Source organism: Leopardus geoffroyi, chromosome D3 (assembly GCF_018350155.1).
Source record: "Leopardus geoffroyi isolate Oge1 chromosome D3, O.geoffroyi_Oge1_pat1.0, whole genome shotgun sequence".
Lineage (NCBI taxonomy): Eukaryota > Metazoa > Chordata > Mammalia > Carnivora > Felidae > Leopardus > Leopardus geoffroyi.
Window position 1 is genome coordinate 53,340,982 of NC_059339.1, and position 286,762 is coordinate 53,627,743.

The 286,762-nt window shown below is 38.4% G+C and overlaps 3 protein-coding genes, 1 non-coding gene and 1 pseudogene across 16 annotated transcripts; 3 read left to right on the forward strand and 2 right to left on the reverse strand.

Moving 5' to 3' along the window:
* Positions 1-29,121: 29,121 nt before the first annotated feature.
* TRAPPC8 (trafficking protein particle complex subunit 8) lies at positions 29,122-111,916 on the reverse strand. 5 transcript variants are annotated; one of them, XM_045458550.1, is made up of 30 exons: positions 111,760-111,916; positions 103,208-103,402; positions 99,127-99,216; positions 97,428-97,602; positions 94,663-94,816; positions 92,072-92,165; positions 90,521-90,777; positions 90,059-90,174; positions 89,215-89,365; positions 84,426-84,526; positions 78,256-78,361; positions 71,845-71,865; positions 70,610-70,741; positions 66,684-66,908; positions 65,762-65,870; positions 63,529-63,723; positions 62,980-63,110; positions 60,544-60,618; positions 59,888-60,014; positions 59,309-59,463; positions 53,852-54,294; positions 49,953-50,100; positions 48,533-48,629; positions 47,180-47,248; positions 47,033-47,091; positions 44,321-44,494; positions 41,402-41,503; positions 36,978-37,123; positions 31,103-31,192; positions 29,122-30,164 (listed from the first exon to the last, which is right to left on the reverse strand). In XM_045458550.1, exons 1-30 carry the CDS (start codon positions 111,914-111,916, stop codon positions 29,930-29,932), a joined length of 4,329 nt encoding a protein of 1,442 aa, XP_045314506.1. In that variant the 3' UTR covers positions 29,122-29,929. The 5 variants fall into 5 exon arrangements, with proteins under 5 accessions (XP_045314506.1, XP_045314507.1, XP_045314505.1 ...); XM_045458551.1 differs by having other exon boundaries at positions 71,845-71,862; positions 90,521-90,780; XM_045458549.1 differs by having other exon boundaries at positions 90,521-90,780.
* A 280-nt stretch (positions 111,917-112,196) lies between these two features.
* RNF125 (ring finger protein 125) lies at positions 112,197-205,507 on the forward strand. Its single transcript, XM_045458554.1, has 8 exons — positions 112,197-112,308; positions 113,498-113,558; positions 167,452-168,457; positions 184,306-184,459; positions 188,132-188,226; positions 190,548-190,638; positions 200,769-200,876; positions 203,973-205,507. The coding sequence occupies exons 3-8, from the start codon at positions 168,294-168,296 to the stop codon at positions 204,057-204,059; spliced, it is 699 nt and encodes a 232-aa protein (XP_045314510.1). The 5' UTR covers positions 112,197-112,308; positions 113,498-113,558; positions 167,452-168,293; the 3' UTR covers positions 204,060-205,507.
* A 12,023-nt stretch (positions 205,508-217,530) lies between these two features.
* Positions 217,531-217,635, reverse strand: LOC123588666. Its single transcript, XR_006707969.1, has one exon. It is a non-coding gene; the product is annotated as a U6 spliceosomal RNA (small nuclear RNA).
* Positions 217,636-220,860: 3,225 nt separating this feature from the next.
* RNF138 (ring finger protein 138) lies at positions 220,861-257,331 on the forward strand. 9 transcript variants are annotated; one of them, XM_045457057.1, is made up of 9 exons: positions 220,861-221,050; positions 223,665-223,794; positions 225,255-225,448; positions 237,010-237,175; positions 238,354-238,469; positions 250,150-250,206; positions 251,274-251,385; positions 252,932-253,039; positions 255,064-257,331. In XM_045457057.1, exons 2-9 carry the CDS (start codon positions 223,792-223,794, stop codon positions 255,130-255,132), a joined length of 825 nt encoding a protein of 274 aa, XP_045313013.1. In that variant the 5' UTR covers positions 220,861-221,050; positions 223,665-223,791; the 3' UTR covers positions 255,133-257,331. The 9 variants fall into 9 exon arrangements, 7 of the variants coding, with proteins under 7 accessions (XP_045313013.1, XP_045313014.1, XP_045313018.1 ...); XM_045457058.1 differs by lacking the exon at positions 220,861-221,050 and having other exon boundaries at positions 223,771-223,794; positions 250,156-250,206; XR_006707264.1 differs by lacking the exons at positions 220,861-221,050; positions 255,064-257,331 and adding an exon at positions 251,907-252,023 and having other exon boundaries at positions 223,772-223,794.
* A 14,326-nt stretch (positions 257,332-271,657) lies between these two features.
* Positions 271,658-279,769, forward strand: LOC123587484 (annotated as a pseudogene).
* The last annotated feature ends 6,993 nt before the right edge of the window (positions 279,770-286,762 follow it).

Sequence of the window (286,762 nt, forward strand, 5' to 3'; positions counted from 1 at the left end):
TCTCAGAAACATTAAGGGGCGCCTGGGTGGCGCAGTCGGTTAAGCGTCCGACTTCAGCCAGGTCACGATCTCGCGGTCCGTGAGTTCGAGCCCCGCGTCGGGCTCTGGGCTGATGGCTCAGAACCTGGAGCCTGTTTCCGATTCTGTGTCTCCCTCTCTCTGCCCCTCCCCCGTTCATGCTCTGTCTCTCTCTGTCCCCAAAATAAATAAACGTTGAAAAAAAAATTAAAAAAAAATAATAATAAATAAATAAATAAATAAATAAAACATTATGACAAAAGCCTTGCATGAAAGAGCACATACTGTGTGATTCCATTTATATGACATTCTAGAACAGGCCGAAGTAGTCTATTTTGGGGGGAGGGGCGCAAGAGTGGTCGCCTAGGGAGGGGGTACAGGGGTTGGTGGGATGCCACATGGGGTGGTGGTAATATTCTATATCTTGATCAAAATTTGGGTTCTGTGAATATATGCATTTGTCAAAAATCAGCAAATGTACACATAACATTTGTGCATTTCATTTTACTTTCAGGAAAAATAAACTAAAAAAAAATTGAACTTATGTATACGGAAGTATTTAGGGCAAAGTATTCTAATGTCTTCAATGTACTCTGAAATGCTCAAAAATAAATAAATAAATAAAATAACTTGATGGACGAATAGAAGATGCTTAGAGAGATGCGCAGTAAGGTAAAATGCTTACGGTAGAGTGTAGGTGGTGGTATTTGGTGCTCATTGTAAAATTCTTTCAGCTTTTCCAAATGTTTATTTATTTTTTTGTAGTAAGATATTAGCGAAAAAATTACGTGGCTGGTTAGTGGTGTCATATCCAGAGCCAACAGCTTCATAAACATTCGTGCTGATAAAAGTCAGGCCTCTGTTCCCTCACCTCACCTGGGTCTCCATCAAATATCACCTTATCAGAGCTGTCTCTGACCCCTTCCTGTAAAATAATGCACCCCCTCTCAAGTCCCTAACACTGTCTTCTGCATTATTTTTCTTTATGGTTCATATTATAACCTGACATACGTTTCCTAATTGTTCATCTCCTTCCACTAGAACGTAGGCTCTATTTGATCGGATTCATTGTTTTATACACTACTCACTCCCAGAACAATGTCTGGCACATAGTAGCAGCTAATAAATTTGTGTTGGATGAAAAAAGTGCCTCAAGAATCAAGTGAATTCCTTATGTGCAAAGTGGTAGGCCAGGCAAATAAAGTAAGATTGGATATAATCTGTTCTCAAGGGACCTTGCGTCTACTTTAGTTGTCACAGGACAGTAATACATAAGACAATAACAATGCATAGTAGCATATGGTAAGTGCCAAGGAGAGCTAAACAACAAAGCAGCAAAGGCCTCATGGAAGAGATGAGATTTGAGCTTTGTCTCAAAGGAACAGTAATGACTATTTGGCTCCCTTGGAAGTGGTGCTTGTCACTGTATTTGGATACATTGGGATGCCACTTTTCAGGGCTGTGTGATACATCACCTATCATGAGCTCACTCAACTGGATGGGTGCTGACACAATTGGGCTCTGGGGACTTCCAAAGCTGGAAAGAGCCAATGAGAGGAAGAATTTGAAGGCAGGGAAAAACTGAGAGAAGCAGGTCTCAGAGGAAGGAATATGACTTACAGCTCAGGTGGAAGAATTTACCTGGGACAAGAGAAAAAGCATCTCTCGGGGCACCTGGGTGGCTCAGTTGGTTAAGTGTCCGACTTTGGCTCAGGTCATGATCTTGCACTTGGTGAGTTCGAACCCCAAGAGAGAGATTCTCTCTCTCTCTCTCTCTCTCTCTCTCTGTCTCTGTGTGTGTCCCTCCCCTACTCATGCTCTGTCACTCTCTGTCTCTCAAAAATAAATAAACTTGAAAAAAAAGAAAAGAAAAAAGCATTTCTCTCTCTGAGCCTAGAGAGAAAGAAACTGATTATCAGCATAGGATTAAGTATGTGGAAGACAAGAACACAATGCCATTTATGTCTTCACTTTCTCTCTGAAAGAGTAAGGACCTTGGTGAAAGCCTAAGCATCCTGGAAGCAATATCACAGAGTGGCTCAGAGGTTCTGCAGACAGGATGCTTGCCTTCTGTCTAGTATCTAGGTCTAGTACTTAGTAGCTGTGGAAACCATAAGCAGGTTCTATAACTTCTCTGTGCCTTAATCTCCATCTATTCAATGGAGGGCAGAGATGAATAATAGTATCTACCTCACAGGGGTGTTAGGAGAATTAGATTTAAGTGAACTAATACATGAGATGTGTGGGGAATGGGGAATGTGCATTCATATTTGGAGGCCTAAGAAGAACAAGGTAGTTTGTCAGAGCTGCTGCAAGAAACCAGAGAGGAAGGTCAGATAGATTTCCACTGATGCCCAAATGAGCTGGCCGACTAAGGATTGATTGTTGTACTAAAGACTTTTAAATTGTTTCCTAGAAGCCTCCTGGTGTTGGAGAAGAAAACTGGACTTTAGAACATTTTTAAGGTTGAGGGCCTACAAAGTGAGTCGGTAGAACCACAGTGTAGGTCTACAAGCTGAGAATTCTGGGAAGAGAATAGTTCAGTGGGTTGGCGTGAGCACACATGTCGAATGGGGGAGCTTGTAAAGATGTGAGTTCAGGGTGCTGAGCCCCACACCCACTGAAGTCACCCAGGGTGACAGCAGGAAGAAGAGGGAGAGGAATCCAGGGGTGAGAGTCAACCTGTGGAGGGCCATTCATGATAGTCAATAGCAACAATAAGGAAAGTATGGGGAGGTGATGAGGTTGGTGGAGAGGGGTCAATAGAAAAGTCACCTGGGGAGAGCAGTTGGGTCTTTGGGCCTCACAGAGAGGTACTGTTGGGGTCAGGGGAGAAAGGAGGGAAGATATTGTGGGCTGAACTGTGTCCCCCCAAATTTGCATTGAAGCCCTAACACCCAAGGTGACCTCTGGAGATAGGGCTTTTAAAAAGGTAATTAAGGTTAAATGAGGTTATACGGATGGGGCCCTAACCCAAAATGACTTGCATCCTTACGAGAAGAGGAAGAGATGCCAGGGATGGGTGGACACAGAAAAGTCCACATGAGGACACAGCAAGAAGAGAGCCCTCTGCAAGCCAAGGAACGCAGCCTCAGGAAAAACCAAACTTGATAAAACCTTGACCTTAGACTCCCCTTTAGAAGATAAATTTCTGGGGGCACCAGAATTAAGCGTCTGACTCTTGATTTCGGCTCAGGTCATGAGTTTGAGTCCCACGTCGGGCTCTGTGCTAAGAGAATGGAGCCTGCTTGAGATTCCTTCTCTCCTGCTCTTCCCGTCCCCCATCCCACTCGCTCTCTCTCAAAAATAAATAAACTTAAAATTTTTCTTTTAGAATATAAATTTCTGTTTATTGTGAGAAAACGCATTCCTATCGTTGACTCCACCCCGTCTGTGGGACTCTACCGCAGCTCTAGCAAACTACTGCAGAGACTGTAGCCCAAGACCTCACCCTCAGCTCTGCAGGCCCCCGAATCTGATGTTGTTCTTGGGAGCACTAGGTAATCATTTAAGGACTAACGGACATGTGCCAAACTCCCAGAAGGTTGCTTTGTGGACAGGAAGAGTCATACTGATTAATGAAGCAAAACAAAGCTTGCTGAACCACTGAACGACTGGCCGCTGCCAGTATATTCTCTCCTGCTGGCAACTGTTTGGGAAGCTGAATCCTTATTTGAAGGCCACTTGGCGAGCATAGTTTTAGGAGAAAGGGAAGTGGGGAATATTGAAAGAATTGCTGTAATTCACGTCGCAAGTGGCACACGCCCCACGGCGAGCTTACGTCCCCCTTGTCCATTGACTTACTGGGACGCTATCACCCACGGGCCTATTTCCTTCCAAGGGCCTTCTGCCTCTTTCCAGCCTTTCCGAGGACCTGCCTCAGGAGAAGTGTAGCACAGGTCCCTGTTTCTTCCAGTGAGCCTTGCAACCTAGCCCCCTGTTGGGGTCAGCTGTCCCCATGATGACCACTCTGATGCTCCTGCCTTGTCCTCACCTGGGGTGTGCTGAGGCCACTAATTGCCCAGAGGACAGCTGAGACCAGACAGTGGCTTTTATTCCTTTTTAGTAAGGTAGGAGTCAGAAAATGGACAACTACTGTGCAACTGCTATTAACTTACCCCGAGAAGTCCTGAGCAGACTGCAACACACCGCCATGCAGAGGGACACGCTCCACCCCCGGGAGCCCCAGAGGATGTCCCCGAACCCATCCCGTCCGACCTCAGGATGACTGACAGAAGAAACATGTACTGTCTTTGTGGGGAAAGCCCCGAGCGCTACAATGTGGTGTGGGCTCCATGACTCAGAACAGCAATCAGACAAGTTTGACGAAGTCCAAAACCCACCTTTCTTCCCGAAGTCCCGCCTCTGACAATGCCATATATATGGCCGTGACTGGGAAACAGCCCCCAATGCATTTTAAGGAGATACATATTGCCCTCTGAGTGTTAAACCAGTAAACCACAACATAGCAGACGTGATTCATTCAAGAGTTCCGTTAGAGGTTGTGCTTCCTCCCAGGCTGGAAGACAAGCAGGAGGCAACTGACGATTGGCTGGAAGGAAAAGGAAACCAACGTTCTCACTGCCGTGGATGTACGGAAGGCAGAACAGGTGAGCAGACGATGCTGTCTGCGTGGAAAGGAAGAAATGGGGATCGGTGATGAGAAGGGTTGCTTCAGGGCTCAGGCGGGAAGAAGAAACATTGGCTCTGAGGAACTCAGTCATCAGAAAGTACTTTTCTGGAAGCTACGGCTTACAGAATATCTGGGATGCAGGCTGGAAAAATCAAGAAGGGATTGCAGGGGCGCCTGGGTGGCGCAGTCGGTTAAGCGTCCGACTTCAGCCAGGTCACGATCTCGCAGTCCGTGAGTTCGAGCCCCGCGTCGGGCTCTGGGCTGATGGCTCAGAGCCTGGAGCCTGTTTCCGATTCTGTGTCTCCCTCTCTCTCTGCCCCTCCCCCGTTCATGCTCTGTCTCTCTCTGTCCCAAAAATAAATAAACTTTGAAAAAAAAAATTAAAAAAAAAAAAAAAAAAAAAAAAAGAAGGGATTGCAGAGGAAAGCAGTCTCCCCAGTTCTAGGTGGGACACCCTCTTCCACCTGTGACTCCTGTTAAGTTAGACAAGGAGGCCCCTGGACTGAGGTGGCTCTGATGGTCGACCGCCTGTGAGCAAACCAAAATGGAACCCTGTGAATGCCTCAGAGTTACAAAATCAGATCATTAGGGACAGCCAATCCTAATGTGAGCTCTGAGCAGCAGCATTCAAATAATTCCCTGCCTTTGCTTCCTTTCCCTTGGCTCCTGTCAGTGGACCACTCCTACCACTCCCAGTGCAGCACTACCTGATTCCAATCAATTTTGCTCAAATTTAAGTTCTTAAAATATTTAATGTGCCTCAATTTATCTGTAACGTTCTTGAGACCTCATACTTACTTGCCTTCTGCTTTACAGCTCACAGAGGATTTCATTTGCGGCTTCTCTGTTGCCATTCCCCGTGAGGGCGGCAGAGACGGCCCTGGACCCTTCTTGGGGCCACTAGTGCCAGAACTGATGGGAAAACCCATCTTCAGATTCCAAGTCACAGAAACTTCCCTTCTAGGACCTTTGGTCCAAAATCGATGCTTGTCTCACCAGATCTGCCCTTTCTTCTCAAGCTTCAGCTTGTCGTCTCTCTTTCCTGCTTGCTTCTGGATCCTTCCCCTTGCATTCCTTCCAGTTGGGCTCAGTTCTTCCTGGTGCTGTGCCCGGATCATTGTGGGGAATACACAGCAACCTCACAATGTTGTTCTCTCCCTTCACCCTTTGTGATACAAGCACTCTTGGTCTTGGGGCTTTTTCATTTTAGGCAATAACTGAACTACAGAATTACAGCACCTGTTTCTTGCCTCTTTGGTTGTTGTTGTTATAAACGATTGTATAAAATAGTTTAGGTAACAATATAACATTGCAAAATAATATGAAGTACATGATTGTCCCTGTTTCCACTTTATTTTATTAATTGAAGTGTAGTTGACGCACAGTGTCATGTTAGTTTCAGGTGTACAACATGTTTCTTTCCTCTTTTAGCCAAAGAGTCTTCAGGCGAAATAACACTGTAAGCTGGGGTGCAGGAGTGCCTGAGCCCCTGACCCCGGGGGTCCCAAACAGACCAGATTCGGCCACTCACCTCTGACAAAAGCCAAAAGCAGAGAAAGGAATTTTGGAAAATAAGAAAGGAACTCATTTCAGTGAGGCCAATACCAGGAAGACAGCAGACTAGCACCTCAAAGACTCACTCCAAAGTGCCAAAAATACTTCCAGGCTTCTATAAGGAAAATGTGGGGCAAAGGTAGGTGGGTACGTGCAGGTGGGCAGTGAAGGTCAAATCGATCCTGGCCTTGGATTCAATCATGGCGGGGTCCTGGGCTCCCGGCAGTCCTGACTGCTGAGGGGGCTGTTTCAGTTCCCACCAGGGGATGCTTTCCCCTCAGCGTCTTTCACCTGAGCCAAGAGACAACCTGGAAAGAAGAACCCCACTGGAAAGCTTGAGGTCAAAATGGAGGCAACCAAAGTTCTCTTTCAACACTAAACCAGTCCAGGTCTTAGGGAGAGAAGAAGGAGAAAGAGGAATCACAGCCATTGGTCATGATCCATTGAGCAACGAGGAGACAATAGATCCACTTTCTCGGCAAACACGCATTGTAGTTCATAAGATGTAAAATAGGTAGGAAATGGACTACGCTTTTCAAAGACGATTTTCCTTGCTTTTTTCTTGAGTCTCCTTGACCATGTAACTTAAGGGGGAAAAAACCTTCAAAGTTGAGAAGAAAGATACTGGATCCTGAGAAACTTAACAGAAGACCATGGGGGAAGGGAAGGAAAAAAAAAAGTTAGAGAGGGAGGGAGCCAAAGCATAAGAGACTCTTAAAAACTGAGAATAAACTGAGGGTTGATGGGAGGTGGGAGGGAGGGGTGGGTGGGTGATGGGTATTGAGGTGGGCACCTGTTGGGATGAGCACTGGGTGTTGTATGGAAACCAATTTGACAATAAATTTCATAAAAAAAAAAAAAAAAAGAAGAAGAAGAAGGAGAAAGATACTGAGAGGAAGAGAACAAACCAGCATGTGAAATGGACATCATTTCCATCAGAAATCAGCTGCTGGTCTTTGCTGTTCAGCAAAACTTGTCAGCCTGGTGGAACGAGGACAGCCTGGGTCTGAATCTGGTGAATTGTGCTGAAAGAAACCATGACGCATTCATCTTCCCTTCTTTTGGGTCTGAAACAGGTTTTGACATTATTTATGCGAGGAAGACCGGCATTTGATGGCCCTGTATTTGCATAATGACTACCCTTTTGTAGCTTCTGCCGTCCCAGCTAATTGCTTTAGAATATTTCTGCTACATCTGTTGGATCTTACCGCTTCCTAATAGGATCAAAATCCTCAATCTCAGCCAAATCCACATGACTTAAATAAATTTTGAAACATGGGGTTTTAGGAAACATCCAGAATTCCCATGATTTGCCTGGGGACATATGTGATGTTCTACCAGAAAGAAGGGAACAATCCAGAAAAGACACATAGTCATAAAAAACATTCTGAGTTTCTATGCCCTCTGTACATCTCTGGGATGAGCTTTCGAACATAGTTTTGTTCCCTGGTGCTAGAAGCATCTTTCTATGGATAGAAGCTAAAAACCTGCATGCCACAATGGTCTCAAACATGTCCAGGTAACCCTGACAGCTGTCCCAGACTACTGGAAGGAAGGGTTTTGATAACTACAAGCAAGAAAATTCAAATTCTGGACTAATCATGGTCTTTTCCATTTGCCATTTTGCTCTGTCCCTGGAGTAGTGTGTGCACAGAGCCCTAAGCCCCACATAGACTGGGTTGGTGCTATTCCATGACCAGTCAATTTCCCCATTAGGTGGAACTGGGGCTTGTCTCAGGAACCGACAGGAAAAAAATTGTATCTTTCCTATCATATTATTCCATTCCAGAAAAAAATGAAAGAACTAAAAATACTATAAAATATGACAGTTGTGATATTTCCATTATAAATAAGGGACTAAAGGTAAAGCTACTTTAGCTGCAAGAATTTAAATTCTCTATAATATCACACCATCTCACATGGGGGAAGAGTCACACTAAATATAGAACATTTTGAATGCATACAAAGCCAAAATAGGAAATAAGAAAAAGGAAATAGTAAGCTGTGGACCAGGAATCAACTTCCCCAAATGGAAAAGTTTGTGTGAGCATTGGGAACCCCGGAATTCCATTATCTGTCATTTGAGAACATACAGTCTACAGAACAATGGCCTTCATCTGCAAAGGATTTCTGATTATCATCAATCAAGCTGTGATACCAAGAAATAAACGGCTAACACAGATTTTATGATGTAACGCGAGAGGCTACAAATATCGTTTCCAAGGCTATCCATATTCCTAGTATCTTGGCTAGCAATCCTAATAATTCCTTGATATAACACTTCCTCTTTTCTTTAAGATTATATGCTATGGATTATTTTCCAGGTGGAGTACATTTTAAAAGTGTTTTACTACTCTTAACGTTACTTAAGAAAGCGTCTTACATGTTCAGTGGTATCCCCAAGGGATATAATGGCCTTCTGTTGGGAGACAGTTTTCCATGGGTCTCGTATTTCTGCAGGTCTTATGAGCATTAGGGGCCTTTTGTTTCAGACCATCTCCTCCAGAATAGCTGTATAGTGAACAGCCTTTGAAGCCTGAATTCAGGATAACAAAGCTAATGTCCCTGTCTGCAGTGAAGGCCAGGTGGGTTTGCTTAAAGCCCGTTACAAAAGATATAAATATTTTATGAACGGAAGTTTGAATCTAAGTTACCCCACAGTCAGTAAAAAGCCCATTGAGACAAATCCATTGGTAAAGGCTGGACTTTGTTCGGCATCTGGGCAATTTTACTCTGTTTAGAAAACAGATTCTAGTTGGTGGTCTTGTTTTGTTTTAATTTTAATTTTTTTTAATGTTTATTTATTTTTGAGAAAGAGATAGAGGACAAGCAGGGGAGGTGCAGAGAGAGAGGGAGACACAGAATCTGAATCAGGCTCCAGGCTCTGAGCTGTCAGCACAGAGCCTGATGCCAGGCTCAAACCCACAAACTGTGTGATCATGACCTGAGCTGAAGTCGGATGCTTAACCGACCGAGCCACCCAGATGCCCCTAACTGGTGTTCTTGTTAACAGCAAACCTTCAGTTAATTCTTGTTCCAATGCTATAGCTTAGTATAGCTAAGGGCCAAGTAGCATGGAAGAAGCTGCAGCCAGAGAAGTGTGTTACTTGCCCAATGGCCAGAGGTGTCCCTAGAAGTGAGAGCAGCAGCTATCCAGACAAGCAAAGCCAGGATGGACTTAATAGTGGAATGAACCTGCTCAAAGACTAGACTTTAAAAAACTGAATATGGGAATGGCGCCTGGGTGGCTCAATCGGTTAAGTGTCCAACTGTTGATGTTGGCTCAGGTAATGATCTTGCAGTTTGTGAGATTGACCCCCAAGTCAGGCTCTGTGCTGTTAATGAGGAGCCTGCTTGGGATTCTCTGTTTCTCTCTCTCTCTCTCTCTCTCAAAATAAATAAAACACATTTAGGGGCACCTGGGTGGCTCACTCAGTTGAGCATCCAACATGATCTCACTCATGGGTTCCAGCCCCGCGTCGGGCTCTGTGGTGACAGCTCAGAGCCTGGAGCCTGCTCTGGATTCTGTGTCTCCCTCTCTCTCTGCCCCTCCCCTGCTCACTCTCTGTCTCTCTCTCTCAAAATAAATATTTAGAAAATCTTTTAAAAAATACTTCATTAAATAAATAAAAAGTATGGGAGATGGAGAATTTGGAGGAATAATTGGTCAATAAGAACAATGTTAACCCCAACCAAATTAACTGCTGTATTAGAAATTGGGCATAAACAATAAAATATGGCATGCCAAACCAGCCTGACTGGCAATGGCTATACAGTTTTATTAGGGTTATGTTCAGTAAAAATACGGATGGCTTAAATAAAAATAAAATGTATTTCTTTTTCACAAAACTCTTTTGTAGACTACTATGTAGATGCTGCAGTCATTAGAACTATGGACTTCTCTAACTTGTTGATCCATTCTCAATACGTGGCTTCTTACCTCATGGCTGAAGACGGCTGCTCCGGCCCCAGCCATCCAGTCATACATCCTGGCCTTCCACAAGAATAATGAGAGAAGGAAGGCATATCCCCTCCCTTTAAGGACACTTCTCAGACATTATACATAACACTTCCAGTAACTTGATCAGATTTGCACTTTAACTCTGGATGTAATTTGGAAACTAGATTGCATGTAGGATAACATGAGGATTAAACCCATTAGGTAACTCTTGTAGTAAACCAGACTAGTCTCACAGAAGCCTAGAGTCTGGAAGTAGCAATAGAAAAGGAGAAAAGTAGACAAATTCATGTGATTGGTGATAGTATTAACAAGAGATGACAATTTATTGGCTGTGGAGGATGAGGGAGAGGAAGAAGTTAGGGACAAGTCTCTGTGTCTTGGCTTTGGTGTGTGGCTGAACTTCAGTCAACTGACATAAGGAAGTTGGTAGCAGCATCAAGGCAGGGGAAGGTGGGATAGCTTAGAACATGCGGAGTTTAAATGTCCAGGGCTAAAGTTCAGAGAGAAATTTTGGTTGGAGATATAAATTTGTAATTGATCAATCATCATGTTCAAATGGTGTATCTAAGCTTACATGTAAAAATAATTATAACTGGGGCGCCTGGGTGGCTCAGTTGGTTGAGCCTCTGACTTCAACTCAGGTCATGATCTCGCAGTTCATGAGTTTGAGCCCCACATCGGGCTCTGTGCTGACAGCGCAGAGCCTGGACCCTGCTTCGGATTCTGTGTCTCCCTCTCTCTGCCCCTTCCCTGCTCGTGTTCTGTCTCTCTGTCTCTCAAAAATGAATAAACGTTAAAAAAATTTTTTTAATAAATAAAAATAAAAATAATTATAACTGACAAATGTGTTTGTGAAAAGTATCCAATTCCAAATTCTTATATGGTAGACCTAAATTTACATTTTAAAATAACTATAATAGGCACTTGAGTGTTTGTATAAAATAGCCACTCCCAAGTTCCTATATATAAGAACATAAGAATTATTACATTAGTTATATTACATTATTACATCAGCAGTAATCATGTATTTTATGTATAATAAGTGACTTGCAATTATCCAATTTTCTGATTGATTCAATACATTAATGTGAAATATGAAGTGTAAAAAAATTTACTAGAAAGACAGTCCCAATTTTTAAAATATTAAACTTATCAAGGAATTTTGCATCTCCCCAAACTACAATTCATTTTAGGCTAACAGACAGTTCCAGATTTTAATTACTTTTCCTTGAGTTGACAATTCTATTTTTTATAACAGAGGAATAGCTTTCTAAAGAATGGCATCAGGCTTACCTTTCATTTATTATGTAAGAATATTTTAAAAATTTATTTCACCTTGTTACTCTGGAATTTTTTTTATCATAAAGCCATTTCTGTGTTGTCCTCTTTATTAATTCATCTAGTCCTGAGCACTGTTAATTTTTAAATGCTTAATTATGCATCCTAAAAATTCAGGAGAAAAGTCACTTTCCCTATAATTGTCTATGATTACTAACCCAAGTTTCCATGGAAGTGCAGAAAATAAAAAAAGGAGTAGAATCAAGCCTCTCTCTCTCTCTCTTTTTTTTTTTTTTTGTTAATTTTTTAATATTTATTTACTTATTTTGAGAGAGAGAGAGAGAGAGCGCAAGTGGGGGCGGGAGAGAGAGGGAGACAGAGGATCCAAAGCAGGCTCCAGGCTCTGAGCTGTCAGCACAGAGCCTGACATGGGGCTCAAACTCACAAACTGTGAAATCATGACTTGAGCCAAAGTCGACGCTTAACCAACTGAGCCACCAGGAGCCCCAAGTCTCTCCTTTTAGTTGAAACCTCATGCTTTGCCAAAACTAGTCCACCCTTCAACAAACAATTAGACCCAACTGTTGATGGTTGAATAAAGACAAAGGAGCTTAAAAAGGAGTATCAAAGGGAGCATGGAAGGTATTGGAGAACAACCAGAAGTGTATTCTGCCGTGAAAGTCAAGATGAGAGTCTCTCTAGTTTGAGTTTGAATATGAGAAAAACAGAGAAGGCAGGGTGGGACTAGAAATACACAGATAAGCCTTTTTTGTAAGAAAAAAATCTTTCAATGAGGCAGAGTGAAGCAAATATTCACAAGGAACTTCTACAGCTATTCATTGTGGTTGGCAAAAAACTAGCAAAGGCTAAAATTACTCATATATATAACCCTCGATTATAAGGAAAATCATTGGAACACACACACCAAATTATTGCAAGCCAGCATTATCAAACAAACACGAACCTCTTGCAACCTGGCTGGTCAAGGAACTCATTTCTTTTGAGGATGACTTTAGAAACCAGACCAGAATACATATAAAAAATACTATATGGAAAAAGGAAAAACAGTAAAAAGTATTGAATAAGGTTGCCATAGAGAAGACAGAAAAGGTGACCAGAGATCTACTCATCAAATTAGAAAAGAAACACTTAATGAAGCAATCCCCTCGAGGATTGACATGAGCACAAGGCCAAGAGCTATAAGATCACAAGAACAAGATGAGAATGACATGAAAGAAGAAAAATATATATTTTTTTACATATATAAAAATATATAAGTGAAGTCTATTTTGGAAGCAGCACAAAAATGAGACACTGCTGAAAATGCAAGGTTATTGAGAACAAAATTGAAAAAAGTCAAGAGAAATGAAATAGAAATGAATAGAGCCAAACTCTTTACGAACAACGTCAAAAACTTTGCCGGGTCATTTTGGTTGTATCACCTTTTGGAAATGGCCAATATACAAGAATAATGACACACAGAAACCTAAATTGTCCCATACAATGAATGAAATGGGTTTTTAAATGGGACTCCTTCTGTTTTCGTTTTCACTGGTATCCCAAATTCTGAGAATAGCACAAAAGGTTTAAAGTACTCCCATATTCCTAAGTAAGGCACCAAAACAGCCTGTGCAGGGTTCACAGTCCAATTGACTCAACATCCACCTCAAAAGTGTAAAAAGAGGTAAGTCTAGAGGGCCTGGGTGGAACTTCTCAGACAGTTTGACCTGGGTCTCATGGAGATGGTGGGGATGAGAAGAGAGTGTCAGGCCCATGGACGGAAAAGCCTAAATGCAAGAAACTGTGGCTTGTTCCTCCGGTAGATGAGCCAAGAGAGGTGGCTGCATTGGGAACAGTCCGTCTTTGCAGTTTGTTGGCATGAAGTACCAGATGTGGGCCATGGTCAAGAGAGAGACCACCTGCAACTGTAATTAAAGGGGTTCATGAGAGGGAAGTGGGAGCCCAAGGGAGGAAGCAAGCCATAAACAACCACCCATGGAGGTATGCCCACATTCGAGGAACTTTAGATGAGAGATCTCCAGCAATGGCAGTTCTCCCAAAAACACAAACATTCCCTGATAGGGTCTGTGTTAAACAGCTACTGAGAGCAGAGAGCCCGGAGAACATCAATGCCAAATGACCACAGTACCAGTGAGGGGAGACCTTCCTTAACCCTTGTGTTTCCTACCTCTCACCAAATCCTGGAAGACTCGGAGGCAGCCAGGTATACCAAGACAGAAGGGAAGACTCAATAGAAAACAGGGCAAGTTGGCCATGTTCCTCCGCCTTTTAAGGCTTCTTAGTAGAGAAACAAAGGTTTAACTTTGTGAAATTCAGCCTGCTAGTTATCAAAGTGCTTGGAATAGCATTGTTGAGTCAGTATATTGTACACCTGGAATTAATATAACATTGAATGTTAACTGTACTTGAATTAAAATAAAAAATTTAACTTAAATAAATAAGGTTCTTGGAAATTTTAATTATTTTTTTTAAGGCCATGTTGACCAAGACAGTTTTTGTTTTGTTTTATATTAAGTAAGCTCTGCATCCAAAGTGGGGCTTGAACTCCCAACCCAGAGATCAAGAGCCACATTCTCTACTGACTGAGCCAGCCAGGCACCCTGGAAATTTTAATTATTGGAATTAAATCTGTTCTTGAGATTTAAGGTGAATGGCAGGCATTGACTGAAAGCAGTATGGTGCCCGAATTTCATTCCATTCTCCGGTTTTGGTGCATGAACTGGGGAAGGGAAGGAAAAGAAGAATTGTTTTCTGCTGCATCCTACGGAGTCCATAAGTACATAAGACATGAATACTGCATTCCAGGAGGCAGATAGGAAAAGGGAGAGAGCGAGGTTTGGTGGCCAGATGATGGGAAACTGGGAAAGCAGGTCAGCAGAAAATGATGCCTGGGGTAAAGGTCATCAAAGGACTGCTGCCTGGATGTCTGGTGTTGAGTTTCCAGTTTCTGTTGTGTTGGGGTGTGCTACAATGTAACAACGCTCCATTGCCACAAACCTTTGAGCTTCCGGGAAACATAAGAGTTTGGGTCACTGGCACTTCAGAAAGTGAAACCATAGGTGGAATTTAAAATAGAAAAGAATCCCTTTCTGCAGAGATAAAAGAAGTAAAAAATAGCCAGAATGAAATTAAAAATGCTATAACTGAGCTGCAATCATGGATGGATGCCACAGCGGCAAGGATGGACGAGGCAAAACAGAGAATCAGCGATATAGGGGACAAATGTACAGAGAATAACGAAGCAGAAAAAAAGACGGAGATTAAGGCAAAAGAGAACGATTTAAGAATTAGAGAAATCAGTGACTCATTAAAAAGAAACAACATCAGAATCATAGGAGTCCTAGAAGAGGAAGAGAGAGAAATAGGGGTAGAAGGGTTATGTGAGCAAATCATAGCGGAAAACTTTCCTAACCTGGGGAAAGACACAGACATCAAAATCCAGGAAGCACAGAGGACCCCCATTAGATTAAAAAAAACCCAACCATCAACAAGGCACATCACAGTCAAATGCACAAAATACTCAGGCAAGGAGAGAATCATGAAAGCAGCAAGGGAAAAAAGTCCTTACCCTACAAGGGAAGACAGATCAGGTTTGCAGCAGACCTATCCACAGAAACGCGGCAGGCCAGAAAGGAGTGGTGGGACATATTCAGTGTGCTGAATCAGAAAAATATGCAGCCAAGAATTCTTTGTCCAACAAGGCTGTCATTCAAAATAGAAGGAGAGATAAAAAGTTTCCCAGACCAACAAAAATTAAAGGAGTTTGTGACCACTAAACCAGCCCTGTAAGAAATTTTAAGGGGGACTTTTTGAGGGTAGAAAAGATGAAAATATATATATATATATATTTATATATATAAATAAATAAATACCAAAAGCAACAAAGATTAGAAAGGACCAGAGAACGCCACCAGAAACTCCAACTCTACAAGCATCATAATGGCAATCAATTCATATCTTTCAGTAATCACTCTAAACGTCAATGGACTCAATGCTCCAATCAAAAGACATAGGGTAACAGAATGGATAAGAAAACAAGACCCATCTATATGTTGTTGACAAGAGACACCTTCATATTTAAAATAAGGGTATGGAGAACCATCTATCATGCTAATGGTCAACAAAAGAAAGCCGGAGTAGCCATACTCATATCAGACAATCTAGATTTTAAAATAAAGACTGTATCAAGAGATGCAGAAGGGCATTATATCATAATCAAGGGGTCTATCCACCAAGAAGACCTAATTGTAAACATTTATGTGCCAAAGGTGGGAGCACCCAAATATATCAATCAATTAATCACACACATAAAGAAACTCATCGATAGTAATACCATAATATGGTATTAATACCATAATACTTCAACACCCCACTCACAACAATGGACAGATCTAATCAAAAAATCAACAAGGAAACAATGGCTTTGAATGACACACTGGACCAGGTGGACTTAACAGATATTGCAGAACATTTAATCCTAAAGCAGCAGAATATACATTCTTCTCCAGTGCACATGGAATGTTCTCCAGAATAGACCACATACTGGGACACAAATCAGCCCTAAGTAAATACAAAAAGATTGAGATCATACCGTGCATATTTTCAGACCACAAAGCTATGAAACTCGAAATCAACCACAAGAAAAAATTTGGAAAGGTAACAAATACTTGGAGACTGAAGAACATTCTATAAAGAATGAATAGGCTAACCAAGAAGTTAAAGAGGAAATTAAAAAGTATATGGAAGTCAATGAAAATGATAACACCACAACCCAAAACCTCTGGGACACAGCAAAGGCAGTCATAAGAGGAAAGTATATAGCAATCCAGGCCTTCCTAAAGAAGGAAGAAAAATCTCAGATACACATCCTAACCTTACGCCTTAAGGAGCTGGAAAAAGAACAGCAAATAAAACCCCAAACCAGCAGAAGACAGGAAATAATAAAGATTAGAGCAGAAATTAATGCTATTGAAACCAACAAAACAGAACAGACCAATGAAACCAGAAGCTGGTTCTTTGAAAGAATTAACAAAATTGATAAACCACTAGCCAGTTTGATCAAAAAGAAAAAGGAAAGGACCCAAAGAAATAAAATCAAGAATGACAGAGGAGAGATCACAACCAACACAGCAGAAATAAAAACAATAATAAGAGAATATTATGAGCAATTATGCCAATAAATTGGGCAATCTGGAAGAAATGGACAAATTCCTAGAAACATATACACTACCAAAACTGAAACAGGAAGAAATAGAAAATTTGAACAGACCCATACCCAGTAAGGAAATCGAATTAGTAATCAAAAATCTGCCAAAACACAAGAGTCCAGGGCCAGATGGCTTTCCAGGGGAATTCTACCAAACATTTAAGGAAGAGTTAACACCTATTCTCTTGAAACTGTTCCAAAAAATAGAAATGGAAGGAAAACTTCCAAACTCTTTCTATGAAGCCAGCATTACCTTGATTCCAAAACCAGACAGAGACCCCACTAAAAAGGAGAACTATAGACCAATTTCCCTGATGAACATGGATGCAAAAATCTTCAACAAGATATTAGCCAACCGGATCCAACAATACATTAAAAAAATTATTCACCACGACCAAGCGGGATTTATACCTAGGATGCAGGGCTGGTTCAATATCCGCAAAACAATTAACATGATTCATTACATCAATAAAAGGACAAGAACCATATGATCCTCTCAATAGATGCAGAGAAAGCACTTGACAAAATACAGCATCCTTTCTTGATAAAAATCCTCAAGAAAGTAGGGATAGAAGGAGCATACCTCGAGATCAAAAAAGCCATATATGAACGACCCAATGCTAATATCATCCTAAATGGGGGGAAACTGAGAGCTTTCCCCCTAAGGTCAGGAACAAGACAGGGATGTCCACTCTCACCACTGTTATTCAACATAGTATTGGAAGTCTTAGCCTCTGCAATCAGACAACACAAAGAAATAAAAGGCATCCAAATCGGCCAGGAGGAGGTCAAACTTTCACTCTTCGCAGATGACATGATACTCTATATGGAAAACCCAAAAGAGCCCACCAAAAAACTGCTAGAATTGACTCATGAATTCAGCAAAGTTGCAGGATATAAAATCAATGCACAGAAATCGGTTGCATTCCTATACACCGACAATGAAGCGACAGAAAGAGAAATCAAGGAATCGATCCCCTTTACAGTTGCACAAAAAACCATAAAATACCTAGGAATAAATCTAACCAAAGGGTGAAAAATCTATACACTGAAAACTATAGAAAGCTTATGAGAGAAATTGAAGAAGACACAAAGAAATGGAAAAAGATTCCATGCTCCTGGATAGTAAGAACAAATATTGTTAAAATGTCGATACTACCTGAAGCAATCTACATATTCAATACAATCCCTATCAAAATAACACCAGCATTCTTCACAGAGCTAGAACAAATAATCCTAAAATTTGTATGGAACCAGAAAAGACCCCGAATAGCCAAAGCGATCTTGAAAAAGAAAACCAAAGCAGGAGGCATCACAATCCCAGACTACAAACTGTATTACAAAGTTGTAATCATCAAGACAGGATGGTACTGGCACAAGAACAGATACTCAGATCAATGGAACAGAATAGAGAACCCAGAAATGGCCCCACAAACATATGGCCAACTAATCTTTGACAAAGCAGGAAAGAATATCCAATGGAATAAATACAGTCTCTTCAGCAAGTGGTGTTGGGAAAACTGGACAGTGACATGCAGAAAACTGATGCTGGACCACTTTCTTACACCATACACAAAAATAAACTCAAAATGGATGAAAGACCTAAATGTAAGACAGGAAGCCATCAAAATCCTCGAGGAGAGAGCAGGCAAAACCTCTTTGATCTTGGCTGCAGCAACTTCTCACTCAATACGTCTCTGGAGGCAAGGGATACAAAAGCAAAAATAACTATTGGGACCTCATCAAAATAAAAAGCTTCTGCACAGTGAAGGAAACAATCAGCAAAACTAAAAGGCAACCAACAGAATGGGAGAAGATATTTGTCAACGACATATCAGATAAAGGGTTAGGATCCAAAATCTATAAAGAACTTCTCAAACTCAACACCCAAAAAACAAATAGTCCAGTGAAGAAATGGGCAAAAGACATGAATAGACACTTCTCCAAGACATCCAGATGGCCAACTGACACATGAAAAAATGCTCAACATTACTCATCATCAGGGAAATACAAATCAAAACCACAATGAGATACCACCTCACACCAGTCGGAATGGCTAACATTAACAACTCAGGCAACAACAGATGTTGGTGAGGATGCAGAGAGAACAAAGATCTCTTTTGCATTGTTGGTGGCAATGCAAGCTGGTGCTGCCACTCTGGAAAACAGTACGGAGGTTCCTCAGAAAACTAAAAATAGAACTACCCTATGACCCAGCAGTTGCATTACTGGGCATTTATCCATGGGATATGGGTGTGCTGTTTCGAAGGGACACATGCACCCCCATGTTTATGGCAGCACTATCAACAATAGCCAAAGTATGGAAAGAGCCCAAATGTCCATCGATGGATGAATGGATAAAGAAGATATGGTATATACATACAATGGAGTATTACTCGGCAATCAAAAAGAATGAAATCTTGCCATTTGCAACTACGTGGATGGAACTGGAAGGTATTATGCTAAGTGAAATTAGTCAGAGAAAGATAAAAATCATATGACTTCACTCATATGAGAACTTTAAGAGACAGAACAGATGACATAAGGGAAGGGAAATAAAAATAATATAAAAACAGGGAGGGGGACAAAACAGAAGAGACTCATAAATATGGAGAACAAACTGAGGGTTATGGGAGGGGTTGTGGGAGGGGGGATGGGCTAAATGGGTAACAGGCACTAAGGAATCTACTCGTGAAATCATTGTTTCACTATATGCTAATTTGGATGTAAATTTTAAAAAATAAAAAATAAAATTAAAAAAGAAAAGAAAGTGAAACGATTGGCATTGCATGAGCAAATGGCGCATGTTTTGTCCGTAAGTCATATATGAGTGATGTAAAATAATTCCTGAAAAACAAAACAAAACAAAACTCACACAGATACAGAGAACAGCTTGGTGGTTGCCAGAAAGGAGGGGGTTGGGGTGGGTGAAATGAGTGAAGGGGATCAGGAGGTACAAAGTTTCAGTTGCTGAATAAATAAGTCATGGGGATGTAATATACATCATGGTGAGTAGTAATATCGTATTGCATATTTGAAAGTTGCTAAAAGAGGGGCGCCTGGGTGGCGCAGTCGGTTAAGCGTCCGACTTCAGCCAGGTCACGATCTCGCGATCCGTGAGTTCGAGCCCCGCGTCGGGCTCTGGGCTGATGGCTCAGAGCCTGGAGCCTGTTTCCGATTCTGTGTCTCCCTCTCTCTCTCTGCTCCTCCCCCGTTCATGCTCTGTCTCTCTCTGTCCCAAAAATAAATAAACGTTGAAAAAAAAAAAAATTAAAAAAAAAAAAAAAAAGAAAGTTGCTAAAAGAATACACTGCAAAAGTTCTCATCACAAGAAAAACATTTGTATAATTTTGTATGGTGACAGATAGTAACTAGACTTACTGTGATCATTTTGCAATGTATACAGATTTTTTTATTGAAGTATAGTTGGCACACGATGATACGATGTTACATTAGTCTCACATGTACAACATAATGATTTGACAGACAAGTTTATACATTGACCTGTGCTCACCACAAGTGTAGCTACCATCTGTCACCATATAACACTATCTCGATAACCATTGACTATATTCCTTTTGTTGTACCTTTTATCCCTGTGACTTATTCATTCCTTAACTGGACGCCTGTAGGTCCCACTCCCACACCTATACAAATATTGAATCAGTATGTTGTATACCTGAAACATAATGTTACATGTTAATTATACCTCAATAAATAATTCCTGAGAATCTCTGTGAGAATACTCTAGTTCCTTGTTATCAAGGGGAATGGATCCAAAATGTCACTTATAATGTGAAGACTATGGTACTTACCAGCAACAAATGGTAAATACTGATACTATACATTCATTCAGGAGATAATTCTAAATTCTATCATTATACTCATAAAAATGTCACATTCCCTAGGAAACCTAAGACACGAACATTTTTGCTGTTAAATACATACATTCTTGGTTCCTATTCAGATCTGTCTAGGCATAGGGGTTGGAAATTAGTTTTTAAAGTTATTTGTTTTGGGGTGCCTTGGTGAGTCGGTCGGTTAAGTCTCTAGCTTTGGCTCAGGTCGTGATCTCATGGTCCGTGGATTTGAGCCCTGCATCGGGCTCCCTGGTGTCAGCACAGAGCCCACTTCAGATCCTTTCTTTCTCTCTCTCTCTCTCTCTCTCTGCTACTCTCCCACTTGCACGTGCTCTCTTTCTCAAAAATAAACATTAAAAAATAATTTTTTTTTTTTTTTTTTTTCAACGTTTATTTATTTTTGGGACAGAGAGAGACAGAGCATGAACGGGTGAGGGGCAGAGAGAGAGGGAGACACAGAATCGGAAACAGGCTCCAGGCTCTGAGCCATCAGCGCAGAGCCTGACGCGGGGCTCGAACTCACGGACCGCGAGATCGTGACCTGGCTGAAGTCGGACGCCCAACCGACTGCGCCACCCAGGCGCCCCAATAATTTTGTTTTTAACTATTGTAATTTTTAAGTAAAGGTATTTCCATGGTTAGATGTATAAATGGTAACAAAGAATATCAAGTAAAAGGAACCTGCCCCCTGCTCCTGTCCCACAAGCATCCACTTTCCAGTCCAGAGACAACCATCATTATTACCAGGTTCTCCTGTTACCTTCCAGAAATACAACCCCAATAAGCAAACATTTTCCCAAATATGTACTTTTGGGCAACTGTGAGATAACTCAGAAAGCTGCCCCAATGACTGAATCCAGCTTGTAAGTTTTCCTGTTCTCCCCAGCAGCCTGGGGGGACTTCCAGTTTCAGTCATCTCACCCTATGGTATCATATCCCACTGGGAGGACTTCTACAGGTACACTGAACTCCAACACATAGCCTCCCCAAATATGACTTAGCAAATTATGTATTGGACAACAACCATGTTTCAAACACTTTATTTTTTTGTTTATTTATTAATTTTGAGAGACAGAGAGAGCAATTGGGGGAGGGGGCATAGAGAGAGGGAGAGAGAGAATCTGAAGCAGGCTCCCCACTGTCAGCAAGGAGTCCAATGTAGGGCTCAAACTCACATCCATGAGATCACGACCTGAGCGGAAACCAGAAGTTGGATGCTTAACTGACTGAGCCACTCAGGTGCCCCATTTCAAATGCTTTAAAACCCATTATCTCACTTAAATATACCATAAAAGAATACCACGTTATAAGGAAATAAAGAGGTTAAGAGATTTGTCCATGACCAACAAGTGGGGGTGGAGGAATTTTTTTTCTAAAATTTTATTTTTTAAGTAATCTCTACACCCAACATGGGGCTTGAACTCACAACTTCGAGATCAAGAATCACACGCTCCGTGACTGAGCCAGCCAGGTGCCCCAAGATGGAGGAATTCTTACCGTCATCTTTTATCAGAGGTTTTGTTGATTTAACAATTTCCCAATGTAGCCTCCATTTTAGATTGCACTATGACAAATTAAAATGACTTTCTGATCAGTAAAACTTTAGTTTTACTTTCAGTGCCTTAAGGCAACTTTCAGTGCCTTAAGTTATTAAAAGTTTCAAGAAAATCCATCCATCTTGATTCTCTGGATGAGGTAAAGGCTACTAGAAAGTCAATTAAGTTTTAATTATGAAGTATATCCTGGCTTAATATCGTTAATGTTAGGTTGGTAAATTATTAATTTGCCTGATTCTAATTCTCTGAAGCAGAAGGAAGAAGGAAAATGCTAACCTAAACTCCACTAAGTGCTACCTCATACAATGATAAATTTCAACATTGTAAAAGCAAATGGGAAGTATGGCACCAATGTAAAATTGCAGTCCTGGTGCCCTCTAGTGGACATGGTTGGTTTCAGGAATCACTTGCTAAATTCTAGTGAAACCTGCCAAAGAGGAATGAGGCATTTCTTCTCACTATGCTTTGTCCTCTCCCCTTTCTCCTCCTTTATTCTCTGGTCTTGTCCAGGTTCCCAAAATATACTGATGATATCACTCAGTGTCAAAACTAATAAAACTTTACAGAAACAGGTGTTTGTTTACAAAAATAGCCACACCTTTTCATTTACATCCCATGTTTGGCAGCCAGAGACTGTATGATCCTGAACACACGAAAGGCTTACTGTCTGCTACTGGACAGAAAAAGTTTGCTGATCTCTGGTCTGTAAGCGTTATCACTAGCTCTGAAAAACGCTTGGTGAGGAAGGGCTGGTCCCTGGTCGAAAATGTCTGGGAAAGCCCCATGAATGCACATGAGCAATAAAGAAACCTCTAATTTTAATTCCCTCATTCCCTAATTTGTTCAGTCAGGGAACTCTTTGTTCATCTAATACCTATTTACATCCTATTCAGTGAAAAACATTTTGGGAAATACTATTTTATAATATTGTGCTTAAAGCATTAAGTCTTATTACAGTTCTTATCAGTCTAAGAGGAAATATTCCATCTTGGTGCATCTGTACTCATTTCTTAAGTTATAATTAAATGTTCTATTGAGTGTAATTTACTTTAAAATAGTTCACCAATGGGGCGCCTGGGTGGCTCAGTCGGTTAAGTGTCTGACTTCGGCTCAGGTCATGATCTCCCGGTCTGTGGGTTCAAGCCCCGTGTCGGGCTCTGTGCTGACAGCTCAGAACCTGGAGCCTGCTTCAGATTCTATGTCTCCCTCTCTCTCTGCCCCTCCCCTGCTCATGCTCTGTCTCTCTCTGTCTCAAAAATAAATAAAAACATTTAAAAAATAAAAAAAAAATAAAATAGTTCACCAACACAGGGGGATATATAAATTAAGTTCGTTTTAACCACCTAGGAGTAGTTAAAAAACACTTGAAGTACCTAACCCAGGAATGGTTAGCCATTGAAAATATCTCCTCAGTCCATAATCCAAAAATGTCTACCAAAACCTTTCAAATATCAGTTATCTCACTTAGCACTAGTGAGTTTTTTTTTTGTTTTTTTTTTTTTTTTTAATTTTTTTTTTTCAACATTTATTTATTTTTGGGACAGAGAGAGACAGAGCATGAACGGGGGAGGGGCAGAGAGAGAGGGAGACACAGAATCGGAAACAGGCTCCAGGCTCTGAGCCATCAGCCCAGAGCCCGACGCGGGGCTCGAACTCACGGACCGCAAGATCGTGACCTGGCTGAAGTCGGACGCTTAACCGACTGCGCCACCCAGGCGCCCCATCACTAGTGAGTTTAATCAACGTAAGGTGATTGATATAAGTGGTGTTCAAGATATGCATATTGGCCAGAGATATTCTACAAGGTCCTCCATGCTTACATGAAGACGGTTTAAGGAACTAGATAGGCCAGTAGCCTATACCCCTTGGAGGGCTAAAATTCACTCCTGGTTCTGGCCACTAAGTATCAAGAAATTCTGTCACTTGATTCCAATCTGAAGAGTAGCTGAATCTTTGCCACTCACCATCACATCTGAATTGAGCAAACATTTTAATTTTTTTTTTTTTTAACATTTATTAACTTTTGAGAGACTAGGCGTGAGTGGGGGAGGGGCAGAGAGCGAGGGAGACACAGAATCTGCAGGCTCCAGGCTCTGAGCTGTCAGCACAGAGCCCAACGTGGGGCTCGAACTTACTGACCAAAGAGATCATGACCTGAGCTGAAGTCAGATGCCCAACCGACTGAGCCACCCAGGTACCCCAAGAATTGAGTAAACATTGCTGCCAAAATGCAGGGAGCTAGAACTTCTCCAGCATCTAGGAAGGAGTCTTTATGGCTGCTTTGTGAATTGCAGTACTTATGTGTAGCAGAATTCACTGTAACATGTCAACCAGCAAATAACCTGAGAGGAAGGAAAGCTGAGGCTGATATGAACACACATCCCAGTGAGCCTGCAACAGACCCAGTTTATGCCTGTTTGTCCCACTGAAATTAACAGCGCCCCCTTTCACTCTCAAAATACCTCATTTGCAGTGAAAACCCATGTGGCCATCTTATTTATAGCTCTCATCTACCTATGCCTAGTATTTGTGAATGGCAAAACTGACAACGTCAAAAGCTACTAAGAGTTAATAGTTATGGATGATCAATGGCCAAGAAATAGTAAAGTTGACAGGCAAGCTGGGATTGAACATCAACCACAGCCTAATTGTTTACTTTAACTAATTGAGCATAAGAGCTATTGTAAACTGAATTTTTATTTCAATATCCTTAAGTAGAAAACTAATCTTTGAACAATTTGCCATATTTTAGGGGCTTATGGTTAAGACAACTGGCCTAGCCACCTAGAACTTTTAAAGAATAATATTTCTATGATGTGACTAAAAATTAGATTGAAACAAACTTGATTAAAAAAACAGTGCTTTGCAGGTTCCCTAAGGCAATGTTTCCTAAAGTGTGGTGGACAGGCCCCCTCATTAGCTTCAGGACTTGTTAAAAACCACAAGATTAAAAACAATTTTTTTAATGTTTATTTATTTTTGAGAGAGAGAGAGAGAGAGAGAGAGAACAGGGGAGGGGCAGAGAGAGAGGGAGACACAAAATCTGAAGCAGGCTCCAGGCTCTGAGCTGTCAGCCAGAGCCCAATGTGGGGTTCAAACTCATAAACTGTGAGATCATGACCTGAGCAGATGCTTAACTGACTGAGCCACCCATGTGCCCAAAACCACAAGATTTAAAAACAATAAACAAACAAACCTCAACAACAAAAACAAGATTCCACACTCAAACCAAACCAACAAAATTGGTCTAGGCAGGTAGACCATCGATTTCTAGGGAAGTAGTGTATGGAATTCCACTTTTAGTAGTGACCAATGATTATGCCCATACACTTTGAGAACTGTTGCCCTATTGAGTCCTAAAGTCTGGAATATTCTATAAGACACCTTAGCTCTTGGCTAACCACAATATAGAACTTTTTTATGTCTATGCCCATACCCAGAGGTCTGCTGGTAAATGTTTATCAACTTACAGGAAAAAAGTTTCTAAGCAGATATCAAGTCTTTGCAGCACAGTTTACAAATAATAAAATATGTAATATTCTGTATTATAAATTCTACATAGCTCACTGATCCTCACAGAAGGCTTTTGTTGAGTTTTGCCAAACTCTTATACAACCAACTTATGTTGCAATCAACAAATAATTCCAATATGAGTGTTGGTTGATATTTTTGTTTACGTTGAGGAAGAGGAAAGTGAGAAGACATGCCATGCCAGGTCCTCACCTGATGCTGTTCATCAATGACATGAGCAACTTCCTTGCTGATCTGGATAATAGTTTTCAGATTCTGGAGGGATATTTCCTCAAATATTTGTGCTATTCATAATGTAATAGCTACCTGAATGCAACACTTTTAACCTACATTATTATATTCCCCATTGTTCTCTGAGAACTAAACAGCAAACATCAATACATCAAGTCCTAATGTGTAGCATCTGATGCCCCTGGGGTAAATATTCCCACTATGGATAATTTCAAACTTCACCAGAGCAAGACGACATTGAATGCAGTCAGGAACAGATGAGCAGTAGCCTAAGACCCAGAAGTGCTTTGTTTTGTTTTGTTTTGTTTTGAGAGGGAGCATGTGCTCGACTTGAGAGGGGCAGGAGAGAGAGAATCTCAAGCAGGCTTCACATTCCGCGCAGAACCCAACATGTGGCTTGATCCTACAACCCTGGGATCTTGACCTGAGCCTAAATGAAGAGCCAGGTGCTCGACTGACTAAGCCACCCAGGCGCCCCCCTGCAACCCTAACAGAAATTGCTCTGTGGCCAGGTTTTGAATCTTCAAAGTTACTGAATCTGGAAAATGAGGTATTTTGATCTCTCCTCACTTTTGTGCAGTTCCCCCTAGAAGGTTGCTGGGATACATACTAGAATAAACTATGGCAACTGCCGAAAGCACAGGGGCTGAGGTTCCACCTGCTTCAGACTTGGCTGAGCCTGGCTCCCTCTGGCCCACACCACAGCCCGTCCTCCTTCAATTACAGAGGCCAGCCTTGGAAAGAGTTCCTCCTCTTCCTTTACTGCGTGTATCAGGGTTTTGTGGTAAAATTCTGGGAGTTGCCGGTCCCAGTCAAATGAGCCTCTCCTCTGGTTAGTAAGTTATTTTGAAACCAGACTTCCTAATCAACAGACAATAGCCTTGAAATAATCCTCCTGAAATGTTTGCTGAACTAACACATACCATTCAAATGCAAAAAACCAACTGGGGAGGGGGGTGCCTTTCACAGAAGCATCTAATTCTCAGATGTGTCCCTTCCTCCCACCAAGTACAGCATAATTAATTCAACAGCTAAGGAAGTGCAAACTGTTGGTTAGTAAAGCTGACTTCTATCACAGCTTAAAGATCAAAACAGAAACCTGGGGAGGAGGGGGGAAACACAGGACATGCAAACTCTTCTGAGGCCCAAAACTACAGCCCAATAACCCTGGAAACAAGCAATGGGATATTATCAAATGGCGCTGGCCCTAGCAAAAGCATGAGATGGATCAAGTTTCTCTTTGGCTCCTCCGATCCCCGCCCCCACCCCTGCACCTCCCACCAGCACTCCTCACCTTCCTTCTAGGCACTGTTCCTGTGTCCCATGCCCCCAGGAGCCGAGCCCTGCTCTTACAAGCAGCCTGACGAATCTTATCGATTTGGTTATTACGGCACTCACAGGTTATTTGCATTTTAATGGAGTCTTCTGGAAATCAGGCCTAAGGGCGTGAAACTTAATGAAAAAATTTCTGTTGAGATTGTAAGTTCTTTGAGCTGCACAAGCCTCATAATACTCAATACTCTCCTAAGTAGCCAACTGATAAGGTTATTCCCGTTTCCTTAGCTGCCTGATGAATGGACCCTGTTTCTTGCTGCTCCTAAGAGGCCACACTGCAAAGCCTGTCATCAGAGCTCCATCTGCCAGATCAACTGTTGAGTACTTAAAAAAATTTTTTTAACGTTTATTTTTGAGAGAGACAGTGCGTGAGCAGGGGAGAGGCAGAGAAAGAGGGAGATACAGAACCTCAAGCAGGCTCCAGGCTGTCTGCACAGAGCCTGACGCGTGGCTCAAACGCAAGAACTGTGAGATCACGACCTGAGCCGAAGTCGGACACTTAACCGCCTGAGCCACCCAGGTGCCCCTCTTGCTGAGTACTTTTGCAGTGAGGGTAGACATTGTTTGAGAGTGACTTCAGCTGGCCCTTAACCCCTGTGTTCTCTTGGCTCCTTTCCACAGTTCCTTCTGGATTCCTGTCTTCCCCACCTCCACTCTCTACAAAGGCTTGTAGTAGATGCTTGAGACAGTTTGCTGCAATTCAGTGCTAGATTCTCCATGTACAGATAATTTCAAATTAGCAGTATTCTCTGTCTAGTTATGCTAAAGGTAGGAGTTGGGTGCGGCTTCACTTGCTCTTCTTGATTTGTATACTTAATTGCAGAATGAAGGGAAAGGTGAAGATTTAGGTAGACATCATTATCCTTGGGCCACCTGGAAATAAACTCTCTGGTTTTGTCTTAAAATGTTTCATTTCCATTCTTGAAAGTATTCTTGCTGAGTTTAAATTCTCGCTTAGCAGTTAGTTTCTTTCAGCCCTTTGAAGATACACCCCCCCCCCTTTTTCTGATTTCCATTATTTTTATTCCGAGGTATGCTATCAGTTATGCTACCAATTGTCTTCTGTATTCAAGATTGTATTCCCCTTTTCTTTAATTCCCAGCATTTTCACTACGTGGCATCCAGATATAGGCTTCTTTATATTTCTGTTGTTTGGGATTTACTAAACCACTTGAATCTGTAATTTGGTGTTCATCTTGGAAAATTCTCAGAGATTCTCTTCAAATACCACTTCTGCCCTACCCTCTCTCTCCTCCTTCTGGGACTCCAGATAAACATAAAATTTTCTCACTGAACCCAGTAGGTCCCTTAGTTTCTTGTGCCTATTTTCCAAATACTGTCTCCTTGCTTCAGAAGTTCCAATGACTTCTCCTGACCTGTATTTGTTTCAAAATATGTCAAACATAAGGCTCTGTGCATCGGCTGCTTCTTCCTAAGTAGATAAACACTCCCAAGGCAAAGTAGCCTCAAATGTTGGTCTCTCCCCTCTAGACTTTCTTCTAGATTTTGGTCCACTAATAACTGACTCTACTGTTAACACTTTGTTTTTTGTAAGAGGTTTTCTTCTCTTTTGTCTAGAGTCTACTTTTCTTCAGCAGGAAGACTAATCACCTTGTCTACCATACCCAGCATCAGAGTCTGCAATGTGGTTATTTTCAATAGTTCAGTAGGCATGATCTTCCTTTCTCCCAGGATATTAAAGAATTCTCCAAATTTGTAACTGGGTGTCAGACATGACATATTTACAGACAAAATTTGTTTGCTCATGTAAACATGGCCACCAAGGACTACTGGAACAAAGCCTTGTACTTCATGTTTGGAAACAAGGCTTTCTCAGGAAACTAGTTTGTCCTGCTATAATTAATATGGTTAGCATTCATGTTAAATAAAGACTATATTATGTCCTCAGAATTAAAAAAAGGCATCTAATAAATCTATACAGTGAATAGCATGTCTTTATTCTATTTACATTTGTTATAAATATAATACATTTTTGAAAAGCTTATTTTTAATTAACTTGAGATTCATATTTTAAACAGATCAACTCAAATGTTAAAGTTACATAATAAAGAATATGATAATTTAAATGACAAAAAATCTCATATTGTGAAATAGTGCACCCTATACTGAGATGAATGAGGAAAAAAAAGTCAAACTCCTTTCAAAACTATATTCAAAGCATCAGAAAAAATTTTTTTCTTTTTACAAAGTTATGTATAAGCCATAGGAACCACCAGATACTGAAGTATGAAGACTCTATAACCAAAGTTCAAAATGTATTTTAGAGAATTGTGTGAAGCAAGACAGGAAAATCCGTATTTAACACTCTATAGAACTTCACAGTAAAGCTGGAATTTATAGACTAATGGCTTAACAGGAGTATCACCAACAAGGCCTTTCCTTCCTCAAAATCATCTGGTAATATTCATATACCATCAATATGTTGTAACAGCAGACTTAGACACTGGTTTTTAAGACAGGGCTTAATAAGGTGCGTGGCTATGTTGAAATTCCGTATTATGAGCATGTAAATTATTACCAGGGTTTAAAGAAATACAAAAAAAGAATATGAGTATTCTCAGTCCAACGTGCTTTGCATCATCAACAGATTGACAAGTCGAAAGTATTTTGCAGTGACCCGACACCAACCTCCATAACAAGTTAGGTATAACAAATACTGCTGTTAAAACCCATTCAGCAAAATAAAACTGATTCTTGTGGATTTCAGTACAAATTTGCAAGTCATCACACATTATTGATGATGATCAGGGCAGGCATGGAGTTCTGCTGACTTGTTTCAAACACTGTAACTTGGTCCGATAACTTGGCAAATACCCTAGGTGTTCCAAGGTTATAAACACCTGTATGGACAAAGCATGCCTTCAGCTGCAAACTGTGAATCTCCTGGCTTTTAAGCTGAAGTTTATATTGTGTTTGTCCAAGCCATGTAAATGATCCATGGATTTCCAATGCTTCTGGACTATGTGGGAGAAGGAAAATGGTAAGTTGAAGGGTTTTATAAAAATTTTCCCCAAGTCTCAGTAACACATCCCTTTCATCTAGCAATTCTACTTCTAGAAACTTTTTCATGAAGCCGACTGTTTCTTAATAACAACAATGAAAACAGCTAGTATTACTATTGCTCTAATAGTCAACATTTATTAATAGTTACTATGTTGTAGGCACAAGCATTATTGCATTTAATGCTCAGAACAGCAGGTGGGAAATAATGGAACCTGATTTCAAACCTCAGCTTTAACCAATTGGTTATCTGTACCTAAAAAAAAAAAATCATATACAGGAATGCTTATAATACTGAAACCATTTATAATGCTGAAAAATGGAGCCCAGTATCTGCCAATAAGGCATTAATTTATGACACACATAATCATACATAGGACGTGTCTGGATTCCATACAGCTGCCCCAGATCCTATTTGGAGTGTTTATACAGTAGTAATCCATTCACGTTTCATATTACTTTTCCAAAAATCCAAAAATATCTGAATTCCAAAAAGCATCTAGCCTTGAGGTATCAGATATGGAAGTATGTACCTGTATTTTTGGGTAAGTATTATTTTACAATCATACACGCACAAAAAAAAAACCTTAAAAACACTTCTATCACAAACTTGCTGATATTCAATTTTAGAGTTTTTTATCACCAACAAACCTTTCTGAAAAATGCTGTCTCCAATCAAAACAATTTGCTGCTTTTGGAAACTGCTTGTTATTTTATCACTATTGTAATGCTGAGACAACCCTCTGTAAGTCTTCTGTAACATTTGTGTAAAACCAAACACCCAGGGCACGCCTGAATAAACTTTCTCTATCCACATTAGGTAATTATATCCATAATTAAATTGTTCTCAAATCAATCTTAAGCCACAAAACAATCTTGCACTAAATACATCTTTACCTTGTTGTTTTATGCCGAAGATCAACTATTACATCAACATCAGCCTTAGAACAATTGGAAAGTAAAAGGGTGACTGGTACTAAACAAAGGCTGTGGAAGAAAAATGAAAAAGGTTAAGCTGTGTATTTTCTTTTTTAAATCAGCTGTCTTGAAAATAACACTTAAGAGTACCTAACAATCTCCTTAAAACTAATTAGATTCAAGTAGGGAAAAAAACTGAGTTCCAAAATCACTCCAGACAAATTATTTGTGTATATAAGAAAAACCTGTTACTACAATACTTGCATACTAAATCCCAGAATATATACACCCACAAAACCATCTTATTTCCATTTATTATAGCTACTACTAAAAAAAACAAAAAAACAAAAAAACAAAACAAAAAAAAAAACACCCAAGTGTTTCTAAGTGGTTATTTCTCAAAATGAAAAACAAAGTAAAACTCAGATCAATGAAGAAAAAAATAAATCATGAAAATGCCAACAACTAATCTTGTTCTCTTTATGTTTCTTGAAATTTACTTTATTTTGGGAACTTGGACTAGATCGACATTTGCTTTTCTACCAAATTTGCATAAAAGCCACTGTGTTACAGAGAATATGAAAGTTCTTTCTATAGAACAAATTATGAGGAAAGCCTTTTTAAGTGGACACATTTTCTCAGGTAACCCAGTTTCTCCTATCACTTTAGAATTAATAAATTACTAAAGCATTACTAAGCACAGAAAGGACAGGCAGTGACAGAAGAGGATATATGAATAGACTGGTGTATGTTCAAATCAAGAATATAATAAATGGACATAACCTGGGCACAAATGAAGCCTGCTTACATACTAGTATTAATATTTTATTCTATAAACACAAAGAATAAAGAGATAGTAAAAACTAGGTGTGCCTGGGTGGCTCAGTTGGTTAAGTGTCCAACTCTTTTTTTTTTTTTTTTTTTTTTAATGTTTATTTATTTTTTAGAGAGACAAATGCAGAATGCAAGTGGGCTGGGGTTGGGGCAGAGAGAGAGGGAGGCACAGAATCCGAAGCAGGCTCCAGGCTCCGAGCTGTCAGCACAGAACCTGATGCGGGGCTCGAACTCATGAGCTGTGAGATCATGACCTGAGTTGAAGTCGGACGCTCAACCGACTGAGCCACCCAGGCGCCCCAAGTGTCCAACTCTTGAGTTCAGCTCAGGTCATGATCTCATGGTCTCTCTCATGCAGAGCCTGCTTTGAATTCTCTCTCTCCTCTCTCTCTCTGCCCCTCTCCCTGCTCCCTTTCTCTCAAAATTAATTAAAAAAAAAAAACACTTTATACTAATAGTCTTTGAAAAATGCTAATCTGATGAGGCACAAACAGTCCCTAGAGACCAAACTGCTGACAACTATCCCCCCACCACCAAATTTAGCATTAATAAAAGCATACTACAGTTTGACTAAGGTTCAAATATCTACTCAATAATTCTGTACCTCAGTTTTCTCAACTGCAAACTAGGAACAATAATTGTACCTACCTCTTGGGTTTGTTATGATGATTAGGTGAGATCAAATATGCTAAGTGCTGAGAATAATGCTCAAAAGCTCCATAAACAATGTCTAATGTGACTTCTTATTTTGAAAACTATGGCAGCTAAACCCAGTGTTTCACCTCTGTTATCTCTGGTCAAATATTCTTCCTCATATTCTTGTTCCTGTATGATCCGTGTGCTACTGCCATAACCAAACCTCCTGCTGTCGCATTCCCTCCCACATTTCTTTTTTTTTTTTTTTTTAATTTTTTTTTTTTTTCAACGTTTATTTATTTTTTTTGGGACAGAGAGAGACAGAGCATGAACGGGGGAGGGGCAGAGAGAGAGGGAGACACAGAATCGGAAACAGGCTCCAGGCTCTGAGCCATCAGCCCAGAGCCCGACGCGGGGCTCGAACTCACGGACCGTGAGATCATGACCTGGCTGAAGTCGGACGCTTAACCGACTGCGCCACCCAGGCGCCCCACCCTCCCACATTTCTATGTTACATTAAGAACACTCCCCTAGACCCTTAATCTCTATGTTTCTATATCTTGCTTTAACTGAAATTTGGCTGAATACACGGCTTCCTCTACAGTCCTCTCAACATTAGATGCTGTGTTTCTTCCAACAGCTTCCATATCTCGGGTCAGAATGTATCATTAATGTAGTTCTCAATGCCACTTCTTGATGATTTCTTCCTCCTACCCCTTCTATCAAAACATCCATTTTTTGGTCATATTACTCCATGGTTTTTAATCTTTTTTTTATGTCCTCATACTAAAATACTAAAACCAAAAATAGTAACTCAGTACAGCAGATTCTTTGGGGGAGGGAGAAAGGATGAGTATTTTGAAATATCTGAGGTAAAGATGAGGGAACCATCTGCTTGACCTCCCACCTCCCATTCATCTTACACGTCTGGGAAGCAGAGGCATACCACCTACGTGAGAGACACTGCTCGAAGGCTTCTCTTCCAGATCATCTATTGGCTTCAGTTAAAAGCTTCAGCAGGAATTTGCTTTCTTCTTTTCAATCCTGACAACTTTACTAAGTAGATAACTCATTCAACACCTTCCCAAATTCATACCACCTCCATAACCATCAGTACTATTCAAAACTCATCCATCTACCTTCCTTAACCATATTGTAATTTTTTTTTTAGTCACCTAAAATAGCTACCTCTGAAACAATACTGTCACTCCACTCTCTGACAACCATCTCCCATTTCTCCAGCTCTCTCACTCAAGTACACTTCTATTCTTAGTTTTGTAAGGATGACCAACCACTCTGGCCCTCTACATTAGTGCTTCTCCAGTGCTTCTCCATCTTGGTGGCTGCGGTGTAACTATAATTACTGTTTAGCCATTATTTACTCCCCTCACTTCATTATTTACTCCCCTAGCCATTATTTACTTCCCACTGTGGGACTAGGAGTCATTCTTGTTGATGTGAAGGTGAGGCTAATTGGCCAATGGAATATTAATGTCTTTGACGCAAACAAAAGCCTTAAATGTGCTATCTCAGTATAACTCACCTTTGTACTCCAGAGATATACCATAAGAAGAATATATCCAAGTAGCTGCTGCCCATTGCACTGAGCCCAAAATATATGTGGTGCAGACATGAACCCAACCAACCACAGCTTGAAGGTGAGCTGCAGCCAAACGGTAAGCTGATCTGCGGATCCATGAGTATAAGAATGCCTTATAAGCAACTAAATTCTGGAGTGGTTTGTTGTGAAGCATTTCTGTGGCAACAGTGATGGATACAGGTACATGCTAGTATCATCTGAGGACATTTAAATTATACAGATGCCTGGGTCCTACTCCCAGAGATTCTGATTTAACTGGCACTGGAATCTTTAAAAATTCCCCAGGTAATTCTAATGGGCAGCAAGGGCTGGAAAAAACTGCCACATTTCATCCTTATCTAGCCTGCCTTGTTTTCACATACTTTGTGTACAGTTTTAATTCTGTGATGTTTTATTTTTAACCCACCACTCTACTCTAGTTTGATCAAACCTGCCCTGCTTCACATAATTCCATGCTAGATTCCCAGATTCTATGATGCTTTTTAACTCCAATTGAATCATGTGGACAATTCCTAAATATCCTTACCTCTAAAGCACAGCCAAGGTTTTAACTGCTACGGTTAAAAAGAAACACCATGGAATCTAAGATATGAAGCAGGATAGGTCTGATAAAGTAGAACAATGGGTTACAATGAAACATCGGGGCGGGGGGGGGGGGAGGGGGGCCCTGGATGGCTCAGTCATTAAGTGTCTGACTCTTGGTTTTGACTCAGGTCATGATCTCACAGTTCATGAGTTCAGGCCCTGCATCAGGCTTTGCACTGACAGCGTGGAGCCTGCTTGGGATTCTCTCCCTCTCTCCCTCTCCCTTTTTGTCCCTCCTCCTCTCTCTCAAAAAAAAAGTAAATAAACATTAAAAAAAAAAAAAAAAAGAAAGAAACATCAGGGAATCCAAATTTCCCATGAAAGTACATGAAGTCATGACAGATTGATAGGGATAAAACATACCATCTTCCCCCTCAACTACAGCTGCATATTAGAGCAACATTAAGACCTGGACAAAAAGAATTTTATCAATAATTTAAATGGTTAAAATTTTTAAAAATCTGACAACAGTGGTGGTAAAGATATGAAGCAAAGGGAACTGCTGGTGAGTTGTACAAGATGGTCAAACTATTTGGAAAAATTCCTAGATAAGTATGCAAAAATAAGGGGGGCTGGGCAAGTTCACATAAACCGAGAGATTATACACAAGATTATTCACAGCAGAATTCAAATAGCTCAAATATGAAAATAATCCCAAAGTCCATCAAGAGAGTAAATTATTCCAGTGCATTCAAACATATTCATATGGCAATGAAAATGCTATAGCTTCATGCAGTGGCTGACAATTACTAACATAATATTAAATGAAAGCAGCTGGACATAAAAAAGAAGATACTCTGTATAATTCCACTTATATAATAAAGTTCAAAAAATGCCCCATGAAAATCAAAATTAGAGATGCATATAAACTTAGTTGGGAAAATTATAAAAAGAAGCAAAGAAATGACTACCAATATGGGGGGGGGGGGGAGGCAGGGTAGTGACTGTGAGGGAGTACCAGCGGGCTTCTGTGATGCTAGCAATATTTTATTTCCTGAATACAGGTAGTTTGGTTATTTGGGTGTTAATTTTGTGGGGGGCGGGGAGGAAATGACTGTAGTCACTCATTGTCAGATCCAATAAGTAACCTTTCCATCCTTTTACTATTTGACATTTTTGCAGCATTTTAAACAGTTAACCCATTTCTCTCTCACTGAACTTTTGAGATATCACTTTCCCATTGATCTTTTCTTCCTAATTACTTCTCAACCAGTCTTTTTCGCGGATTTCTTTTTCCTTAGCTTTTCTCTCAGATGTCATTGTTCTGCAGGTCGCTGTTCTTTTTGTTCTATCCCACCTCATCCCCACCCCTACCCAGGGTGACTTCACCAAAATTCATACCTTCAATTTTCACTTATAGACTGATTCTAATAGACTTCTCTCCATGTTTTTATACCTGCAAACCAGCAACTTTTTGAAGTGTCATCTGATTTAGGACTTTTTATTTACAGAACCTTAAGTTTATATAATCAACCTACTTACCAAAATTGCAAATACAGATGCCCCTTGAACAATACAGGGGTTAGGGGTACCAACCCCCACACGATCGGAAATCATATACACCTTCTGACTACCTTAACACTTAACTACTAATAGCCTACTGTTGACCCAAAGCCTTACCAATAACATAAACTGTCGATTAATGCATATTTTGTATGGTATATGAATTATATACTATATTCTTATAATAAAAGCTGAAGAAAAGAAAATATTAAGAAAACCCTTAAGAGAAAACACATTTACAATAAAAAAGATCATGTATAAGTAGACCCACACAGTTTGAACTTCATTGTTCAACTGAACTGAACATCGTTTGGCACTTAGTAAATCTTAAGTAAATGATGCTATTAAAACTTGAACTGTTTGATGAGTCTATACTATAGTCATTTCTTACAATTAATTTGTGTCCAACACAAAAACAAATAACATATTTTTTCCTTGTTTTTGACTTAGTGATAAACTTGCCCACCAGAAACTTTTGGCAATTGAGGTGTCTAAGGCAAACAGCCATCTCTAACCACAGGTGCAACATACAGTAATCAGAGTAAAGGGTAAAATATTTAAGAGCACTTTACAGATACTCAATATTATTCTAAATTTCTTCATCAATATTTGGGTTAATGCTATCGTTTAAATAAATAAGAGTCTCTGCGTGGGTGTGCACACGTAGAAAATTTTTAACAAAAATAAGCCTCAGACCTTTTTTGATGAAATGGATGATTAAATGATTCTGGATAGTGAAGACTCGTTTTAATGAGATTAGAAAGCTGCTCTACTGACGGTCTTAAAGGAACTGTAGTGTTTTCTGGCCTGAAAAATTTTAATAGTTCCATTTCTGGTGGTTCCTGAGAAAAGAAAAAAATATACATATGACAATAAAAACACTGTCTTGTTAAAATATAGCATAAACAAAAGTAGTTAAAACCAGCTGAGATAAGGGAAAGCATGAATAATACTTTCTGCTGTTATTTAAACCAACAGAATCATCTGCGATATAATCTAGGATAAAGAATTTAGACTCAGGGGCACCTGGGTGGCTCAGTCGGTTAAGTGTGTGATTCTTGATCTCAGCTCAGGTCATGATCTCGCAGTTTGTGAGTTGGAGCCCCATGTCAGGCTCTGCACGGACAGTGTGGAGCCTGCCTGGGATTCTGTCTCTCCCTCTCTCTGTCCCTCCCCTGCTCATGCTCTCTCCCTTTCTCTCTCAAAATAAATAAATAAACTTAAAAAAAAAAAAAAAAAAAGAATCTAGGATCAGAATCATTTATTCATTCCTTATTTATTATGTGCTGGAGTTAGACTTGAATTCCAACAACTTCACATATTAGCTCTGTGATCTTGGATAAGGCATTTAATATCTTAAGACTTAATTTCCTCATTTATAAAAAAGTCTCATAATAATTTCAAAATCTGTTGTGGGTCTCATCTAGTAAAATTCCTTATTACTTAGTACTTAAGCTACAGACATTCAATTGTATAGCATCTGTTTTAATAAAGAACTAAAGTTGCCTTAAAATTTCATTTTGAAAATAGACTGCTGTGTTTTATAGATTGTAATCCTTCATCTGTATTAACTGAAGGTTAACATACATGTAAAAGTCTCAATATAGCCAATGTCAGGCATACTGTAAACATTTCAATATCATTATCATCTAAATGAAAACAGAGAGTATTGTTCCCTTTCTAGTGGTATTTTTTTCTTAACCATTTTTTCTCCATTTCCCTTTACCATCCAGGAAAATTTTGATTTTTAATTTCTTGCTAGCCTAGCTGGACATTGATCTACACCAGGGATTGGCAAACTACAGCCCATGGACCAAATTCAGCCTGCCTCCTGGGTTTTTTTTTTGTTTGTTTTTTGGAAAGAAAGTTTTATTGACCCATAGCCATATCCATTTGTTTACATACTGTCATATGGTTGCTTCTGGACTTCACCAACAGAGATGAGTAATTAAGACAAAGACCTTCTGGCCAGTAAAGCCTAAAATATTACCTACCATCTGCTTATTCTTGGAAAAAGTTTGCTGATCCCTGATCTATATAGCTGTAAAAGCAAGACCTAAATTTGCTTTTGATTTATAAGTCAGAGAAAAGTGACTAGAGGTTTACTCTGGAAGAAAGAAGAGAACGGAAGCAGAATTTCTGGGGTGCTGGTTATGTTCTATTTCTTTATCTGGGTCCTGGTTATACTGGAGTATTCTTCAATTTGTGAAATTCAATGAGCTATTCAACTGTTCTGTATTTATCTTACACTTCAATTGAAAGTTAAAAAAAATGTATTTTTTAATATATTCCAATCATCAAAAAATAAGCTTTATTTGACACTTCTAAGTTATACTAAATAAATTTCTATATGCCACTTATTAGGAGGAAAATACATGAACAACAGCCATGAAAAGGATACCAAAGGCCCAAGCTAATTTACTAAGAGAATATTTAAAAGAGTTTCCCCCTCTCCCAGCTTTAGAGTAGCAAAAAGTATTTTCACAATCAGCACTAAATATTTGTGCAGCAGTTTGATAATAAGGATCTGATTCTACCTTATGACTTTTCTACCACAAGACAGACAAGGTGTAAAGAATTATTATCCTGGTTTTACAAGTGAGTAGTAAGCTAAAGTTCATTAAGTTATGCAAGTAATTTATACTAGATCATCAATCTGAAAGTTTTTGGGCTCCAAATCTATTATTCACAGTATGATGAAACCGCTTTATGTCCCAAGCTCAGTTAACCATATAAAGAGAATATAAAATATTTCAAAAGTGAAATACAGAGAAATAAAAAGGATATGCTATTCATGGTACATACAATGAAAATATCACTTTTTTGGTAAATGTTTATTTATTTTTGAGAGAGAGAGAGAGAGCGAGAGCGAGCAGGGGAGGGGCAGAAAGAGAGGGGGACAGAGGATCTGAAATGGGCTCTGCATTAACAGCACAGAGTCTGATGTGGGGCTCAAACTCAGGAACTGAGAGATCATGACCTGAGACAAAGTCTGATGTTTAACTGACTGAACCACCCAGGGGCCCCAAGAATACAAATATATTTTATACAAATCACTTCTGGGGTTCCTGGGTAGCTCAGTCAGTTGAGCATCTGACTTCAGCTCAGGTCATGATCTCACGGTCTGTGAGTTCAAGCCCCGCATCGGGCTCTGTGCTGACAGCTCGGAGCCTGGAGCCTGCTTTAGATTTGTGTCTCCCTCTCTCTCTGCCCCTCCCCCACTCATGCTCTGTCTCTCTCTCTCTGTCAAAAATAAACAAACATTAAAAAAAATTTTTTTAAATCACTTCTTCCTTTTCTAAATACTTATTCTGCCTATGTTTGAGATATTCTAGATTATCAAAAGTTTGTAACATAGACAACCAAAACTTGGGACTTCAAAGGGGAAAAAACAATTTTCTTATATTAAGAAATAGATCCAGGGTTAAATTTGATATCTTCATTAAACCTAATGGAATATTACCATTAGTAATCATCAAAGTAAAAACTGATTCAAGTTGTAGAACAACCAGTGGATGCTAAAACTAGTGGAACTAGGTTTAACAAGAAATCAGACATTTACACAGGCCCAAATTATTTCTCCACAAATTACTTATTAGAAACAACAGTAACTTTACTGTAGAGAAATAAGGTGGACCTTATCAGTGTGACCCATCACTGATAATGAAACAAATTAATATCAAGAGCTTTCTGATGTAATTCACTGGCAGGGACATAACATCACTTCTGTAGTATCCCTGCCAAAAATATATAACCTTAATCTAGTCCTGAGGAAACAAGAAAAAACCAAAGAGGTATTATTTTACATTAAAATAACTTGCCCATGCTCTTCAAAGATATCATATGACACAGGACAAATGAAGGCTCAGAAACTGTCCCAAATTAAAGGAGACTAGAGAAACAGGACAAGTAAATGCAATGTATGATCTTGGACTGGATCCTGGTAAGAAAACACAAACTGTTACAAGGATAAAATGGAGAACTCTGATGGCATTTGAATATGGACTATACAGGAGTACTGCATCAATGTTAAACTTCATGAATTTAATAATGGTTTTTGTGATTATTTGAGAGATTATTCTTTTTTTTTTAAGATTTGGGAGAGGATTTTTTTTTTAAATGTTTGTTTATTTTTGAGAGACAGAGAGAGACAGAGTGCAAGCAGGGGAGGGCAGAGAGAGAAGGAGACACAGAATCCGAAGCAGGCTCCAGGCTCTGAGCTGTCGGCACAGAGCCTGATGCGGGGCTCAAACCCACCATCTGATCCGTGAGATCATGACCTGAGGTGAAGTCGGACACTTAACTGACTGAGTCACCCAGGCACCCCTATTTAAGAGATTATTCTTATTCATTACAATACTCAATGAAGTAAATAGGGGCAGAGGAGAAGGATGTCTGCAAATTTACTTGAGAGTAATTACTTAAGAATAATTAAGAAAAAAATCAATGTGTACATAAACAGAGGAAGAATGATAAAGCAAAGAAGGTGAAATGCTAACCACTGGTGAACCTTGGTAAAAGGTGTAAGAGAGTCACTCTTTACACAATTCTTGCAGCTTTTCTGCAAGTTTGAAAATTATTTCAAAATAAGTTTTCAAAAATAACGTAAGAAAGCTTGAAATTAAGATTCATTATTTAGAAATGCAATACAAGGTCATGGTTCAAATTACTGGAAATTTTGTTCATATATACGAGAACTTTTTGGTAAGATGAAATAGTATTTTATGAGAAATGAGAAAACATATTAAATACTATTCCCAGCTGCTGCACAACTCCAGGGGCCTTTACATTTCACGATATGCCTCCTCTGGAGTTCTGCAGTGGCAAGGGCATGTTTCCCTTCCTCTCAAGCAAATCAATTCTTTTTGTAACTATGAATTCTAGATTCAATACAGAATATTAGGAAACCTCAAGATCACAAATGTATCTAATACTCTTACAAGATGCTAATGAATTTTATTTATGTTCATTTCTCATTCTAATTAGTCTGCCACCAACCCCTCACTCAAATCTCAATATAAAAGCCTGCATATACCAGCAGATCCCTTTAAAAACCCAAAAACCAACCAAACAAAAAACCCCAAGTTCATAAGAAGACCCAAAGCAAACATTACTATTACCTGTTTCTGAGGACATGAAAAGGCTTCTTTTCCTATAGTGCGAAGAATAACATGATGCTGACCTTCCAAAATTAGCTGCTTACTATCTTCCACTACATAAGCCTAAGACATACAAAGCACAAAAATGTTACCTTGCTTGGCAATACCTCAAAAGTAATGAATGCAATTATTTGATGCAAGGTAGAAATATCCTGGCTGTTTATCAATTATCAACACGATGGTTGTGTCAGCATTTCCACTTTTATTTACTCATTCAATAAATAATCATTCAAAATCTGTTTGCCACAGTATAATACAGTTGGGCCTGGATATTTGAAGGATACATCTTAAAATCTTTTTTCAGTTTTCTCTAGAGCTCTTAAGAAACTAGTGCTATAACACAAGTCTTTTTGTGATTGAACTACCAAAATACAGGCAAAACGTACATGCTTCTGAAATGCCACAGGGTTTATCACCTAGAAGAACATAATTGTGAAAACAGTCATAAATCTTATAAGTGGAAATGTCACACCCTTGGAGATATCTTAAACATAAGTACATATACTTAAAAAAAAAAAAAAGGCCAATTTCATCTATATCAAAACACTGGTTCCAGCATATAACTCATCTCCCTCTTGAACCGCTTCTGTCCCAGAGAAAATATAATACGTAAATGGCTCTGATATGCTGTTATTGCCACATTATGCAAATACAAAGGTTTAAAAATTTTTTAACAAGCCCAATTTTTTTACTATTAGATTCAACAGACACAAAATTTCTCAGCCAAAATGCTATAGAAGTTTCTAAATGTTTATGTTCAATTTTTGTACTCATTTTACCATGACCAGTGACAGCATGTCATCTGCAGACCAACTTGGGAGTAGTGCACTAAGGCATTGGACAGCCCAGGACCTGCTCGTGTGAACCAATACATAACCCAAAATGTTGGACTTAAACACCTGACGGGGTGGACCTTTGAGAGGTTGAATACAAGGTTCTGAGACGTGTCACGTTTTTTCCAATGGTCTCATGGGATCGAACAAAAATCACCCCTAGCCATGTCTAATTCTATAAATAACATTCTCCTTTCTGCACAAAGGCTTCGCTTTTTAAAACAAACATTTATGCTTAGTTAAAACGGCTGAGTTTTTCTGTGCCTCTTTTCCAATTATTTTTCACAAAGATGTTGTCTGAGCTCGGTTTTTCTCCTGAATTATATTTTATTAGAAGAGTCCTAGGCATCCTGTGTTTCCTCCTCCACAGCTTAAATGACTTTTCAAATTTCATTTCATTCAGTGTGTCATTTCTGCATATCTAGAGACCTCACTAAAGGAACTCTACCACCTTCTCAAATGAGTATGTGATAAACACAAATACGAGCCACTACCAACTTCATAGCCCATTCTTCCTTCTATTCCAATTTCCATTTTCTAGCCAAGGAGCATCACAATTTTAGTTTTCTTCTTCATGTGATCAGCAGTACTACTAGTAGTGGGATTTTATTCCGGGCTGTTTTTTAAAAGGTAACACTTTCACCCCCAGCCAAAGTTACTGTGGACTTAACAATGAATACAGAGTACAGATTACTCAAAATCTTGTCTCAGTAATATTACAAACTGTTACACGGCAGGAATCTGTGGAGTGACAGCCACATACGCCACGGTTATAGTATATATTTAATGACTGGTTGGTTTACATTAAGAGGAAAATACTGCTAAGCCTGAAAATAGAATCCTCTTGATTCTAAGCCCCAAGAACATCTGATTTCAAGCTAAAAATGTGTAACTGACCTTTTAAATATTAAACATCTAGAGTCAACAAAAGTACCAATTTGTTTAAGCAGTTTTATTAAAACTCATGCAAAAAATAAAAAATAAAAAACTTATGCCAGCTTAGTTTCAAGAAAGTTTATTTAAAAATGTGTGATTTAGTAAAAATAATAGTCTAGAATATCTGAACCAATTTAAAAATACATATATTGATCATCTACTATGAAAATACCTCTATGTGAGAGAGCTCTTGTATCAGACAACACAAAATGAAACCTTTCCACACAGTTCAGGTGAATATCCTTAGGCAAGATCCTTAATTTCACTGTAGAATTGTTTTTTAAAAAGTAATATATAATTTTATTATATATTCTATGTAATGTATACAATTTATATACAATGATAAATTCCTAAGATACAGAGGGTACACTGTGCGAAACAAGCCTGCTCTGTATAACAGGTAACTCTAAGGAAGACTAACGCCTAAGCAATCTCATTTTGCTCTGTCATGTGTGGATCTTATTTGGATATGATTTTTTAAAAATTAAAATATTTTAAAATAATCTGGGAAAAACAAAAACAGACCAACAAATAGATCATAATTAAGAATTACTGTTAATTTGGTTGGATGAGATAACAATATTTTGGAGATGTTAAAGAAAGTCTTCATCTGCTAGAATACAGAGCATTTACACGTAAAATATTATGTCACTAAAAAAAAAATACTATAGCAAATAATAAAGGAAAGTAAAAATAAAAGAAAACAAAGGAGAGGGGCTAATGGAATAGATGAAAGATGAATAGCAACAAATTAGTGACTATGGAGTCTGAGTAATGGGTACCTGAAGGTTCACAGTGCTATTTTTTTCCATTTTCAGTTTCTGAAAACGCCAATAATAAAGAATTTAATAATAACAGTTGTTTTCATTAACAAATCTATAATATTCTCAGTACCACTCAGAAGTAACAATAACAAAGAAGAAAGCTATCTAATTTGAATTCTTTAAGTAAAAGTCATTATAGAACTATTAAATAAAATTATAAAACAACTTTAATATTGAAACTAAAAATTTAAGCAGAAAAAATGCAAATACCAGCTTACATTTGTTCTTTAGCTTAAGGCTCAAGTATCCATAAGCAAGGCTTGCTGAAATAATTTAGTAACACATACCTTCCATAATACGACAATATTCAAATCCACCTCACTGCACTTCTGAATCAATCTCACAGCATCCTCTAATGACTGTTTTTCGGTATGCACGGACGGCTGGGCTTGTGGTTTCTTTAATTCAGAAGATAAGCTTCGATAAAAGAAGTCTGCACATGGACTTGCTGAACTTATTATCTGTCAAAAGAAAATCACTTATCTACATAAATGTTTTCAATTAAATACACCCTACCAAAATTTATATTTCTCTATATATTTCTGTATAACCAAAACGCTTATTAAAAAATTTCTTGTCAATCTGTCAATAGAGGGAGGCTGTAAAACACACTAAAACATTTAAACACCTAAAATATTTGGTATAAATTACCCTGAATCTTAAAGCTGTTACCTCAAATAATTAATCTACACTGCCATGACATTAGGTTTGACCTTCCAAGTATCCAGGGAAGATGATGGGTAGCTCTAAGAAAATGAATAAAAAATAAATTATTGAAAAGTAATATTTTTTGTACTATTAAAATAACAGAAATAGTTCTCATTCGAATACTTAGAATACTAGACAACATCTAGTGAAACAGAATGCAAACTGAGTAATTGGTCTTAATGTGGCTCTTCTACTTGAAGGAAGAGAACATGAGAAAAGAATTTTTTTTTTTTTTTTAAACATTTTTAACGTTTATTTATTTTTGGGACAGAGAGAGACAGAGCATGAACGGGGGAGGGGCAGAGAGAGAGGGAGACACAGAATCGGAAACAGGCTCCAGGCTCTGAGCCATCAGCCCAGAGCCCAACGCGGGGCTCTAACTCACGGACCGCGAGATTGTGACCTGGCTGAAGTCGGACGCTTAACCGACTGCGCCACCCAGGCGCCCCAGAAAAGAATTTTTTAAAAACTTCTTAATGGAATCAGAAGTACAGGATTTCCTTTAATGGGATATTATGTTTCACAGTAAACTGTCTACACTTAGGATTCCCTTCATTATAGGCTATATTATATAGATGCTAAGTTTCAAGTTAATTATTAAATATTAATAAATATACACATTTTCCCTTTAAGAATAAACTGTTTTCTGGTAAGCAATTGTCCCCACAGTTTTCTCATTAATCTGTAGTGCTTGGGGAGTTCTATTTACTCAACCAGATTCATCAAAAGGGAAAATGTCCTTTTTTGTTTTTACTTTCTTCAGTACTCCTATACAAAATTATTTGCTAATATATACAATAAAAATTATACACTTAATATGATTTAAGGGTCTTGATTATGTCTCTAGGGATTTTAAATTTAAAAAAGAAGTGAAAAGGACAAACAACTGAAATCATGAAACCTAAATTCAGTCATTCAGGAGGCATGGCATTGCTAAAAGTATACTTGTTTTGGAATTACTGGGCTTTTGGTACTCTGAGATATTTCTAAATAACTGCTTCTTCAAATAGTCAAAAGATAGCCACAAAGAGTGAGTCAGATGAAGGCCAATGATAAGAGAAATACAAAAGCATAAGAATGTCTGGAATTATCAAATCAAAAAACACAAAGAAGAAACAATAACACAAACAGTAACGTTGGTAACAGTACCAGGGCATGCCTAGGTGGAAGTTTACACCCTTGGTCCAGCATTTCTCAAAGCAAATCACCACATCACCTCGTCAGATTATATGCAGAGCTGGTTGAAAATGCATATTCCTGGGGTTAAGCTTCCAACTCTCTGATTTCAGCTTGGGTCATGATCTCACAGTTTGTGAGTTCTAGCCCCACATCGGACTCTGTGCTGACAGTGTGGAACCTGCTTAGGATTCTCTCTCTCCCCCTCCCCGACTCACACTGTCCCTGTCTCTGTGCCTCTCTCAAAATAAATAAATAGGAAGGGAGGGAGGGAAGGAAAAAATGCATATTCCCAAACTCCCCCCAAGACATAACGAATCAAAGTTTTGGAGGCAGGAAAGCAAAATTTTCATTTTTACAAAATTCTCAGATCAAAAATAGCGTCTGAAAAAAAAAAAAAAAAAGAGACTAATAACCTTAACATCATCTAGGAGCTTACAGTAATTTAGCATACATATTTTTTATTAAGTAAACTATGCCCCATGCAGGGCACGAACTCACAACCCCCAAATCAAGAGTCACATGTTCTACCAAATGTGCCGTGCCAACCAGATGCTCCAGCTTATAGCAATTTAGAATCTCAGGTCCCACCCTAGTCCCACTGAAATAGAATTTGCATTTAACAAGAGCCCCACATGTTGTGAAAGTTTGAAAACCTACTCTAAGTGATTCTTACAAATAATTAACTTGAAATACTACTGTTTTGGAAAATACATTTAAAACTACAAAAGAGCTTATCATTTTGGTCTCAGAACCATATGATACACCAAAATCCAGAGAATTATCATCTTTATGTTCCACTGTAACCACTTTCCCTAATAAATTAGTTCCCTTGTATAATATGGTTTCTTTCTTTAATACCAAGGTTTATACTTTTTTCCTGTGATACCCTCAAAAGAAAGTTAGTTTTGAATAACTAACTAAAATGGCATAATCCACATAGTATTTCTGGTCTGTTTTAGAGCATGAAGGGAAGCTGCAAAACCCAACAATGTTGACATATTCACCCACTAAAGATTCTGAGGATTACTAAAGCAATAGTTTTGCCAAAATAGATATTCCAGAACTGTGACTTTGATCCAGAAGATCAAATGCTATTGTGCTTATTTTCATACCTGTTCATTTCCAAAGATGATATCTGCAAAGGTGTATTTTTCTGAGGACTGTGTGGCAACTAAAAAACAGGGGAAAACAAACTAATCATATCGTTGGCATGAAATATAAAACACCATTAAGAAAGTCTGAAAATAAAATGAATTTACCTTCTTTTTCCTTACATCGTATTGCCTTGAAGCAAAATTTTCCCTTCTCCCTGCTGGCAAGTTTGGCATCTAGAAAGAAAAGAAAGAAAAAATTTCAAAGATCCTTCTCAGCTTCTGACATGGAAAAACCAAATTTATTATTCAGACTTCCTTAACAATACTGGAAAATAATTCATAATTATAAATAATGTTTAATGAAAAACATCTTTGTTTTCATCTCAATAAAGCAAATTTCACTCAGCCCATAAAAAGGATGAAATTCAATTTTCTTGAAATACATGGTCACACATGTGCTTGTGTGTGTGTGTGTGTGTGTGTGTGTGTGAATAAATAATACTCATTTTATATTTATATGTGTGTGTGTGTGTGTGTGTGTGTGTGTGTGTGTGTGTGAAATTACAGATAAAAGTTTAAAAGATCCGAACCTGGGAACCAGGGAGCCCACAACCCACCATTCTATCATTTCTTCATTTCCTTTCAGTATTTTTTCCTATGTATGACTTACATCAATATTGCTATATGCACATACTGTGCTATGATGCATTTCCCTGCTATTACAGACACTTTTAAAATGTTAATAAATTTTAGTGACTAAAAAATAGTCTGAGTTATAATTTACATTAAAGCCACACTGAATTTCTCCCTATTAAACACAACTTTGCAATTAACTGCCCTGCTCTCAGTATACAGATTTTCCTGTTTTGAATTAATTCCTTTGTACAAATTCCAAAAATAAGGATTACTGAAAGGCTAAGTATGAGTTTAAATATTTTTATAGCTTCTGAAATAATACTGTACAATTTTTCTCCAGAAAGAGCAAATATTTTGTCAGCTTCCCTCCACTCTTAAAAGCACTGGCATTCTCATATTACTACCAGGATAACTGACAGAAATATCCTGGAAAACAATCTGTCAATATATATCACAAGTATGTATATTCTTTTAAGTGTTATATGGGTATAAAGTCAGTCACTACAGAGGTATGGTTATACACAGAAAAAACAGCCTACCAATGGCAAAGGACACAAAAAGAACCTTCCACATTCTAGTCGATATGTTTCTGTACTGTTTGAAATTTTGAAAGTGATCATCTACTCAGGCACTGATTTTCCAATTGAATAAAGAAAATGCAAATAGAAATATGTGGAAGGGAATAAAAAGATGGGAAAGAACAGATTAAGATAGGTAATTTGATTCACAGTCACTTGAACTAATGAAAACACAACTTAATGCTTAAAAAAGTTAATTATAAAAAAGGTACCAACAATCTTCTGATATTATAGTACTATTCTGAAAAAAATCAAGCAATGAAGATTTGAAAATTTACTATGAAAAGGAAAATAAAGCACAAACCTTTGTTTTCAGAGAGATTTACAGATTTCTGGAATTTCCAGTGTTTGCTACTACTCGATACTTGTACTATATGGAATTCCTTAACACCTGCTTCACTCTATCAAAAAGAAATAAGAGTCACTTAAGATTTAGGGGCATGAACTTAGAATATTCTAATGTAAATAATATTCTGACTCTGCTACCAAAGTAAGTATTAATTAACATAAGATTAAATTTTTCTTTTGAAATAAATAATATACATTTCGGAATGCTTACGTTATTTAAATCCTTCCTTAAACTTACTTAGAGAAGTCAACATTTTATATGAGAACTGTATTTAACTATGATGTACTCCCACTGGAGTATTCAGTCATTAGAACCTATCATAATGAGTTACTGATAGTATTTAATCAAACAGTATTTGTTGTCAATTTTTAATCAAAACTGTAGTATTTTTTTTATTCCTTCTCATCTTTCTGAGATATCTCATTGTCATTAAGGCAAAAATAAACAAAAATTGAACAAATCAGAATCTCCATACACAGCTAATGCACATAAAGTTAATCTGTATACAATTTTTCATTTACCTGGAAAAGAGCTAATTTGAAATTATTACAATTTTCTTACTTTTACAAATGTTATTTTCTTTAAAGATCACCAAAGTATTAAGCACATAAATCCTAAATATCCTAAAAAGCAACCTTACAAATTTATGAAGCTAAAACAAAGGACATTACAGAATTCATTACAGAATAAGCAACACCATGTAAGTATCTGAACTGAATCAATCTGATGCTAAGATGCTATCTTATTATTATTAAGTAGGCTTCACGCCCAGAGTGGAGTGCAATGCAAGGCTCGAACTCACAACCCTGAGACCAAGACCTGAGCTGAGATCAATGGCCTTACCAACTGAGCCACCCAGGTGCCCCACTAACATGTTATTTTAATAATGAGATCACATTTCCTTCTTTAATACTCATTTTTATATTTAGAGTATATAAATAAACAGGAGTGATAAAATGTTTGAAATGCTTTATATAAGGAAAATGGTACCCTCAGAAATATGTAAGTGACGATTATCAAGTTAATAATACTGAATGGAAAATCCTAATACAGAACTTTGTAAATTTAATTACATCAACAGATTCTGAATGGTGAGACTAGAAAGCACTCTATCAGATCTCTTTTGGGTTTAATTACTCACGTATAGGGCTACCTTTCATATGATACATACCATATTAATGCCACCAGGTCATTTTATTTGAAGAGACTTAAAAATCACAAAGCTAATAGAAAATTAAGACGTTTTCACACGTTGTATATGAATATTCCTAAATTCCTAGCTTATGCTATCTTGTGAAAAAAGAATCCTTTACTAAAAACAAAGGAAACACTTCCACTATAATTAAAAATAAAATTTAGTTTTAAACCAACTTACAGTATTGGTATTTTCCACATCCACAAAGACTAACATATTGCCCCCTCTGCCCTCCTCATCTTCAAGAGAATTACTTCTGCAGACAGTGGCCCGTACATTCAAAGATCGGCTGGTACAAATGACTGCAGTGTGTCTTAATATTCTGTGACTGAAGAAATAAAAAATAGCAAGTTTAATGTAAGAACCTCTCCATGTGTTATGATTCTCTAATTCCAAATAAAGCTTTTAAAACCTAATTGCTCTCAGGACCACTTATACTCAGAAAACAAAACAAAAACAGAATAATAAAGTAAAATTATGTAGTGTAACTTCCGTTCAATTCTTCTCAGTTCAGAAGGAAACTAATAGTCACCTTGACTCTAGGCATGTCTGCTTACCAAACTCGTCAGTCTAGCACAGGAAAATAATTTTCATGCAGCAATGTCCTCATTATGCTTCTTCTCTGACAGTGGTTCCAAAGTAACTGATCCCCTATCAAGTAAACTTCAAACTTTAACTTGGCATTCAAAGCCCTCCACAATACAGCTATTTACATTTCCATGTTAATTCCCCGTTACTTTTTTTTTAATGTTACCTCCTAAATATTTTTTTTAAATGTTTCACATTTACTTATTTTTGAGACAGAGAGAGACAGAGTGTGAGTGGGGGAGGGGCAGAGAGAGAGGGAGACACAGAATCCAAAGCAGGATCCAGGTTCTGAGCTGTTAGCACATAGCCCAACGCGGGGCTAGAACTCACGAACTGTGAGATCATGGCCTGAGCCAAAGTCAGACGCTTAACTGACTGAGCCACGCAGGCGCCCCATAATTTTTTTTTTTTTAAAGTACAATTGAAATACAATATCCTATTAGTTTCAGGGATAAATCATAGTGATTCAGTATTTTTATATATTATGAAATGATCCCTTTGATAAATCTAGTGACCACCTATCATACAAAGCTATTGCAATATTACTATATTCCCTACACTGTACATTGCATCCTCATGACTTCTTTTATAATTGAAAATTTGTACCTCTTAATCCCCTTCACCTATTTCGCCTACTCCACCAACTCCTCCCTACTCTGGTAACCAACAGCTTCTTTCTTCTATGAGTCTGTTTGTTTTTTTTGGATTCCGCATACAGGTGAAATAATGTGGTCTGTCTTATTTTACATAGCATAATACCCGTCCAGGTCTCCACCCATGTAATCACAAATGGCAAGATTTCATTCCTCTTTATGGCTGAGTAACGTTCCTCTGAGTGTGTTTGTGTACACATGTGCATTGCACATCTTCTTTATCCTTATCAACAGGACACCTAGGTTGCCTCCACAACTTGGCTAATATTATAAATAATACAGCAGTGAACAAAGGAATGTATGTATCTCTTTGGATTGGTGATTTTGTTTTCTCCAGATAAATACCAGAACTGAAATTGCTTTATATGGTAGTTCCGTTTTAATTTTTTGAGAAACTTCCATACTGTTTTTCTAAGTGGCTGTACCAATTCACATATCCACTAACAGTGTATATATGGGTTCCTTTTTCTCCACATCCTCACCAATATATATTACTTTGTGTCTTTGATAACAGCCAATCTGACAAGTGTGAAGTAATATCTCATTGTGGTTTTGATGTGCATTTCCTTGATTAGTGATGCTGAGCATTCTCTTGTGCCTGTTGGCCATCGGTAGGTCTTCGGAAAAATGTCTTAGATCCCCTGCCCATTTTTAAATTGGGATTTTTTTTCTTTTTTAAATTTTTTTTAAAGTTTATTTATTTTGAGTAAGTGGGGGAGGGGCAGAGAGAAAGGGAGAGAGAATCCCAAGCAGGCTCTGTACCATCAGTGAGGAGCCCAACGTGGGGCTCGAACTCACAAACTGCAAATTCATGACCTGAGCCAAAACCAAGAGTTGACACTTAACCGACTGAGCCAACCAGGCGCCCCTAAATTGGGGTGTTCTTAATATTAATTGTGTAAGTTATTTATATTTTTGGATATTAACCCCTTGTTGGATACATGATCTGTAAATACTTTGTCCCATTCAGTAGGATGCCTTTTTGTTTTGCTGATGGTTTCTTTGTGCAAAAGCTTTCTAGTTTGATGTGATCCCATTTGTTTTCGTTTTTGCTGCTCTTGCCTGAAAACACTGGTCCAAAAGAATATTGCTAAGATCAGTGTCAAAGAGCTCACTGCCTATGTTTTCTTCTAGAAGTTTTATGGTTTAAAATCTTGCATTCAAGTCTTTACTCCATTGTGAATTATCTTTGTTTATGGTGTAAGGTAATGGTCCAGGTTCATTCTTTTATATGCAGTTGTCCCATTTTCCCAACGTCATTTATTGAAGAAACTATCTTCTCCATTGTATATTCTTGTCTCCCTGGTCAAGATTAATTGACCACATATGCATGCATTTATTTCTGGGTTTTCTATCGTGTTCCACTGATGTGTGTCTATTTTTGTCCCAGTATCATACTGTATTGATTACTATAGCTTTGTAGTATAGTTTGAAATCAGGTAGCATGACAGTTCCAGCTTTATTCTTCTTTCTCCAGAATGCTTTGGCTATTTGGGGTCTTTTGTGGTTCAACACAAATTTTAGGATTCTTTGTTCTCATTCTGTAAAAAATGCCAATCGTATTCTGATGGGGCTTGAACTGAATCTGTCGATTGCTTTGGGAAGTATGAACATATTAACAATATTAATTCTTCCAATCCATGAACATAGTGTATCTTTCCATTTATTTATGTCATCTTCAATTTCTTTCATCAATGTCTTACAGTTTTCAGAGTACAGGTCTTTTATCTCCTTGGTTAAATTTATTCCTAGGTATTTTATTCTTTTTTACGCAATTGTAAATAGGACTGGTTTCTTAACTTCTTTTTCTGATAGTTCATTATTAGCATCTAGAAATGCAATCAATCTCTGTATGCTAATTTTGGATCCTACGACTTTACTGAATTCATTACTTCTAACAATTTTCCCTTCCTTTACACATATTTTACACTGAGACCAAACTAACTATATTGTTTATATTTCCTAATTTGCAAATCTTCATTCATATATACAGCCACTCCCTGGAACACCCACTACTCTCTTGCCTATCCCCCTTGATACCCAAATTTTGAAATCTTTACTTTCCTTGGAAGGTCATTTTACCACTACTATATTCTACAAAGCCTTCTCTGACTGCCTTGGCTAGAGTATGCTCTATTGTACTCTGAAGGAGAATATTATTGAGTATCTAATATGTCCCCATTATAAATACTGTATCATTTTGTCCTTAGAAGTCTTAGATATTTTAGATATTCCATTAATAAATGGAGTAATACAAGTATTCCTAGTTAATTTTATAAAAATGACAGCAGCATTATCACAAATAAAATAACCTGTTGTTTAATGATTTATAGGCCACAGACCCTTGTGAGTGCCAAGGTAAATTTCTTCAGTGACCCTTATTATAACACCACTCTAATCATCTGTTCTGCAAATATATATTTTCCCCCCATACATTCCCAGGAGTCAGAAGAGGGCACAGGGAAAAGGAAAGGTAAAACAAAGTAATTTTCTTGAAACAGGATGACTATCGACAGGTTGTTTTCACATACAAATGGTACCTGTGAACTTCATTATTATGTGGTAACTTTGGCCCTGGTACTTGGTTGAATCAGAGAATCATGAAATTAACAGACAGAAGCCACTAAGAAGATTATAGTAGCCTAATTTTTTTTCACTTTGGGGTACTTAGAACTTAGATTAGGGACAAACTCAATTATAAACATCATGCATAATATAGAAGGGGGTAATTTTTTAAATAAACAATGACAGATGTTAACAAATATCAAAATGTTTATTTGAATTTGTGCACATACATTAAACACAGAGCTTAAATCAAGAAAGTTTTATAATACTCACCGGATCTTAGGCTGCTTTTTAACACTTTCATAGTAAAACAAAAAGTTAATTTCATGGACACCTTCTTCATCTGGCCCACGTAACCACATTGGTAGCTGGACTGAAGCTCCAGGTAGAAGAACAGTGTCAGGAAGGGGAACAGGAATCACCTCTGGCTGACTCCCTATGCCAATGCCAAAGTCTACAGAGGAAGCCGATGATATGAGTGCCGTACACACAGCGGTAGAGTCTGTCGCAACAGTCTTGTAAGCACTACAGTTCTCAGAAGCTGAAGGACTCAGTGGTGTTAGAACAGCTGTGTTACCACCAAAAGTAAAGAACTCTGGACGTTTAGAAACAACCTTCAATCCAGTAAGAGGACTTTTGCTGACATTGACAAACTCTACATATGCTTTTCGGATTTCTCCACAGAGAAGCCCTGTAGGGAAATGTATAAAGAATACCTGCATTGGAGGGAAAAAATATTATTATATTGTCTGTTAAAAATTCCAAACCTCTAATGAATAATAAGTTAAGATGTTATATTTCTTTATAAAGAGAATTTCATTAATTCTCTTTGATATCTCCCTGAATATGTGGCAATTAACAATACCATTTTAGAAAATGTTATTCAACAGCAGATGTCAGAGGTATGAATTAAAGACAAAACACCAGTGACAAGTGAGTATCAGCAAAACTCTGACGACTGTGTAGACTATGGGTAAGAGAAGTTATAAGAAATTTAACATAGCTATGTGAATTAAATAATTGTCAGTTGAAAAGCCCTTCTCCATGTCAACTTGAAAAGTAGCTCAACTATTTATTTACACATCAAGATGAAAAGATACCCCATAAGTCTTAAATGGGAGGAATGTACAGATCCATGATTCCATATCCATAATTTTAAAACCAAAAAGCTCCAAATGACCTCAAACGTTTAGTAACTCACATGGGAACAAAACCCGATCTAACAGAGGCTTTTTATACCCTTTCCCATTTAGTGTGATAGTCCTATGGTTCAGTCACACAATATTAATTTGCTTGATTTCCAGATGCTACCACAAACCCAACAGGGGTTACATAACACTTTATATAAAAAACCACACACACACACACACACACACACACACACAATTTCTAAAAATTAAAGGAGAAAAAGATTTCCAACACATATCCGGCCTCAGGATTTCAGATAAGGGAATGTGAACCTGTATTACAGAGGTAGAAATATGGGCTACCAACCATCTAGTAAGTTATCTGCATTTCCCCTTAAGTCAGGTGCCTGGGTGGCTGGGCATTTGACTCTTGCTTTCTCCTCAGGTCATGGTATCATGGTTTGTTAGTTTGAGCCCCATATCAGGCTCTGTACTGGCAGTGCAGAGCCTGCTTGGGATTCTCTCTCCCCCTCTCTCTGCCAGTCCTCCGTGCATATGTGCACTCTCTCTCAAAATAGATAAAGTTAAATAAAATTTAAAAAAATAAATAAAAGATCCTTAAGTGTAAATATCAGAGGTACACTGAAAGTATCCAAGAAAAGAGGAACATAAAGGTAAAAGTGTAAGAAAAAATGTTCTAATGAAGTTATGACTAGTAGTCCCAGAGGAGTTATAAAAATCCAGTGGAAAAACCTGTTTCTTAATCTAAGTTTGAAAGGAATTTCACTATGGCCATAGTCTTAAGGAAAGCAGATAAATTCTGTGGATGTCAGGAGCTTTAAAAGTGGGTATGAAAATGGGGTGCGTGGATGGCTCAGTTGGTTAATTAAGTGTTCAACTTCAGCTCAGGTCATGATCTCACAGTTCATGAGTTTGAGCCCCACAGTGGGCTCTGTGCTGACAGCTTGAGCCTGGAGCCTGCTCCAGATTCTATGTCTCCCTTTCTCTCTGCCCCTCCCCTGCTCATGCATGTTCTCTCTCTTTCTCTCTCTCAAAATAAACAAACATTAAAAAAAATTTAAAGAAAAGGCCTCTGACCTAAATCCTCCCCCCCGCCAAGGTAAGAGGATGGCAAGACAGTGAATAAATGTACATTTGTGTATTTTCTTAAGGCAAAATATTTATGATATGGATCTATTGTGGGTTTTTTTTGTTATTCACTACAAGCTTTTTTGTTTAATCAACCAAACACCTGTTGTTACTATGTAGAATAAGAGGTCCTCTACATATTCTACCTTCTGCAAGGAAAATTACATCTATAACAATAAAGTTTTTTTTTAAACCACTATGGTATGCAAGAAGAAAACTTAAATACAGAATGAGCAATATCAAAAACAAAATAATTTTAAAGACTACTCAGTTAAACATTTAAAATTAAACATCATCTGGTTCAATTTTCCTCATTTCATAAGAGAAGAAACTTTCCAAGGTCAGATAATTAGAGATGGAGCTTAGAAAAAAGTCTAAAAGAAAGGCTCTATATGTAATAACCCATCATCTGAGAAGTACCGCACTTAAAAACCATTTGTACTTTTACCAATCTTAGTAACAAAGAACATCTTAATCATCAGATACAATAAAAAGTATAAGCTGGGTGGCTCAGTCAGTTAAGCATCCAACTCTTGATCTTGGTTCAGGTAGTGATCTCACGGTTCAGTTCCTGAGATCAAGCCCTGAGTCGGGCTCTGCACTAACAGTGCAGGGCCTGCTTGGGATTCATTCTCTCTCCCTCTCTCTCTCTCATTCTCTCTGCCCCTCTCCTACTCATGCTCTCTCACACTCTCAAAATAAATAAATAAGCTTAAAAAAAAAAAGGGGTAAGCTATAAAAACTGAGTATTCTGGTGTCCTCAATGGACTGATTTCAATTAACCAGAGGGGTCAGAATCTTCCCTTTCAAAAGTAAGCTCTAGGAAATTCTTATGTATAGAATTCCAAGCAAACTGTATTAAATTAGTGACTTCTAAACTATAATGATGGGGGGCGCCTGGATGGCTTAGTCGATTATGCATCCAACTCCTGATTTCAGCTCAGTTCATGATCTCACACTTGTGAGATTGAGTCCTGTGTGCCTCTGTGTGGACAGTGCACAGCCTGCTTGGGATTCTCTCCCTCCCTCTCTCTCTCTGACCTTTCTTTCCCTGCTCACACATGCACTCTCTTTCTCAATACATATAAACTGAAAAACAATAAATAAATAAATAAATAAATAAATAAATAAATAAATAAATAGCTGAATAGCCCTAAAATAAAATTTGGATCCCAACTCATTTCAATCCATCTTCAGCCTTAGAACTCCTAGGTGTAGCAATGCAAATCCTAATAAAAATCCAATGCATTACTACGGGAACTTGACAGGCTTATACAAAAATGGCACAAGTATAAGAAAAAAGAAAAAAATTAAAGATTAATTTTTATTCTGGTTTGTCAGATTCAAAAAATTATAAAGCAAGATTATAGTATTGACAAAGAAAGATGAGGAATTATTATTGGCAAGAATAGGTACCCACAGAAAAAAATAAAAACAGGTATACACACTTTAAGGATATTAGTATATTAGAAAGATGGTATAATGAGTTGCCAATATTCAATTAATGGTAAAAATAAAGTCTGACTCGCTACCCCTTGACATTCGGAAGAGTATTATTCCCTTGGATTTAAAACAGAACACAGACATTAAAAAATAAAACAGTAAAAGTTTTGACTATAGAAGTCTCTTAAAAGTGTTTGTAAAACTCAGAAGCAACAAAGGACAATCAGATAGGCCTTCATATATGTTAAAAGCCTTAACATGGTGAAAGACACCAAATCAAAGTTAAAATATATAAAATATTTATCAAGCAGAAGCTAGCACTGAAGTCAGTCCATAAGTCTTTTTTTTTTTTTTTTTTTGCCCTACATAACTCTTTAAGTGAACCATAATTAACCAAGTGTAAAACTTGGGCAGAATACATGTGGCTCAGCAATACCCTCCCTAAAACACAACCCTCCCCTTTACTTTTTTAATGAGTATATCTCCTCTTCCCCATACAGGCATAGGATTAGTGCCCATAAAAACCATCCAATGAGAAAAGGGAAATGGTACCCAATTCAAAGGGTATCAACAGGTAATCATATAAACATATAGAAGAAAAAAAAATCATATGAACAAAAAACGTATGAAGATTGATCAATCTTATCAGACATCAGAGAAATGTAAATAAAAAGAATGTCATTTTTCACCAATCTGATTTGCAAAAGTAAAAAAAAAAAAAAAAGTGATAATACCCAGTATGTCATAAATGTGAGACAACGGATATTCTCATACTCAAGGTAAGTGCAAATTGCTATAGCTTTGCTGAAGGTAATTCTGTAGTATGCTATAAAACATTTTATTTATATATCCTTTGACCGAGCAAGTCCACTTTAGTCTAAACTAGAACACAAAGTATATACATAATGTGATTTACTGCAGAACTATCAGTAATGATGAAAAACCAGAACCACACTCAACAACAGACAAATGGTTAAAATACATTATGGTATCTAAATAAAGGAATACCATATATAGCTGTAAAATAAGGAATTTTTACTGAATGAAAACAAAGACCAAGTTATGTTGTTAAAGACAAAAAGTGAGTAAGGATAAAATGTGCAGTATGATTCCATTTATAATTACTAAAACTACACATAAGTGTTCAGTGAAAGGTCTGAAAGGAGAAAACGCCAATTTAATATCACGAGCACTTGTAAAAGGTAAGTGGCTAAGCTTCTAAATCCCCTACTAAGAAAACTTGAGGATGCAGGAGGAAAGACCTTCTGCCAGTGTCTGTAATACTATACAACCCTGCCACTGGTCTGCCTCAGGTAGACAACTGATCCAAGGTAGGCCAGATTTCTCTCCTAGAAACTTGAAACTAGTAATAAAGTGGCACAAAGACTGGAAAAGTTGTTAAACTAAGGTCATATCAAAAGCAATGCTTTCTAAAGGCTCACAAACATTTGCTGCTAAATTTCCTGGAGGTGCCAAGTCCTTATTTTTCTGAGACTTACTGTTCTAGAATACTTGTTTCCAAGAGATGTTCCAATATCCTTTAACTAAATAATATTTTCTCTTTTTGGCTTATGCTCCCTAGCATCAGTTTCTATCTTCTGCAACTAAAAAAGCTGGAACTTATATGGCATAAAAGTAGGGTGGGGTAGGAAAACAGAGAGAATAAAGGGAATATTGTTTCTTACGAATATATTTATCTATTTTGTGTAAACTTTTTACAAGCATTAATTCCTATATTATTTGTGTACCTTATCAAAAAAGAGCCACTGATTTTAATAAAGTGTTCTTTAAATGCATTTTCTCAATTTCCATCAATATTTTGAGGTTTATATTTTATAACCTGGCTGTGACTTATCTTTGTAAATTAGACCTATTTAACCCTAGCTTAGCAATAATTAAAAAGTATGGTTCAATGTAACATCAGTACCTTCAAAGTCTACAATTAATTTACTGAAAATATTATCTGACCTCATAATTTATTAAGTCCATGAAATTTTAAAAAGTGAAATACCTCCAACAGTGGCATTTCCTCTGTGATAATGGGATCTAAACGTCGATCAGGACCATATTTGATAGATGTTTTCTCTTCTTTTGTATTGTTAAGTCGAGGACCTTGAATTTCTAAATCCTGTCTCCCTCTGACTGACATACTCAAGGAATGTTTTCCTGAAACAAAAAATAATCAATGCCCTAAAATAATTTGATATGTTAAGTGACATAAATTTAGCTTGAATACTGTAACTTTCATATTATTTTTAGAAAAATTCTAGACAATTACTGAGTAGCAGCATGAATCATCAAAGAATTAGGCATATTTTACTTTTATGTTTAACCATACCTACTGTATGCTGCTCAATTTCTCATTTAGGAGAAATGAGACTTACTTACTTTGCAAATACAAAATACATTAGAAAGGAATACAGTTGTTTATTTTTGAAGCAATGGCAGAGTTTAAAATAATCCAAATAATCTAACTGCCTTTGTTAAAGGTACATTAGACCTATTTTTAAAACATGCTATTTTCATTCATTTTATTTTACGAAGATTTAATTACTAGTTTTGTATCTGTTTAGCAATGCTATGGTTTTACCTGTGTGACATCCAGGAAGAGAACCAATGCCATCTACTGTCATGCAGCCCTGAATAGTGCCAAGATTATAAACAACTCCGAGAATATGCAGCTCCCCTATGTGATGGGGAAAGAGCTTTAGTCTTGCCTGTGGAGATATTTAAGTCACTCTTATTATCTGTTTTCATAATATCTTAAATAGTGCAATACCTAAATTCTGTAATATTGCAGAAATTGAAAGTCATGACCTAAGCTTTTGAATAATGAATTAATTTATTATACTGGAAAGCATTTGCTTCAAAAGAAAAATCTGTAAATTCTGTAAATTCTACAATTACAGGCACAGATCTTAACTAGTACTTCAAAGTCAACAAAAACCAAAATATTCTGGTCAACCAAATGTCATATGAAATTACCATACTGACCACCCCACACACACACACACACACAAAAAAACCAAAAACATTGCACCAGGCTTCTTTGAAAATTAACAAGCCAAATTAACAAACCAGACTACTCTTCTCCCACCAATTTCCTCTTGTGCAATTCCTATTTCCGAATCTTCCAAATTTTAGCTTTTAAGAAAATTAGAATATAAAATAAACCTAATAAATTGGTTTTTTAAATTTGTTTCCAACTTACTTTTTCTTAAGACATAAAAATAAGAAAATAATTACCACTTTAGATTCTTCACTATTAATTAAAAATTCTGAAATAACTTCAGTTCCAATCATTTTAGGTTCACCTGATACCTGAAAAATATTTTGTAAAATACATATTCTAATGAAAAGTATCAGAAGAATATTAACATTCCTATACATCAATATTTAAGAACAATAACAATAATTACAGTTAGCATTTACCAGGTTCTTACTATGTGCTAATCAATATACAAAGTTGTTTTTTTTTTTTTACTTTCACACCTGGAGTGATCTAACATGTGATATATTTTTCTATTTCATTCAGTCCAATTCAAGTGAGGAGGATAAGTGATCTACTCAAAGTTGCAGCCACCAAGAGGATAAAACTTCAAGACATAAAGTTCAGCTACTAATTGTCAACAATGGCCTAAATGGCCGCTTAGTTTAATTTTGCAGTAAGAGCAAATTTCTCCATGTTTTACTCTGACTGGCCTCTTTTTCCACATTGTCCAATTGTATCGAGTAATGGCAGCCTAAGCAACATGCATAAAAGACTGGTGGACAATAAGGGCAGTAGGAGAGAACAAAAAAAAAGGCCTCCTCCAAATCAATGACTTCTGTAAGAGACTATAATTTTTGGTCATGTAACAAAGCACAGTTAACTGGCTCACACTTGGGGTAAAGCTGGTCCTCATAAACACTGTTTTACTTTTACCATGAAGTTAGTTATTTCACACAATAAATTAAAATTACATTTCCCTAAATTTCAGTTCAGTATCTTAGTCCATCAGCAGCAGAAAGTTATGAAGAAATCCAAAGAGTTTGAAATTTACAGGATAAAGTATAACTTAATTATACACAATGAAAAATCTCACTTTAATAAACCTCCTTTAAAATTTAATATATTAAACAGACTAATATACTAAAAAGCTAATGGATCTTTTAAAAAACTCTACCAAGAGTGAACCATTCATAAGCTTCTTATTTGTATTCCAGGCATCAGAAAAAAAAAAAATTAGAAAAATTCATGGAGTTGCTAAAATTCAAGTCAGAATAGAGCCTACAAAATCTCAATCTTTGGAACTATCCACAATGAGTGTAATCACAAAACGTCTTCAATGAATTTAACCAACAAGACTTTACAGAAGGAAATCTTTAAAAATCAAAACACTCCAAGAGAAATAATTTAATAGTAAAGTTTAGTACGACATACATCTCTTTCCAGTTCTCCCTTCATAAATCAATGCCAAAAAGTTGGGATATTTCCCAGTTCCAAAATAATGATTAAAGCATATATCAAGGTAGTACAAAGAAGTAAAAGTTATATAGTAGATAGTGGTGAATAGCCCAGTAAGTGGAAAAAAATATTATTTTTCCCAGTTATTTCTGTTACAATCAGCTTAGTAATAAAGATTATTTGTCCAAGTCATTCCTACTTCAATAATAACTATCTTAGGGGTGGGTGCCTGGGTGGCTCAGTCAGTTAAGTGTTCAACTCTTGATTTTAGCTCAGGTCATGATCTCACGGTTCGTGAGCACAGAGCCTGCTTGGGATTCTATCTCCGCTCCTCCTTGACACGTGTGTGTGCTCTCTCAAAATAAACTTAAAAAAAAAAAACAAAACTATCTTAGATAAAGAGCTTATTACAGACACGAATAAGAAAAAGATAAAATACATATAAAGATAATCCAAAAAAAGGAAATCCAAGATCTTCAACTTCACCAGAAATTAATGCATGAGATGGAAAATCATAAAGTAAAACAGCATTTTTCATACCTAGTAAATCAATTAAGATGCTTTTTTATAAATAAGAATGCTTAATGTTGCAAAGATGAGATATCCAATCCCATGTGTTGCTGGTAAAAAGCTTTGGTATGACCTCTTGGGAAACCAAAAGAGCACTAACATACTTATTCCCTAAAATTTTTTAACTTCATGCCTAGGAATCATTACTACAGAAATTATCAGGATGAAAAAAGTATACACCCAAATTTTTACCATTGAATTATGAGGATAGTAAACAAATGGAAACTTCTAAAACAACTATCAATGGAGACACAGTAGAAGAGCTTATAGATCATCCATGATGGAATATTACACAGAAATGAAATATTAAGACATGTTAATATGAAGATACACATACAAATCAACAGAATGAAAAAAAACCAACATACACAATATTTTTAAAATCCCATATATGAGAGAAAACATACAAATAGAAATTACTGGAAAGATATATAGAAAAGAAAGTGGTTATTTCTAAATACTGAGAAGACAGATTTATCTTTATTCTGTATGTTCTTTGTATTCTCTATTTTCAACAATATGCATATATCATACTTTTTATAGCTAGGGAAAACAGGCATAAAAAAGAATAAGTGTAGTTCACTGAACAGAAAATATTGAAATGTTATACATCTGCTAGGCTATTACTGAAACATGCTTATTACAAATACCTTTTAATAACTTACTAGTTCTTTAACTTCTTCATTATCCTTTCCACTAATATCTTTAGGTTGAAACTTCCATAGCAATGACAAATCAGTCAACAAAAGTGGAACCTTCAAAGGATTTCTAAAAGCCACTTCCACTGTTATTGGTTCTACAAAAAGAAAGGCCTAAATTAGTAACTTCAATAAACCCCACCTATCATCCTATGCTTCAATTCTCTGAACACACCTTACTTTCACAGCTCTGCATTTCTGCCTAGACTGTCCTTTACCAGCTTATAAATGTCCATTTATTCAGGATTCAGTTTTAAAACTACTTCCTCTAGAAGATTTCCCCAATTCCTATGTGCTAACGAATGTCACTCTCTCTTCTATATTCCAATAGCACACTTATATACTAGTATTACATCTCATACATAGTGCCTGGTTTTATACATACAGCTCACTAAGTTATGATTCCTAATTTATTTTTTGCATGCCTGGCTTCCAGTAATTTTTGGCACATAGAAAATTATCGTGCATCTGCTGTAGGTAAACAAAAAACCATGAATAAAAATTCAAGTATATCACCTTCTACAACTGCCAGTGGAAATCTTGAGTTATCTGAATAACTATTCAAACAATATTGTGTGGGGTAGAAATTGGATGGAACTACTCCTCTGTTAACCACAGCTACAACTTGTTCCTCAAGTTCTCGCCACTGCTGAGAGGATTCAGAGTCATATTCCTGATCGAGACTTACATGAGTAGCTGCTTGCTTTTCACCTAAAAAAAAAAAAAAGTGTCACAATTAAACACGTTTATTAACACCTGCCTTCAATGAAACATATTATTATTATTATTATTATTATTATTATTATTATTATTGTATTTGAGAGAGAAACAGAATGTGCACGCAAGCAGGGGACAAGGGCAGAGGGAGAAGAGGTGGGGGTGTGGGGAGAAAGAGACAGAGAGAGAGTGAGAGTGAGAGTGAGAGAGAGAGACAGAGAGAGAGACAGAGACAGAGAGAGAGAGTCAGTCTTAAGCAGGCTCCACGTTCAGCACAGAGACCGACACCGAGCTCAATCCCACAACCCCAGGATCATGACCTGAGCCAAAAATGAGTCGGACACTCAATCGACTGAACCACCCAGGCGCCCCTGAAACTTATTTTAAATAAAAATATGAGGTATCCGAATAAATACATATACATATACACTCTTGCCTATAATTATCTGAGAGAAAAATATCCTCTTATTAACCCTAGTCTAACTGGAACTTGGCTTATAACATTGATGTTCTTTTCCTCTTGACTCTGAAAGAATATATTTTTCCTAATATTCCAAATAATTTTATATGAAATACTTCAAACATACAGAAACACATGGGGAATAACAAATATTTATATATTAAAATTTAACAAATGCCAATGTTTGTTATAAGATCCCAAATACTCTTCATAAAATAAATGTTACAGATAGAATTATTGCCCTCTGTGTAACCCTCCCAGATCCTACTGCTCTCCTTCATGTCCACTAGCCCTTCTTCCCAGGGCTATTCCAAAGCTGAAATATAATGTTTTCATCCATATTTGTTTTTTACTTGATCACATGAATATATACATAAACAATGCATAGAATCGGTTTATATGTTTGAAATTTATAGAAATGGAATTACATTTGACTGACTGTTCTGTAACTGTTTTCACTCAACATTATGGTGTATTATCCATGTAGAAACATACAGAACTATTTCTACAGCATGAATCCATTGTATAAATATGCCAAAATTTATCAATTCATTTCCTGCTACTGTTTCACTTTTTTTTTTTTTTTTTTGCTGTTAACACTAATGTTGCCATAAACATCTTGATAAATATTTTTAAATAAAATACTAAATTAAATCTCAAGGAGAAATATAGTAAGCTTAAATATAACAATACACAGAATCACAAAGTTTACTCTAACATACATCAATATATTTATACTCTTGGCCCAGTATACCATTCTAAGGTTCAATCCTAAGAAAATAAGCCTATATTTTAAAAAGTCTTACAACAAGGACAACAGAATATTGGCAATTGTTCTCTGCTTCTGTGTACATTTGAAATTTCCATAATAAATTTGGTAAATTTATTAATAAATTATAAATTAATAAATTTCCATAATAAAAAGTTAACAAGTTTTATCCACAAGAACATCCATCACAATGTTTATATAAGGAAAAGAAGAAAATAGTCCAACTATATAAGACGCGAACATTACAGTACTTTATAAGTACTGAATAAAGTATCTTACAGCCATTAACATTGTTCATTAAGATTATATAATAACATGGGAGTGCCTGGGTGGCTCAGTTGGTTAAATATCTGATTTTGGCTCAGGTCACGATCTCATGATCTCATGGTTTGTGGATTCGAGACCCACGTCAGGCTCTGTACTCAGAGCTCTGAGCCTGGAGCCTCCTTCGGATTCTGTGTCTTTCTCTTTCTGCCCCTCTACTGCTTGTGCTCCCTTGCTCTCTCAAAAATAAATAAACATTAAAAAAAAATTTTTTTTAAAAGGTATGTAATAACATGGGCATTTTTCCTATTATGTGAGAAAACCCATTACAATTATAGCTATTTTGTTATTTTTAGCTTTTAGAGCCGGAAGAAAAACCACCGAAGTAGTGGTTATCGTCAAGGTGGCAGGATGGTGACATGGTAGAGTTACTTATCTTCAAACATTCTTCAACAATTACAACATCATTTCTTAAATAAAGAAAAAAGCACTTAAAAAAATAGTCACTAGGTAAAAAGGCAAAATAAAATTTTACAAACCATCTGCTGGTCGTCTGTCGTGGCCAAAGAAAACCCGTGTGGCTGAACTGTTAATATACGGTAAAGGTAGCTGCGGTAAAGGGCCATCTGGTGACAGCTGACTTACGTTCTAGGAGAAATACAAAAGAAAAAAGTTTTTTTGAGAAAATTCCATTTCCTTCATATTTGCCTCCTCATTTTTTAATATGCAAGGTATTAAAAACATGTTAAGCAAGAATATTAAGATAAACAATTAATAGTTTTACTTAATACATCAGTCATAAAATTTTAGGTCTCATTTATTCTGGCCCAAGAGAATCTTCCTAAAGTTACTCAGCTAGCTATTAGCTCTCTTTGGAAGTTAAAACTTGCAAATATTATTTTGGTGCACTTTACTTCCTGTGACTCATTACAGCATCCTATCTGCCAAAATTCTAACCCATATGATCTCAAATTAATAAAGTTTCTTAGAAAGAGGTATTTTTCTGCAGGACAGATAAAATATTCATTATCCATAGGTCTTCAGAAAAAAATTCAAAACTCTCCACTTTTTCCGTAAAACAATGTTTTGTATTTTCTACCCTCTTGTCTCAGTGAAGTATTTTCTCACCAAGGGATGGTATGAGGACCCAATATAAAAAAATTTGTATGATTCAAAAAAAAGAAATAATGAAGAAATAGTCCAGAATGTTTTTAATTCCAATATAAATCAAATGCTTAATGAAATATTAAAATCCTCTTGTAAAGAACTGTAGAAGAGCAATGCAACTCAGATCTATGACTCAAGAGCATAGCCTGCCACACTTTATTATGGCAGACAAGTACATAAATTCTAAGAAAGCCATTTTATTAAACTCCTACTAGACACCACTGAATATGCTTTTTGCTGAAAGTAATAACTTAAATATAATTTTAATATCTAGTCCTGAAAATAAGTATTCACCTTGTAAACATAAAGATACTCTCTGAGGAAGGCCCCTTGTTGAGCAGCAGATTGTTTACTTTCATTGATTAAAATATGCCTAAAAGCAGACACAGCATTGTCCAGTTGCCTAAGGGTATAGGACTGGCGCCCAATAGTGAAGTTAATGTGATCCTCTGCCAGAGACCAGCCTTTTCCTTTGTAAACCTGCATGGCTTGACAATAACAGCGTAAAGCATGCTTTTTCTGTAAAAAAATAAACAAAGTATTACAATCTGAATTTCTCTTGGACTAGAAAAAACAAATACACACACACATAATCACATAACTGTTAATTGGTACTTCCTCTAACAGAGACTGGAATGATGAGCAAAATGAAACTAACATTTATGAAAACCCCGTTGCAATTATTACTAAAAACCAAGAGATCCTGAAGCAGGCAAGTTAATTGCTTTGTCCAAGGGCAGGAAGTCTAAATAGTCAGAAATAATAATGACTTTATAAAAAACCATCTGGGAGTTCTCAGAACGGCAGTATATGGAGTCATGAATCAGAGGCTTGGTTGTTATTTTAATGTTTTTTTTTAATGTTTATTTATTTTTGAGAGAGACAGAGACAGAATGAGAGTGGGTTAGGGGCAGAGAGAGAGGGAGACACAGAGTCCAAAGCAGGCTCCAGCTGTCAGCACACAGCCCGAAGTGGGGCTTGAACTCACAAGCTGTGAGATCATCACCTGAGCTGAAGTCGGCCACTCAACTGACTGAGCCACCCAGGCGCCCCGGTTGTTATTTTATAACTAAGAACTATCTTACTAATTTTGTTATGATCATCTCTATACCACTGCATTGGGCTGAATGAATACCCCATACGTGTGTATGTATGTATTTATATGTGTATACACATTTTTTAACTACTGTTTCACTTGGGAGTAAGAGTATGATATATTCTTTTTTGTTTTTTTTGGGTTTTTTTTTTGCCCACTGCTGCATCCTGCCACACCCGTGAGCAATTATTTGGCATTAATTACCTATCACTGCCACACTCTGAACTCAGACAACCTTTAGCTTAAAACCTGGATTTGGTACCAAGGAAGAGGCTTCTCCCCACTCAACCTTCTGCTTCAGAGTATACTCTTATACCTCCTCTCCTTTCCAGGGTGGATTACAAACTTTTAGTATGTATATCCAAGACTGCTCGTTTTTTAAAAGAAATGTTTCCTTGGTAAATAAATAATTAAATCAAAATCATCTGCCACTTAATACCATAGAATTTAAGAACTCAGTATCTCTTTTGTGATATTCCTACAGAGATACCCAATTTGAATCTCATCACGAGGAAACACCAAACAAACCTAAATTGAGGGATACTCCACAAAAATAACTGGACTGTAATCTTCAAAAGTATCAAGGTGATAAAGTCAAAGTATCTTTCTGAACAGGATCCTTATGCTATAAAGGACCATTTTTATGGGACAACTGTCAAAACCCACATGGGGTCTAAGGATGGGTGGTACTGTATTAGTACTAAGTTCTTGATTTGATGGTTGTATTATGGTTATATAGTAGAAAAAGCCTTGTTTCTAGGAAACAGGAAATAATGTCCTAAAGTATGTGGAGGTAATGAGATACCAGGGAGACAACTATCAAACACTCAGGTAAAGTTTCTGAACTGTACTTGTAACATTTTTATAAGTTTGAGACTATTTCAAAATAATTTTAAAGTGATGTTTCTTGAAAACACCCCTAATCTCCATACTACATTTAGTAAAAAGGAATACAAACAAGTCTTAAAAACTAAGAGATACAGAGAAAAAATTGAATATGTCAAAATGCTGAGTTCAAGTACATTTTTAGGATTTCTTGGAAAAACATCCAACGAGATTTAAAAGGTAAAAAGGATTTAAAGTCTGCTTTTTAAAGCAAGAATTGAAAGACTGTCTAGGGGTATATTTGGACACATATACATATACCCTCCACAGCAATTTTTTTTTTTAAGTTTATTTATTATTCTGAGAGTGAGAGCAGGAGGGGCAGAGAGAGAACTGGAGAGAGAGAATCTCAAGCAGGTTCCACACTGTCAGCGTGAAGCCTGAAGCCAAGGCTCGAACTCACAAACCCGTGAGATCATGACCTGAGATGAAATCAAGAGTCGGACACAACTGATTGAGCCACCCAGGCACCCTCTCCCCAGTGGCACTTCCTTAAAATTTTTTTTTACTAATTATCATAAAAAAAATTTACTAATTTTAATCTTTGGTAATGCCAGTTCCTTTTTTTTTAATGCCTTTCACTAGTTGATAATCATAATGGAAATCTAACGGGAAAAAAAAACCTATAAAAAATTTCTAGGGGCACCTGGGTGGCTCAGTCAGTTGAGTATACAACTCTTGATTTCAGCTCAGTTCATGTTCTTGCAGTTGTGAGATCAAGCCCCATGTCAGGCTCTGCAATGGGCATGGAGCCTGCTTGAGATTCTCTCCCTCCCTCCCTTTCTACCTCTCCCCAGCTTGCGCTCTCATGCATAGGCTCTCTCTCTCTTAAAAAATAAAAAAAAAAAAAGGAAAAATGAAAAATTTCTAGGGACAAGATAAGCAATCCAGCACAAATTCTCAGGGAGGACTGAGAAATGGCATTACTATACACACATATCTCCTCTACTGTCCTCTCATCCTTGCCAACAACACACATTTTAATGGAAATGTCATGAAAAGTTGGTGCTTCTCAGAAACAATTTGGCCTCAGTCACAACTGTTTGTGTTCTACGTCCTACCTTCCAAGGAAGATACTGTTCTTGACCAACTTCAATAGGATATGTATTTGCTTTTCCAACAGAAAAGCATTTCTAGTCATGCTTTCAGCTGCTACATACTGTCTGAGAAAGAGGTTCAGGGTCTATATAGAATGTTCGCAAAATACAAAACCGGATACCCTGGAATCATTAACTCTATGATATAACTACAGTTAGATTACTGAGCCAAATAGTAAATGTATGTCAACCTACCACAAATGTAGCCATTTTTAATTTGCTATGCATTTCCTAGAAGCAACATGCCCTACAATTTCAGAAGATGAAATATGCGTGCCTATTTCCAGTTCCAATGACATCATCATGTTCACAAATGAAACCATTCACAAAAGTGGACAAAGATGTGGAAAAAGAACGACTTGTTTTTAATAAGAGAAAATGGACCATTCCCAATGAGGTATATAATTTTCCTCCCAAGCAAAGGGAACCACATACTTTATACATTTTGTAAACTTTTGAACAGAACACTTTTAAGTTTTTTATTTTGAAAGAGAGAGACAGAGACAGAGACAGATAGGAACACAGGGAGGATTCTTCAATCCACATTTCTATCCACCATTTACTACCGCTACCACTCTGCCTCCAGCAAAGTCCCTCCAACTAATGCTTAAAGAGGCAACTGGGGCTGGAGAAACTGCTCTAAATTAATCGATCTAAATTAAAGATCTCTCCAACCCAACTGCTTCCAGGTACGAGAGAGAGATGATTTCTACTCATTAAATATTTAGTAAATATCATTATAAGGCACTTTGAGAGGTAACAGAAGACTAGAGCTGAAGTAGGGACAGTCCAACCACTGTGAAGGATAATTAAAACTGGTTGAATACATTCAGTATATTGGAACTTTCACATATATACTTTGGTTTAAGCTCACAAAACTTTGGGAGAATTTTCAAATTTTATAAATACAAAACCTGAGGCTCAGAGAAGTAACCCAGGTCATGTTGTGAGTAGAAGATCAAGACTGAAGCCCACATTTACCTAAATCCAAATCTCATGCCCTTACCAATATAACAAAATTTACTTCCATTTTTAGGATTAATTTTAAATCATAAAAAATTGACAAATGACATACATTTATAAAATACATAACAAACTAACAAAAATTAAAATAATTTATTTGTTAAATAAAATGCACTCACTTGCCCTGCTTTACTAAACCGATGTCCTGCCAGTATCATATGAAATGCGTATTTTCTAACCATGGGGCTCTTCATGTTTATAAAGCAATGTGCCGCCTGTTCCAAAAGAAGTGCACTTCGAAGATCAGAATCCTATTGAATGTTTAAGAGAAAATAAGGTTAGTTTCACAAAATTAAAAGTAAAAAGATAGCTGGTAAAAAAATACTTTCTAAAAACAATATAAGCATATTCACTTTAACTTAAGAGTATCTGAGGGAAGAGATCAAGGGGCAATCTAATCTTGATGATTCTTTCTTCCAATAAGCATGAACTTTTCTTAAAATCCTTCAAAACATTCTCTACCATGAAATATTTTCTTTTGTTTTCATAAAGCCAAATGTGTGGTTATGATATGTACCCTGTAATAAATCTCTGAAGAAATGTAATCCCTTTTCGGGGCGCCTGGGTGGCTCAGTCAGTTAAGCGTCCGACTTCAGCTCAGGTCAGGATCTCACACTCCGTGAGTTCGAGCCCCACGTCAGGCTCTGTGCTGACAGCTCAGAGCCTGGAGCCTGCTTTGGATTCTGTGTCTCCCTCCCCCTCTGCCCCTCCCCTGCTCATGCTCTCTCTCTGTCTCAAAAATATACAAAAGAAATGTAATCCTTTTTCAAATGGCAAAGAAAAAAGTATATAAACTGAGAATTTAATACAGGTTTACTGAATAAAGATAAACCAGAAAAGAGAATGCAGAAAACAATAGATTCACAATTATCTAATTTCTTCTGGAAACTGATCTGTGACATCCAATAGCCTATTTCCATCCAAGAAAAAAGGAAAGATAAAAAGAGAATGTGTGTAGATTATGAAATAATCCAATCTACTACTTTATCCTCTATTAACTTTACTGGATTTAAAAGCAATTCTCAATTTTTGCTTAATTCAAGAATGTCAAAATGACTGCTTTTCATTAAAAAATTTAGAAGGCTTTTCCCTTCCAAGATTATCACCTACTATTAGTATTATTAGTAAATGGTACAACTCAAATTAGTTTCCACTTCAACAGACTCTTACAACAGTGTCTACAAAAACCACATACCGCATTTACATCCTCACCCATAAGGACAACCTTTCAAATGAAAGAGCCATCATCACTTTACAAATAACTGAGAAAGTAGTGAAGGTTGCTGATCAAGCATCAACAACATTTTCACCAAAACTTTCTCTAGGTTTTCAGCTGTTCTCAAGCTGAACTTACCATGCCCTTCCATGTGTTCTGCTGCCATTATTTTCCCCAGGGAAAGTTGAAAACAGAAAACATTTACTTTAAATGCAATAATGTCAACAAATTATAGTTACATCAAATAGTGCTCATAATCAGTGTAATCAGTGATTATAACTATCTCTGCAGCAATCACAAAATTAGAGTGGAAACAGATCTGAGGAAAAAATCTAGAAAGCATCCAGTAAATGGCAGATATTATTTCAACCCCCTTGTGACAAAAACTAAGTATCTGATCAGGTGTTTTTTTCTAAGTAAGATCCCAAAGCTAGTAAGTGGGAAAATCAGGAACGTACAATTAACAAGCAGTTCTTATCCAAGGGTTTACATCAGAATTACTTAAGGCAGCTAGGGAGTATACTTTTTTTATTTTTTAGGAAAATGTTTTCTTTAAAAATACTTTTTTCTAAAAGAATAAATGTTCAGAAAAAAAAAAGTGAACATCTTTCTTTCCTACCCCATGCCTCATCTGACTTTCCAGAGGTACCTACAGTTACCAGCTTGGTGTTGGTGTTTGTCATATCTCTCGCTCCATATTTGTTTTTATGTAATACATAGTTTTCTAAAAGTATACATACTTTTTTATACATCAATGGTATTATACAGAATATTCTTTATCTCATTTTTTGACTTACAATAATATCACGGACATCTTTCAAGACACCTACATCTCTTATTTCTTTTAAAGCTACATTGTATCCTGTTATATAAATACACCATAATTTTATTAATACAGTGTCCAACTGATTTAATATTGCTTCAGAATTTTGTTACTACAAAAAAATACTTTGATAAACATCTTTACAAAATCATTTTTGAGTAATTATACATTTTTATTAGACACATTTCCGCAAGTAGAACCGGTTAGTTAATGAAAGCTATGTATATAGTTCAATTTCTAGCCAACAGAAAAAAAAAAGTAATACCAACATATAGTCATATCAACAGAGAATGAGTGTATGTTTTCTATTCCACTCAGCCAAAAATCATTTAAATTTTTTTTTACCTCTTTAATTAAAAAAAAAAAAAAAAAAACCACTTTGCTCAACATACATTTACTAGTAAGGCTGGTAATCTTTTCGTACGTTTAAGGATCTTTGTATTTTTTCTGTGAATTACCCATTTATACTCTTTTTGTGAATGGGTTTTTGTGATTATGGGGTTTCTAAAAGCCCTTTGTACGCTTAATCAATATTAGGTCTTTGTCATACATTTGCATTAGTATTTCCCAGTTTTTACATGAAAGAGTTTATTTAGTAGTCAAGCATACTATCTTTTGCCTTTATAGCTTCAAAATACTGCATCAAACTCAGAAAGGATGATATCATTCCTAGATTAAAAAAAAAAATGTTTTCCTACATATTCTGTTAGGTTGTTTTTCTATATTATAACTTAATCAAGCTATAATTATATTATCATGTAACAAGTAAGACAGGAATCCAACCTCAAACAGTTAGATGTCACAATACTATTTGGTGAATAACCTAACATTCCCCACTAGTTTTAATGATACCTAATTATATGTTGTATTTAAATTCTCATTCTATTCCATTACTCTGTCTCTTTTTATCACCGTAAAAAGTTTCAATTTCTGTAGCTTTGTAACGTTTTAATATCTGGAAGAGCAATTCCCTCTAATTACTTCTTCTATTTCAGAATTTTATTTAGGCTTCTCAATAGCATTTCACAGGTTTTTTTAAGTGCTATAAATTAAGTCTATACCTAGTATGTGCAAGCGAACACACGCTGGCACATACAAACATACAGCATAAATACATATATATGTTTTTTAATTGCCTATGAGGCTTCATTAAACTCAAAAACTTGGAAGGGCAGCAATCCTGGACATTTTGATTAAGATAAGGAACACGCCTTAGAATCTTTGATGGTATGTAAATGATTCTAATGTATAATCCAATTGAGACCAGGACAGTAAACCCTCAGCACAGTCAAAATTAATACTCAAAGGCTGACCAATTTAGAAGAGACCTGGAAGTCCATGGCATATTATTAATTTAGTTGAAGCAAAATATGACTCTTGAATCCAGTATGGCAGTTGTCTGAAAAAGAATCAATTTGCTGTGCTGAATGCCCTACACTCATGGCTCACTGCAACTTTGTTCTTTAGTAGTCCCTATCGCTTACAGTGACACCTAAAGGAGAAAAAAACATTCCCCTGAAACCAAAAAAATAGCCTCGCAAAGAATCACAACTGCCATCAGTGTCGATGGAAGAAAAATGAAAGGATTTCACAAAGTGACAGTTTTATCTAGAAAGCAGAGGCTTTGAATGAATTGAATAAAATTTTATTTTAGTGGTAGTTCACATCTATGATATGAACAAGTCTATTACATATGCTCCATAAGGAACTAAGAAAAAAATATCTGATACTACAGAACTGATACAGGTACTGGTGGCACAAACTTAAAGGAATCAAATCTCAAGGATGGCTTTCAGATTTTTTCTTTGGATAACTATGAAGTTAGCAGGAAAGGTGCTATGAGCTGATGAGTTTACCACAGGAACAGTTCCTGCCAAGGTGAAGAACCTTGTAAAAACTATTACTATCCCAGATAGTAAAAAAAAAAAAAAAAAAAAAAAAAAAAAAAAAACTGATTTACTGTGTTTAAATGCAGTAACAGACAAAGGGGCTATTAAGACCAGAATAAATGTTCAGCACAGAAACAAAGACATAAGTAGAAGAAAAGCATCATATCTTAAGCACCAAATTCAGACACGCTGTCCAGTGTGGTGGTAAATGTGGCATACTGTATCACTAGCTGGGTTTGCTCTGTCATCCTGAGAATCCCAGGGCATAACAATAGTAAGATCCACTTGCCCATAAATTTGCAGTCCAAAAAATAAAGCCAGAAGAATTTTCGCTAGATAATTTTTATTCAAGCTCCTAAAGCATAAATTCCCTTTATATTTACTGATAATTCCTAGACTGAAAAACAGCAATATATTCAGACCCACGTTAAGATTATTTATTACAATACGGAACATCATTGCCCTCAAGTGTCTACATGTTCAGCTCTACCAAATAATTTATGTCTAGCAACTATTCATATTGATCAGTTGTCAATGCAATATCAATTACTCAACACTGTTAATATCATCCCTTAACCTAATTAGTTAACCTTTTTAGAATAATTAATGGTTCAGCTCAACAAATACAGGTAAATTATATACCATGTGCCAAGGCCAGTGCTAGGCACGAAAGACAAAAATGTAGAAGACAACACAGTTCCCTACCCTCAGGAACTTAACTATGATTTCCAGTATTACATGACAAGTCAGGTCTTCCAGCATTATATGAGAGGGGAGGATAGAGACACAGGATAACCTGGGGCACTGCAGATAACTATCTTTAGGACAAGACTGATATAAGGACTTGTAGACAAGGTGAACAAAGAGGAAAGGGCCACAGTCCAGAAGGACATTAAGGACATGAACCAAGACAGCAGTAGGAAGGACTTAAAGTGGAGGGAGTAAATTATTTGGAGATACGGAAAGAAAACAACAAAAACAAAAAACACCCAACTGGATTAGTGATAGGATAGGAGAATACAGGCACCTCTCAGTTTTGTGCTGAGCAAACAAGGAGCTAGATGGTTATACCATAATTTTAAATCATGATCAACAAGGTAGGAAAGTTTCTGTGTTTAGATATGTTAACTTAAGGTGCTTTAGAAACATCCAAGTAGGTAAGTCTAAAAGGCAGCTGGCATTACAAATCTATAAACCTCAAAGAGATCAGTGTTGAAGACAGATTTAAGAGTAAAAATCATCACTAAGAACTGACCACACCCAAAAATGTGTAGAGTAAAAAGTACAGCAGTCCAAGGATTAAAACCATAGGGTATATTAACATTTAAAAGGCAAACAAAGGAGGCGCTTGATTTTGTTCTTTTGTTCTTAAGCATTCATCTAAAAAAAAAGCCTATCTTTAACCATACTCACAAAATCACTACCATTGTATTTTACAAGCCAGGAGTCAATGCAACTTAATAATATCTGTTGTAAACCTTCACCAGCAACTATAAATGGGTTACTTTTTCTGTCTTTTGAAATATTCATAATACAGATTATTTTCAATGCTTATGATTATTGTTTTTAAAAGTTGATACTAGTGAAAACAAGATTAAAAAGTCCTCAGTGATTACTCATTTTAAGTATCAACTGTATATGAGAATGATGCACATGTATGTTGTTTTAAATATTGTTATACATAAGAAAACAATTCCATTTACAACTGCACCAAAAAGAATAAAAAACCTAGGAATAAACTTAACCAAAGAGGTGAAAGACCTGTACTCTGAAAACTGTAAAATACTGATGAAAGAAACTGAAGATGACACAAACGAATGGAAAGTTAATCCATGCTCATATACTGGAAGAATTACTGTTGTTAAAATTACCAGACTTCCCAAAGCAATCTACAGATTCAATGAAATTCCCATCAAAACACAATAGCATTTTTCAGAGAAATAGAACAAACAATACTAAAATTTGTGGAACCACAGAAGACCCTGAATAGCTAAAGCAATCTTGAGAAAAAAGAACAAAGCTGGAGGTCTCACAATCCCAGATTTCAAGATACACTACAAAGCTTTAAAAATCAAAACAGCACGGTACTGGCACAAAAATGAGATATACAGACCAATGGAACAGAATAGACATCTCCAAAATAAAAGCCATCCTTATATGATCAATGATCTATCTATTTAATCTATGATAAAGGAGGCAATAAAATACAATGGGGAAAAGTCTCTTAAATAAATGCTGCTGGGAAAACTGGACAGCTACATGCAAAAAGAATGAAACTGGACCACTTTCTTTACACCACTCAAAAATAAACTCAAAATAGATTAAAGACCTAAATGTGAGATCTGAGACCATAAAAATCCTAGAAGAGAATGCAGTAATTTCTCTGTCATCGACCATGACAATGTTTTTCTAGATGTCTCTTTTTTTGTATAGGGCAAGGGAAACAAAAGCAAAAATAGACTATTGGGACTGTTACCAAAATAAAAAGTTTTGCACAGTGAAAAAACTGTAAACAAAAAGGCAAGCTACTGAATAGGAGAAGATATCTGCAAATAATATACCCAATAAGAGGATAATAGCCAAACCATATAAAGAACTTAAACTAACTCAACATCAAAAAATAAACAATCCCATTGAAAGTGGTGTAGAGGACCTGAACAGACATTTATCCAAAGAAGACATACAGATGGTCAACAGACACTTGAAATGATACTCAACATCACTCATCATTAAGGAAATGCAAATCACAATTACAATGAGACATCACCTGTCAGAATGGCTAAACTCAATAACACAAGAAACAACAAGTGTTGGTGAGGATGTGGAAAAAAGGGAAACCTTGTGCACTGTTGAGAATGCAAACTGGTACAGCCACTGCGGAAAATAATATGGAGTTCCCCAGAAAGTTAAAAATGGAACTACCCTATGATCCACTAATCACACTACTGGGTATTTATTTTCCCAAAGAATACAAAAACACTAATTTGAAAGGATATATGCACCCCTTGTTTATTGCAGCTTTACAACAGCTAAGGTACGGAAGCAACCCAAGCGTCCACTAGTAGACAAATGGATACTTATATACAAAAGGGAATATTACACAGCCATAAAAAAGAATGAACTCTTGCCATCTGCAACAACATATAGATGGACCTAGAGGATATTATGTGAAGTGAAACAAGTCAGACTGAGAAAATCAAATACCATATAACTTCATTCATATGTAGAAACTTAAAACAAATGAATAAATAAAAAGCAGAATCAGAGCTATAAATACAGAGAACAAATTGATGGTTGCCAGAGGGAAAGGGTTGGGGAAATGGGCAAAAATGGATGAAAAGGAATGGGCGATACAGGCTTCCAGTTATGGAATAAGTCATATCATAGGGAATAGTCAATGATGCTGTAATAGTGCTGTATGTGACAGATGGTAACTACACTTGTGGTGAGCACAGTATAATGTATAGAGAAGTTGAATCCTGTGTTGTGTATCTGAAATTAATGTAACATTGTATGTCAACTATACTCAAAGTAAAAAATTTTTAAAGAAAAATAATATAAATAAATAAATAGTTACACATAAGTCAGAATCTAATTCACAGATGTACAATATATGTTTGTGGTTAATAATAGCATAGACTTAGAAATAAAATAAATTCTCAAAATATTTATGAAATATCACATTTAAAATTAATTCAACAAATAGCTAAAGTAGCATAGTGTAAATTCCCAAAAGGAAATTCCCCTCTACTTTTATGTTTTGCACACCCTTTCAAGAAAAAAGACACACTTTTTAAAATTTGTAAAGTGTTATTAAAGTAAATACATTTTCAGTACCTCACTGGTCAACCGTATTAGGAGAGCTGCGGCCTCTGAATATTTGCTTTGGCTTTTTAAGATTTCAGCACTAAGCAATACACATCTTTCAGCCAATACCATATTCCTAAAGAAAAAAAGAAAAGAAAAATATAATTAGCACTACAATAATATCTTAATACATCATAGTAACCATGTGTTAAATAAAAGTTCCAATTCTAGTTTTTGAATAAAAAGAAATCCATGTTCTTGTTTTCCACTTACCAAAAAGGTTAAAAAGAAAACTTCAAAGAATTCTCGTAAGTATTCAAAACTTTTGATCATCGTATAATTTTTCACGGTAAGAATACAGTGCAAAGCCACATTTTCTATACACAAAACACTAGAACCTAAATGGTATATTTGAACCAGCTGCTGGTTAACAAATAAAACTTGCTATGAACACAAAAGAATACATACATTTCACCATATTTCTTTCTCTTTCCTCATTGCAAACTGTGGTTATGTGTGTTTTAATTTACGGCTACTTCTGGGAATACTTAAGTGTTTTCCATCTAGTAGTACCATTGAGATATTTCAATTGGAGATAACATGAGGGGCAGTGATGCCTAATTGATTCTTGAGCAAAATCTTTGTAAAAACACACAATCAGCTGATTTTTCTTCATGGACTACTATCATCAATAATTAAAAATAATAAAATATCATTATTAAAAATAATAAAATAGAGGCATATGAGTGGCTCCGTTGGTTAGGCATCTGACCCTTGATTTCAGCTCAGGTTATAATCTCACAGTCATGAAATTGAGCCCTGTGTTGGCCTCTGCAGCAGGCGTGGAGCCTGCTTTTAAGATTCTCTCTATCCCTCACACTCTGCCCCTCCTTCTCTGTCTCTAAAAAATAATAATAATAATAAATTAAAATATTCTTACTGTGAAATTATAAGATGGAATGCTTTTTCTGGGAAATAGCAAAGTTTTTTATTTTAATTTTCTAATCCTTATATCAAAATTGGCCTTAAAATTGCACAGATTACTAACTTGAAGGTCATTCTGAACAGTGATTTTTTTTTTTTAACGTTTTATTTATTTTTGAGACAGAGAGAGACAGAGCATGAACGGGGAAGGGGCAGAGAGAAAGGGAGTCACAGAATCGGAAGCAGGCTCCAGGCTTTGAGCCATCAGCCCAGAGCCTGACGCAGGGCTCAAACTCACGGACCGTGAGATCGTGACCTGGCTGAAGTCGGACGCTCAACCGACTGCGCCACCCAGGCGCCCCTGAACAGTGATATTTTAAAAATACAATTTTCTACATTCAAAAGTTATCTGCCATAAGCTTACTACAAATCATGTTTTCTTAGGTTAGTATTTATAAAGATCTAAGGTTATTTTAATGAACACAAAAGACTAACTCCTAATTAGTAACATCTACTCATATATAATACACTCTCTTCTTTTTTTTTAAGTATATTTATTTTGAGAGAGAGAGAAAGAGAGTGTGGGGGAGCAGAGAGAGAGAGGAAGACAGAGAATTCCAAGCAGGCTACACACCATCAGCACACAGCCCCATGTGGGGCCAGAACTCACAAACCATGACATCATGACCTGAGCCGAAGTCCAATGCTTAACCTACTGAGCCACCCAGGCACCCCTTAAATATGCTCATTTCTTAAAGAGTTTTAAGTAAACTTTATAAACACTCTTACATCTTACACTATTGTTTTACTTATTTTTGTTTGATTCCTCACCTATTTTCTCCATGTGGTCAGTTATTAGGTTACAACGCTACCAAGTCCAAGATTTGATTAATTTGTTTATTCAAGCAACATTTAAAAAAATCATTTTGGGGGCGCCTGAGTGGCTCAGTCAGTTGAGCGTCTGACTTCAGCTCAGGTCATGATCTCGCAGTTTGTGAGTTCGAGCCCCGCGTCAGGCTCTGTGCTGACAGCTCAGAGTCTTGAGCCTGCTTCAGACTCTGTGTCTCTCCATCTCTCAGCCCCTCCCCTGCTCATGCTCTGTGTCTCTCTGTCTCTCAATAATAAATAAACATTACAAAAAATTTTTTTCTTAAATCATTTATGTTCATATTTGCAAATCAATCAATGTGATACATCACATCAACAAAAGGTATAAAAACCATGTGATCATTTCAATAGATGCAGAAAAAGCATCTGACAAAGTACAACATCCAGTCACGATAAAAACCTTCTAACAAAGTAAGTTTAGAGGAACATACCTCAACATAATAAAGTCCTTATATGAAAACCAACAGCAAACATCACACTCAGTGTATGAGTTTTTTTCCTAAGGTCAGGAACAAGACAAGGATGTCCACTCTCACCACCTTTATTCAACACAGCAGTGGAAGTCCTAACCTCAGCACTCGTACAACAAAAAGGAATAAAGGGCATCCAAATAGGCAAGGAAGAAGTAAAACTTTCACTATTTGCAGATGACATGATACTATACATAGAAAACCTGAAAGACTCCACCAAAAAACTACTAGAACTGATGAATGAATTCAGTACAGTTGCAGGATATAAATCCACTGCATTTCTATACACAATAATGAAATAGCAGAAAGACAAATAAGAAAAAAAATCCATTTACAACTGTCGCAAAAATAATAAAATACCTAGGAATAAACTTACCCAGAGAGATAAAAGACCTGTATTCTAAAAACTGTAAAACACTGATGAAAGAAAGTGATCTTAACACAAACGAAAAGACAATCCATGCTCATGGATTGAAAGAACAAATACTGTTAAAATGTCTATACTATCCAAATCAATCTACAGATTTAATGCAATCCCTTTCAAAATACCCACAGCATTTTTCATAGAACTAGAACAAATAATCCTAAAATTTATATGAAACAACAGAACCTGAATAGCCAAAGCAAGCTTGAATAAAGAGGAACAAAATTGGAGGTATCACAATTCCAGAGTTCAAGTTTTATTATAAAGCTGCAGTAATCAGGGTGGCTGCAGCCTGGGTGACTCAGTCGGTTAAGTGTCTGACTCTTGATCTTGGCTCAGGTCATGATCTCACGGTTCATGTGTTCAAGCCCCATGTTGCACTACGCACTGTCAGTGCAGAGCCTGTTTGGGATTCACTCTCTCCCTCTCTCTGTCCCTCCCCAACTCACACTCACTCACTCCCTCTCTAAATAAATAAATAAATAAATAAATAAATAAATAAATAAATAAATAAGACTTAAAAAAAAAAAAAGCTGTAGTAATCAAAACAGTACAGCACTGGCAGAAAAACAGACACATGGATCACTGGAACACAACAGAAAGCCCCGAAATAAACTCATAATTACATGGTCAACTAATCTTTGATAAACGAGGCACGAATATGCAATGGGAAAAAGTTTCTTCAACAAATGGTATTGGGAAAATTGAACAACTACATGCAAAAGAATGAAACTGGACCACTTTCTTATACCACACACAAAAATAAACTCAAAATGGATTAAGGACCTAAATGTAAGTCCTGAAACTATAAAAATCCAAGATGAGAGCATAGGCAGTAACTTCTCTGACACTGGCCACAGGAACATCTTTGTAGATGTCTCCCAAGGCAAGGGAAACAAAAGCAAAAATAAAATATTGAGACTACATCAAAATAAAAAGCTTCTGCACAGCAAAGGAAACCAACCACACTAAAAAACAATCTACTGAATGGAAGAAGATATTTGCAAATGACCTGATAAAGGATTAGTACCTAAAATATATAAAGAACATATATAACTCAACACCAAATACAATTAAGCATCAATCCAATTAAAAAATGGGCAGAAGACATGAACATTTCTCCAAAGAAGACATCCAGATGGCCAAAAGACACATGAAAAGATGCTCAACATCACTCATCACCAAGGAAATGCAAATCAAAATCGCAATGAGATATCTCCTCACACCTGTCAGAATGGCCAAAATTTTGAATTTTTAACAAAAATATCTACATTTTTTAAATAAATAATTTTTTAAAAAATCATTTGGTTCAGGCATTGGAAGTGCTACAAACTCAAGTATTTCCATGACACAATCCCTAACTAAAAAAGGAAACTGGTATAAAACAGGTAATGGACACCTGGGTGGCTTAGTCAGTTAAGCATCCAGCTCTTGATTTCAGCTCATATCATGATCTCACAGTCATGAGATTGGGCCCCGCATCAGACTCCACACTGAATGTGGAGCCTGCTTGACATTCTCTCTCCCTCTTCCTCTCCCCCTCCCCCACTGCATGTGTGCCCTCTCTCTAAAAAACCAACAAACAAAAAAACATAGATAACCAACAGGGAATACTTGATATTTACTATGATTTGGGGAGAGAAAGGGAATGGATAGCATCATAAAAGAATATTTAAGAAAATCTTTTAAGGATAAACAGGATCTCATCAGTTAAAAGGTGAAGCATGGTATTCTAAGAGGAGGGCATTGTAAAAGTAATATTGCATTTCCTGTACTTTAAGAAAATTTATTTACATTTTAATATTTCTGAGATCAGGGAGCTTCTTAAAATGCAAATGTATAATGAATGTAGTGTTTCTCATTTATCCCAAAATATATATTAAATTGATGATAAATCTTATCAATTATGATAACTTAGAATGAAGATTATAAAGTAAATTTTTTGCAAAACAGTAAGTGTAGACTTAGAAAAAGATGATAGTCTATTGCAGACAGGAGGACAAAATTGGATTGCCAGACATATCTGGCTATCGGAGTCACTAGGTATTATGCCTTCTCTTTTGCATCATTCCATGTGCCTCTCACCGAAAGCTATGTACCTTGTGAAAACAAGAAAAATCTTCTCAGAGAAAGAATATTCAAACTTCTTGAAAGTTTTTTACTACTCTAGTTTCTATGACACCTCACTCTCCTAGTTCTTCTACCTTCTGAACCTCACCTTTTCAGAATCCTTCAATGTGTCCTCCTTCACACAGGGCATATCTCCTGCCAGACTCTCCAAATATATACATATATATATATATGTGTGTATATATATATATATATATATTTTTTTTTTTAAATATAGTTTCGAACAGACTGTAAAAGGTAAGAGGTGGGATCCAAAATTGGCTCCACCATTTATTAGCTGCGGCCCTAGAGCAAGTTAAACTCTAAGTTTCATTCTTCTCATCTATAAGTGAGGATAATGATAGTACCCACCATTTCACAGATTTGTTGTAAAGATTCAATGAGCATGTAAATTACTTTGGCATAGTGGCAAATGCTGGGCACACACAAAAAAGTTAATGCTTATTAGTGCTGTTAAAACACTAAAAAACACACTATTACTAATCCTTAAACAACATTGTAAGAGACAAGACTGCCTCTTTATCTGTCTTCCAACCCATTCATTCTACATAGAACAGTCAGATCAACCTTCCTGAAAAATCACTTTTATTATGTCAAGGTTCTATGTGAATATTCAGGAACTCTACATTGCTAATACATAAATCTTAACTACAGCTTAAGAATAACAATAATAAGTGAGAGTGAAGGCTCCCCACACCAATGTCTCTCAAAACACCTTTTCATGTACACCTTCTAACCTAGCCAAGGCTCCATTTCCTTTTACCAGTGATGTTCAACCAAAACATTATTCCTGCCAATCACAATTCCTGAAATATATTCATGGCTGTCAAATCCCCACTACCTTTCTTCTAGATTCATTCCTTAAAAATACTACGAAACCTCCTCTGACCACTTTCTGCACCAGTTCATAGTCTCCTTACAGGTGGTGGGTTCTAACTACTATAGAGTTCCAAGAGAACTCATTATGTGTGAAGAAAACACTTCTCATTTTCTTCCCTGGACTACTATTTAATTCTCTGTGTTCTGCCTATTTAACAAGAAAAATTCAAAATGGCTAACCCCTGGCTTAACAATAGTTTAGGTTAGAGCTATCCTCACAATAAAATCATCCAATGTAACATATAACCCCAATTTTACATGTAACAAATTCTTAACTACAAATCCAAACAAAAGAGGAAAATAAGGGATGTAAGAAAACACTGACTTTTAAAAAAATCACCTCATCTTATCTGAGTATACTGACTTGATTTGGGAGCTTGTTTAAGTTTAAAGCCTGAAAAACAAACAACCATTTACATCTAATAATGATGTAAGTGTTAAATTTACCTCTAAATGGACAGAACATAAACATTCTAGTCACCTACTTGCAGATATCCCTGTATGTCTGGATTGCTGTATCCATGTAATGCGCAGGGTATGGCCTAGGCGCTCCTGGCTGAAGGAAAGCTGACACTGCTGCCATTTCCTAAAGAAAAAGATATTTATACTATTTCAAAAAGAGGAATATTCTTATAGTTTAGCATTTGGAAACCTAAAAATTGGACTAAAGTTTGCTGGGGCTTTTTATGCATGATATAGAAATTTCATGGATTAATGCAGGCTTGAAAAATATATGCTTTTCATTTTTCAATTCTACAGTCAAATACCAAAGTCTGTCATTCAGAATTTAAATGAGATTTTCAAGAAGACCTGAGAAGCATTTTGAATTATGGTGTATATATACAACTACCAAGTACACCTAGCTTAAGATTCTGCTACCACTTCCTCTCTGTTCTTCCCTATTCCTCAATGAGGAAACAGACCAATGATAAGACCATATAGAGCAAGACAAAATAAAGCACATCTCTTTCTAATTAGTGGCATCAGAACAGGCAAAGAGAGCTCTCAACAACTTGAACTATATATATTTTCAGCTATTTACACACTCTAATGTATATCCTATACCATACAAAAGGCACAAAGATCTTATTTCTTAGACTTAAATTACTGTCAGTTTTCTAGATCCTTGTATTTCATTTAAAAGCCAATCTATTGTCAATGTGTATGCTTTCAGTTAATAATGCAAAAAATATACAATAGTCCTAATGAATTTAGAAATGATGATCCAAATATGGGTTTTGGCTTTCTTAGTAAAATATCCTATGTCCTTTTATAGACCAAGTTTTAATAAAAACTAGAAATAAATGAAACCTTCATAAATTGGGAAGGAAAACTGTTAATGCCAACACTTTTAGGATGAACGTATGTATTTATCTGCAACTTTTAAAATAGAAAAAAATACAAATAATTACCTAAAAACCAGAGAATAACTAAAACCTTTAACGTGACAGACTATAGGTTTCATGACAATATAAAATGTATCTGTTACAGAATGTCTTTCCATCCTCAGTACCCAGCAGTGTTTGCTCCAAAATTTACTGAAAAAGCTGAATGAAAATACATTATATCCAGGGGCACTTGGGTGGCTCAGTCAATTAGGTTAAGTGTCTGACTCTTGATTTTAGCTCATGATCTCGGTTTGTGAGTTTGAGCCCCACGTAGGGCTTTGCACTGACAGTGCAGAGCCTGCTTGGGATTCTCCCTCTTCTTTCTCTGCCCCTCCCCTGTTCTCGCTCTTTCTCTGTCTCTCTCTCTCTCTCTCTCTCCCTCCCTCCCTCCCTCTCTCTAAATATAAATAAACTTAAAGAAAAAGCATTATACCCATGTGACAAAGTATACTACAGCTCTGAAACATGGTTTAACTACTTTATATTTTAACTAATGTAATGAATACACATATGCTTCTATATTATACAAAAAAGCAAATATGCATTGAAAATATGGTATACTATATTGTACAAAATACCCATTTACTACATACAAACAATATATATTACATATATTAAAGGGTACTAAGAAAAAATCTTGTGAGAAAAATATGCCCCCAAATTCTGTTATTTTCTAATTCTGCAAGTATTAAATCAATATACATTCAAACAAAACCGACATAATTTTTACAGATCTGGTGAGAACATTCAGAATGATTACCCCCAGCTATTATATCAAACCATTAAATCATTTCTTATAGTCATCAATAACAGATCAATACTTTTTACAAAAATTTTCATCAAGAACCACAGTGATCTACTTACCCTTCAGTTAGTTAAGGTAGTTATATAACTGAACTACAAAAAAACAGTATTAAGAATTCCTATTACTGGTTTTGCTATGATACTTAATTTTAAAGATAGCATAACTAAATGCCTTCTACAATTTTCAGCTAAAAAGGCAAGCAATATAGTCTGTTCTACTACAACATATTTTGACCTTATCAATTAGCTAAATATGTGAATGGTAAACAGGAAAGTGGTATCAACACAAATAAAATTTGTATTCATTTATAAACAATTTTTCTTGGGCAAGGGAATCAAAAATAGCAAATATAAAATTATAACCTTCAGCAGGAAAGGAGCAAGCCCTAAGCTCAGCTGTTGCACAAGCAGGAGCTCCCTTTATCTGTATTTTACAGAAAACGAATGCCTGAGTTTTGGTGCTCACTGACTCTCTCTCTAGAGAAGTACATGCCCAGTGTAAAGGCACAGTTCTTGGCTCAAGACAGCTTCACTTCGCTCCACGCTCCCCATCATGGCACCATAACGGATTAGGAGCTCTTCTTCTCCGCCTCTACTCCCAGCCAGTACTGATATACTGGTTTTGTGTGTGTGTGTTTTAATGCCTTTAAGTAACTTCTAGGCATGATGGAGCAGCCTCACTAGATTACATATATCATCTCTCAAGGTACAAATTTTGTGTTCTTGTTTGTACTTTGTTTTAAAAGATACATACATAGGTTTTAAGAAGACTTCCCGACCCTATTTTTCTCCATGGTCTATTATTTTTAGGACAGTTTTATAGACTACAAGGATTTTCAGGTATACATATTTTATGTTATAGCAGATATACCTTTATTTTCCATTGCTAAACTGTTTTTTCTCATACAGTTGCTATTAATACCACCACCTAAATGGCTTAAATACAGTATTTATCAGATTATAGATAAAAATGAAAAAGCTTACACACCATAAAACCACTGACATTTTTTTGCCATACATTTATAAAGACCTACCTAAATACAAGCAATGAATTAGCAAGTACATAATGTAAAATTTTATCAATTCATAAATATGTTATATTTATGAAATAACATTAAGTATTTATTATTTCACATCCATATAGTCATCATTTTAGATGACTATAATAAAAGATTACAGAATGTCTGGCCAAGGACAATTCATGTAAGTTTTCAAACACTTTAATTTATAAAGATAGCATATTTTAAGTTCCTGAACAAGGTTTTCAAAAGTTAGATGTTTTTCATTAAAAATATTACAGGAAGGGGCACCTGGGTGGATCAGTCAATTAAGCATCTGACTCATGATTTTGGCTCAGGTCATGATCTCATAGTTCGTGGAATTGAGCCTGCACTGTCAGCACAGAGCCTGGTTGGAATTTTCTCTCTCTCTCTCTCTCTCTCTCTCTCTCTCTTCCTCTCTCCCTCCCTCCCTCCCTCCCTCTCTCTCTCTCAAAATAAATAAATATTTTTTTCGCTCTCTCAGAAATAAAGAAACTTTAAAATTTTTTTTTCTTTTTTTTAAAAGGGGCGCCTGGGTGGCTCTGTCGATTAAGCGTCCGACTTTGGCTCAGGTCATGATCTCGCAGTTTGCTAATTCGAGCCCTGCGTCAGGCTCTGTGCTGACAGCTCAGAGCCTGGAGCCTGCTTTGGATTCTGTGTCTCCCTCTCTCTGCTCCTCTCCCGCTCATGCTCGCACTCTCTCTCTCTCTCTCAGAAATAAAGAAACTTAAAAAATATTTTTTTAACATTACAGGGGCACCTGGGTAGCTCAGTCGGTTTAGCATCCAACTTCACTCAGGTCATGATCTCAGAGTTCATGAGTTTGAGCCCCACATCAGGCTCTCTGCTGTCAATGCAGAGCCCGCTGCAGATCCTCTGTCCCTCTCTCTCTCAAAAGTAAACATTTAAAATTACAGAAGTGAAAAGGAAAAGTAATATAATTTTGCAATTCTAGCTTTACATTTTTAAGTTGCCTATTTTAGTTTTATACACACATAATATTAAAATAAATGCAAAATAAGTGGCAATTACTAACAAGCGCCTACATGATAATTCCCAATGAAATATTTATTCTCATACTTTTTTGTTCTTTGCACTTTGTTTACAAGCTTACATACTTTTAAAGTGATTATGTAGAATGCAACAGTGCTGATTTTACTCTTTTCTACACACAGAAAGCAAATTACGCATATACATATGACAACCTTAAAAGAACATGAAAATGTTATAAGGCAACAAGTATATTAAATTCTCTCTGGGGATGCCTGGGTGGCTCAGTCAGTTAAGTGTCCGACTCTGGGTTTCGGCTCAGGTCATGATCTCGCAATTTGTGGGTTTGAGCCCCGCATCTGGTTCTGCACTGACAGCCTGCTTGGGATTCTCTCTCTCTCTGCCCTTCCCCTGCTCATGCTCACTCTCTCTCCCTTTCAAAATAAATTTCTGACACACCAAGGTTTACATATCAATTATAAAAACTAACATAGCTAATGCTTACTGACAGCTTATAACATACAAGGCAGTGTGCTAGGCACATCACATGCCCTTATACCTCTTCATCCAACCCTATGCCGTAAGGGTTCACACTGTACAGGCGAAAAAACTGAGGCTTAGAGATGTTCAATACATGCCTAAGATGACAGTTTGTCTCACACCAAAGTACATGTTCTTAACCAATATATAGTCTTACATCAGAAAAAAACATTTAAGCAATTTTAAAATATTTTTCAGTAGCCCTAAAAGCATCTGCTAAAAAAAAAATTACTCAATATAATAACAGAAACTCAAATTAAATTTTGAAAGCATACACAAAAATTAGAAGGTACTAGACAAAGCTAAGACATCAACCATTATATCTGACCACGTTTAAACCAGTTTGAGGAAAATCCATCAATTCAGCATAAACTAATTCAAAACCCATAAAGCATTATGTCCTCTTTGAGTACAACTTTATCTCTAGGTATTTTGTTTTCCATTTCATAAAGAGATTTCTAAATCATTTATGACAATAGAAATAAGAAATTATAATATTACAGAATACCAACCAATGCACCAGCTGCATAAAGCATTGCTTGATCATTAAGAAAATCTTTCTTTGCAGTATGATAGCAACTATAAGCCAAATCATAATGCTGCACCAAAAAGCATAAGTCAGCCATTTTTCGGATTTGAAGCTCTGGTGCTTCCGGCGGATACCTATAAATATAAAATGAATTAAGAAAGGAATTTATAATTTATAACCCCTGAACCATCAAATATTATAAAATGTCTAACAAGCTAGGCAACTGAGTCTAAAATATTAGGAAAACTAATCTGATTCAACAAGAATTCTGTCTCCAGTGGGAGACTATCATTTCTCAAAGACATTTAGAAACATTTGTATTTATATAATTTATAGCCCTATACTGAGAACTTCTCAACAAGAGGCAAGAAATTTTTCCATGGTCAAATTATTAGGCAAATGGTCAATTCTTGGTAACTCACTATACATACAACCACAAAAAACACAAAAACCCAAAATGAACTTTATTTTCCCTTGAAACAAAATGTTCTAAATATATGCCATGGCTCAGAACCACTAGATCACAATATTTTATTTAGATGAGTTATTAATGAATATTTGTTCTAATTCCATCTTTTTACAAATAGGGAAAGAAACCCAAAGTAAGGGACTTTCTCCATTGTTATTTATTTTTAGATACCCAATTCCCTAATGGTTTGAAAACATTTTTTAATATAATTAACTTATAGTCACTGTTCTTATCTACTGAAGTTTTAACAAATATGAAACTAAAAAACTGAAGAGATAATTTTTTGCAGGACATCACACAGTCACACACCAATCAGAGTTAAACAGAGGAAAAACAAAAACAATAATATTTTACTCACAGCAATCCAGATGTATTTTTCAGCTCATTAATGCTTTTTTCTGGAACTTTACTGCCACTAAACCATTTTTTAGTTGCAGAAAATAGAGATCGACTTAAACCTTTTCTTGATATTAGCTACCAAAAAAAGAGTATACGTTACAAATATGAGATTTAGTATTTTACTTTTACATACAATATATTCTAAATAACTAAAAAGCTTTAATAGTGAGCAAATATTCATTTTAACAACACTGATTTAAAGAAAATTGTCCAATATGCTGGCAAAATCCCTAATGTAAATAAGTATCTTCTAGGATTTAAGAGAATTTCATCACTGACAGTGATGCCAATAAATACTAGCATTAGTCTATCTTAAAAAAAAAAAAAACTTCAAGTACTTTAAATAACTTATACTACTATATTCCCAAATTTACTCTTTACTGAAAATTTAAAAATACTAATCCGAACAATTAAATCTTACCTGATCATTTAATTGCCGAATTGTTTTCTCTATATGTGGCAAAAGACCCCGAAAAGTGAACTCTTGTATAAACTGTCGAATTCTATCGTGATCAGTAAGGGTTAAACATGCACCATGAATAATTCCAGTATTTGCTTTCTTTGTTTCATGTAATGATGAAGCAGATTTTACATGATCTGGGCCATCAATGCTGTTAGAAGCGTCACTGGATGAGTCCAACTGAAGTGGGTGAGCTCTAAAGTTATTTGGTAAGCCATCTACTGAAAAACAGATCTTTCTTTTACTTTCAGAATGCAACAGAAAATTGTGATATTACTACCATACTGCTAAAGAAAAAAAAGAATGTTGGAACCCTTCATCTTTCTGTATATCTCAGAAGTCTAAGATACAACAACATTAACATTTTCCCTCCTAAAACTACAGGACTTGGGTTAATATTTGTTACATGTAATAGCAATTTAAAGATTTTAAATAGGGGAGCCTGGGTGGCCCAGTCAGTTAAGCATCCAATTCTTGATTTCGGGCGTGATCTCAGGGTTTGGACAGCACAGAGCCTGCTTGGGATTCTCTCCCACCTCTCTCTCTGCGCCTCCCTCTCCCCACCCCTGGCTGGCATGTGAATGCATATGCTCTTTCTCTCAAACTTAAAAAAAATTAGATTCATATAAATAAAGAAAATTACAGTGTTAAAATAATATAACAAATAAATTTAAATAACACAACTAAGCAATAACAAAAATTGTAACAAAACAATTTTAGAGGGGTGCCTGGGTAGCTCAGTCTGTTGAACATCTGACTTCGGCTCAGGTCATGATCTCAAGGTTTGTAAGTTTGAGTCCCGTGTCAAGCTCTGTGCAGACAGCTCAGAGCCTAGAGCCTACTTTGGATTCTGTGTCTCCCTCTCTCTCCATCCTCCTCTGCTCGTGCACTCTCTCTCTCAAAATTAAACATTAAAAAAATTTAAAAAACATTTGTAGAACTATCACTATCAAAAACTGTAATTTAGGGGTGCCTGGGTGGCTCAGTTGGTTAAGCGTCCGACTTCAGCTCAGGTCATGATCTCGCGGTCCGTGAGTTCGAGCCCCGCATCAAGCTCTGTGCTGACCACTCAGAGCCTGGAGCCTGTTTCGGATTCTGTGTCTCCCTCTCACTCTGACCCTCCTCCATTCATGCTCTGTCTCTCTCTGTCTCAAAAATAAATAAACGTTAAAAAAAAAAAAAAAAATTAAAAAAACAACTGTAATTTAAAATACAGAAATAAAGCTCTCAAAATCATGTCAACTTTGGGAATAATTAATGCTGCACACAGTATCTTCCCCCTTGCCTCCTAAAAAATTTTTAAAAGAAATAGTATATATTACTCTGGGTAAACAAATTTTTAAATGTCAAAAAACGTCAAACTCAAATGACTCAAAAAACTCTTCAAAGGAGAAGCCCATTTTATTTTTATTATGAAAATTTCCCCCATCTTTTATCTATGAAGATTAGCATGCTTTGACAACAGTGCAGATTTTCAACTAAAAGAGAAACTTAGAGAAAGTATATCAAGACCTTTGACTTCGTTATCTAATCCATCCAATGAAAGCAAGTTACTATCAGAATTCTTATTTGAAGTTATAGTACAAGGGCCATCTTCATATGATTCCTATCAAAATAAAATAAAAAAGCATTAGCAGTTAGTTAATTAATCATGTTTAAGATATCACCAAATCCATCAACAACTGTGGTTTTTCTGCTGACTATATGCCTCATTTATTTGTTTTAGCAAGACACTTTCTTTTTAGTCCTCCAAATTCTTAATTTCTTTCATATATTTTATCATTCTAATCCACACCTACTATATTCCTAAACGCCCTTTCACGTTCAATCTACTATCCTAATTCTTCTGAATTCAAATGATCTCTACCTCCGTTTACCTGTTTATATGTAATAAGTACATGAATACCTGCAGAGTTGTCTGAAGTAAGAAATAAATGCCAAGAGAGAAGGACTACTAGAGTCAGGCAGGGGAAAATAAGAGGATGGTATGAAATCTCCTGGGTTATGGACATGTGTTAACAGGTTGGAGTAAATTCTGAATATATCACAGTGCATTAGAAATATATCCAATGCAATGTTTATTTGTACGAAGGCACTGGTTTCTCAGTCACAAAACAAACTTAAAATAAAAATACCCAGACTAATTTGAGGTATTATTCTGAGTGTCATGCTTTGAGGGAAATTACAAACTAGTACTTAATAAGATAAAAGCGATCAGGACAAGAAACTGCCACTCAAGAAAGAGTTGAAAAAAGTGGTTGTATTTAGCCTGGTAAATACAGAAGGGGACACAAAAACTATCCTTCTATATTTTGAAAGGTGTCTTAATGAAAAACTGGTCCCAAAGGACCAAGGAGTATAAGCTAAGGGAGATAATTTTTGGTTGATCCTCCAGCTGTTCAGACATGAAGAGAGTACTAGATGAGGTTATTCATAGGTAAAGGAAATTAAAATAGATTAGGGGTTAGGTTTGATAAGCTTTAAAACTATCCTCCAGGAGTGCCTGGATGACTCAATCTGTTAAGCGTCCGGCTATTGATTTTGGTTCAGGTCAAAATCTCACAGTCGTGGGATTGAGCCCTGCATCAGGCTCCATGTAGAACCTGCTTGAGAGTGTCTCTCTCTCTCTCTCTTGCTCTCTGCCCCTCTCCCCTGCTTGCTCTCTCAAAATAAAAAATAAAAACAATAATAAAAAATAAAAAAGCTATCCTCCAATCCTGGCATCTAGCTACAGAATTTCTGATACCTCTGTCTTCTTTAAAAGTTCTCAAACTGGTCAATTTGACTTATGTTTCCCTTCCTTAGAATGATTCGACTCTAAATTCCATTTTTGGGGGGCGCCTGGGTGGCTCACTTAAACATCTGACTCTTAATTTCAGCTCAGGTCATGATGTCATAGTTTGTAAGATTCAGCCCCACATCGGGCTCTGCACTGACAGTATGGAGCCTGCTTGGGATTCTCTCTCTCCCTCTCTCTCTCACTGCCCGTCCCCTGCTTGCTCACACACCCTTTCTCAAATAAACACTAAAAATAATAATAAATTCCATTTTTCAATATTGTCCCTATTCTGAGTGTGGCCCTTGAAAGACCATTTTTTTTAATAAAACTCCTTCATATGCAACTGGTTTTTCTTTTTTCTCACTTTTTCCCAGCATTTTCTTAAAGTGAGTAAATATCAGTATAACACTATATTTGGATCAAAAATTCCATATATTAGATAGAAAAATAAGGCAAACAGATTATTATACAATATTTATATTAAGACATCAAAAATCACAAACTTTATAATTGTTATTTTAAAAAGAATATCATAGAGTACCCAATGTAATTCAAATGTACAGAACACAACTATATTTTCATTTACTTACAAAATCCCCCTTCTACACACACACACAGAAAAGTCAACTCCTGATTATCTGAACTAAACATGGGAACTTCATATCTGACTACTACCAAGTGGCATACAATTCTATCTTAGAAGTTCAACAGACCATGAAACCTTATACCTACCCACTTCAAATAATAGGCAATTAACATTAGACTAGGACTCTAGATTAAGAAAGGAGAAAATTAGGAAGAAATAACACTTCCTGAAAATTCAGAAGGAAAGGAAATCAAAGGAAAGTTAGGGAAAAAAGCCCACCCACCTAAAAAGTATGAGCTCCAAAAGGTGGCCATAAGAACAGCATGTTGAAAATGAAGGAAGGCAACCCCAGAGCATGTGGATAATAAAGAATTGACTGTAAGCATTCATAAGGAATTATATGTACAAGTAAAAACTTCTATTCTCTACATGTCTAGCCAATCTCATTCAATTCATATGTAATTCACTTTTCATTTTTTTAAGAAAAGATCAATTAATACGGATATTATATACCTGAATGGAATACATATAAGGGATTATGTGTTAGTTAAAAACAGTTTTAAACCACTGAATTAAGAGCTCACATGCTGATAGATCAGAACTAGCTAGATTCCACAAAATAAATAAACAATTCTACTAGTTAAACGAAGACTTAAAAAATTCTACAGTGATGCCATTATGTCATAAAACTGAAATACAGCTTTTGTGGTTTGCTTCATGGTTGTTTTTTACATATACCTGGTTTTGAATACTATTTTTCTGAAGATACTGACTCCAAGGATCTGGTATCTGTTCATCTGATGCTCGATTAGATGTTCGAGAATTAATTTTAAGTAAATAGCAACCCTGAGTTCCATATTTCTGTTTCATTTCTTCATAAATTGATTCAGCTCTAAAATAAAAAATGGAAAAAAGTTTGTAGTAAATGGAGAGCATACCTTAGGCAATAACAGATATTAAAATAATGCAAAAATAATCCCCAAAAAAGGCAGAACAGAAAAGCAGATATAAAATAGTAAAAAAATTAAAACAAAGGTCATGACCCTAACTGAAATTTAGCTAGCTTGGATATCACCTTAAAGCAGAGTTAACAAAATGTGCTTCAACGGTCAAAGAGACCATTCTGGTGGTCAAACTAGTTGAACTACAGTAAACAAAACCAGCAGACCACCTCCAAGCCTTCCATTTACTAATGTGCACTGTAAATTTCCAAAGAATGGCTTCAAACTTCTAGATCAAGAACTCTTTCAACTGTAAGTACCAGGCTTTAGGGAAGAAGCTTTTGGAAATTCCATCTGAGAAAACAAACATTTATCAAAAAACGTAAGCGCTGAAACAGAAAAGTATAGCACCCCAAAACTTACAAAACATCTTTCACTGCTATAGTTTATCCTTCCCTTAGCTGTCTTCAAAGGGACACAGTTCAAAGACAGAAAAGGAAAGAAAACTCAAGAAGAGCAGCTGACTTATTTATTACATAAAATCCACCCTTTTTTCTTGCAAAATTTATAATAGCTGAATCCATGAGTTACATCTTAGATGCAATAAAAAGTAGTTTCATTGCCATAGTTTAAGTTAACTAAGCTATGCTAGCTGGTAGTGATAACACAGCCTAGGAAGCAAACAGCATATTCTGATGAAAACTGAAATTTTAGTACATAGGGCTAACCTATATCTTTTTAAGTCAATCAGCCATCTGGGGGGGTGGGGGGGGAAGAGAAAATTTTGTATTATATTTAAATGCAAAAGATAATACTATACAAGTAACATGCCTGCCAGACTACCGAATCATATTTACACACTATAAAATTAAGGCTGGATTAATAAAAGTTATAAATGTATACAAGCAGATATAAGTATATGTATGTGTATATACACTCAAGTACAATAAAATAAACTGCTCACTTTACCAGTGATACTGCTAAAGATATGAACCACTGATCTAATACCTGAATTACCACTTAAATATCCTAGTTACAACCCTTCAATATGAAAGATACATCATATTCTATAGATAGAAACTAATTTTAACAGCCAGTTCAATTATTTCTATTTACATAGTATACTTCATCCACAGCCTACAGCCTGTTTATGATTTCAGAAAAAATCCTAAATATTAATTATTCCTCAGAAAAGTTCTTTGGTTATAAAGGAAAATTTATGGGGTGCCTAGCTAGTTCAGTCAGTGGAGCATACGACTCTTGACATTGGGGTTGTAAGTTCAAGCCCCACGTTGTGTGTAGAGACTACTTAAAAATAAAATCTTTCAAATAAATTAATTAAAATAATAAATACATAAAAGGAAAATTCATTTAAAAGGTAATGATATGTGCTCAAAACAATGGCAAGAAATGATTATTTGATTGTATATCCTAAATGGCACTGATTTATCAGACTGACAAATTTAAACAAAAAATTAATTTGATCCACATCCCAAATCAAAAGTCAAAATAAACTCCAAAATCATAAAAATAAAATTGCTTTTTATGTTATCTTATTTTTTAAGAACTTACTATATTTTTAAAGATAAGTTAATCATTTGTTCCAAAGATAAAAGGACTACGGCAAATCACTAATAATGAATATTAAAGGACATGTAAGAAATGTCTGGGGACACCTGGGTGGCTCAGTCACTAAGCATCTGACTTCAGCTCAAGTCATGATCTCATAGTTTCTGAGTTCAAGTCCCGCTTTGGGTGAGCTCAAGCACCACTTCAGGTGAGCATAAGGGGAGCACAAAACCCTGCTTCAAGGTGAGTTCAAGCCCTAGGTGAGGCCCACTTCTCTCTCTCTCCGCCCTTCGCTCACACTGTGCCCATTCTCAGAAGGAAAGACAGACGAAAGAAAGAAAGAAAGAAAGAAAGAAAGAAAGAAAGAAAGAAAGAAAGACAGGAAGGAAGGAAGGAAGGAAGGAAGGAAGGAAGGAAGGAAGGAAGGAAGGAAGGAAGGAAGACAGACGGGACAGAAAGAGAGAAAGAGAGAGAGAGAGAGAGAGAGAGAAAGAAAGGAAGGAAGGAAGGAAGGAAGGAAGGAAGGAAGGAAGAAAGAAAGGGAGAAGAGAAGAGAAAATAAAGAAATGTCTGCATGTTTTTGAGACTATGAAAACATCAAGGCTAAAAATACAAAGTGACAATAGGGTAAAGAGTGGAAACAGAAATGCCCTTAAAAAAAGTCGAGAAGTAAAAAGTTAAAAGGAAAACTGAGAAAAGAAAAAAAATGAGAAAGTAAGAAATAACAGCTAAGACCTACAAGTGTAAAATGGCAGGCACTTTGGTACAAAGATTGTAGTAATAGATATATATTGAAAGCAAAGTTTGGATAAGCATATGAAATCTAACATAAAATAACTTAGCTGTTGAACATAACAAAGATAGTTAAATGTTTTATTAGTATTTTTACTTTCTTAGATAAAAAAAAATACATCTAAAATTTAAATAAAACATGCAAACTAATATCTAATCATATAACAGGGAAACATTTTTAGTTAAAAAAATAAAGCCTACCTTTGTTCATCTCCTGCACTTACATCATGTAAAAGTACATAATATTTAAGTGTATTTGGTATAAACCACTTGGGGTAGGAATAGTCACTGTTGTGCTGAATTCGATGCTGTTCTTGTGATAACTTTGAAAACTGTTCCACAGGTTCAGCTTCACTAGATGATGCTACCAACATACCTTGTAAACCATATTAAGGTAATTATCACTTATCACTAAATGATACATATTATTATCCTATTAAAATAAACTTTGAGGAAATTTTCCAAGCTAAAAAATCTGATTTCATAGATTTTCACTGCAAACACAAAATAATTTCTCCAGCATTTCCAAATAACTCAAGGTTTTAAATCTCAAATACTTTTTTGACGATGGTTTTAAGGTCATTTACATATATAAGGAAATCCATGAACATAAAAATGGACAATATCAAAGTTACACATCAACACAATGAACAATTCTGCTGAATCTTGCTCCTCTCCATTCCATCTCACTGCGGTTTCATACTCTATCCTACCTCTTAACTTTCTCTGCAACCTCATTAAGAAAACTAAAAAGTCATAAGCATCAAAAGAGGTTAACAGCTATAAAACAGGTTACTAAAATAATGGAAAACTGCTTTTATATATGAGATCTTGCATAAGAAACTAATCTTGAGGCAATCAGCAAAAGCAGTTAACAATGACAGTTCACATTTACTCTTTGGTTCAGAAACTTACTAAACATGAAATATTTGAGCTGGAGAAAAAAGAAAAACAGTAAGTAAGCCATCAGTATTCTTACTCTGTAATAAAAATTAATTTATTAAAACCAGTCTTGTCTAGGATGTCATTTAACAAAAACAACAGTTACAAAAACTTGAAGCATCATCAATGAAAAATAATTTTTCTATTCTCCCATGTCCTCTCAAAAAATTTGCCTTCATAGGGGACACCTGGGTAGCTCAGTTGGTTAAGGGTCCAACATTCAGCTCAGGTCATGACCTCGCAGTCTGTGAGTTTGAGCCCCGCGTTGGGCTCCGTGCTGACAGCCCAGAGCCTGGAGCCTGCTTCAGATTCTGTGTCTCCCTCTCTCTCTCTGCCCTTCCCCCGCTTGCACTCTCTTTCTCAGAAATATACATTAAAAAAAAAATTAAAAATTTGCCTTCATAGAACTATTTCTGAGATTACTAATTTCCAAAACATTTGATTTTAAGAAAACACAAAGGTCAGGGGGCGCTCAGGTGGCACTCAGGTGGCTCAGTCAGTTAAGTGTCCGACTTCGGCTCAGGTCATGACCTCATGATTTGTGAGTTCAAGCCCCGTATCAGGCTCTGTGCTGACAGCTCAGAGCCTGGAGCCTGCTTCAGATTCTGTGTCTCCCCCTCTCTCTGCCCCTCCCACGTTCATGCTCTGTCTCTCATTAATAAATAAACGTTAAAAAATTAAAAAAAAAAAAAAAAAAAAGGAAAGGAAAGAAAACACAAAGGTCAGGCACCTGGGTGGCTCAGTCGGCTAAGAATCTAACTCTTGATTTCAGTTTGGGTCAAGATCTCACCGTCGTGAGATCAAGCCCTGCTTCGGGCTCTGCAGTAAGGGAGGAACCTGCTTAAGATTCTCTCCCTCCTTCTCCCTCTGCCCCTTCCCTACTTGTGTACTCGTGCGCTCTCTGTCAAAAAATAAAAATAAATTAAAGAAAAAAGAAAACACAAAGGTCAAAGGATACATGCTAAATAGTGGTTCAGAAATTCATGATCTGATGCTGGCATCGACTGAAGAAAGGTCTCTCTGTAAGACTCAAACCATGGAGTGGTAGCTAAAATAAACAAGATATACAACAGTTAAAATTCCTCAACAGAATCAATTTACAACAAAAAAATGTCAAGCCCATACTCCTAAAAGGTGTGAAAGATTCCCAACAGTAAATAAGCATTTTTCACTTGTACTTAAAGATATAAACAAGCATTTTCTACCTCTGCTTTAAAATTAGTGTCTGTGCCATACACACAAATATATTCACATATAGGAATATACATTTGCAAAAATAAAACTGACTTATTCCTAAACCTACACAATGATCCACAACCTACTTACCTATTAATCCTTTAAATATTACCTGAGTAAAAAGATTCTGAAACTAAAGTTTTATGCCCTTCTCCTCTTCATAAACATCATTTCAAAACAATGGTTTCTTAACCAACAGTGATTTTGACCTCCAGGAAATATTTGGCAATGTCTGGAGATACTTTGGGTTGTCACACTAGGGATGGGGTTGTGTGCTACTGACTTCTAGGCAAATACGTCCAGAACAGTGCAAAACATCCTACAATGAACAGAAGACAGCTCCCCACAAAAAAGAATTATGTGGCTCAGAATGTCAATAGTGGTAAGGTTGACAACATCTACTTTATAATTTGATTACTTGAGTATGACAATAACAAAACTTCTTTAAATGAAATTTCAAAGTATATTTACCTTGTAATCAAATATAAGGAGGTGTGTTTTCACATTTTTATAAATGTATATAATGTAATTCTTAAAATGTCAAACCTCTCTTGCTCCATGCTAAGCATTTTACAACTACTCTTTGTTTTTAAACTAACTTACAATTAAGTCATTAGACAGGTCATTTCACAAGGTTTAAAAAGATTATATAAATCACAGTTTTACTAAAGGACATTCTATTCCTAGCTATTTATGCCGACTACCAAACCTTTCACCTCAATCACTGAAAAACCTAATATACTTTGTTCATATTATAATACTACATTAACCAACTGGAAGGTAAAGGGGAAAAAAACCATTCAATCTTGGCCAAATAGTAGTATCTAACCTGGTGCCATATATAAATATATAAAATTTTAATTCCAACAAATACCTTATGAGAACAACCCATATATTGTTTAGGAGGGCTATCAATGTAACAATTTCATGTTCATTGCTATATGAGAGAAAAAGTTTTCTTAGAAATACCATAATCTATATGAAAAGTGACAAAAATTGGAGAATAAATGACAATTCTAGCCAATGTTATAACCCATTTTCTTTCTAACCAACCAATAACCTATATCTTCCCCCAAAATCAGTCAAAATTAGTCTAGCTATAAAATTAATATGTATTTTCACTCAGCACCAAGGACAAGAAAATAAAATAAAAGATAATGAAAATTTGGTTAAATAGGAAGGAATCTTCACAGACATGGGGAAATGATGTTCTCTATCTACCAAACTACTTTAATAGACTGTTAAAAAACAACCAGACATAAAACAGCCTCCCCCCCCCCCCCATTTTACAGATAGTCAGACATCAGACTTGAGCATCTTTCTCTGGAGAAATGAAATGGCCCCAAATAAAAGAACCATAAGTATTGGGCAACTCTAAAGCCTATTCACAGCCTCACCACCCAGTACAGAAGTCCACTAGATAACAAGAGTTTATTATGCCCAGCAGGGCGTTTAATTCTCAGTTTGAAATAGAAAATAATGCCACAGGCTCAGCAGATATGTGAGAAAAGTTTCCAATGTGAAAAAGTGACCAAAACAAACTGAAAAAAATAATACAAATGAGAGGAAAACACAGGATAAAAGAAAACTTAAATACTAAAAAGAAGCCAACAACAATTTATTAATTTCCTGAATTAAAATACCACAACATGACACAAGAACTGCCCAGTACAAATAGGAAAACAAAGAGAGCAAGGCAAAGTTTCAAAAAAAAAACAAACCACATACACACACAATAAACATTAAAATTTCAACGGAAGGTTAGGAAAATAAAGTCAGAGATAAAGATATCACCCAGAAAGTAAAACAAAAAGACACAGAGCTGTAAATGAACAATATTTATAAAAAAAGGAAAGAACACTAAAGGAGCAACTGAGAAGTTCTACATCCAATTAACAAGTAGTTCCAGAAAGAACAGGGAAAAACAATGAGGAAGAAATTAACCAAGAAACAGTATAAAAAAATTTGTCAAGTTTAAGAGTATGCATGCCCAGGGCACCTGGGTGGCTCAGTCGGTTGGGCGGCCAACTTCGGCTCAGGTCATGATCTCACTGCTTGTTTGAGCCCCGCCCACATAGGGCCGTGCTGACAGCTCGGAGCCTGGACCCTGCTTCAGATTCTGTGTCTCCCTCTCTCTCTCCACCCCTCCCCTGCTCATACTCTGTTTCTCTCTCTCTCTCTCTCTCTCTCAAAAATAATAAATCATTAAAAAAAATTTTTTTTAATAAAAGAGTATGTATGCCCAAATTACCAAAAGGGGCTGCTGATACGAGTGAAAAAAAAAAAGTTAAATTAGGCCCAAAATGAAACTTCAAAACAGAGATAAAGAGGCTCTAAAAGCTTCTGAAGGCTGGAGGGAATGAGGGGATAGGTATCCTAATGTCATCCAGCTTCTTTACAGCAATACCAGAAACTGAAAGTGGAATAAATCTGAAGGAAATTATTTCTAACAATATATATAGCCAAACTATCAAATATAAAAGCTAAAAGCATTTTCAGACATTAATTGGCTCAAAAACTTTACCTTCCAAGTGACCTTTCTCAGGGAGCTACTGGAGATGTCCTTCACCAAATTAAGAAAATATACCAAAAAAGATAAAACTGAGAGTCTACAGAGAAGAGAAAGGAAGGAAATCCCCAGGCTGACAGTTGTGGAACAGACCTTGAAAAGTAACTAGTCCAACGTGCAGCAGAACAGTGTTTCACAACTTTTATTTTGTAATCTCCCCTATAAGCCTTTTAGACATTTCTAATTAGTCTTCACAGATATATACATGTACCGTGCACCTATTTATGTACCATGGTCCTTTGGAGAGTCACAAACCATTGTAATATCTAGGATTTTTGCACCACTGAGAACCAAATTTTCTCCCCCACTGACAGATGATATCATTCCTCACTAAGAATGCAGAGAGAAAACTTCAGGAAGGAGATCCTGATAAACAGATTATCTGATAAATTAATGTCAATCATGAAATCTTATCAAGAGGCTATTGGAAGTTTAAAAGACTCGGAAGAGATACAAAGAACTCTAAGCAAGTTTGCTTTTTAAAAAGGCAATTGGGGGAGCGCCTCCTAGGTGGCTCAGTTATGCATCCAACCTCGGCTCAGGTCATGATCTTGCAGTCTGTGAGTTCGAGCCCCGCGTTGGGCTCTTTGCTGACAGCTCAGAGCCTGGAGCCTGCTTCGGATTCTGTGTCTCCCTCTCTCTCTGCTCCTCCCCGCTCATGCTCTGTCTCTCTCTCTCAAAAATAAAATAAACATTAAAAACAATCTTTTTAATAAAAAATTAAAAAATAAGCTCTTACAAAAAATTAAATATTTACTCATATATTAGAAAAATGTCTTCAACTTAACACCAAGCAGGATAAAAAGTAAAATAAACTTAATTCTTTTCATTTTAGTATCACTTATGTCACGAAAGAATATATTGCTTTTTATCTACTGCTAGTTCTTTCATTCAAGATTTATCATGCATAAGTTTTAGGCATTACTTTAAGTACTGGAAAGAAAATAAAGAGCCAAAGTTCCTGTCCTCATGGAGCCTTCTATTAACTTTACAATTAGAACTATAAAAACATTTTCATTATAAAAAAAATAAAATGAAATGATGCAATTCATAGTTGGCTACCTACTTGACTATAATCTCTGTAAAAGCAAGGATTGGTTTTTTACAATACTGTATTCCCAGGCTCTAGCACCCAGTAGGCATTTAAATATTGAATGATTTCCAAGATACAGAATTACTTTTTCTAACAAAAGAAAATTTCATTTAAATAGTAGTAATAAAACTTACTACATACCACTGATGTTGAGGTCATAATCTCCTGCTGTAATCACATTAGCTACTAATCCTTCCGCAGGCTGACTGCCAGAAACAACATCATTCAAAAGCTTCCGAATGGCTCCGGGTTGAGGTGGCTGGGTGATAATGTTGCTTACTGCTATCTTCAGATTTTTGATTATGTGAAGTTGATTATTGGGATCTCTCATATGAACTTTAAAAAAAAAAAAAAGGAAAAAAACTTGAAATTAATCCTACACAATAACAATCCAACAATAAACAATTGGGTTAATAGTTTACAAAAAGAATGCACAAATCAAAAACCAGGAATTCCAAGTGGAAGTCTTCCAGAAGTACAACACAACTGACTTACTTATATACCAAGAGGGCTAGGTAGAGTCTAACCTTCTCCCTCAATGCTACTACTCACAACTTTGCTATTTGTAGGTCCTTTCCTTCCCCCTATTTTCTGGAGTTGCCAGGAACCAATCCCCATCTATATCAAATCCCTAATTCTCACTCACCCTAAGGGCAATTGCCAGGCAGTGTGACCTGTGAGATCTGTAGTATCAATGCTGAAAATAGTAAAGGGGAAGAAAGGGGAATTAAGTGCTGCATGTGGGTTTCCTCTGCTTCTCCTAGTATATACTGCCTGCATTCTCAGCCCTATTCTACCATCACAAAACTCAGTGCCCACCCCGGAGCAAGATGTTGATAGTAGTAAGGCTATGTTCTGGAACATAAGGTATACAAAAACTCTGTATTCTCTGTTCAACTTCACTATGAACCTAAAAAAGAAAGTCTGCTCTAAAAAATAAAGTCTTGGGGCGCCTGGGTGGCGCAGTCGGTTAAGCGTCCGACTTCAGCCAGGTCACGATCTCGCGGTCCATGAGTTCGAGCCCCGCGTCAGGCTCTGGGCTGATGGCTCAGAGCCTGGAGCCTGTTTCCGATTCTGTGTCTCCCTCTCTCTCTGCCCCTCCCCCGTTCATGCTCTGTCTCTCTCTGTCCCAAAAATAAAATAAAAACGTTGAAAAAAAAAAAATTTTTAAAAAGAAAGTCTACTTTAAAAAAAAAAACAAAAAGAAAATGCCCAGATCCCTTCCCCCACCCCAAAACCCCGACTCCACCCTGCTATAGGCCTTGCCAAGGCGACAGATTTATAACCAGTGTTTCAGAACTTTAGGTCAGGGGATAGGTTTGCAGGGGACTGTAACAAGACAGTGTCCACAGTGCACAGCAGGAAATGTGAACGTATTCTTTTCACATAAATATAATCAAAGAAGATCATTAGTTTCCATAACAGTATTAAAAGCAGTCCATTATATTAAGGACTCAACTTTTATTTTTATTTAAAAAAAAAATTTTTTTTTAACGTTTATTTATTTTTGAGACAGAGAGAGACAGAGTATGAACGGGGGAGAGTCAGAGAGAGAGGGAGACACAGAATCTGAAACAGGCTCCAGGCTCTGAGCCATCAGCACAGATGCCTGACGCGGGGCTTGAACTCATGAACTGCGAGATCATGACCTGAGCTGAAGTCGGACGCTTAACCGACTGGGCCACCTAGGCGCCCCTGGACTCAACTTTTAAAGTCAGACTTTACTTTAAATCCTAGCCCACCACATGTTATCCTAAAAACTTTTCAACTTTTCTATGCTTCAATTTCCTCATCTATAACATGTAATTAATGCCTTCTTCAAAGGGTTACTTTAAGAATTTAGATGAGATATTGTTAGATGAGACAATTAAGTGAAAAGCACTGAGCACCAAACCTGACATATACATAACTATATAGTTAGGTGCTTAAGAAAAAATGAAAGCAGCAGGTATCACACACATTCAAGTACAGCATGGATCATCATTTTCAAATAAGAGGCAAACTGGAAAACTGGCTTTGGATACCTACCCATTAAAAAAAAAAACACTTTTTTTCCTCAGAGGAGAATCTTTACATCAAACTTTTTTTTTTTTAAGTTTACTTATTTATTTTGAGAGTGTGTGTGTGAGAGAGAGAGAGAGCGCAGGAAAAGGGCAGAGACAGGGAGACAGAGAATCCCAAGCAGGTTCCGCACTGTTAGCATGGAGCCAGACGTGGGAGTCAAACCCACCAACCGTGAGATCATGATCTGAGCCAAAATCAAGATTCAGACACTTCACTGACTGAGCCTCTATATGAAGCCCATATTTTAAAATAAAGTTACATCAAATGTCTTCCTAAAATTTCCTATGTGTCCTCTCTGTTGACTTCTCAAGTTTTAATTAACAAACATAAGACAATAATCTTTTAAAAATACTATATATGGCATAAATATGTACACTTGTATTATAAAAATAAATATATGTATAGAAAGTATACATGCAGGGGCACCTGGGTGGCTCAGTCAGTTAAGCGCTCGACTTTGGCTCAGGTCACGATCTTGCGGTTCATGAGTTCAAGAGCCGCATCAGGCTCTATGCTGACAGCTCAAAGCCTGAAGCCTGCTTTGGAATCTGTCTCCCTCTCTCTCTGCCCCTCCCCTGCTCACGCTCTGTCTCTCTAGCTCTCTCAAAAATAAACATTAAAAAAATTAAAATAAAAAAAGATTTGTAATTAAAAAAAAAGAAAGTATACATATAAGTTCCATTATGACTGGCTATGATTAAAAAAGGAAGAAAGGAAAGGGAACCTCAACTGTATAATATTTGATTTCTTTTTAAAGAAAAGGAAGAAATACAATGTAAATGTAATAAGATTAATATTAGTTGGTTCTGGGTAGTGGGAAGCTTAGTAGGAAATTCTCTGAATTCTTCAATAATTGTTTGTTTTCTAATTTAAATAAACACACACAAGCCTTTTTCCCTAATTAAATTTCCCAGCTGGTCTAACTATGAAATAGAGAAAATGAAAAGCATGAAAATACTATGCTGCATTTCTGATATCTTTTACAAAATACTGTACAAGTATTCTCCCTAAAGTTGGTCTCTAATTGTCAAAAAACATAAAAGTGTCTCTCAAAATTTTAAACTGGCTAATTCCTGTTAGTATCAACACAAAAAAGTGTCAACACAAAAAAAGACATTCTAGGGTCGCCTGACTGGCTTAGTCTGAAAAGCACATGACTCCTGGTCTCAGAGGTCATGAGTTTAAGCCACACGTTTGGGGTAGAGGTTACTTTAAAAAAAAAAAAAAAAAAGACATTCTAGTTTTGCCCATATTCAGAATGAGTTTATCATTTATTAGGTAATCCTACTAATAAATCCAGAAATGAGTTAACAGATGTGACAGCCAGCCTCTGAAACAGTCCCCAATAATCCTATATTTTGAGTTATGCACACACTTGTGTAATCCCTTCCCATCCAGGGTTGTTATATGTGCCCAACAGAACACAGCAAAAACAAGAGTACATCACTTCTGAAATAAGGTTATGAAAGAGTACAGGGTCTATCTTGGGTGCATTTTCATCACTCCCTCTTAGCGAAACTAACTGCCGTGTCATGGGGATACTCAAGGAGCCTATGGAAAAGCCTCCACGGCACACAACAGAGATCTCAGGAAAACATCTAGTGAGGAAGTGAGACTTTGCCAACAACCACATGAGTGAGCTTGGAAGCAGATCCTCCAGCCCCGATGACTACGGTCTAGGCTGACAGTACCACTGCAACCTCAAGAGAGACCCTATCCAAGAGAGACCCTGGGACAGAACTACCCAGCTGAGCTACTCCCAGATTCCTGACAAACTGAGAGACAAGAAATGCTTTTGTCCCCCCTAAAGTGCTTAATTTTGGAGTAATTTGTTATACAACAACAGAGAAGTAAAACACTGGAATATCCCAAAACTAACCTAATAAAGAGGAAGATAAGAGCTAAGAATGATTAAAAGAAATACTCTGAAAAAACTCACAGTTCTAAAGCTTGGCTTCATTAAGAGTATATCACAAAAGGTGACATCATAATCACATGACATCTCAATTTCAAAATGAAATTCAACTCTACCATTGTCTTACTTTTACAAGTTACCATATAAATATAATTTTTTTGTTTTTTTATATAAGTAACCTCTACCCCCAACATGGGGCTCAAACTCACGACCCAGAGATGAAGACTTGCATGCTTTTCCAACTGAACCAGCCAGGTAGTCTCATAAATATAATTTCTTGAATACTGTATCATGAAGTAACATTTCCCAGTATGTGCAGATCCACAGACTACTGTTTCCTCAAGCTAATTAAGAGTTGTTTCAGAAAAATCAATTTCATGTTCAAATAAATTTGAGAAACATAGGATTAAGTTTTTAAAAAGTCTCTTTATACCAGGTCTTCCCAGAGCCTTTAATGTGCTCAGTGACACTGTAATTCTCCCAAACACATGCTATTTGAAGCAAACTTATTTGATCATAAAACTCATTTGCAGGGCATGTATAACACATTGGGTGTCCTATGGAATATATTTTTAAAAATGATAATATCTTCTATGTTTTTACCTAGCACACGAGACTTTATACAGGAAACCTGAATTGCTGGAAAAATAATCATAACTTGTACAAAAATGACACAAACAACATATGTATCTAAATTTTAAGGGGCGCCTGGGTGGCGCAGTTGGTTAGGCCATCTGACTTCGGCTCAGGTCATGATCTCACAGTTTGTGAGTTCGAGCCCTGCATCAGGCTCTATGCTAACAGTGTGGAGCCTGGAGCTTGCTTTGGATTCTGTGTCTCCCTCTCTCTCTGCCCCTCCCCTGCTCACACTCTGTCTCTCAAAAATAAAATAAAAACATTAAAAAAAAATTTAAATTTTGAAACTTGACTTGAATTCATCCAAAGTTTGGTACTTGAAAAACTTGTAGGTTAATTATCTAGTCACACTAACATGGTAGTTAAAATTAGTGAAATATTTCCTTTTAAAGAAAACTAGAGGCAATATGTTTCCTTCAAAGGTCCTTTAGAAAATATTCAAGATTTACACTGAAGATTTACATTCTGTTCTTTTTAAACCCTTAAGTAAATTTACTCCAGTTAAAAATAATACTTTTTGAAAGTGACAGTCAAGTACTTTCAAAAGTTGATGTTTAAGTGAAATTTTCTTAAGTCTTATAAATGTCTAAATGATATGTTGAAATACTGTTTAAAATTACTGAAGAACTATCACTATGACAGCAAGAACAGTGAAGTCTGATTAAGTAAAACTACCACCACTATTCTTTGAAATAGATGGCCAGTAGAAATTTCTCAAGCAATATTAAGATTACAAACTTTGTGTTGAAATGACGAATATATATTCTTTTAGGTCTCATATATATAGCATAACGATAAGAAAAATATATATACTCACCATTACTTAATATAAAGAAATACTTGTTGGATTTTAAAACATGTATCCAAGAAATCTAGAATGGCTCTCCACTGACTAATACATCAAGTCTAAACTCTTCTTTTTTATTATTTTTATTTAAACTCTATTTTTAAGGCCCTACACATGCATGGTATTCAAATTTGTTTTATCAACCCTCCCTCACTATTCACTATAGCTTTAAACCATGGGTTTTTCTACTGAAATCGAAAAAAAAGTGCACTCTACATTATATCTCAATAGTCAAAGCAAGTTTTGACCTCAAATAATAATATACCCACAGGCCAGAATGGAGTCCAATTATTTTTTTTAACACTCCTTTCTCCTTTTAAGGAAATTTTAGCTGTTTTAGTTAGTTGTGTTCTTAAACTATGTGCCTGAAGTTATATTCTCATGCCTCATTGCCTAAAGATACGCTATCTTTGAGGAATCCCCACACTTGAGACAAAAAACAAAAAACAAAAAAAAACAGTAGCCTTTTCTGGATGGCTAAGAACCCCAAAATTTATTTATCAGCAAAAAATTAAACTACAGAAAATTATGTCCTTTTCACCAAATTTCTAATGCCACCACCAAAGTCCAATGTCCTAATCACCTTAAACTTTGAAATGTTTATCAACTCTTATTTATCATTATAAACCATACAATTCTAATCTCCCCAACTTGATACCCTTGCTCAAGAATCTATGACTACCACACATTTTTACCATTAGATATGAAATCCAAAATCCCATTCCCAGAATTCAAGATCCTTCCTTACCTAGGAATCATCTTCCCTTACTATACCGTACTCTGATGGGGCAGTTTCCTCACTGCTCAGGAAGCACTCAATCTTAACTTCTAGCTTTTGCCATTCTCACCTCATCCCCATCCTCAACGGGAAATGCTGGCACTCTTCCTTTCCACCAACTCTCTACCTAACCATGAAAGTCCAATTCATTTTGTTTCTTCCTAAATCTTTTGCAGTTTACAGAAGGAAATCAGAAAAATCCTGAGGTGGGGCCCCTATTCACTGCACTATTCAATACAGGAAGCACCAGCCAGATGAAGCTATTGGGTTGGGCACTTGAAATGTCTAATCCAAACTAAAATGTAAACCTTATAAATGTCTAAATGCATACCAAAGTTCAAAGACTTAGCCATAAGAACATAAAATACTAAGATGTTTTATACTGATTACGTGTTGAAATAGTAACATTTTGGAAATATTGGGTTAAATACAATACTAAAACTAATTTCACCTGCTTTTTACTTTTTTTATAGTGTGACTTCTAAATAATTTTAAATAATATATGTAACTCACATCATATTTCTGCTGGACAGCACTGCTCTCTGGTGTGAATAACAATCCTATTGCCAAGAGATAAGATGACTTAAGAATACTTTGAGTCACATTGCCTGTTTTTAAATCTTTCCCACATACAGGACTGTAGACAAGTTAACATCTTTATGACTCAATGTTCTCAAATTTAAAATGGTGAGAAGAGTTATCTACACTATAGGATTCAACGAGAACTAGAAGAGAAGAGCTAAATAAAGCAGGTATCAAGTAGTAGCGTTATTATTCCTCATCAACAAAGCAGGAAAGAGCATACACATCAAAGTCAAACTGACTCTCACACTTTTTTTTAAGAACTTAAGAATGTAGGGCACTTTAAGGGCACCTGGGTGGCTCAGTCAGTTAAGTATCAGACACCGGATTTCCACTCAGGTCATGATCACAGTTTGGTTCGTGAGTTCAAGCCCCGCACAGGACTCTGCACCCACAGCATGGAGTCTACTTGGGATATTCATTCTCTCTCTCTCTCTCTCTTCCTCTCTGCCCCTCCCCTACTCTCTCTTTCAAAATAAATAAACATTTTAAAAACAAAACAAAAACAGAATGTAGGGCACTTTATTGTTCTTGATTTAGTAGAACATTGGAGGAGCTGAGCTTGATGGCTAAAGTACAAGCTGAAGAAAATCCAAAGGTTCCCAAACTTTGTTTTTTTGGACAGCTCCCACTCTCCTTTAAATAATAAAGTGAACTTATGGAGCTATTCTCTCAAAGAATACACACCTGTGGCACGTAAATACATACATGTATGGCACAGCACTTTCTGTGAAGAAATCATCATAACCAAATAAGCATCATAGTCATTTGCTTGATACAACCTCATCATAGAACCCTTCATTTTATTCGGACCTTAAGAAGAAAGAACTTTATTTATACTTTGCTATGTTCTATTTGCAAAGGTAAATATATTGCTTAAATACTCGGGAGTTTTATTATGCTTAGTTTTCACTAATAAAGAATGTAAAGGTGATGAAAACAGGCGGCTCTTCAATTAAAGACACATTTCTCCTGTTGATTAAACTTTTATCTGAAAAACTGAATCTTACGACTTTTCCATTCCTATAAATCTATTTAATTCCAACCATCCAAATTACAAATTGTCCTTACTTCTTCATCCATCAGGCAAAAGGCTGTTGCAAGTTTTATTATTTTCATAACATTTTTTTTCACAAGAGGTTAAATAAAATACTATATGCCTAAGAAAGTGTTTACATTTTCAAAGAAAAAACATAACTAAATAGAAGCTTAGAAAGAGATAGGCCCCAGGAGGGCACCCGGGTGGTTCATTTGAGCATCCAACTCTAGATTTCCGCTCAGGTTCATGAGATCAAGTCCAGCAGTAGGCTCTGTGCTGACAGTGCAGAGCCTCCTTGGGATTTTCTCTCTCTCTCTCTCTGCCCCTCCCCTGCTCTCTCACTCTCAAAATAAATAAACTTAAAAAGAGACAGAGCTAGGCCTCACTACCAGAAGAACACTACTCAAAACAACTTTGAAAGTCCAGTTTAACACCCAGGGGAAGATGATTCGTCTTCTTCATTAAGACTTCAGTGGTCTAAGGCAGCATCTTCCTACCCTTACCTGCCTTGCAACTTCCTAATTCCCTCCCTATGGTCGTTGAAAACCGTCTCAACGCCCTTCTCTGGGGCTCTTCCCCCCCCCCCCCCCCTAATTACCCAGCAGCCCGGCTGGTCCGGGGAAGAAGGAAAGTGCCTAGAGAAACTAGACGTTAGGACCGCGCTGTCTTGACAACCTCACTCATGGCCCCTCCCCCAGCCGCCAGTGGAGACACCCCGGGGCCCCAGCCGCGGACGCCACTCTACCGGCTCCGAGATGTAAACATCGCCCTTTTCTTCCCTGCCCGACCCGGCTTTGAGGAAGCACAGTGAAAAAGGGAGGAGACCACATACCCTCCGAAGTGAGGCGAGAGAAGGGCTTAAGCAACTCCGCGAAGCTAAGGTGATTGAGGCGAGTGAGCCGCTCGGCTTCGTCGCTGCACAGCGCGGCGACACAGGGGACGAAGGAGTCCGGGATTAGCTCCTGCACTGATTGTACACACTGGGCCATCGCCGCGGCACAAGCAGCGGCGGCGCCCGCCCTCCGGCCCACTCTCAGAGACTGATCTTGCGGCTGCAGCAGCTACTGCCGCCGCCCGCCGGCCTAGCCCGGCCGGGCGGGGCCCCACACTGAAGCCTTGAGACCAACAGAAGGAACAGACGCCGCTGCCTCGGCTCCCAGGCACACACCACGGACCCCTCCCCTGCACCGCAGCTCCTCAGGGCTCGCCCCGGCGTCTTCGCATTCCACCGTGATGGGTGGAGACGCCGACAGTCGCCAGTTAATCCTCCAGACGGTAAAACCTTGGTCACTGCTCGACCGGAACCGCCATGTTGAGGCCGAACCCTGACCCACCGGCAGTACCCGTCCCAGCAGGCCCCGCGCTCGCCCCTCACGTGACGGTATTAAAGGAGGCGATGGGGCGGGGAAAGAGCAGAGGAGAGGGAAGTGAAGAGCGACGGAGGCCGGTTGGGAGGCTGGCGCCGGAAGTGGTGCGATGGGTGGGCCCCTACGGAGTGAGGCGGGGCTACAAGCGCGGTGGGCGGAGCCAAACAGGAGACGCGCGACTTTAGGCCTGGTTCTCACACAAGCCTTTGGCAAAGCCGAGCGAGGTGCAGGTCCCGAGCCTGTGGGTCCGCGTTCGAGATCCGTGCTGTCACAGTGGTGCGGGAGCTCGCTCGCCTTCCACGCGGGCCGGGCCTATTTGGAGCCCCAAAGCCTCTCCCTGGAAACAGTAGGCAAAATAATGTGGCTGTTCGCGCTGTTTCCCACGCTCCCCGTAGGGCAGCAAGGGACACCTGCTCAAGGAAAAGTGTGCTGCCCGTGCGATATGTGCCCGTTTCTCGTGGCGCGGGCCTAAGCAGACCTTGTATCGTTTAAATACAGCCATGCTTTTAGAAATGGACCACAAACGTGGACCCAACCAGTGAGCAGAAATGTGTGGTCTTGTGGGTGCTGGAATTAACACGCGTGTAAGAGGAAACTCCTGGCACTAGTGTATGTTTGTTGGTCGTAGGGAAGTGGTGTGCTTGCAAACATCTGAGTCGTCTGCCGCCACGTTCGTTTCTCCACTATGCTTGGATGTTTTCTTCACAGTGATGGAGTTGCGGGAAGCCAGTAATTCCTTACCAAATGAAGTCCTAAACTGGCTTCCGTTCTTAGCTTGCCTTTTTAGAGATTGTTCGGTTACGTAAGTAGAGGTGAATGAAAGGGATTCTAGTACAGTGTCACTCAATTGTTTGAATTCCTTCTGAATTATAAGCCAAAGATACAAGGCAAGGAAAACTACAATGCTCTATCATGCTTTTATGGTACCTTAATTTAAAGGAAGCTTCCCCAACACCAGTATCTCAAATTGTCGGATTGTTTGGCACCCTGAGGTTTTTACCTTGGTAAGAATTTATGACAGGCAAGAGGTATGCCTTTCTCCTGTAAATTGATGGAAGGTAGGAAAGGACGACAGGACCTAATGACATGACATTTTAGCCACAAATCAATTCAGAACACATAACATGCAAGTTGAGGATCTGGGAATTCATTTCCTTAAAACTGTGCCTGAGCATCTCTTGGAAATTCTTCTTGTATCCCCAGGAGTACACATCCCCTTTTGAATACCTTGGACCTCAATCCCTTATGTGAGAATCCTATAAAAGTGAGTATGACTCAAGTTATACATTTTTTTTTTTTTTTTTTTTGGTAACAGGGCGCCTCAATGCAAGCATACAACTTTATTTAGTACTCAAAGTAATTAAAAAGGCAACATATTTTTTACACTAAAATTAAACTATTTGTATTAACCTCTCTGAGGACTCTTATTTTTTTCACTTTTTTAAAAAGTTTATTTATTTATTTACTTATTTTAAGAAAGAGAATGATTAGGGGAGGGGCAGAGAGAGAGAGGGAGAGAGAGAGAATCCCAAGCCAAGCAGGCTTGCCAACACCAGCCCAAAGCCTGACACAGGGCTTGAACCCATGAACCTCAAGATCATGACCTGAGCTGAAATGAGGAGTCAGACACTTAAGCAACTGAGCCACCCACGCACCCCTGAGAAGGACTTTCAAATATTTTAGCCTAAGTGAATTTTTTGAGATATTCACATTCCATAAAATTCACCCCTTTCAAGTATACATTTCTGTGGCTTTTAGTGTATTCAAAGTGGTACAACCATTACTACTATCTAATTCCAGGACATTTTCATCACCCTAAAAAGAAGCTTGGTACACATTAGCAGACACTCTCTACCCCTATACCTTCTCCAGCCCCTGGCAATCACTAATCTACTTTCTGTCTCGATAAGATTTACTTATTCTGAACATTACATATGAATGGAATCATAGAAGATGTGACTTTCTGTGTTTGGCTTCCTTCACTTAGCGTGTTTTCAAGGTTTATTCATGTTATAGCATATTATCAGTACTTCATTCCTCTTTATGGCTGAACCTCAATGGATTTTTGTCTTATACACTGACTTTACAATCTAACACCACATCCACAGAGTGGGTGAGTAATTCACTGTAAAAATCTATTTTTTTCTTCGTCTATCCTGATCTTCTAAGGTGTTCTCATCTAAAGGTTAAAGCTGAGTCACTGCTTTCCAGGCTACAAGAGTAGACAAAAGAATGGAAAAGCACATGATTAATAGTTTAAGCTCAAATTGTATTAATGGCACTCAATAATCTCACTCACATACTACTGGCCTTAATGAGTCTCACAATCTCATGTATCTCTCCAAAAGAGACTGAAAAACATAGTCTTCTGTTGCTAAATGAAGAAGAGGAGAGGGAATATGGGATGGAAGTCAAGGTGTCCACTACATTTCATTATTTATTATTAATGAGATACCCTGCAGAATGTATTTGTATGTAACTGAATGTATTATATGGGGTCCAAGATATCACACATCTCTCATTTCTCTGATTCCTCTGGACACCGGAGCTTTTTGTATCTCATGTCCTCGGGACTATTCACTGTGTCCAGGAAAAATGAGGTGCTATGATTGGCCAGGCTTTGGTCATGTGCCCAACCTCAAAGTCAAGAGGATAGGGTCTATCACTAAAAGAGGAAACTTGCTGGACAAAATAGTAACAATAACACAAACAACAAAGAACCTCTTTTCCAATATTAAATATGAGGACTATCTTCCTTCTCTCCCCAAAATCAAAGAATGACATAAAACTTCTGCTAAGCCAATGGGCTTATATTTTGGTATACTGTGCTACCAAACGTTCATTGATTATTTTATTTGGTGTGTATGGTATTGCTGATCTCTTCTGATGGCTGGTAAAGTCAAGTTTAAAGAACAGAGACACTGGAGTCAGAGAGGCCTGGGTGAAAAAGCGGTTCTACCACTTGTGAATAGAAATAATATCACCATTATTGGTCACTATCCACCAGGCATCATGCTTTACATCCTCTACCACTTTTGCTTGTCAACAAACCCTTAGAAGTATTTGCATCGCCAATTTTTAGATGTAGAAACTGAAACACAGAACAGTTAATTAACTTGCCCAAAGATAGTCAGCAATGGAGCGTGGAACAGGACCAGCACAGTTTAACCTAGAGACTTGATCACTAGGGTAAATTGCTTTTCCACGTTTCCTTGCTTTGAAAGCACCTATAGAAATTTTCATTTGCATAGTTTCGTATAGTTTTAGCAAGAAATCTGTGGCTTTTGACAAGTCACTTATCTTTCCTGAGCCTCACATTCTTTATCTGTAAGCTTAGAAAGTTGAGACTAGAAGATTTGCTGTATTCATCTGAAGGTGAAGATCTGAGAATCTATTCTTTCCACTATTATTAAATTTCATTGTGTAAACAGTAGATGGTGCTATTGAGTATTGGCTTTTAAAACCCAGTAAAAGCCATTCTAATTCCTGGATACATAGTTTTCACATAGGAGACACTTACCTGTATATCAGAGCATTGGAGATCAGGGGATGACCAGAAAATTCATACACGAAAAGTTTCTTAAGCTCAAAGATTTTACATTATGTTGCTTTGAAATGCTAGGAGGGAAAAAGACTTAAATATATAACCCACATGTTGGCCCATATTTTCTATTTTATTTACTGCACTGGATGTTTTAAGATTATTTATTAACATTCTAAAACACATGACATCCATTTTCTAATTATTTTAAGGATGAATCATAACCACAGTTTTGTACTCCAAAGCTCATAATTCTATTTTATACTTATTACAGGTATTTACACTCCATATAAATCTTCTCTAATTAAATCTGCAGGTAAAAATCTTTTGTAAATATTTTCATCCTTTATGCTTCTAAAATAAGAGATTGTATCAATGCTTGATTTTATTTTTTTTTAATGCTTGGTTTTAGGAGCACCTGGGTGGCTCAGTCAGTTGACCATCTAATTCTTGATTTTGGCTCAGGTCATGATCCCAGAATCATGGGATCAAGCCCTGAATCAGGCTCCACACTGAGCGTGGAGCTTGCTTGGGATTCTCTCTCTCTCTCTCTCTCTCTCTCTCTCTCTCTGCCTCCCTCCCTCTGCCCCTCACCCCTGCTTGTGTACTCTCTCTCACTAAAATTTAAAAAATATAGTAAGGGGCACCTGTTTGGCTCAGTTCATTAAGTGTCCAACTTCGGCTCAGGTCATGATCTTGCAGTTCATGGGTTCGAGCCCCACATCAGGCTCCGTGTTGACAGCTCAGAGCCTGGATGCTGCTTCGGATTCTGTGTCTCCCTCTCTCTCTGCCCCTCCCCCACTTACACATACTCTCTCTCTCAAAAACAAACATTAAAAATAATAATAATTTAAATGCTTGCTTTTAAGTTATATATAAATACTTCCCAAAACTGGATAAAAATGTAGCAAAAATCCATAATATTATGCCCAATGGTGAAATATAAGAAGCATTTACTTTAAAGTCAGAATAAAACAGGATGTCCATTATCACTGTTGCTATTCAGTACTTTTCTAGCTTCCTACAAAAGCAGCTGGAAAAGAAAAATAAGCAAAATTTATAGGCTTTCAAAAGGAAGAAACAAAGCTGTACTTGGTTGGAGATGATATAGTGGAGTAAATATCCAGTGCACCTTCATCATATTCATGTGGCTGTTCATCTTCTCTTCAGTTGCTCTCTCACAAGTGGAAGGCAGAGCTCATATTTTCAGCTCTTAGAGTTAAGGCATCATCATTTGACTTGGCTTTGGTCAGCTAGGCGTATACTTGCAAAAATCCTATCTGAAAGTGAATTACATGAGAAGATATGCTTTTGGAGAACTTTAACTTCTGCTCTCCCTGGTAGTAGCAGAGGCACCACAAAGATGTCAATTCTACTGAAATTAATCTACAGGTTCAATGCAATTTTCATCAAAATACCCACAGAGATTTTATGGAATTTGACAAACTAATTCAGAAATCAACATTTAAGAACAAAGGTCTAAGAATAGATAATTTTGAAGACAAATTCCAAGGTATTTACTCTACCAGAAAGCCAGCCATACCAAGGTCATAATACAGTTATCAAAAGACAGCTGTAGACAGATAGGCCAATGGAATAGAATAGAGAGCTGCAGGATAGACCAACTTGAAACAAAGCAATATAGAAAGGATGGAGTATTCAATAAATGGCGCTTTAATAATCAGTTATCTCTTTGGAACAAAAATCCAATTCATTAAAAAAGCCAGTTTAGGTAGGGGCACCTGGGTGGCTCAGTCCGTTAAGCTTCCGACTTTAGCTCAGGTCATAACCTCGTGGTCCGTGAGTTCGAGCCCCACGTCAGGGTCTGTGCTGACAGCTCAGAGCCTGGAGCCTGCTTGAGATTCTGTGCTCCTTTCCCCTCCCCCACTCACACTCTGTCTCTCAAAAATGAATAAATGTTAAAAAAGATTAAAAAAAAACAGTTTAGATAGAATAAAGATGCAAATAACAATAGCAAACACTTACTTGATGCCTATTAAAAGCCTGGTATTGTTTTAAGCCTTTTACGTATGCCACTTATTTATTCCTCATAAGAACCCTATCAAATAGGTACTGTTAATATCATCTCATTTTATAAATGAGGAAACTGAGGCAAAAGAAGTTAATTAAATTGTCTCAAAGCCACTAAGTAGAAGAACTGTGATTTGAACTTAGGTAATCTGCCTCTTGAGACCATTTTAATATGCCATATGTTAATGCATTATGTTGTCTCCCTTTCGCACAGAGGAGGGACAGATTTCTTAAACAAGATTCCAAAAGTGCATATCATGACAGAAAATATTGATAATTAAATTTAAGATCTCCTAGGGGCGCCTGGGTGGCTCAGTTGGTTGAGCGACCGACTTTGGCTCAGGTCGTGATTTCACAGTTTATGAGTTTGAGCCCCACATCAGGCTCTGTGCTGACAGCTCGGAGCCTGGAGCCTGCTTCGGATTCTGTGTCTCCCTCTCTCTCTGCCCCCTCCCCCCAACTCATGCTCTGTCTCTCTCTGTCTCAGAAATAAATAAACATTAAAAAAAATTTTTTTAACAAAAAACCAAAATAAATAAAATAAATTTAAGATCTTCTTTTCATCAAAAGACCACAAAGATAGCAGAAATACAAGCTACAGATGTGAAAAGATATGTATCTACACTAAGGAATTATGTTTAATAAGGAAAAGGGGAAACAATACAATGGAAAAATGGACTAATGACAGAAAGTCATTTAACAGAAAAGGAAACTTGAACTGTCAATAAACATTTAAATATTCTCAAAGTTAAAAAAAAAATGGGCAAAGGATACAAATAGATGATTCTCCAAAGAAAGATAATAAATAGGCAATAAGCACATAAAAAGATGTTCAACATCATTAACCATCACGGAAATGAAAATCAAAACCATAATGAAATACGACATCACACCCACTAGGATGGCTGTAATCAAAAAAACAAAGAATAACAAATGAAACAAGGATGTGGAGAAATTTGAGCCTTCCTCTACTGCTGGTGGGAAGGTTAAAGGGGTGCAGCAGTTTGGAAAACAGCTTGTTAAACAGAGTTTCTCAACTATTAAACATGGAGTTGCCAGGATGCCTGGGTGGCTCAGTAGGTTAGGTGTCAGACTTTGGCTCGGGTCATGATCTTGCAGTTCACAAGTTTGAGCCCCACATTGGGCTCTCTGTTGTTCGCACCAAGCCCGTTTCAGGTCCTCTGCCCCTCTCCAGCTTGTGTTTTCTCTCTCTCTCAAAAAGAAATAAACATTTTTTTAAAAAGTAAAAAAACAAAAAACAAAAAAACATAGAGTTACCATATGATTCAGCACTTTTACTCTTAGGAGAGATGAAAATGTATGTCCACACAAAAAGTGGTATGTGAACCTTCATAATGGTATTATTCATGATAGCCCAAAAGTGGAAACAGTCCAAATGTTCATCAACTAATGAACGAATAAGTAAGTATATACCATGCGACAGAATATTATTACTGTTAATATTACTGATACATGTTACAACATGGATGAACCTTGAAAACATGCTGAGTGAAAGAAGTCAGTCACAAAGGACCACATATAATTCCATTTATATGAAATATCCAGAATACATTCATGGAGATACAAAATAGGTTAGGGTTGGGGGGAGTGAGGAGGAGGAGTGGCAGAGTTGGAAGCTTATGGCTAAGGGCTGCCAGGCTTCTTTTGGGGTGATAAAAATATTCTAAAATAATTATGATGATGATGCCCAACTCTGAATGTGCTAAAAAGCCACTGAATTGTATAATTTAAGTGGGTGAAATTGTATGGTATGTGAATTATATCTCAATAAACTTGTTACTCAAAAAGTGCAATTGCAATAATTTGCAATTAAAAAAGATCAGAGATGAGGAAAAGCATTACAATTTGTGTTGTAATGTTTGGTAACAACAAAACCATAAATGGAAAGAAATTCTAGTCATGGTTTTTCCACTGCCTAGTTGTAAGACCTTGGAACACTAGTCACTTAACCTTTGTGATCTCAAGAATCATCATCTGTAGATTAAGGATTGTACGAATGCTAAGAACTTAGAATTCTAGGGGAGCCTGGGTGGCTCAATCAATTAAGCGTTTGACTTTGGCTCAGGTCATGATCTTGCGGTTCTTGGGTTCAAGCCCTGCGTTGGGCTCTGTGCTGACAGCTCAGAACCTGGAACCTGGAGCCTCCTTCAGATTCTGTGTCTCCCTCTCTCTCTGCCCTTCCCGCCCCCCCCCCGCCCCCCCGCCATGCTCTGCCTCTCTCTCTCAAAAATAAGTACACGTTAAAAAAAAAATTTTTTTAAAGAACTTATGATTCTAAACAATGGTTCTTAATTTTTAGGATCACAGATCTCTTTGATAAGTTGATAAACATCAGGGGCATTCTGGTATAAATCGTAAGGCACTGTTAATTACTATTGATGTTTAATATTGTTTTGAAATTTTGGACAAATGAAATAAAAATAACTGGTATAAATATTGAAAAAGGAAAAACAGGCTGTTATATATTCACAAAACCCGGACAAATTTAGAAAAAAAATCATGAGAATTAATAAAAATTATTCAACAAAGTGTCCTAAATTCATAAAAATCAATAGAAATGAACAAGAATAACCTAATTGGAAAATACAATTTTTTTAAAAAAAGATGTCACATTCAAATCTATACTCCTGAATTGGAAGGTTATCTCAATCAATGAAAATTTCAGTTATTTTTCAAATATTGAGGACTTTCCAGATATGTTTCTATTATTGATTCATAATTTAATGCCTTTGTGATCAAACATACTTTGTATGACTGAATAATTTTAAATTAGTGAGAGTTGGTTTAAGGCTCAGAATATGGTCTATCTTGGTAAATGTTCTGTGCATACTTGAAAAAAAATTATGTATTCTGCTCTTGTTGGAAGGTTGTTCTCTAAATGTTAATTAGGTAACATTGATTGGTCATGATCTTCAATTGCCTTGTACTCTTATATCTATCTATTATATTTATCTTTTATCTTATTAATATCTTTTTCTCTTTTTAATGTTGATTTATTTATTTTGAGAGAGAGAGCACTCAAGAGCGAGGGGCAGAGAGAGAGGGAGAGATAGAATCCCAAGCAGGCTTAGCACTGTCAGTGCAGAGCCTCACGTGGGGCTCAATCTCATGATGATGAGATCCTGACCTAAGCCGAAATCAAGAGTCAGACACTTAACCTACTGAGCCACCCAGGCACCTCTATTATCTGTTTATTCTTAGGGCTGCTGTAGCAAAAAATGCCACAAACTGAGTGGCTTAAAATAACAGAAAATTATTTACTCACAGCTTTGGAATCCTGAAGTCCAAAATCATGGTGTCAGCAGGGCCTTGCTCCCTTAGAAGACTCTAAAGAAGAATCCTCTTCCTTTTCCCTCTTGTAGCTTATGGTGAATATTGACAATCCTTGGCATTCCTTGGCTTGTGGCAAATCTAATCTCTGACTTTGTTGTCACTTGGATTGCTTTCCTATGTCTCTGTATCTCCAAATTTCCCCCTCTTTATAAAGACACCAGTGATTGGATTTAGGTCCCACTTTCATCTAACTTGATTGCATCTACAAAATCCTTTTTCAAATAAAGTCGTATTTATACATATGGGGGTTAGGAATTCAGTACACCTCTTTCGTAGATGCAGTTGAACCCACAACACTATTCTTATATCTATTCTTATATCCGTATATCTATCCTCATAGAAGGATATGTCATTCTGTATCTTTAGACTTACAGTGGATTTTTTGATGTACATCTATTCATTGAGAGAGAAGTATGGAAATCTCTGTCTATAATTGTAGATTGGCCTATTTCTCATTTCAGTTCGATGAATTTTTGCTTCATATAATCTGAAGCTCTCAATTTGGTGCATTAATGTTTAGTATTGCTAAGTCTTCTTGAAGAATTGACTTTTTTAGTGAAGAATGAACCCTATCGTTCTCCCATGCAGCATAATACTGAAGGTCTTAGTTTGCATAATATGGGAAGAAAGAAATATATGGTCTATGGATCAGAAAGAAAAATAAGTAAGTCTCTCATTATTTGACAGATGATATTACTTAAGGAGAAAATTTACTTTACTGTCATAGAACAGTTATTTACAACAGAGAGTTCTACAGAATTGCTAGATAAAAGATCAAAAAACCAATTGTGCTATTACATATCAGCAACAGATACCCAGAAAATAGACATTTAAAAAGATAATTCTTCAACAACAATTAAATATTTGACCTGATTGGAATATATATAATGTATTTTTATATGTATGATATACATGTAAATTTTTTTTAGCTTTTTGAAATTTTATTATTTTTATTATTTTTAATATGAAATTTATTACATGTAAATTTTAAACATGAAATTATTTTGTGGAGAAACCCTTAAAACTTTATTGAAAAATAAATAATTTTTTTGAAAAACTAAAAAATTTAAAATAATACTTAAGTAAATAGATACACTTTGTTTATGGACTCAACACTGTAAGGATGGCAGTTCTTCTCAAATTAATCTGTAAATTCAATTCTAAATTTAATAATATGAGGAATCAGGGGTGCCTGGTTGGCTCAGTTGATTAAGCATCTGACTCTTGATTTTGGCTTAGGTCATGATCTTCTGGTTCATGAGTTTGAGCTCTGCATTGGGCTCTGTGCTGTCTCTCTCAAGATAAATAAATAAACTTAAAAAAAAAAGAATATGAGGAATTACAAAAGGAGAAATAAGTAAATTTTACTACTTCAAAATTTAAAACTATTATTTACAAAAAAAGGGATAATCCGAAAATAACCAAACAGGAGGAAAGGTTTATCGTAAATATAACAAAAATAAAATGTTTTCCATATACAGAGTTTCCTTTCTAGGAGAAACATATTTGCTTTTTGTTATATTTATAATAAATCTTTCCTCATATCTTTTTGTTCTTATGCATCTCTCCAATTAGTCCCACTTCTTTCTATCCTCAGGTGTTTGCTGCCTTTACTGTTTTATTATACCTCACCTCAATTTTTCAATAGCCCATTAATTGCTCTTTCAGCCTCCAATCTTGTTCAGCTTCAATGCCATTCTCTAGAGTGAACTCTCTAAAATGCATATCCAAATATGTTATTCACTTCTGTAAAAATTTTCGGTGACTCTCCATAGCCCAAATCCCTAACATAACATGTTAGGATATATTTTTACCTGGCCATTGTCCTCTCCCCAGTCTCTTCCTCCACAAATGCATTCTGCTCAAATTTCATCTTCTCGTGAGATAGAATTCTCTTTCAAGTTTAGCAATGTCGTGTACTTCTACGTGTCTCATAGCAAAACTTAATATAGACTGTCCCATTGTAATATAATCATTTGTTTTCTTATTTGTTCTCACATATAAATTTTGAGTTTTTTGAGAGCAAGTACACAGTAGGCACTCATTTCATCACCCGTGTAAGATAAATGAAAGAAGGATATAAAGAGAGAGATCATAGAAGTTTTACTTGGCAGCTCTGTAAATTAATGTCTCGCTTTTCAAAAGCAATTTGGTGGCATGTATCAAGGGCTATGGAAGTGTTCATAGTCCTGCCCCAATTGGTTTACAACAAGGCAAACAATCCTTCTATAATAATATCTTAACTGCTAAAAGTTGAAACCATATGGGCTGCTCTCCATGGTTCTGAACTATACTTGACAATCAAGACACTAATTTAGTTCACTAATATCTCCTGTGTAATTTTTCCCCCAGATATGTGAAGCAGAGTAGGGAAGAGAGGGTTATTAGAAAGAAATGTAAAACAGGAAGAGAGATTATTCCAAAGGTATATCACTTAGACTTTCAGGTGGAAAAGGAGATTCATTTTGAGATTATTTTCAGGTGGTTTCAGCTGCAAAATTCCACAGCAAAGGAATCAATAGAATGAAAAGGCAACATACAAGATGGGAGAACATATTTGCAAATCATATATCTAATATATCCTACAACTCAATAGCAAAGAAACTAATAACCAATAAAATGGGCCAAGGACGTGATAGACATTTCTCAAAAAAATATATAAATGATCAACAAGCATATGAAAAAAAATGCTGACTGTTACAAATCATCAGGGAAATGCAAATCGAAACCGAAATGAGATAACATCTCACACTTGTCGGGATGGCAATTATCAAAAAAATAAAAGATAACTGTTGGCAAGGATATGAAGAAGTTGGAGCTCTGTACATTGTTGGTGGGAATGCAAAATGGTGCAGCCACTATGGAAGACAGTATGATGTTCCTCAGAAAATTAAAAACAATTACAATATGATCCAACAATTCCACTTCTGAAAAATTGTACAAAAAAATTAAAATTGGAATCTTGAAGAAACGTTAGGACACTAATGTCCCACACAGCACTATTCATAATAGCCAAGATGTAGAAACAAACTAAATGTCCATTGACTGATGAATGAATAAAGAAAATGTGGTATATACATACATGCAGCAGAATATAATTCAGTCTTAAAAAGAAGAAAATTCTGCAATCTGCAACAACATGGATGAATCTTGAGGACATTTTGGTCAATGAAATAAGCCCAACACAGAAAGATAAAAACTGCATGATCTCTCTTACAAGAAATATCTAAATGTTCATAGAAGCAAAGAGTGAAGTGGTGGTTGACACGGGCTGAAGGGAGGAGGAAATGGAAAGTTACAAATAAATGGGCATATCGTTTCAGTCAAGCAGGATGAATACGCTCTAGAGATCTGCACATATGGTCATCAATTGTATATTGCACATTTAAAAATAGGTTAAGAGGATAGATCTCATGTTAAATGCTCTTAATATAAAATTCAATTTAAAAATAAAATAAAAATGTAGTTGTTTGCCTAATAATATAATCTCAAAATATACAAAGCTAATATTTAAAGGATTAGGGGCAAAAACAGACAAATCTTTTTAATAATTGATAAACAAGCAGAAAAGAGTCCATAAGGTTATTTGAATAACACACTTAACAAAATTGACCTAATCATTATATAAAATATAGTTCAACAAGTGTAGAAAACACATTATTTTCAAATACACATGGAACAATTATTCAAATAAATCATATGCTAAGTCATAAATCAAGACTAATCAAATATCAAAGATTACAATCATAGAGAAATTAACTATAAAGAAATTAAGCTAGAAATAAATAACAGGTAACTAGTAAATCCACAAATGCATGGAAATTTCATACTTCTAAATAACTCTTAGCTAAATAAGAAATCAGAATGAAATTAGAAAAATTCTGAACTAAATGCTAATGAAAGCATATCATTTAAAGTCATGGAACTCAGTGAAAGTAGTGCGTAGAGGAAAATCTAAGACTTAAATATTTATGAATAAAAATAAATGATATCAGTTAACTGTTTATGCAACCAACTAAAGAAGCTAAGAGAAAATTAGCAAATTAAATCTAAAGAAAAGAAGAAGGAAATAATACAGATAAGATCAGAAATCAAAGAAATAGAAAACAAATTGAGATAATTCAACAAGGCAAAATACTTTTTCTTTGAAGTTTTTATTAAACCCTTTGCAAGGCTTAACAGGAAAAAGGTAGAAGTTTCAAAGACAGGCATGAAAAAGAAGACAAAAAGATGCCAAAGACATTAAAAGGATAATAAGAGAATGAACTATTTATGTCAATACATTTGAATATTTAGATGAAGTCGACAAATCCCTCACAAAAAGGAAACCAAAAGAAATAGGATAGGTGAATAATACTATACTATTAAAGAAATTGCATCTATAATTAAAAAAAAAAAAAAACTTCTCACAAAGCAAACCGCAGTCCCAAGGGGCGTCATTAGTAAATTCTATCAAACATGTAAAAAAAAAAAAAAAAAGTATCCTAAACTCTTCCAGATAGGCGAGGGAATACTTCCCAACTCATTTTACCTAACCACCATAACATTGATATCAAAACTTAACAGTAAATTACAAAAACAAGTTATAGGTTTACTCATAAACATAGGTACAAATATTATAAATAAAATATTAATAAATTAAATTCATACAGATATACGTGTTACATAATGACCAAGATGCTTTTATTCCAGGGAATATAAAATTCATTTAAACATTTGAAAAACCAATCATTGTAACCTACCACAATAACAAAACAAAGGAGAGAAATCATTTAATAATTTCAATTGATGCCAAAAAGCATTTGGTAAAATTTAATATCCCTTCATATGAAAATACCTATTGATCTAAAAATTCTCAGCAAATAAGGAAAAATAATACAGTCTATCTGAAAAGAGGTATCTACAAAACTCTTACAGAAAATACCTTTGATGATGAAATCTCCAAAGCCTTCCTGGGGAAAAAAAAAGGATATCCACTATCACCACTTTTATTCAATATTTTGCTTGATATAAACTATGCAATTAAGCAAGAAAAACAAGTAAATCTACAAAGAATGGAAAGAAAGAGATAAAACAGTCATTATTCACAGATGATACAATTGCGCACATTAAAATCAGAAAGAACTTTGCATCAGCCAGTAGAATTAATAAGTAATTTTAGCAAGGTCACTGGATATAAGGTCAGTATATATAAAAATCAGTTGTATTTCTATAAGCTAGGAAAAAAACTACATAACAAAATCTAAAAAATTAGATAATAAAATATTAAAACAGTGTAACTTAACATTGCATCAAAAGACATCAAATACCTAAGGAAAAAAATTAATAAAAAATATCCAAGACCTATATTCAGAAAACAACAAAACATCACAGAGAAAAATTAAAGAAGACCCAAATAAATCAAGGTTGTGTTATCTTCACGGATTTGAGAACTACATATTTTAAAGATGATGATTCTTTCCATATCAAAGAATATTTTTGGGGGGAAAGGAATAGAAAATTTAGTAAAACTGATTCTAAAATTTATATCAAAATCCAAAGGATAACAAATTCAATATTGAAGAAAAAGGACAAAATTGAGAATTTACCTATCAAATATCAAAAATTATTTTTAAATACAGGTATAAAAACAGCATGGTATTGATTCAAATGTAGCAAATGGATCAGTGGATCAGAAAACAAATTTCAAAACAGACATCAAAAATCTATGCCAGATGCTCATACACTTAAATGTCTAAGAAAAAAAAAACTTTTGTTTTCAGTTTCTTTATCTTTTAGAGACAGAGAGAGAGAGAGAGAGAGCTGAAGCATGAGCAGGGGAGGGGCAGCGAAAGATGGAGAGAATCCCAAACAGGCTCCGTGCTGTCAGCACAGAACCCAACGTGGGGCTTGATCTTGTGAACTGGGAGATCATGACCAGAGCCGAAATCAAGTCAGATGCTTAACCAACTGAGCCACTCCAGCGCCCCAAAAACTTCTTAAAATATAACATAGGTGAGTATGCCCATGACTTTAGGATATGCAAAGATTTCCTAAACGTAACACAAGACACATAATGAAAGAGATTGCTAAATTGGACTTGACTAAAATTAAAATTTCTGTACAACAAATGTACTATTAAGAGAATGAAAATGCAAAGTACAGAATAGGAGATGATATTCACAATTTACATATTTGACAAGAAAAAAATTGTATCCAGATTCTACAAATCAGTAAGAAAGACAGACACTGCAATTTTTAAATAGGCAAATGATTTGAACTGGTACTTGACAAAAGAGGACATCCAAATGCCTGATAAGCAAATGAAAGGGTGCTCCATATCATTTGTCACACACCATAATGGCTAAAGTTATGGCATGGCCAATACTCAGTGTTCACAATAGCGTAGAGTAACTGGAACTCTCATATTCTGCTATGGGAGTTTAAGTTGATTCAGTCCATTGGCTTCAGCTGCTCTTTACATTTAGAATTGTGGAAACTAAATAAATCCACTACTGTCCTGCTTATCTGGACCAGATCCCTCTGAGAAACACAAATTATATCTCATTTATCTAATAAAGCCAAGCATACTTTAACAGACCCAGTAATTCCATTCAAATATTTAACACATAGACATACATGCTCCAAAAGATTTGTATAAGAAAGTTCATAGGAGTTTGTTGGTAATAGCTCTAAATTCGACAAACTCAAAATGACTATTGACAGTAGAGTGGATAAATTGGGGCATATTCCTATGATAGAATATATACAAAAGTGATGAACCAATACTACATGTGCAAAGACATCCTATATGAGTCCACATTTATGGAATAAAAAATAAGTAAAATTAACTATAATGACAGATGTCAGAAAAGTGGTAAACTTTGGTGGAGAAATATTGACTAGAAAGGGGCATGAGATAGGTTTCTGGGGTGTTGGTAATGTTCTTGATCCTAATATAGGGAGTGGTTGCATAGATATATTCGCTTATAGGAGTTTATGATCTATAAACTTAAATTTGTATATTTTCCTTGATATTTTATAATTTTGATTTTTTTAATTTACCACCCCCAAACATACCAAGGTGACATAAGTTTTTTCCAAGGTTTTCCCTTCAAGTTTTATAGTTTTTAGCTTTTGTGTTTACATTTATGATCCATTTCAAGTTAATTTTGTAAATGGTTTGAGAGTCAACACTAACTTTTTTTCATAAGGATATCAAGTTATTACAGCATCATTTGTTAAAAGTATTTTCATTCCTATTGAATTGCCTTGACACCTTTGTAGAAAACCAATTTACCATGTATCTGAAGTCCTAATTCTGGATTCTTTATTCTACATCTATCCTTATACCAGTAATACATCATCTTTTTGTTTTGTTTTGCTTTGCTCTGTTCATTTATTTTTATTTATTTATTTATTTTTAATGTTTATTTTTGAGAGAGAGAGGCAGAGACAGAGACAGAACATGAGCAGGGGAGGGGCAGAGAGAGAGCGAGACACAGAATCTGAAGCAGGTTCCAGGCTCAGCTGTCAGCACAGAGCCTGATGCGGGGCTCAGACTCATGGACCATGAGATCATGACCTGAGCCAAGTCAGACGCTCAACTGACTGAGCCACCCAGGCACCCCTTGTTTTGTTTTGTTTTGTTTGTTTGTTTTGTTTGTTTGTGGGTTTTTTTCCTTCATACTACACCATCTTGATTACTATAACTTTATACTAAGTCTTGAAATCAGGTTGCTTAAGTCCTTCAATTTTTGGTGTTTTTGTTTTGAAATTACTTTGTTTCAGGGGCGCCTGGGTGGCTCAGTCGGTTGAGCATCTCACTCTTGATTTTGGCTCAGGTCAAGATCCCAGAGTCATGGAATTGAGCCCTGTGTCTATGCCTAGCATGGAGCCTGCTTGAGATTCTCTGTTTCTCTCTCTCTCTCTCTCTCTCTCTCTCTCTCTCTCTCTCTCTCTCTCTCCCCTTCTCCCCTGCTCATGCATGCTCTATCTCTAAAGAATTTTTTTTAAATACATAAATAAATAATAAGAAAAAAGGGTAAATACAATAAGATATTTTGGGAGAGACCACATTCATAAAACTTATATCATTTTAATTGTTCTACTTTATTATTAGCATTGTTATTAATATCTTACTGTGCCTAATTTATAAATTAAACTTTATCATATGTATGTGTGTATAGGAAAAAACAGGATACGTAGAGCTTGGTACTATGATCAGTTTCAGGCATCCACTAGGATCTATGGTAATAATTCCTGTATCATTCTTGTTAATTGGCGATATGTATTATTTTTTTCTCTTGATTCCTTTTCTAAGGCTTGACTATTTATGCTAATATTTTTATATATTTTTTCTAACGTCTTGTCTTTTTTTTTAATGTTTATTTATTTTTGAGAGAGAGAGCACAGGGGAGGGGCAGAGAGAGAGGGAGATGGATTATCCGAAGCACGGTCCACACTGTCAGCACAGAGTCCAATACAGGGCTCAAAATCGTGAACCGGGAGATCACGACCTGAGCCAAAGTTGGACACTTAACCAACTGAGCCACCCAGGTGCCCCATATGCTAATCTTTTTAGCATTACTAGTGAATAATGTAAAATCAGCTCTTATATTTACTAATTTTCTCTATTGTTTGCTGTTTCCTATTACACTGATTTCTGCTCTTTGCTTTATTTCCTGCCTTCTACAATTTTAGAGTTTGCTTTGCTCTTCTGTTTTTAAGTTTTTTAAGGTAGAATCTTAGATAATTGATGTAAGACCTTTCTTTAATTTATTTATTTTTTTAAAGTAAACTCTACCCCTAACATGGGGCTTGAACTTACCATCTAGAGATCAAGAGTTGCATGCTCTACTGACTGATCAAGAGTTGCATGCTCTACTGACTGAGCCAACCAGGTGCCCTAGGCATTGCTTCTATTTAATATAAGAATTTAAAGCTATAAAGCTTTCTCTGAGCACTGCCTTAGTTGCATCCTCCCCAAAATGGATATCTAGTATTTTCATTGTTACTCAGTTTGAAATAATTTCCAATTTCTCCTGTCATTTCTTATTGATCTATGGATCGCTTAGAAGTTTGTTGCTTAACTTCTAAATATTTGAACTTTTCCACGTGTTATGGATTGAATGTTTGTGTCCTTCCAAAATTCGTATGTTGAAGCCCTAACCCCCAGTGTAGTTATATTTGAAGATGGGACTCTAAGAAATTAATTAAAATTAAATAAGGTCATAAGGGTGGGGCACTGAGCCGATAGGATTGTCCTTATAAGAGACATCAGAGAGCCCTTTCACATCTCTCTTTCTTCATGTACCCATGTGAAGACATAGCAAGAAGTTGGCTATGTACTAGCCAAGAAGAAAGCACTCACCAGAAATTCGCTGGCACCTTAAATCTTTAAGCCACCTAGTCTGTGGTACTTTGTTGTAGCAGCCTGAGGAGCCTAATATACCAAGATATCTTGTTTGTAACTTCTAATTGAATACTGCTATAGTCAGGCAACATATTCTACATGATTATGATTTTTTTCATTAGATATTTTTAATAAGTCAACATCTTTGAGTCAAAATTCATGACTAAACATGAATTTGAAAAGAAAATTTGAAAATTTGGAAGGTGCAATCAAAGGGGACAACTCTATGGTTGTTAAGTGCAGAGTTCTGTCAATATCAGTTAAGGTAGTTGATGGTTTAATTCACATCAACTATGATGACAAATACTTTTAGAGGTTTCTAATATTTTTAGATAGTAGCAACGGATAATTGATTTTGCTCTAGCTTTTTCATTTCTATTTTTTAAAATTTTTTAATGTTTATTTATTTTTGATAGAGAGAGACAGAGTGCAAGCAGGGGAGGGGCAGAGAGAGGGAGACAGAATCTGAAGCAGGCTCCAGGCTCTGTGTTTTCAGCACAGAGCCTGACGCGGGGCTCAAACCCACAAACCGTGAGATCATGACCTGAGTTGAAGTTGCACGCTTAACCAACTGAGCCACCCAGGCTCCCCTTTCATTTCTATTTTTTAACTATTTTTTAAAATTTATTTATTTTGAGAGAGAGAGTGCATGTGTGTGAGTGGGGGAAGGGCAGAGAGAGAAGGAGAGAGACAATCCCAAGCAGCCTCTGCACTGTCATTGCAGAGCCTGGCATGGGACTGGATCCCATTTGAGATCATGACCTGAGCTGAGAGATCAAGAGCGGAACACTTAACCAACTGAGCCACCCAGGTGCCCTGCTTTTTCGTTTCTATGTGTAATAACTCAATTTCATACTGATAGGTGGTCCCGGGGTTTACATTTTAGACTAAATCCAAGTCATGCATATTGGAAAACTGGGTCCTCATGTCTAAGACCTTTTCTTCTCCAAGACAAATATTTAGAAACCAATGTGCTAACCTTGCTTTCTGCTGATGGGCAGTGGCGACACTGCACTGTCAGGTTTTGGCCGAGAGCAGCTTAGAATAATCATCTTAATAACAGCAATGCTTTTTAAACATAAAATTTAAATAGAAATTATGCATAATAGTGAAATGACAGGATCTAGGGTTCTTATTTTAGGGCAAAACACTTTCATAGCACGTCCTGTTATCTATTTTAAGGGTCCACAGTGACTGTTCCTGAGTAGAAAATTGAGACAATTGTTGGGTAATTCAGTTCTTTCTACATCCACTTTTTTGCTGATCCTCCAGTTTCCAAAATGAAGTAAATAAAAAAACAAAAAACAAAAAAATAACCACGTTGTTTATAGTCATAGTTATTTGGATAGTTCAGACCAAAGGGGTCATTTGGTTTGAATTATACGGTTTGCTTTCCCAGTTAATCTTTCTACCTTGCCTATGTATAGATAATTGTCTTAAGGTTGCTCGCATGGAAAAACAAATGAGTACATTTTCCAGAAGGTAAGATGACTCAACTCACTCATTTCAACTCACCTTGGAATAAGTCACCTTGCATTTAAAGCTGTGTACATAAAACACCAAAGGGTACAAGTGTTAATAGTATCTGTGAACCAGAGTTGGCTCTGGGTATTCATTTACTTTTGCTTGCAATGCTCTAAAGATTATAAGAAGACTGAATTCCTAATATAATCTTTGCCTTTCACATCTTGGGCAAGTCCCTTAATCTACATATATCTAAATTCTCTCACTTTTTAAAATGAAATTCTTTCATTTTAAATATCTAAACAATACTATATTTACATTTATTCATTGATTTGGAATCCCGAAACAGTAAGATGTATAATTTCTTCAAAGGTCTAAGATCTTTTTTTTTTAAGATTTTATTTTGTAAGTAATCTCTATATCTGATGTAGGGCTCAAACTTACAACCCTGAGATCAAGAGTCACATGCTATATCGACTGAGCCAGCTGGGCACTCCCAGAGCTCTAAGATATAAAATTCTTTCCCAATACTTCTAAATACATGGTAAGATTAAGGAAACTTTTGCTTGAATTCTTAGAACTTCAAGTAGAAATCTCTGACTAATGGTAGCTACCACTTACAGAGCATTTGCCAAAGGCTAAACACTGTTCAGAGTGTTCTATGTATATTAGTCCATTGAAAACTTTCAGCAATTCTAAGAAGTGAATCCTATTATTAGCCTCACTTCACAACTGAGGAAACCAAGTCACAGAGAAATTGACTCACCCAGGAAATCCCATGTAGTAAGTGGTAGGGTTAGAATCTAAACTCTGACAGACTCTGACTCCACATTCTTATCTATTATATGCTGTACCCCTTCTATTGCCCTGACTCTTTTTAATGTCATAACTTGTATTTCAAGTTTCTCCTCAAAAAATACTCAATAAATGGATGTGAGTAGAATTCTTAATATTGTACTTGAGAAATAATAGAGTTGGCATTTTCTTAAAAAGACCACAAAGTATGAAGAATATTGATTTGAAAACAATACTCAACATTTCTGCTTTAGTTTGAGGAATCACTGGCACAAGCCTTAAAACCATATGAACATAAGGTTTATTAGAATAAACCAGAATAAACTTATAAAATGCATCTTGGATCTGTTGTTCATGCTTTTAAGCAATTGAGTCAATGTCCTGGCCCAGTTTCCCTCTGGACAGTATTTTGCATCACAAAAATAATTCTAACCTTCCGAAACATACAATGGACCAGAATGTGAAGTTGAAGACATGATCTTTGTATTAGTTACTACAAAAATAAAATGCAGAAGTTATTATTGATACCCACAAAATTCACTGGCCTTACAGAGACATTTGATAGCCTGAATTTTGCAGTCATTAAGCCGGTTTGGAACTCCAAAAATATCAAGCATATTTTAAAGTTTCTACAGTGTTATATCTGGTTCCATTAAATGAAAAGAACTTTGGAAAATAATATTTCAGATACTGTTCAAAATCCTATACTATTCAAAATAGTATTTCAAAGATAGTATGCAAATATAAAGCAGTACTTTTACCATCAGAATCTGTAGGCTTCTCTATTCTTCAACACCAATGCATTGAAATCTGAGAGTATACAATTCTCCTTTCATCCATCTGAGTGACCTTCTGGAAAGGAAAGGGGACTCTTACTCTTTCCAGCATCCTTGCATGGATCTGTGCTTAATCTCATCTGCTTTGCTAAATGCTGAAACCCCTGACTGCAGTGGCCCTACCAATCCTTCCCGTCTTCTCCTGCAGAGCCTCGTTCTTATGTCATGGCCGCCCCCTCTCCCACCTCAGGCCACATGCATTCCTCGGCTTTGTTCTGTCACCCATTTCCCAACCCCTCACTCAGGGCATGCCTCTATGAGTGACACTTTATAGAGCCACTTTACCCACACACAGGATGTGATACCCATGGGATATGATTTTCATCCTACTTCTGAAAGTCAGAGAGCACTTTCCAGGATGGTTCTCTGAAAATTGATAACAGGTTTTCTTCCAGAAAATTGCAGGGCAAGTTCAACTCATTCTATTTTAAGAAAATTCTCTTAAAGTTTCAATTTTTAAAAAGCCAGAAGACTACATTTCTGGCTCTGCAAGTTATACATATCTTGAAATTGTGTCCATGAAGTCATTGTATGAGATATTTTATACTACTTATGCTTGGAGAATACACATCAAAAATGTGAATGAGATCACGCACTACATTGCAGTCGGTTTAGAGCTGTGAGTAACACAGTTCCAAAAAAAAACCACCTAGGTTCTGTGTCAACTTGTACCAGCTAAAGCTTTTCAAATATATTGTAGAATTGTGCAGTGTGGCTTAGTTCCTTCATCAGATTCTGGGTTTCACACCGACTGATCAAAGGACAAGAAGGGACATAAAATCTAATATTCAAACTAGAATTAAAAGCTACAATATTCCAGTCAGGTGATAGTCTAGCCTCTACTTGGTTGCCTCTGATGACTGAGTACCAAAGCCAATGTCTAATCCACATCTTAGCCTGAACTGAAACATGCTCCCTCATGACTTTTACCCTTTGTCTGGATTTTGCTCTCTAGAGCATTATATAACAAAAATACTATCTCCTTTTACATATATGAAGAGAGCCAGCTAAGTACCATGTGCCTTTATAATCTGCTCTTCTCTAGACTAAAAATATACACGTCTTTAACAGTTCCATTCAGGCATGGTTTTTAGTTCCTTTTCCATTTTCCCTTCACTTCTCTGAGAATACTTTCATTTATCTGTGTTTCTCTAAAATCTATAAAGAATTTACCAAATTCAATGCCCAAAAAACAAATAATCCAGTGAAGAAATGGGCAGAAGACATTAATAGACATTTTTCCAAAGAAGACATCCAGATGGCCAACAGACACATGAAAAAATGCTCAACATCACTCATCATCAGGGAAATACAAATCAAAGCCACACTGAGATACCACCTCACACTAGTCAGAGTGGCTAAAATTAACAATCAGGAAACAACAGATGCTAGTGAGGATGTGCAGAAACGGGAACCCTCTTGCACTGTTGGTGGGAAGGCAAACAGGTACAGCCACTCTGGAAGACAGTGTGGAGGTTCCTCAAAAAATTAAAAATAGAACTACCCTATGACCCAGCAATAGCACTACTAGGAATTTATCCAAAGGATACAGGAGTGCTGATGCATAGGGGCACATGCACCCCAATGTTTATAGCAGCGCTTTCAACAATAGCCAAATCATGGAAAGAGATTTTCAAAATATCCATCGAACGATGAAGAGATAAAGATGTGGTTTATATATACAATGGAATACTACTTGGCAATGAGAAATCCTGCCATTTGCAACAACATGGATGGAACTGGAGGGTATTATGCTAAGTGAATTAAGTCAGAGAAAGACAGCTATCATATGTTTTCACTCATATGTGGAACTTTAGAAACTTAACAGAAGACCATGGGGAAGGGGAAAAATAGTTTCAAAGAGAGAGGGAGGCAAACCCATAAGAGACTCTTGAATACAGAGAACAAACTGAAGGTTGATTGGGGGGTGGAAGAAGAGGGGAAAATGGGTGATGGGCATTGAGGAGGGCACTTGTTGGGATGAGTACTAGATGTTGTACGTAAGCAATGAATCACAGGAATCTGCCTCTGAAACCAAGAGCACATCGTATACACTGTATGTTAGCTAACCTGACAGTAAGTTATATTAAAAAATAAAAAAATTTAAAAAATGCAGTAATTAGAATCGAACAGTGTTCCAGATATGATCTGATCAGTACAAAGTGCAATGCGATGATTATCTTCCATCATGTGGAGAGTACACCTTATTTTTTTTACTTTTTAGTTATTTATTTTTAAAGTTTATTTATTTTTTAACTTTATTAATTTTTTTTAGTAATCTCTACATCCAACATGGGGCTCTACCTCACAACTCTGAGATCAAGAGTTTCATGCTCCTATGACTGAGTCAGACGAGCACCCTTGGAAAATATACCTTTTAAATGTCAACTAACAGAGGCGCTGGGATAGCTCAGTCAGTTAAGTGTCTGACTTAGGCTCATGTTGTGATCTTATAGCTCGTGAGTTGAAGTCCCGCGTGGGGCTCTGTGCTGACAGCTCAGAGCCTGGAGCCTGCTTCGGATTCTGTGTCTCCCTCTCTTCTGCCCCTTCCCTGCTCACACTCTGTTTCTGTCTCCTTCAAAAATAAATAAACATTAAAAAAAATTTTAAATGTCAACTAACAAGTAGGAAGTTTTCTAAAAATAAAGTTTACAGTGACTGTCATGTATGTGGCAGGTATTTCTGAGGGCCGTTAAAGGAATAGCCCTCATATTTTGCTTATTTTGTTTATGTATGTTTTATTATTTTTTTAAGTTTATTTACTTCGAGAGAGAGAGAGAGAGAGAGTGAGCAGGGAGGAGCAGAGAGAGAGGGAGAGGGAATCTCAAGCAGACTCCGAACTTCCAACACAGAGCCAGATGCGGGGCTCAAACTCATGAACTGTGAGATCATGACCTGAGCTAAAATCAAGGGTCTGACACTTAACTGACTGAGCCACCCAGGTTCCCCATATATACGTGTGTTTCAAAGAAAACTTGCAGAAGATAAAGGTTATGGGACATTTAATTTTGTGTCCACCTTGATGCTTAGGTTTAAGTCAGTCTATCAGCTGCTCAGAAATGATTCTTGCCTGAACTAATTTCCACTGGATAGGGCTTGTTTAGCACATGAATATAAGAACTGAGACCAGCTGTTGTATGGTGGCAGCACTTATAGATATTATGGGCCTTCTCCAAGGGAACAAGGAGGATAGTATTGGGGAAGCATCCCAAATAGAAAACTGGCATGATCAATTTTCTAATGTAAATATGAGTCATATATTTATTTATTTTTGAGCAGAATAGATGTTTCAGTAAAATGAAGAAATGTTTTCTGTAGTAATGATAATGATCAGACACAAGACTATCCTTCTCAAAGTTCACTTGGGCCAAAGTTAAAGTTCGGAATTATCATTTTGTCCAAGCAGGTAATTGCTGGGTACGGGATGTAAAAATTTGTTCACCATATCTCCAACAGTTGATACAATGCTTGGCAAAGAGCAGGCTCTCAAAACAACTTTTGAAAGTAAGTCAAGAAAGAAGGAAAGGAGGGGCACCTGAGTAGCTCAGTCGGTTAAACATCCAACTCATGATTTAGGCTCAGGTCATGATCTCACGATTCAGGAGATCGAGCCCCGGATCAGGCTCTGTGCTGACAGGGTGGGGCCTGCTTAGGATTCTCCCTCTCCCTCTCTCTCTGGTCCTCTCTCTCTCTCTCTCTTTCTCTCTCTCCCCCCCTCAAAATAAATAAGTAAACTTTAAGAAAAAAATAAAGAAGGAAGCAAAGGCTGGAGGGAAGAAGTTTCAGAATTACTGTAAAGATTTAAGAACACCAGTTAAAGACCCAGGGGCACCTGGGTGGTTCAGTAGGTTAAGTGTCCAACTTCAGCTCAGGTCATGATCTCATGGTTGATGGGTTCGATCCCCATATCAGGCTCTGTGCTGAAAGCTCAGAGCCTGGAGCCTGCTTCAGATTCTATGCCTCCCTCTCTCTTTGTCCCTCTCCCACTTGCACTCTGTCTCTCAAAAATAAATAAACGTTAAAAAAAAAAAAAAAGAACACCAGATAAAGACCCAAATATTGGTGCAAAATGGGACCTCCAAAATCAGTGTGCAACCTCCTTATTTTAGATATGATAACTGGCAACATAAAGGACGTATGTAACTTGTCCAAGGTGATAGTATCTTAATCTGGTTAGTTACTGCATCACTCCTAGATGTTAGGACTCTTGGCGCTTAAGCCAGTGCTCCTTGTTATACCATCGGAGCTACAAAAGGAATTATTAAGAGAAGGCCCTGGGTTCTCACACTCTGGCCCCAGACTAGTTGCCTTAGCATGCCCGGATTGGAGGAAGCTTGAGAAGAGGTCTTAGCCTTTTTTGTAACATTCTGGGTGAGACAGAAGTAGATCGGATTTGGGGACAGGACTTAGCACTCTCAAAGAAAACAACCTGCCAGTAGAAATTGAAGGCCATGACAGCACAGATGAAATTGTGCTTCTTCTCACACCCATGATGGAGGATGTTAATGCTATCTCTGGAATACCGAGAAAAGTTCTGCAGCCAATCTTTGGGAAATGTTTGGTTAAACAAGCTTCTTCACTGTAAGACTATAAAGGGCTTTTCATATACTAACCTGAGTTTTGAATCTCCAAAAGGCAAATTGGTTCTCAGACATATTTCAAACTTACTTGACTGCACACCTCTAACTTTTTCTTAAGTTTTAATGGACTTATTTTCCCAAGGAGCGCATGTGGGGACAAGGTTTTTTTCTGTTGTTTTTTCTTTTTTCCTATGACTTCAGTTAGGGATATATTTCATGTCAGAAACCAGTACACATACATGCTTGTGAATGTAAAACTGAAACAAATGTTTTATCAAATACTACTTACCTCTTCTATACGTGCTGTATCTATTTTCTATTCTACGTTTATTACATTCTAATGTATCCTGGATTTTAAAACCCAATAAGTGGATTTCACAACCTATCTGTGGGTCACAATCGACAGTTGAAAACTACTGCCCTAGCAAATACATAGTGTGTGATTCAGCAATTTCTCCTATTCTGCATCCTTTTTAACTTCCTCTTATCTGTAAGCTGTGCGATATTGTTGACTGAATCTAAGATCAGCCTAGGATGAACCCAAATAACAGAGTGCAATTGAATAATCCACAGCCACCTCATTACAGTTATATTGAAGCGTGCCTTGAAGGAAGCATAATTTGGAAAGCCTAGAAACAGAATGAGCATAGCATTGAAGAGATCTCGGTATCATCTTTTGACCCATGAAGTGACAAAAGAGGATCTATTCAATGAAAAAAGGAAGCCATAGAATGTTGTGTATAGTATGCTCCCATTTGTGTACAAAAAGGGGTTTATATGTATATCTGTATGCTTGATGTGCATAAAGCATCCTTGGAGAATACCTCATAAACTGGCCACAGGAGTATGTCGTTAGTGGGTGTTACTGGGAGGGAGGGTGCTTATTTTTCACTGTGTATCTTTTTGCATTGTTTTAATTTTTTGCCATAAGCATGTATTACTTTTAAGGATAGCTCTAGGTTTGGGGCGCCTGGGTGGCTCAGTCGATTAAGCGTCCAACTTCAGCTCAGGTCATGATCTCACGGTTTGTGAGTTTGAGCCCTGCGTCGGGCTCTGTGCTGACAGCTCAGAGCCTGGAGCCTGTCTTCAGATTCTGTGTCTCCCTCTCTCTCTGCCCCTCCCCTGCTCGCTCTCTCTCTCTCTCTCAAAAATAAATAAAACATTTAAGAAAAATTTATAAAAAAAGAAAACCCAAGGATAGCTCTAGTTTCAAATCTTGATGGTGTATGTGTGTACTATAGTGATTGATCTTATTAACAAAACCATCTCTGCCTAGGGTGTGTGTTCTCTATTCTACCTCTTCCCCAACATTCAGCATTAAGAAAAAAAAAATACAGGAAGAGGGCTCCAAATATATTTTCTCAGGATGAGGCAAGTTTTCCATTTTGCCTGCAACAGTAGAAGCACCAGTGACAGAGAAAAAGCAAGAAACTGAAGAAGAGAAATACCCTGAGAGGGTAGGACTCCAAAAGGAGAGGGGCTACCTGTGTTTTGAGAAATTCAATAGCGATAACAGCAGCGGGTTTCAAAACTTCAATATCCATGCAAATCATTGGGGACACTGCTAAAGCACTCTGCCTCCAGAGATTCTGATACAAGTGAGTCTTAAGAGTCTTGGAATCAATTGCCTTTTCTGAAGCTTCTGAGACAGGCTCAAATAAAGGGAAGCATGACAATCCCCTTGAGAAACACACACGAAAAACCTAAGACAAAACAAAAACAAAAATCCAAAGAAGATTTCTGCTATGTGTATCACTGACACATGTACTGCTTATAAAAGAAAAAGGTCTGTTGAATGTAAATTAAAAAAATAAAAAATAAAATAAAATAAAATAAAATGAATAAAAAGCTTCTGATACTAATTCCAGTGTTGGGACTGGGGTGTTTCCCCACACCAACGAGCAATTCATGGGACACCAGCTAGATGTCAACTCAATTCAACTCAATTCTGGCACATCTACAGAGATAGCATCAGATCCCACAGGGTAGAGGCTTAGTCCTATAGACTGTCTCTCCCCTTCACCCACTTTAGACACCAATCACAAGTCGGTGTCACCTATCCTTCTGACCAACCAACTACAGACTGGAGGTTCCCATGACCTCCTCCTTGGACTTCAGATGCCAGTCACAAGTCCTGGTTTTTTCCTGTACTTCTGACTGGCTGTAAATCAGAGGGTCCCAAGACCCTCCTCAGATTTGACTAATTTGCCAGAGTGGCTCACAGAACTCAGAGAGACATCTTACTAGATCACTGGTTTACTATACAAGGATCTAATTCAGGAATAGCCAGATAGAAGAGATGCACAGGACAAGGACACGGAGCTTCCAAGCCCTTTACAGGCACGCCATTCTTCCTGAATTTCCATGTGTTCACCAACCCAGAGGCTCTCTGAATCCTGTCCTTTTCGTTTTTTATGGAGGCTTCATTACGCAGATATTAGTGATTAACTCAGTGGCCATTGGTGATTGATTCCACCCTAGCTTCTCTCTCCTCCCTCAAGGTTGAGGGGTGGGATTAAAAACTCAAACCTTCATACAGTGAGATTGGCTCCAGTTTCATTAGGTGCTTTCCAAAGTCGTTTCATTAACATAACCAAAGATACTTTTATTACTTTCATCACCTAGAACATTCCAAGCATTTTAGGAGTTCTGTGAGAACAAGGGGGATAAAGACCAAACACGCATTTCTTATTATAAATCACAGTTTCGTTGTGACCAGTTTTTTCAAATTAACGATACAGCCCTTTCTAAAACAGTTATGAAGGAATTGTGCAATTGGTTTAAAACTTGAATCTAAATTGTCATCGATGGCACATTACAAGGAGCAACATTAAAAGTACATCTTCACAAACAGGCAAATGTACCTATGACTCTTTTCCTTCCTTACTTAATATCAACAGATTGTTTTCAATTTTATTTTGTTTTTATTTGCAAAGTTGATGAATACCCAGGCACTGATCCCAGTTTGGGTTTAAACTTTGTTCTAAATCCTTGAATAATGTCCCAGATTCTGTCTCTTTTTTAAAGCAATAGCCTTTCAGCTTCAAGTGGGTCACTCCTCAAACAGAGGTGAGTTTATAAGTTGACAAAACCTGGGGACCCAATCATCACTCCTAGTTTCCTTGAGAGTTTCCAAATCTGCGTAAGATAATATTGTGTTTTATCAAGTTCCTTCCATTCCCAAGAAAAGAGGTTCATTCAATAAATACGCCATACTCATATTTTAGAAAAAAGGCGGCCTTCAAAATGTTCAGTGCCATTCAAACCGGCCCAGCATCCTTCGGGGGTCCCTCCTTCCCTCCCTTGAGTATAGCCCATAGAGGACTCAGTAAAAAATAAAGGCATCTTCATCTTTATAGCATCCCTTTCAACAGGTTGTCTAGCTTCAATTTTATTTAAAAAAAATTTTTTAACGTTTATTTATTGTTGAGAGACAGAGAGAAACAGCATGAGTATGGGAGGGGCAGAGAGAGGAAGACACAGAATCCGAAGCAGGGTCCAGGCTCTGAGCTGTCAGCACAAAGCCCAACGTGGGACTTGAACTCACCAACAGCAAGATCATGACCTGAGCCGAAGTCAGATACTTAACCCACTGAGCTACCCAGGGGTCTCTAGCTTCAACTTTATTTAAAGCTAGTGAAAAAGAACTCACTATCTCTAGGAAACTCTTTCTGTTTTTAGGAAATTTAGTAATTAGAAGACTTTTGCTAATGTTCCTTCTAAATGTGCCCAGAGATGCTTACCCAGACCCATGTGTCTTTTGAAGAAAACCAGAGTGAGCACATCTCCCGTGCAGGTTGCAGCTTTTCAGTTTTATGAAGACAGCCATCATACTCCATTCCACCATCTTTGTCTTTCCTCTGGCTCCTACAGGTGGGAAGGCATCATGCACTGGGATTTACTGTAAATGTGAATCTAGTTGTATTTAATCTACTTTATACATACAGACTCAACAATTAAAAAAACAAACCTTTAGAAGTCATAGAGAATTAGAATACATTTGGAATCTAATGGGAAATTTTCCTTAAAAGAGACATGTCTAATGTATTCTTTTTCAGCAGGTATACATGGGTGGTGGATCATTTTTAGCGCAATTGTTTTGTTTTTCTAATAATTGTGTGTGTGTGTGTGTGTGTGTGCGCGTGCGCACGTGTAATTTTTAAATGAAGTAAAACAACATGTTGGGGCTGAATTTTTGACTAAATGAAGGCAGATAGTAAGTTTTATGGGATATATAAGTCTCTTTTGAATGGCCCACCAAGTTTTGAGTTTCTTCAAGGCCAGGCCCCTGTCTTATTCTCCTTGGTGTCACCAGTGCCTAGTATAATACCATGCACAAAGTTGACCTCAATAAATGCTCATTGAATTGAGTTGACCTGAATTTCCAGAAGTGGAGAGATCACCAAAGGGAGATACAGACCAGGAAAAGGGGACTGAACTTACTTGAAGGAAGATCTTTTAACTGGACTCTTCTGATCTTGTCTTCCTATTTAACAGAAATACCTTCAAGGAGATGAAACTATACTGATAAACCAACCCTTTGGCAAATACGTCTAGGACATCCTCCCCACCTTTAAAAGCTCTGCCTTCTGAATTATCATTATTCTGATAACCCAAAAGCAATGACATCTTACATGTCATAATTGGCATTCTTTCCCTTCAAGGGAATGTGCATTTTTATTTATTTTTTGAAAAAACTTCCAATGTTTTTTTTTTTTTAGGTGGGGGAGGGGCAGAGAGAGAGGGAGACAGGATCCGAAGCAGGCTGGGCACTGTCAGTGCAAGCCGGACATGGGGCTCAAACCCGGGAACCGTGAGATCCTGACCTGAGCCAAAGTCATCCCGCTCCACCAACTGAACCACTCAGGCACCACGAATGTACACTTTTGATATGGCCTTCTAGGGAAAGTGCTTTTTACTCAAGGAGGAATTGTAATGACAGGCAGAGATGACTTGAGAAGTTGGTGTCAAGTGGTGCCTAAAACCCAAGTTCATGACTTGGCAGAAGTTGGAGAGAGCCCCCAGGAGAAAAGCTGGGGGTGAGAGGGAAGCTGCTTGGGAGTCACAGCCAAGGTGACATAGGTTTGCTGGAACTTCCAAAAGCACTCTGACCCATTGACCTACTTGGTGCAGGGCTGGGAGTGCGATAGATTACAGCACACGTGGTGCTGGCAGAGTCCTCTACGTGCAAAGCACCTTGTGTCTATGTGCCCTTATTTGAGCACTGCTTGTACTTTAACCAGATAATTGGCTAACAGCAGCACTTGCCCAATCACACGGAAACATGGCTATTTTCTGAGAGTAAAACAGGCACTCATCTTGGGACTTGGCCCAACTCATTCCCCTAGGAAGGGGATGGGAGACTTTGTCTCAGCTGAGAGCAGGAGTTCATCCACAAGGGCAAAAGACACTGTCCTCAGGTAGGGCAGTCTGTGTCTGGGATATCCACTCATCAACCAAACTGGATTTCAGGGACAGGCTCTTAGTCTTCAAAGAAAGAAGAAGCAAATGTAAGGCAAAGCTCCAGTACCAGAAGAAGGATGGATAGTTGGCCTAGAATAGTACTGTGTGATGCCTTAATATAAGTAAGTCTTAATAGAAGTATGAATAACATTTCTTTTCATCCTCAAGAGATTCCTACTTAGGACAATACATCCTGTCATTCTTGGTGGGGGGTGCTCAGAAGGATACCAGGAAAACAACTTTTGCAACAGGAACCAAGGCAGAAGCCATCTTTATAAATTGGGATAAAGAGTATTAAAATGGGAACTGTGGTCTAGGACCACGTGTGGGGGCTTGAGTGAACTACCCTTGGAGTGACTGGGAATCTCAAAGTCCGTACTAACCACATCCACATCAGAACACAACATGGGGGCACATGCGTGGCTCAGTTGGTTAAGCGTCCTACTCTTAAATTTTTTTTTAATACTTTTATTTTTGAAAGAGAGAGAGAGAGAGAATGCAAATGGGTGAGGGGCAGAGAGAAAGGGAGACACAGAATCTGAAGCAGACTCCAGGCTCTGAGCTGTCAGCACAGAGCCCGACACAGGTCTCGAACTCCTGAGCTGTGAGATCATGACCTGAGCTAAAGTCGGACACTCAACCGACTGAGCCACCCAGGCACCCCAACGTCCTATTCTTGATTTTGGCTCAGGTTGTGATCTCATGGTTAGTGAGATCAATGATGTCATCAGTCCCTGCACTGAGGGTGGAGCCTGCTTGGGATTCTCTTGCTCCCTCTCTCTGCCCTCCTCTGCTCACACCCACTCTCTCCTCCCCACTCTCAAAAAAAAAAAAAAAAAAAAAAAAGAAAAAATAGTACCAATAAGAGCCTGTGTCCTTATTCACAATGACCCCTGCAATCTTTCAAAATGCAGGGGGACGTAGTCTTCCTAGGTCAGGTCTCTACTGTCAGCTTCATAGTTAAGAATGACTGGTATTAGTTTAGCATATTGAAGTAGTGTTAACCATGCCTGAGGAAGAGAAAGTTTTGCACTGGGTATTCTTTCCAGATATGGGCAAAACACTATGCTGCATAATACAGAGATGGCAAGATGTTTATAATCCAACTGGAAAGTTAAATAGTTATGAGTTTTCAAGTGAAGTCTAAGACCGCAACAGGAGAATTATCACAATATAGCACCTGGTTAATAGTCAAACCAGTTGTGTTAGCTGTGGTTTTTATGACAGTTCAGAGTGAGAGTAGCCACTTCAGATCAAGAAGATGAAAGACAACTTATGAAGGAAGTGAGACTTTCCATTTATTAAGTAATTTATTACTTATTTACTTATTACTCGTTACGGTATTTTCACAGACAAATTCCGATTCCTCAGATTAACCTCATGAAATGGGTATTAGTATCCATAATCTACAAAGGAAGAAACTGAGGCTCCAAAGGTTTAAGCAACTTCTCCTTAGTCACTCAGCCAGGGAACAGAAGAGAGGGCTTGAGCCCATGTGTCTGTAAAGGACAAAAAGTATACCCCATCTGTGTCTCCCCTACTCTCAATACTCGATGACAATAATACCTTCTGACACACCAAGCAATTCTGGGATCCCAGGTGGGTGCCCCACAATTTTACTCAATTTTGACAGTATCGACCTGGGAATAGTGTCAGATCCCACAGGTTAGGTGCTCTCAATTGACAAAAATAAAGCAATTTAATAAGAAGTTCGATGTCCTTTATGCATTGGAAAGCAATCCATGGTTGGGGGAGTCCAGTGCCTCACAGGCAGTGGGGCATTCTTCCAAAGGGCTGTTTGGGAAAGAGCGAGGTTTATAAAATGTTAGAAGAGGCAATGTGGAAACAGGACGTGATTGGCTAGGAGGTCGAGGATTTCCTTATAAGGCGGGCAGGTCAATCAGAATAAGGAAAAAGTATTTTTCAGTTGATTGGCTGAGGTTGCATATCGGACCTTATTTACTTATTTATTTATTTATTTATTTATTCATTTATTTATTTATTATTATTTTAATGTTTTATTTATTTTTGAGAGAGAGAGACAGAGTATGAGCGGAGGAGGGGCAGAGAGAGAGGGAGACAGACAGAATCCACGAAGCAGGCTCCAGGCTCTGAGCTGTCAGCACAGAGCCCAACATGGGGTTCGAACCCGTGAAGCACAAGATCATGACCCAATCCAGAGTCGGGCTCTTAACCAACTGAGCCCCCCAGGCACCCCATATCTGACCTTATTTAGAACAGGGAAATAATTACAGATTCTTGGCAGTTGGGGACTGGCTGGCTGGATATACTGAGATTCTAGTCAAGTGAGCATTTACAGGGATGCAGACATTATCTAAGTTTTTAGTTTGCTGATGTGGAACTCTAAGCAGCTCCATCTTGGGCCTAGAAATGTATTTCACCAGGACTCAGTCCCACATGACTGCCCACCGCCACCACTTTACCTGCCCGTCACAGGTCTGGGTTGCCACCTTTGCTTCTGACTGACCAAATATAAATTGGAAGTTCCCACAACCCCTCCTCAGCTTTGATTAGTTTGCCAGAGCGGCTCACAGAACTCAGGAAAACAATTTATTTACTAGATTCCTGGTTTATTTCAAAAAGATACAATTCAGTAAAAGCCAGATGGAAGAGATGCATAGGACAGGGCATCTGGGAAGGGGCGTGGAGCTTCCTTGCCCTCTCTGAACACCCCCCTACCCTCAACCTCCACGCGTTTACCCGCCCCAAAGCTCTCCAAACCCTGTCCTTTTAAGCTTTTACGGAGAGTTCATGACATAGACAAAGTTGATTAAGTCACTGGCCGCTGGCAACTGATTCAACCTTCAGCCCCTCTTCCCTTCCTGGAGGTTGGAGGGTGGGACTGAAAGTGCCATCCTGTGATTACAGTTGGTTCCCCTGGCAACCAGCTCCCATCCTTAGAGGAACTTGTCTGTGTTTATGTCACCTCGATAAGATAAACTCGTGTGTGGTTGAAAGGGGCTTGTTCTAAATAACAAGACAATCCTTTCAGCTTTACAGCTCTGAAGCTATTTCAGGAGCCAAGAATAAGAGACCAAATGCTATAGCAAAAGTTGCTGCCGGTGCTCCTATCACTCAAGAAATTCCAAGAGTTTTTGGAGGTCTGTGAAACAGAAACAAGGATGAAGACCAAATCTATATTTCCCACTATAAATCACAGTATCGTGGTATCTTACTTCAATATTTCTATTCTTTCCATCGGGGGGGCACACAACGTAATCAGGGGCCTCCAGTCAGGTTGAGCAGTGTGCACAAGTATGAGGAGATCAGACAATGGAAGGCCTGTTTGGAGTTCTGCAAGCAGCGGGTTGGACAAGAGGGGGCATTTCAGGAAAGTACAGGGGTGGCATCCCACCAAAGAAGGTAAGAAGGAGCACTTAAGGGGCGCCTGGGTGGCGCAGTCGGTTAAGCGTCCGACTTCAGCCAGGTCACGATCTCGCGGTCTGTGAGTTCGAGCCCCGCGTCGGGCTCTGGGCTGATGGCTCAGAGCCTGGAGCCTGTTTCCGATTCTGTGTCTCCCTCTCTCTCTGCCCCTCCCCCGTTCATGCTCTGTCTCTCTCTGTCCCAAAAATAAATAAAAACGTTGAAAAAAAAAAAAAGAAAAAAAAAAAAAGAAGGAGCACTTAAAAGGCCCTTAGGAAGCAAGGACTTTGTAAAAAAAAAAATTTTTTTTACTTTCTTTTTTACATTTATTTATTTTTGAGAAACAGAGTGAGACAAAGCGTGAGCAGGGGAGGGGCAAAGAGAGGAGACACAGAATCGGAAGCAGGCTCCAGGCTCTGAGCAAGTGGTCAACACAGAGCCCGACGCGGGGCTCGAACCCACAAACCATGAGATCATGGCCTGAGCCGAAGTCGGACGCTCAACCGACTGAGCCACCCAGGCGCCCCTGTAAAAAGTTTTTAAATACCGGTGCAAAGAGCATCAAGAACCTTCCCATTTGGGTCTGGCCCTCCGTGCCTGCAGCCTGAGGTGGGGACATGGAGCTCAGGGTCCTGGGTTATCCACTCCGGTTGCAAGGCCAGGGCAAGGTATCTGCTAGGGAAAGAGAAAACAGCCTCAAGTGAGAAAGAACTGGGGCGCCTGGGTGGCTCAGCTGGTTAGGCATCCAACTTCGGCTCAGGTCACGATCTCATGGTTTGTGGGTTCCAGCCCCACGTCAGGCTCTGTGCTGACAGCTCAGAGCCTGCAGCCTGCTTTGGATTCTGTCTCCCTTTCTCTCTGCACCGCCACCCCCCACCCACCAACATTCTGTCTCTCTCTCTGTCTCAAAAATAAACATTAAAAAACATTAAAAAAATAAAACCAGAAGGAACAGATAAACTGCAAACTAGAAGAGCAAACGAGACACTAGTGTCATGGGGTGCAAAGAACAAGGGCTTCACGGTCAGCTGAGTTTAAATCTTGACTCTCCCACTAGTTATATACACGACCTTCGCTGGTCATTTAACATCTCTTAAATTCAGTTTCCTCATTTGTACCTACTTTTCCATACACTTTGTAGTTGACTTCCCCAAATTCCTTTTACTTCAGCTGATCCACCTAAGACAATCACAAGAATCTCATTCTCCTTGCTAATGATTGAACGTGGGATGGCTAAGGAGCTATGAAAGACTGTGGACTGAATGGTGTCCCCACAAAATTCATATGTTGGAGCCCTACCTCAACAGTGTTTCAAAAAGCAAAAACATAGTGCCCACTGCCACCAGCACCCATTCCATTTAACCAGGGAGTTTAGCTTCAGAACACAGCAGATATATAAAATTGAACAGAATTGCAGGGAAATAGAAACAGAACCCTGATCAAACCTTGCCTGAAGCCAATATTGCACTTTTTTTTTTTTTTAATATGAACCAATACAATTTCCTACTGTTTCAGCAAGCGTGAGCCAGATATCTGTTAGACTACAGCAACCTAGGTTTATTGTGAGGGTGATTTCAAATAATGGGGAAGTGCATGGTACATATAAATAATAGCTACTATTATTTTAGGCAAGCGACTACTTTGTAAGTCACCCCATGTAGTGTCACAACCGGGAGATCTATGTGGATATAGAGAAATTTCCTCTCGGTGAGTAAAGGTTATGGTGAACAGAACCACTCTGGAAAAAGGAAGAAGACTGGAATAAGAGGTACATGATTGACCTGGGATTTGCCCCTGGCAAACCAGATTCAGATTCTGGTTGACAGCGAAGAAGCCAGCAGAAGGAACAAAGCAGAACTAACATAAATGGTGAGACCTGCTGTCTCCTTCTAATCTCCATTTTTCAGCTAGTTTTCCTATGCTTCCTGACAAATCAAACAGCTAGGTCTGCTTTAGAAATTTCCTGAAGCCCTTTCTTTGCCCTCACTAGAGTTCCCCTTACTAGCTTCTCCAGAATGTACTGTTCTATAAACTCTACTTCTGTTTCAATGTTTATACGACTCAAACAGGTAAAAAACGGTCAAGTTAAAGGAGCTCATTTAGTTCTTATTCTGTTGTACTTTTCTTTAGCTTCAAATGCCTTCATTACATGTTTAAAGCAAAAGCAATAAAACGTCTGAAAATTCTTTCAAAACCACATTGTTTACTTGATGGTAAGCAGCGTTTACACAAAACCAAAGTAGCCAGGAAGATAGTAGCTCTAGGCCACTGGACAGCTCTTCCTTGAATTGTTGTAGCTGGTAATTAAGCTGGTTGACACGGTACGTTTGTTAGTGTTTTCTATTTTTATCAGTTGCTCCTCTAAATTCTGAAAACTATTCGGTCCTTGAACTACTTACGAAATCATTTCCTCGTTTTTAAGAAGCATGTAAAACAGATTAAATTCGCTATTGTGATCCTAAAGCAAAAATTATGGAAATGTACAGGTATGACTGCAAGGACGGTCACTGCAGCATTATTTATAATAGCAAAAAAGAAAATAACCAAATGTCCAATACTAGGGAATTAGTTCAATCAATTAGGGTACACGGATAAATGCCACTAAAATATGCAGTAAAACTATATAAATTATCATGTGTCCATAAATGACAATATAAACAAATGAAAATATATATTTCATATATTCTATATTAATATAGAATCAGTGATAGGAGCCAACAGAGACAAGGGTGCCTATTAAAAACCTAGGTAGGGGCGCCTGGGTGGCTTAGTTGGTTAATTGTCTCACTTCAGCTCAAGTCACGATCTTGTGGTTCATGGGTTTGAGCCCCTCACTGGGCTCTCTGCTTTCAGCACAGAGCTTGCTTTGGATCCTCTGTCCCCCCATCTCTCTTTCCCTCCCCTGCTTACACTCTCTCTCTCAAAAATGAATAAACATTTAAAAAAAATTAAACAATAAAAAAAGCATAGGTGAAGGGGCACCTGGGTGGCTCTGTTGGTTGAGCATCCAACTCTTTTTCTTATTTATTTTTATTTTAACATTTATTCATTTTTTTGATAGACAGAGAGAGAGTAAGCAGGGGAAGGGCAGAGAGAACCTACACGCTCAGAATCTGAAGCAGGCTCCAGGCTCTGAGCTGTCAGCACAGAGCCCAATGCAGGGCTTGAACTCACAAACCGTGAGGTCAACTTGAGCTGAAGTCAGCCCCTTAACGGTCTGACCCACCCAGATGCCCCTCCAACTCTTGATTTTGGCTCAGGTCACGTTCTCACGGTTCATGAGTTTGAGCCCCACATTAGGCTGTATACTCACAGCGCAAAGCCTGCTTGGGATTCTCTCTCTCTCTCTCTCTCTCTCTCTCTCTGTCTGCCCCTCCCTGCTCATACTAGCTGTCTCTCTCTTTCTCTCAAAATAAATAAACTTCAAAAAAAAATAGGGAAGGATACCAGGCAAAAAAACCTGTGTTAGGCAGAGAATTGGGGCAGCCCTGCAAAGGTACAAAGCAGCAGCCAGCCAGGGGTGGTGCGATCTGACCAAGAAGATACTGTGAAGCAGTGAGAGTGCCCAATGGTAACAGGCCCTGCTGCATATATGGGAAACGTGATAAATTCCAGAAGTACTGATGCTCACGGAGGACTGGGGTAGAAGAGCTCCTGCATCACTGAGAATCCGTGACATTGTTAGTATGTTTCCATGTGTTCTATAAACAGATGTGGCTTTGGAAAACCAGACACATTTCCACTTTTCCCATAAGGAACAGTTTTCCCTGCAGGACATAGCTGACATATTTATACGCTCTCAAAAGCAAGTTGTTTTCAACCACTTTCAGATAATTTAGAAGACTTCATTTGCTTATAAAGGTATATTGACATTAATAATAATGATTCCGTTTCTCAAAAATGTTCCTGCATTTTGTGCTAAGTATATAGAGAGGTGAGAGAAGAAAAAGTTCCATTCCAAGTAGAGCTCATTTTAAAAGTAACAGTATGGGCACCTGGGTGGCTCAATCAGTTGAGCGTCCCACTCTTAATTTCAGCTCGGGTCATGATCCCAGGATCATGGGATCCAGCCCCATGTCAGGCTCAGCACCGAGCATGGAGCCTGCTTAAGATTGTCTCTCTCAGGGGCGCCTGGGTGGCACAGTCGGTTAAGCGTCCGACTTCAGCCAGGTCACGATCTCTCGGTCCGTGAGTTCCAGCCCCGCGTCAGGCTCTGGGCTGATGGCTCAGAACCTGGAGCCTGTTTCCGATTCTGTGTCTCCCTCTCTCTCTGCCCCTCCCCCGTTCATGCTCTGTCTCTCTCTGTCCCAAAAATAAATAAAAACGTTGAAAAAAAAATTAAAAAAAAAAAAGATTGTCTCTCTTGCCCTCTGCCCTTCCTCCCCATTTGTGCGTGCTCTCTCTCTCTAAAAAATAAAAATGCCAGTAAATGTGGAGTACATGACTAGTTACAAGGAACTTCCACTTGCCATTTAACAAACATTCGTCATGTTCTTACCATGTTTAAGACCTTCTGCTAGATGTTAGGTCTATAGGGTTGAATGAGATTGGGTCCCTAACTGGGAGACAGACAAGTCAACCACAAATTGCATTTTAGTCAGAATCAGAATTTCTTTTTTTTAACTTCTTTTTTTTAGAATTTTTAAAAAATCTTCAAAACTTTTTATTTTATTTTACTTTATTTTAAAATTTTATTTATTTAGATTCAAGTTAGTTAACATACAGTGTTCTTTGGTTTCACGAATAGAACCCAGTGATTCATCACTTACATATAACACCCACTGGTCATGCCAACAACTGCCCTCCTTAATGCCTATCACCTATTTAGCCCATCCCCCCCCCACCTCCCCTCCAGCAACCCTCAGTTTGTTCTCTGTATTTAAGAGTCCCTTAAGGTTTGTCTCCCTCTCTGCTTTTATATTATTTTACCTTCCTTTCCCTTATGTTCATCTGTTGTGTTTCTTTAATTCCACATATGAGTGAAATCATATATTTGTCTTTCTCTGACTGACTTCGTTTACTTAGCATAATACACTCTAGTTCCATCCACATTGTTGCAAATGGCAAGATTTCATTCTTTTTGATCACTGGGTAGTACTCCATTAGTACTCCATTGTGTGTGTGTGTGTGTGTGTGTGTGTGTGTGTGTGTGTATACATTCTTTATCTTTATCATTCTTATCCATTCATCAGTTGATGCACATTTGGGATCTTTCCATAATTTGGCTATTGTTTTGGTAGTGCTGCTATAAACATTGGGGTGCATGTGCCCCTTCAAATCAGCATTTTTGTATCCTTTGGATAAATACCTGGTAGTACGAGTCCTGGGTCATAGGTCGAAATCAGAATTCCTGAAATGAACGATACAGTGATATAAGTAAGGCCAAATAATTGATATGCTAATTGTTCCTCACTGCTGCTGACATAATCCTTTGTTAAGCCTTTACCTCAACCTTATTCTGGAGTAGATGGTCTCCCTTAAGCAATTCTTTAGGCTAGAAGTACAGTTAGGGATTCTTGAGTGTGACTGAAGGAGATTAGCCTGCAAATTTTTTTGAATTCATTACTGCTTTATGTATCTTGCCTCTTCCACCAGCTGGTCCAGTTAAATTGCTAATGCGGCAAAATGTGGATCGCCCACCAACATCTATTATTTCTCTTTCCCATCTGATAGCAGCCAAAGGGTTGAGAAACTGATGGCCTCTGTAGAGGTATGCCCAACCTGATAAACCCATCCCCTTCCCCAATTATTAATTCAGGATCCCAGGCCTAAGTCATTTAGACCTTTCTTACTTTAAATATGGATATGACTTAATTCAAGCCAATAAGAAAAGTCTGTTGTGGGCTTTTTTGCAAGTGTTTTTGAATATCTTATGCCCATTCAATCTCCAAGCAGTTCCATGACCTGGAAAGCCTACCATTAGGAAATAGGTTGCTTAACAGATGTAGTCCTTAGAAGAGGCTTCTGTGTTGATGCTCACCCCGGATATAGCCAAAGAGGACACTGGACAGACTAGATCTTCCCAGAGGACAGAACTAGGGCACAACAAAGGCAATAGAAAGGGCAACCCTCTTGGGGGCACAGCCTCAGGCTGGCAATGTGGTTAACCAAGGACCTCACCTCTCTGCATGACAGGGAGCTCTTGTTATTCCTGTCTAACAGGATAGGATATGTTTTTGGAACGGTGTGTTATTGTCCAGCCTTCTGTTTTACCATTTTTTAATCAGTTGTCTTGTTCTTTGTATACTGGGGAGCTGGGGGCGATTTATCATTCAGACACAGGCCCCCTGAGGAGCTATAGCTGGGATTGATAAAGATGACAACACAGTGCCCAGATGGTGGAAGCTGTTGCTGATCCCACAACTGCACGTCTTTGGGTTGACTCCTGGGTGAATGCATCTCAGAAGTGGGTCATGTAGGATGATGTATGTTGTGGATGCTGCAGTGCACTACCCACATCGCTCCTCCATGACCAAAGCACTCATTCCAAGCGTGATGTCTGTTAGGGGCTCACAGCCAGGTCTCACCCTAGAAATTGCCCCACCTTCTTATTACGTCTGTCCTCAGGGGAAGCCGGCAGCCAACATTATTCATAGCGGGGTAGGGAGGCGAAGTGAGAGGTGGTACAAAGGCTTCAAAGAAGGACAACTCCCTGCTCACCTCTCCCTATGGGCTCCGTTACAACTGCATCACAGATAAATTCCTCCCTCTGCCCAATCCCAATCTCACTCACAGTGGTTGATCCCAAAGTACTGCCCGATAACTTTACTGTACCTAAATTCCTATCCCAGAACCTACTTCCTGGGAATTCAACCTCAGATAATAAATGACAATAACAATATTGTTAGGAAATACTTAGGGCTTATTATGTACCAGACACTCTTCAAAAGGATTCACATATATTAACTCACTTAATTCTCACAACCCATCATTAACCCCGTTCTACAGATGAAGAGAATGGGGGGCAGAGAGATCAAGTAGCCTGTCCAAGGTCATACAGCTGGTAAGCTTCCAAGCTGGGATCCAAGCCTAGGCATTCCGTTTTGAGAGTTCTGTTCTGCCTCTCAACCACTTGGGTAGTACTCATTTCATGCCAACTACCTTCATACCCAGTATCACTGCTGAGACATTCAGGGCCAAGAAAAACATCAAGTTACTACAAGAAGCAGATCAGCCCAGATAAAGCTTGGCAGCGGGCTCAGCTTGCACATGGCCAAAAGGATCCCTGACTCTGGGAGCTCCCTGGCTCATCCTTGGCCTCCCCGGCTATCTCAGAAGGGGCAGTCAGCAGCCATATCAGGGTCAGTGGGGAGCAAAGGCTCCTCAGTGCAGACCAAAGACCTCAGGGTTTTCTTTAAGCAAGAATCATGACAGGGGCAGCTGCCGCTGAAGACAGGAACAGGACTCAGAGGAAAGCCAGAAATCTGAAAAATCTCAGGCAGTCTGCCTTTACAGCCAGTGCTGTTCATAACTCTTGCTTCTCAACAAGGAAGAGGAAGGAGTGCATTTAAGGATGCCAGCGAGCCCAAGGGACGTTGAGCAGATTGTGGAAGAAACTCCATCATCTGTCCCACCCCTGCCCTGCAGGAGCAGCCATAATCTTAGGGATGAATCTTTGTCCTGCATCCAACATTCCAGATGCTGGTTCAGGACCTCGGGCCCCACCTCAGCACACGACACTGCCCCGGCCACAGGAATGGTAGCAAGAATTAAGGGCTGTGAAAACGCACCGGGGACAGTAGGAGAGTTTCCTTGAAGTCGTACGTGGTAGTTATCTCAGCACCCGCCTGAGAGGGAGAGGTCGTGGAGGAGGAGGCAAGGCAAAAGGAAATGGTGCTGCTACCTCCGGATTAAGTCACCCCACAGCCTGCACTTGCTCTGGGCTTGTAGCCACATGAGCCAGTGAGTCTCCTGACTGGTTAAGTCAGCGTGACTCAGATTGTCTTTGCTCGCAGCTGATGGCAGGGACATCTGCAGACCTGACTCACGCTGTCTTCCCTCCAGTCCTATCGATATGTTTATGAGACAGACAACTGGGGAAATGCCTAGAGAATTTTTTTTTTTTTTTTTGTAAAATATTCATTCAGACTCTTCTGTGGCAAATGACATGAGCCAACTGTAGCTATCTTAAGCAAAAGAGAACTTTTTGGAAAACTGACACATTTCACAGAATCCAAGGACAGAGTCACAGCTGGGCCTCAGGAAGAGAGAAAGCCTGAAACGCTGTAGAGAACCCAAGAGTCCTCATTCTCTGTCTCTCTCTGGTGCTTCTGCCTTTTTGTCACTCCCCAAAGGCTTTCTTCTCTATCCTGCAGTCCAAAAAGTGGAATATGACTACGTGTAGCTTCCGAATTTTACATGTTCTAGCTAAAGCAGAGAGAAATGGAGTCATTTTCTCTCCTCCCTCCATTCCTCTCTCCTTCCCTAGCTTTTGAAATCTCTCTGCCTAAATTTCAAAATTCCTACAGAACAAACTTCTCAACCCAGCTTGGGTCAGGCAGCCATCTTTGAACTAATAAACAGTGACTGGTGGCTGGGGGAGGCGTGTTGGGTGCAAGGTCATTTCTAGGAAAACAGTTACTCCTGCTGACCCAAAAGGAGAGAGACAGTGGGGCAACAATAAACCGAAAAGAAGTTTGCAGCAATATTCATATGAGCAACAATACAAGGAAATGAAAGCAGTTTTACCAGCGGCTCAGTTGGTTCAGCCTCCAACTTCAGCTCAGGTCATGATCTCACAGTTTGGGAGTTTGAGCCCCATGTCAGGCTCTTTGCTGACAGCTCAGAGTCTGGAGCCTGCTTTGGATTCTGTGTATCCCTCTCTCTTTGCCCCTCCCCTGCTCACACTCTGTCTCTCCCTCTGTCTCTCTCAAAAATAAATATTTTTTAAAAATTTAAAAAAAACAACAGAGACTTGAGTTTCAGTTCAGAAACTTCAGCCACATAAGCTGTATCTACACTCCAGCTCTACCACTTACAGGCTGCCTGGCCTCATGCCACTTCTTCCACTTAAAATGGTGAAAATGCCATCCAAGGGTGAAGGATGAATGAGTTACAATAACAAGAAAACAATCCAATTTTTAAAATGGGCAGAGGATCTGAATAGACATTTTCCCAAAGAAGCTGTGCAGACGGCCAATGGACACATGAGAAGACGCTCAACATCACTCACCATCAGGGAAATGCAAATCAAAACCACAGGGAGAGATCACCTCCCACCTGTCGGAATGGCTATTATCAAAGAGACAAAGACATTACAAGTGTTGCTGAGGATGTGGAGAAAAAAGAACCTTTGTCCCCTGTGGGTGGGAATGTAAACTGGTGCAGCCACTATGGAAAATGGGGTGGAAGTTCCTGAAAAAATTTAAAATAGAACTACTATAAAAGCCAGCAACTCCACTTCTGGGTATTTATCCGAAGAAAATGAAAACACTAATTTGAAAAGATACATGCACCCCTGTGTTCATCGCAGCATTATTCACGATAGCCAAGATATGGAAACAACCTAAGCGTCCACTGAGGGATGAATGGATAAAGAAAACATGGTGTATACATACACAATGGAGTACTAGTCAGCCATAAAAAGGAAAGCAATCTTGCCATTTGCAACAACATGGATGGACTTAGAGGGTATTATGCTAAGTGGCATAAGTCAGAGCAAGACAACGCCTGTGTGATTTCACTAATATGTGGAATCTAAAATAAACAAACCAAATGAACAGACAAAACGAAGCCCATAGATACAGAGAATAGATGGGAATAGATGGGAAATGGGTGAAGGAAGTCAAGAGGTATAAACTTCCAGTTATAAAATAAATAAGTAATGTACAGCATGGGGACTATAGTCAATAATACTGTATTGCAGATTTGGAAGTTGCTAAGAGGGGAGCCTGGCTGACCCAGTCCTAGAGCATATAGTTCTTGTTGGGGTCATTAATTCAAACCCCACATTGGGCAGAGAGCTTACATTAACAAACAAAAAAAAAAGTTGCTAGGAAAGCAAATCCTAAAAGTTCTCATCTCAAGAAAAACATTTTTTGTAACTTTGTGTAGTGACAGATAATCAACTTACTGGGGTGATTGTTCCATAATGTATACAAATGTTGAATCATTATATTATACATATGAAACTAATAAATTGTTGTATGTTGATTATGCTTCAATAGAAAAAGTAATGCACTTGCACTGGCAATATTAGTGCCTTATAAGTAGTATCTAGTATCATTTACAAAGTTTCTTTAATTGCTTAAAATACCATTTCAACAACAAATAAAAAGTGAAAAGGGGAAATTTTCTGCTGCTTTGTCTGAACCAAGTCATAAATCATTGGCACTGTGAGCAATGGTCTTCGCTAGGGCCTGCAGGAATGAGACTGAGCAGGGTGCCTTCCTCTCCTGGGGAGATCAGCAGTTCACAGGATATGAGGTTTCCAGAGCTGCATTGCTCTATCGATTAACTGCAAAGGAATTTTTTTTTCACAGATGAGTTGACAATAGCAGAACCATTAGTAGCATCTCCTTGAGAGGCATCTAGCATCGATTTTTCCACTGTCTCCTGAAAGAGGATTCTCCAGAGCCTTACAGTGAAGAAAACAATGATTTTTCCCTTACCTCTGCAACTGCTGACCTAGAATCACCTGAGTTTTCTGTATTCACTTTAATACTACGGAGACAAGCTAGATGGAGGGTCCCGCTATGCCATGGAAAAGACCATTATTTCTGAGTCAGGCCTTATAGGTGCCAGGGGCATGGGGGTTCAGTTTAGATTTTTTGTTTAGGTTTTACTCCTACAGTTCTTGTTTATGGCAGAATTAATCTTTGATTAACGTCAATCTTATATTACTCTAACATGAACTTCATTCCATGTAAAGTCTTCTTGTCTTTTATATTATTGCTATTCTACAGATCACCATTAATAACTTCAGTTTTTGACCAGTCTTTTGTCTCTCCATTCTCATTTGGCAATGGAGTTCCAGATAATTCTCTAAAGCAAACCTAATACAACAATACTGTCATTAAGTCTACTGAGTTTGTTAGTTTATGTATTATGGTTAGCAATTGCACATAAAGGTTAACTAGAGGGCAAACTTAGAGCTGCTTATTTTTCTTTAAGTGGAATGATCTTTGATTAGACTCATATGTAAACTAAAAAATTAATAGCTTCAAATCGGACAGACTGTGTTGATGTGTTTTTGATCACAAAATTGCTCACTATATGCATATTGGCATTTAAAAACTTATCAATTTATTTTGAGAGAGAGCCAGAGGGGCAGAGAGAGAGGAGAGAGAGAATCCCAAACACGCTCTGCACCGTCAGCTCAGAGCCTGATGTGGGGCTTGGACCCACAAACCATGGGATCATGACCTGAACCAAAACCAAGAGTCAGACACTTAACTGCCTGAGGCACCCAGACGCCCCTATGCATGGTAGCATTTTAATAGCAGCTGGTTTCATATGTTGGAAGAGTAGCCAGTTTTATATTAGAATCAATAAAAGAAGGAAATGGCCAATATAAACATACATACGCTAAAAAACAATTGTGGCAAATTCCTAACACACTGTATCCAATTGCCCAGTGCCTTGAAGAAGGACTTATGGATTTAAGTTAATTCCCTTTGAATGATCTTTTCTATAATCTTGGATATTGTGCTTATAATAAACTCTGATTACCAGCGATGATATGTTGTTTTGGTATATTGCACTGAAGTTGGAGAAATCCTACACTTTTAGCAATCCAGTTGAAGTGTGAAATTAATAAGGTTAATCCAGCATCCACTGATTCATAACATCTGTTCCTTCAGCAATTTTGCTAATTGTACAGGGACAGAGAGTGACCCCATCCAGCCATCACCCCACCTGACCTGGCGGGGCACCAGCTGTGAGAAAGCTTTGTGCACCTAGCATGGCATCTGGAGAATTGCCTCACCACATATCATCTTCCCACCTGGTCCATGGGTGTGTACCTAATACCTACATGGACCATGCCTCTCCACCCTGTCCCACTTTTCCAATTGTTTATTTATTTTTTCTTAAAATTTTTTTATTTAAAAAATTGTTTAATGTTTATCTTTGAGAGACAGAGAGACAGAGCATGCGTGAGGGAGGGGCAGAGAGAGGGAGACACAGAACCCAAAGCAGGCTCCAGGCCCTGAGCTGTCAGCCCAGAGCGCGACATGGGGCTTGAACTCACCAACTGTGAGATCATGACCTGAGCCAACTTAATAGACTGAGACACTCAGGCGCCCCCCAGGCGCCTCCCTCTTAAATTTTTTTTAATGTTTATTTTTGAGAGAGAGAGACAGAGACAGAGACAGAGCATGAGCTGGGGAAGGGCAGAGAGAGAGGGAGACACAGAACCCAAAGCAGGCTCCAGGTTCTAGGCTGTCAGCATAGAGTCCGATACGGGGCTTGAACCCACAAACTAAGATCATGACCTGAGCCAAAGTCAGAGGCTTAGCTGCCTAAGCCACACAGGCACCCCTCCAACTGTTTAAATAAAAGACCAAATATAAAGAGGGAGGGAGGAAGAGGAGCACAAACAACACACAAAATGTATTTGTTCTAACGCTTTCTTATAGGCAATTTGCTGTTTACTTCAACATCTGAGGACACTGTGGCTCTTTCACATGGTGCAACTGATACCAGTTTTGATATAATGTCAAAAAATGACACCCACAACACTTACCGCTATGCCAGTTGGGTTTTTTTGGGTTTTTTTGTTTGTTTGTTTGTGTGTTTTTTTGAGAGAAGGCACAAGTGAGCGAGGGGCAAAGAGAGAGAGAGAGTGGGGCGGGGTGAGAAGCGAGGCTTGAGCTCACCCAATGTGGAGCTGGAACTCATGAACCTTGAGGTCATGACCTGAGCAGAAGTCAGATAATTAATCAACTGAGCCACCAAGGCGCCCCCCAAACCCCACACCACTGCTATGCTATTTTTTAAGAGAAGAAATTGATCTTTTAGCTTGAGGCACAGAGGAATAGCTCTTACCACTAAAGCTTCCCAGGAATTTCTGCATAAAATCTATACTCTAGTTGTTGTTGCCACGCCAGATCATTGGAATTTAACCTCTACCATAATTTCTGTGTGTTTATTTCTCAACTGACCTATGTTTCCAATTCTGAGGGCATCAGCTAGAAGTAAACAGTGTGTTAGCCCTCTTTATATGCTTGACTTTTCCATTTGTAAAATCAGTACAGTAAAATGTACATCTGCTTTATTCCAGGGACATCTTTAATATTTTAAGATACTTTAAGTTACCTATATTGTGCCTTAAAAAAATCAAGTCTGCCTGTTTTCACCAATTCCTATGTTATTTTCTGGATTTAGAAGTTAAACTTCTAACACATTAAAAAGAACAAGCAGCAAAAACAGAACAGACTCAGTCCTACCTCTATATCTGATGGTAGGATGGAAAAAATTGGTGCTGTAGACCAATGTTTGTATAGTGTCAGAAGTATGGACCTTTAGGAGGCTGAAACAATATGGTTTCAAACTCTGGCTCTGCTATATAGAGATTGTTTGGCTTTGGGCCAGTTTCTCTCTGAGCTTAAATTTTGCAAAGGGGATGAGAAAGAAGTGTTGTCATAAACATTAAACTATATACACGCATATGTATAGAAATGTGCATGTATACATATGTACATATAAAAGGTCTAATTGTTATGACACTGACACATACATATATGTCTATATACATATATATGTGTTTGTGTGTGTGTGTGTATACAGCAATAAACATTGTGCATGATCCATAGTAATGAATCAAAACAGTATCTGTTGTTCCTTTAATTATTATCTGCCAGGTTAAAGAGGCCTTCCATAATGGGAACATATTTACATATACTCAGTATATACCGATATGTATGTCCAATGGCAAACTATTTATATCATTGTTGGTGTCGGGCAAAATCACAAAAAGATTGTATATTTGTATACAAATACATTGGGTGTAGAGATTTAAAAAACTGTAATAAAAAAATAAACTATTATTTACATCATTTATCGTTACTTACCTTTTCACCATTTGTGATCTTATTTCCCCAAATAGATTACATCTCTTATAAATACGCCAGTTCTTCCCAAGTACTATAGGGACTTAATTTTTCATTCGAATGTATCCATTTGAAATGGTGAAGGGTGAAATGCAAACGCTTTCACCTTGTTGGGAATGCTTCCTTATCTGCAAAATGAGAGGATTAGGTCAGATGCTTCCTGTGACCCTTTCCCCTTCTAAACATGCCATGACTTCACGGTCATTGAAGTAAAACACCCGAATGTGGATTTGGTTCAATCATTACGGAGTTGTGCTACCGGCTAAAAGTTACAGAATACAGAAGTATTTACTGAGCTATTCCTGGAGTACACACATGCTTTGAGTATATGCTGTAGTGCGACTGTTCACAACTGCAATAAAGTGCAGCTGGCAGGGTGGCATGGGAATAGCTGCCCCCAACATGCTACCTGGGAAACCTAGCAACATCTGGGAGCGAGATTGGCTACCAGGGAAACTGAGGACAATTTTCAGATTGTAAAAACCAGTTCTGCTGAAACCAAGGCCAAAGATCCAGGTCCTTGACTGGTCAATCTCCTGGGTCTTTCATTCAATAGAGCTTCATTTGTGATGATGTCCTTCTCCCTTTAAGAAGAGAATAGTCCTTCATTTTATTATCAAACAACACTTCAGATGGTGGAGGTGTGCTGAACACTATTCAAGATCATTTCTGGGATATTTAGATTTCTGTAGAACACTAGGGATCTTTATTATGTTCCATTGGTTCATGGATAGGAAGTTTTTTAATTCTTTATAAATTCAGAAGCATGTATGTTTCAGTGCCAGGATATTAACCAGTGTAGTGTTGCCATTGTTGAGGAGGCAGGCTCATGGTCATGGACGGATTACATTAGGAATGAATGTACGTCTCTTCCCACCTGACATCCCTGCTGTTGTCAAAGTAACTGGAAGGATCTGCTGCTTGCCCATCGTATACAATCCTATTTCTCAAAGAATGGCCCATTGAACCTTGCATCAGAACCAGCTGGGCAAATGTTAAAAATGAAGCTTCTGGGGTGCCTGGCTGGCTCAGATGGTACAGCATGCAATTCTTGATCTGGGGGTTGTGAGTTCCAGCCCCACATTGGGCGTGGAGACTACTTTTTAAAAAAATGTAACTTCTGTAGCTCACCCTGGGCCATAAATTCAAATATCTTGGAATGGGACCATTTTAACAAGCTACTCAGGTGATTCTGATGCTAGATAAAGTTAGACGACTCTTGACATAGACAGAGTGACTTGTCAAAATTGCAGATTTCGCCATGTCATTCTTCTACCTAAACTCTTAATTGGCTCCACAATGTCACAAAGCAAGTTGAAGATCTTTTAGCTGCCAATACATCTTTCATACATACAGTCTCTGCCCAAGTCTCCAGTTTTTTCTCTCCCCATCACCCACCCTGTGCTGAAAACTCCAACCACCAAGGAACTGTTTGTAGATACTCCAAACTTTCTTCTTTTCTATACTCATCAGGTCCCTTCTTTTTAGAATGCTCTGCCTTTCTTTCCTTCACTCCAGTTTCCTTCTATCTGGAATGTTCTTTGTTTCCTCTCCTCTTCATTATATCCCCCTGGGATAAGTTAGCACCATTGCTGTTTCTCTGTCTACACATGGGTCTTATATCAAGTGATAAATGCAATGCCACTTTTCTTGTCCATCTTACCTACTAGGTCATGAAAGTCCTTGAGGACACAGGACAAAAACATCAGTAAGTTTGGTTGCAAGCAACAAAACTCAACTTTGAGGAAATTAATCAAGAAGAAAAAGGAAGTACTGGTAAGATGCTACATAGTTAGAAGATAAAAAAGGAAGTGCATCAGCTTAGGAAGGACAGACACCAGAGAAGCTGCAGACCACAGCAACAGGAACTTCTACCCATGCCAAGGGAGGCCCATGACAGGTAAAAGGCAGAGCCTATGATAGGCAGCCCCACGAAGTCTTGTGGGATGATGAAAAGAAAATTCCTCTAAATGAAGAGTGTCTGGTGTCGTTAGGGAAGAAGTGGAGATGCTTGGCGGAACAAAAACAACCGCTGTCCACTTCACTGGGTCTTGCTCCCAGTTGCGCCCACCCCCACCCCCACTCCCGTGTCTGGTGCAGACCTGGACACATAGTAGGCTCTTCCTGAATGGGAAATGAACGATGTCAGAGAGAGAACTAACACTACCTGCCAGACAGCGAGCAAGCGTTTCAATGTTATTGCAGTCAGTCTCTCGCAATTCTACAAGTACATGTTATCTGTGTTTTTCAAATGAGGAAACTAAGACCAAAGAAGTAACTTGCCAAGGTTACTCAGTGAGCAAGAGAAACAGCTAGGATCTTGAAAATGGACTGTACTGCTTTCCTTCAGTGAGAAACATAATGCTATTCTCCATGAGAAGCATACCTTATGTTGAGTTTTGTTTTATTTAATAACATCCCTTTCTTCCATAGCATGCTTTTTTAGGTAACAGTGTCTTAGAGATACCTCCATGTTATCCACAGTAGAGGACGACCAGTATTGCATGAAGTTCATAGACATTAAGAACCAGATTTCTTGAGGGGTACCTGGATGGCCCAATTGGTTGAGTGTCCGACTTCGGCCCAGGTCATGATCTCACAGTTCATGGGTTTGAGCCCTGCTTCAGGCTCTGTGCTGACATCTCAGAGCCTGGAGCGTGCTTCAGATTCTGTGTCTCCCTCTCTCTCTCTGCTCCTCCCCGACTTGTGCTCTCTCTCTCTCACTCTCATAAATAAATAAATAAATAAATAGGAACCAGATTTCCTGGGTTGGACTTTGAACTCTGTTTTTTACCATAAATGTGATCTAAGGTAAGTTTTTAAGCTATCTGTACCTCTCTTTCTTGGAAGCAAGGATGATATTAGTTACCTATGTCCTAGGGTTAATATGAGGATTAAATTAGTGAACACGTATAAAGTACTTAGATTAATATCTGATATGTAGTTAAGTGCTATAACAAAAGAACATTACTTGTTCTTTTTTTAACTATTGCATTGCCCTCCACAGTATGTATGGACTATAATATATGTAATCATTCCTGTATGAATAGAAATTTTGTTGGTCGCAAGGTTTTGGTATTATAGACAATGCTACAAAGAACATTCCTGTTGTGCCTCCTTGTGCACATGTTTGTCCACATATTGGTTCAAGGAGTAGAACTGCTGAGTTAAAGGACATTTGTATGTAAAAGTTCTAATTTTTATCTATTGCAATGGATATCCACAGTACAAATGTCAAAATGTGCAAAAGGTCATACAGTAAAAGTCTTTCTTCCCACTCCATGTGATATCAGAGATGTTGATTATAAGGCTTTTAAATTTCCTTTATACTAATTTATACTTCTGATGCTAGCCAGGACCTAGAATCTGAATCGTAAATTTATTCTCTGGCTGACACCATCATCATCATCATCATCACCGTCGTCATTGTCACCTTTATAAATTTATTAGGAACCTTATAAATGATATTAGATACTTCATTTTACCTAGCCTTCCCTATTTCATTGTCCTGCTTTATACTACTTAATTTTGTCTTATTCTTTTTCTAAGATTCTAAGTGCTTCTTATTTTTACACAAGTCCCTTAGTAAAGAGCACATAGATTTTTAAAACAAAAGATCTAGAATAAAAACACTTTTGTCACTTATTTACATTATGTAGCCTTTGCTAAGTTAAATTCTCTGAGCCTATAAAATGGGAACAATAATGTCTACCTATGAGATTAGTATTGAGTTACATATATAAATATAAATATATGTGTCACTCCCTACATGTCAGGTACTTTACATGCACTATCTCTAACTCTTGAAGTAGTCACAAGCAAGATTAATAGGAAGGCAAATGCAGCAGACTATGAGAAAATCAAGGAGATAGTAGGAGATGGACGCGGTGTAGAAAATCACCAAACTAAGACCTGAACTTTGAGTTGGAAGAAGTTGAGAGTGGTGGGTATTGGCAGGAAGCGTTTAGGCAGAGCCAAAAAAGCATGTGTAGAGGTCCTGAGGTTAGAGAAAACTTAGTTACTCAAGGAATGGAAAGAAATAGAGAAATTTAGGACCATGGAAAATAAGGGAGAGAGTGATAGCAGATGGGGCCAAAAATAATTATTTTGAATTCCGTCTTTCCTTTCTGGTTTTGGAGAGTGTTTTGTGTAGACGTGATTGTTGGAGCTGTTCTCGCCATCTTTCTGCCCTGAGAAAGACCCTGGGATGGCAAGAGGCTGGACACTTGAAGACATCACTGAACTACTGAGCCAACTCTGGAAGTGCTCACCTCTGGACTAATTTATCTTATTAGATAATAAATATCCTTATTGATTAAGGCAATTTTAGTTGAATATCCCTACCACTGAAGGCATCTTAACTGATTATATTTAATGAAAGAGGAAGATCACACAGGGCTTTGTAGATCATATTAAAGATCTGGAATTTAATTCTAAGGGTTATGGAGAGCCATTAAATGCTTTTAAGCATGTGGTGAATTTTGCTTTTCAAGAGATCACTTTAGTTGCAATGTGGATAATAGATTGAACAGTGGCAATAGTGGAGGCAAGTGTAGAGATACAAACTATTGCAACAGGTAACACAAGAGAATGCAATGATTTAAAACATGTGGTTGCCATGGGAATAGAGAAAAATGAACCTGTTCAAGAGATACTGAGAGATACACTGGAGGCAGAATTGTGAATTGGATTGTGATTGATTCGATGTGAATGAGGAAAAGGAAGAAATCAAGATGGCTCCCAGGCATCTGGATTGAGCAACCAGCTAGATTGTAGTGCCATTTACTAAGACAGGGATAAACAACTGGAAGTAGAACAGGTGGGAGATTACTATAATGAGTTCATTATTGGACATGTTGAGCTGAAGGTGCCTGAAGCAACGAGGCGGTTATGTCAAGTAAGCAGTTGGACATCTGAGTGGCTCAGAATAGAGATAAAGACTTACGAGTCTTTGGAACCCAGATGGTAACAGAATCTATGTGATCTTTGAGATTCTTAGGGAGAGGGTGAGGAATGAGAAAAGGCCCTACAACAGAATCCTAGGGCCTCCAGCACTTAGTTTTTCCATGGAAAAGAAGCCAGTGAAGGACACTGAGAAGAACAGTCAGAAAGAAAGAGGGAAAGTCAAAGAGTTTCTACAAAGAAGGCGTGCTCGACAAAGAAGTCGTGCTCAACACCTACAAATGCAGTTGAGAAGTCAAGGAAGAAAAAGACTGAAAAGATTCTGTTGGATTTAGCCACATGAAGGCCACAGGTGACTGTGAAGCAACTTTTAGACAGAAGAAGCAACTTTTAGACAGATGGAAGTGGAGTGGTTCAGTTCAGAACCCAGTTTGGACTGGATAAAGAGAGGAAAATTCAGAAATGGAGACACAGATGGTAAAGAAGCAGGTCAAGAAATTTGGCCTTTAAGAGGACATAGGGCAGGAGCTGAGGGACAAGTGGAATCAAGGGAGGGTTTTGTTTTTCTTTTAAAGATAAGGATGGCTATCTTTCCTTTACCTCTATATCCAATTCATTAGCAAGCCGCTTTAGGTCTTTCTCTTAAAGGTATCCCAAGTCTGTCCATCTCTCACCTTCAACCCAGATAACTCACTGGTTTCAGCCACCATCATCCTCACCTGGATTAATTCAGTAGTCTCCAACTGGTTTCTCTGCTTCCATTTTTATTTTGTTCTTGTCTTTTTGAAATCATAAGGCAGTCATGGTAAATGAAATCACGGTTTTGAAATATAATCCAAACTCTTGGTCTTGGCTTATGAGATTGAGTATGTATGATCAGACTCTTCTCCTATCTTACATCCCATCTACCCCACTGTCCCCCTGTGTTCTGGCTCCACGGGCTTCTTTCTGCTCTTTGTTGCTTTCTCACTCACTGGTCTCAGTGCTTAGCAAGCTTCTTCCTACATCTTTGAATGGCTGACCCCCTTTCATTATTCATGATTGCTCAAATGACTTTTTTGCCTCATCCAAATAGTCTTCTCTGACCTTCTTATCCTCCCCATCCCCATCCTCAGTCCTGTTTTACCCTATTCATGGCTCTTATCATCTGAAGTGATCTTGTTCATTTATTTGTTGATTATATCTTCTCATTAAAATTAAAGTCTGGGGGAAACTGGGTAAGGTTTATAGGATTAATATGTATTACATGTATTACTGCATGATATATGTGTGTATTATATATTACTATGTGTTATGTATAAAAGATAAACATGTGAATCTGATTATCTCAAAATAAATGTTTTCGGTTTTGTTTTTTTTAAGTAAGTTCTGTGAAAACTGGCATTTTGTCTCCTTGTTGGGAACTGTGTCACCATCACCAGAACGAAGTCTGGCATACAGTGGGCACTAAAGAAGTCTTATTAAATGTGTGACTTAATAAATGATATATTTGGTCATGTCTAAAAGAGGATGGGGCGAAGAGTACCAACAATAGCAGGAGACCCTGAGCCAAGGAAACCCGGGTCGTAGAATTTAGCACTGGAATCCTTGTCTTACAGTTGAAATTCGAATCCGGGTTTCCAGAACCCTTTCACCGCCCCATACTACCTCTCCATTAGTGGAGTATTGGTTAGATGACTGAAGTCCTGGCGACACTCGATCAAATTTTGCCTTTGTAGCCTATGGTGATTCCCACGGTGCAGGGCAGATAGGACCAGCACCTTTCGTGTGGGGTCTGGTTCCCATAAAGCATGACCAGGCCCGCACTCTCCCTAACTTGCAAGACTGGGTAAGGAGGCTGTGTGCAATAGCCTGGAAGGCTCACTGAAGCGCAGGTCCTCAGCTCTGCAGTTGAGGTTTCAGGTTTCAGTTCTCCCAGGAGCACGAGATGTCGCAGCGTGCACGGTGCGGCTGCCGCCTCCGCCTCCCCATCTCCGCTAAGGCTGCGCTCGAAAGCCAGTTCCAGGCGCGGCCGCGCACACTCTTCTGCCCTAGACGAAGGTTGGGCGCCGTGGCTGAGGCTGCTGCTAAGCTGCAGTAGCTGGGCGCGCTGGGAGGCGGCGAGCACAGCTGGGCCGGGACTTCCTTCCTCTACCGCAAGACAACAAAACAACCCGGCAGCAGGCACTGAACACTTGGCAGCTGTCTGGGCGAGAGGCGCAGCCATGGGCTCCGTGCTTAGCAGCGATAGCGGCAAATCCGTCGCCGCCTCGGCCGCCCCGCGGGCCCTGGAGCGCAGGGGGGACCCGGAGCTGCCCGTCACGTCCTTCGACTGCTCCGTGTGCCTCGAGGTGTTGCACCAGCCCGTCCGGACCCGCTGTGGCCACGTGTAAGTGCCGGGGGAGCTCGGCTCGCGCGCCCACCCTGGGGAGGGAGAGGTTGGGGGAAGGCATGGAGGATTTCAGGAGCCAGCGCTCGAATGAAAGTACCGCAGGGAGACACCTGGACCCGTCGAGTGCGGGCCGCGGGAAAAATGACCAGTCGGAAGGTGACACAGGATTTCAGGAGGCGAAAACATTAACAAGCGGGCTCTGCAGCGCCTCCCCCCATCACCCCAGCTGCTTATTCCCGGAGCCCAGGTGCAGAGCCCCAGGGATGGGGATCCCAGGAGCGGGACCCGCCGGGAGCCGGGGCTTTGCCAAGTGGGGAAAGTGCTGTTGGCTGGAGAGCCAGCACCCGCTTCGGCACAAGGCAGTGGGCTCCTGCAGAGCATTTCTCCCGCTGAACTCAGTCAATCGGGCCGTGCTTCCCCCTCGCCCTCCCCGCAGAACCCAGGTCGGTTTTGTTTTGCTGGCTTGTGCACGTGTTCTAGAACGCCCACTGAGGCTAGCCTCTTGAGCAAACAAAGATCTGAGCAAACTGTCCTTCCACCCCCACCTCCCTTTCCTAACACGGACATTCAGGCCCCTGAAAGATCAACCCAAACTGGAACGCCCAAGTGACTCTGTAGTCCTAACAGTTTAAGTACCTGTCAGGGCGGGCCTGGGATTTGAACGTTAGCACGGAGCCCTGGAGTGTAGCCGTTTAAAAACCCAGCCACAAAGTGACGGGAGCTTGCAGACTACCCTCCCTTACGCAGCGCTTCCCTAAATCGCCGGAAAGTATAGATAAAAATAACTGTCTTAAAAACCAGGTACCATGGAACTAAAACTTGCTGTTAGTTTCTAAGAAGAGTTTAAAAACAAAATCCCTATGTAAAACGCGTGCTTGAGTAACTAGTAATAGGAGTTGGATCTGTGGATTCGTTCACTCTGTTTACATAGAAGCTTGCTTTCCGTGGCTGCCTGGGTGTGTGGCCGAGTGTGTGCCTGTTGGGGTCGGGGTGCGGGGATGGGGGGTGGTTGCATAGAGAGCGGAAGCCCGCCTAATATCTTTGGCCGGCCGTTTATAGTTTGATGAAGCTCCAAGGCAATAATACCGCAATGGCTAGTTAAGTGTTTTTGGCTTACCAGGAAAAAAGTTACCATATTATAAATGCACGTGCACAAAATGTTTTTAAAAGGACTGAGGTGGTCCTTGACACCTATAGACCAGTAACTGAGAAGCAGTTTTCACCACTGAAAAGCCCAGTAGTGAGCCAAGGAAGAAAAATGCAGCCCACACAGTGTTTTAAATAAAGAGTGCCCTGGGCATTATTTTGTGGCTGCATTTTCAGGGCCTGTTGTTACAGCTTTGTACTTTAAACTCAAGTCTAATTGACCTCCTGTCTGATTACTGATGTTGTTTCTCAGCTGTCCAGATATAGTTCATTGACATAAACCCCAAGACCAAGATGGAAGCCAAGATATTGTTGTGTGACGGTATAATATATTGATTAGCTCAGGGCAGTAATAACCTTGTGGTAACTACATTTAAATTTAGCCTGAATGAGCATTAAAACTTTAAAGTTGCCCCAAAGATACACAGTGGGTGTCAAGTCTTGAAGGTGTCTTTTGTAGAACTGAATTGAATTGGGTGACTTTGGTATTGGAGATTGTTATCTGATTGGGGATAGTTTTCTATCCACCCCTGCTCCTTTTGGAGTTTGAATACTATAACTTACTGTTCGCAGGGTTTTGGTTCTGCTGGAGGATAATACATAGGTGTAAAAAGTTAAATCTTTTGTTTAATCTTTTTCTTTGTTAGAGTTTGAATAGGAAACCAGCAACTGGAAAAATAGTCATGAAGTAGCACAACAAGGGCTGGAGGAATGGCCTTCCCTCACTTTTACTGTTCTTTGTTTTGACAAATCTATGTCCATTGTTCTGGCTGTGGGCAGAATTTCCATATTCCTCCCTTTGGCAAATTTACTTGGGCCCCTTCCACTTTCTAAATGTTAACTCCAATTCCTTCTGCACAGGAGACCGTGAGTACTGTTAACACCATTTATATTTCTGAAATGAATTACTCTCTTCCATTGACCTTTGATTGGAAAATGAAGAAATGCAGATGAAACCTGTCTATATTATCCCATATGGAAGCTAATTTCCAAACTTTTTGAACTTGTTTGTGTATGCTGATTTCTGTTTATAAACTGATTTCATAGAGGGCTCCTGGGTGGCTCAGTCCTTTAAGGGTGCCACTCTTGATTTCAGCTCAGGTCTTGATCTCAGGGTGTGAGTTCAAGCCCCACATGGGGCTCTGCGCTGGGTGTGGAAGCCTACTTTAAAAAAAATAATAATAATGAGTAAAATAAAATAAACCTATTTCAAGTCAAGCAAGATATTAATAATGGCAAAAATACATTGAATGAATATGTACATAGCACTTTATAAATCGTATTGTGATGCAGTAGAAACAGTGGGCTTGATTTGAAATTCAGCCCTGCTACTGACCAGCAGTCTGACCACCACGTTGCTGAATCTCTTTGACTCTGTTTCTTCATTTGTAAAATAGGGTGAATAATGGAATTTTTATGAATTTTTAAGAAATGTAAAAGTAGCTCATCATAAGGCCTCAATACAGGATTTCTATTTCCTTTAAAGTCATTCCACAAAGCAAGAACCCACAAACAGTATTATTTCTTATCTTTATATTTCTTTTGGAATAAAACCGGGCCATAAAAGATTGATCTATGACATTTTCAAGATGTCCCAGATAGCCTTTCTTTTAGCTTAGTTCTTTTTCCTTTGGTGGCCTTGAATTTAAGAAGTTCTATTTTAATGCTCTGTCATTTCAAATTGACTCTATTCATATCTCTGTATCAGTTGTTAAAACATATTTTGGGGGAAAGGTTTCCTACCTCTACTTTATCTTCTACTATCAGTGGGTGAGGGGGAGGGGGTAGATGAGGAGGGGGCAGATAAGTTGAAGCTGTATAAAGGAAACTGAAAGGGAGTCTGATTTATATTTAAAGTAAGTATTCAAGGAAATTTGTTGACCAGTTGGATATGATAAAGGGGGGAGAAAGGAGTGGAAGGCAACTCCTTAGCAAGTAACAGATAAAAGGGGACAGAGTTCAGCTCAGGAGGCTGTTAATGAACAAGTGATGGGGCTTGTTGAGCATACAGTGGTCTGAGAGGGAAATATCCAAATAGAAATATCCCAAAGGCACTGGGACAATGGGTTTGGGGAAGGGTCAGAGCTGGAGCTAAGGGAGTTAGTTATCTAAAAGAATCAAGAGGTTGAGGGGTGCCTGGGTGGCTCAGTTGGTTAAGCGTCCGACTTCTTCCGCTCAGGACATGATCTCACAGCTCAGCTTGTGGGTTCAAGCCCCACATCAGGCTCTGTGCTGACAGCTCAGAGCCTGGAGCCTGCTTCGGATTCTGTGGTCTCCCTCTCTCTCTCTGCCCACTACCCCTTACTTGTGCTCTGTCTCTGTCTCTCTCAAAAATAAATAAAAGCATTTAAAAATAATTTTTTTTAAGTATATCCCTTGTCATATAGAGATAGGTGTTAGGGATAAAAAAAAATAGGCGAGGAAATGGGATGGGAAGTATGTGGGAGAGATGCAATTTTAAAGATATTTAGAGCAGTGCTTCTCAAATTATCTGCTGTAAAGAACCACTGAGGTTTTGTTTGTTTTGTTGTGTTTTTCAGCCCATCACTGACCAATACTTTTATAAAATAAAAAACATATTATGGGAAACTGAAATTAAAAAATACCAAAGATACATAAAACACAAGCCCTCATTTTAAAAGTTATTAAATATACTCGACAGACATAAAATTACTCTGTCAGATTTCTATGCAAGCTTCTGAAAATACTTCTCTCAATTTCTATACTTAATTCAGCATGAACTATTAATAAACAGGGTCTCAACAACCTTTTTCTGGAGGAAGTTAAAAGGTGAGGAAGGTAGTTCATCTCGAGAAAAATGTAAGGGGCAGTTGCATGGGGTGTGGGACATTTATTTTATTTTATTTCTTAAATGTTTACTTATTTTTGAGAAAGAGAGAGTGAAAACAGGGGAGGTGCAGAGAGAAAAGGGGGGACAAAGGATCCAAAGCAGGCTCTGCGCCGACCGCAGACAGCCCAATGCCGGGCTTGAACTCCTGAACCATGAGATCAAGACCTGAGCTAAAGTTCGATGCTCAACCGATTGAGCCACCCAGGCGCCCCTAAATGAGGATTTTGAACAGAGTCATGGCATGAGCTGATTTAAAAGGATGACTCTGGCTGCTGTGTTGAGAATGGACTGCAGTGGGAAGAGCAGGACCAGGAGAGTGAGTTAGGAGGCCACTGTAATAATCCAGCGAAGAGACCAGGACCAACCAGCAAGGGAACAGTGGAGGTGGTGAATGGTAGAATTTTAGATCAGTATGAAGGTGTAGCTAACAAGATGGATTCAATGTGGAGTGTGGGAGGAAGTGAGGAGTCAAGGCTGAGTGTAAAGTGCTTGGCTTGAGCAAAGGTTGGGGTTGCCCTAATTGAGATAGGAAAGACTGGGAAGGTAGAATGAGGAACAAGGCCAGGTCAGGCGTTCCATAACTGACAGGCCAAGTTTGGGACAACCAAGAGATATTGCATAGGCAATTGGATATGTGAGTCTAGAGTTCAGAGGAAGATCTGAGCTGTAGATAAATGAAACTGGGAATCATAAACATATCCTTGATATAAATCCATGGGACTGGATGAATTTATTGAGGAGTAAGTGTAGTCAGAAAAGAATAGAGGTCCAAGGACTGAGCAGTGGTACATACCAACATTTGGAAGCTGAGACATGAAAACCTGAAAATCAGGGGCACATAGGTGGCTCAGTCGGCTAAGCATCCAACTCTTGGTCTCAGCTCAGGTCATGAGCGCATGGTTCATGGGATTGAGCCCCACATTGGGCTCTGCACTGGCAGGGAGGAGCCTGCTTGGGATTCTCTTTCTCCTTCCCTCTCTGCCCCTTCCTTGCTTGTGCATGTGCGCGCTCTCTCTCTCTCTCTCAAAATAAATACATAAACATTAAAAGAGAGAGAGAGAGAGAGAGAGAAAACTTGTAAAAGAAGTAGCCATAGGGGTAGGAAGGAAACCATCTGGTGTCCTGGAGGCCAAGTGAGTGCAAGAAGCACTTTGGAGGGAAGAGGGATCCATTGAATCTAGTGATGCTTGAAGGTCTGGTGGATGAAGATTGAGAATTGATCACTGGATTTAGTAATGTGGAGGCTATTGGTGACCTTGAGAAGAGCAGTTTCAGTGGAATGGTAGGTGCCAAAGCCTAATTAGAGTGGTTTGGTGATCGATCATAGGCGCTAGAGGAAAGAAGCATAGGAATTCCTTTGATGTAGTTGGGAGGCAAAGCGAAAGAGAGAAATTGGGACAATAACAGGAAGGAGAAGTGGGATCAAGAGAGTTTTCTTATAAGAGAAGAAAAATGGTGTATGCCACATGGTTATGGAAATGAATCAATAGTGAGGGGGAAACTCATTCATGGGAGAGGAGAGAATTTCAGAAGCAATGCTCTGGAGTGGGAGGGAGGTGCTGGAATTTACAAGCCAGGATTGGGGAGTGGAGGGAGGATTGGCCTTAGCTAGGAGAATGGACAGTTTATTCATTTCACAGGATGTAGAGCATTAAATGGGCGCAGATGCAGGTGAATTGAAGAAGTGGAATATTGTGGAAGTTCCTAACTGATTGCCAATTATCATTGACATATTATTTGACCTATGATTTGACTTCAAGATGAAACTTGGAAGTTTAAATATGAGCATCCAGACCCCTGATGTTAAAGCAAGTGTATACAGAATGACTCCTCTTCCCCGTGTGCTTGGGTTAAGCATCACTTAAATTCAGGTGATTAGAATCTCTTGTACCATCAAGGTCCAAACACTCTGGAGAGCCATTGCTGTAATAAAAGAATGCTACTTCCTACATTGCTGTTCCTTAAAAGTCTGGCACTTAGTAGATGTTTAATATTAGTTGAATTAATGAATGAGTCTAAAATAAAATGCAGATTGAATACTTTGGTGAATGTCCCTCAGGCAGGAACAACCACTCTATAGTGACAGCCAACGGATGCTATGTAGTTGAGTAACAGATAGCAGTTCCATCATAGGTTTTGAACTCCATTATTTTTATGAGGTTACTCATCTGTCCCTGTATTACTGAGAATTTCAGAAAGATGTGATTAAGCTGGCCTGAAATATGCCTCCTCTGGTGGTTGGACTGCTCTGTGTTTACTTAGCAACATTAGTATTGTCATAGGCAAATTAAATATTAGTGATCTGTTAAATTATGTATTCTCTAACAAACAAAACCTAAATAATGTAGCAGATTGAGTTTTATGCCGAGATTTTCCTCAGAACTTGGCTGCGGGCCCGTGGACCAGGAGCATTGCAGAATCTTGGGTCCCATCTCACATCTACTGAATTGGGAACTGTTTTCATAGGATGTTTAGGTGATTGATAGCCATGTTAAAGTTTGAAGCATGGCTTTAGCCAACCCTATTTAATTGACAGTCAAATACAGCAAGTTGAGGACAGCATTTGAAGGTTAAAGAGAGGCACCCCTCTAAGATTTTAAGTTAAAAAAAATAGAATTTTTCTTTAGGGGATTAAATTTTATTTATTTGTATTTTAATGTTTATTTATTTTTGAGAGAGAGAGACAGAGCACAAGTTGGGAAGGGGCCGAGAGAGAGGGAGACGCAGAATCCAAAGCAGGCTCCAGGCAGTAAGCACAGAGCCCGACGCGGGGCTTGAACCCACAAACTGTGAGATCACAACCTGATCAGAAGTCAGTTGCTTCACCATCTAAGCCACCCAGGCTCCCCTAGGGGATTAAATTTTAAATCAACATATAATGTGGTATAGAGATATGCAGAGTCAGGTTTTGGAAGCTGAACCATTCCCGGGATGGACTTTGAGTGGAACCTAATTGAATACATAAATACATCAAAGGAAATCTTAGGGGCAGTGGGTGGCTGGAGGGTTTATGCTCTAAGAATAGCTGTACTCAGGCCTGTCCAGGCTGATGCTTGTAGGTGAAGAGGGAGTGGGGTGTGTGTGGGTGTGTGTACGTGTTTATTGCCCTACACTGGAATGTTTTAGCCTAAGATTCTTATCACCTTGAATAACAATAGCAATTCCCCTTATTCTATTCACATTTTCAAGCTTACCAAGCCCGCTCAAGATTTTCATTCAGCTTCCCATCAGCATGCCCACAGTGAGGCAGCTTCTTGAGAACAGAAATAAAATGTTAGATCTACCTCATGTTGCCAGTGGCTCTTCCAGAGTCCCATTTGGGATGATGTCTGGATACTTCTTTTGCCTATTTAGCCTTAGACCCCATGGAGTCCCTAATGCATCCCTTCCCTCCTTACTATACATAGGGTTCAGTTTTACCTCTTGAGATTGGGTACATAATTGTACCCGGTGTCCTCAGCAAGCCTTTCCTTAGTTTTCTACAATGCTTTGCTGACCTCTTCATTATAAGGGTCTTATTGATAATCACGTAATTTCAGGAAACAGCAAGGAGTTAATAAAATAACTCTTGGGAGCAGGGTATTTAAGTTTCCATCTGGTTTCAAAGATCTTAGAGTCATTTCCATATGAATGAATCCATAATTCATTTCTTCAGGGGCTGCAAACAACAAGTGATGTAAATGAATGTGGAGGGTGAGTACTCCACAGGATGGGGGCATTAGCCCACATGACCACAGGGGAATTGAGTCCAGACTTGGAGGAGACTAGCTTTTCACGAAAAGTCAGAAATTTGGGTTTAGTTGTAAGATCTGATTTTAAAGCAATGGCAACTCCCTCAGAATTTTTAAAAAATATTTATTTAGTTTTAGGAGAGTGCAAATGGGGAGGGTCAGAGAGAAGGGGACAGAGGATCCCAAGCAGGCTCTGCACTGACAGGCTGACAGCAGCGAGCCCTGTGTGGGGCTTGAACTCTCGAACCGCGAGATCATGACCTGAGCCCAAGTCGGACGCTCAACTGGCTGAGCCACCCAGGCGCCCCTCACTCAGAATTTTTGAAAACATTGAAGTAGTTTAAAAAAAAATACAATGCCTTCTATCCTTAGCTTCTGTCTTTCATCCAATTTCTCTTCATTCTGAGTATGTCTTTTATGATTGATCATTCTCAACCACCTTATGAAGGTGGGGAGGGGGCAGACAAATAGGAATCGCTTATTGTGTTCATTTCTATCACTTGGGTTCTTTCAGAAGGATACAACAGTGTTATTGATGGGAATGTTGGGCCCTGCCCAGAAAATTCTCCTTTGATCCATTCCTCATAAGTGATTTAGTTATTTCAGTTTACTGAGTAGCTACTATGTGCCTGGGGTGGGGTAGGAAGGAGGCCTGCAAGATTCTGAATGGTTCTGGGGCGCCTGGGTGGCTCAGTCGGTTGAGCGTCCAACTTTGGCTCAGGTCATGATCTCACAGTTTGTGAATTCGAGCCCCGCATCAGGCTCTGTGCTGACCGCTTGCTCAGAGCCTGGAACCTGCTTCAGATTCTGTGTCTCCTTCTCTCTCTGCCCTTCCCCCGCTCACGCTTTGTCTCACTCTGTTTCTCAAAAATAAATCAATGTAAAAAAAATTTTTTTTAAAAAAGGATTCTGAATGGTTCTGAGCTGTATGTATTTCGGTGCTCTTCTTAATGCAATGTTGTTGTTTCCAGTCTATTGTCCCTGGGGCATTAAAAAAAAAATTTTTTTTAATGTTTATTTATTCTTTGAGAAAGAGAGAGAGCATGAGCAGGGGAGGGACAGAGAAAGGGAGACACAGAAGCAGGCTCCAGGCTCCCAGCTGTCAGCAGAGAGTCCGACACGGGGCTCAAACCCATGAAACACGAGATCATGACCCAAGCCAAAGTCAGAAGCCCAACCGACTGAGCCACCCAGGCGTGCCATCACTGGGGCATTTTTGTTTTGTTGTGTTGTTTTTCAGTTTTATTGAGGTGACACAGTACAATTCACACAGTGTACAAGTTGATGGATTTTGGTAGTTATCTATAATCCTATAACTACCTCCACAAACAAGACCTAGTACAGTTAATTACATTACCCTAAAAAGTTCCTTCAAATTCTTTTTTTTTAAACATTTTTGTTAAAATTTTTATTTATTTTTGAGAGAGAGAGAGAGTGCAAGCCGGGGAGGGGCAGAGAGAAGAAGACAGAGGATCTGAAGGACTCCAAGATGGCAGCAGAGAGCCCAATGTGGGGCTCGAACTCATGAACTGTAAGATCATGACTTGAGCTGAAGTCGGATACTTAGCTGACTGAGTCACCCACGTCCCCCTCCTTCACCTTGTTTGTAGACAACTCCCTTCCCAAACCCCTGGCTCCAACAACCCCATCTGCTTTCTGTAACTACGTTTTGGGATCCTACAATAAGTAGTCTTTTGTGTTTGACTCATTTTACTTATTATAATAGGGCATATATTTGTTGTCATTTGGTATGTCATAAGTCCCTTTGCCTCACTTCCAAAATAAATTCTAAATCTGTCCGCTTACACTGTCTATTGCCTCTTTGCTGGTCTAAGCCATCCCCCTCTCTTGAACTTACTCTTCCAATGACTTAAACCTAAGCTCCTCACTCTTAGGAGGCTCTTGTACCTCTGTAATCTGTTCTTCAGGGACCCCAAGTGATCTATATAATGTAAGTCAAATTGCATCACCCTCCTTCTTAAAACCCTCCAGTGCCTTCTGATGACCCTTAGTTATGGCTTTATGGTCTGTCTCCTGACCCTTTACTCCCCTTTCCCATATCTCCAGGTATTCTCCCTGGGACCTCCTGCCTTTCAAGCATGCTGGCTTTCTATACCTCAGCAACGTTGTCCCTGTCTTTTGTACTCTTTGTTTTCAGCTTGGAAAACCATTCCTAGATCTTCCTTAGAGTGGTGCCTTCAAGTATCATCTCAGGGACCACCCATCTAAATGCTCTCTCTGCCCCATTCAATTTTTATTGTCAACTGTTTTCTTCTCGAAGCATTTATCATTTGCCGGTGTATTTGTTTACCTGCTTATTGCTTCTCTCCCATTTCCAGAACTCTGAGAGCAGGGACCTTCGGCACTGCCACGATTTCATCTTGAACACTAACTGACAATAGTAAGCAATTACTAAAAATGTCACCAGTGCATGAATGTTTGTATGGGTGGGTCTAGGGAGGTTTGTGCAGATTTATGCATTCTCTCATAAAGTCTTCTCTATAACCATGGATTAACTTTTCTTGCTAAAAGCGATGGTTATAAAAATTCTTTATGGAATTTTCTCTCTTCAACCTTTTATTGTATTCCAAATTGTTTTGCGCTCTTTAAATTTATTTAAGTAGGACGCCTGGGTGGCTCAGTTGGTTTAGCGTCCAACTCTTGATTTTGGCTCAGGTCATGATCTCACGGTTCGTGAGACTGAGCCCCATATCAGGCTCTAAGCTAGTAGCAAGGAGCCTGTGAGCCTGCTTGGGATTCATTCTCCCTCTCTCTCTGCTCCTTCTCCCCTGCTCATGTGCATTTGTGCACACACACACATACTCTCAAAATAAGTAAATAAACTTAAAGAAATTTATTTAAGTAAGCATAAATGCAGCATAATCTTTTCTTCAGATGGAATTTGGATGTCCTTAAAAAATATTTTTAAAAATGTTTTTTTCGGGGTGCCTGGGTGGCTCAGTCGGTTGGGCATCTGACTTCGGCTCAGGTCGCGATCTCACGGTCTGTGAGTTCGAGCCCTGCATCAGGCTCTGTGCTGTCAGTTCGGATCCTGGAGCCTGCTTCAGATTCTGTGTCTCCCTCTCTCTCTGCCCCTCCCCACTCGTGCTCTGTCTCTCTCTGTCAAAAAAAAAAAAAAAAAGAATAAACGTTAAAAAAAAATTTTTTTTAATGTTTTTCTCTTCATGTTCCATTAAACATTTCAGGTTTCTCATCCTCCAAAAATTTCCCTTCCTAAATTTACAGCTAACTTTTTCTCAGGAGTAAACAAACTTTAAGTCATAGTAAGATGGTTAATTTTCCCTAACGTTTTTTCCCCTAACGTTTTATTATGAAGAACTTCACACCTACAGCTAAATTGGAAGAAATTGTGCAGTGAACACCTAGATCTCCACCAACTAGATTCTACAATTGTTAATTTTGCTATATTGCTTTTATCTCATTTTATCACATACCTATCCATCATTGATCCACCTTACTTTTGGATACATTTCAGAGTAGATTACAATAATCAGCACACTCAATTCCTTCTTCTCTCAACATACATAGTACTAACCAGACTTCAGTATTTGTTTATGTTTTTTCGGGGTAAATTACACCTGTCGTGAAATGAATACCTCCTAGATATAACCCCTATTGAGGTACAGAAATTTTCGTTACCTCCAGATAGTTCCCTCATGTCCACATATCGCCAGCCAATCCCTGTCCATGTATCCCCCATGGGCAACCATTGTTGTGAGTTTTTTCCTATCCCATAGGTCAGTTTTGCCAGTTTTAGGACTTCATATAAGTAGAGTTTATACAGGATGTGCTCCGTTGTGTCAGACTTCTTTCGCTCAGTATATCTTTTCCTTTTTTTTTTAATGTTTATTTATTTTGAGAGAGAGTGAGTATGCGCATGGGGAGGGCCAGAGAGAGAGGGAGACAGAGAATCCCAAGTAAGCTCCATACTGTCGGCACAGAGCCCACCTCGGGACAGGATCCCACAAACTGTGAGATCATCACCGGAGCTGAAATCAAGAGTCAGACGCTTAACCCACTGAGCCACCCGGGCACTCCTCACTTGGTATGTCTTTGAGATTCATCCATATTGCTGTGTGTATTGTAATTTGTTGTTGTGTAGTACGCCATTGGGGGAATATGCCTCAGTTTGTTTATTCATTTTCTTGTTGCTGACACCTGGGTTATTTCAAGTTTGGGGCTGTTATGAAAACGTTCCTTATTAATATTCTTGTACAAATAGACATATGTTTTCACTTCTCTTGAGTGAAAACATGGGCTTGGTATTGCAGGACCAAAGGGTGCCTATATATTTTGTTTTCTAAAAAACTACCAGACTGATTATAATTGATTAACTTTTTTAAAGAATCATTTATTGTGTAGGTAATATGGTTATAGGGTTAAACTTGAAATTTGACGATGAAAATCTCCTCCTTCTACCACATACCCACCTCTTCTTTCCAGTTCCCATTTCTCCAACGAGTAGGTAAATGTTCTTTTTTTTTTTTTTTAATCCTTCTAGATGCTTTTATACATCTACAAATTATAAATAGCTTATACTATATACATAGTTCTACACTTTGCTTTCCAAGAGGTTGTATTTTTGAGTTATCTTGCTTTTGTACCTTGTTACATAGCTTATATATATACACACATTACCTAAACCTGAATATCCCCATATGGATTCTAATTAGATAACTCATATAATGCTTGATCACTTGTATACTTCTTATGCTAACGTACTAGAGTAAGGATATTAAATTCTCCAGTTCACAAGATTTGAATTTGATAACTGTACCTTTAAGGGGAGAATTTTAACCTCAGATTAAAAAAAATTTTTTTTTAAGTTTTTATTTATCTCAGAGAGAGAATGAGAATGCTTCTGGGGAGCTGGGGATGGACTGGGGAGGGGCAGAGAAAGAGGGAGAGAAAGAATCCGAAGCGGGCTCCAAGCTGTCAGCGCAGAGCCCAATGGCTAACTAACCGCTAAGCTCAGATTTTTTTGAACTAAGTAGTTCTGCAATCTTATTTCTGCACTCTAAAACATGAGACTTAAGTTGCAGTGGGATCAAGTTCATTTCCTTATTGGTAACACTTTAAAAACTCGTGGTTTTTATGTACTCAAAACCAGCAAGGTCAGTTTGTTCCAAAACACTTTAGCCTTGATGTGTGTTCTCCATTTAATAATCACTTTTGTTAAGATGAGGACAACTAATTGACTGATCTACCAGATTTGCAACTAATATTCTCTCATATAATGCAATAACGTTGATGTATGCTCATTTGAGAGTTTCCTGCCACGTCTATCATTGTGTAAATAATGTAGGGGAATTATAGTTGAGGGACTTGGTTTCTTTTAATGCCTGAAGTGTGCTACTTTTCATGAATATCTCCTAGGCATTTCCATTGTAGTTATCAATTGTAGTTACAAGAACACTTGCAAGACCCACAAAATGACCATAGAAATGTACTCTGTAAAGCCCACTGGTTTATACGAGTACACACACAGTCTCAAAGTGTTGCTGCTTCTGCTGGTCACTGGGAGGAACTGAGATGACTTAAAAAGGACTACAGCTCTTTATTGACTCACATGGGGTTTGTTCTGGTAAAGCCATCCTAAATTAAAGTCAGTCGAAAATGCATTTAATACACCTGACGTACTAAACCTCATAGCTTAGCCTAGCCTGTAACCTACCCAAATATGATCAGAACGCTTACATTAGCCTACAGTTGGGCAAAATTGTCTAATACAAAGCCTGTTTCATAAGTGTTGAATATTTCCTATGATTATTGACTGCTGTACTAAAGGTGCAAAACAGAATGGTCATATGGGTGTAGGATGGTTTTAAGTGTATTGGTTGTTTGCCTGAGTGACTGACTGGGAGGGCCCGGCATTGTAAGAGAGCACCATACTGCATATTCCTAGCCCAGGAAAAGATCAAAATTCGAAATCTGAAGTATAGTTTCTACTGAATGAGTATCGCCTTTGCATCACTATAGTCAAACAACCATTAAGTGGAACCACTGTAAGCTGAAGACCTTCTACACAGACTTTTGAGCCCCGACCAAAACTACCTGGGGTTCAGGGTGTGTAAACTTGGCAAGTTCTTACACCTCTGTGAACAACCTCAGTTTGCCTCCAGTCAAGTGAGGAAAAGGCAGAGCAGCATTTTAGGGTTACTCTGGGAGCTAGCTGAGATCATGTCTTTTAGGGTCCACCACAGGGCAGGGCACCAATATTAGTCTTCTGTTTGTCTTGGTATAAAACTCAAGTAAGTTGTGAGGAAAGGGGAAGGTTTTTAGTTGACTAAAAACAAAAACAAAGTATCATCCGCTTGTTCCTAAATTAAAGGAACCGAAGGTATTGTGTCAGAGGTATAACTTGAGCGTATGGACCACTTGAAATAAATACCCTTCAAAAGTACACTCTGAGAACCACTTCTTGGGAACTCAAAGAAGTGCAAGGGCAGAATGTGCCTTACAACTTGCAGTTAATCACCTGTTAATCACCTGAAGCACAGAGAAGGAAAATACAGCAGAGGACTTCGATCTCTTGATTCTGGTAGGAATTTCTCTTGAAAGAACGGTTACTGAATTTTGAGTCGGAAAACCCAGCTTAAGACCAACCAAGTTCAGGTACTTTCTACAGTTGTGACCTTGCAGAAGTAACTTAACCCTGATGTGCCTCAATTTCCTCTTCTAGAAGTGGCAATAGTGATCTTTCCTAGGGGTTTGTTAAGGTCAAATGAATTAAGGCACTTGGAAGTGTTTTAAAGTTTGTTAAAAATAAAAAACAAAAGGGGCGCCTGGGTGGCTCAGTTGGTTAAGTGTTTGACTTCGGCTCAGGTCATGATCTCACTGTTCGTAGGTCCGGGCCCTGTGTCGGGCTCTGTGCTGACCGCTCAGAGCCTGCAACCTGCTTCAGATTTTGTGTCTCCGTCTCTCTGTGTCCCTTCCCCGCTCGTGCTCTGTCTCTCTCTGTCTGCAAAATAAATAAAACATTAAAAAATTAAAAAAAAAAAAACACCAGTGTACGAAGTTTAAAGTTACTTCGAATAAAAAGTTACTAAACAACAATAAAAGCAAAACATCTAGGAAAAAAGAAAGGGTAGGGATCTAGACAGATCTGGGATTCCAAATAAAGAGCAGGACAATCCCATCAAGTTGTTGCTGAATCGGTCTTTATGTCAGTCTGTTTAGTGTTCATCTTCTAGAGAGAGGGTTTACTGAGTCTGGCCCATTCCAGGTGCTCTGGTCTTCAGCAGGGGATTGTGGGCACCTTGACTGAGGTCCCACCAGATTGTGTCTCATATAAGAGGTGTAGTTCCTGCAGAGCAAAATCAGGATGCTATTGCAAGAAAGAGGAAATGGATGTTGGACAGGCATAAACATCAAGCAAATGCCTCAAGAACAATGCAAATGTCAGCATCCTTTGTGCGCATATAACAATTAAAAAAATATTTTTAAATGTTTATTTTTGAGAGACAGAGAGAGAAAGCGAGCGGCAGAGAGAGGGTCAGAGAGCGAGGGAGACACAGAGTCTGACGCAGGCTCCAGGCTCTGAGTTGTCAGCAGAGAGCTGGACACGGGGCTCAAACTCACGACCTGCAATATCATGACCTGAGCCAAAGTTGGACACTCAACCGACTGAGCCACCCAGGTGCCCAGACATTACGATTAGTTTATCAGAATAATAACATGTATGGTATTTTGCCTCCTTGACTTCTTGCTACTTTCTTCTCTAACATACAAAATCCCACAGAGCAAAGACCTATTTTCTCCCCAAATTCCCCCCCAAAATTAAAGAAAAGAAAGAACACATTAAGTATCCTTTGGGTTATGGTTTTCATTCTGTTTATGGGAATTCTATTCCACTACTTTGTGTTCTTTTGTTTCAGTGCATGCAGTGCATGAAGTGAGTTGTGACTCCAAAGAAGTCTCATGTGAAAGCAAGAGACTGTCTGCCAAGCAGGGGATGCAAATGCACATTGCATTTGGTAGTACAGCTCCTAGCGTGCAAGGTGCCGTGAAAATCCAGTGTGCACAAACAAACACAGAGTGGTGGCTCCTTTATACCTTTTCAGGAGAGTGATGTATTCTTGGTTTCTTCTGGGTAGATTCTGCCGTTCCTGTATCGCTACCAGTCTAAAGAACAATAAATGGACCTGCCCTTATTGCCGGGCATATCTTCCTTCAGAAGGAGTTCCAGCAACTGATGTAGCCAGAAGAATGAAATCAGAGTACCAGAACTGCGCTGAGTGTGACAGCCTGGTAAGTGGCCCTCTGCCTGTGCTCACGGTTCCCGGCTTGGACTGCTGAGGAAATTGTTATGCAGCTGATCATTTCACCCATGCCTTTGTCTTCATCCTACCCTGACTTTCTAAAGTTTATTGTCTCTGCCTCTCCCCTTCCTTCTCTCTGTTCTCATATGTGTAGGCTGTGGTGCAATTGGCCCCTGACTCCTACCATCACCTAATTTTTCAGACAAATGCTTTCACCCACCGCTTCCATTTCCTCCCTTCCCGTCGGTCCTGTGACCTCCCCCGCCCCCATCATGTTGCCTACTGGCATAATTCCAGTGGCATATTTCCTCCTGTGTTCTGGACTTTGCAGTGTTTCTCTCCGTTGATCACATCTTTCTGCGGGTTTCCTACTAGCCTGGTTAGATCATGTGAGGTGTCAAAGACCATGGGAAGATTCTAGATTTTATCCTAAATGCAGTAGTGAGTCACTGAGTGTAAGCTTTCGATCAGGTTTATATTTTTAAGATACTGCTCTGGCATGTGAGCGCAGAATGATTTGGAGGGGGTACATCAGGATTGGTGAAGCCAGTTCAGTGGCTATTGGGATGGCTAAGGTAAGAAAGGTGGGTTAGGGCGAGAGCATTAGACAAGGATAAAGGATTGTTTCGAGGGGTATTTAGGAGAGGCAGTGGAAGGAAATCGGTAACTGACTGGATGTGGGGGTGAGTGAGAATATAAAGTGTCAGAAGAATCCTCCCAGGTTTCTGACATGCGTAGGTGAAGGTGCTGTTATAGGGAGCAAATTTGGAGAAGAATCCACAGAGTTTTAAATATGTTACATTTGAACTGCTAAGGGGGGGATAATTATTATATGAAGTCTAGAGATCAAAAGAGAGATTACGTGCTGAGGATCTGAATTTTTTAGAGAACCTTTCTTGATTGTTAATCTATGTTATGTTTTCTTAGTACCTTATGCTTTCTCTTCGTACTATTCATCACCATTTGGAATTATGCTTTTGGGATTTTTTGATATAATGTCAGTTATCCCCACCAGATTTGATTTCCATGAGGGTAAAGGACTGTCTATTTTATTGGCAACTGCGTACCCAGCACTTTGAAAAGTGACTGGTGCGCAGTGCTTAATATATTTTTTTGAATATTTATGTAAGACTCCATAATCTGTTCATGGCTGTCTGACTACAGAATGTATGCATGGTCTTTGGAGTCAGACATCCTGGGATCAAACACGAATTCTGTCACTCATTGTTTGTGATTTGGGGACGTTATCATCTAAGTATTAGTTCATCTTTTTGTAAAATGAGGGAAAAGATAGTGTTCATGAGGTGCCTAGGTAGCTCAGTCAGTTAAGGGTCCTACTCTTGATCTCAGCTTAGGTCTTCTTGACCTCAGGGTCATGAGTTTGAGCCCCTCACTGGGCTCTGTGCTGGGTATGAATCCTACTTAAAAAAAAAAAAAAAGATAGTGTTCATGTCATGGGATGGTTGTAAGGGAAAATGATAAAACATGTATGGCTTTTAACACTGTCTGGAACATGGTAAATGCTCAAAATCAATAGCTTTTAATATTTATAATAATAGATTATTGCTTATTTTTACTTTGATATGTTTTGTCATCATATAAAATTCAACATGCACAAATCCAACTTACTGTAGTATTCTGTCATCTAGTTTTTATCCCATCTTTGGTGTCTATCAGAAACAAGAATATTCTCTCAATTATCCTGGATAGAAATCCCCTTCCTTTTTTCACCCCTTATATCTGATTATTCACAAGTATTTTGATTTTTCCTTTGAGGTATTTCTTACAACTGTCACTTCTTTTTTTATTTTTTTATTTTTTTTAATGCGTTTTCATTTTTTTGAGAGACAGAGCACAAGCAGGGGAGGGGCAGAGAGAGTGGGAAACACAGAATCTGAAGCAGGCTCCATGCTGACAGCACAGAGCCCAATGCGGGACTCGAACCTATGAACCATGAGATTATGACTTGAGCCAAAGTCAGACACTCAACCAACTGAGACACCCAAGTGCCCCTCTGTCTCTTCCTTTTTATGTTATTCCTCTTGCCAAGAATATTGCCATTCCTTCTTTAAAGTTTATTCTTTACTTTGTAAGAGAGAGAGAGAGAGACAGAGACAGAGAGAGAGAGAAAACCGGCTGGGGAGGGGCAGAAAGAGGTGGGAGAACAGAGGATTCGAAGCAGAGATCTCAATGCTGAGCTTGAACTCACGAGCTACAAGATTGACCTGAGCCAAAGTCAGACAGTTAACTGACTGAGCCACCCAGGCGCCCCACCTTCTAGAGCCATTTTAGACTCTACCTACTCTTCAGAGTCACGGCCAGATTTCCATTTCAGAGGCCTGGCCTTAGTATTGGAGTCCCCAGTATCAAACAGTTTCCTATCTACTTGTCTACATGTGGTTTGGCCCCCCTCTATTACATTATAAGCACCTATAGAGCAAGCGCAGTGGCTTGCCATCTCTTACAGTGTCTTCTCCAATTTTGTGTCTAGAGTAGACACTCCACGAATTTATCAATTCCTTTGTCAGTATACAGTCCCCAAATTTCTAATTTGTATGAAGAATGTTTATCTTTGTTGTTCAAGAAATACAAAGGAAGAACTTTTAACAAAAGTAATAACGAGATGTGAGAGAATTGACGTATAAAGTTGGTTGTTAAAAGTTGGAAAACAGTGTTTTGACAGCTACCTCAATCGGTCCTACTTTGTACATCTTTTAGGTGGATATGTGTAAAACAAGGATATGTTTTCACTTTTCCACTTGCTTTTGTTTTTGTCTTTTGTTAAGCAATTATAACAGTTTCCTTGCACGTTAGATTTCATGTTTGAGGTTTAACTTCCGTAGTTTGAGTGAAACGAAGCAGGGTGGGTCGACCACCTTACCACAGCAGCACAAAGCTTCTTTTAGCACAAGATCTTATCAGTTTCTAATGAAACATTTAGTAGAATATGTGTTATTTAGCCACAGACAGCCTCATGGTTAGGATCTCTGAATGTATATCTGGAGGAACAAGGGCTCTTTATTCTGCCTTGGTAAAAATGGACTGTAAGAACTGTCTTTTATGTTTGCTCTTAATGGGGCCATTAAGTATACTGTGTATTGTGAATTCATGTAATACCATTGGATATATTATAAAACCGTGGTATTTATATCTTTCCCTGAGGGACAGGATTTCCTTTACTTACTATGACCGTCTTTAAAATTAAAATCCATCTATTGGCTCTTTTTATCTGTCATTGTTTTCCTTTCCCTCTGTCTCTTTTTACTGTTTTCTTTTTTCTTTCCTCCACCTTGCTGTCTTTTTCCTCTCCCCTTTTTCTTTCTTACTTCTTAACCGTCACCAGATTAGGTAATGGCATCCAAAAAAAGTAAATTTGAGTTAATATATGTCTTTCCACTTTAAAAAAACATATGCTTTCTGGAAGAACCAAATTCAAGAACTCAACATTTGGGTCTTCGAAGTATTAGAGAAATTTCTAAAGTGTTATTTGTGATAATGCCTTAACTTTGTTGTGCTGTTGTCATGAATGCATCCTTTTAATCAACTGACCCCACACTATATATGATCTTATTTGAAATAATGAAAGTAATAAAGCTGGATCATAAGACTTCATTGAGCCCCTTTGCAACAGGCAATTTATTTTGAATTTGCTTTTATATAGGTTTGCCTCAGCGAAATGAGGGCACACATAAGATCTTGTCAGAAGTATATAGAGAAGTATGGACCACTGCAAGAACTTGGGGAGACGGCAACAAGGTTTGTTTCAGCACAACATAGTTGAATGCTAAATTTGATATGCTTGGGAGAGAAGTTAATAGACTGGAACAGTTAACTGTTTTATTGTGAAAATATGTATGGAGTTGTGTTTAGGCTCTGAACCATAACACCTACTATTGGTGATCATTTTACAAAAGAATTTTGCTTTCTGTACTTGAAAAACTTTGCATGGGGGTACCAACCAAGCACTGGAGAGATTGGAAGAACTTCCTCAGACAAGTGTGTATTAAGGAAGATCCAAAACTAAAACATGGAACTGTTTTAAGTTCCTCACGGCTCTATTTTCTGACTAATAGATTGACGTAGATCCTGGATTCTTTTTCACTCTTCCACTGCCATTGCTCAGTGCCCCAGCTCGTTTCCTCTTGTGTTGCTGGTTTGTCGTTAGAAGGGAGGAAGTGACACCTCAGTATATAGTCTAACAAGGAAGAACAGGTCTGGGGCAGGCATCTTTTTTGTGGGTAATCTTATGGGGCTGGAGGAAGGATGAAATGGTTAGTAGGGGCAATGAAGAATAGTGATCATTATTATTTTTTCCTTTAAAAAAAGAGAAATGAATCTGAGCCATTACTCTCTTGATGGCCAGAGTAATTACAAAGGTTGGAGTCTCTCCCTACCAAAAAAATATGGAAATGATTTGTGTTTTCCTGCATGGGCTGATGGCTTTGAAACCATTAATCTAAGTATGAGCTCAGTTATGAATAGTGATATTCAGTAGGAGTGTGACTTTTTTTCCCTCTCCTGAAGGAAAATGTAGTTTTACTTATGTTAAGAAAATGCGCTGAAAGCTCAAATTTCCTAACCTGAAAGTCTAGATGATTGCCCCCTTCCTTTGTTTTACTAGAGATTGCTTTGCAAATGTATCCATTTATTGTAGGGTTAGTTTTATACCATGATGTTATAAATTTTAAATGAGTATTTTAGCTCAAAGAAGAGTATGAATTCTATTAGCTTGGTTGCAAGGACCAGTAGGAAGGAAGGACAATAAATGGGTTAAGAAAATGTATGCGTTTGGTTGCAAGGTTGTTAGCCTTTATAAAAATTTAAAAATATATTCAGGCTAATTTAAATCCTAATTTCTTCTGCTAGTTAGAATTAAGTAATAAACAAAATAATAGAAAATGAGGAGGGTTGTTGATTAATCAGTCTTCTAGGATGGAGTAAGATTTGCATTTAAGATAGAAATCTTTGCTTCATAGAAGAACTTAACTGCTGCATGATTCAAATTTTTATTTATTTATTTTTTTCAACGTTTATTTATTTTTGGGACAGAGAGAGACAGAGCATGAACGGGGGAGGGGCAGAGAGAGAGGGAGACACAGAATCGGAAACAGGCTCCAGGCTCTGAGCCATCAGCCCAGAGCCTGACGCGGGGCTTGAACTCCCGGACCGCGAGATCGTGACCTGGCTGAAGTCGGACGCTTACCCGACTGCGCCACCCAGGCGCCCCTGATTCAAATTTTTAAAATTCTTAAGGTTATAAGTCTTAGGGAACAGGAAGTTATATCTATGATAGAAAGCGAGCAAAAAATTTCAAGCCTCCATATTGTACCTATGCGTTTAAGGCAGCACTGTCCAATAGAACACATATGTGAGTTTATGTTTTCTAATAGCCACACTAAAAAGGCAATAAGAAACAGCGAAATTAATTTTTAGTGTATTGTATTTAACCAAAGATAGCTTAAGTGTTACCATTTGAACATGTAATCAATATAAACATTTTTGAGATACTTTGCTTTTTTTTTATATTAAGCGTTTGAAACTCACAGTGCATTTTGTACTTCCAGCATCACTCAATTTCAATAGCCACATTTTAAGTGACAACAGACGTATATGGCTAATAGCTACTGTACTGGACAGCACGGACGTAAAGGTCAAATACTCCTTATAGTCACCTGTAGTAATACGCTGGTGGGGCTGAAGAACAAAGAACACCCAGTTATGTTTCCTGAATTAGGAGAGGGAGGAAGAGAAAGAGAAAAAGTAACCCAGGGACAGCTGGGTGACGTGGTCCCGGTTTGTCAGTTAATGGGTGCTCAGACTGCACTTCGCTTCCAAAGAGAATAAAGTGCTTCACGTGCTGCTCTAGCCGTTTCTCCGCGGTGGCCCTGGGAGGATACTTAGCTTTTCTCCATGAGAAAAAGCGTAGGCATCTGACCATTATCAGGATCGGAAAAATAGTGTCAAATCTGGAAGTTTCCAGAACAAGGGCTGGAAACTAGATCCGCCTACGTTCTGTTGCTTAGCTCTAGTTAAATGCTAGCAATTTTAGTCATTTTTGTATTCTGTGCAATTTCCAGGTGTGTGTGTCCATTTTGTCAGAGGGAACTGGATGAAGACAGCTTGCTGGATCACTGTATCACTCATCACAGATCAGAAAGGAGATCTGTGGTAAGGAATTTTGTTACCATCTACTTCTGCAAAGTCTAAGTTCGGTATACACTAGAAACCCATTCAATAGGCTTCTGCTTGTAGATATATTATGAAAGATAGTTTATGTCAAGGTTGTGGTAATTCTGTGACTGTTAACAATATGTGAGTGGTAAGAATTACTAATGTGCGGGGCGCCTGGGTGGCTCAGTCGGTTAAGCGGCCGACTTCAGCTCAGGTCATGATCTCACAGTTCATGAGTTCGAGCCCCACATCGGGCTCTGTGCTGACAGCTGGGAGCCTGGAGCCTACTTCTGATTCTGTGTCTCCTTCTCTCTCTGCCTGCCTCTCTCCCCTGCTCGCTCGCTCTCTCTCCCTCTCTCTTCCTCAGAAATAAATAAACATAAATTAAAAAACAAAAACAAAAAACTACACAGCTAAAATCGAACTTGAGTATACTAACTGTGGTCACGTCCTAAGTTAAAAACATTTTTTAATAATGCAAATAAGGTTATCACAATAATTCACTAGAAATGAGCAGTAGGAAGTTATTCATCTTCAATCAATCTGTTGTTTTATTTCACAGTCTGAGTATTTATCCATATGCGTGCACAATAAATATACATATTGCTTATCATTTCCTAGGTTCATTGCGATGCTTCCTTTTTTCTTTTCAGCCTGGCATTTTAGTTCTACTTTGCAGTGTAACTTTTATGGTTTTCATTTTGGTATAGTTGTGAGGGAAAGCAGGGTGGTGATGGGTACATTACTTAGCCATTTTACTATTTTTGTACCCTTGTTACCAATTTTAGGATGTGAATTCATATTGTACATTTGAACTCTTCCTTCTATTGGATTTTTTTTCCTGAGAGGAAATCCTTAGATTTATCTTTCTGGGACCAAGAGAGCAAACTTTATAATAGTTCTTGAAATATACTTCTAAAATGCATTCCAGAAAGGTTGAGTCAATTTATATTTGTGTAAGCGATTGATAAGTAAACCCCCTTCATCTTAACTTGGCCAACAGTGGGTACATTTACTTTCAAATTAAAATAAAAGGGTCGCCTGGGTGGGTCAGTTGGTTAAGCATCTGACTCTTGATTTGGGCTCAGGTCATGATCTCGCAGTTGTGAGATCCAGCCCCGTGTTGGGCTCTGAGCTGACAGAGTGGAGCCTGCTTGGGATTCTCTCCCTCTCTCTCTGCCCCTCCTCTCTCTCTCTCTCTCTCTCTCTCTCTCAAAATAAGTAAATAAACTTTACTTTATTTTTTTTAAGTTTATTTATTTATCTTGAGAGTGACAGAGACAGCACGAGTAGGGGAGAGGCAGAGAGAGGAGAGAGAGAAAATCCTAAGCAGGCTCCACACTGCCAGTGCACAACCCGACACGGGGGGAGCTGTAACGCACAAAACTGTGGGATGGTGACCTGAGCAGAAGCTAAGAGTGGGACGCTCAACTGACTGAGCCACCCAGACACCCCTAAATAAACTTTTAGAAAGAAAGAAAGAAAGAAAGAAAGAAAGAAAAGAAAGAAAGAAAGAAAATTAAAGGTTTAGCAGATATAAAATGATACCTCGAAGATTATTTTGAGTTTTATTTTAGTTTTACGTTACATATATACGTGTGTGTGTGTATACACACACAGACATATATGTATGTGTATCATTTATATAGATATGAGTTTTGTTTTGTTTTTTAATTTGAATTTTAAGGTTGTTTTCCTCCATAAAATCCTTTTGGAAAGTGATGAGATTGAAACATAGGTATATTAGATAGATAGGTGATAGATAGATAGATAGATAGATAGATAGATAGATAGATACAAGGATAGTTCTCACAACAATCCTAGAAGATAGGTGTGATTACCTCCATTTTACAAATGATAAGTTGAGGCTCAGAGAGGTTAACTAAGTCTTACAAGGTCACACAGCTGTTAAGTAGCAGAGCCACAACTTGAACACAGTAGTCTAATTTCCAGAGCATGGTCGACCCCTATGATCTACTAACAGGTTCACAAGAAAAGCCACACAATACGATCAAAGATATTTGTTATTGATCCTAATGGCTTAGGCATTTTGGTTCTTGGAATGGCTTGATATGTGTTGGGAGAGCAGGGGAGACTGTCACGGGCTTTTACGGCTTGTAAGTTGCTCGGTAGGAGGAACTGGGCTAAGGAGCTATGTTATGATAGGTCCCTGGGGAGCTAGAAGAAGTTAGAAGAAAGCGTTAGGATGGCATAATAATAGCTACCATGTACTGAGTTCTAAGTGCTTCCTTGTCTGCTGACTACCCTGTGGAGGTATTATCACACAGCCTGAGTCCTAACCACTAGTACCCAAGTGCTACTCTGACTGGAGGAACACCAGGTGCCTTGGGCCTTGGTCTTAGGCTGCATCACAGGAGTAATCTGGGGCAGGCCGTGTACTGGTCTGTCCATTGGTACTGTGTACGTGGCTCCAACAGAAGCCCAGTCCTCGTGCTGCTCAGTTTGGCTATCAGATTAAAGGTGCCCATGGAAGCTAGGTCTTCCTTGATTTAGAGGTCACAGACATCATTGAAGAGAGCCGACCCAAGGGCAGAAATAAACCAGAAATGGTGGGATCAGATTGCCCATAGAATTAATAGCTGAAACCTAGCTTTAGAGGAGATCATCTTTGGTGCAAATCCCATTAATGTCTTCGCCTCTGTGTCATCATTCGTAAAATGGGGATGATGATGATAATGATGCCCTTTCCACCGGGTGGTAGTGAGTGAGTCAGGTGATAATGGTGGGCTACTACCACTTTTGCAACTACATAAAACCAAGGCCAGTGGAGATTGCAAGGAAGTCGTGTACCCTCGCTGTTGGGGAACCCAAGCTGGAAGGGGTGTGAAGTAATGAATTTCACAAGACCAGGATGCAATTGTGGCCTTGAGGCAGGAGCAGATTGTTCACAAAATCCATGGTTCAGTAATAACACGAGGGCCGTCTAGGTGGCTTCTAGCACAGAAGACCTTCAGCTTCCTATGTTAATGTTCCATGCTTGAATAGGAAATCAAGACAGGTGTCACTCTGAAGGATCTAGAGCCACTAGAATTCAGGAGATATGCTTTGATTATGAAAAGGCTGGAAGCAGGTACTGTGGCATAGTTGAGGCTCACATGCTTAGGGATCCCCAGTCGGGGAAACACCTCTCGGAGAAGTCCTATGTCCAAGGCTGATTCTGGACTGGTTTGGAAGTTAGCAAGGAATCATTGCTTTCAGGGGCAGGGTTGCTGGGTTTGCTTGCAGATAAGATCAGTGACATCATCTGACCGATCTGGCATAAGAAGTTTCATGGCAGTTAGAGATTTGAGCAAATGATTCTGCCTTCTAGATAAAATTAGATAATTCAGAGATCGAACCCCAAGCAACTAATCTTTTCTTTCTTTTTGTAAGACTGGGGTAGTGGGTTAAGAACATCAGGGAATTTTGAATTTTCTCACATGCAGCTTTAAGAACCAACAGCTCCTTGGGGTGCCCGGATGGCTCAGTCAGGCAAGCGTCTGACTCTTAGTTTCAGCTCGGGTTGGGCCCTGCACTGACAGCATGGAGTCTGCTTGGAATCTTCGCTCTCTCCCTCTCTGCCCCTCCCACGCTTGTTCTCTGTCTCTCAAAATAAATAAACTTAGAAACAACAACAACAACCAACAGCTCCTTTGTGCCACACAGTAGTAATATTCTGCAATGTTTTATTAAAATTTTTTTTAACATTTATTCATTTATGAGAGACAGCACAAGCAGGGTAGGGGCAGAGAGAGGGGGAGACACAGAATCCCAAGCAGGCTTCAGGCTCTGAGCTGTCAGCACAGAGCCCGACGTGGGGCTCGAACTCACAGGCTGTGAAATCATGACCTGAGCCGAAGTCAGATGCTTACATGACTGAGCCACCAGATGCCCCATCTGCAATGTTTTATTTACAAAAATTTCTGGAATATTAAACTCAAAGGAGGCCAATGACATAAACAGCTTGCTTCAGATTGAATTGTGAGACCGCTTTTGAGAGAAATTTGGTATTTTGTCCTCTAAAGGGAAGATGTTTCAACAAGAGCCACACTTTCTGGCTATTCTTTTTCTTTCAGTGGTTGGCTCTTACTTATCCTTTAGAACTCCTCTTAAATCTCACTTCCTCAGGGAAGCCCTCCTTGACCCCCAAATTACTTGTAGCTCTTGCTTTTCTCTCCTCTTTTTTTTCTTATTCATCACAATTTGTAATTGTGTATTCATTTCATGTCTGTCTTTCCCTGTACGTTATTCGGTTCACGAAGTCATGGAACCTCTTGGTTCAACACTGCTTGGCCAGCTGTTGGAAGACAACCTAGCACATAGGAGGATATGGTGATTACGAAAAATAAGATATTGAAGAAAACATCATTTCATTCAAAGGATGCAGTAGTCTCTTAATTTCTGCCTTGCTCCTCAGATTCATTCCTTAAGGGAGGGGACAGGACTTTTATTGGTTTGGAACATAAATTGTGGTGACTAGAGCCTGAGCCACCTGCCCACAGAGGTTTATTTCTGTGGATATTTAGAATATCTGTGACTCGACTGGGTAGTGGGAGAATATGTTTTGGAAGGAAGAAAAATCTGTATTAAATTTGCTTTCAAACTCTTACTAAATTAGATGTGCAGTCTGGTACCTTAATTTTGGTTACACATTTGTCTGTAATTATTTTCGGTGCATGTCTCTTTTCTCTCTTTTTTTTTTTTTTTGGTTTTTTTTTTTTTTTTTGACTCAGGAATTTTAAATTTCTTCCCCAAATGGCGCTTGGCATCAGATGGTTGCTGTGGAAAAGTTAACCTAAACCACAGATAGAGCTGGGTGTCCATTGTAATAGATGTTCCGAAGGATTGAAGTTGGTGGTAGCTTCTAATCTGGAGGCTGTTTTTCACCTGTGCTGTTCACCATCAGATAAAGTCCATACTGGGATGAGGCCAACATCTGTTGAATGCACACTGCACAATGGTTGATTCCTAATCTGAGTAGCGTGGCCCAGGAGCACTGAGCAGAGGCAAATAATAAAGGATGAGCTGATATTAGCCATTGGCAGCGGTAGGGAGAGTATTGGTGAACACTTAGGTACTTGGTAATGATTAGTAACTCTCGTACCATTTCTTTCCCCTTCCTATTCTTACCCTCTCCTCCTTCAGGTCAGATCCTTCAATGTAAGACACACAAAAAATCTTTAGAGTACTATAGCTGTTGGCCTGTTTTACAATGTCCTTCTGGTAGATGTACAGCAGAAGACTGAAGTCTCATCTCCACTAGTTCCTATTAAAATCAGACGAAAAACAAAAGCTACTTAAAGTTCCAGGCTTTCTGTATCTTTCTCCTTCGCTAGATCTCAAAGCTCCTTAATCATTGGGCCAGGGGTTAGCGTCTTTGTACCTCTGACTCTTGACATGGGGCCTCCAGAAACCAGAATAGGTGCTCAAATGAACCATCTATTGAGCAGAACTGGTCCCAGTGTATCCTTCCAGACTCATGTCCTACTACTTCCTGCCACATGCCCCGTCTTCAGCCTCCTACAGCTTTTCCCATTGCCTAAGCAGGCCTGTCCTTTTAGATCTCCTGCCGTTTCCCACATTGATTTTTCTGCCTGTTGATGTTCCTCACTGTGGCATTGCTGGCTTGTCCTTCCAGACTCATTTCAGTTACCAGCAGCTTGGCTGAAGCTTTTGCTGATTTCCTGGGCAAAATTAATGATTCCCTTTTTTAGGTCTTGAACTGTTGTTTTGAGTATAACATTTGAACATATAGTGTAACGTCTCAGGTGTAGCACTTGCTATGCAGTAGTAAAAGTATTTGCTTCAGTGATAACAATAGCAGCCATTTAGTATTTGTGCCAAGGACTGAGCTCATATAATGACTGAGCTTCAGAATGTTAAATGATGTGTTTTAAATACACAAACAGCCCCGCAAAGCAGAGATAGTTCTCATTTCGCAGGATAAGATTAGTTACTTGCCAAGGTTAAGTCAGTGAGAGGTAGAGATGAAATGGAAAACAATTTTCCAGGTAGTGGGAATGCAGGAGTGAACAGGACACATGTAGTTGCTTCCGTCATGGAGCTCCAACTCTTCAAGAACAAGCATCAAATAGTAGTAAATATATGGTGTTTACTGAGTGCCTAGTGTGTACCTGGTACATTAAGGACATTATCTCTAAACATCATAACTGCTCTACAAGGTAGGTGGTAGGATCTCCACTTCACAGAAGAGGGAAACTCATGTGCTGAAGGTCACATAACGAGCAAGAATCTGCAGGGATTTGAACCCAAGGCTCTCTGATTTCACAGGCCATGCAACACAACCCTATCTTTACTGGTTCCCGTATTCCAGGTGCCTAGCACATAGTAGAGGCACAAGAAAGAGTATTGAGTGAACATACTTCTATAACTAGTCTCCCTTCCTTCACACCACAAAAAATTAATGTTGCTTTTCCTTAAAATATTTCTTGGTCTCAGCTGTGTTCTCATTACTACATAGGGGTCTCAGGGTAGATTAAGTGCTATCTTGGGATAGCATTTTGTGATTAGAAAATCGGAAATGATTATAAAGCAATAGTAACTTAAACGATGTAATTTTATTAAAAATAAGGCAAATATTGGGGTGCCTGGGTCGCTCAGTTGGTTAAGCATCCGACTTTGGCTCAGGTCATGATCTCCCACTCTGTGAGTTCGAGCTCCGTACGGGACTCTGTGCTGACAGCTCAGAACCTGGAGCCTGCTTGAGATTCTGTCTCTGTCTCTCTCTGCCCTTCTCCCACTCACACTGTCTCTCGCTCTCAAAAATAAACATTAAAAAAATAATAAATAAATAAAAATAAGACAAATATTAATGGAGTAGCGCAGAATTCAGAAGTATATGTTTAGATATTGAGCATACTGAAACCAAGACCTCCATAAAACAGTAAGAAAAAATTACATAAAGCCCTCATTGAAATGTAAAGGAAAATGTTATCATCCAAGCAGATAGGTTAAACACTGTTACAATATGAAAAGAATATTGAATTGCCTATTAGGAGGCCTAGATTCCCATTCTGATACTTCAAGTGGTATAAATTTAAGTTAATTTTTTTCCTTTCTGAAATTGGGTTCCTGAAAGGAGTAGGATAATAAATTAATCGGGGCGCCTGGGTGGCTCAGTCGGTTGGACTCAGGTCATGATCTCGAGGTTCACGAGCTCGAGCCCCACATCAGGCTCTGTGCTGATGGCTCAGAGACTGGAGACGGCTTCAATTCTGTGTCTCCCTCTCTTTCTGTCCCTGCCCCGCTCACAATCTGTCTCTCTCTCCCTCAAAAATATAAATAAACATAGAAAAAAATATAAAAAATTAGGTTGTGAGGATCAAATAAGAATAGTACCTAATTTAATGCCTAACACATACCTTGCATTCAGTAATGATTCTGCATCTCATATTTTTTTTAAGTTATTTATTTATTTATTTATTTATTTATTTAGAGAGTGAGAGCAGGAAAAGGGCAGAGAGAGAGGGAGAGAGAGAGAAAATCCCAAGCAGACTCCACACCATCCATGCAGAGCCCAACTCAGGGCTCAAACTCATGAACAGCAAGATCATGACCTGAGCCAAAATCAAGAGTTGGATGCTTAACCAACTGAGCCACCCAGGCACCACTGCATCTCGTATTTTAAAATGAATGCATGAGGAAATGGAATTTTTAAAAAGAAACTTAAGTTAAAACATAATAAAGTAGTGTCTGTTAAAGAAAGTCATTTAAATTAGCCATTAGGGATATACAAATTAAAATCATGATGAAATACCACTGCACACCTATCAAAATGATTAAAATTTAAAAAAATACACACACACACACACACACACACACACACACACACACACGGGGTAAGGTTAAGCATCCGACTTCGGCTCAGGTCATAATCTCACCGTTTGTGAGTTCGAGCCTTGTACTAGGCTCTGCGCTGGCAATGAGGAGCCTGCTTGGGATTCTGTCTGTCCCTCTCTCTTCCCCTCCTCCACTCGTGCTTTCTCCCTCAAAATAAATAAACTACAACACAATACAATTAAATTTTAAAAATATAGACAGTACCAAATGCTGGTGATAATTCACACGTTGCTAGTAGGAATGTAGAATGGTACAAGCACTCTGGAAAATAGTTTGGCAGTGTTTTACAAAGTTAACCGTAAAACTCACCATATGACCCAGCTATCACACTCCTGGAAACTTATTCTAGAGAAATGAAAACATGTTTATGCAAACATCTGTATACCAATATTCACCGCAGCTTCATTTATAACAGCCAAGAACTGAAAACAACAAATGTCCTTCAGAAAGTAAATGGATAAATAGGCACATCCACATCATGGAGATCTACTCGGCAATAAAAAAGAAGGAACTTTTGATGCATTCAGCAACCTGGGTGAATCTCAGGGCCATTATGCTCAGTCAAAAAAGCCAATCTCAAAAGATTAATCCTATTTATATAACATTCTCAAAATGATGAAGTTCTAGACGTAGAGAACAGATCAGTGGATACCAGGGTTTAGGGAGAAAAGACAAAGTAAAGAGGAAGCCCAAGGACGTTCCTTTGTAATGACATGGCAGTTCTGTATCTTGATTGTGTTTGTGGTTATATAAATCTATACATGTGATAAAATTTCATACAACTACACAGGCACACTGAAATAACTGAGTTCATGCAAAAATTGGTGGACTCTAAGTAAGGTTTGTTGTTAATTGCCAATTTACTGGTTTTGAGAATGTACTACAGTTACGTAAGATGTTGCCATTGGGACGGGGCGCTTGGTGGCTAAATCAGTTAAGCAGTTAAGTGACCGACTTTGGCTTAGGTCATGATCTGATGGCTTGTGGGTTTGAGCCCCACATCAGGCTCTCTGCTGTTGGCATGGAGCCTGCTTCGGATCCTCTGTCTCTCCCTCTCTCTGCCCCCACCCCGCTCGTGCTTGCTCTGTCTCAAAAATAAGTTAGCATTAAAAAAAAAAAAGATTTGGGGATATCTGGGTGGCTCAGTCAGTTAAGTGTCCAACTTTGGCTCAGGTCATGATCTCACCACTTAGGAGTTTGAGCCCTGCATTGGCCTCTGTGCTGACAGCTCAGAGCCTGGAGCCTGCTTGGGATTCTGTGTCCCCCCCTCTCTCTGCCCGTCCCCCACTCGCACTCTGTCGCTCTCAAAAATAAACAAACATTAAAAAAAAAAAAAAAGATGTTGCCATTGGGGAAGGTAGGTGATGGGGTCATAGGACCTCTGGCATTATCTTTGGAATTTCTCATGAGTTTATAAATGTTTGAAAATGAAGAAGGTTATTTTTTAAAGCCATTACTGCTATTAAATTAGGAAAATATGTGTAAATACTAATTGATGCTAGTGGGTTGTAATCTATATTGCTGGTGGAAATAAAAAACTTTAGGGCAATAGATATTAGGAACTACAAATGTTCATAGTTGTTGACTTGCTAATCTTCATTGTTCTATGAGAATTGTTCTATGTTGTTCTATGAGAATAATTCCCAAAAGGTGAACACTATAGATTACATCATTTGTAATAACAAAATATCTGCATACCAAAAAAATCTTATATATTTCAAGAGCGAGGCAATTAATTGATCTGCTAACTGTAGTATTGTTTAAATAATAAGTTGATAAATATGTACAGAAGTGCATATGAAGAAATAAATGCAATTTTACTTAGTATTATTAATATTTATGCAGTTTTAAAATATTATGCTGAGGGGGTGCCTGGGTGGCTTAGTCGGCTGGTTAAGTGGGTTAAGCGTCCGACCCGTGATTTCAGCTTAGGCAATGAACTCATGATCGTGGAGTCGAGCCCTGTGGCAGGCTCTGCACTGGGAGTGAAGCCTGCTTAAAATTCTCTCTCTCCCTCTCCCTTTGCCTCTCCCCTGCTTGCGTGCACATGTACATGCTCACTGTCTCTCAAAAAATAGATAGATAGATAGATAGATAGATAGATAGATGATAGATAAAAAATAAAATATTATGGTGAGGAATGGCCAATAGATTCATAAAGTTAAAATTCACTTTGCTGAATAGTTTTTTTTTTAATTTTGTAAAAATTCTGACATTAATGATTATTTTTAATTCTTTCTTGAACTGTTGGTTTCCTTCATTTCCAGTTCTGTCCACTCTGCCGATTACTACCTAATGAAAATCCAGGCAGCTTCAGTGGCAGTTTAATAAGACATTTGCAAGTCAATCACACTTTGTTTTATGATGATTTCATAGTAAGTATATTTTCTTACTTTTACATTGTTTCTATGTGGTGTGTGTTAACCTTACCTTTTTAAATTCAAGCAAATAAAATTATGGTGGAAAAAATGTGTATAGACCTGAAGTTAAGTAATAGCATTAAGTAGGAAATTATAAAATATAGTGTTTTATAAACTTGACTATTAATATGAGTTATCTGCCTTAGACAAAATTATTTTCTTTGTGATTGAGATAATTGCTCCTTGTATAAGCTACTAGAGTTCACTTTCAAATTATTTTAATTTTTACTCTAGTCCCTCTGTGTGTCTAGTTTTAATATTTATGAAGTTGAAAACTTATGTACCTGAGATGAAATTAAATCACATGAGTAATGAAATGGCTCAGAGTTTATTCTGCATGCAGTTTGATACTACATTGAATGGCTAATAACAGATATGGTGTTATCAGTGTAGTAAGACACACGGTCATGTTTTATTTAAATTCCATAAAACACAAAAGTCATGTTTATTGAACTTTTACAAAACTGAAAAATTTTTATTAGGAAAAATTATAAACATGTACAAAGGTAGCCAAAACAGCACCATGAACTCCCACATGTCATCAATAACTACCCATCAGTAACTACCAACTCATGGCCAGTCTCATTGTATTAAGAATTTTTCGGGGGGCACCTGGGTGGCTCAGTCAGTTGAGCATCTGACTCTTGATTTTGTCTCAGGTCATGATCTCATGGTCGTGGGATCAAGTCCCGTATCGGGGTCTGTGGTGGGTGTGGGGCCTGTTAACATGGTCACTCTCACTCTTCCTTTGCCCCTCCCTGCTCACACGCGCTCATGCATACTCTCAAAAAAATAAAAATTTAAAAAATTAAAAAAGAATTTTTTTCTTTCAGTATTATTAGTAATTGACTTACAGCACTGTGTAAGTTTAAGGTATACAGTATAATGACCTGTTTATGTATTGTGAAATGATTACCACCAATAATTTTACTTAACATCCATCATCTCATATAGATGCAAAAGAAAAAATTTTTCTTTGTGATGAGAACTTTTAGCTTCCAAATATACCATACATTGGTGGTAACTACAGCCTTCATGTTGTGCATTACATCCCCAGTATTTATTTATCTTATAAGTGGAAGTTTGTACCTTTCAACCACCTTCATCCAATTCCCTCTCCCCCACCCAAGAATTTTTTTTTTTTTTTTTAGGATGGAAGAAAAGTTAGATGTAGTATGAATAGTTCTAACTTATGACCGTATTTCCCATGATCAGGAATGAGAACAACAAGCCAAAAGTTAATGTAGCCTTTGTTCTACTTTGCTCCATGTGTTGCCATGTGAGGGTAATGTGTTATGCCCTGAGTCCCCTTCAGCAAAGGGGGTATTGCCTACTATGGGAGGAAATCCCTCATAGCCATGTTCTGAAATAGTATATTTTATTGTTTCCTCTATCTAAATACATGAAATATTAAGGGCTAAATTTAACTTTGCATACAATTTTCACATGATTTTTTTTTTTTTACTGCTTTCTTTTTATGCAATTTTTTAAATGCAATTTCAAGATAGAATTCAATAATTGTTGAAGACTGTCACTTGAAAATTTTTTCCCTGCTTTCTGATCTGCCCACTGTGGTTACAACACAAGGAGCTTGGGTTCTGACCTGGGTTTACGTAACAACTCGGTCACAGCTCTGTGACCTTGGGCAAGGTATTTAACCACTGAGCCTGTCTGTTCATTTGATAAGTGAGGAGAGTAAAACCACTTTGTCCCATAAGCTCTTGAGAGGCTTAAATTTGATAGTGCATGTAAAGTGATATGCACAGTTTGGGCAAGGGCGTTAGGCAAGTTGGAGATGGGGAGAGGATAAATGGGGGTACTAGGACCACTTGAAGAATTGAACAGGCTACACAACAGAGGCTTCATGTTCTCAGCTCCAGCGCTCAAATAATGTCTTTTCTGCCTGCTGAAGCTCACAGGGCCTCAACAGAGGCTGGTTCCGGTCTATATGTTCTCGTGTTTTACAACACATAGGGCTTCCTCTTTCCCTTAGCTCTGTTAGGTGTTTTAAAAACTAGGTTGATTTCATATCTGTTCTGGCTATTCATAGTCACTCCATTCTTCTCGAGATTTTTCAAAGTATGATTCAGGGTTGGTCAGGAGGAAGCGACTTTGATGAGAGTACTTTCAACCCCCTCAAAACCATATTCTTGGATGTGGAAATAAGGTAGAAGCAGTATTGTTTGTTTTGACTTTTTGGTTTCCCAAGCTACCAAGTGCTATACTAAGCACTTTAGGCATATTATCTCATTTTATTCCTTACAGCAGCTTCTATGAAGTGAGTATTGTGTTACTGTCGTCACTAGCTATGAAACACCTGAAGCTCAAAAGTTAATAAATTGCCTAAGAAAAAACCAGGATTGGTCCAAATCTTGTTCTCACCTAGGCCTTGTGGCTTTCCTTTGGATTTTGTTGATTTGCATTTATGCTTTTATGTTTTAGAATAGATTTCCAATAGAGACTTTACCTTATTATTATTATCATTATTATTATTATTATTATTATTATTATTATAATAGAAGAGGAGATGAGTTGCACAGGATACGGCTCTTAATAGTTTTTGTTTTATTTACAGCACGTGCTAACGTAAAGTTTCGAAAGCCATTTTGACCATCGGGAGGCAAGGAGAAAGAGTTTTGTGTTCAATATATTTTTCAGAGATAGATATTCAGTAGAAGTCCTGGGATTGGTTAATTCTAGGGGAATGTCTTGACTTTACTCCATATTAGAAGTTTACTTGGAACATAGCACCCTGACCATGATTTATAATGTTGACTAAAGATTACTAGTGTAAACTCCAAATCAAGGCTATTCTACTATGACAATAACAAGTTAATTGTTATGCATTAAGAAGAACTAGAAAAATGTACTAGCCCCAAAGCAAAAGTTCTGGGATAAGTTTATGAGAGTTTCTGTGGAAACGTGGGACAGGTCACTAAATTCAGAGCTCTACTTTCCTGCAAAATGAGGCATTGCCTTGACCTTTATCCTCCAGTTGCTGAAAACTATCATCTCTGATTCTATGTTTCTAATTATTTTTCTTTATTGTAGGATTTTAATATAATTGAGGAAGCTCTTATCCGAAGGGTTTTAGACCGGTCACTTCTGGAATATGTGAATCACTCAAACACCGCATAATTTTATTCAAAGGAAAGGAGAGGAGACCATTCAATTGCACCATTTGTTAAGATGCTGCTCGAACAATTGGAGGGAAATTGTCAATGTTCGATGGGCAAAAATGTACAACACAGTTATATGTTTGTCTATGTTTATTGTTATATTGCATTTTAAAACTGCTTTCATTGGGATGGTTTAAATCTGTTTTACATTCTTGACTTTCTTAGACACTTAACAAAAAATAGTCTCCATCAGCCACCAAGGTATAGAAGAGAACATGAGGCAGGATATGTGGGTGAACGATCTTTATTTGCAAATTGGATGATACTATGTGTAATGCTATAGATTAATAACTATCATCATAGTTGGGCAAGATAACTTATATTTGTTCTATGTAAAAAGATAGAGAATGAAACCAAGTATGGACATTCAAGGAAACCTGAAATCTGCTCTAGTGCTTATCTAATCTCTAATAGAATAATATGGGTAGCCTTGTATCAAAGTAGGAAAGGAAAATCTTGGAAGTCAACAAAGTCCGCTTAACCAAATTACAAAACATAATACTGTAAACAAAGTAAATGTGTTAACAATGTATACTTAATCCTTTGACTTTTTATAACTATGCACAATAAGAATTTAGTATTATATTTTTCAAATATTTGTAGCTTATTATTTAGAAATATTTCTATAATATAGGTAATTTCTTAAAGACCTTTAGCTGATATTTATAGAAGTGTTCATATTCATAATTTTTAGTGGAAAATCCTAAGGGCTTTGATTTTTTTTTTTTACTTTTATCTTTTAGAAAGAATAAAATAAAATATAAATACTGAAAACCAAACAGAAAATGTAGGAAACAGTTTTAGAACTCTGCCAGCCACTCTGGATGTCCTCTGTGTATCCACTCACAGTTATTAGCTGTCTTCCACAGGAGTAACCACTACAGTGATATCAATACCTAAGTGTGTATTTTTAATCTGTAGGTTTTTTCTTTTCCTTAAAATGTATTATTAGTTAAGAACTTGGTCTGGATAGAGTTATCCACAGCCTGTATTTTGCCGTTTGCATACTCATGGTGCAATTCAGCATGTTCCTCTTTCCTCTGAATATTGACACATGGATCCAAATATAATAGACTCAGGTTTAATCCTTTTTGGCAAGATTATAGGTCATGGTGTGTTCTTTCATCAGAGGGCACACAATGTCTGGTTCTCTCTTTTCGTGATGTCAGCTGAAATTGATACTCAATGCCTTGATCCATTGATTTATTGTGAGTTGGAGGATATTCTAACCCTATCATTTCTCTTTCATTTATTAGTTGGAACATTTTTATAAAGAGATGTTTCCCCACATCTACTATTTGGTTGACCAACGGTCAGATTTGTATAGGAAAGGGAAAGTAAATGTTTGTATTTTCCCTTTATTTACTAATTTTCAAGATAATAAACTTGTTTCCTATTTCTTCCAGAGATCACTTTTTCTTTCTTTTTTTTTTTTTCAGTGTTATGAACTCATGAATTCAAACATGTTTGATAGGCCTCAACCCATTTCAAATATTACCTTATTGAAGTTCAAATTGTCCCATATCTGGCTATTGGGAGCCACCCCAAGTTGGTGCTGAGTCGTTTTGACACTACACTAGCCATCTTTAACAGTTTCCTTTCTATCTCAGAAGATCCAGGCTCAACTTGTGTGTTATTTGCCCCAGACCTGGAATCAGCCATCTCTCTAAAAAGCTTGGTTACTTTCAGTGAGAAATGGTATTTCAAAATCATAATCAGGACTCTATGCATGCTCATTGCTAGTAGCTTAGCCATGCTTTGTAGGAGAGAGCTAGGAAATACCTATTTTTTTCACAAGATAAGACACTTTCTGAGTTTATTGTAAAATTTCCAAGTCAAGTTGAGTACTATAGGGATTTTACTTAATCCTTCCTGTTACTACTATATCTCCATTTTCTACACCGAGAATCTTGGTTTTCAAGAACACAGGGCATGATAGAGTTAGACTATCCCACAATTATTCACTTCCTTTATTTACCTTACACATGCAGCAGCCTCAGAATAACAATGCTAAAACCACCATCACCAATATGGTAACTGAAACAATTAAAATTTTTTCATTTGCTCTACCCATTCTCTAATTTTAAAAGTCATACTATGTCAGCATTTCCAGAATATATTGGTATAACATACTATACTGTCTCCCTTCTATCCCCCATTTAGTCTTACTTCTTCAAATAACTATATATATAGTGCTTGTCACTGGTGGTTACCTGATGACTCTGTTTTTTTCATATCTGGATCTTTAATGATGAATCCAGGACATAGAATGATGTTTCTGTATTGAAAGGAAGAAAAGGAAGCTATGAAGACTAGTGATAACAACTGAAGATAAAATATTTGGCTATACTTAGCTTTTTCATTGTAATCATTATAAACTTTGTTTCTTACACATAAATGTAGTCATAACCATGCTGCCCCAAATGTTTTATAATTATCCATTCCTTCTTTTTTTTTTTTTTTTAATTTTTTTTTTCAACGTTTATTTATTTTTGGGACAGAGAGAGACAGAGCATGAACGGGGGAGGGGCAGAGAGAGAGGGAGACACAGAATCGGAAACAGGCTCCAGGCTCTGAGCCATCAGCCCAGAGCCCGACGCGGGGCTCGAACTCACGGACCGCGAGATTGTGACCTGGCTGAAGTCGGAGGCTTAACCGACTGCGTCACCCAGGCGCCCCTATCCATTCCTTCTTTAAAGTCTTGCTTACTATTCTGCCATCCTCTGTGAGGGAATTAGAAAAACATAAAACCGGATGAAATCTAGAGGGCCTTATTTCCTCTCTTTTAGATACTGGCTTCAAGCTTGCTTTTGACAGCTGCAAACAAGTAGGAAGAGGTTTTTAGTTCCACAAGCTCTTGTCCTGCAATTTGGATGGACCATCCAATAAAGCAAAACCTGCTAGACGACAAGTACAAAAAGAGAGGCATTTTTCAAAAATAACCAGACTGAAAATCTAGTCCCTAAAAAAAAAATAATAATAATAATAGTAATAATTTATTTCTGAGCATTAGTACTGATTATCCAGAAAAATAAAGCTTTCTTAATTCAGAGCAACACAAAAGGCATCTTTAAATCTGTAAAACAAAAAAACTTCAAAACGTTGAAAACCATATTTTAAGGCAAGCTTTAAATCCTTTACCACTATTAACTTCAGCAATTCTGCATCCTGTCCCTGGATTCCTCTTAGGATAATTTTGCCACCTACAGGACAAACGAGGTGCTGGCCGCCTGAATTATTTTGCCTTCTGAATTAATTATCTTGAGGTCTAACATGGTGAAGTGCAAATACTCATTGTTTCACTGTGCCTTTAACCTTTTATAAAAAGGAATTGACAATTCATTGTTTCAAAAAAATGAAAACCGTAAATCAAACTGTCATACTGTACATCTTAAACATAAGTATACAGTGATGTACGTCTGTTATTTCTCAATCAAACCAGGGGGTTGGGGGGGTGGGATGAGGACCAGTATTTGAAGCTGTTGACAATTAGCAAAATATTTTACTTTCTCTATAGTGCTTCAAGATGCAATTTTTTCGAGGCCTTATAAAGGAAAAACTGGTTCACGTGTTACTCTTTAAAGATCAAATTCTTCTAACCCAACACAAATGTACGGAGATTTTCCTTTGTGGGCTTTTTAACCCAAGTTTCTAAATTGTAGCTTGAAAAATTGGATTGTGAATCTAGGATAAAGAGAGTTTCAGATCAGATCTCCTAAGAGAGATCTGCTTTGTTTCTTTACCTGGTGTTAGGTGTCTTTCATTTCGAAGTGAGTGTACTCCAGTTATTCAATGTTTATAGTATCATTTGTACCTTTAAACATTGATTTCAGGGATTTTAAAAAGTCACTGAGAAATTCGTTACTTTATTACTCAACTACAACAACAAATCTGTATAGTGATCAGAATTTAAAATGTACAATTCTTTTCCTTCTGTAAATATGTATTATTGTTAGAAATAAAGAATGGCAGGACCATTGCTTTCATTAAAATATCTACTGTGTCTGCTTTTTTTTTTAATGTTTATTTATTTTGAGAGAGAGAGAGAGAGAGAGCAGGGAAGGGGCAGAGAGAGAGAATCCCAAAAGGCTCAGTACCTGCAACGAGGAGGCTGATTCAGGGCTCGATGTGGGGCTCGATCTCATGAACTGCGAGATCGTGACCTGAGCCAACATCAAGGCAGTCAACTGACTGAGCCACCCAGGCACCCCTACTGTGTCTGTTCTTAAATACGGATATTGATAAATTTTTACACAAACTTGATTAGCTTTTTAAATTGTCATTGTTCAGGAATATCTATCGCAAACATATACCTTCCTTTAGGCCAGTAGTTAGGTCATTTTGCCTCCCGGGAGACATTTGGCAATGCCTAGGGACATTTTTGGTTGTCATAGCTCGGGTGTGCTGTTGGCCAGGGATGTGGCTACATAGAGAGAGGCCAGGGATGCTGTTCAACGTCTACAATGTATAGGTCAACTCTCCACAGCAAAGAATTACCCTGTCCACAAGGTCATAGTGCTGAGGTTTAGAAACCCAGATTTAGGCCAAGGTAATGCTGAGCATCATGGAGTTATTACTGGTTCTGTTTCCAAAGGGCCTCATTGAAATTTAAAAGGTAAGATGTAAATGAACTCTATAAATCCTAGTCCTTGCTAAATACATACTATGTTTTGGGTAACAATCATGTGTACTTCAGATGTGAATATATTCAAACAGTCGAAAGCTTTTTGGGTTTTCCACAAGAGGTACAGGACAGAACACAGGTGCTATTGACGTGACCTCTGATGACTGTTTACTGAGTGCATCCTAAAAGATAGAAGCAGTCCAGAATGGGTTGAGAAGACTTACCTTTATCATCTAGATTATCTTTACTGAAGATGACAATATATGGCAGAGGGACACCTTTGTCTGAGATCTTTGAGGCTAAGATATATTTAAGTTTCTAGCTTATTACTGGAAAATCATCTGGTATTTTAATCTTGGAGGTTCCAGAGAAGGCCACAGATGGATCTTGATTAAGGCTAATCATTGCCACAGCCGTGTGAGAGCCCAATGAAGGTGAACCCCCAGGAACTCCCCCAGGAAGAGATTGATCAAGGTAGATTAGGTCATGCTGCAATTACAAACAACCCCAGACCCCAGTGCTCACTCCGTCAACTGTGGATCCTGCCTATTCTCTTGACAGCTGTTCTCCAGTCACAGAATCCCAGACTGTTTTGGTCTCATGGCATTTGTATATTACCATGGGCTTCCCCAGTCATCCCTCATCACGGTGAGCTAAAGAGTTGATTACACAGGTCATTTGCACTCACATTGCATTTGCCAAAGCAAGTCATGGCCATATGTGCTATCAAGGCATTGGGGAAATGCAATTGCCTTAGGTGGAAGAGAACTGGATATTGGAATGCTAACCATGGAAGCACAAGCCGGGAGGCAGACATCGGGAGGTCCACAGGGAAAAGGTATTAAAAATACTTGTGGAAAGGGGCACGGGGTGGCTCAGCTGGTGAAGCCTCTGACTCTCCATTTCAGCTCAGGTCATGATCTCAGAGGTTCATGTCCCACATCAGGCTCTGTGCTGACAGTGAAGAGCCTGCTTCGGATTTTCTCTCCATCCCTCTCTCTCTGCACTTCCTTTGTTCTCCCTCTCTCACTCTTTCAAAATAAATTAATAAAACAAAACAACAACAACAACATGTGGAGGGGCACCTTGTTGGTTCAGTCAGTAGAGAATGCCACTCTTGATCTCAGGGTCATGAGTTTGAGACCCACCTTGGGGGTAGAGTTTACTTAAAAAAAAAAATACATATGGAAAAGAGAGGCAAAAAGTTAAAACGAGACCAGCTTTTTAGAAACATGAACTGATACTCATTTTGCTATGGTAATTTTTGCTTAATGTTACTCAAAGTTTGGGATCATTTTACCAAATGAAAGATCTTATTGTTTCTCAAACATAAAACCATAATTTCATTTTTTAAATCATTTTTTCCTTTTCATTAAAAGAAATGTCAGGTGCGTTCTCAGTTCCTTACAAATATATTTTCTCAGTATACTTCATCAGAGCCACTTGTGTTACTTGTTAACTGCATTTTTCTGGGCCCTTCCCAGGTGTACAGAAATTAGAATGTCTGAAATTCTGATCAATTCATCAGCAACTTATCAAAATGTATTTAAATCCATCCATTTCTCACCATCTCTGGGATTACAATTTTAATCGAAATCATCTTCATCGTGTGCCTGGATTCCTGCAGTAGACAGGACTTCCTGTCTCCACTTAAGACATTATGGTCCGTTATTCATACAGCAGTGAGAAGGATCTTCAAAAGCAGAAGTCTGATTATGTCCTTTCCCTCTCTGCTGCTTAAACTGTTCCCAAGGCTTTCCCTTGTTACTAGAATAAAACCCAAATGCCTTCCCATTCTCTTCAAAAGACTTTCATGATCTGGCCCCTACCTACCTCTCCAATTACACTTCACTACACTCTTCTTCTCCTTGATCCTGACACCCCAGCCACACTGGTCTCTAGGTTCACTAAACACACCAAGGTTAAGGTGGTCCCAGTGCCATGGTACTTTCTATTCCTGTTATTTGAAGGCTCTTTCTCTGGAGTTTGGTGTGTCTGCCTCTAAATCATTCAAACTCTCAGCTCAAATGTCATTTCTCACCAGATATTTCCTCATAATTCTAGCCAAAAACTCTTCCCCATTTTGTCATTTGCCTACTATAGTTTCTTCTTAACTGTTATTAGAATCTGAAATTAGCTTACGTGTTTATTTTCATTTTTATTCAGTGTCCTCTTTAGAATATAAACCCCTTGAATGCAGGCACCACTAAACTACCCAACATCTTTAAAAATTTTTTTAACGTTTATTTATTTATTTTGAGCGGGAGGGGCAAAGAGAGAGAAAATCTCAAGCAGGCTCCCCCTGACATGGGTCTCAATCTTATAATCTGTGAGATCATGTCCTGAGCCAAAATCAAGAGTCGGATGCTTAACTGACTGAGCCATCCATCCAAACTCCCCTACCCAACATCTTAATGTGCATTTTATTTTTTAATTTTTTTTTAAACTAATTTATTTATTTTGATGGGGCGCCTGGGTGGCTCAGCTGGTGAAGCGTCTGACTTCGGCTCAAGTCATGAACTCACAGTTCGTGAATTCAAGCCCTGTATTGGGCTCCGTACTGACAGCTCAATGGAACCTGCTTTGGATTCTGTGTCTCCCTCTCTCCCTGTTTCTCGCGCGCTCTCTCTCAAAAATAAATAAACGTTAGAAAAAAATTATTTATTTATTTTGAGTGAGTGAGAGAACACGGGGGAGAGGCAGAGAGGGAAAGACAGAAAGTCCCAAGCAGGCTTCATGATGTCTGTGCAGAGCCGGATGCAGGGCTCGAACTCATGAATTGTGAGGTCATGGCCTGAGCTGAAATCAAGAGTTGGACGCTTAACTGACTAAGCCACCCAGGGGTCCCTGGAATTAGTAAGCTCAGGTCATGATCTTAGAATTAGTAAGAATACCTCAATAGGTGTCTTAGCTCAGGCTGTTACAACAAAATACCATAAACTGGGTGACTTACACAACACATTTATTTCTTACAGTCCTGGAGGCTGGGAAGTTCAAGATCAAGGTGTCAGCAGATTCAGTTCTTGGGAAGACCCCTATTCCTGCCCTGTAGATGGCCACCTTCACATAGCACAGGCACAGCAAACTCTGTTCTCTTCCTCTTTCTATAAAAGAATTAATCATATCATGGGGGGGTCCACCCTTATGAACTCATCTAAACCTAGTTACTTCTCAAAGTAGTAACTCTAAAATGCCATCACATTGGGGGTTAGGATTTTAACATGAATTTTGGGAGATAACATTCAGCCATAACAATAAATATGCAATGAATGTAAAAATATAGTTAACAATGAAGAAACATCTTAAAGCACATATATATAAAACAGGAAACTATTACTATTTATCAAAGATATTAAACAAAAAAATTATAATGTAACCATTTTTCTCTCTTAACACAATGTCTGGCGTAGTGTGATCTCTCAATAGATATTTTTTTCAAGCAGTCTATCAGCAAAATTTCTCAATTAATAGTTCTTCACACAAAGATGTGGCGGAACTGGCACTTTGTAGTAGCATTAATGGTATAATTTACACATTCCAAAGCAATTTGGTGGTGGCATTTTACCTCTGGACACAATATTCTACTTCTGGAAATATTTCCTGGCATTTCCAAAATGGAACCTATGTGCAGGATTATATTTATTGCACTGCCATTCATATAAACAAAAAAAGGGAGGACATAAATTAGAGTCCAATATTTTTTAATTTTTTTAAAGACCTCTTTTTCTTTGTTGTTGTTTTTTTTAAATGTTTATTTATTTTTGAGACAGAGAGAGACAGAGCGTGAGCAGGGGAGGGCAGAGAGAGGGGGAGACACAGAATCCAAAGCAGGCTCCAGGCTCTGAGCTGCCAGCACAGAGCCCGATGCAGGGCTCGAACTCATGAACTGCGAGATCACGACCTGAGCTGAAGTCAGATGCTTAACCAACTAAGCCACCCAGGAGCCCCTATTTTTTTTTTAAAGTAATCTCTATGCCCAGTATGGGGCTCAAACTCATGACCCAGATGTCAAGAGTTGCAGGCTCTACCAACTGAGCCAGCCAGATGTCCCAAGTCCAATACTTTGTAAAATGTGGCCTTTTGGTTGACACTATCATTAAATACGTTAATACATTTTTCAGTTTACTGTCAGGTCAGCCTGGAAATAATTTTATTTCTAAATTATCACATTTCAACTCTGGAATTTACGGTTAGTTTTAATTTAACTCCCAGAGGGCAATCCTATTCACTATTTCCAAATTCTTAGGAAATATTTTATTGTTGCTCTAGTCCTCCTAACCCCAATAAATCATATTGTTTCATGCCTCTGCAATTTTGTATACTTCCTTAGCCTGAAATAAGTTTCACGATTTCCCTGAAAAGACTTTTGTCAGCCATCCAAAGTAGAGTCAACAGCACCATCCTTTATATCATCACTATCCCTCGACCACACCTCCATTGCTACATTTATCATATTTCTTTGTTTATATACCTGATACTCATGAGACTGGAATTTCCTTGAGGGCAAGGCATGGCATTTATCTTCACAGAGGCTTACTATAAACTCAATACATGTGTCTTAGTCTGCTAGGGCTGTCGTAATAAAATACCACATACTGGGTGGGTTACACAACAGAAATTTACTTTGTCATAGTTCTGTAGGCTGAAAAGTCCAACATCAAGGTCCATCAGGGTTTGGTTTCTAGTGAGAGCTCTCTGGCTTTCAGATGGCCACCTTCTTGCTGTGTCCTCGCATGACAGAGACAACATAAGAAAACTCTCTCTTGTAAGGGCATTAATCCCATCATGAGGGCACGTTCATGATCTCATCTGATCCTAATTACCTCCCCCAGGCCCTATCTCCAAATACTATCACATGGGAGGTTAGGGTTTCAATACATGAATTTGGGGGCGAAGATAGTTTATTGTAACATGTTTGTTGGATGGAAAAATGAATAGCTGATAAATTGATTAGAATACTCATGTTAGCTCCTTAGCGTATTTTTTTCTTACTAGTAAAGTATATATGGGGAGCAAAATTATAATAAAGAGAGCAGCATTATCTCTGAATTTGCTCAATATTTTTTCCCTAGAACTTAGCACAATGCCACGCATCTTTAGGCACTCAATAAATATCTGGGGAAAAATTGGTAAATAAATTCTAGTTTGAGGAGTATAGGCAAGATATTCCTTTAATGAGTAAAGTCTTTGACCTAGATGCATCTCTTTTCTCTAGATGTACAACTGCCGGTCAAGTGAGCCAATCTACTATACAGATTCTCTCATAGACAGGATTCTAAAGCAGCAATTCAGGCCACTGGTATAGCTCTTATAGGAGAAGCAGTATTATTTCGCCTTCATTCAGTACGATTGGAGGTATGGTGCTAATTCTGAGAGACCATTGTACGTTATATATTACAGTTGCTGATTTTAATTTGCTCCACATTATACAGTGTAGTAATCTGCTAGAGTTCACTTAGGTAACCAAATAAAATTGCCTAGCCCAGGTAATCAGATAAAATGAAGAAAATGTTTATGGGGCGCCTGGGTGGCGCAGTCGGTTAGGCGTCCGACTTCAGCCAGGTCACGATCTAGCGGTCCGTGAGTTCGAGCCCCGCATCGGGCTCTGGGCTGATGGCTCAGAGCCTGGAGCCTGTTTCCGATTCTGTGTCTCCCTCTCTCTCTGCCCCTCCCCCGTTCATGCTCTGTCTCTCTCTGTCCCAAAAATGAATAAACGTTGAAATAAAATAAAATAAAATGAAGAAAATGTTTAAAAGACTATTATATGTCTTGACATATAATATATATATTTTACTATACACTCTAAGTGTATTTAACCTTGTTCCTTTGACACATTCTTAAACAATGTATGGAAGAAGGTCAAAATTCTGTAAGTAAAATCATACTGTCCTTTGACAGTATTTCAAAAATGTGTTCTCCAAATATTCAGTCTTAAGGCACACTGGTTGGAAAACTATCTTTTTTTTTTTTTTTAATTTTATTTTTTATTTTTTTATTTTTTCAACGTTTATTTATTTTTGGGACAGAGAGAGACAGAGCATGAACGGGGGAGGGGCAGAGAGAGAGGGAGACACAGAATCGGAAACAGGCTCCAGGCTCTGAGCCATCAGCCCAGAGCCTGACGCAGGGCTCGAACTCCCGGACCGCGAGATCGTGACCTGGCTGAAGTCGGACGCTTAACCGACTGCGCCACCCAGGCGCCCCGGAAAACTATCTTAAAGAGAAATAATAACTTTCTAATAAAAAGTTTTCAATAATGTAGTCAAACTCTTAGGAACAGAAAATAGAATGGTGGTCGTCAGGGCAAGAGGGAAGGGGAAAAGGGGAGTTGTTGGTCAACAAATATAGAACTTCAGTTTCAAAAGATGAAAAAGTTCACTTGTTACATAACAAGGCGCATATAGTTAACACTAGACTATGCACTTGAAGATGGTTAAAATGAGGGGCCCTTGACTGGCTCAGTTGGTGGAGTATGCAACTCTTGATCCTGGGGTCAAGGTCATGAGTTTGAGCCCCATGTTGGGTGTAGAGATTACTTAAAAATAAAATCTTTAAAAAATGGTTAAAATAGTAAATTTTATATATTTTTTTATCACAACAAACAAACAAACAAACAAACAAACAAAATTGGTATGTGGGTAAACCAAATACCATGGTGTAAATATAATTCTATGCCAGTTTGGGAAATTATAATTGTCAGTGAAATTTAGGAAAGAGGTATCATCTCACTGGTAACGTTCTTGAGATTTCAAAAATAAAGTATTTAAATATAGAGACTGAACAACTCTCCTCCCTGTTGCTATTTTTTTCCACCCACTGGTCTCTCTCCAGACTTGGGATAAAGTTTAAGGCTTTAAGAAGCTTTAGAAAGCTTTTAGAAGAAGCTTTGCTTGCTTCTGTTTTCCCTTATTAGTAATGGTTGTACATTCTCTTAGATATTTATTGTTTTGAGCCACCAATCTGGATTAGTATCACTTAATTATAAGACTTTTGATGGAATTCTTAAGAAGACAGTTTTTGTTTTTGTTGTAGTGCTGTTGTTATTGTTGTTTCTCACACTGAGTATCTTCAGCTCAAATAATTTAGCATTTGGGGACCACTATGAGGGAAGAATCTGCCTGAGACCAAAAGGAATCCAAGGAAAGCAGAGCCAAGAGAAAGTGAAAAAACTAAATCATGAGGTATCTTTTGAGCCTCTGGTTTCAAATATACATCATCTCAGCTTTACCATGGAATCATGTGAACTAGAGAATTCTATTTATTGCTTAAGCCATTAAAAGAAATATTTATTTATTTATTTATTTATTTAGACAGAGAGAACAGAGGAGGGACAGAGAGAGAGGGAGAGAATCCCAAGCAGGATCCATGCTGTCAGTGTGGAGCCCAACTCAGGGCTCGAACTTATAAACCATGAGGTTATGACCTGAGCCGAAACCAAGAGTCAGATGCTTCACTGACTGAGCCACCCACGTGCCCCAGCTTAAGCCATTTTAATACTTGGTTTTCTATTACTTGCAGGGCAAAGAAACTTGACCAATAGGGATTCCATGCAATATTTCTGCATTCTTTTTTTAAATTATTTTTTAATGTTTATTTATTTTTGAGAGGGAGAGAGCAAGCGAGCTGGGGAGGGGCAGAGAGAGAGGAGAAGAATCTGAAGCAGGCTCCAGGCTTTGAGCTGTCAGCACAGAGCCCGACATAGGGCTCGAACTCACACCGTGAGATCGTGACCTGAGCCAAAGTCGGATGCTTAACCGACTGAACCACCCAGCTGCCCCAATATTTCTGCATTCTTAAAATGCATTTCTCCCAGGGGTGCTGGGTGGCTCAGTCGGTTAAGTGTCTGACTTCGGCTCAGGTCATGATCTCAGGGTCCGTGGGTGTGAGCCCCACATTGTGCTCTGTGCTGACAGCTTAGAGCCTGCAGCCTGCTTCGGATTCTGTGTCTCCCTCTCTCTCTGCCCCTCTCCCGCTCATGTTCTCTCTCTCTCTCTCAAAAATAAATAAACACTTAAAAAAAATTTAAAAATGCATCTCCCCCATTACCTAGTTCAAATTGGTAATGTACAACCTTAGAGTCCTAAGTGATATAGACATCAATACCAGAAGTGGGATTACTGTTTCAAATCATCAGAGAAAATGCAGAACTAGCTGAGCTGTGGCTAGGTTGAGGGTTGGGGTAGTAAATATTCCTGCACTGTAGGGTGAGAAACTTTTTTGTAGGTAGATACAAAGCAATTGCCTACACTATATCCTTAAGTTTATTGGGCCTAAAGCATATGGCTATGAAGGGTAAAGCCTTAGAAAACTTAGTAGCAAATCATTAGTGGGTCAGTATTCCAGTTATCAGTCTATTAATTCTAAGTTCCAAACTTATTATTTTTGCTTGCTGTGTGAAAACAGATCTGGGCCCTTAAGTATTTTTCCTTTGCCAACAGACACGATAATACTTTTTTCCAACAGAGGGCACTAGAGAGAAGCTGCAGGAGGAAGGCTTTTTGTTCCCCATTCTGGTAGATCCTTGCTTCCCATAGTGCACAGAGCCAACCCCAGCTTCTGCAGTGCACAGTGTGGCCAGCAGCACCCAGCAGACAGCATCTGCCTCCAACACCCCCCTGGATGGTTTGTGACAGAATGCCTCCAGGGGACACGTCTCTGTAAACAGCTTTCCCTTGCACCCTGCATGCTTCTACCAGCATGATGCCACAGAGACTTCTCTGCCATCCAGTAAACCACAGCTGGGTCCTCTCCAGCCGTGGAGAGGGGTGGGGCCCTTCTCTGGGTACCCCGTTTCAACGTTTTGTTGTTTAATATGGAATGCTTCATGAATTTGTGTGTCATCCTTGTGCAGGGGCCATGTGAATCTTCTCTCTGTATGGTTCCAATTTTAGTACATGTGTTGCTAAAACAAGCATTCAAGCCTATATTCTTTACAGGCCTCTATACTTATACCAATCCCCTATTAGAGTTAAAAAGGTTTTTATATTAAACTTTCTCTGTTCAAGTTACTGTGATTTCCCTCCCCTGATTGCACCCAGACTGATAAATCAGACTGATTTTTCCTGAGTACCTTCAGTAAGGCATAACAACAAATTTGCAATGTTTTCCTGGATGTGAGCAGAAAAAAAGAGGAGCTGGGAACTCCTCTGAGGTCCAAATCAAAACAGTCCAAAGTACAAAGGTCAAGTGCTCTGACTCACTTTACTTTCTCTGTGTAAGATTAAAATGCTGATTGAGAAAGTGAGTATCCCGTCACCTACAACAGGGAGGAACGAATGAAGGGTGTGAGTTACCCTGATACCCTGGGCCACACCACAGCACCTCACACTGGCTCCCCTCCTGACAAACAGGATGACATCGCCGTTGCAAACGACACTGGACTGGAATTCAGTCTGGGGGCAGGGTGCTATTATAGAAGAGAAAGAAGACTTCTCTGCCAGCTCTGCCAGTTCTTCACCCACACTGTCCTAAGACAAAGTTTGTCAAACTGGGTACATGTTGACCCCAGAGCTGCTGCTAACAAACAGAAAATCTATGACGATAGCCCAGCCTTGGGTCTTCAACTTAGCAACCATGCTGACCTGATAAAGTTTTTGGTGTTTAATCTTAGGAAATTGCCATAAAATGAAATTGATAGGTGACTATAGTTTTATTAAAATTGTAGCACCAGCAAAATCCCGTCTGTATAACAGGCCTGTGATTCACTGAAATCAATGGGATAGGATAGAATGTTCTATTCTTTAGACAGCCTCAGGCCATTCTTGTACCCGGTACCATTAACAAGTGAATTGCAAATGAAATATACCCCTTCCCTCTCCCTAAAAAAGGTTATTTACTTTAATGTCCTTTTTGGTGTTCCCTTGGCAATAGGAATGATTCCAGAAGGCAACACTCGACTGCCACATTAGTTGACAATAGAATTCTCACCACTGCCAAGTCAACCAAATGATACCCATGAGACTCAGTGGTTTTCTGCTTTGCTTCATTAACTCTGTCCAGCAGCAAATGGTACATATCCTGTGATTTCTTCCCTTCTCTTCATGTTTTAAATGTTAAGTTTTCATAATAGTTGTATTTGTTCTACACTGTGGTACACAAAAGGTGGTTGATAGGGACTACATTTATGATTTAGTCTAAGGCTGTAGGATCATGAGATATTAAAACTAGATCAGATTAAGATTCAACTAAAGGGATAAATTATTTGGAGACTGGAAAAATAGCGGTCTTGTGACATCGCCTCTCGGAGCACAGCTGGAAGGTACTTTGGATTGTCTCCTTTAGAAGCAATATATGCAATATGTATCGAGGGGGAATGGGTGGAATAACTGAAATTTATGTATAGAAAGAAGGGTGTGTATTTCTGCTGGAGGGTTCTTCTACTTCTCTAAAATTTAGGCTTTGTTTGCTTTTTAAAACTGGTGTCAGGCTTTTGCCTCTATTGTTATAGTGGAACTAATCTTGTTATGGTTGTCTTTATCTAAGCCATGTGCCCAGAGAATGTCGATACATGTGTGAAGTAAAGGGGGCCCGGGAAGGAAAAAGAAAAAAAAGGTGGAGGAGAAAAGAAAGATGTTTAGATGCTTTAGCTTTAAATTTACATATTTCTCTCAAAGATTAAAAAAAAACACCAAAGAAAAGTTGAAATGTGAGTTAATTTGTTGGAATCTATTGCCATTTCTGGTCTAATTTATGGTTCTGCTTCTTAGGATGGCATATTTGATTCCCTGAAACGATTTCAGCTGCATTCAAAATGTCTGTTTCATTTTTGGGTTGGTCTCTCTACTGATTGGCTTTCTCTTTTCGGGCAAAGGAAGAGGCTACTGTCCCTTAGATGATGTTAACATACCTTCCAAGTTAGGCACTAATAGAAATTGACTAAACTATCGGGATCTCAATTCTACCTTCTTGAGAGAGTATAACTGGCACAAGTGGGTCTATATCCCCTCTATTTTAATCAATTTTAACATGGAAGCTGGATCCTAAATAGGGCCACTAGGGCTACTGGTAGGAATATTAGTAAAAATGATAGCTGTACAATAGCACATAAAATACTGCTGATAGGAAATTAAACATTATTAAATAGCACGAAAAATGCATATTCATAGTGACGTTTATGAAAGAGTTGAAACTTAACTGTCCCAAATTAGGGTGGACTAAAAAAGGGTAAATTCCTTTATTTTCTATACTTAATTTAATCTCACTTTTGTGAGATTTGCTAATTTGGAGAGTTATGCTAATTTGCAGAGTTGTGCTAATTTGTAGAGTTATGAAGAGAGACTCTGAACTCACAATGACAAGTAACTCAGTTCCTTCTCTTTGGGGAAGAGGAACCACTTTTGCAGTGTTTCATTCTCCTCTGCCTTCCTATTTCCTCCTAAAGTGTTGATTCAATTAGGAAAACGGGTTGGAGTCCAGTCAGGAAAGAGAGGTCTCAATAAGTAGTTCAAAAGAGGATGTTTAATATGGAAAACAATTACAAAGATGTCAGGAGAGCTGAAAGACCATGTGTGACAATGAGGCAAACACAGAAGCTGCTGAGAAAAGGCAGGGACTGCCCAGCAGGCTCGAGGCTCCTGAACCGTAGAGCAAAGGGTGGTCTTCCAGAAGTTAAAACCATGGCAGAAACAAAGCCACAGCCAGAAGCAGAGACGAGAAATGTTTTGGCTTCTTCCTTCCAGTCTCTCATCAGTGTCTCCCATTGGCTGAATATAGACAGAAGTCACTTAGCTGGCAAGGGAGAATGAGAAAATCTGCAAGGGTCAGCTCTAGCAATATAGACCAAAATGGTGACAGGTAGGGAGGCAGATCTGATAGTCAACAAGCAAATGTCTGGCGTAGACGCTTTCTGCTACAAGTAACGAAACAGCCAACTGACAATGGTTTAAACTAGAAGGTCTTAACAGGAGACAGGACAGTTTCAGGGTTGATTAGATTATTAGAATGGCTCAACTACCTAAGGATCTACATCCCTTCCATCTTTCAGCTCTGCCATTGGTCAGCATATTGGCTTATTCTTTGTCTTGTCCTTTTCACAGTTTCATCATGGTTGCAGAGTCCCAGGCAGCACAGGTTGACAAGAAAACATTCAGATGTAGCATGGTATTGTTTATTCCTATTTGTTTGTTTTTCAGTCAGCAAAGAAAGGCACTTGTTAAGCACCTCAGAAGAATCCCTCTCACACCTCCTTGGTCATAACTGCATCACATGCCCAGGCTTAAACCACTGGTAAGAAGAAAGGACCCATCCAGACTGGCTCATCTCAATCATGGTATTTCCCCTTGAGCTGGAAATGTCCTCCTGAAGGGCATAGGCAGGAAAAAGAAAAGGTACCCGAACAAAACTTATGATTTGTTACAGTGGGGGATGGAAATAGGGTTTATAAATGTTTGTTGATGGGAACATGGTGCCCTGTATGGTTTCCCTTCCACATTTTTATTCACTTGACCTCCTTCTTACTCAGCCTGAGTGTGGGATGAGGTGGGGAAAAGAAGAAATTAGGATTAATGCATCAGGAATGTAAAGAATGTTGGTTTTTTTTTTTGTTTTAAAAGAACATTTCCAAAACAGGCTTAATAATTAAATGATATGCCTTCAGCAGATAGGTTATTTATGTACATGATCAGGACTAATGTTAAAAATATTTAGCCACTAGAACCAAATGGGCATTGGACATTCAGGACAGACTATTTATTGCCCAATCAGAATGGGCAAGCTGAGAATGGACACCAGAGCTGTGCTGGTGCAAACCAGCTGAATGTTGACACGGTTGACAATTAAAAAAGATACCAAAGGGTGGACAGTGAAACGTGAGCCTCACTCCCATTCCATCCCCCAGCTTCCCAGTTCACTTCCCCAAAAGCAACCACTCTTACCAGAAAAACAGACTGTTGAGGCTCTGTGGTAAGACAAAGCGAGGCTTTGTGAAGACAGAAATTAATTTTCTGAATTCATTTATCTCCTCCTTTTAGTACATTAATTGCCTGGCCTAGTGGACTTGGTTGGAGAGTTTTGCGTATGGGAGGGCCCAGAAGGCAGTAAGTGGCAAGGGGGAAAGGTCCACATCCAGTCCAAGGGATTGTGGTTGGAAAAGAAAGGAGGAGTAGGGAAAAGGTTAGGTTGAGGGGAGTGCTGAGGGCCTGGGAGCTGAAAGCACATTACCTTATAGGTTGTGCAGAAGCAAACTAGGGGTCAGCACTACATGCAAAGTCAGGGACACAGAATGGTTGGATGAAATGATTCTCCCTCCCAGGCCGGGAGAGAAGAGGGCCCCAAGGGATGCCACGGATGGTAGCTATGCTGAGAGCAGAGCCTGAGGGGCCTTCCGTGTTGAGGGTCAAGGAATTAGAAGAGAATTGTGACAGAGCTACGGAGGGTTCTACGGTGTTGGTGAGGCTGAGTCAACCAGGGTACACACGACCGCGCCTTTGCCCAGCTGTCAGGCAGAAGTAGCCTTTACCAACAGCTACCAGCAGCAGAATGTCCGGAACACAACGCATCTCAGAGTGGAGCCAAAATTAGCCTCCCTGCAGAATAGTCCAGCAAGAATTCAAAGGAGACCTTGCAGATGTCAGGACCCGGGTTCTCCAATAGTGTCTCAAGTTCATGTCAGCTACCCCTTGTCCTCTGTCTTATCCTCCCAGATGCCATTTTGAGGGGAGCAGACTGAGAGAGATGGGATATTAAAAGCTTAAGTGTTTTCACCTAAATGTAAAGAAACTGATTAAATTATGGCAACAGAGTTTAAACTAAACTAAACTAAAAAACATTTAGAGTTTTTCCCTTACTGCCCAAAGGCTGTATTTTATTTACACAGCTGAATGTATTTTGAGTAAATCTGTGACACTGCCATAAAAATATCATGTAATTTTTCATGTGAAATGCTGCCAAGAGAGAAAATTATGTCTTTTGGCCATTATGGTTTATTTGTCTAAGCTTAACACTCAGAGGGTAACTACATTTTCCTTATACCCACATTTGTGGAGGATTTCTATATACTATCAACTATATGTATGTAGAAATCCACCAAATAGTATGTAGAAATTCACCAAAAATGTGGGTATAATGACTTCTTAGAATATATGAGAAACAATGCAAACACGTTTGGATTAGGGCACGTTTGGATTAGGGCATGGGTAAAGCTGACATTGTAGAGGAAGAACGAAGCAAATAAAATTAAACTCACAAAATTAATGTTCTGGTTAAAGATTCCCAGTGAGTAAAGGGAAACATTCTTTTTAATAGAAAATACGCTTTCCTGGGTGCATGGGTGGCTCAGTCAGTTAAGCATCTGACTTCAGCTTCAGTCATGATCTCACAGTTTGTGAGTTTGGGCCCCGCATCGGGCTCTGAACTGACAGCTCAGAGCTTGGAGCCTGCTTCAGGATCTGTGTCTCCCTCTCTCTGTCCCTTCCCTGCTCTCACTCTGTCTCTCTCTCTCTAAAATAAACAAACATTAAAAAATTAAAAAAAAAAGAAAAAGAAAATACACTTTACTTCCTAAAGTGGTCAAAATGAGCAAAATATGATTGGAAATACATCAAAAACGTGAAGTTTGAAATCCAAGAACCATTTTATAAGTAAATTTGAAAAGTACCTGGACTAATGCTATTTGGTGTCTCTCCTGTCAATACCTGTTTGGTGTTTCTCCTCCCAGGAAATCTGAAGCTAAATTTAGCTTTCCTGCTCTGCTTCCACTGTTCCTGCTAGGGAGGAAAATGTTGTAGTTCGGTAAAGGGAATTAGCTGTTCATTGGACAATTCAGTAAATATTATTCTATGAATTGTCATTTTAAGATGCGTAGTGAGACCCACTTCCTCCATAAGGTTTTCTCTAAGTCCATACACATCCAGTCATCCCACTTCCTATCCTCATTATAGTCACTGTTTATGAAAAACAATACTTTGGCAAATACCATTTTTTTTTGTCCTTTTATTTCATCAGACACCCAAGAGTGTAAACTAGTCAAGAGCAAAGTTCAAGACACCAGCATAATAACATCTAACAGTTCCAAGGACAATGGCTTCAGTTTATGATTCACTTAGACTGTAGTGGAGAGCCTTAACAAAGCATGGTAAGGATAATTTTCTTTTCTTTTCTGAAACTAATTGAGGATGCTCTATAATGTTCCAGATTTTCCTTAGCTCCTTTCATGCGGTTGTGATCCCATCCAGATGTATCTGGCCCGTAAACAAAAATATAAACATTTAAACTAGTGAATAATGTTGATGAAATGTTTACATCCATGTTTCTACCTCACTTTTCTTCAAAGCCATCAGAAAACAAGGTGTTGGGTGGTGGAAGAATGCATCTGCGAGAGTAACCCGTCAGGCTGTGTTAAGGGGGAAAGTTCGAACCCTCTCAGGGGAGCTTATTATTTAATTTTTCCTCCTCAAAGGATCGAAATTGCAGAACGGATATTTACTTGTTTCGTAACACATCTCGACATGATCAAAACATTTTGTCAGGGACAAATAGTAAGGTCCATACCTTTAACATTAGGGAATATTTTTTGAGGAAAAATTCCTGGAAAACCCAATATATTTGATAGAAGCGGCGAGAAATGGTGTCCCCACTAGGGGGAGACGTGGGGGGGGCGGTGTACAGGTGGGCACCCAGCTGTTTATGTCACAACCAGCGGCGGGCGCGACGCGCCGGTTGCTATGGAGGCCGCTCTACCCACCCCGCCCTCTCCCCACTCCTCGGTCAGGTGTTCGCCGCCCTCTGGTGTTCGGCAACCCGCCGGGCTGGCTGCAGGCAGAGCAATGCCACGGAAGGGCTGCTGGAGGGGGCGGTGGGATCCCGGTGCACCATGAGCCTCAGGCCCGGCCCCCTCTCGGGCCGATAAAGGCTAAGCACTCTTCTCGCCAGTCCCCTCCCGGCCTCGGCTGCCAAGGCAGCAGCGGCCGGACTAGAAGACCGAGGACGGCGCAGGGCCACTTCTCCACCGACCCGCGCGGGGAAAGCAGCTCCAATCCCCGCGCGTCTCCCGGGCTCCTAAGTGAGCGGCTACGCAAGCAGAGTGGAGGGGCGGAGCGGAGCGGGGCGGGGGCGGTGTGGGCGGGGCAGGCCGCCTTGGAACTGGCTAGGTAGCGGCGCGCAGCTAGACGGCTGTGCGGGCGGGGCCAGGGGGTGGGGGGTGGGGGTGGGGGGAAAAGGAGTCAGGAGGCGGAGAAGAAGGCGGGGGCGGAACCGCGGCCACCTCGTGGAGCCAGGTAAGGGAGCGGCCTCGGGCGGGAGGCAGCTGCCTGGGGGCGGCCTTCGTTCTCGCGCGGAGGGGCGGCGTCCCGCGTACTCCGAGCCTGGGTGGAAGCGAAAGTGAAGCCGCTGACCGGTTTCTCCACCGTGGCCTCCAGCCAAGCACCTCGCCCCACCATTCCGCTGGGAGGAGCGGCCCTAAAGGCCGGCCCTCGCCCGGCGCGTGCGGCCGTAGCGTCTTAGCGTTCGGCCCCGCCCGGTCCCGCCCTGCCCCGCCCCCTTCCTGGCGCGAGCCGCTTCCTGACGCGATTCCCCTCCCCCTTCGGGTTCGCGTAGGGAGTCGGGCCCCGGGCCGCCACCGCCAGCTCGGCTGCTGTCGCCGCCGCTGCCGCCATCGCCTTGATTCCCCCATCCCCCGCCATGGCCGAGGAGCTCTCTGCGGCCACGTCCTACACCGAAGATGATTTCTACTGCCCTGTCTGTCAGGAGGTGCTCAAAACGCCCGTGAGGACCGCGGCCTGTCAGCACGTGTGAGTAGACGCCTCCTCCCCCGCGGGGAGCCGGGTGGTCGTTTAGGCCCGGCATCCAGCCCCGGACCCTCGGCTGCGGCCTGGCAGGAGCGGAGCCCACTGCGACCTGGCCGAGCTCCCCTCGGCGCGGAGGGCCTGTTGCCTCCCGCCCTCCTCCCGAGCTCCGGGCCAGCTTCCTGCGCCCGCCCCGGTGCCCGAGCCCCCGGCCCCCGGGTATCCATCCCTTGCTTTCGCGCCCCCGGGGTAGTGGCCAAGCTTGTCTCGGTCGTGTCTTCAGGCCCCGGAGGCCCCCTCTCCTCCAGGCCCGGGAGGAATTGCAGGGAACGTGGAGCCTTTTTGTTTCCTAGCAACCCGAGTGAGGGCTGGGGTGTCGAGTGTCAAAACCGGCCGAAGGTGCCCGCACCGGCGCGCTCTCCTTCCTCGCCCCACTACCCCCTACTCTATGACCTGCCTTGCTTTAAAGTTTTTCTTCTTTCGGAACCTTGGTCCATTCTTTCCAGATCCAAGAACGCTTATCTAACTTAACCTTTCAACCCTGCTTCACAGACCACTCTTGAAAATGTTCCCTCTCCTTTAAAATACAGTACATGTTAGAATGATCTAGAACGGGTTTTCTTCTCTCACGTTAGAACTGACAGGATTTCCGGGTATTGAAGTGATAGTTTCCTTTTGTTTTACCCTTCTGCTTATTACTTGGTTACTATGAAGGTGGAGATAGGAAAGGAAGATTGCTGTTTCGTGGAATGAACTGAAGATAAGGCAGTAACTCCAGGAGTGAGGGAGAACACAAAGGGATTAGATGAGGTGGCATGGTGCTGTTCGATTTGGCATACTTACAGGAAGAACTTCGATCATCCTACAGATAATTTTGGTAGAGTGTCAGTAAGAGTTGGAAGAAGCCCTTCTTGTAAAGATATGTAGCACATCTGACAAACCTGGCTGCTGATCAGAGTCCTTGAGGAACTTTGTAAGTAAACATACCAATACCTAGGCTCCATTCCAAATTTACAAAAGAATTTCTGGCAGGTGAAGCTTGGAAATCTTTATTTGAAGAAAGACACTCAGATTTGAAAGTTCTGTGTGCTTGCAAATAGCTGAAAAGAATGGGACACGTTTATTTATAAATATATTTCTTTTTCCTTCAACCCTTTTTTTTTTTAATTTTGAGAGATAGGTTTTGTAATTTCATAAAGAATGGAATGAATTTTGGGTTCTTAATCAGAGATTTTATTACAGTTATTTGATACCCATTTTTCTCACTCTGATCCTCAACCTTGACTGCACTGTCTACCTTACTCCTATTATGCGGTCATTGTGTGAGCCAGGAGTATGTGACTTTATAGGAGTTGTGCCAGTTAAGTTTTGTTGTTATGGGACATGAATGACCGTCTGAAATTGCTTTATTTGGTGCAACAAATGCAGATTGTTGGAGAAATATTTTGAGATGTTATGTTAAGGGCACAATGTATGCTTTATTGCCTTTAATCTGTCAGTGTTCATTATTATAATTTGATGCCTTTCCTATGCTTGTGTTGGCAGTGGGTGGACAAAAGGGAAGGTAGGAGGTCAAAGAGGAAGTGTTTCTGGACAGAATCCTTACCCTTTGGGTCATTGACCTCATAGAACTCATTGTAATCTGCAGCTCTCCTCAGAATTCCATGCAGTTTGCTCTAGTTCGCTTCCCTTGTGGGACATTTAAAAAAATATTTTTTAATGTTTATTTAGTTTTGAGAGAGACAGAGACAGAGCTTGAGTGGGGGGGGGGGGTCAGAGAGAGAGGGAGACACAGAATCTGAAACAGGCTCCAGGCTCTGAGTTGTCAGCACAGATCCCCAAGCGGGGCTTGAACTCAGGAACCGTGAGATCATGACCTGAGCTGAAGTCGGACGCCCAATGGATTGAGACACCCAGGCGCCCCTCCTTGTGGGACATTTTAAATCAGACTAATTTGGCTTGACATCTAGGGTATGGAAAAGAGAGTGGAGATGGTTGTTGAGGATCTTTTTCTAATCATCTCATTGAACTTGGAGATGACTAAATGTTACATTTACTAGACTAAATGTAAAAATGAAATGTAGGGTAGATTTTATTGGTAAGAAGAATGAACATTTACTGCTTTATCACCCCATCTCCTCCCTCCCCGCCCACAGACACACATGCTGTAAGGTTCTGCCTGAACAGTGAATTAAAGTAGGTGGTGGGGGGGCGGGGAGTTTTATTTGGAAAGGATGGTAATGGTGGAACAGGGCCTTGATTGACTAGGAGTTTGGTGGGGAAATGCAATTGTTTTAAATAATCTAGTTTACCATGTCATTTGCTCTTCCCTTTTCACAAAAGGCAAACCTCTGCCTTTAAAAGTGCTTATTATATTTAGCTACAAAATCAGTTTTTGATTCATTGATAGTAAGAAACGAGTGATAAGAATTTTGGATCACTGTGGATCTGTTAGAAAGTAAAAAATTGTCACTGCCATTTCAGTGACAGCAAAGGATTTGCACACTGCCTATTCTAATCAAAGGAGCAGGTTCATTATCATTAGAATAATTGCACCAAAATATAAATTCCTGTATAATCCTCTTTAGTTCCTTCAAACAGGAGATGTTGAATGTTTTCTGTATGTCAGATAGAAAGAATACAAAGTGCTCTTTTTCTGGGGACTGTTAATAGACTAGTGGAGAAGACCTAAGCATGAATATGATCTGGAAGCGATTTAAGAGGAAAATTTTATGTGAGCATTGAGAGCAGGTGTCAAAATCAGCCTATGACTAAAGGAGAGATTTCCTTGATGAAGCAGTATTTTAGGTCAGAATTGATTATTCAGGGTTTATTTGGGGAATACCCTGATTAGGTTTATGGTATATTCAGAGGCAAGGAGGAGTTCTAGAGAATGACTATTTCCAGACTACAAATTTTGGCTGGAGCCAAAGGATGAGTGTAGTAGATAGAGTTTAGAGGTATTGGCAGGAACTTTCTGTATAAGCCAATTCGAACTTTTTCCTGAAAGCCAAAGAGATCTGTTCAATAATTTTTGGCAGAGGAGCAGCATGATCACATTTCACATGATTACTTTAGTAGCAGGATCCAGCTTTGGTGTAGTGGTGAGACTAGTGAAGAGGTCAATCACTGATGTGTCAGAGAAAAAAAATGGTTAGAACCTGAACCAAGGTAATGATAGTAGGAATGGACGGAAGAGATTCCTGACATTTTAAGGAAACCCATGTAAGACTTCATGATGTCCCATAGTTAAGTGTATGTATGTGAATGTGGAATACATGGAACTAAAGCTGTGAGTATGGATGGTAGCCACTGAGGGAGGTCTGTAAGTTGGAAGATAGCAGAGGACCTAGATACGACAAAGTGCTAGAGACTATGTATTTAAATCTGGAGTAGAGAAAAGTGCAGCTTGAGAAGGAATGGACAGGATAGGGAGAAAACCAGGATAGAGTGTGACATGGAAGCTGAGAAGAAATACAAGGAGACAGTAGTCAGCAGTGTTAGTGGCCTTAGAGTGGTCAGATGCAGTATTTTAAAAAGCAAGTAAACATAAATTAAGAACATTAAAGTTGAGCGGGTATTCAAAGTAAGGTTTAAGAAGAAGGTACCGTGCTCGCTTCGGCCGCACATATACTAAAATTAAGAAGGCACAGACTGGCATAGTAGTAAGGTATTTCTTTTGGTGTTTTCATTTGTAATCTTCAAAGGCTCTTTGAACCAAACCTCTCTTCTTTCCTGTTTTGAATGGTCAAGGGAATAACGTTTGTGCATGGTTAGAAAGTAAGCTTCATTGTGGTGAAAATTACATATAATACGTTGATGCCTTGCCATACTCTTGAAGTTGGAAATCTAATGTTTGTTTTTGTGCATCTCTGTAAGGAGGCATCTCTAAAACTGAGATAAGGGGAGCTTAGATGGCTCAGTTGGTTAAGCATTTGACTTTGGCTCAGGTCATGATCTTGCAGTTTGTGGGTTCGAGCCATGCATCAGAGAGGCTCTCTCTCAAAATAAATAAACTTATAAAAAATGATAATATAGGGGCACCTGGTGGTTTAGTGGGTTAAGTGTCTGACTCTTGATTTTGGCTCAGGTCACTGTCTCATGGTTCGTGGGCTCCAGTCCCGCACTGGGCTCTGTCCTGACAGTGAGGAGCCTGCTTGGGATTCTCTCTCCCACTCCCTGCCCCTCCCCTGCTCTCTTTCCCTCAAAATAAATAAACTTTTAAAAAATGAGTTAATGTATCAGCTTTTACTTCTCATTAAGCACATACTTGTATGATTCCTTATTGACCTGCTTTGTATTGTCCAGTTCCTGAATTTTCAGTTTTATATTTCTCATAATTTTAACAACTTTATTTTGTTTGAGCAGTCATACTCTAAATATATACTTTAAACTTTTCTTCTTTCCTACAGACTTATTATAATTCTGAAAGGTAGACTTGTATAGGTTTTTGCTGACTTAATGAATGCTGCTGTAAACCATCTTTTCTCTTTATTTTTTTAAAGATTTTATTTTTAGGTAATCTCTCTACCCAGCATGGGGCTTGAATTTACAACCCCCAAGATCAATAGTCACATGCTCTACCAACTGTATTTATAAAATGACATAATTAGAAAACAACTATGCTATTTAATTATGTAACAGAAGGTTGACTTAATTTAAAGTCCTGAAGACTAACTTAAAATGTGTGATTTTTTTTTTTAGTTTAAGTTGTTATGGGGAATGATTTTGACTATAGACTAGGAAGATACAGGGTACTAGATTTTTAAATAAGATGTGGTGTATATATGCATAAATACTGGAATGTGTGTATATGTGTGTATATATATATGTATATAAAAAGTACACACACATACACACATACAAGGAATACTACTCAGCCATAAAAAAGGATGAGATCTTGTCATTTGCTACAACATGGATGGATCTAGAGGGTATTATGCTAAGTGAACTAAGTCAGAGAAAGACAAATACCATATGATTTTACTTAACATGTACAATCTAAAAAACGAAACAAATGAACAAATAAATGATGAACAAATACAAAACTACTCATAAATACAGAGAATAAACTCCTTGTTGCCAGAGGGGAAGTGTTAGGGGATGGGCTAAAAAGCGAAGAGGGATTTAAGAGGAATAAACTTCCAGTTACAATATAAGTCATGAGGATGAAAAGTACAGCATAGGGAAGTCAATAATAAGGTAATAACATCCCATGGTGACTCTTCTTACTGAGGTAGGCATTGACTAATGTATAGAATTGTCCAGTCATGATATTGTACACCTTAAATTAACATAGCATTGTACGTCAGCTATACTTCAGTAGTAAAAATAAAAAATCCATTCTCAAGAATACCAAAAACTCACTTTGATAATTGCAGCTTTATTTCTTTTGAAAATTAAAATAGTTTTATTTTTCTGTTTATAAAAGTGACATAATTTATAGTGCAAAAAGATACAAGGAATGAAGTGAAACTCACAGTGCCAGCTCCCTGATTGTAGTTGAGAACAGTATGCTGTTTCTGTTCCAAAGGGTGGCTGGCTAACTGATGGCTTTAACTGATTTATGTATCTTTATCTTTCTATCTATCTATTAATATTTGATTGACTAAATGGTATTTAGTGATTTAGTAATTTAGATTTGCATCTTTTTCCCTCCCCCTTCTACTTTGTTTTGAAACCAGTTCTATTTAGCAAATTCAAATAGTCCAGCCAAAGGGAGATGAGGAATAAGCAAACAAGTTCTATTTACTTATTTATTTAGTTGGTTTATTTATTTATTTTGAGAGAGAGAGAAAGAGAGAGGAAAGAACAGATAGAGAGTCCCAAGCAGGCTCCTCACTGTCAATGCTGAGCTGGATGCGGGGCTGGAACTCACGAACCCCAAAATCGTGACCTGAGCTGAAGTTAGACGCTTAACTGACTGAACCACCCGGGTGCCCCAAGAATAAGGAAGTTTTGTATCTGAGGAAGCTTGGTGCTTGGTGGTACAGAAGAAGGAACAGTAGAATTGGATATAAAAGACTTGAATAACTTTGTACTCAGAACATTTTTGGAATCAGCTGATTTGACTAATGTCCTCACTGTAAGCTCTGTTTTAAAGGCAGCAACCTAAGTCTCCTTTTACTTACTGAAGCCTACTATACACATTCACTATTGAGTAAAGGAACGAATGGGCTCCAGGCTCTGAGCTGTCAGCACAGATCCCAATATGGGGCTTGAACTCACAAACGGTCCTATCATACCTGAGCCAAAGTCAGACGCCCAATGGATTGAGCCACCCAGGCACCCCTAATTCACAATTCTAAAGGTACGAAAGGAAATATGTCTTCCCAAATCACTATTACCTTATACATTCTTTCAGAGATATGTATATAAACAAGGTTACAAATATTATTTTTTGTTGTTCACAGAGCATTCTATATGCAATTTTTTGTGTCGTACTATTTTCATGTTACTATTTTGAGGATCTTTCTTTTCTCTCTTTTCTTTTCTTTTCTTTTCTTTTCTTTTCTTTTCTTTTCTTTTCTTTTCTTTTCTTTTCTTTTCTTTTCTTTTCTTTTCTTTTCTTTTCTTTTCTTTTCTTTTCTTTTCTTGAGAGAGAGAGAGCGCACATGAGCAGGGAGGAAGGGCACAGAGGACCTGAAGTAGGCTCTGCCCTGATAGCAGCAAGCCCCGTGCAGGGCTTGAACTCACAAACCATAAGATTGTGACCTGTGCTAAAGTCAGACTGAGCCACCCAGGCACCCCTGGAGATCATTCTATATCAGTACATGTATACATATTATGGTTGTAGAGTTTTCTTCATTTATTCAACCAACATTAAGTATCCATTATGTGCTAGTAGTATTATAGATACTAGGTCTGTAATATTCAACAAACCAGATAAAAATCCCTGACCTCATGGAACATATTTAGTGTTCTAGTATTCCATTGTTTGATGTATCATTATTTAACCAATTTCATATTGATGAACATTTAGGTTGTTTCGAATCTTCTACTGTTTTAAATAATGCTGCAGTGATTAAATTTGTATAAATGCCATTTCACATGTGAAAGTTTTTTCTGTAAGATCAATTCTCACAAATGAAATTGCTGGGTCAAAGTGTAAATACAAGGGAATTTGTCAGCTCAGTCACTCACGGAAGATGGCCACTCTAGAGTCTTTTGCATAGCAAATGTTTTATAATTTTTATGAAGTCCACTATATCATTTTTTTCTATTTAGAATGTGCTTTTAACATCAAATCTGTGTAGCTCTGTATTGTGAATATTTTCTCCTCTTTTTTTCCCTAAGAGTTTTGTAGTTTACTATTTTACATTTACTTCTGTATATTAGTTTCCTAGGGCTGCTGTAACACATTCCACAACCTTGGTGGCTTATAGTAACATTTATTTTCACGTAGTTTTGGAGGCTAGAAGTCTGAAACCAATTTCTGTGGACCACAGTCAAGGTGCTGGCTAAGGCCTGAGGCCCTTCAGAGACACTGCTCCAGTCTCTGCTCATCTGAACTCTGTATGTATGTCTGTGCCAGATCTCTCTTTGCCTCTCTTACAGAGATGCTTGTAATGGCATTTAGGACCCACGTGGATAAGCCCAGCTAATTTCCCCATCCCCAAATCCTTAACTTTAATCAGGTCTGTTGTAATATAAGGTAATATTCACTTGTTCTGGGCATTAGAAAGTGAATATATCTTTAAAAGTTTCTTTTTTCTTAATGTTTTATTTATTTTTAAGAGAGAAACAGAGAGAGAGACAGATTGTGAGTGGGTGAGGGGCAGAGAAGGAGACACAGAATCCGAAGCAGGCTCCAGGCCTGTCAGCACAGAGCCTCTGAGCTATCAGCACAGAGCCTAACACGGGGTCAAACCCACGAGCTGTGAGATCATGACCTGAGCCGAAGTTGGACGTTTAGCCAACTGAGCCACCCAGGCACCCCTAAAGTGAATATATCTTTATATGGCAATTTCCCAGTTTACTACAATCCAGGATCTGTTTTAATTTTTGTATAAGGTGGCAGACTTAGATTGGGGTTCATTTCTGTGCCTATGGATGTCCAGTTGCTCTAACATCATTCACTTGTTGCACCTTTGTTAAAACACTTTTGCTTTTTTTTTTTTTTTTAATTTTAAATAAACTCTATGCCACCCACACACACATGAGCCTTGTACTCACAACCCCGAGATCAAGAGACACATGCTCTGCCTACTGAGCCAGCCAGGAGCCCCAGTCATTTTTGCTTTTTAAGATCTATTTTTGCCAGTCTTTAAGAAGTTTCAGTATTTATTTAATAAAACTCTGTTTTGCCTTTATTACTTTATAATGTGTATTTCTACTAAAAATCTTTATTTATGTCTATATTTTGAATAAAGTTCTAAGTTAATTTTAAACCTGATTACTTTGTTTAGTTTTTTATATGAATATTTTTCACTGTTTTTGACACTATCAGTAATCTTTAGTAATGTTCTTACTATTTGGAGAGTTTATATTGTACAGTTGTTATGTGTTGTAATTTTGGAGGTTAATTGAAGATTTTCTAACCAAACATTTTGTCATCCAAAGTGATTTTTATTTCTTGCTTTTCTGTATTTTATGCCTTTAAATCTTGTATTTGTAGCCATGTCCATATTTTTGAAAGTAGTAATTACTGTATTTGTTTCTACTTTTTAGTAAAACTTCATTCAGCATTGAATCATGTTTTATACTTTATAAAAATAGAATCATGCAGTTGTACTCTCTTGCATCTGGCTTCTTGAGCTGAACATTATGTTCATCCATATTCATTCTTATTACAGTATCCTATAGTTTTAATTTTGTGAATATGCTATAATTTGTTTATTCATTCTTCTGTTGATGGACATTTGTGTAATTTTCAGCTTTTGGTTATTACCAGTAGTGTGGCTATGAACTTCCTAGGAAATTTCTTCAGATCATATTTGCAGCTTTGTTGAGGATAAACTTTGGAATGGAATTACTAGTGGGTACCGTCAGTTTTCCAAATGGTTGTATTCTATCAGTTTACACTCTTACAGATTGAATGGGAGTTTAGGTTGGCTCACATCTTCCCTAACACTTGGTATCTTTCATCTTCTCCTAAAATTTTAGTTATTCTGTTATGTATGTAATGTTATCACATTTTTATTATTTTAGTTATTTAGTTAATAAGTGGGCTTTGAAATTTTACTTTATTTTATCCCCTCCCTCTAAATATAGCATTTTTGCATCTTGGTTAAGATCTTCTAATGTTCTGTGTTTATATTTTATTTATAATTGTTAAATTAGCATATTGACTAATTTACCTTTAATTGTTAACTGTTCTACTTGATTTCTTTCATTCAAGCATCATCATTCAATGATGATACATGATTATCTCTTGTAATGAATTTTGCTGGTATGAACATTGACAGTTTTCAATTCTTTATTTAGAAAGTTAGCTTAATAGTTTGGTGACAGTTTTGCTTTCATCTTTTTATTATTTCTCTTTGGTAGCTTATTAGACTTGGCTTCTCTAATATTACATATCAGTCTCTTCTTTTTCTCTCTTTTTCTCTGAACACTCCTTTAAATGTTTATATTTCTCTAGATTGTTTCTTTAGTGCTCTTTTGCACTTTATCTGCTCTCCATATTTTTCTCCCTAATTTCCAGATCCTTATTTCCAGGTCTTTACTGGATATCATGCATTGAGATATTTGTAGGCACTTTGTACCTTTCTTCTGTCAAACCAACTCTTACAATATTTTTTAACTTGATTAATATAGTCACCTTTTACTCAAGTCTTCTGGTTATAAATGCTTATTTTTCTCATTCTCCCACAAGTTATTCTCAAAAAATTCTGTCGATTTTATTTGTTAACATAGGAAGCTCCCTGATGATAACTGTGTCTCTAAAATAGAAATCCCATTTCTCCTATTCCTGCCTTAGTGCAGACCTTATCATGGTCTAGACTATGGCTCCAGTTAGTCTTGTTTTTTTGTTTTGTTTTGTTTTTTGTTTTTTTAGTCTTGCTTTTTTGGTTTGTTTCTGATTCATCCTCCCTTCTTTTTTTTCTCTTTTATGGTCCCTTTGATTAAAGAGTGCAAACACTGAAACAAAGAATTTAAGTTAAAAGTTTATTAAAAATTTACAAAATATATAGACCATTAAATTTTAGTTTTTAAACAATTGAACTTACAAATGATGGTTTTGTAACTTTGTAGTTTTTATACTTTCTGAAACTACTAAAGCTTGAAACAGCACTCAGGCTTTTTGGATGCCCTTTCTTTAAAAACGATTTTGATAAGTATTGACAAATTGTTACCCAGAAATGTAGAGCACTCATTTCCTTTTATCTTCTAACACTGGTTATTATTTCTAAAACTAGTTTTTAGTTTAATGGCTGAAAGATGGTATCTTGGTCGTGTTTACTTTGCATTTTTTGACTCCAGGTTATAATGAATATTTTTAATAATTTATGGTCTTAATTGGTAATCATATCAAATGCTATGTTAGTGATATTAGCTACTATTTATGGAGTACTTTCATAACTGTCAAAAATACTGTGATAAGCATTTTATTCTATTATCTGTTTCAATCCTCTGAATAACTGTATCAGCTGTAGATACTTTTCATTTTGTGGGTGAGGGAACAGATTGTGGGGGAGAAAAGTGACTTGTTCAATGCTGCATAGTTAGGAAACTTATTTCCTATGATCTGTTACACTAGTAGCTCTCAACTTTAGTTAGATGAGGAAGATTGAATATTTGTACTTATAGGGGATTGGATTAAATGTATATGGACTTTGGACCCCATATATGATGGCTATGATTTATCTAGTTTTTTTAAAAGCAAAATGATCAAGTTGGGTATTTGGCTAGGTTAGGAGAGAAGAAATAAAAATTTTAGTGAGTTTGGTTCTAATTAGAATGTTGAGAGATGGTTAGAGCAGGATGGGTCCTTAAATATTTCTCAAACTATGTTTCATTGCTCACTACTGTGGGAAGTTTTCCTATTTCCTGACAATACAAGTTTGGGTAATACGTTTTCCCAAGCAGAGAAACTTTAACTTTGTTTATCCTAGAATTTCCCAAATTTGTGCACCGTTTTCTGGTAGACCTATTCATATTCATGTCTTATGGAATATCTTGAAATACATCAACTTGAGATAAAAGTTGATGTAGTCTATTCTTTCATTTTATTAGGGGAGGAAATGGAAATCCATTGTGGCCAAACATGTTGCTTGAGATCACACTGCTAGTAAATGACACAGTTAGGATAAGCCAGTCATTCCTTTGTACCATGCTTCCTTTAATAATTAATATAATGTTAATACTTATTTTTCATATATTATGTTAAAAAGTTTAAAGCATAATTGAGTGTAGTTTCTTTTATATTTCCACCTAGTTCAGTTGTTAGCCTTATACTCTGAGAAATACATGTACAGTTTTTAAAATTCTGCAGTTTATGTACATATGAATAACCTAACTCATTTAGCATGAATATATATCCATAACCACTTGCTTGTGTTTAATCATAGAAATGGAAAGAGTCTTTTTTTCTGCAGTTAACATGTCACAAATGTTTGGTTTAGTTTCTGTAGAAAATGTTTCCTGACTGCAATGAGAGAAAGCGGAATACATTGTCCCCTCTGTCGTGGAAATGTGACTAGAAGAGAGAGAGCATGTCCTGAACGGGCCTTAGACCTTGAAAATATCATGAGGAAGTTTTCTGGTAGCTGCAGATGCTGTGCAAAACAGGTAGAGTAACTGTGACATAGCTCTTTGAAAATGAAGGTTCTACTCTACTTTGAAAATGAAATTCCTGTTTGAGTTTTCTTGGTAGGTGCTGGTTTGAAGAGAAAGAAGTTACTTAAATTAGGTAGAAAGGTGAAAAAAACCACCTGATTATAGATTTTACTAGATTATAAATGTATTGAGAACAGAGACTGAGAGATACAATCTGTGAATTTGTCATAATTTTTAGCATGGCATCTTTCTCAAAGTAATTGCTTATTGATTACCTACTAAGTAAACTAAATGAACAAACTGGCATTTAACTCATTTAAACCCCATTCTGGTACAAATTGTGATGGTAGCATCGTTATTGCAATTTTGTACATAGAAATGGGCCAAATAGAGGAAGTCTCTGGTTGCCACTTTACTTGTGTATTTATGTGTGTAAGAAATTACAAAATATTTTGCAAAGACTAATTAATTTTTAAGGAACAGGTGAGAACATCAGGTGTTGGCAAATAACTGGCATTAATTCCCCAGTTTGGATTTTATTCTATCACTTGGAGAGGGAGTGAAATAGGGGTGGTTAGGCTTTGAGTATATCCATGTGTCTATGGATTTATTGCAGCCACTTTTTCAAACAGCTAATAAAGTCAGTGAGCAAAACCAGTTGCTATTTCATGCATTCACACAAGTCAGATCTGCTTTTCCATCTCTTTGAGGGAGGTGTTAACTGACAGGGCAATGAAGCAAAGCTGGAAAATACACTTGAGAGATTCTGGCTCTACTCCTCAGTGAGAAACTGAAAAATGTTCCAAGTGTTAACCTGGGAACCTAATTTTTTTTTAAAGCACTTTCTAACTCTGCCAAGTTGCAGTGAAGAATAAAGATATGCCCAATACTTTCAGGCAGTGTATTACTGCTTTTAATGTATTTTTTTTGTCTATTATTAGTAGTAGAAGTTTCAAATGTAAATTTATTTGCTAACATTTTTTGCAGTAAGTTCACATCTGCATCTAACAAACTTATTACTTATTTTCAGCTTCTACTTAAGAATTAAATCATTTACTAAAAAAATCTTGTTTAAATGGAATACTAAGTTGGTAATGTTATATTTTGGTTTTTGGCTATTGATAATATCTCAAATTTATGACTTCATTTAAAATTAAAAGTCACATTACATTTTGATCAATAATTTACAGATTAAATTCTATCGCATGAGACATCATTACAAATCTTGTAAGAAGTATCAAGATGAATATGGTGTTTCCTCTATCATTCCAAACTTTCAGATCTCTCAAGATTCAGTAGGGAACAGGTAAGCAATATTTATTCTTAAAAAGAGAATTTTTATAGTTAAAATGGGATTGTTTGGGGTAACTGTGTGATAAGGTGTTTTTTGTTTTGGGGTGTGTGTGTGTTTAAATTCCCAAGTAACAGAAATATATTTGCCTTCAAGCTTGTTTAACTTCTCTAAGATTGCATCGGGGAGAGTGACTTCATGTCTAAGATTGCATCGGGGAGAGTGACTTCATGGTATACTTAAGCTTATGTTATTCAAAAATAATTCTTAAAAAAAAAATCTACATTTCTTTGAATAAAAAACAAACATGAGGGTTGAAGGCTGTTTTCTGTTGCAATTGAAATTACTTGAAAACTAAAAATCCCTTTCAACTAAAATCTTTTTTATTTGCTATTGAGCAGTAGAGTTGTTTGAAATTTTAATTTTCATAGTAAAATGTCATATAAAAATGAAACTTGGTACTATTAAATTCTTAGCCCTATTTTAGTTCCCCTCTTTTTTTAAAGTAGATTTTGTTTTTATTTATGTTTTATTGTCTCTGATGTGTGTATATTAAACATTTTTATGAAATGTATTTTACACAGAATAATGGCTGAAATGTACATGTGTGATTTTAATAGCATTAAGACAAATATCCAGTTACTCCTAACACAAATTAAAAAATAGAACATTCTTCAGGGTCTTAGAATCTTCTTGGGACCCCATGTCCTTTTGAACTGCATATTCCCCGACGTAACCACTCTCCTCTTTTTTAGGTTATTCCCTTGCTTTTCTTTATAATATTACCACCTATGCATATATCCTTGTGTAAGGAAAGGCAGTATTGGCAGTAGTCTAGAAAGGCTCCCAGGAGACAATGTGTTAAGCAGTCTCTCTCAAGATTTTATTTGAGTAGCATTTCATTTCATGTGTTGCTAATTTTCAGTGATTAACTACTCTTAAGCACTCATACTGTATGTAGCCTTCTCTACTCCTTATTTGAAACTGTTCTAGTGTTTAATAATTTTCTGATTGCCTAGTCGACAATTTTTTTAATTTTTTTTTTAAGTTATTTATTTTGAGAGAGAGCAAGCGGAGGAGGGGCAGAGAAAGAGAGGGTGAGAGAGAATACCAAGCAGACTCCACACCTCCCCACTGTCAGTGCAGACAGAGCCTGACATGGGACTCCATCCCATGAACTGTGAGATCATGACCTGAGCCCAAATCGGGAGTCAGATGCTTAAATGACTAAGCCACCCAGACGGCACCCCCCCACCACCCGTTTTTTAAGTAGACTCCGTGCCCAATGTGGGCCTTGAACTCTTGACCCTGAGATCAAGAGTCACATGCTCAAAGCTCCACTGACTGAGCCAGCCAGGCGCCCTTGCAAGATTCTTTTAGATTCTCATTTTACTTGACTTAGTGTCATTAGGTGAGATGGGTCACTCCTATTTTACAATTTTTTAATTTCAAATTTTTTTTTTTTTTTCAACGTTTGTTTATTTTTGGGACAGAGAGAAACAGAGCATGAACGGGGGAGGGGCAGAGAGAGAGGGAGACACAGAATCGGAAACAGGCTCCAGGCTCTGAGCCATCAGCCCAGAGCCTGACGCGGGGCTCGAACTCACGGACCGCGAGATTGTGACCTGGCTGAAGTCGGACGCTCAACCGACTGCGCCACCCAGGCGCCCCTACAATTTTTTAAAAAAAATCCCAGGTTCCTTCATCCCTGTGCTTTCTTTGTTATTGTACCTCTGCTATATTGAAATTACTCAACAATTTGTTATTAACCTAATAGATTATTCTTAAGTGTGAAGTGGTTTGTCTTGTTTAACATTGTCTCTCCAGTGCTTAGCAAAGTTCCTAGTATGTATGATTTTTGCAGTCACTGCTTGTTAAAGAACCAAAGTTTCTTCTCAGGAGTCTTGCCTTCTTCTGTCTTACTTCTCAGATCCAGTTTGATTCCTGATAGCAGTGTTCCTCTTCTGTGCCTTTCTTCTAAAAGTAGTGTCACTTCCCTAGCTCAAGCCCTCATCATCTCTCACTTGAACTATTGCAACAGTCTTTTTTGTGGGTGGTCCTACTCGAATGTGTTTTACATTGCCAAATTGTTATTTCAGAAGTGCAATTCTGATCTCTTTCTCCCTGTCCTTAAACCTGCCTCCTTGCACCTTGTCAGTACTTAGCCATGCATGACCTGATAGCATTGTTTCTCATCCTGGGTTCCAAGGGCCACCACGGACTCTGTGAACTACCTAAACTACCAAATGTTTTGTGTATGTGCATTGTTCTGGAGAAAGGATGTTGAGATTCTTAAGAAGTTCCATGATCTAAAATCCAACAACTGGTTTATAAGACAGAATTCTTTATTCTAAAGCCCTTTTTGATCTGGCACTTGCCTTGCCCCTTTTGGCCTTTCTCTTTCTTGGTTACCCATCATTGCATCATATGCCTTAGCCATGTTGAATTATTCGTACCATATCCTTGTCATCCTTGAGAAGCAGTATAAGTTAGTGATTTAAAAAAAAATGAACCCTTGGAGAGACTGCCTGGGTCCCAGGCTCTGTCACTTAGTAATTGTATGATTTTGGCAGGATACTATACTTCAGTTTTCTCATCTGTTTTAAAAAAGTGGATGGTAATGATACTATTAGTACCTCGTTGGGTTGGAAGCCAATAAATAGGTCAATAAAGACAAAGCATGTTGAATAGTAGTACCTTGTTCGGTAAATGTTAGTTTTTAAATATCACCCTCGTTATTCCCTCATCTACATAGTTTTACCAGTAGTAGTCCCTTTTCCCACCACTCCAACTCACACTTTGCCAGTCAATGGACTTTTTCTTCTCTTTGAAGATTTAGACCAAGTGTTAGATCTGTAGAATCTTTCTGACCTCTAGAATTTCTTCCTTTCTTTGTTCTCCAACTAGACCCTCTAACACTTTATTTATTTGTTTAGTCTGTCTTTTTAAAATCTAGAATGGGCTTCTTGGTATTATTCATTTTTATATCCTGTGCAAATTCTAATTGCAATGGAAAAATTGGGTTTGTGTATGGATTGTTAGTAAGGAAAGTGGTGATGGAAGGAAAAGAAGGTTTTTGTTTTGGGGGGTTTTTTGTTTGTTTTTAATGGCAGGGAATAGAAGATATGATGCCAGGATATAGTAAAGGTCTTGGGAGGAAAGAAACAGTATGTTCAAATTAGGTAGTTTGAGGAGAATTTAGTAAAGGGACTGTTTTCAAAGAGTAGGGTGTTGGGTGAGCAGCTAAATCACAAGGAGTGGTGAGTGATGTACTCTGGGTCAGGGGAGGGGAGGAAGTAAATACCAGAACTCGGAGACAGAAAGCTATAAAGCTATATGGAGAGGACAGTTAGTGAGGATGCAGCCAGCTGAGGCAGTTTTGCTGGGAAGGAGTCTGGGAAATAAGTGTCCTAGCTCTCCTGTTTTACCTTCCCAGTTGCCTGCTGGGCTGAACCCAACTGGGAAGCAGAGAGGGGAGCCTGTTGATGCAGGTTAGTCTCTCAGTACACAAAGCATGGTGCACAATGGAGAGAAGATCTGGAGGGGCAAAAGATACCCGGTATATAAGGATTTCAGTTAGTAGCCAAATATATTGTAATATCCTATACACTGTATTTCTCAGCTTCCAAGTAGCTAGGACAAAGAAGAAAACATCCATTAAGTTATTGACATTATCAATGATATTGTAAACAAAGTAGTTTCTAATAAGAAACACAGCTATTTCTGATACTAAAAATGTGATACTGAAATGATTTTGCCCATAGCATCCTCAAAAGAAGAAACTATGCAGTTAAATATCATCTTTCCTGTGGTAAATACAAAACACGTTACATAGGACTCTAATTTAAAGACCTTCATTGTAGCATATGATAATGCCTTATTGCAGTGTATTAAAACTTTCCTTCCAGGGGCTTTTCTCTGAATTTCTGATATTCTGGCTTAATCTAGGGGTGGTGGTCGAATGGACAGGATCTATATATTCATGCAGTTCTCCATGAAGATTATTTGCTAGCTGCTAAGTTTTTAATAAACAACTCAGTTTGGAGAATTTAAGGTCTTACTCTCTGTCAAGTAACTGGAGAGAGGATACATTTTATATTGCTGATAAAGAGCAGAGCCATGTAATTAATAGCTGAGGATTTGGTGGCATTTTATGAAAATTCATTGCCTTTTTTTTTTTTTTTTAAGTTTATTTGAGAGAGAGAAAATGCACCTGTGGGAGAGAGCAGGGAGGGACACAGAAAGAGAGAGAGAATCCCAAGCAGGCTCTGAGCTTAGCACAGAGCTCAATGCAGGGCTCCATCTCACAAACCATGACATCATGACCTGAGCCAAAATCAAGAGTCGGATGCGTGGGGTGCCTGGGTGACTCACTTGGTTAAGCATCCTACTCTTGATTTTGGCTCAGGCCATGATCTCATGGTTTGTGAGTTTGAGCTCTACATCTGGCTCTGTGCTGATAGCTTGGAGCCTGCTTGGAATTCTCTCTCTCCCTCTCTCTGCCCTTCCCCCACTTGTGTGTGTGTGTGTGTGCATGCTCTCTCTCTCTCTCTCTCTCTCTCTCTCAAAATAAATAAGTAAACATTAAAAAAAAAAGAGTCAGACATTTAACCGACTGGGCCACCAGGCACCCTGAAAATTCATTACTTTATTAATAAAGACCTCTCCATGGCAAAGTCAAGGGACTCCCTAAGAGTAGAGCACATATGTTTTCTCAGGGTACAGTTCACAGTATTCCTTCATAAGTACAAATGGATGATTTAAACTCTGACTCCATGACTGTGGAAATTCTTTTTTTTTTTTTTTAATTTTAATTTTTTGTTTTTGCATTTATTCATTTTTCGAAAGACAGAGTGCGAGTGGGGGAGGGGCAGAGAGAGAGGGAGACATAGAATCCGATGCAAGCTCCAGGCTCTGAACTGACAGCACAGAGCCCGATGTGGGGCTCGAACTCATAGACCGTGAGATCATGACCTGAGCTGAAGTCGGATGCTTAACTGACTGAGCCACCCAGGTGCCCCTTGACTGTGGAAATTCTTAAAGTGGTGTTTGCATGTACCTATCTCAGTAGTAACAAAATTTCAAAATAAATCCAGAGATCATTTTATTAGTTCAACATAGATTTATTATACTTTCTGAACTACTGGGCACACTCTACATGTTATAGAATGTACAGGGATGAGCAAAACAGACACAGTCCCCTTTTCTGTGTATGTAGTAGTATAACTTCCGGTTGAGTAATCCAAAATAAACTAGCCCACGAGTTTCAGTCAAATCATTCAGGGTAGAACTATGTACTATGGAGTAATAAATATTGGAGGATGTTTAACAAAATTATTGCATTAGTATGGGGTAGTTCATCATAATAAATATATAGCAGTGCTAGTTAAGTCCATTTGTAGCTCACAACAATAAAATTCTCGTTTTAATGTATAAGACTGCATGCTTTCTGTTTTCTTTAGCCTCTAGAAGTGAGGATGAGGAGGAGTGGGAAGGAAGATGAATGTAATCATTAAGATACCAGACACATTTTATCTTCCTTAGAAATTGTTTGGTCTGTTTGTAGGCTTTTCCTACTAATTTTGACTCCTTGTAAACATTAATAAGTAGGTATCAGTGGATTCATACAGTTTAGTCCAAATACAGCTCTTCACAAAGACTGAATTAAAGTTGACGGCAATCTTACATTGTCATCTTTTCTCCAAGATGTTGAACATTTTTAGTGGCTAAATCTTTATTAAGGAATCTGGTACAAGTATTATATAAAATGGGTTTTCATTATTCATAAGCCTTCTTTATATAATATGGATGATAATCCTTTATTACATGCATTACAAATATTTATATATATATATATTTTTTTTACTCAGAACTAAATATTTTTTTGCCGTTTTGTAAAACACATAAACATAGAACTTGAAGTTTTTCTTTATATTTTTAAAAGACTAGAAATGGGATACTGTAGTATTTTGAAAACTTTGCTTTAAGGACTATCACAGTTTAATTTAGCATTAAATGGCATAGTTATACATAATTTTAATTCTTTTTTTCCCTTTTTTAAAAAAGTTTTATTTACGTAATCTCTACTCCCAACATGGGGCTCAAACTCACAACCCTGAGATCAATAATCGCACACTCTTCTTACTGAACCAGTCAGGCACCCCCTTACCTTTTTTTAAAATTTGGAAAACAAACTTAATATGAGCTAGTAGCTATCCTCTTAACTGATTTTTAAGTGTATAAAATAGTATTGTTATCTGTAAGCATAATGTTGTACCCCAAATCTCTAGAACCTGCCTTGCGTAACTTATGTTTTATACATGTTGATTAGTAACTCCCTATTTCATCCTCTTGTAGCCTCTGGCAACCACCATTCTATTCTTTGCTTTTATGAGTTTGGCTAGTCTACTTAACTTCATGTAACTGAGATCATGCAACTGAAATTGTACTGTGACTGGCCTTATTTAACTTAGCATAACATGAGGTTCATTCATGTTGTCATCTGCAGGATTCATTCATTTGCAGGATTTCCTTTTAAGGGTGAATAATCCATTGTATGTATATACCACATTTTCTTTATCCATTCACATCTTTGTTTCTTTATGCATTCACAAGATTGTTTCTGCCTTTTGGCTATTATGAATAGCACTACAGTGAACATGGGAATGCTAATATTTCTTTACTGTCCTGATTTCAGTTGTTTTGGATAAAGACCCACAGGTGAGATTGCTGAATCATATGGTAGTTTTGCTTGGTTTTTTTGTGGGGGAACCTCCGTACTGTTTTCTATAGTGGCTGCACCATTTTTGCATTCCCACCTACAATATACAAGGGTTCCAGTTTCTCCACACTCTAACACTTGTCTTTTGTTCTTTTGATAATAGCTATCATAAGAGGTATGAAGTGATAGCTCATTGTGGTTTTGATTTGCATTTCCCTGATGATTAGTGACCTTGAGCATTATACCTGTTGGCCATTTGTAGATTATCTTTGGAGAATTATTTATTCAAGTTTTTAGCCCATTTTGTAATTGGGTTGGTAGTGTCTGCTGTTGAGTTGTAGGAGTTTCTTATATATTTTGTAAATTCACTGTTTATCAGTTACATGGTTTACAAATATTTTCTTCCATTCTGTAGGTCATGTTTTCACTTCTTGTTTCCTTTGCTGTGCAGAAGCTTTTTAATTTGAGACAGTCCTGCTTGTCTGTTTTTGCTTTTGTTTCCTGATTGCAAATGCGTTTGTTCAGTTTTTGGCTAGTCTTGTTATGGTGTCTTTTGACATACTAAAATATATATTATATTTCTGTATGTATATATAGAAATATAATTATTTTCTTTATGATTTTTGCTTTTTGTGTCATGCTTGAGAAATCTTTTCCTACATCAGGTTATAAGATATTTTTTTCTTTAACATTTTAAAGTTTTGCTTTTCACATTTATTTTGGATGTATAATGTGACAGGAAAATTTTTCCCCACGTGATTAGTCATTTGTCCCAGTACCATTCATTGGGTCCATTTTTTCTCACTGATTTACAATACCATTTCAGTCCTACACATCTCTGTATTCTGTTCTATTGGTCTATTTGTTTATTGTCTAGTATCAGGCTATCTTAATTACTATGACTTTAACAGTGAGTCTTAATGTCAGATAAGGAAAGTTTCCCACCTTGTTTTACTTACAAAACACTCTCTGTTACTGATCCTTTGCTATTCCATATGAATTTTAGGATCAGACTTTTGAGTCTCCTGAAAATCTCTGTAGAGATTTTGATCAGAGGCGATATAGAGGTTGAATTTATTGAAAATACATTAATTTGGAGAGAATTGACATCATATGGTACTGATTTTTCCCACCTCTCTCTCCCATTTTTAAAAAATGCTGGAAGAGGGGCGCCTGAGTGGCTCAGTTGGTTGCACGTCCGACTTTGGCTCAGGTCATGATCTCACAGTTCTTGGGTTCGAGCCCTGGGTTGGGCTTTGAGCCCACAGCTCTAAGCCTGGAGCCTGCTGCACATTGTGTCTCTCTTTCTGCACCTCCCCGCATTGTGTATGCGCTTTCTCAAAAATAAACAAACATTTAAAAAATATGCTAAAAGAAATCCGTTTAGAGCATGTGTAAATGTTTTATTGTATCTTTTCCGAAAAGTGTATAGTTTTTGTTAATATACAAATGGATTTTTTTCCTGTTTCATAATCTGAGTGGTTATTCCTAGTGATTAGGATTAGTACAGATTTATACATTAAGGTTGTATTTTGCAACTGTTGATTTATTAGTTCTAAGAGTTCCAAATAATGGTAGATTTTTTTAGATTTATTAAATGGAAAATTATTTTGTTTTTTATACAGTTTTGTCTCTTAGTGCTTCATGTCATAATTTATTGCATTAACTAAGATCTCTATCTGATATTAAATAGGAGGCACCTTTTTCTTGTTCTTCATTTTAAGTGGGAATGCATCTAGAATTTTCTATTATGTTTACAATGTTTTTTTTTAACCTAACATAGTTATTCTTTATCTGTGTCATGATGCTATCACTCTCAACTTAAGATTTCCTCCTTAAATGGTTCTATTCAAATCAGAATCTTTAATGGAATTAAAAAAAAAAATATATATATATATACACATCTGGCTCCATTCCCAGATATTGTGATATCTAGAGTCTAGGCATTTGTATTTATTTTTTAATGTTTATTTATTTTGAGAGAGAGAGAGTGCAAGCAGGGGAAAGGACAGAGAGAGTATGAGGGGAAAGAGGGAGAGAGAGAGGAATCCCAAGTAGGCTCCAGGCTGCCAGGGCCGAGGCCTGCGTGGGATTCCAACCCACGAACCATGAAATCATGAACTGAGCCCAAATCAGGAGTTGGATGCTTAACTGATTGAGCCACCCAGGTTCCCCTAGGCGTTTGTACTTTTAAAAGCTTTGTGAATGATCAGAGGGTTTTTTTTTGTTTTTGTTTACATTACGGAGATTGAATTTTATTGGATGATATTTTTCTGCATCAAATGAAATTATCTTTTTTAATTTTAATTGTTAATATGCTGTCAGTGATAGATTTTCTGTTATTGAACCCATTGATGTATTTCTGGAGTAAATGAGTAGGCTACCAGTAATAGACATGATACAAATGACTAGAAAGGGCTGGAATGATGATAATGAGAGTTGTAATGGAAAACAGAACTATATGGGCAATGGAAGAGAGAGAAAGCATTTTAAAAGAGCGTTAAATTTGATATTAAAATGTTTTAAATCACTTTTGTGATTTCATATCTCATCAGTGAAAAAAATCAGGCATGCATTCCTACTGTGTGTATGTTTATTTAAAAACTATGCATGTATTTTTACAGTACTGATACTTTATGTTATAAAGCATGCAAAATTTAAGTGAGATAAAGACGAAATCGTTACTTTAAAATAAGTTTTGCTTTATTTAGTGGTATAAAATATTTTATTCTTAAAGTTTTATTAATACTTTCACTAAAACCAGTGTTGTTGACTGTACTTCCTAAAATTTTTTTTAATCTTAAACACTGTGACATAATCAGAGATTTGGAACTATGTTCACTTTACGTTGATACTTGATTTTGATGACTGTCATAGCTGAAAAATATACCTACCGTACAAAAAAGATACAGATCTGAATGGAAGGAGATTACTAAAATTTTCAGTTTCACTCACTAAATGTCAAAAGAGCTTTTGTTGAAATTTTCATCTTCCTTAATGATGTTATAGTTGTTATTACAAAGCAATCAGAAGTTGTAACAATGTTTTTATTTTTTTAAGTTTATTTATTTATTTCAAAAGAAATAGAGACAACACGAGTAGGGGAGGGGAAGAGAGAGGAGAGAAAGAGGATCCCAAGCAGGCTCTGTGCTGCCAGCACAGAACCCGAGACAGGGCTTGAACTCACAGAACTGTGAGATCGTGACCTGAGCTGAAACCAAGAGTTGGACACTTAACTGACTGAGCCACCCAGGCGCCCCTGTTAAAATGTTTTTAAAGGGCACCTTCAAAACCCAGTGATTGTGTTGATTTGGAAGATATTTTTAATGTTCTTTATTTTTTAATTTTATGTGAGAGAGAGCCCAAGTTGGGGAGGGGCAGAGAGAGGAGGGAAACAGAGGATCCCAAGTGGGCTCTGTGCTGACAGGCTGACAGCAGCGAGCCCCATGTGGAGTTTGAACTCATGAACCGTGAAATCATGATCTGAGCTGAAGTCAGATGCACACCTGACTGAGCCATGCAGGAGCCCCTTTATTTGGAAGATTTTGTTTACTTTTTAATTTTTAAATTTTTAAAAAAGTAAACTCCGTGCCCACTGTGGGGCTTGAACTCATAACCCTGAGATCAAGATGCATGCTGTACTGACTGAGCCAGCTAGGTGCCCTCATTTGGAAGATTTTTAAAGCAATTAGAAAAATCTGTTACAAAGTTTAAAAACATTGATACGAGATTTTTTAAAATAAGTGATACATACTGTTTTTGGTGACAAAATCGTAACATCTCTTTAATAAATGCAGTCTCTGACTGAGTTATTTTAAAAAGGTGTTTAGTCTCCACATTGTTAAAATACCACCTTTACCTGAAGAGACAGATGAGATCTGCTGGAAGGGTGCAGAAAATAGTGGTTTAATAGTCTCTTTGGGTGTAGAAACTGGGAAGCTTGCTTGCTCGCTCAGCATAAGATCTGTGTGGAGAGCTAACATGGTTTATCTTCATAGAAGGAGCTGTCATTGGAAGGGTGTCTACAGTATATATACAACTTTCTTGTATATAGCTTTATTATGAAAAACAAATTTTAAAAAATCAAAAAGAAAGTTACATCTGTTATTGAGATGGTATAGTAGTACTGCTTGTTTTTTGTTTTTGTTTTTGTAAAAATATGAATAACCAGTTTTCTAAGTTTAACAACGCTTTTAACTCTGGTGTTGAGATATGAGAAAATCTCTGTAGGGTACAGTTTTCTTGCCCACTTCTTGTTTCATTTCTGTTTTAATGTTTCTGCTATTGAAAGGCCTTGTTTCTATAAAATTGACCACACTGATGAAGTTCTGTAATGCCTAAGTGACAGTTCCCATTTAGAATATACCCACTCTTTCCTCTGGATTTCTCTAATGCTGCATATGACATTTGGCTCTGGCACAGGGTCCAAGTGAGGATGTCAAATGGTTCTGTATATTAAATGTTGGAAAGCCTAGTTCCTTTTTGGAAAATATGAACATAATGATTTTCTTAAATATTTTCAAAAATATTTTCTTATGCCTACTCCACGTTGGAGGCCATAGCTTTAAACCATATCCTAGTTACAAGTCAAAAAGTTCACAAATTCTTGCCTCAGCCCCAGCATTCAGTAACTTAGTAGATTAGGTAGAAGAGTCTCTTACTGTGAAAGTCTGAAGGACCTGGGGAAATATTATCATGCTATGGATTTAAGATAATCCTGAAAAATTCTATATTATTTATTTGCAATTGCATAAATTAATTTTAAAGGACATAAGGACTTAATAAACAGTCGTCTTACTCAAACTTATTTAAAAAGTAAATGATGCCATAATTGTTTCATAGTTCAGAACTATTTGAAGTTCAGGCTTTAAAACAAATTCAGACTAGTCATTTTCATTAGCAATTCAAGTTAATGAATCTGTAATGTGCTTTATTACTTGAAGTATTAACTATTCCCCCTCTATGTTTCTTAAGTAATAGGAGTGAAACATCTACGTCTGATAACACAGAAACTTATCAGGAGAATACAAGGTAAGCTTTTGAAAATTCTGCTACTTTAGTAAATTATATCTATCACTTTATAAAAATAGATTTTTTAAATTAAACTTTCTTAGTGAATTCATCAGACAATGCTAGAAGTTGGGAATTTAGAAATAAATGCTGCAGATGCTTTTACAGATCACATTAAATTAGAATAGCTCTCCTTTTTAGCTCTCCTTTTTCACTGTGGTCAGGTTTCTTCCATGCATAATTTAGGTAGAGTTGTCAATATTGAACTGTCTTGTTGAAATTCTGAGGTATTAAACATCATTGATGTGTGATCCTCTAAAATGTTTTGAAATGTTGATCATTCTGATGATTGATGCTTTTGTTTTTCACTTTTCTTATGAATTTTTATGTGTGATTGCTAGAGACTGGGATAAGCTAAAGATATGATCTTGATGGGAGTCTTTTAAAAGTTTTGAGTTCTTAGATAACGGGGGTGTCCAAACTGGGACACCACAGGATATGTACAACTTTCAGGGGAGTTATAGTGACATCTGTTGGCCTTACACAAATGATTAAATTTAAGTTGTTTGGACCTAACTGCTTCATAAGTGGGACAGCTAGATTTGTTTTGTTTTAGGCCTTGAGGCACTAAATGTACTGAAAAAAATGTACTGAGACATTTTAAGGGTACGTAAACTGAGATCGTTTGGGAACATCTGTTGTAGATGATTTATTGAAGATAGTTTTTTCAAAAATTTAAATAGTCTGGGGCGCCTGGGTGGCGCAGTCGGTTAAGCGTCCGACTTCAGGTCACGATCTCGCGGTCCGTGAGTTCGAGCCCCGCATCGGGCTCTGTGCTGGCAGCTCAGAGCCTGGAGCCTGCTTCCGATTCTGTGTCTCCTTCTCTCTGACCTCCCCCGTTCATGCTCTATCTCTCTCTGTCCCAAAAATAAATAAACGTTGAAAAAAAAAATTAAAAAAAAATTTAAATAGTCTAGTAAGTATAACTTTTTAAAAAAGAAACTTACAGTAATTGGTTAGAATAAGAAAGCATCATTTTTATGTTACAATTTCAAATTAAGTACAATTCATTTAAAATTGTTTTATAGCTCTTCTGGGCATCCTACCTTTAAGTGTCCCTTGTGTCAAGAATCAAATTTTACCAGGCAGCGTTTACTGGATCACTGTAACAGTAATCACTTATTTCAGATAGTTCCTGTGGTAAGTACATATGTTTAAGATGTTCTTCTGCATTTTTAAATACACTGTTTCATTTATTTCATTTCATGTGTACAAGGGAAAGGAGTTGATTTAAATTTGGATGGGGCATTATCATTAAGGTAGGTTTAGGTCAACAAAAAAATTGATGACTGTGAAGCAAAACAAGATATTTAAAATTCCAGTAACTCACTTATAAAAAGGGAGATGCTTATTGTAAGGGTAATGTAGGAGAATAGCCCGGAGGAGAGTGAAATAATGAAAGGTGAGCTGGGGATTCATTTGAGGAGTGGCAGAACCAAACTTTATTGGGGCTTCTCGGTTTCTTAGTCTAGAGAATGCAAACGACTGGGTCTGATCTGGTGGATCTGCTGCAGGTGAAAATGCTTACAAATAAGTATAAAGTCAGTAGGTATTTTTAATTGTATCCTTGCAGAATCTAGTGTATGAATGCATAAAGTAAGGAAGGAAAAGAATTGTACTTTCTTTTTGATGCATACATATCTTTTTGATGCCATTTTGAGGCTGTGTAAGAAAGGGGTGAGACCTTTTTGATGAATGAGGGAGACAGAGTGGAGTGCGGGATTCCAAGATTGTGGTAATGGTCCTACAAGTCCTCTTTTGGAACATGAGTTACATAGGTAAGTGATTTCACCTGTGGATGGAACAGGAGAAACTGAACTGAACTGGAAGAGATACTTCCTTTTCAGCTGTACATTTTGATACATAAATATTTTCTTCAGAAATAAGAGTAGAAGGAAAATTTTATAAATTAAGGATTATAGATATTTCTAAGCAGTTTTAGTGGATGTACTAGAAAAAAGTGAGAAAGAATACACCTCAGTAACTGTTGAGGCCGCCCTTAAACTCTCACATGGCACTAAGGGAAATACCACCTACTTTGCTCATTAGGAGAGGGTCAGTTACTGTTAAATAAACATACAATGCCAAAGATACCTCCAGGAGAAATCTCACATTTAAGAGATTTCATTTGTTTTATATCACACTAGCAGATTTTTGTTTCTGCATTGTATTTAACACAGCACAGACTTTGGCTAGAGTCCAATTACCAAAAGTTTCTTCTTATTTCATTTCAGTATATCATACATTCACTTTTTAGTATGTCCTCATTAAAACCTTAAGGATACAATTTAAAGTTTACTTCACTTTCATTTTACTTATAAAAGAGTCATAATAATTATAGTTTTTTGTGGCTCAAATGAGATTACGTACTTGTTAATGATAGCAACTATGATTGGTATTAATTAGCAATTATGATTGGGTGTGTTGTTTCTATTCAAACAGTTGTGTAATCAGAGTTTAAACTAATAAAATGTATAAGATCTTTTTATTGTGTTGAATTATATTACTATAATTTATCTGAGGTAATTTGGTCCAGAAGTGATCTTTTCCTAAAATTTGGATCTTAGAAATGGTTTTCATGTAAATGTTTTTGGTAACATAAGCCTGTGTTATTTTAATACTTTCAGTAATTTGTATGTTTGGTTATTTTCATTATTTTTTATTTAAAACATTCTGTTTCTTATAGACGTGTCCTATTTGTGTGTCTCTTCCTTGGGGAGATCCTAGCCAGATTACTAGAAATTTCGTTAGTCATCTAAATCAGAGACATCAGTTTGATTATGGAGAATTTGTGGTAAGTGAAATTCTTTAAGCTTAAGAAAATACTGCTTAAATATTCAAGTTAAATTAACTTTTTCAATCTAGACTTGAGTTTTGAGACCAGCTGTTGTATCATACTGGATGGTTATAGAGCAGGTTCTGTTGTTTTTGTAATCTAGGTGAACTTTGGTTTGTGGGAGTGATAAAAGGTGAATTGACTATTCACATCCTATACTAGAGAGATAATATAAGAAGAGCAGACACCCAGATTGTCCAGATGATGACTTATATGAAAACTGTCTAGATTTTTTTTTTCTTTAATTTTTTTTTTTCAACGTTTATTTATTTTTTTTTGGGACAGAGAGAGACAGAGCATGAACGGGGGAGGGGCAGAGAGAGAGGGAGACACAGAATCGGAAACAGGCTCCAGGCTCTGAGCCATCAGCCCAGAGCCCGACGCGGGGCTCGAACTCACGGACCGCGAGATCGTGACCTGGCTGAAGTCGGACGCTTAACCGACTGCGCCACCCAGGCGCCCCGAAAACTGTCTAGATTTAAGGGATAACTGTACCTGCTTAGAGAAGTAAAAATGGTTCAACAGATGGAGAGTGTATTTCTCAACTTATACTAAGTTCTTGTATCCACATGAGGTACAGTCTTTTTTAAAAGTGAGGGAGCTTAATTATTAAGTAGAGCCAGGTTGAGTAGATTCTGGTCTTAGTTGATGGCTTTTAATAGGGTGCACAAGGGAAGTTACATAATGTAAAAATGCATCCCTAAAGCAAAACATGTGGTTACTTTCTACCTTCTAAATGTGTCATAATTTTTTTAAAAAATTAGATGATTTGTTGTATTGTGAAATTACATTTTATTCAACTTCAGTGAATTAAAACCTTATCTAATTCAATATTGATCCTGACAAAGAATGGCTGATACTTGTTTTCCAGTTTAGGAAATAAGCACAGGTATGTGCAGTTCTGGCAATGGAATGAACAGAATTTACACTTTGCTCTCCAATGTTGCAGTTATATCATTCTTGATAAATGTTTCTTTATTTTGTGGAATTTGCATATTTAGTCATATTGTTTTAAAATAACTCAAATGTATGTAAAATTCAGATGTACTTATAATTTTAGCATTTTTATGAAATAATTATAGATTCTTAAATTCTTATTTTAAATGTTTACTGTGGAGAACTATGATTTGAAAAAACAAAAATCTATCTTGTGAACCACTTTTGATCTAATTGTCAGATTGGGGTTTTTTTGGCCACAGAAGAGTATGTAATTTTAATTATTAGGACTGTCAAGTGGAAGCCTATTAAAGCAAACCGATAGGACATAATTGATAGTAAGCAGAATTGTTTAAGTGAAAGTAGCAATATAACTAAGATTGAGCAATAGTTTTTAGCTTTGTGTTATTATTAAGAAGCTGCTATTCGGGGTGCCTGGGTGGCTCAGTCGGTTAAACATCTGACTTCAGCTCAGGTCATGATCTCACGGTTTGTGGGTTCATGCCTCGTGTCAGGCTCTGTGCTGACAGTGCAGAGCCTGTTTGGGATTCTCTCTGGCTCTCGCTCTCTATCTCTCTCTCTGCCCCTCCCGGACTCACACTTTGTCTCTCTCTCAAAATAAATAAACTTAAAACAAGCAAACAAAAAAAACTGCGATTCAGTGCTCTTAATTCAGTAAATGCTCATTTTCTTTAAAATGAATTTATTTTTAGACATTTGGCATTCTTTTCTAGAGATGACAGAATTTATCACTTATGATTGTGGGTTGCCTTTAACTGTACTTTTAATTAATGGCCTTATCATAAGGTCATTATAACTTTGAAATTTCATTCTCTGCTGATCCTATGTATTTATCAATTATTCTTAAATAATTACAACTGAAATTAATTACTTATTAAAGTTCAGGTATTTAAATCTTATATTTTAAAGGAGAGTATATATTATAGTATAAACATAAACCATTTCAAGTATGTGTAATGTATTGGGCAAAGTATTGAGTAGTAAGTATGTTTTTCCTTTTGACATGTTAATGTCATTGTTTTTAGAATCTTCAGCTAGATGAGGAAACCCAATATCAAACTGCTGTTGAGGAATCTTTTCAAGTAAACATCTGAAGGCTGTAGACATCTCTGCATCTTTATGCCTGCAAGTGCCATCTTTAAGGGGAAAACTACATGAAGTCACCGTTTCAGTAACTTGATGTGTGTATTAATAAAAGTAATTCAGTCTTTTGATTTAGTTTTTCAATTAAAAAATAAAGGTGAACCATCTAAAAGTGAAAGTTAGGACATATTCTTTAAAAATATTGAAAGGATTATATTTCATTAATGGAAAAAAGGGATTCCCTGTTGTACTTAACTTTTTTATATTATACATTCTTGACTTTTTCCTTATGTTGCTTTTGGAATTTGGTGCAGTTCTCCCATTGATGTTCTTGTACACAGGTAACACACAGTAGCACATCCTGAAAGATGTGATTGATATAAACCTACCAAATCTGAGCCAGTTATCAGAGTTGCAGAATGGAGACTTGAAGTGCTAAATGAAACAATCCAAAGGAAACTTTTTTAATACAGATTCTAGCTGAAGAATTCAACTATAAGAAAATTGTATTTATATAATGTTTAGTATTTTTGAAGACTAGTGAGATTTCTTTAATAATTATAACTTTAAAAAGTGAAAGTTCATTGTAAAGATATTTCCTTTTTGCTCTAGAAGGAAATATTAAGAGAAAAATTTCTTTGGTGGGCAGTTGGTAATTTCAAATCCTGTTTGTTTGGCTGACTAATTTGTAAACCTAAAGTATATTAAGCTGAAGTACAGCTCTTTGGCCTCAGAGTTTTCAATTGCCAGTATTTCTCTTTAGCTGAGATGAAACTTTCGTTAGAAACTTTCAGTTGGTGATATATTCTACGTCTATGAGGTTTGGCTTCATCTCAGTTTAGAAATTCATTCAAAGCTAAAGATGTATATGTATATATGCATACGCTTTTGTATGTATATATACACACATATGCATGCAGTTTGTCAGGTTATCTACAGAATTTCTATTAAGGTTTTTTAAATATACAAGCAATATGGGATTGACGTATTTATCTGATTTGATTAAAATTTTGTATATCACCCAACTTTTAAAAGGTAACAGTCAAATGCTAAGTGGTCTAGTTGGCTACTATTACACCTTAAAATTGAATTTACACACGTACATAATTACCTTGTTTATATGGTGCTCATTTGTTATTCTCAAAGATAATGCATGACTATGAAGTAATGAGATGGATGCTACCAGCTATTCTGTTTCACTACTTTTTAGTCAAAACTGGGTTTGTTCTTCATATTTATTAATGAGAATCATAAAATAACTTGTACTAGAAGGCCTAAACCACAGAATGAAAGATAAAGAGTGTTACTAGTTGACATTCCATACTAACATGCATTGTTTATGCTCTCTTTAAAATAACTAAAAGAACATAAAAGAAAATCTCAGAAGTAGTTTGCTGCTAATATATACATATATTGTATGAAAGGGTATATTTTGGTTTTGTTAAAACCCTTGTTGACTTTTCTACAGTGAACATTTTTTTTAAACTTGATTTAATAAAAATGTTAATTTTGGAAGTGGAGTTTTGTAAAAACCTTTTTCAGTCAAACAGTAATGACTATGGGTAGTAATAACAATCACCAAAAAAAGCCATACATCTTAATAACATATGCCTTTGTTCTGTCATTCGAAAGAGTGATGTTTACTATGTGCTTGAACATTTTCTCTGCAGTTACAAGAGTGTAATTGGAAGAATAGCTGTTTAATGAACTCTTTTAAAAAGATTTTTGACCATAGGTTTTTCCAGTTTAAAGCAATAACTTTAGTACTTTCTTTCAAAGTTAATACTTCCAGTATATCAAGTTAAACCGTTCTGAGATTTGAGAACTTCTTTAAAGGAAAATCGTAATAGAGATCACCTTGATGAAATTGTGTTTTGAAGTTTGTGGATTAGTTAAAATATCAATAATAGTCTTGTGTGTCTTTCCTATAAGCATTTTCAGAAGGAAAATATTGACTGCTATTATCTGGGAACTCCTCAGTATGGAAATGTTTGTTTAAAATCTCACCTTTTGTCAGTGGATTAGAAATAGGGACAGGCTTTACAGATTTACAGCTTAAATTCAAGGAGGGAAACTCTATTGATACTCTGATACCTTAAATTTCACAATACCACTTATATTTCCCTCAGCAAATTACAGTTTATGTTGTTAAACAGAGTCTTATTTGAGATGTATTACTTTATTTTTCAATTAAAAGTGGTTTTCTCCTACTTGTGTGTCTAATTAAAATTTTGTCTAGAGGCAAACATGATAACATTTAATTCTCATAACTCACCCTAGAAGACATGTAGGAGATAACCCACCATTTTGCACTTAAAAAAGTGGCTAGGAGAAGGCTATGCTGATGCAGTACGTTGGATTTAACTTGATAACCCCATTTTACTTCAAATGGTAAGTCAATTTAGAAGGTTATTCTGTCAAGTGTTTATGCAGCAAGATTTCCAAGCCCTGTTAGCAACCAGGCAGAAAGCTAGTTAACTGGTTAATAAACACTTTTATATGGAGAAATTACCCTTAAGTAAGATATCAGGGCTGTAAGAACATATTGCCAAGTACAATGTCAGGTATCTTTTGGGCTGCTTAACAAGTATCAGTTATCTTCATTGAATCATAACTTTTATAGAAATCCAATAGGGCTGCTACTCAAAGAATAAACCCTTTGAGGAGGTGATGACATTTTAGCCTTTGTAGAAGGTGTGACCCAGAAAACATGTAAATACATGTAGTATAAAACTCATAATAGAAATATGAATAAAGTACTCATTCCATGATACCACTTAGTGTCAATATAATTTTCTATTATGCAATACAATTTTGAAAAAAGGTGTGGAATGGAGAGGAGTTAAGCAATTAGAATACAGGAGCCTCAAGAAAATGGGTATTACCACCTGATTCCCTCCTAATCGAACATCAGTTGTCCAATCCTGGGGCTGAGAGAAGGGACAGTCACCGCACTCACATCCCTGAAATTAAAAAAAAAAAAAGTGTATTGCATTATGTACGTTAACTTACAAACTTGCATTAAACTATACAGATTCCTGTATTAATAGGAACCCTTGAGAGTATAATGGTGAGGGATCTACCATTACAGAATTCAAGATGATCAGGGAAAAGGAGTGAATGTGGAAGAGACCTAATCAGATGAGTTACAGCCACTCTGTGCAAGGGAAGAAGAAACACCTGAAATGTGAATTAAGACATTTCCTGTCAAATGCAAAACAACGCATGATAATGTGCACAAAGTGAACAATTGCCTGTTGTAATTGGAGCTTAGATCAAGAGAAAAGAATCCCAGAAATCCCCTAATTTCTACTTGCAGTCACAACTGGCCACCACCACTAACTTCTAATACCACAGATTCTGCCTGCTTTTATGCTTTATAGGAAAGGACGCACACAGTAAAAATCTGGCTACTTTTGCTCAACATTGTTTTGAGATTTTTATATGTAGGTTTTAATTTAGTCAAAAGCAGCCTACAGTAACTTGTCTTTTGTCCAGAACAAAAAAGATAAAAAGTAGCTTCTCAAGCTACTTTTTTTTTTTTTTTCAACGTTTATTTATTTTTGGGACAGAGAGAGACAGAGCATGAACGGGGGAGGGGCAGAGAGAGACAGAGACACAGAATCGGAAACAGGCTCCAGGCTCTGAGCCATCAGCCCAGAGCCCGACGCGGGGCTCGAACTCACGGACCGCGAGATCGTGACCTGGCTGAAGTCGGACGCTTAACCGACTGCGCCACCCAGGCGCCCCACAAGCTACTTTTTAATATGTGTGAATGTTAGATGCATTGCAAGTGGTTCTTTGATGTGTACTGGCACTTGTAGGTGCCAGATCTAGGTAAAAGCTGAAAACTGGCTGGCCTTCCCCTCATGAAGCTGCGGAAAGACAGGTGGACAGTGTAACCAATGACCTTCCACAGCTTTTGCCTGACCTTTCTCATAAGCTATGTGTGGGGTGTTCTTTTTCCAGGGCATTTTGTAGGCAGTGGATTCTAATAAGTGTAGGGACTATTTTCCCTGGGAATTGAGTCTAATGCTACCAACAGAAACTAAAAGGGGAGTTACTGTGAATACACAAGAAGAGATACTGAAAGTGTTTAAAACAACCAAGACTAGTTTCTCAGGTTAGCCTGGTTTTGATGATTCTGCAGGCTGATCCATGGTTTTGGACAAATTACTTAGCCTCTCACATTTGTGGGTCTGAGGATTGAGTGAGTTTATACACAAAATTCTTGGAACACAGCCTGTTATCTTACTGTGTATTCAGTACACTTCTACCAATTATGTTTATATCTGTCAGGTTCTCTCAAATCCTACTAGGAAAGTCTCGGATAATGTTTCTTTCCTTTTAGCATACAGGTCCTAAAAGGTTATTATTAGTCTTTGTTATCTGCAACTTTTGCAGGAACATCTGAGACCTTGTGTTTGTCTCCAAGAAGTACAAATACTCCAGGTAATGAGGACTTCTAAGTAAAAATATCTTTGGGGTGCCTGGGTGGCTCAGTTGGTTGGGCATCTGACTCTTTATCTCAGCTCAGGTCAGATCTCAGGGTCGTGAGTTCTGGTCCTGTGTTGGGCTTCACGCTGGACAGAAGCCTACTTTAAAAGGGGGGTGGGGGGCGGAGGGGGGGGCACGTGGGTGGCTCAGTCGGTGAAGCGTCCCACTCTGTTTTGGCTCAGGTCATGATCTGGTTTCGTGTGTTTGAGCCCCACATCAGGCTCTTAGCTGACAGTTCAGAGCCTGCTTGGGATTCTCTCTTTCCCTCTCTCTCCACCCCTCCCCCACTCATGCTGTCTCCATCTCTCAAATAAAACTTAAAAATATATATTTTTTAAAGTATAATCCTTATAAAGAATAATCAGCTCATAATCCTACTGAGCAATCAGATATATGTCCAGGATTTATTTATTGATGAGAAACTTTAACCCCCTACACTCCTCCCCGGTTTTATTGAAATATAGTTGATGTACAGCACTGTGTAAGTTTAAGGTATACAGCAAAATGACCTAGATTGTGAAATGATTACCACAGTAAGTTTAGTTAACCTCCGTCATCTCCTGTAGATACAAAAAACAGGGTTTTTTTCCCCTCTTGTGATGAGAATGCTTGTGATTTACTCTCCCCACTTTCAAATATACCATACTACAGTGTTAACTATAGTCCTCATGTGCATTATCGCCCACTTTATTTTTAACATGCCTGGTTCTTAGCCAGCAATTAACTTGAAGAAACCACTGTCTAGGAGAAAACTTACTTTGAAACATTAACAAATCACTTGAATAACTTATATAAGTTTGGGTTATTCAGTAGTATTGAGAATATTACTTCATTTAACTTTGTTTTTCTGTTTCTAGATACAATTGATATAATACACTTTTGAAGCATTTTTTTTTTTATGTTTATAAAGTGATTTTAGGCTCATTAGACCAACAGTTCTCAACCTTCTTGGTCACAGGACCCCATTACACTCAAATTATTGGTGTAAAAAAATTCTGCCATAATTATGATCCTAAATATAAGAAAACAGTTTTCTTATATTTAGAACAAAATATTCATAGAAAATGTTTTTGTAGAACTGACACACTTCCTACCTGTTATCTATTCCTCCACCTAAGCAAGAGGTTTCCTAACACAAATTTATGTATTTATTAATTTATTCCTTTAAAAAAAAAAAGCTTCCAACTAACATCCTACTAAGGTAACATCCTTAAGCAACTTGGTATGCAGTTTCTTTTAAAAACTTTGTACTTAAAGTCTTGATTATCAATCCACACATGCTTCCACTCTCTACCTGTTTGTTGTGGGGGACTTCATTTCTGTGTCCTAGCTGGAGCTTTTTGAAATTTAGATACCTCAAGAAGGTGCTTTAGGGATTCTGCAGAAAAACAAGTATTGTATACCAGATTAGGGAGATATAAGTTCCCAAGAACTTCCTTTCTTCCTCCCTCCGTCCCTTCTTTCCTTCCTTCCTTCCTTCCTTCCTCCCTCCCTCCCTCCCAACCTCCCTTTTGGAACTTAAGCTATGTCTTTAGCTGGCAACCTGCAGAACTCCAGCAGTTTATGGGGAAGACTAAGCTGAACAGAGATGATGATTTAGCAAAAAGAAAATAGGAATTAAGTCTGTGAAGGTAGTGCTGCGGAGCTGAGTGGAAGAGCACTTTTCTGAGCTACTGAGATTTTCCAGAATGTTTTCAGGCTATGGCATATCACATCCAAGCAATCTCCACAAGACAACTTCATGATTCTATATTTTAGTCTGATCAAAGGTAACAGGATCACCACCTGTGATTATGTGTTTTTGAGATATAATTGACATAACATTAGTTTCAGGTGTAGTAATGAAATATTTGTATATATTGTGAAATGATCACCATAATAAGTCTAGTTAACATCCATCACCACACACAGTTGCCAGTTTTTTTCTTATGATGAGAACTTTTAAGATGAATTCTTTTAACAAAGTTCAAACATACAATACAATATTATTAACTATAGTCACCATACTGTACATTACATCCCCATGAATTACCCATTTTATTTTTAGCATTTATTTATTTTGAGAGAGAGCAGGGGAGGGGCAGAGGGGGAGAGAGAGAGAATCCCAAGCAGTCTCCACACTGTCAGTGCAGAGCCCAACATGAGGCTCAATCCCATGAACCATGAGGTCTTGACCTGAGCTGAAATCAGGAGTCAGACGCCTCGCCGACTGAGCCACCCAGGCGCGCCCCGACTTACTCATTTTATAACTGGAAGTTTGTACTATTTGACCACCTTCATCTGTTTTGCCCATCTCCCCCTCTTCTGGCAAACACCAGTCTGTTCTCAATTTATAAGTTTGGTTTTTGGTTCGTTTGATTGTTTATGTTTATTTTGAGAAAGAGAGAGACGGGGAGAGAGGGAAAGAGAGAGACGGGGAGAGAGGGAAAGAGAGAATCCAAGCAGGCTCCACACTGTCAGCACAGAGCCTGACCCAGGACTGGAACTCACGAACCATGAGACCATGACTTGAGGCAAAATCAAGAGTTGGGTGCTTAACCAACTGAGCCACCCAGGCACCCCTGGCTTTTGTTTAGATTCCACATAGAAGTGAGATTATGTAGCATTTGTCTCTCTCTGACCTATTTCACTTAGCATAATGCCCTCAAGTTCCATCCCTGTTACAAACGGCAAGATTTCCTTCTTTTTTGTGGCTGAATAATTCCTCTATGTGTGTGTGTGTGTGTAAACCCTTAAGTTGTCCCATGTCTTGGCTACTATAATAATGTTGCAATGACATGGGAGCACAGATATATCTTTGAGATCCTGATTTTAGTTTCTTTGGATATATACCCAGAAGTGGAGTTGCTGGGTCATATGGCAGTTCTATTTTAATTTTTTGAGGAAACTCCATACTGTTTTTCACAGTGGCTGCTCTGATTTATGTTCCCACCAACAGTGCACAAGAGTTCCCTTTTCTGCACATCTCACCAACACCTACCTGTCTAATTTTTTAAAAATCTTTTAAGTTTATTTTTTTATGTTGAGAGAGAGAGCATGAGTAAGGTAGGAGCAGAGAGAGAGTGAGAGAGAGAGAGAGAGAGAGAGAGAGAGAGAGAGAGAGAGAGAATTCCAAGCAGGCTCCACACTGTCAGCTCAGAGCCCAATGCGGGGCTCAAACTCATGAACTGTGAGACCATGACCTGAGCCAAGATCAAGAATTAGATGCTTCACTGATTGAGCCATCCAGGCACCCCTTTTTAATTTTTTTAATTGAAGTATATTTGACTACAATATTAGTTTCAGGTGTACAACATAAGGAGTTGATAATTACATATATTATGAAATGCTCATCATGATAGGTCACAATATACTTGTTACTTTTTTTTATATATATAATAGTCATTCTAACACATATGAAGTGATGTCTCATTGTGGCTTTGATTTGCCTGATGATTAGAGAGCATCTTTTCACCTACCCATTGGCTACTTTCTTGTCTTTGGAAAAACATCTATTCAGATCTGCTTATTTTTTAATTAGATTTTTTTTTTTTTTTTTTTTTTTTTTTTTTTTTGCTATTGAGTTCTATGAGTTCTTCATATCTTTTGGATGTTAAATTTTTATCAGATACATGGTTTGTAAATATTTTCTCCCAGTAGGTTGCCTTTTCATTTTATTAATAGTTTCCTTTGCTGTATGGGAGTTTTGTTGGTTTTAATCCCACTTACTTTTTGCTTTTGTTACCTTTGCATTTGGTATCAAATAAAAGAAATTATCACCAAGACAAATATCAAGGAACTTTCCATTTATGGTTTCTTGCAGGAGATTTATGGTTTCAGGTCTTATGTTCAAGTGCTTTAAATTTTGAGTTAATATTTGTATATGGTGTAAGATAGTGGTCCGGTTTCCCCAACACTATTTATGTATTTTTTATTTTTAGTGTTTATTTTTTGAGAGAGAGAGACAGAATGTGAGTGGGAGAGGGGCAGAGAGAGGGAGACACAGAATTTGAAGCAAGCTCCAGGCTCTGAGCTTGGTCAGCACAGAGCCTGATGCGAGGCTGGAACTCATGAACCATGAAATCATGACCTGAGACGAAGTCAGACGCTCCACTGACTGAGCCACCCAGGCGCCCCTCCCCAACACCATTTATTGAAGAGCCTGTCCTTTCCCCCACGATATATTCTTGGCTCCTTCGTTGTAAATTAACTGACCATGTATGTGGGTTTGTTTCTGGGCTTTCTATTCTGTTCCATTGTTCTATGTCTCTGTTTCCATGCCAATACTATATTATTTTGATTACTATTGTTTTGTGATATAGTTTGAAATTGGAGTGTGATGCCTCCAGCTTTGTTCTTTCTTAAGATTGTTTTGGCTGTTCAGGTTCTTTTGTGATTCCATGTAGATTTTAGGATTGTTTCTATTTCTGTGGAAAATGCCATTGGAATTTCAATAAGGATAGCATTGAGTATGTAGGTGCCTCTGCTTTTGAATTCATAAAATAAGAAACTCTTGCAATATCAGGAAGATTTTGACTTCATCTCAAGTTAAACTTCATCGTTTTCTTCAGTCATTCCTCATGACCTGGTTTTAGTGTCACTTACCTTTTTGGTCTTCATTAGCTGATCCCAGTTCAGTTTTTTTAATGCTCTGAATTATTGGCTCCATGACTGCGATATAGTGCTTTAAATTTTTTCTTTTTTCTTTTCTTTTTAAGTTTATTTATTTATTTTGAGAGAAAGAGGGAGGGAGGGCATGAACTGGGGAGGGGAACAAGGAGAGGGAGAGAAAGAATCCCAAGCAGGCTCCACACTCAGCAAGGAGCCTGATGTGGGGCTTGATCCCATGACCTTGGAATCATGACCTGAGCAGAAACCAAGAGTTGGCCGCCCAACTGACTGAGCCACCTACGTGCCCCTTAAGTTTTTTTTCTGATCAACGCAGAACGATTTGGTACTGTTGTATGATTATATTTGAAACCATATTTTAATCAGAATTGCTCAATGTATCAACAATAGCCATATTGGAATGAACCCAAATGTCCATCAACTGATGAAGATGTGGTATATATGTATACATATAGTAGTATTCCATTATATATATATTTATATATATATATACATTCTTTTTCATCACCAAGCAGTATTCCATTTTATATATTTTATTTTATTCATATATATATATATATATATATATATATATAAAATGGAATACTATATAATGGAATTCTTTTTCATCGCCAAGTAGTATTCCATTTTATATATTTTATTTTATTCATATATAATGGAATACTACTTGGCAATGAAAAAGAATGAAATCTTGCCATTTGCAACAGCATGGATGGAACTGGAGGGTATTATGCTAAGCAAAATAAGTCAGAGAAAGACAGATATCATATGATTTCACTCATGTGGAATTTGAGAAACTTAACAGATGATCATAGGGGAAGGATAGGAAAAATAAGATAAAAACAGAGGGGAGAGGCGCCTGGGTAACTCAGTTGGTTAAGTGTTTGACTTCGGCTCGGGTCATGATCTCGCAGTCCGTGGGTTGGGGCACCGTGTCCAGCTCTGTGCTGACAGCTCAGAACTTGGAATCTGCTTGGGATTCTGTGTCTCCCCCTCTCTCTGCCCCTCCCTGTTCCCTTTCTCTCTCTCTCTCTCTCTCTCTCTCAAAAATAATAAAACCAGAATGGGGGGTGAACCATAAGATCTCTCTCTGTCTCTCTCCTCAAAAATAAATGAATGTCAAAAAAAAAAAAAAAAAAACCCAGAGAGTGGGGCAAACCATAAGAGACTCTTAAACACAGAGAACAAACTGAGGGTTGATGGGGGTGGGGAAAATGGGTGATGAGCATTAAGGAGGGCAATTGTTGGGATGAGAACTGGGTGTTATATGTAAGTGATGAATCTCTGGAATCTACTCCTGAAGCCAAGACTACACTGTATGTTAGCCAACTTAAGAATAAATTAAAGAGGGGCGCCTGGGTGGCTCAGTCGGTTAAGCGGCCGACTTCGGCTCAGGTCATGATCTCATGGTCCGTGAGTTCGAGCCCCGCGTTGGGCTCTGTGCTGACAGCTCAGAGCCTGGAGCCTGTTTCAGATTCTGTGTCTCCCTCTCTCTGACCCTCCCCCATTCATGCTCTGTTTCTCTCTGTCTCAAAAATAAATAAACGTTAAAAAAAAAAAAAAGAATAAATTAAAGAAAACAAAATTGCTCAGGTATACGAACATTGATAGCAATTTATATCAGTTATAACCTCTAAAATGTTTTTCATAATTTAGGACCTTCCATTTATGCCTAGTGAATTTTCTTTTTCAGTTTTGGCTCCTTGTTGCTGCATACATGTTTTGAATTTTAATTTTGGCATTCAACATATTAGCTATCACTCCAAGATGTATTTGCAAATTGGATAAATGAGGCCTTGACCTTGTTGCACAGGACGAAACCAGCCCAGGAGCAAACCATTAAAGACGGCTTTAGTCAGGTTTCATCCATTAATAATAGAGTATGGTTATCAAACCACTTATGAATAAATTTAAATCATCTAGTCTCCAGCTCTTGCACATTGTTCACAAGCCTAACAGTTCTCAATCTACTGGTCCAGTAAATGTGTTCAAAAAAGAAACGTATTCAGTTCAATTTGACTTAGTGACTATACAGTGGGTCCTTTATTTTACTATTTTCTAATTGCTTACAAGCCAGCTACTCTAGAATTTTGTCAAGCAACATAATTCTCACTGGTAATTTCCAGAGAACTCTGCCTCTGTCTTTGGAAAGTTGTTTCTATTAAGAATACTTAAAGGTGTCTGAATGTGGGGTGTTGTATGCTCTTCATTAGTGATAGGTGTATGATTTCAATAGAGCTGGAGGTTTTTATTTCTTCCGTTTGTTGTATTCTTGAATATTAGGGAGGACATTCTGATTCTGAAGAAGTATTTCTTGCACAAAATTCAGCAGTTTGATCCAGATAGGGTTTCTTAGGTACTGAGTGGTTGGTGCTTATTGAGGGCCTATGATATCATGAGTACAACACTTTTCAGTGCAAGCATGTCTAAACAGAAGTGAAGTTCAATGTCGGGCTTATTCCTTTCAGATTTCTGATAAATGACCCTGCAGCTTATTATGTGATGTAGCCAAATATGTTAAGGAGGTAAGTTGATCTGAGGTTAATGAAAGCTAGAATACAGGAAAGGTTATATTTATTTCATAACAGTTTGAGTTGGGTTTAAGACATCACATTATTTAATCCAGGGATGGAAATGTACACATGAAATCAAGGCCTGTCCCTTTGTTATTCTAAACCTGGGACTTACTGGGGGCACCTGGCTGCCTCAGTTGCTGGAGCACGTGACCTTTGATCTCGGGGTCGTGAGTTCAAACCCCACGCTGGGCATGGGGCGCCTAGGTGGCTCAGTCGGTTAAGTGTCTGGCAGGTCATGATCTCACGGTTTGTGAGTTCGAGCCCCTAGGCTCTCTGCTCTCAGCACAGAGCTCCCTTCGGATCTCCTGCCTACCTCTCTCTCTGCTCCTCCCCCACTCACACTCTCTCTCTCTCTCAAAAATAAAATAAAAACATTAAAATAAAATTTAAGCCCCATGGGTTGGGCATAGAGATCACTTAAAAACAAGAAGATAAAAGAAACCTGGGACTTACAGGCTTGTCTCTTGTCTTACCCTTATCATTGCTCAAGGATTATTTGTGGTAGTTCCTTGATAGCATCACAAATTTAAAAGTGAGTATTGTCATGATCATCATAGATTGATATTCAACCCACCTTAGGAATATGACAGGGCTGGGCCCCCGGCGTTGTCTATCTTGGGTTATCTGTGGACCCAGGTCCAAAAATCAAAATCTTGAGGTGAGGCCAGAGGTCAGTTCATGTATGACCAGTTCAAAAGCACTGAGCCAAGAGGGAAGAGATGAACTGCAGTGCTGTGGTTCGGCGATGGACATGTTAGTCCCGGAAGCAGACCCAGAGCAAGAAAAGAAGGAATGAGGTCTGAGCACGCGGTGCTGTGGGGCTGGCTCAGGTGAACCTTAGCAGAAGTGGATTCTCAGAGCACGGGCATCCCTTTCATTGTTTTCATGCCACCTGATGATTGGATATGAAGCTTTCACATGGGAGGCTCTCAGCCAACAGCTGTCCTTGTCACCATTGTCATGGGGTTGTCCCTCTTATACTGAGACTCGGTTATCTGGAACTAGAGATATGAATACACATGAAATATTATTTACTTGTATTCATGTATCTTGAGCTTCAATTTCTCTAGTAACTAAGTGTATATTAAGTATTATTTTCCTTAGTAGAAAAGATGGAAGTCAGGGTTTATATCCTGTGAATCTTAATTCTGAAAAGTCCCTTCTTTCCTAGATGGCGGTCTCAGAACTAGTTAGTACTTGTTTTATTTTACTGTGTTGAAATATTGCTTTCTCTTGGCCTATGTGACACTCAACTCTCCTTGGTTTTCCTTAGATTCCCCTCCTACTCCTTCCCTGCTGGCTCACCGTCTTCGACCTGGCACTTACTTACATGCTAGAGTTCTGGAAGGCTCAGTCCTTTCCCCTCCTCTTTTCTCGCTGCATTCTTTGTCCCTAATCAGAGATCTCATCTTTGCACGTCAGTGATCATCTTTGTGCAGGTTTCAGGTACCATCTTTATGTTGACCGATCTCAAATTTTCCTCTGTGCCTCTCCTCTGAGCACCGGCCCTGTATGTCTATTTGCTTAGCATCTCTGATTGTCTTGCAGGCACCTTAAATTCACGATAGCTATCTTCTCCTCACACCGAGGTTTCCGTGTTCCAGAACTCAGAATCATAGTACCTTCTAGCACTTGCCTAAGCTGAAAAAGCCTGGGAATCATCCTTGGAACTTGTCTTTTCCTTACTTCACATATCCAATTCATTATCAAATGCTGTTATTTTTTTTTTTTTAATTTTTTTTTTCAACGTTTATTTATTTTTGGGACAGAGAGAGACAGAGCATGAACGGGGGAGGGGCAGAGAGAGACAGAGACACAGAATCGGAAACAGGCTCCAGGCTCTGAGCCATCAGCCCAGAGCCCGATGCGGGGCTCGAACTCACGGACCGCGAGATCGTGACCTGGCTGAAGTCGGACGCTTAACCGACTGCGCCACCCAGGCGCCCCTCAAATGCTGTTATTTTATCTCCTAAATAGTTCTTTGCTTTTCTTCCTGTCCACTCTCCTCCTACTACCCAAAGACATCATCCCTACTTGTGGACCACGATCAGTCTTCCTGAATCTGCTTTTGCTCGCCTTAGTATACATATCCTCCAGGTGGTCATCATTTGCTGGTTAAAATCATCCAGTGTTCTCATGAGAAAAAGAAAAAAAGTTCTTAACGTGGCTGCAGACTTCCCTGGTTTGCTTCCTCTTTAACCTTCCCAGCCTCATCTGACACCACCCTCCTTACTAGAGACCAGGGTGGGAGAGCCACAGATTCCCATCCCCTGAAGTTGCCACATGCATCCCCAACCCAGTCTTCACACATGCTGTTTCCTCAACATAGGACACCTCCCCCCTCATGCCCTTCTCACCTTATTTGTTCACGGGCGTTCTGACATCCCTATGCTCTCAGAGCACTCACGTCCCACCTCCCCGACAGCTGTTTTCTGTGCTTCCCAATTAAACTAAGTACTTACACTTGAGTCCTTGGATCAGCGTCTACTTCTTATGAACCTCAAACCAAGATATGCAATAAATCTCACAGTGTGTCTCAGAGTGTGGTGCCTGACCTCGCGGTCTCAACATTATCTGGAAATCTGTTAGAAAAGCAAATTCTTTTTTGGAATACAATTTTTTAAAAGTTTATTTATTTATTTTGAGAGAGAGAGAGAGAGATAGCGTGAGTAGGGGAGGGACAGAGAGAGAGAATCCCAAGCAAGCTCCACGCTGTCAACACAGAACCCAACGCAGGGCGCTTGAACCCACGAACCATGAGATCATGACCTGAGCTGAAACCAAGAGTCAGATGCTTAACCAACTGAGCCACCCAGCCTCCCTGGAAAAGCAAAGTTTTAACCCAGACTTCTGATATAGTAGCTCTGAAGTTGGGGTTAGCAATCTGGGTCTTAACAAAGCCTTGAGGTGATTCCCACGCACCTCGAAGTATAGAACCACTGGAGTAAGTGATACTTTGTGTCCCAAACAGAAAACCCATCTCTTTCCCCCTTGTTCCAAATATATCTCTAAAAAGTTAAAACAAAACAAAACAAAACAAAACAAAACAAAAAAAACGGGGGGGTGCCTGGGTGGCTTAGTCAGTTAAACATCTGACTCCTGATTTTAGCTCAGATGGTGATCTCATGGTTTCAGAGTTCAAGCCTGGCGTTGGGCTCCGTGCACTGACCCTGTGGAGTCAGTGCTTGGGATTCTCTCTCTCTCCCTCTCTCTCTGTCCCTCCCCCACTAGCACTCTTTCTGTCTCTCTCAAAATAAATAAATAACTTTAAAAAAATAAAAATAAAAAGTTAAAAAATTTAATATTCAGAATTTTTAAAAGAATCTTAGCTATTTGGGGGCACTAACCATCTTGAAAGGATTCTTAAGAGTTTTAGACCATCACTGCTTTTTATTCTTCTATACATTCCATATACAAGACTGATCCCATTAAAAAAAATTGATGTTATTCAGACATGCAGTTACTTTGATTTAACTATTTCCCACTTTCCTTTCTTACTGAGATCGGTTTATGATAACGTTATTAAAATTTCCTTTCTAATACCTTTTTTTGTTTTTAATGTCTTTGGTCTGGGGATCATGCTACCTTTATCTGAACTCTTGAAATCTGATTCTGTCCCCCACTAATTCATGAGTAATTTTCCTTTAAAGATTTTTTTCCCAATCTATTAACACATTCCATTCAAAGTTCTTTTCAGTTGTACCTTGATAATTTGACAATCTGTGTTTTTTTAGGAGATATTTATTCCCAACAATGTTACATATTTTCACTGTCTTCCAATATTGAATCTCTAACTGAAACTCTGTTCATATCTTGTGCTTCTGTAATGAAGCCAGACACTTGCCAGTTTAGCTTCTCTGGTCCAAATATTAGTGGAGTTTCGAACACAGGAAGATTAATTTCATCAACTTTCTTCCACTATAAAAATGGTGGCAGACAGTTTTCTTGTCCATAGGAATGCAAGAACATAAGGAGAAATATTTGATAATCTTAGAATTTGAGTGTTATTTTTGAAAACTATAAATTGTGTGTACTGTTTTGTTCTTTTGTTCTTTGGTATTTACCAATTTCTGCACACTATAAAAATAATAAATTCCTTAGCATGGAAATCAATGCAATTTTCCACTAGTCTCCATTACACAATCTACAATCTGGTTTAAGTTAACTGTTTGAAATTCTCCCCAAATACTCTTCACTTAGTCTCTTTTCTTTTTTCTTTATAGTACCTCTCCTTTAAGTTTTTTTTTTTTTTTTTTTTTTTACATTTATTTATTTTTGAGAGACAGAGAGAGAGCGCAAGTGAAGGAGGGGCAGAGAGAGAAGGAGACACAGAATCTGAAGCAGGCCCCAAGCTCTGAGCAAGCTGTCAGCACAGAGCCCGAGGCAGGGCTTGAACCCATAAACCATGAGATCATGACCTGAGCCGAAGTCGGATGCTCAACCGACTGAGCCACCCAAGTGCCCCTATAGTATCTCTCCTTTAAATTCTTTTCCCATACCTCATTTCGAAATTTGATTCATTCATAGCTCAACAATATAAATTAAATGACTAACCTAGATATGTTCTAGTGTTTACGATGTATCAATGAAAAAAACAAAAATCTCTGCCTTCATGAACCTTATATTCTGCTTGATCTTTAGGCAGAATTTATTACTCAATAGCAATTTATACCTCTAATAGAACATTACAATTAATTTGTAATAAATCTCTTTCCCAACTAGACCAGTTGTTTTCAACACTGCCTGCTCACTAGGACCACCTGGGACCTTTGGAAAAACAAGCATACTCAGATTCCATCTCCAGAGGTTTTTATTTATTTGGTTTGGTGGGGGGGGGGGGTGGGGGGAGGCCCACATGATTCTAATATACAGCCAGGGGTTGAGAACTAACCACTGCACCAGAAGAGACTATGAAGTTTTTGAGGGTATGATAATGTTGCTCATTTGGTATTGCCCAACCTAACACACAGTGGGCGATCAACACATGTTTGTTGAACTGTTTTGTGGCAGTAAGGAGAAATGGCACCGCTCTCCCTTCACTGAGGGACTACGATGTTGAGATAATAGTCTCTAAGGGGACTTGAAGGAATTGGATTCATTTTAGGTAATGATTACGATGCATAATCAATAAAAATTAACAGGCAATATCCAGCTCTTCCTGTAAGTGGCCCGAGGTCATCTCTGGAAATGGTTTGCTACTCACTTGACCAGAAGACCCTGCAAAATGATGCAAATCAAGAGGTTCAAGTCTTCGTGTTCACCTTGAGAACACACATGAAGCTGTCCAGGCCATCAAGGGTATGCATATGAGAAAAGCCACCAAGTATCCAAAGGATGTCACTTTACAGAAGCACTGTGTGCCATTCCATCACTACAACGGTAGAGTTGGTACATGTGCCCAGGCAAACAGTGGGGCTGGACACAGGGTCGGTGGCCCAAAAAGAGTGCAGAATTTTTACTGCAGGTGCTTAAAAATGCAGAGAGTAATGCTGAACTTAAGGGTTTAGATGTAGATTCTATGGTCATTGAGCACATCCAGGTGACACAGCCCCTAAGATGAGACGTAGAACTTACAGGGCTGGCTCCTGGTCGGATTAACCCTACATGAGCCTTCCGTGCCACAGTGAGATGATGCTTGCTGAAGAAGAGCAGATTGTTCCTAAACCAGAAGAAGAAGTTGCACAAAAGAAAAAGATATCCCAGTGGCGCACGGGTGGTTCAGTTAAGTGTTCGACTCAATTTCAGCTCAGGTCATGATCTCACAGTTTGTGGGTTTGAGCCCAGCATTGGGCTCTGCAGTGATGTGGAGCCTGCTTGGGATTCTCTCTTCCTCTCTCTCTGCCCCATACCCCACTCGTGCTTGCTCTCTCTCTCGCAGAATAAATAAATTAAAAAAATTTTTTTTGAAAACCTGTTATTAAAAAAAAAAAAAGATACCCAGAAGAAACTGCCCGTCCCCAACTCGTGCACACACACACTCTCTCAAAATAAATAAATAAACATTAAAATAAAATAAAGATTACATGGCAACTGGGGATAGAGGAGAACTCTAATTATGTGTAGACTCAAAAAAAAATGTGCAACCTTGCCATGATTTTAAGCTTTGGGGACAGTTATTATCCTGAAGGATATAAAGTGTTGTGATACATTTTCATGATTCTGTGACAGGAAAACTGGAAGCTCTGGGGGAAGGAAGCACGCATTTCTACTTTTTATCTGTCACGTAACGTCTTGTTCCTAAATACCAGGCGGAGTTAGCTGTAGCCACGAACATGCAGAAGGTAAGCGGAATGGCGTCTAATTAAGGGTGTAGGCAAGCGGCACACTGAACAGGCCGGCTAAAGCACATCCACTTAATAGCCACAAGGTGGCAGCCTAGAACTAGGACATGACGGCTGAAAGGTTCGAAAACCGAACACCTTGAACACTCTCCAGAGCGGAGAATGGAGAGCAGGTCTATTGAGGCAATCCAAAAGGAAAAGAAAGAAAGAGATTGTAGTACCTACAGCATTCATCTTTAGAATTTTGTGTCCCCTAGAATAAAAGCCAGACACACACACACACACACACACACACACACACACACCCAGACACGGCAAAGTCTCATCGAATGCACGCTTAACTTGCCTCGCTCCCCGAGATTCTTTTATTTATTTATTTTATTATTATTATTTTTAAGTTTACATCCAAGTTAGCTAGCATATAGTGCAACAATGACTTCAGGAGTAGATTCCTTAATGCCCCTTACTCATTTAGCCCATCTCGCCTCCCGCACCCCCTCCAGTAACCCTCTGTTCTCCATATTTAAGAGTCTCTTATCCCCCTCCCTGTTTTATATTATTTTTCTTCTCTTCCCTTGTGTTCATATGTTCTGTGTCTTAAAGTCCTCATATGAGTGATAACTTGCCTCACTCTCAAGAAGCCCTACATGAGTTTGAGATGTTTCATGCATGAGTTGGCTGTTTCCTCACGTGTTTTCTCAGGTGGACGTCACTTCCTTTGTACCATTTAGGGTATGATTTTTCAAGACTATTTAAGGACTTCCTGAGAGAAGTTGTGCTTTGATTTTCACCTAACATATTTACTTTTTTTTTTTTTTTAGTTTGAGAGAGAGAGAGAGAGAGAGCATGAGAGGGGGAGAGGGGCAGAGAGAGAGGGAGGGAGAGACACAGATTGAGAATCTTAAGCAGGGTCTAGATCCCACAACCCTGGGATCATGACCTGAGCCAAAATCGAGTCGGATGCTCAACTGACTGAGCCACCCAAGCACCCCTAACGTATTTACTTTTGAGCTTAACCCTCTTATAATATGTTACTCTACTCTGCTTATGAAAATATACTTTTACAAATGTGTATGTAGATTATACATAAATATATCTTATGTGTTATAAATATATCTAACATATAATGATAAATTGGGAAACCAATGTTTTCCATCATTCCTTGCATGCAGTAGGTGCTCAATGTATGTTTACTGAACTGAAGGGGAACAGAGATAAAGTGCCTAGGAAAAGGAAGGTAGAGACTTAGCAGCAGAGCAAAAATTCAACACAATGTAGAAGTCATCGAATGTCATAGAGCAGAGGCCACGGTACACAGGGTCATACACTACTCAACATAGTGTAGACAGGTAAACAAGCAACGGGGGAAAAAGAGAATTCCCACTTCTCTGCCTCTTCTCAGAGCAAAACTACCACATCCAGGAGGCCGTGAGACTCAGGGTCTCTTCCTCTGGTTGGATTCAAACTGTCACCATGTCTACATGTCTTTCTAGTGATTTGAACACCAGTTCTTCTAAGATGAATATGAAACTTTAGTAAAAATAAGAATACCATGAAGCTGATTACCGGAAGGCAAAGTTCTGAGGGTAAGCATGCAGTTTGAACTCATATGTCCAGTACTGTGCACAGAGTAAGTACTTAATAAAGACTGATTACAAACCCAACCCCTCCAAAAAGAAGTTCAGGAGGTAAGCACTGAACCACATGAATGTAGGGAATTACTGGAGGACTGAAAAGGAAATGTTATTTATAGTAAACCATTTATATACTCCTTCAAACATAGCTTTTGTTAAGTATCCAACAAATCACAGTTACATTTGAGCAAAGTCGCCTTTCCCCAGACACACACTAGGCTAAAAGCAATGTCTATAGAGAGGGTAAAGGTTACCATATCACCCTGCCTTCAAGGAACTTATAACTTAGTGGGAGAGGATGATGTGTCCATAAAAAAAAAAAAAAATTCAATGATGTATGGCAAAAATAAATGCTGTAGAATCCCAGAGGAGGGAGAGGTCATTTTTTTTTTTTTTTTTTTTTTTGACGTTGAAGCATTCATAGAGGAGACTGCCATTGACCAGGACTTTGGAACATGAATCAGACATAGATAATACCAGGAGGGGGAACATGGTTGGAGCAGAGGGCCAGGGAACAGGCTCGGGAAGGTGTACTTAGGAGGGTGAGGAGACGAGAGTCACAGAACAGAAGTTCGTGGAGGGTGTGGCACGAGATAAGACAGAGATACATATGGGGCAGAGCCGAGGCTTCCTGGGGCCAAGCTCACGAAGTCTGTTCTTTATCCTAGAGGCACTGAAGGTCTTTGAAGAGGGTAGTGAGCCGGTGGAGGCTGAACTCTTGAAAGATTATGCGGTGTATGTTGATTTGGGAATGATGAGAGATTTAGATGGTATTTTATTTTGTTTTTTAAAAATTATCCAAACACCATAAAATACAATCTGTAGCTGCCATGTGTATGTAAATGTTCAAACGTATTATAGTCAATAGATTTATTACACAATTATAACTAAGTCACAAAATAAATAGGAGAATCACATGTTATTTTAAATACAGTATTTTAGAATTCAGATGTTACTGGGGAGTGGATGATGAATGAGAGGAACAATGGCTATGACTTCATTTGGAAGCCACATTCCCAACCCTACCTGGAAGGCTGAGACCAGAATCTTAGTTTTGAAAGGCGCTTTCTGTGGCCAGCAGGGCAGTGGGTCGCTATACACTATGGGGTGTCAAAGGGCCAGCTAACCTGAATCAAAAGTTCTCTTGTCCAAGATCTCCAGCCAACTGCAGCACAAACCATTTTTTTTAATGTTTATTTTTAAGAGAGAGAGAGAGAGAGAGAGCACGAGCACAATTGGGGGAGGGGCAGAGACAGAGAGGGAGACACAGAATCTGAAACAGGTTCCAGGCTCTGAGCTTTCAGCACACAGCCCAACATGAGCCTTGAACTCAGGAACAGCAAGATCATGACCTGAAGTCTGACACTTAACCGACTGAGCCACCCAGGTGCCCCAGCAGCACAAACCTTTTGTAAAGACAAGTGGTATCCACATTTTCACTTATGTAATGGAAAAATACATCTGCTATAGTCTGGCAGTTCATCAAAAGATTAAATACAGAGTTACCTTATGAACACAACAATTCCACTCCTAGTATATGCCCGAAAGAAATGAAAAATATAGCCACATTAAAAACTTGTGCAAGAATGTTCATAGCAACATTATTCATAGTAGACAAAAATTGGACACAACCCAAATGTCTATCAAATGACGAATGGATAAATAATAAAATGTGGCATATTCATATAAATGAAATATTGTTTAGCAATAAAGAACTGAAATACTGATACATTCCACAATAGGGATGGATCTTGAAAATGTTATGTTAATTGAAAGAAGCCAGACACAAAAGACCACATATTGTAACATTCCATTGATATGAAATGTCCAGAATAGGCAAATCCACAAATCAACAGAAACAGAAAGGAGATCAGTATCTCCAAGGGTCGAGTGGGTCGTGTGGAAAAGGAGAGTGACAACTAAAAGGTACAGGGTTTCTTTTGGGGGTAATAAAATGTTGTAAAATTGATTGTGGTGTCAGTTACACAACTCTGTGAATATACTAAAAGCCACTGAATTCTACACTTCAAAAAGGTGAATTATATGGCATGTGAATTTTATCTCAGTAAGACTGTAACCCAAAAAAGGCAACAGACACATGAAAAGACGCTCAACATCACTCATCATGGGGGAAATACGAATCAAAGCCACAATGAGATACAGCCTCACCCCTATCAGAATGGCTAAAATAAAAAAACACAAGAAACAACAAGTGTTGGTGAGGATGTAAAGAAAAAGGAACACTTGTGCATTGTAGGTGGGAATGCAAACTGGGGCAGCCACTGTAGAAGACAGTATAGAGGCTCCTCAAAAAATTAAAAATAGAATTACCATATGATCCAGTAATTCCACTACGAGGTATTTACCCAAACAATCCAAAAACATTAACTTGAAAAGATATATGCACCCCTATGTTTATTGCAACAGTATTTACAGTATCCAAGATATGGAAGCAACCCAAGCGTCTATTGATAGATGAATGGGTAAAGAGGTGGTAGATAGATACAATGAAGTACCACTTAGCCATAAAAATAAGTGAGTTTTTGCCATTTGCAACAACATGGATGGATCTAGAGAGCATAATGCTAAATGACATAAATCAGAGAAATAAAATGCCATATGGATCCACTCATATGTGGAATTTAAGAAACAAAACAAAGAAATAAGAGACAAACCAAAAAACCAGACTCTTCACTGTAGAGAACAAACAGATGGTGACCAGAGGGGAGGTGGGTGGGGAAATGGGTGAAATAGGTGAAGGAGATTAAGAGTTCATTTACTGTGATGAGCACTAAGTGATGTATAAAATTATTGAACCACTATATTGTCTACCTAAAATGAATATAACACTGTATGTTAATTATACTGGAATTAAAAAAAAAAAAAAAAAAAAAAAAGACTGACCAAAAGAAAAATGCCTGCTGCAGTATCATGGTACTGGAAAGGATTTCTTTCTTTCTTTCTTTTTTTTTTTTAATTTTTTTAATGTTTACTTATTTTTTGAGAGAGACAGAAACAGAATGCGAGTGGGTTAGGGGCAGAGAGAGAGGGAGACACAGAATCCGAAGCAGGCTCCAGGCTCTGAGTCATCAGCACAGAGCCCGACACGGGGCTCAAACCCACGAGCTGTGAGATCATGACCTGAGCCGAAGTGGGATGCTCAACCGACTGAGCCACCCAGGCGCCCCTAGGATTTCAAGATATCGTCTAACATAGTTTAATCAATTAGATGTAGTTCATCTAATATAATGGCAACCAATTCATTGAGCACCGATAACACGCTGGGTGTTTGGATGTGATATTGTGAAAGCCCTAAGGAATGGCACTTGGCTCAAACTGGATCAGAGAGAGTTCCCTGGAGGACAAAGCTGAGAGTTGAAGGGTAGTCAGTCATCGGCATGGTGGTACTCAACAGTTTTGCGGGGGTAGTTTTGGGGAGCGCTGTGCAGGGAAGCCATCTATGCTTCGTATAATTGGTGAATAAAGTACCAGATTAAAAGGGGCAGGAGACGCAGCTAAAGATGTAAACATAGCATGAAAGGCCTTGAGTGCCAATGCTGTATAGACTGGACCATGGAAGCGTTTACTCCAGAAGATGACACAGTGTTTGCATTTCGGACAGATCACTCTGTACATGGGGAAGAGAGAGTCACAGGAGGCCATATTGACCGAGAGGATCAGTTAGGAGGCCAAAGTCCAGAAGAAAGACATGCTTGACAGAGTGAAAGGGTACAGTTGGAGGGATGATAGAGGAGAGAAGGGAGGAGAGAAAGGATTTCCAAGATGTTGAGGAAGGAGTATGAGGAAGAAGAAATTCAGAAATCTAGCACTGTGGTTGATGTGCCCAGGTGGAAGGAGCCCTTAACTGCAACAAGCTTGCAGAAGGTGGAGTTGCCCAGAGAAGACCAAAGTGAATTGAGTTCTAGACCTGTTGATTTTGAGAGATGTCCACATCTTGGATCTTGGATCTGAAGCTTAAGGATAAGAGGTCAGTGAAAGCACAAGAACAGATTAAATCACCCAAACTGATGTGTGATAATAGTGAATAGCTGTTAACATTCATTACCCACTTTCTGGGAGTTCATATGTATTACTTATTTGATTCTTCCCACAAACATTTTCAGTTGATACTTTTACCCTATTTATGGAGAAATGAGAGATTAGGAATAATAATTTCTATAACCTCCCCCCAAACCTACCTGTCTGCTTCATGTACGTGGTCGGTTGGCTTCAAGTATTTAGTCTACGGTGGATGAAGGTCACTCTGCTCGGAGTGCAATCCCTCCGCTTAAGTACTAGATCTCATCCTTGCTCACTTTGGACACTGTTTCAACAGCTGTCCCCTCTCTCCATCCATCACAAAAATTTCCCTCTCCACTGGATCATTCTTGCCAGCCTACAAACACAGTGATTTCTCCCAGTTCAAAGAAAAGCAGATCAAAACTCTCTCTTGATCCCCATTCTGCTTTCTTGCTCATGCCTCCTTTTTCTTCTTCCTTTTACACCTCAAAAGAGTTGCCTCTATGCATTGTCCCTAACTTCTCTATTTCCTTCTTATATGAACTCAGTTCATATAACTTTTATTGCCAAAATTGTCCTTAGCAAGTGGCCAGAGACCTCTGTTTCGCTAAATCCAAGGATCAGCTCTCAGTTCTCCTCTAATGTGACGCATCTGCAGCATCTGACTCAGTTGATTGCTCCCTCTCTCTTTTTGTTACTTGCTTCGGAGGCTACCACAGTCCCTTGGATCTTCTCTTACCTCTCTGGTCACTCCTTGTTAGCGTCTTTTGCTTATTCCTCCTCAAATCCCTGAGCATTTAGTGGGTAGGGTCCCTGCACGCAGTCCTTCCAGATCTTCTCTCTTCTACTTTACGTCTTGTTGGTCTCATCCAGCCTCATGGTGTTAAATACTCTCTGTATGTTGTTAATCTCAGAATTATATCTTTAGCCTATGCCTGTTCCCTAAATTCTGTATTCACAGATCCAACTGTCATCTTCGATTTGATGTCTAGAGGAAAACTCAAACTCAACTCGTTCAGACTAAACTCTTGATCTCCCTCTTCCCATCCAAACTTGATTGTCTTTCATTTCTTGCAATTTCAGTTAATTGCAACCTCTAATATTCTGGTTGCTCAGCCCAAGAACTTGGACTCATCCTTGATTCTTCCAGCTCTCCCATAACACACATCCCAGTCCAAATTCTGTTGACTTGACCTTCAAAAGATGTCCAGAATCCCACCTCTTTGCTCCATTCCCATTGCTGCTCCCCTGGTCAAAGCTGTCATCTGCTTCTCTGTTGATTTTTGCAATAACCCTTTAATAATCCTCATTTGCTGACGTTTCAAGCTATTCCCAGTATAGCAGCCAGAATGGTCCTGCTAAGACTGATTTGATCTTGTTATTTCCTTGCTCAAAATCATCCATTGAAGGCTTATCCCACACAGAGTAGAAGTCGAGGTCTTGGCGAAGTCTTACAAGCCCTCCCCTCTCTCTCTCCACACACACACACACACACACACACACACACACACACACATAGTTGCCTTCTTGACCCCTCCTCTTTCTACTCTCTCCCTCATTCGCTCCAGCCAACTGTCATTCCTGCTGTTCTTTGAACGTATCAGGTGTGCCTTCAACTCAGGGTCTTCCATTTGCTACCCCTCTGCCTGGAACTCTCTTCCCATAACAATCCCCAAAGCTCGCTCCCTCACTTCTTTCAGATTGTTGTGCAAATGTCAGCTTCTTGGTAAACCTTGCCCTGAAAATCCTATTGAAAATTGCCACCAACACTCTTTGTTCTCTGTCCTAACCGTGGTGGGTTTGCATTACCAATTTAGCTTATATTATTATTATTATTGTTATTTAGCCAGACCGGTTTCCCAGAGTGCCTTCCCTACAGAGTTGTCAGGCTGCATGAGATGTGGAAGGCGGCGGTGAAGGAATGGCCATACTGGTTTTGCACGTAGAGGACAGGTACAGTGTGCAGAGCACTGGTGCAGCCAGCTGTGGTGTCGCTTACCTGTGGGCTCACCTGGCTGGCACCAGGCTGTGGCTGGCCCCACAACTCTTACAGCTCTCTCTCGCTGGAGCCTCCTTTAGTGTCTCAGACTCCTGGGTCAAGGGTGTGTGTAGCTCCCTGATGAAGGGTGCTGGCTTCTCGCGTAGGACTTTGCCACATCACTGAAGACAGAGGCTTGGAGGCAAAGAGAGATAGTTGATCATTTTAGTCCATCCTCCGGGTTTCATCTTCTTCCCTTACTTCACATCCGCCTTTCCTTGCTGGCTACCCGCCCTGCTGACTTCAGGCACCAGCGCCAGGCACAGAAGCAACAGTACATATAGACCCATTTCCACAAGTGCATGCAGTCAAAAACTAAATGCATGTGCGCACGTGTGTGTGTGTGTGTTTAATTTTTTTTAATGTTTACTTATTTTTGAGAAACAGAGACATGGAGTGTGAGTGGGGGAGGGACAGAGAGAGAGAGAAAGACACAGAATCTGAAGAGGCTCCAGGCTCCGAGCTGTCAACACAGAGCCCGATGTGGGGCTCGAACTCATAAGCCGTGAGATCATGACCTGAGCCGAAGTCAGACCCTCAACCGACTGAGCCACCCAGGCGCCCCTGCCCACTGTGACCATTTTAAGCTACTGATGTGATATCGGTAAATGGGGACTGGGGAAGAGATGCTAGCAATTAGCTCTCTTGGGCCAGTCCTAAGCAGCTCCTGTCCACCACTTGCTACTCTGCGCCTCGTCTAATAGACCCATTGACATTTTTTCCGTTGCTCTCATCACCTTCTACCATGCTACATATTTTAGTGATCTGTCTCCCAGCTTGGAATGTAAACTCTATCAAGGTAGGGGTTTTTGCTTGTTTTTGTTCACTGCTGTATCTCTGGCTCTCAGAACAGGCGTCGCGCTCACTAGCTATTCCATATGTATTTACTGGAGGGGGTGAGGGAATGAATGAAGGAATGCAGCGTGGGAGGGAGGAATGGGGCACTTAGGAAAGTTATAAGGGATTTTCTCTGAGAAGCTCCCCTCCCCCCAGTATCTCCTTGCTCTGGAAGTTAGATTCCCAAAGCTCTGCTCTTTGGCCATCTTCTGTTGCCGTCACGCGATATAATCAGTATGTTTTCAGCCAGCCAGACCTTCTGGCAGAAGGTCTCTTCGAAGACACGGCCGTTGTTCAAAATCTGTGCCCCTGGTGCTCAGGCTAGTACTTAGCACTTGTAGGTGCACAGCATGCATTTTATGAAAAATTAAATTACAAGGAGATTTAAGACATTTTAGACATCCCAGCAATTGACCTCAGGCTTTCTTCAGAGGTATTCTGTCTTAGCATTTTCCATGGAATCTTAACAGAAATTGGACTGTTACAATGCTAGTTTTGTCCTTCAGTTCTCTAACATATAGGCCTGTTTGGGGGATCGGAAATAAATATTAAGTGGTACTGTATAATGAGACGAGTCACATTTGGGATTAACGGAAAGTGGATTTGCAGCCCAGATTTTTAGTCCAGAAATACCACTGTCAGGATAACCGATAACTGGACCAGGCTACTTTTGTTTATTGATTTTCCTAGAAGGTGTTGTTTTATAGGATCTCGACTTTTGAAACTTTGACTTCCTATCCGTCATTCATTAAATTCTGCCCCGCTGGCTTCAGAAAAAATGTCATCTGGCCAGAGAGTCGTCCTTTGGCCACCTCATGTGAATAGTGCCCCTCAGTCACTCCAGCCCTCCTTCCCTTCAGTTATACCGCTCTTGAGGGCATGTACCACTTCCTGGCAGGGATTTCCGTGGTGGCATATCTGACGGTTGTCTGGTCTCCCATGAGTACATAAGTGCCGTGAGGGCAGGACCTGATCTGTTTCGTTCATTGCTTTGTCCCCAGTGCTGCCAGTAACACTGGTGTAAAATAGGGGCGGGAAACCTGTGGCCTGGATGGTTACGAGCTTTCTGGAGCAGTAGGTGGATCTGAAACTGATAAAGACGAGAACAGGAGAGCTGATACTAGGACTGCGTGGTAGCCTCCTCTTCTTTTTTTTCTAAGTTTATTCATTTATTTTTGACAGAGAGAGAGAGAGCGCACACGCAGGAGAGGGGCAGAGAAAGAGAGAGAGAGAGACACAGACTCCAAAACAGGCTCCAGGCTCTGAGCTGTCCACACAGAGCCCAATGTGAGGCTCAAACCTGGGAACCCCAAGATCATAACCTAAGCCGAGTCTGACGCCCAACAGACTGAGCCACCCAGGTGCCCCCTTCTCTTTTTCTACATAGATGGACAGATGGCTCTCCCATGGCTCCCCTAACCCTTCCCTTCTGACTCTTTCCAGGTCTGCCCCCTTTCCACCATTATTCAAGCCTTGCTGCTAAGTCACTCCCTACCTTTCTCCTTTTTCTCACCATCCAAATTCTCTAACATGCGGAATGTCCTGATAACTTCCATCTTTTTTCCATGTATTCCTCCTTTAAACTTTTGCAATGTGTCTCCCATTCCCAAATATTTCTGGAATCTTCTCCTTGTGCAACTATATCCAAAATGGTTTTTCTTAACCGTTTGAATCTATCCTCTAAATAGCAGAGTAAATGATCTGATATGAAAACTTGATCATCACAATTTCCCACTTGAAACCTTCCCAGGCTTTCCATCCGTTTGAAGATCAAGTTCAAGCCTGTTTTTCATGCCACACCGCCCCGTCCCCCCACCCCCCAGCTCTGATGTGGTTGGTTCCTACCACTCTCCTCTGCTCAGCTCACCAGTACTCTGTTGGGCATTAAGCTTTCCATCTGGACCCGCTGTTTTATCCTTGCTTGAACTGTAATTCCTTTGCTCTGGCTGCCTTCTGTCTAAAATATCAGAGCTCCCTCCCCATCCCCAACTAGCTAATTGCAAATGATGTTTTTTAGAAGAACATTTATTTATTTAGTTTTAAGAGAGAGAGAGAGAGAGAGAGAGAGAGAGAGAATGAGTGGGCAGGGACAGAGAGAGAGGGAGGAGAGAATCCCAAGCAGGCTCCATACTGTCAATGCAGAGCCCAATGTCAGGCTCAATTTCATGAATTGTGAGATCATGACCTGAGCCAAAATCAAGAGTCAGAGGCTTAACCGACTGAGCCACCCAGGTGCCCCAACTGATGCTTCAATAATTTAAAAACATGTTTTTTTAGTCAGTAGAGCATGTGACTCTTGATCTCGGGGTTGTGGGTTTGAGCTTTACATTGGATGTAGAGATTACTTAAACACAAAACCTCTAAAAAAATAAAGATATAATTTTTTTTGAGCAAATATGGATCAAGTTGTCTTAATATCATCTATTGAATCATCTGTCCACTGATTTTAAATGTCGCATCTAGCATATTCTTAAACTTGCGTATGGTTTGGGGATTTATATTGTTTTATTAATATGTTCCTATTTTTATTATTGTAAATTTCAAATGAATTTTCATGTCTAACATCATCAGGTGAAAGCAAGCTTCTCTACTTTCTTCCTGCATAGCCTCTGACACCCATCCCCTTCTCTCAATTCATTTTCAAAATTTTCTTGACTGTTTTCAGATACTCATTTTCCCAGGTGAGCTCCAGAATCATTTTTTCAAATTTTCCCTCTTCAAAAAATGGGATTTAGATTGAAATTGTACTATAATTATAAGCCATTCTAGAAAGTATTGTTTTGTTATTACTGTAAAGGCAGGAAGAGGAAAGCAGAGGGGCCAACAATTGTTCGCTATAATTCTCATAGTCCCCACCCAACATTAATTTGTTCTATACTTTATTTTTTGATATGGTGCGATTGGTTTTTTTAATGTTTATTTATTTATTTATTTAGAGAGAGAGAGAGAGAGAGCATGTGCAGACAAGCTGGAGAAAGGAAGGGAGGGAGAGAGAGAGACAGAGAGAGAGAGAGAGAGAGAGAATCCCAGTTTCTGAGCTCTCAGCGTAGAGCCCAATGCAGGGCTCAAGCTCAGGAACTGAACCATGAAATCATGACCTGAGCCAAAATCAAGAGTTCCAGGCACCCCTGCAATTGTTGAGAAATGGTTTCTTGTCAAGCAAAATGATCTAAGATTCAGGAATTGCTAAAGAGATTATGGGGTTATCTTCTAACAGAGCTCTGGGGACTGTCAAGAGAACACTCTCTGATTTTGTAGGGGTGCATACCTTTGATTGTCTCCTATTGACGAAGGCAAAATGGAAGTGGTAGAAAATGGTGGTCATGCAAATGGCTCTTGGCAATAGAAGTGCAAACACTCTTGTCCAGTAGAGATACAATTGGCTTCTGCCCTTTAGAAGGATAACTTCAATATTATACATCATTTTCCTATATAATATCCATCAGTTTTGCAAATATTATTAGCATACTTATTTCAGCATTTCTGATTGCCTCTAAATGACTGTTCTTCAAATTCTTCTTGAAAGTGGTTCTTGCATCTTACTGGTTCTTTAGTACTTAACTGAATACAATCTCGGACATGTGTACATTTATGTTTACATAAGCGTCATAATTTTACTTTTTTGAAAATTACACTTAAGCAGTATTGTGCCTTAACAGACTATGTGGGAAATGTAATTAAAGCAGAATTCTTTTGCCTATAATCTTTGGAGGAATTAATCTATATATGTCATATATGATTATAAAGCAATTCAATGATATAGAAGCCAGAAATCTTAAATATCTTAAACCCAGGCAAGATCATAATGTCTAACCCCTTACCTTAAATTAAAAATAATAGTAATGGTAAAGACAACTTTTCAGACAAAACAGCAGATATCACAGATATCACAACTTTTCAGACATGAGCAGATATCACAGATACAAAGGAAGAAGCATTTAGGAGGCTCATTCAAAGATTTACTCTCAGTAGAGGTATCTTCTAGAAAAAGAACGTTTAAAAATATTTTATTATTTATTTATTTATTTTGAGAGAGAAAGAGCATGAGCAGGGAAGGGGCAGAGAGAGAGGGAGACAGAGGATCTGAAGCAGGTTCTGTGCTGACAACAGAGAGCCAGACACGGGGCTTGACCTCATGAACCGTGAGATCATGACCTGAGCTGAAGTCGAAAGCTTAACCGACTGAGCCACCCAGGTGCCCCTAGGAAAAAAGAACATTTTATAATTACTGTAAGATCAAATACATCAAGAAAAAAAAGTTTGGTATTGGGGTGCCTGGGTGGCTCAGTCGGCTAAGCATCTGACTTTGGCTCAGGGCATGAGCTCTCAGTTCATGGGTTTGAGCCCCATGTCAGGCTTTGTGCTAACAGCTCAGATCCTGGAGCCTGCTTCAGATTCTGTGTCTCCCTCTCTCTCTGACCCACCCCAGCCACGCACACACACACACACACTCTCTCTCTCTCTCTCTCTCTCTCTCTCTCTTTCAAAAATAAACATGAAAAACAACAACAACAACTTTGGTATAAGGCACCTGATATTCCAGCAGGTGGGTAGAGAACTAGATTCTGGGGACAAATCTTAGTCCCACTAACCTTCATCAGCAGATGGCCTGTGCATTTTATCAGCAGTGCTAACTTCACCCCAGGAAAAAGTTCTTCCCAAGTCCAGGTTTGGGACCTTTTTTTTTTGTTTACACTATTCTTACAGTTAAGCATAAGAAAGTACACCAAAGTTCTGAGTTTACTTGATTTCTCTAATGCTTTCAAATAAATACAGCAAATGTTCTGTATTTGTCAATTGTTTTTCTTCTTTTTTTTTGGCTTCAAGCAAATACTTAGTCCAGCTGACTCTAAGGTCCACAATTAAACAAAAAAGGCCCTTTTCTTGCTCCCATGTTTTGGTTCCTTTCTTCAGAGCTAACTCTTTTGGATGGCTTCTTGTGTATCTCTTACATATGGGCAGGGCACAGACAAGCAGACCTATCTGAGATCTCTAGTATCTTTCTCCTTTTCAGCTCTGGAGATGGCCCCTTCAACCATACCACCAACCACAGGTGAATGCTCAATGACATCCAGATGGAAGAAGGACAGCTAGGACAATTTCTCCTCCACGTAACTTGTCACTATTCAGGGTGACAAAGGTGGGCTTGT

Coding starts and splice junctions, on each gene's coding strand:
- TRAPPC8 (XM_045458549.1), bottom strand. CDS start 111,916: ATGGCCCAGTGTGTACAATCAGTGCAGGAGCTAATCCCGGACTCCTTC. Junction 90,781..92,071: donor ATTAGATAACGAAGTCAAAG/GTCTTGATATAC, acceptor TCTGTTTTTCAG/TAGATGGCTTACCAAATAAC. Junction 48,630..49,952: donor ATGTGGAAAATACCAATACT/GTAAGTTGGTTT, acceptor TCTTTTTGATAG/AGTGAAGCAGGTGTTAAGGA.
- RNF125 (XM_045458554.1), top strand. CDS start 168,294: ATGGGCTCCGTGCTTAGCAGCGATAGCGGCAAATCCGTCGCCGCCTCG. Junction 184,460..188,131: donor GCGCTGAGTGTGACAGCCTG/GTAAGTGGCCCT, acceptor GCTTTTATATAG/GTTTGCCTCAGCGAAATGAG. Junction 188,227..190,547: donor CTTGGGGAGACGGCAACAAG/GTTTGTTTCAGC, acceptor TGCAATTTCCAG/GTGTGTGTGTCCATTTTGTC.
- RNF138 (XM_045457057.1), top strand. Junction 238,470..250,149: donor CAAGATTCAGTAGGGAACAG/GTAAGCAATATT, acceptor ATGTTTCTTAAG/TAATAGGAGTGAAACATCTA. Junction 253,040..255,063: donor TTGATTATGGAGAATTTGTG/GTAAGTGAAATT, acceptor CATTGTTTTTAG/AATCTTCAGCTAGATGAGGA.